Raw genomic sequence first — 288358 nt, 5'->3', positions numbered from 1 at the left:
CTTTTCAAGATATTCCAAGATTTTCCAGGATTTTCCAAGATTTCCAAGATTTGCTTCATTTAAATACTTGGAGAATCCTTGAAAACCTTTGTTGCTTTCAAGCATTATAACTTTAACATGCTTTCAGCTAGAGGCACCGTTCAAACATTGAAATGCTCACAAGGCTTTGGACTTCAACATACGTTTTGAAATTATTATGGGATGGCAACACAACCTACTGTTTGGTGGGCATTTTTTGACAAAATCTGAAGCAAATGTTGCAATAAACTTCATCCATGGCTGGAACTGAACATATTGAAATTCACTGGATCTGGACATATAAGGAATGTGGGCGTGGTTAGCAAACAAAGCTCGTTGCTAAGGACGTCCAAAAGTTTACTTTTTCCGATTCATCTGAAACCGACGTTGATTTGTTCCTCATCTCCAGGCGACCCAAACATAAAATGGTTGCTATGGAGATAAAATTAATAGAAAAGCCGCCATTTTGAAAAAAGTGGATTTTCTGTCAACTTAGAACATGTAGCTTTTGCCAATATGATACTCTCAAACAATGTGGTTTTTTGAGTCAGTTGATGATGCTGATGCTAGCACTTTTAGCCATTTTAGCATCATCTTCAAATTTTCAACAGTACATCCATTTTTATCAACAATTTCAGCTTTCATGCTTAACTCCGTCTACAAATTTTGACCTGTTTTGGTCATTCTACTTTTACAATGTTCACCTTTGACTTTTGGTCCTTTAATTTTTCAAAATATTCCAGGATTTTCCAGGACAGTTCAGCTATTTTTCAACAATTTCAGCTTTCATGCTTAACTCCTTCTACAATGTTTGACCTATTTTAGACATTCTACTTTTACAATGTTCAGCTTTTTCATCATATTTCTGCTTTCATTCAGCAATACAGCATTCAACCCTGCATTTTCTTCTGGAAATGCAGCTCCTTCTAGTTATTTATTACGCTCATCTTCCGCCGTTTTTCGGCACTTAACTCCTTCTACAATTTTCAACCGATTTTAACCATTAAACTTTTAAAATGTTCAGCTCTTTTACCTTTTTTCTGCTATGACTTTTGGTACTTCTAATCCTTGTACTTTTTAAGATATTCCAGTTTTTCCGGGAATTTTTGCCCTATTAAAATGCATTGGAAAGTTATGGTGCAAGAGGTTCCCGGATCGACACCCGGTTCGGACACTTGAAATTTTTCTACCATTCACCTTTTTAAATGTTCAACTCTTTCAACTTATTACAGATATTACTTTTGGTCATTCAAATCATTAAAATTTTCAAGATATTCCAGGATTTTGCAGGATTTTTGCTCCATTAAAATACATAGGGAATTCTTGTGCTTAAACTTTTTTATAGGTTTTCACCTTTTTTAACCATTTTACTTTTAAAATTTTGAGCTATTTCAGCTCAGTTCAGCCATTTCTTTTACAAATTAAGCTTTCTTTCAGCATCTTCAAATTTTCAACAGTTCAGGCATTTTTTCAACAATTTCAGCTTTAATGCTTAACTCCTTCTACAAATTTTGACCTATTTTAGCTTTTCTACTATTACAATTTTCCACCTTTTCAGCTTATTCCTACTAGGACTTTTGATCATTTAACTTTTCAAGGTTTTTCCAGTACAGTTCAGCCATTTCTTCAGCAAATTTAGCTTTCATTCAGCAGTACAGCATTCAACCCTGCATTTTCTTCTGGAAATGCAGCTCCTTCTAGTTGGTTGAATGCTGTAAAGCATTCAACCCTTTGTTTTCCTGTTTCTCTTTATTGGTTGAATGCTGTTAAGCATTCAACCCTTTGTTTTTCTGTTTCTCTTTATTGGTTGAATGCTGTAAAGCATTCAACCCTTTGTTTTTCTGTTTCTCTTTATTTATTATAGTATCTTCCGCCGTTTTTTGGCGTTTAACTACTTCTACAATTTTTAACCTATTTTAACCATTCTACTATTAAAATGTTCATCTCTTTCATCTTAATACTGCTATGACTTTTGGTTTTTCAAATCCTTTTACTTTTTCAGATATTCCAGGTTTTCCGGGAATTTTTGCTCCATTGAAATACATGGAGAATTTATCGTTCAGAAGTTCACAGTTAAACTCCTTCTACAATTTTTCACCTATTTTAACCGTTCGACTATGAAAATGTTCAGCTCTTTCATCTTATTCTAGCTATGACATTTTGGTCCTTCAAATCTTTGAACTTTTCCAGATATTCCCGGATATTCCCAGATTTTCCAATCTTTTTGCTCCATTGGCCACACCTTTGCTTCTTTAAACAATTGTAACTTTAACATTCTTTTGGCTAGAGACACCGTTCAAATATTGAAATGTTCACAAGGTTTTGGACCTCAACATAAGGCTCAAAATTATTATGGGATGGCAACACCACCTACAGTTTGGCGGCCATTTTGTGCCAAAATGTGAGGCAATTTTAAACTTCTTCAAACTTTCACCTATTTTTACCATTCTACTATTACAATGTTCAACCCTTTCATCTTATTCCTTTCAGCTATGACTTTTGGTCCTTCAAATCCTTGAACTTTTCCAGATATTCCCGGATATTCCCAGATTTTCCAATCTTTTTGCTCCATTGGCCACACCTTTGCTTCTTTAAACAATTGTAACTTTAACATTCTTTTGGCTAGAGACACCGTTCAAATATTGAAATGTTCACAAGGTTTTGGACTTCAACATAAGGTTTAAAAATTATTATGGGATGGCAACACCACCTACAGTTTGGCGGCCATTTTGTGCCAAAATGTGAGGCAATTTTAAACTTCTTCAAACTTTCACGTATTTTTACCATTCTACTATTACAATGTTCAACCCTTTCATCTTATTCCTTTCAGCTATGACATTTTGGTCCTTCAAATCTTTGAACTTTTCCAGATATTCCCGGATATTCCCAGATTTTCCAATGTTTTTGCTCCATTGGCCACACCTTTGCTTCTTTAAACAATTGTAACTTTAACATTCTTTTGGCTAGAGACACCGTTCAAATATTGAAATGTTCACAAGGTTTTGGACTTCAACATAAGGTTCAAAATTATTATGGGATGGCAACACCACCTACAGTTTGGCGGCCATTTTGTGCCAAAATGTGAGGCAATTTTAAACTTCTTCAAACTTTCACCTATTTTTACCTTTCTACTATTACAATGTTCAACCTTTTCAGCTTATTCCTTTCAGCTATGACTTTTGGTCCTTCAAATCCTTGAACTTTTCCAGATATTCCCGGATATTCCCAGATTTTCCAATCTTTTTGCTCCATTGGCCACACCTTTGCTTCTTTAAACAATTGTAACTTTAACATTCTTTTGGCTAGACACACCGTTCAAATATTGAAATGTTCACAAGGTTTTGGACTTCAACATAAAGTTCAAAATTATTATGGGATGGCAACACCACCTACAGTTTGTCGGCCATTTTGTGCCAAAATGTGAGGCAATTTTAAACTTCTTCAAACTTTCACGTATTTTAATCCTTCTACTATTACAATGTTCAACCCTTTCAGCTTATTCCTTTCAGCTACGACTTTTAGTCTTTCAAATCTTTGAACTTTTCAAGATATTCCAAGATTTTCCTTGATTTTCCAAGATTTTTGCTTCATTTAAATACATGGAGAATCCTTGAAAACCTTTGTTGCTTTCAAGCATTATAACTTTTAAAAGCTTTCAGCTAGAGGCACCGTTCAAACATTGAAATGCTCACAAGGCTTTGGACTTCAACATACGTTTTGAAATTATTATGGGATGGCAACACAACCTACTGTTTGGTGGGCATTTTTTGACAAAATCTGAAGCAAATGTTGCAATAAACTTCATCCATGGCTGGAACTGAACATATTGAAATTCACTGGATCTGGACATATAAGGAATGTGGGCGTGGTTAGCAAACAAACTTCGTTGCTAAGGACGTCCAAAGGTTTACTTTTTCCGATTTGTCTGAAACCGACGTTGATTTGTTCCTCATCTCCAGGCGACCCAAACATAAAATGGTTGCTATGGAGATAAAATCAATAGAAAAGCCGCCATTTTGAAAAGAGTGGATTTTCTATCAACTTAGAACATGTAGGTTTTACCAATATGATACTCTCAATGTGTTTTTTGGATTCAGTTGATGATGCTGATTCCAATGCTAGCACTTTTAGCCATTTTAGCAACTTCTTCAAATTTTCAACACTTCAGCCATTTTTTCAAAAATTTCAGCTTTAATGCTTAACTCCTTCTACAAACTTTGACCTATTTCAGCCATTCTACTATTACAATGTTCAACTTTTTCATCTTATTCCTGCTAGGACTTTTGCACATTTAACTTTTCAAGGTTTTCCCAGTACAGTTAAGCCATTTCTTCAGCTAATTCAGCTTTCATTCAGCAGTACAGCATTCAACCCTGCATTTTCTTCTGGAAATGCAGCTCCTTCTAGTTGGTTGAATGCTGTAAAGCATTCAACCCTTTGTTTTCCTGTTTCTCTTTATTTATTGGTTGAATGCTGTAAAGCATTCAACCCTTTGTTTTCCTGTTTCTCTTTATTTATTCTTTACGCCTATCTTCCGCCGTTTTTCGCCGCTTAACTCGTTCTACAATTTTTAACCGATTTTAGCCATTCAACTTTTAAAATGTTCAGCTCTTTCTGCTTATTTGTGCTATGACTTTTGGTTTTTCAAATCCTTTTACTTTTTAAGATATTCCAGGTTTTCCGGGAATTTTTGCTCCATTGAAATACATGGAGAATTTTTCGTGCAGAAGTTCACAGCTAAACTCCTTCTACAATTTTTCACCTATTTTAACCGTTTGACTATGACAATGTTCAGCTCTTTCATCTTATTCTAGCTATGACATTTTGTCCTTCAAATCCTTGAATTTTTCCAGATATTCCCGGATATTCCCGGATTTTCCAATTATTTTGCTCCATTTGCCACACCTTTGCTTCATTAAACAATTGTAACTTTAACATTCTTTTGGCTAGAGACACCGTTCAAATATTGAAATGTTCACAAGGTTTTGGACTTCAACATAAGGTTCAAGATTATTATGGGATGGCAACACCACCTACAGTTTGGCGGCCATTTTGTGCCAAAATGTGAGGCAATTTTAAACTTCTTCAAACTTTCACCTATTTTTACCATTCTACTATTACAATGTTCAACCCTTTCATCTTATTCCTTTCAGCTATGACTTTTGGTCCTTCAAATCCTTGAACTTTTCCAGATATTCCCGGATATTCCCAGATTTTCCAATCTTTTTGCTCCATTGGCCACACCTTTGCTTCTTTAAACAATTGTAACTTTAACATTATTTTGGCTAGAGACACCGTTCAAATATTGAAATGTTCACAAGGTTTTGGACTTCAACATAAGGTTCAAGATTATTATGGGATGGCAACACCACCTACAGTTTGGCGGCCATTTTGTGCCAAAATGTGAGGCAATTTTAAACTTCTTCAAACTTTCACCTATTTTTACCATTCTACTATTACAATGTTCAACCCTTTCAGCTTATTCCTTTCAGCTACGACTTGTAGTCTTTCAAATCTTTGAACTTTTCAAGATATTCCAAGATTTTCCAGGATTTTTGCTCCATTAAAATGCATAGAGAATTCTTGTGCTTAACTTCTTTTACAGGTTTTTACTTTTTTTAACCATTTTACTTTTAAAATGTTGATCTCTTTCAGCTCAGTTCAGCCATTTATTTTACACATTAAGCTTTCTTTCAGCAATACAGCATTCAACCCTGCATTTTCTTCTGGAAATGCAGCTCCTTCTAGTTGGTTGAATGCTGTAAAGCTTTCAACCCTTTGTTTTCCTGTTTCTCTTTATTTATTATTATTATTATTATTTATACTATCTTCCGCCGTTTTTTGACACTTAACTACTTCTACAATTTTTAACCTATTTTTACCATTCAACTTTTAAAATGTTCAGCTCTTTCAGCTTATTATTGCTATGACTTTTGGTACTTCTAATCCTTGTACTTTTTAAGATATTCCAGTTTTTCCGGGAATTTTTGCCCTATTAAAATGCATTGGAAAGTTATGGTGCAAGAGGTTCCCGGATCGACACCCGGTTCGGACACTTGAAATTTTTCTACCATTCACCTTTTTAAATGTTCAACTCTTTCAACTTATTACAGATATTACTTTTGGTCGTTCAAATCATTAAAATTTGTAAGATATTCCGAGATTTTGCAGGATTTTTGCTCCATTAAAATACATAGGGAAATCTTGTGCTTAACCTTTTTTACAGGTTTTCACCTTTTTTAACCATTTTACTTTTAAAATGTTGAGCTCTTTCAGCTCAGTTCAGCCATTTCTTTTACAAATTAAGCTTTCTTTCAGCAATACAGCATTCAACCCTGCATTTTCTTCTGGAAATGCAGCTCCTTCTAGTTATTATTTATACTATCTTCCGCCGTTTTTTGACACTTAACTCCTTCTACAGTTTTTAACCGATTTTTACCATTCAACTTTTAAAATGTTCAGCTCTTTCAGCTCATTATTGCTATGACTTTTGGTACTTTTAATCCTTGTACTTTTTAAGATATTCCAGTTTTTCCGGGAATTTTTGCCCTATTAAAATGCATTGGGACGTTATGGTGCACGAGGCGCCCAGTTCGACACCCGGTTCGGACCCTTAAAATTTTCTTCAAACCAACTTTTAAAATGTTCAACTCTTTCAACTTATTACAGTTATTACTTTTGGTCATTCAAATCATTGAACTTTTTAAGATATTCCAGGATTTTCCAGGATTTTTGCTCCATTAAAATGCATAGGGAATTCTTGTGCTTAACCTCTTTTACAGGTTTTTACCCTTTTTAAGCATTTACTTTTAAAATGTTGAGCTCTTTCGGCTCAGTTCAGCCATGTCTTTAACAAATTAAACTTTCTTCTAGCAATACAGCATTGAATCCTGTATTTTCTTCTGGAAATGCATCTCCTTCTACAATTTTTTTACGTCCACAATTTTTTTACCACCACTTTTGGTCCTGCAAATCCTTAGACTTTTCAAAAGTGAAAATGTCCGTTTGTTTTTTCCACGTAAAAAGGAACTGTGGCATGAAATTGTCTCAACTCGGCTTCTCCCAACAAGATAATACACAACAAGCCTGATTAATTTATACCGGATGTATAATATCATCACCAAAGTGTTAGCTCAGTGGGTTAGCTGGTGGGTTTATCATACAGAGGTTCTGAGTTCAAGTCTGGGGTCCGACTTTTGCTGCATGGTTTTTTACCTTGCCTTTCTTGATGAAATTCAGTTCCACTAACTCAGTTATATTTCGTTACATGGAAGAATTTTCTTTGAGCTGGGGTTACTCATAAGCTTTGACGTTTCAATGTATGTTAGAAAAAACAGTGGGAGCAAATCTAAGGTAGTTTTGATGTATTTTTTATTTTCCTTTCCATAGCTGGAGGCTGCAGTTCAAACATGTGCTTCAGCCATCTTGTGAACAAGCGTCGCCCACGGCTGCTAAGGCTCATGGGAAGTGTTGATTCCCAAACCATGAGTTAGGTGGCTGTTACGAGAAGTGACTATCATGTTGTTATACCATATATGATAGTGGTTAAATGAAAAATATAATGCTGTGTCATCCAGCTAGCTAGTTAGCTGATGATCAACATAGCTCTCCTTTAGACATGGATGAGTGTGCTAAGATTAATGACACATGCATAGTTGAGAGAATAAATCTTGAAGCTAAGCATTTGACATGATGCCCCATACTGGAGGAGGTGACTGCACTTTTGCTGTCAAATGATCAGTGCTTTGGACAACAATATCAAGTGTGAAGTCATCAGGGGATGGAGACTGTTTGGCAGCCATTTTGTGTTTTTCAAATTTAAAACCTTAGTTTCTTTTAACCAATATAACTTCCACATACTTGTAGCTAGAGACACCATTCAAACATTAAAATGATCACAAGGCTTTGGACTATAAAATACACTTAAAAATCATTATGGGATGTCGACACAACCTACTGTTGGTGGCCTTTTTATGACAAAATCTGAAGCAAATATTGCAATAAACTTCATCAATGGCTGGAACTGAACATAATGAAATTCACTGGATCTGGCCATATAAGGAATGTGGGCGTGGTTAGCAAACAAACTTCGTTGCTAAGGACGTCCAAAGGTTTACTTTTTCCAATTTGTCTGAAACTGACGTCGATTTGTTCGTCATGCCCAGGCGAACCAAACATTAAAATTGGTTGCTATGGAGATAAAATTAATAGAAAAGCCGCCATTTTGAAAAAAGTGGATTTTCTGTCAACTTAGACATGTAGCTTTTACCAATATGATACTCTCAAACAATGTGTTTTTTTTAGTCAGTTGATGATGCTGATTCCAATGCTAACACTTTTAACAATTTTAGCAACATCTTCAAATTTTCAACAATTCAGCCATTTTTTCAACAATTTCAGCTTTCATGCTTAAGTCCTACAAATTTTGACCTATTTCAGCCATTCTACTATTACAATCTTCAACTTTTTCAGCTTATTCCTGCTAGGACGTTTGCACCTTTAACTTTTCATGGTTCTTCCAGTACAGTTCAGCCATTTCTTCAGCTAATTCAGCTTTCATTCAGCAGTACAGCATTCAACCCTGCATTTGCTTCTGGAAATGCAGCTCCTTCTAGTTTATTATTATTATTTATACTATCTTCCGCCGTTTTTTGACACTTAACTACTTCTACAATTTTTAACCGATTTTTACCATTCAACTTTTAAAATGTTCAGCTTTTTCGGCTTATTATTGCTATGACTTTTGGTACTTCTAATCCTTGTACTTTTTAAGATATTCCAGTTTTTCCGGGAATTTTTGCCCTATTAAAATGCATTGGGAAGTTATGGTGCAAGAGGTTCCCGGATCGACACCCAGTTCGGATACTTGAAATTTTTCTACCATTCACCTTTTTAAATGTTCAACTCTTTCAACTTATTACAGATATTACTCTTGGTCATTCAAATCATTAAAATTTTTAAGATATTCCAGGATTTTGCATGATTTTTGCTCCATTAAAATACATAGGGAATTCTTGTGCTTAACCTTTTTTACAGGTTTTCACCTTTTTTAACCATTTTACTTTTAAAATGTTGAGCTCTTTCAGCTCAGTTCAGCCATTTCTTTTACAAATTAAGCTTTCTATCAGCAATACAGCATTCAACCCTGCATTTTCTTCTGGAAATGCAGCTCCTTCTAGTTCTTATAGTATCTTCCGCCGTTTTTTGGCGTTTAACTACTTCTACAATTTTTAACCTATTTTAACCATTCTACTATTAAAATGTTCATCTCTTTCATCTTATTTCTGCTATGACTTTTGGTTTTTCAAATCCTTTTACTTTTTAAGATATTCCAGGTTTTCCGGGAATTTTTGCTCCATTGAAATACATGGAGAATTTTTCGTTCAGAAGTTCACAGTTAAACTCCTTCTACAATTTTTCACCTATTTTAACCGTTCCACTATGAAAATGTTCAGCTCTTTCATATTATTCTAGCTATGACATTTTGGTCCTTCAAATCTTTGAACTTTTCCAGATATTCCCGGATATTCCCAGATTTTCCAATGTTTTTGCTCCATTGGCCACACCTTTGCTTCTTTAAACAATTGTAACTTTAACATTCTTTTGGATAGAGACACCGTTCAAATATTGAAATGTTCACAAGGTTTTGGACTTCAACATAAAGTTCAAAATTATTATGGGATGGCAACACCACCTACAGTTTGGCGGCCATTTTGTGCCAAAATGTGAGGCAATTTTAAACTTCTTCAAACTTTCACGTATTTTAATCCTTCTACTATTACAATGTTCAACCCTTTCAGCTTATTCCTTTCAGCTACGACTTTTAGTCTTTCAAATCTTTGAACTTTTCAAGATATTCCAAGATTTTCAGGATTTTCCAAGATTTTTGCTTCATTTAAATACATGGAGAATCCTTGAAAACCTTTGTTGCTTTCAAGCATTATAACTTTAACAAGCTTTCAGCTAGAGGCACCGTTCAAACATTGAAATGCTCACAAGGCTTTGGACTTCAACATACGTTTTGAAATTATTATGGGATGGCAACACAACCTACTGTTTGTTGGGCATTTTTTGACAAAATCTGAAGCAAATGTTGCAATAAACTTCATCCATGGCTGGAACTGAACATATTGAAATTCACTGGATCTGGACATATAAGGAATGTGGGCCTGGTTAGCAAACAAAGCTCGTTGCTAAGGACGTCCAAAAATTTACTTTTTCTGATTCATCTGAAACCGACGTTGATTTGTTCCTCATCTCCAGGCGACCCAAACATAAAATGGTTGCTATGGAGATAAAATCAATAGAAAAGCCGTCATTTTGAAAAAAGTGGATTTTCTGTCAACTTATAACATGTAGCTTTTACCAATATAATACTCTCAAACAACGTGTTTTTTGGAGTCAGTTGATGATGCTGATTCCAATGCTAGTACTTTTAGCCATTTTAGCAGAATCTTCAAATTTTCAACAATTCAGCCATTTTTTCAACAATTTCAGCTTTCATGCTTAAGTCCTACAAATTTTGACCTATTTCAACCATTCTACTATTACAATGTTCAACTTTTTCAGCTTATTCCTGCTAGGACTTTTGCACATTTAACTTTTCATGGTTCTTCCAGTACAGTTCAGCCATTTCTTCAGCTAATTCAGCTTTCATTCAGCAGTACAGCGTTCAACCCTGCATTTCTTCTGGAAATGCAGCTCCTTCTAGTTCTTATAGTATCTTCCGCCGTTTTTTGGCGTTTAACTACTTCTACAATTTTTAACCTATTTTAACCATTCTACTATTAAAATGTTCATCTCTTTCATCTTATTTCTGCTATGACTTTTGGTTTTTCAAATCCTTTTACTTTTTAAGATATTCCAGGTTTTCCGGGAATTTTTGCTCCATTGAAATACATGGAGAATTTTTCGTTCAGAAGTTCACAGTTAAACTCCTTCTACAATTTTTCACCTATTTTAACCGTTCCACTATGAAAATGTTCAGCTCTTTCATATTATTCTAGCTATGACATTTTGGTCCTTCAAATCTTTGAACTTTTCCAGATATTCCTGGATATTCCCAGATTTTCCAATCTTTTTGCTCCATTGGCCACACCTTTGCTTCTTTAAACAATTGTAACTTTAACATTCTTTTGGCTAGAGACACAGTTCAAATATTGAAATGTTCACAAGGTTTTGGACTTCAACATAAGGTTCAAAATTATTATGGGATGGCAACACCACCTACAGTTTGGCGGCCATTTTGTGCCAAAATGTGAGGCAATTTTAAACTTCTTCAAACTTTCACCTATTTTTACCATTCTACTATTACAATGTTCAACCCTTTCATCTTATTCCTTTCAGCTATGACTTTTGGTCCTTCAAATCCTTGAACTTTTCCAGATATTCCTGGATATTCCCAGATTTTCCAATCTTTTTGCTCCATTGGCCACACCTTTGCTTCTTTAAACAATTGTAACTTTAACATTCTTTTGGCTAGAGACACCGTTCAAATATTGAAATGTTCACAAGGTTTTGGACTTCAACATAAGGTTCAAAATTATTATGGGATGGCAACACCACCTACAGTTTGGCTATCATTTTGTGCCAAAATGTGAGGCAATTTTAAACTTCTTCAAACTTTCACCTATTTTTACCATTCTACTATTACAATGTTCAACCCTTTCATCTTATTCCTTTCAGCTATGACTTTTGGTCCTTCAAATCCTTGAACTTTTCCAGATATTCCCGGATATTCCCAGATTTTCCAATGTTTTTGCTCCATTGGCCACACCTTTGCTTCTTTAAACAATTGTAACTTTAACATTCTTTTGGCTAGAGACACCGTTCAAATATTGAAATGTTCACAAGGTTTTGGACTTCAACATAAGGTTCAAAATTATTATGGGATGGCAACACCACCTACAGTTTGGCGGCCATTTTGTGCCAAAATGTGAGGCAATTTTAAACTTCTTCAAACTTTCACCTATTTTTACCATTCTACTATTACAATGTTCAACCCTTTCATCTTATTCCTTTCAGCTATGACCTTTGGTCCTTCAAATCTTTGAACTTTTCCAGATATTCCCGGATATTCCCAGATTTTCCAATGTTTTTGCTCCATTGGCCACACCTTTGCTTCTTTAAACAATTGTAACTTTAACATTCTTTTGGCTAGAGACACCGTTCAAATATTGAAATGTTCACAAGGTTTTGGACTTCAACATAAAGTTCAAAATTATTATGGGATGGCAACACCACCTACAGTTTGGCGGCCATTTTGTGCCAAAATGTGAGGCAATTTTAAACTTCTTCAAACTTTCACGTATTTTAATCCTTCTACTATTACAATGTTCAACCCTTTCAGCTTATTCCTTTCAGCTACGACTTTTAGTCTTTCAAATCTTTGAACTTTTCAAGATATTCCAAGATTTTCCAGGATTTTCCAAGACTTTTGCTTAATTTAAATACATGGAGAATCCTTGAAAACCTTTGTTGCTTTCAAGCATTATAACTTTAACAAGCTTTCAGCTAGAGGCACCGTTCAAACATTGAAATGCTCACAAGGCTTTGGACTTCAACATACGTTTTGAAATTATTATGGGATGGCAACACAACCTACTGTTTGGTGGGCATTTTTTGACAAAATCTGAAGCAAATGTTGCAATAAACTTCATCCATGGCTGGAACTGAACATATTGAAATTCACTGGATCTGGACATATAAGGAATGTGGGCGTGGTTAGCAAACAAAGCTCGTTGCTAAGGACGTCCAAAAGTTTACTTTTTCCGATTTGTCTGAAACCGACGTTGATTTGTTCCTCATCTCCAGGCGACCCAAACATAAAATGGTTGCTATGGAGATAAAATCAATAGAAAAGCCGCCATTTTGAAAAGAGTGGATTTTCTATCAACTTAGAACATGTAGCTTTTACCAATATAATACTCTCAAACAACGTGTTTTTTGGAGTCAGTTGATGATGCTGATTCCAATGCTAGTACTTTTAGCCATTTTAGCAACATCTTCAAATTTTCAACACTTCAGCCATTTTTTCAACAATTTCAGCTTTAATGCTTAACTCCTTCTACAAACTTTGACCTATTTCAGCCATTCTACTATTACAATGTTCAACTTTTTCAGCTTATTCCTGCTACGACTTTTGCACATTTAACTTTTCAAGGTTTTCCCAGTACAGTTAAGCCATTTCTTCAGCTAATTCAGCTTTCATTCAGCAGTACAGCATTCAACCCTGCATTTTCTTCTGGAAATGCAGCTCCTTCTAGTTGGTTGAATGCTGTAAAGCATTCAACCCTTTGTTTTCCTGTTTCTCTTTATTTATTATTATTATTATTTATACTATCTTCCGCCGTTTTTTGACACTTAACTACTTCTACAATTTTTAACCGATTTTTACCATTCAACTTTTAAAATGTTCAGCTTTTTCAGCTTATTATTGCTATGACTTTTGGTACTTCTAATCCTTCTACTTTTTAAGATATTCCAGTTTTTCCGGGAATTTTTGCCCTATTAAAATGCATTGGGAAGTTATGATACACGAGGCGCCCGGTTCGACACCCGGTTCGGACGCTTCAAAATTTTTTACCATTTTACTTTTAAAATGTTCAACTCTTTCAACTTATTACAGTTATTACTTTTGGTCATTCAAATCATTGAACTTTTTAAGATATTCCAGGATTTTCCAGGATTTTTGGCTCCATTAAAATACATAGAGAATCCTTGTGCTTAACTTCTTTTACAGGTTTTTACTTACTTTAACCATTGTATGAAACAGTTCAGCTCATTCCTTTCCTTCAAATCTTCAAATTTTCATTAATTCAGCCATTTTTTCAATAATTTCAGGCCTTGTTTAACCCCTTTTACAAGTTTTTTTACCTCCAAAATTTTTTTTTACCACCACTTTTGGTCCTTTAAATCCTGCGACTTTTCAAAAGTGAAGGCTCATGGGAAAGTGTTGATTCCCAAACCATGAGTTAGGTGGCTGTTACGAGAAGTGACTATCATGTTTTTGCCCCACATAAGTTAGTGGTTTAATGAAAATAAATGCTGTATCACTCAGCTAGCTAGCTAGCTAGCTGATGATCAATATATCTCTCCATCACATGGATGTGTGTGCAAAAAGTAATGGCACATGCATAGTTGAGAGAATTGATCTTGAAGCTCTGCATATGCCAGAATATCTCCTGCTGCAGGATGTGGCTACACTTTTACTGTCAAATGATTAGTGCTTTGTATTACAACATCAAGGTTTGACGTCATTGTGGGATGGAGACTGTTTGGCAGCCATTTTGCGTTTTTCAAATTTGAAACCTCTGTTTCTTTCAACCAATATAACTTCCACATACTTGTAGCTAGAGACACCGTTCAAACATTAAAATGATCACAAGGCTTTGGACTATTAAATACGTTTAGAAATCATTATGGGATGTCGAAACAACCTACTGTTGGTGGCCTTTTTATGACAAAATCTGAAGCAAATATTGCAATAAACTTCATCCATGGCTGGAACTGAACATATTGAAATTCACTGGATCTGGACATATAAGGAATGTGGGCGTGGTTAGCCAACAAACTTCGTTGCTAAGGACGTCCAAAGGTTTACTTTTTCCGATTTGTCTGAAACTGACGTCGATTTGTTCGTCATCCCATGCCGACCCAAACGTAAAATGGTTGCTATGGAGATAAAATTAATAGAAAAGCCGCCATTTTGAAAAAATTGGATTTTCTGTCAACTTAAAACATGTAGCTTTTACCAATATGATACTCTTAAACAATGTGGTTTTTTGAGTCAGTTGATGATGCTGATGCTAGCACTTTCAGCCATTTTAGCATCATCTTCAAATTTTCAACAGTACATCCATTTTTTCAACAATTTCAGCTTTCATGCTTAACTCCGTCTACAAATTTTGACCTGTTTTGGTCATTCTACTATTACAATGTTCACCTTTGACTTGTGGTCCTTTAACTTTTCAAAATATTTCAGGATTTTGCAGGCAGTTCAGCCATTTTTTTTGAACAATTTCAGCTTTCATGCTTAACTCCTTCTACAATGTTTGACCTATTTTAGACATTCTACTTTTACAATGTTCAGCTTTTTCATCATATTTCTGCTTTCATTCAGCAATACAGCATTCAACCCTGCATTTTCTTCTGGAAATGCAGCTCCTTCTAGTTTTCATTACATTTCCTTCTGGCTGTAAAAACCTGAGTATAAATAGATTTTGACTTACAATTAAAGATTAATGTTTATATTTTTAAATGTTTATAAATGTTTATAAAATCCTTTTTTTTTTTTTATAAAATACTTTTTTTTCTGCTGTCTCATAAAGGTTCATACCCAAACACAGATCAGTGTTCGGCGAAGGCTTTACCACTGATGGAGAATGAGGAGCAGCTCAGCTCCATCCACTCAGCTCCCCGTTTGTCTCACCTCGTTAATAAGAAGAACCTGTTCCTGTTGACATCGGGTCACTGCACCAAAGTGACATGTGTGCCCATGAATACAAGCTCAGCCTAATAATCAGGCAACACACCAACCTGTACTACCACTGACATCTTTTCCCATTCACACCTTACACGCCTGTATTCACACGCACACTTGGTAAAAATGTTTGTATCCAACCCCTAAATCACTTGTGACACGCAAAACTACGGTGACTCCCAAAGGTGCAAATCACAATAGAAAATCAACAAATAAATAAATACCACTGCAACAATTAAAAATAAAAACATAGTTAAAAAACAGCATGACATTTCAAAAATTAAAACAAAATTCCAAAAACCAAAACCTAAAAAAAAGAATTTTGAAAAATAAAATTAATTAGGAATCAAAATAATGGACCAGGATCCGCTTGGGTGTATTCAGACTGAAAAATTTGTTGCGGATTTTCGGGGGAAACAAACTGGTTTACTTTAAGTGAACCAAATGTGTCCAATCTGAATTTACCTTTAAAGATCTTTCTTTCAGCTTCTGGCCACAGCCATTGGCACATTGCCGGCTCTGTGGCCTTATGGAAGAGTGTGCGCCCTGTGACTGGAAGGTTGTGAGTTCAAATTCGTACCAAAGACTAAAAACAGGACCTGCTTGACACTCAGCATGAAAGGGTTGAATTGAAAGGTTAAACCAATGGTTCCGAGTGTGGCTGTGTCTGCAGCTCACTGCTTCCCAAGGGGATGGGTCAAAGGCGGAGAACAGATTTCACACACCTGATTGATGGGACTTTAGCTTGACTAACTTTAACATTGCATACGTTTGGAACTTGGTCAATCAGCTCTTTACCACAGTTTGGGCAAACCATCCTTCTGCTTTCTCTCTTTTTCAAAACTCATACAACATCATCAAATCAGTGATGTCCCATAATACCTATTTTCCAATTTATTATATTTAATTTTTTAACATTTCATTTTGATTTCTGGAAATTACTTTTCTTTTCCCAAAGCTTTTGTTTTTAGGTTTTTGTTTCTGGAATTTTGTTTTGATTACTAAAAAATATTGTGATTTTTTTTTTTTTTGATATTTATTAATTGTTGCTGTGATCTTTAATATGTTTTTGTGTTAAGGGGTTTGTTGACATGATCGGCACTGGAGGGCCACCATACAAAACACATTCATCTCTTCCTGTAAAATGTTATTAGATCATCTGTCAGCGATTTTTACCATCGTCTGACAGTTGAAGTGAAAAATATACACAACGGATCGCTCTCACCTTTTTAGGTGGAATAACTTGCCAAATATTTTTTGTCCCACTGTAAAACCTACATATGGAACCAGGCTAGACAAGCTGCTAGGACACTGAGTAATCCGAGCTCGCACGCAAACACGCGCCCTTGTACATTCTGGTGCTTCATCACAAAGCACTACCCCCCGGAAAGAAAACTTTCTTTTGGCTTTGCTCAGCACAGTTAGCAGCAGGCAATGACACGTGGGTCACTGGGATGAGGAATCTGTCTCACAACCTTCATTAATTTGTTCGGTTGAAAATTGCAGAAGTTCTTTCTCTAAAAAAAGAAACTTTCATTAATCTGTGAAGAAATTAGAGACATAAAAAAGAAAGACAAACTTAGAAATGATTTCCACTCCGATCTCGACCTAACCATTTTAACGGCAAAAGTGCAAGTTTAGCAAAAACTTACTGACATTGTAGGAGGAGGAGGAACCACAATGTCACACCATGAAGACAAATGCCTGGTTGCGTTCATGCAATAAAGGTCAACATGTTGTTCCAACAATACTTCATTAACTGGGTTGTAGAGGTGTCAGCTACACAAACACATGAGCACAAGTCCAACGAGGCCACCGCACACAAACTAACCCAAACTCCTAACAACCTCTGTTAAATATGAGCGCCATTATGCGACATTAGAAACACAAACATCATCTGAAAGAATCATCACACTCAGACCTTGAGTTGCATTCTGTTCCACAGAGGAACACTCAGAACTGGAAAATTATGCAAATGATCGTTTAGACGTGAATTTCATTTGCAATAAATTAAGACATAAACAGCGTTTAAAGTGACAGAGCAGTTTGTGTCTGTGAGCACGACAGTGAGCCAACGTAACATGTCCGGGTTCCACACGTCTTTAACTCATCAAATTTCTATTAGGAGCGGCCGTTACTGTGCAAAGAAGCACCAAGATAATTAGCTCACATCACGCTCATTAGCTTATCAACTGTCCATTAAAGGTGATATTAGTGTGGCCGCTTTAAACGGCAGGAGTGGCGCGGGGGAAGACTGATGAACCGCACTGCGCTCTGCTGAAAGACTGAGAAAAACAGCTGCGTTGTTCGGGTTTCCAAACAAGACCTGCCAAATTAGGATTTACTGCTGCCACAGTAAAAACAACCCATCATAATTAATCGTTGCATTGAACAGACGCGAGTCGTTTAATGCCATTTTTCCTCTTAGTTAAAAGAATTATGTAAAATGTAGACATGAAGACTAAAGTGATGATCTTGTATTGTGCCAGCTTCTACCTGTGTTCTCTCAGCAGAGCTCCTTCAGAGAATCTTCTCATGTGCTATGCTTCTGTTTGTTCCCCACGTCTTTGCAGTGTTTGGATTCTGACCACACTGCCTTCCTGACTCTGATCCAAGCCTGCCCTCTGACTGCATCTGGATTATGGTTTCCCATTTTTATGAAACCTGCTGGAGTTGAGGATTTGTTTTGTTTGAAACAAGAATGTGCATTTCTCTGTCGGACCTTTTTTCCCTTATCAAGTACTATTTTTGTTTCCTCTGTTATCTGGCTGGAGGAAGTTTCTGTGCAGGAACGAGTGGAACTATTGGACAGTTTCTGAACATAAAGGCTAAAATGAAGAGACTTTGTTCGAGCTTTCAGTAGCTTTTTATTCCATTTCTTTTGCACGGTTCCTGAGCAATGTGTGCATTTCTAGGGTCTCATTTCACACTCTGACAGGTCCTTTTTATGTTTTTTCAAGAGAACTTTCAGTTCTGCTATTCTACAGCTTCATCTTTATCCTTTCAAACCAGCTGGCCCCGCCCACCATTAACAAACCAGAGTGAACTCTAAAGCCATGAAAAGGAAAACTCGGGGACACTGACATTTATCCAGGTGAGACGACGGAGCATCCAGATCCATTAATATCCGCTCCTGTGACAGACATGTTTATGTTACCGGCGCCAGCCCTAGGGGTAGCTGGGCGGTAGCAAGTGGCACACAGATAGGGTGTCTGTGTTGCCAAAGGTAGTACGGCTGTGACTGTGGACAAATCCAAAACACGTCTGATCAGGCTTCAGCTCATTTAATAACGGAGGCTGTGCCTGCACTTTCTTCGACGGTTGTCCACAGCGGCATAGCAGTACCGACGGCACCTCCTACTGGTGGCCATATGTAACACACCCCACTCAAACAAGTGTTTTTAAAATATCAGAAAAAGAAGGGAGGGGGGTTATTTTCTCTCACTGTTTTTTTTTTAAAAATTTTTTTAACCTACTACACTCTCCCCTGCTTTAAGAGATGACTCCGGCATCTTGTACCAAAAACTGTCCCACGTCAAGTCACTTTAAGTTACATAGTGTCAGATCTTATAATCCTCAGATAGTCTAAGTCCACTCCAACTATTTACAACTTTTAACATGTCCATACAGGTGTGGGGAAATAGTACATGTCAGGTTGTACTGGATAACAGGGAATGGGGCAAGGGAAATAAGTGAGCATCATGTTTACTGTAGGCTTCCATGGTTGATAAGAAGGTTGACCAAACTGATTATAAGTGAACACTTCTTTTGGCTTAACAGTTCTAGTGGATCTCCTCACTGTTGGGGCATCTTCTTGTCCATTTGTCTCAGACATCTCGTCACACAGCTGTTCATCTGTGTTCATCATAGCATTCTCATTAAGAACAGTTTCACTGAAAATGTCCATGGTATTTGTCTCAACATCTGGTATCTCTTCAGCTGGAACCATGACATCTGGCGCTGGCATTGGTGCTGATTCAGGTACAGCAGCTTGGATATCCACTTCAGAATGACTTACTTCTGCTGGAGAAATCTTCTGCTCCTGTTTCTTAGCTGGCTGAGCTCTCTCTCTCACCGGCTGAAATTCAGGAGCTGCAACTCTAAGTGTCTGAGTATGGGGCTGGGTTGTAGTTCTCCACTGATACAAAGGTACCCGTTGCCAGTGATATGTGTTTTCTTCCTCCTCGTCAGATTGTTCAGACTCTGGCACAGCAGCTGCCTGATCTGATCTTTGGTATTTCCTTTGTTTTTGTCGAGTCAGATTTCTTTTGTGACTTTGTTCTTGTTCCAGTGGCAGGTTATTTACTGACAGAAGAAGATTTCTGTGTAAAACTCGAAGATTGTGGTTTCCTGTCTCAGCTTGTACTCGATACACAGGTCCATCTCCTATCTTGTCAACAACACGGTGGATGCAGTTTTCCCAATATGCTCGCAGTTTACCAGGACCCCCACGTTCAGACAGGTTCCTGACCAGTACTCGATCTCCTGGTTGCAACGAGATGCTTCTTAAATGTTGGTCGTAGTACCTTTTCCCCTTTGCTGAGTTTTTCTGGCTGTTCTCTGCGGCAATTTTGTATGCCTCTTGCATACGAGTGGCCCATTTTTCAGCGTATTCTTGCCGTGTCTTACACTCACTGTCAGGTCTCATTTCGAAAAGTAAATCTATTGGCAACCTTGGTGCTCTACCATAAAGAAGGAAATGTGGTGAGTAACCCGTCGCTTCATGTCTGGTACAATTGTACGCGTGAACAATGTGTTGCAAGTGGTCCTTCCACTGTGATTTCTTTTCTTCTTGCAATGTGCGCAACATCTGCAGAAGTGTCCTGTTTAGCCGTTCCACAGGATTTCCCTGAGGGTGATAGGGGGTTGTGCGAGAGTGAGCTATTCCAGCGAGTTGTTGGAGTCTTTGGAACAAGCTGTTCTCAAACTCCCGGCCCTGATCCTGGTGAAGTTTTTCCGGATATCCAAACCTCGGAATGAAGTCAAAGAAGATCTTTTCAGCTGTTGTTTTGCCAGACTTATTCTTAGTTGGATAAGCCTGAGCAAAACGGGGAAAGTGGTCTACAAGGACTAAAATATACTCATAGCCGCCCTTACTCGGTTCGAGGTGTAAATAGTCAACTGATACGAGCTCGAATGGGTGACTTGTGGTGATCGAACCCATCGGTGCCTTTTCTGGGACACATGGTCGCTTTTGTTTAATACATGTGCACTGACGTATGACATAGTCTTCGATTTCTCGCTGCATGAAGGGCCAATAAAAGCGTTCTCTTGCTAAGTGAATCACTTTGTCAGCACCTACATGTCCCATGTCATCGTGCAAATGTTTCAACACAGTCTCTTTTAGCTCATTTGGTAGCACTAACTGTTTCCGTTGCCCGGTGCACCTGTACAATACTCCCTTGTCGATCATCAGTTTATTCCATTCATGTACTAGCTTCCGTGTGTCACGTGTCATTTGTTTCTTGTCCTTTTCATTGGGATTCCATCCTTTCTCTTTAACTGTATCACTTCCCAGATTGTGGTGTCCTTTTTTTGGGCTGTTTTTACATCTTCAGGTGAGAACACAGGTGTTCCTTCTTTGGGTGTGTCTTCCATACGCGTGTGTAACTGCAATGCGGCAGCCCAAGGTACATCATTGCTTTCAATAGCTTTATCTCCCTGCCAAATGGCAGAAACAACTTCTGGTAGCATTGTCTCTGTGAATTCTGAGAGGTGATCTTGTAGTTTGACCGGATATCTTGACAGTGTGTCAGCGTCTGCATTTGATTTGCCAGGGCGATACTTAATTGTAAAATGAAAGTCCGCTAACTCACCCACCCAGCGATGCCCAACTGCATTTAACTTGGCTGTGCTCAAAACGTAGGTGAGGGGGTTGTTGTCTGTGAACACGGTGAAAGTTGGTGCATAATACAAGTAATCTCTGAATTTGTCACAGATTGCCCACTTAAGCGCAAGAAACTCAAGCTTACCCGAATGAAAATGATAGTTTTTTTCGGGAGGCGTGAGGGTCCTGGAACCATATGCAATGACACGCAATTTGTTCCCCTGTTCCTGATAAAGTACAGCCCCAAGTCTTTCATTTGAAGCGTCTGTGTGAAGGACAAAAGGTAGGTTAAAGTCTGGGTATGCTAAAATAGGCGGACTAGTCAACATATCAACAAAGTGTGACACAACTGCACTGTGTTCTTGAGTCCAGTTAAGGGGTGTCTTGGAATGGAGTTGCCCACTACTGTTAGTTTTCTCTTTAGACTTTTTAGATTGGTCTTTAAGAAGCCGATGATCTACGTCACAAGGATTTTCAACAAGCTTGAACAGTGGTTTTGCTAACCTAGAAAAGTCCTGTATGAATGTTCGGTAGTAGCCTAGGAAGCCAAGAAGAGCTCTTACTTCTCCAACATTCTTTGGCTTTCTCTCTCTAAGCTGATTAACAGCTTCAAGGTCTTTAGGATCCATCCGAACACCTTCGTTGGTGACGAGACGGCCAACATATCTGATCTGACGTTTAAAGAACTCGCATTTATTTGGACGTAATTTCACACCATGTTCTTTAAGTCGGTGAAGGACACGTCTTAGGTCACTGAAATGGTCATGGAAAGTCTTAGAATAGCATAACACGTCATCCAAGTAGGGAGAACAACACTCATCCCTTAACCCCTCAAGTGCCCCTTCCATGCATCTTTGAAAGGCCGCCGGGGCGTTAGTGAGACCAAATGGAAGGCGGTTCCACTCATACAACCCCCAAGGCGTGCTGAAAGCTGTGAGGTGTCGTGAATTTTCATCCACAAACCCCTGGTGGTAAGCACTGCCTTGATCCAGTATTGTAAACCATGAGTAGCCCCCCAGGTTATCCAGCAGGTCTTGAATGCGTGGCAGTGGATGGCGGTCAGGGATAGTTTTTCGATTTAGGCCCCGAAAATCAACACACAAACGTAAAGTCATGTCTTTTTTCCGCACACAAACCACCGGAGAAGAATAGGGTGACGTTGACTTCCTTATCCATCCATGGTCCAGTAGTTTTTGGACATATTCTTTGACCTTTTTATATAAGGGCTTGGGAACTGAGTTATATGCTGTTTGCACTGGATTGTTGTCTGTAAGGTTTATTTTGAGTTGTAAACTTGGGATACAGCCAATGTCCGAATCTTCTTTAGCAAAAACATCTGTGTGAAGGAATTTGCTTTATTATTATCATTGGTTAAATGTATTTGGTTAAATGTATGTTTAAATGTTAACTCAGATTGACCTTTTTACCTCTTCTGAAAACAGTTGTGTGTTTGTTCATCTGCTTCTCATCCCCCACCCAGGATGAGGGGTTTACGACACACTGTCCTGAGCTGATAAGGGATATTGTTTGAAGTTAGAATCCAACCAAAAGGGTCATTTGACGACACCCCCTAATGAACTTTTTGTCTTTGTCTTGAATTGTTACCTCCCACTTGTGTTCTTAATAAAAGGTGCACAGGGAGAGGCAGACCTTTGAGAAGAGCAGCGTGTTGGTTGTCTTCTGTCACACTGGCTTCTTCTCCCTCGTGCATGAGAAACTTGATTCTTGTTGTGGTTTGTTGTTTATAATTGTGTTTTTCTTTAATGTCTAGATGCATTTATCTGACATTCTGACTCTTCAAATAACATTTTTTCCACAATCCTTTGTTCATCCTCCTCCAAGTGTGACAGATCTACTGGTGGAAGCCATTGTTGACCTTTTGTGTCTATGGTTTAGGAGTTGTCACTATTTTTCTGGTTTGAACTGAGACTGGCAGAACATGCGTTTACGTCAGATTGGTGTTTTGACATGTCTGAAACAGGGTTAACTGGTCTTGCGTCACTGACCTCTTCTAGAGTTCCCAAAATAGTTCTCTTTGGAAGGTAAATGTCACGTCTGGTGGTGTTCTGTATAGGGATTTTAACAGTCTTTATTAACCCTTCAGGGACATCTACCAATGCAGGAAACAACTCCAAACCATCTGGACAGTTATTTTCTACATCAGGCTGAAAGAGCATGGTACCACCTGCTGGCCATTCTCTTACTTTGCACCGGACCTCACATATTCGACCAGCAAGTAAAAGTTGTCCCTTTTTTCCAGTTTTGACATTACAATCAACAGAGGTTTCAGCTGGAGTCAACACCTCAAGTACAGACACTAACGCTTCAACTGTGCTGTCATTTACACTTAAAGCGTCTTTAAGTAGTCCTATTATGTCTACATCAGTCTCTTTACTAGTTTTGATCATCTCAGCGATAACATTACTACCAAGGATGGGATGGTTAAGACAGTTCTGGGTTACTAGGACAGGAACTTGGATAGTGACTTGGCCACAATTTTCACTTCTAACCTGGAGTTCCACATCTGCCCATCCTTCAAAGGGAACATCCGTGCCATTTGCTGCAGATATTGCTAGAGGCTGATCGGACAGGAGGGATTCAAGTGGTTGAACAGCAACATTAGGTAATGTTCTTTGAATCCATGTTTTTCCTACCATAGTCACTTGCGCACCTGAATCAAGTAGCATTTGAATTGGAGATCCATTAAGAGCACAGGAAATCATACATTTTTTACCGATGAGCTGTGCAAGTCTCCGTCTTGGCGGTGGTTGCGCGGGTCTGAAACGACTAATAGTTACTGTGGGCACTCTGGTTGTCTTGGTTACTTGTTGCCCTTCTCCAGCAACCACGACCCGTTTCCCGACCTCTTCTGTTGTAGGCAGCCTATGGCTCTATGTCCCGCTTGTCCACACACAAAACAATGTTGGCAAGTGGCTTTGTTTTGATGTGCACAAGATTTACATTTACCCCGTGTGTCCATTGGTGTCTTTGGGTTATGTCTCAAAGGTGTAGATTCAACAGGTACGGTGTAGTCGGATGGCTTTGTCAGTTGGGCTAAATGTTTTGTCAGAGAGGACACTTGGGCTGTCAGTTCTCTAATGGTATCTTGTTCAATCTGTCCCCCCTTGTCAACTTTCCTGTCTTTGCTCGTGTCACCACTGTCAAGTGTCGCAACAGTCACTGATTTGGCCCTAACAGTTGTACCTAGTCTTTTCTGTCTTTCTGCTTCTTCGCGTGTAGATTTGGTGATTTGTTCTAATAAGAAATCATCACTTACTTCCATGTCATTTAGGCTGGGTTTTAAGTCACGCCTTACATGATCATTTTTCTCATTCAACCCCTGATAAAGGGTGTGGAGAAAAGTACCTTGTACAAGTTTTGCATCATAACTGAAACCTGTACCACCTTGTTGTGACTCAAAAAGAACACGCTGCTTTAAACCCATCATCCTGTACAAAAACTGTTGTGGACTCTCGTTGACTAACTGTTTAGCATTACTTAGCTCCTGAAAAAGTTCAGTGCTGTTTTTGTCACAAATGTGAGAGCGGAGAAACTTTTTAAGCTCATCAACAGTTAACTCTGTTTTGTTAGTTAACATTTCTTTAAATGTACCAGGTTTTATCATTTTTAGTACACTTCTGATTATTTCTGATTCAGTAAACCCTTCTTGTAGACCTTCATCAATTTGTTTACACAGGTTACCAAATGAAACATCTGAACCAGTGTCTGAAATCTGTCCACCATGGAGTTTGAACTCTCTGCGCGGAAGCAGACTTGCAACATCATTAAGACTCAATACCTGCTTTCCCAAGCTGAGGGATGAACCAAGTTCGCTCAGAGGAGGACGCAGAGTTTTTGCAGTTTGAAGTGGAGGGGTGAAACTTTGTGGAAGTACAGCAATTTCTCCATCCTCTCTGGTGGCCAAACCTTGAGTCATTGTGGTGGATGGGCGAAATGACGGAATGGCGATGTCTCTGGGAGGGGTGACAGGAAGTCGATGTGGAAGGGACGATGAGGGGGAGGCTGGAGCAGGACGGGAGGGTTGGTCTTCCATCTGGACGTGGCCTGGTTCTTCAATTCCTGGCTGTGTGGAATCAGTAGGTCGAAGCAGATTGGTGATGAGGTCGTCAAGGGGGAGCAGGCGTGAGAGGCCTTCATCTTCCAATGACTGCAACTTGTCACTTCTCAGATAGTCAACAATCGAGTCGTACAGGTCTATGTCATTGGTTTCATCAATCAAACCTATGGTGGTGTTGTCATCGATGCAGCGGTAGATTATTTGAAGCTGATTTGTGTTCAGTCTTGCAAGCTGTTTCTGGATCTTGACAATCAGCGACCGCCGAGGTGCATTCGTGGCCATGACTTTTCAAAGGTGGCAGAGACTCTCTGGATGACACGTGGCTGTAGCCTTCCCTGAAGTTCTGGGCACCCTGAATACTGTGCTCGCACTCTTCACCTGGCAGTTGCTTCCACGAGAATAATCCCGGACGAGCCCCCAATTGTTACCGGCGCCAGCCCTAGGGGTAGCTGGGCGGTAGCAAGTGGCACACAGATAGGGTGTCTGTGTTGCCAAAGGTTGTATGGCTGTGACTGTGGACAAATCCAAAACACGTCAGATCAGGCTTCAGCTCATTTAATAACGGAGCTGTGCCTGCACTTTCTTCGTTGGTTGTCCACAGCGGCATAGCAGTACCGACGGCACCTCCTACTGGTGGCCATATGTAACACACCCCACTCAAACAAGTGTTTTTAAAATATCAGAAAAAGAAGGGGGGGGGTTATTTTCTCTCACTGTTTTTATTTTTTTTTTAACCTACTACATTTACACTCTGACCTGAGTCCAGATGCAGCCAAGAGGATATGTGAAAGGTCAATCCTGGATCCAAAAATAAAATTTTAGAAAGGTTTTAGTTTATAATAATTACTAATCGTTCAAACTCTGCAACACATTGGACTTCTCTCTTAGGACTCAATTTTTTTTTCTCACATATCCCTCTAGAAGAACATTGTCATGAGTACAATCATGTGATTGGTCTAAAATGTTATGATTGTGTGGCTAATACAGAAACAAAAATGTTTACGTCTGAGGTGCCCACACTATCTAGCAGTTCCCCTTGAGGCTCACACAGCCACCTAAAGGGACGTCATAACAATGGAACATAATATTGTCGAGCGTATAAGTGGCTGGATGGCCCAGTTGGCTGCATGTAGGACCGGCACATGAGAAACCAGAATTTAATTCCCAGGGGGAATCAAACCATGTTGCCTTGGGCAAGACCCTTTGTGCTACCGCCTGACTAGCTACAAGGAGACCCAAGTCTGGGTCTCCCTGTGCCAGTCCCCAGCCTGAATAGAATGCAGGATTGGGTCAGGAAGGGCATCCAGTGAAAAAAATCTTCTGCGAATCAGTGAAAGCTAATTCACTGTGGCGACCCCTGAAGGGATTTGCCTAAAAGTGACCAATAACCATTGTCATGTGTGTATCATCAAGCATTTGTAAGGCTAATGTAAGTTAGACGCACATATGATGTACGAGTGATGCTGTCATACGTTGACCTTATGCCACACTCCAATAGTTAGTAAGATGCAAGTACTGGCCCCTTATTGACCACAAGAATGGTGCACGCACCGAGTGTGCACGTGACACATAGTGCGTGTGAGATGTCGACACAAACTACACTCTGTCAAGTTTCCTCATTTCTAAATGTCAAGCCGAACGCATAGCATACTTACACGTGAACAGCACCAACGGATTCACGAAAGGATCTAGATGGTTGAAAAATTGAAAAATCCATTCGATATGCCTGCGTCTGACCTCCTCAACCCTCTCCTCCCCTGCGTGTTGAACGGGTTTGCAACAACCTGTCGCTCGCAGCATGCCCAAAGAAAAAGACGAACATGAACATTTTGACTCTTCGGGTTCACAGAGCGGTCAACAAACTTATTATTTTGTGCGGGCCACCATGGTGCCCCGTACAGGTTTGACCAATTTCACCTCATATCCACTCAGAGGGCAGTAGGAACTAAAGCTTTAATGCTAACTTGTTTTCTGATTTTAAATTTGATTTGGAATGATGAGATTCCAGGAAAAAAATAAAAGCTTGAAGAAATATTGAAGTTTCACTCAAATGAAATATTTTTTTTTAATATTTCTGTGTTTTTTTTGATGAAACAAACCTCTTAAAAAAAGTATGCTTATATAATGTGAGAAAGTGTTTGTCTATCTGTTAAAGTGAAAAACTGATTCCATACTGTCACAAACAGAGCAGGAGCGCTGAGTGTACACGTGCACACATGTGCATCACAACACAATCAAGCCGCTCATTAAAAAGCACTGAGGCTCATTGGGATTTTTTTTCATATTAGTACCGTGGCTGTAATTTACTCCCCATGTTCACACTGACACACTTGCAGGCATAAAGTCAATAAGCTGCAGACTGAAGCTGAGAGACCAGGCAGCAGGAGAAAAGAGCCTTCTGCCTGCAGGAAATTAGTAGACACACTTGTGCCCCTGTGAGCTGCTTCTGGGCAAGATGGAGCTCAAGATGTCAAAACAAGAAACTCGATGCATGCCTGAACTGCAGCTTATAGGTACGTGGCTCCAGCAGATTTTGTGGAGGGGATGACCGGTGAGTTTCAATGGGTAGAACTGCACACAACTCAAACTATGATATGGTAACTGTAAAGTTTTCTTTATTAAACTTTATTCTTTTGTTCCATCAAATTCATGTCAACGTAATAAACAACAAAAGACTGTATTGACTGTATTGACTGATGATCAGGCTGTGTAGAGGTACTGTCAGGATTGTGAGCATTGGTTTAGTTTTTGTCAGTTCTGGTTTGTATCTTGTTTGTGTTGTTTTAAATTGTCCCTTTTTTTTGGTCACACAGGTTTATCACAATTCAAAGTTTTCTTTTTTTCCCCCCTTTTTTTGTTGATCTGGTTTTCAGTTAATCTTTTTTATCACCCGTTTCCCCATGGCATGTTTGAGTTTATTTTTTAAATGTTTTAGTTTCTGCCACCTAGCCTGAGGATAAGCAGGATAAGGGAAAGGGGAGAAAAAGGGGTTTAAGAAGCTGGAGGATGATTAAAGGGGTGGTGGGGGTGTCTTCTTCCTTTAGATGGTCGCCTGTCCTCCCCACCCATAATGTCAGGTTTTGAATAAGCTAGACCCAAATAGAGACTGGAAACAGATTAATGGAGAAGAGGATTGAATCTTCTAGAGAGGGAATTGGCAGATGATCCGGAAGGCGAGGCTTGACAGCTTAGTTTTGGAAACAGACTTGGAAGGGCTGAGAAAGGACTTGATTTGCTTGACTGGAAGTGGTTAGGCTTGGCTTGGGTTTGAGCTGCTTGGCTTGGCTTGGCTTGGCTTGGCTTGACTCGGCTAGGCTTGGTGTGGTGCTGCTTAGCCTGACTTGGCTTTGCTTGGTTTGGAGCTGCTTGGCTCGGCTTGGCTTGGCTTGGTCTTGAGCTGCTTGGATTGGCTTGGCTTAGCTTGGTTTTGAGCTGCTTGGCTTGGTTTTGCTTTAACCAGCAGGGATCAGTGGTCTTTTCCATAGAGGAGAACAGACGAACCGACAATGGCCGGAGGGAGTGAAGGACTTATAAAGGCAGACTAATTAGACGTAGAACAGGTGCGGGAACCAGCGGCAGGTGTGCGGGGGCGGCCTCGACACCTGACACATAATCCTATTCCCTGCCCTAAGGAGGGTGACAAAGGCTGCTCCGCTTCATGTTTCTGGTCCCTGAGAGGAGTCATTGGTACTGATTCTCTTTCTGCTTGAGTTTCTGTTCTAAAACTCAAAAGTAAACAACACAACAAAATAAAATACTTTCTTTCTCCCAACAGAAGTTACTGAATTGAAATTAAAAGCATAAATAATTTAAATTATAACACTGCTGGCAATAAATGAAAAATTTAATTCGTTTTAATTTTATTTACGTCTATAGCCCAATATGACGACAACAGTTGTCTCAACAGGCTTCATACCGGTAATTGTTTAAGAACATGAAATCAGTCATAAAATACAATAGGTAATAGTTAAACTAAACAGACTAGGCTAAACTGGGCATCCATGCCTTTAGACCCCCCTTCTCTGTGAAGAAAAACTCCTACAGATTCCAGGTAAAAGAAGAAGAAACCTCAGGATGGACAGGCGATGTACCAGAACTCTTAGAGAAGAATTAGCTTGTCTAATTCTACAACTACATTAACATGGCACATAAATGGTGCTTCCAGTAAAAAATATCTTATATATAAAGCTTTACTGCTCCTCTTCTAAAAGTCAAAAATCACAGAGTTTAATTTTCAAAGACTTTTCAAAACTATTTTCATGAACATGAGCATTTTACCATCACGGGTCTATTTAGGGGAGATCTGTGACACCAGTAGAGAGCCGCTCTCTGTGAGTTAAAAATGCCCTCATTTTTTAAGTTCACTTAGCCTCTGCTGGTTGTTCATAAAGCGTGTACTGGGCACACAAGTCTATAAAAGAAAAGAAAAACTAGAATAGAAGTCTTTGAACATGCAGTTTATTTCAGGGTTCACAGTAAAAAGACGTCAGAGCCTCTCTGGAGGAGGAACTGCTGCAGCGTGGAGGTCAGCAGTGAAATCAGCTCTTGTTTTAGAATGGCTAAAATTATTCCTGGATTACATTTTTCTATGAAGCTGTCAAATATTCTAACATTTTTTGATGTCAAGATTTTCCAGATGAATCCATGTAGCATGTCTAATTGATGATTAGACTTTATTATTGTTGATATGACTGTTGTAATAAAAATCGCTTGCAAGATATAGTCCCGAACAAAGCCCCCCCCCCTCAGGATATCGAGGAATATTACTTGAAGTAAGACATCTGCATTCCCAAAGAGGACAAATTTGTCTTCAGCTTCTATTACTTCCACCAGATAACACAGCAACAAATCAATCCACATCAATAAATAAACAACATAAAAGGAAACCATGTGTGGATTTAAAGTAGAAACCCGTGTTAACTTCTGCACTTGGCTTGACAGGGCTTCTCCCTGGATATATCATCTGCCTTTATCCAAGATACCTTTGAAACCGTGAAGATATCCCAACTGATACTAATGCTTTCCATCTTCTGTGATACTTTAGGGTTTTTTACGAAGGCTTTCAGCTGTTCAGCTGGAAGCGATGGACGGACGGACGGAAGGAAACTTTGTAATTATTCTCTGTACAACAACATGTAAAAGTGATCTTGGATCAGTGTATCATTCATCAAAAAGAATATTTTGCAAACAAATATATAAACTGCATCAATTGGTCAGGACAAACAAGAAATTCAGCTTGTTAATTTACAAATATTAATAAAAACATCATTATATATATAAAACAAAAAATTACAGTTAATTAATTTAAAACTACAATATGTTACATCAGTTATTAAAAATTAAGAAATTACAATTAGAAAAGAGTATTCAAACTGTTAAAACAAGCAAGCCACTGGGGCGGCAGTGGCTCAGGCGGTTGAGCAGGTTGGCCAATGATCGAAGGGTCATCAAATCGAACCCCGCTCCCCCCAGCCAACCGCCATTGTGCCCTTGGGCAAGACACACCCCCAGGTGGGTAAAAAAAAAAAAAAAACATTTTTGAAGACAATACAAGGGAATGCATTCAAAAAGAACACACCGGTGTGTGTGAATGCGTATGAATGTCCCGGTGATGGTCAAAGGGGACGTAGAAGCATATTGGCAGCTACCCTAACCCAGGGCAGCTGTGGACACATCAGTAGTGTACCATCACCGAGCATGAATGAGGAGTGAATGAATAGTGGTTACACAGGACTTTAAGCGTCAGGAAAAGCACAGAAAAAATCCAATCTATCATTGTTATTATTTTAGATACACTTAAAAATCTCATAACCACAATGCAGCAAGTTTTGAAACATCCAACATTGCAGTTTCAGCAGCTGCAGTTTTGAATTTTAACGTTCAAAAGTTCTTCTAATCGGATGGAGACCTAGACTCATTTCAGCTTAGAATAACCCCACAAATAAAAAGTGATCCACAGGATTTCATTTGTATGATTTTAAGAAAAGATTTCCTGTACTGACTGATAGTAGTCCAGGATTTAGCCCAACGGCTGTACCTTTATTGTTTCACAATCTAGCACACAGAAAATGAATAATGTTGGAAAAGTTGTTCTTCCAAATGTAACTAAATAACTAAGCATCCGAAATAGCTATAAACTTTATTTATTCAAGCTTCACTAATTATTCACTTCAAAAACGAATAAGTTTGCACTTTTTATTTGCTGTTCCATTCAGTTTAATGTCGTTTTCTATTTTACATATGCTTCTAAGCAAAAATGCATTTGCATTTATAGAACATGAAATGTCCTTGGTTTCATTTTTAATTTATGAATAAAAGAGCTTAAGTTTACAATTTATAGTTTACAGACTATACAGCAAATAAAACTAATAATTAAGTTTTTTATTTTTTTTTTATTTATGTGCATGATTCTTAGTTTTGACATTGGGACAACATTTCTTCAAAAATGGAGACCAGTGTGCCTTTTTTTTCTTTACCTCTCCTGTTCTTGCGGCCTCTGATTTGCTCAACACACCTGATCCCAGTAATCTAGAGAATCTGACAAAGATTTATTGAAAAGAAGAGGAACACGGGCCCCTAGGGTTACTATCCATTTTCTGAAAGGACTCTAACGATTAGTATTTAACAAGCTAATTCAATAAATGAAAATCTGACCGAAAAAAAAAAATAACAAACACAAATGGAGATAAAATGAGAAAACACTTTACAAAAACACTCACATCTATTCCCAAAAGCTGCATGTTTACCACAACAGCCATTAGAGAGTTAATGTTTACTCTGGTATGAAGCAGAAGTTGTATCAAACAGCTTCCAGCTTTGGCCTGAGTCTCAGTCTCAGATCAGCGTTTGCAGGGAAATCGCTGGTACTTTTCCTGTTTACATTTAGATGCATGACCATCCCACGAGATGCTCCCAACCCCACACTTCTTCTGTCTTTACATGCAAATAGATGCAGCACATCACACTTTTCACCGAGACACAGTTTTTTTTCTTTTTTTATCTACTGAGAATTCATTGCAAACTGCAGCAAATGTTCATCAGAGGGAAGGAGACATACGTGTTTGATCAAATCTGCATGAAGAAAGCATGTATGTGAGGACATAAATGATAACAAGGCGGCCTTTGAAGTTGCAAATGCCTGTCTGATGTTTGCAGTGTTTTGATGTTTGCAGTGTTTTGAACTTTAGAAAGAAAACTAGTAAAGCAGGAGGACGTGCGCTATATGTTAAAAAAAAAATCATTTAGACCAGTGGTCCCCAACCTTTATCACGCCATGGACCAGTATGATGTCAGAGATAGTTTTCATGGACCGGTCTTTAAGATGTAGGTGGATTATTGTTGCTACGTTGCAATGGAAGAACAGAGATCTGACAAAACGGACTCTTATTTTAACACGCATGACATATGTACATCGCACAGGTGTCATCATCCTCTCCACTTCCCACACTCATGGTGCATAAAGAAAAAATGTCTATTAAATGTAGCTTTCTTTTTTATTGGAAGTCGAAAGCTCCTCTTCTGTCTCCTGGCTGGGTGTTTTCCCCTTGGCAAAGAAACTTTCCAAAGACGTTTGTTTTTTACTCATTTTGCTAGTTCCTGGGTTTTATTTTAGCGGTAACATATCACGTGACCGAGAAGAGCGCCTAGCCTGCATCGAGAGTGACATAGACAGATGTAATAGAGAATTAGGCAATTCTTCAAAATAAAACATCTTTCAGATTCCGAAATAAATAAAAAGGAAGTAATGTAAGTTATTTATTCTTTCTTCCCGGTACCAAATGACCCTCGGCTTGTGTTACTTAGTATAACGTTTAGCCTATATTGGTCCTCATACACCAGTGGCCAAAGAGCAAGCTGTAGGTTCTCTAGTCGTTACCATGGCAACATATCACTCCTTGTAGTAATAGTTGTGAAAAGCAAGTTCAACATTAAAAATAACAAGATTATAAACGGCTAAACTGATTTCATTTTTTTCTTTGTTAGATGACCATGGTGTACATAAGATAATGTCTGATGATTGACACCCCAAAGGGCATTATCCCTTACATATTTTTGTGCATATTAATTCACAATAGTCAGTGATATCAACTGTAAATAATCCACAACAAAGTAATTTTTGAGCACATGTGAAAAATGGAACAACCAAGAATCAATGCATAAATAATTTCCTGAAAATATGAGCCGTCTACCACATAAATAAAAGTTGCAGACAGCTGGAAATTACAATCCAAGGCGAAGGAATCGCTCATGGATCAAGTTTGTGTGAAAACACTGGAAGCTGGGGGAGAGCACATGAGATTCTGTGCAAAGATAATGTGTGGCGAGTACCAATATACAACAAAAAGGAGGCGTCTGGCTCCCAAACAAAGAATAAATCACACTGAATTGCTTCTTGTTGCATATGTCAGCTGTTTAATAAACAAAGGCGTTTCAAGGGCACAATAAACAAGGGTCCTCGTTTGTTCTTCTATGTTCAGATTTCAAATCCCTCATAAATTTGATCATTTGTCCACTTGAAATGGGAGGCGTTTGATTATTCAGGGTAGGAATAGGCACAGACATGGTTTTTATTTCATACCAGCTCTGATTCTTTAAGTAATCTGCAGCAGAATCCGCAAAATATTACATAGCAACAGGACTAAAACAGTTTCTCGAGGAACACGTTGACATAGTTAACCCTTGTGCTATCTTAGATGACCCCACCCTTACTTTGACGTGTTATTCTTACCATGACAAAGCTGGATAAAGGTGGAAAGATTTCATGTAATCCATGGACACCAGTGAAGATCACAAATCATTGAAGAAAAAAGGTTCAGACCACTGTCTAGTGGGTCTAGATGACCCAACTCCCAATGTTAAAGTGTATAGCACAAGGGTTACAGCTTAGGAACCATTCAAGGCTTTTGGAATTGGTCTCCATCTTTACGCTTGTTGAGTGAAAACCTTTCATGCATGTGCATCACATGGAGCATGAACTACTTAGAATTGCTTATTAAGCTCAAGAGAATGCAGATGCTTGAGCCCATAGACCTCACATGACATAGAACTAAACTTGTAATAAATGTTAAACAAAGCCCAAAGCCAAATGATCTAAATTTATGATTCTAGTAAACACAAGCAAATTGAGACAAGCACTCAAACTGCAAGAATGCAAGCCCCACCAACTTTAAACTTCATAATTATCATTTCAGAAATGCACATGTAGGCATCAGGACACAGTTAATTGGTAAATATTCATCTGCATTACTCTATGGTGTGCTTAGCTTCATCATCGTGACATACCTCCCACACACATTTACCAACTTCAGGCCTTTTCTTTGAGCTAATGACGCTTGGCACACTGGAGGATCGGGGGTGTAAAACCATAATCACACAACACTTTGTAATGATTTTAACATATGTGCTGCTTTAAAATGCTGCATCTTTTCTCCCCAAATCTGCAGCCCTTTCTGCATAGGACGGGTTTAAGAAAAGAAATTCATTCATTTTTAAGTGACCTGATGGCAAATCAAATCTTAACGGAGCATTGACTCAAACATATGCTGCATTTCCTTCATGCACAAAACTTTATAGAAATTCTGAAAATGTAAAAAAAAAAAAAAATGCAATTCCTCTAGTTCCATTCATGATTATGGAAAGAATTACTATTTGGAGGGAACAAATTGTTTTTTATCAATTTATTTTTTTACTTATGGCTTCACAGTGCAATTCTGAGCTTAACCACATTAGCATGTGACCTCCACCATCAGAAACATCATACAAAAATATGTTCAAGACACACTATTTTCATCAGGGTGGGTCTTTAAAAAAAGCTAAATTTCTAAAATAAATGCATAATATTTTTGTCTCCGTTCAGTTTATTAAAAAAAAAAAAAGTCCGTGTTGAGTAGTTTAGAGAGACTGATGTGTAACATGGAGATTGTGTTTGTCAAGCCGTCTGAAAGTGTCCTGTTTTACACTGCATGGTCTTCCTCTCCTGTGTGGGCATGTAGTGTCCTTGCAGGGTGTCAGAAGATTGCATTATCATGTATGGGCTGTCCCTGACTGACCACCAGAATCCCTGATGCCATCCTGACATTGCAGACAAATCACTCAGCCATGTAAAGTTGTGCAGCCTTTCAATGTGGGGGAAAAAAAAGAAAAAATAACATATTGCAGCTGAGCTGCCATAAAAATATTCTTCTTGCTGTACACAGACCAGCAGAAGAGGAGACAGAAAAGAATCTACCTCCTCACTTTTTGTATAAATAGGAAATGTGGGGTGATTTGACTGCATCGTTCCAGTCAGTCAGATAAAAAAAGGCATTGTGTGTCACAGTGCCAGCGCACTCAGTACAAATTGGCAGATTTGTGCCTGCTTTTACAAGAAACTGCCTCACTTTCAATTCACATTGAAGCTATCTCACAAAATGGATCCAGAAAGGACACGTCACAGAACAATAAAGTATTTTATTGGAGCTGAGTAAAAACACCACAGTGTAGCTCTGTCCTTGTGGTAAAGTATGACACTGCACCTTTGAGAACAAGAGAATGGAGGCACCTGATATGCTAAAGCCTAAAAATCGGACTACTTTAAGTGTAGTCTATCCATAGGTTGGTCATTTTAATACGATTTTTTGTAAAGAAAAATACACTCTGCTTGGAATTCTAATATGATGTAGTAAAGCTAAGTGAACGAACCAATTTTGAATTTGACATGCATACTATATACCGGGTTGCAGTTCTCTAAGTCCAGGCATCATGCAAATACAAATGAATTATTATTTTTGAGTCTTTAATTTTAATCGCACAAACAGCAGTAGGGTTATGGTATCTATAGGGACTTCATCCTCTCCACCATTGCCCAAGACTTTGCTCTGTACTCCTACACCTCAATTTATAACTATAAATGACAGAGAATTTAAAAACAGTTCTCATAATTTCGTTTTTGGGCTGAAATAGAAGCAATCGTAAAGTTTTTTCTTTTTTATTTTTGCCTTTGATGTTTTTTTCTTTTCATTTAATTTCACAAAAAGTGGTCATCGGTACCTAATCCACTGTTGACCTCAAAGTGATATTTTCAATGTAACTCAACTGCCCATCATGCATCTGTTCCACTGACCGTTGGACACTTGACATTGTTGTTTGTTCAGAGTAAATCAAGTCAGATCACCAACAATAGGTCATCAGGACAACGAGATGACAGGAAGGACGGAGACTCAAGTCTGACGGGAGATAAATGTCTCAGTCGGGTGTTGAGATGTAATGAATATTGATGTGGATGTGGGTCAGAGAGGACAGAGGACTGACTGGAGGATCAAATGTCGTAACAAGGACAGGATTGGAATTTAACCACTGAGCTGTAGATGGAATTAACTTTATTATTTTTTGTCAAAGCTTCTCTTTGGTTTGTTACATAATCACTTAAACTCAAATATTTGTCAGCTTCAATGTAAAGCAGATCGTACTTGGATGGCAGTCAAAAGACCCTTTGAAAGTTTGCAAACAATAAATCTTGTTTAAGTGACAGTTCAGCTGAAGTTCTACTGACTTGAAAATGACCTTTTCTTTTCGTTCTAACCACCAGAAGTTAAAACACGCATGTACATTTACACAAGGAAGAAGGTATTTGTATGTGATAAACACAAAAAAACATGTTTTACTCATTTTACTTGTTATATTTGAGACTATAAAGAAGCATGTTCAAAGTCACGATGTTGACAAAGTCACGAAATCGGCTTTGTTGGCGTGGTCATGAATGCAGGACGGTGGATGTAAGGCGCGGGATGACATCATTATGAAATTGGGCAGCCACAGGGCGGTGGGAGCCGCATCACCAGCCGACAGCTCCTCTGGACGATGTGTTGAAGTCTCCGGGTGGCGGCCGTCCACATCAAGTGCCAGCGGCTGCCAGCAGGGGGTATATGAAAAGCGGGCCATTTTGCACTACTGGTCATTCACAACCGCCTGTCACTTGACTGTATCTGCGCAAACTCCAAATGTACCCAGGTGACCACTGCCCGATGTCAAAAAATTGTCTGGTTGCCATTTAACTTTAACTATTTACTGCATGTAAAAATAAAACTGTTGCCTCCTAATTACAATAATTGCAGCCACCTGCCGAATTTGCTGAAAAAACTTGCATTTTGGTCGAAGCCCTGTGGCATTTTGGGATATATGACAGACAGGCTGAAAAAAACAACTAAATTTAGTTTTTTTTAAAGCTTTGTAATCCACAATAATAATAAAAAAAGACATTCAGCTTTCTGTGGCTTACGGAGAAAAATGTTTAGCAAAAGTACATTTCTATTCACTTCTGCTTTAGCGTTTTAGTAATAATGTCTGTTTTAATGGTGTTTAAAACAGGTTATGTGTAAAAGGTTTTAATTCTGCTTATTTTATTCCTTCCGTGTTGCAACAAGAAAGAAATAGCTTTTTTTTTCTTCAGCCATTCTTCATTTCTGTACAGGTTTTATTGGGTGAAAGAAGAGCTGTGGAGCACCACTCCAATCTCAATTTTGCAGCTCCTTCAGGATTTCTTCTGACCAGTTTGTTACCTTTCTGATGAACAGCCTCTTTGCCAAGCTCATTTTTTTATGTTCTTTAGGTTTTTCAGTGGTGCTGTAATTCATTTTCAAACTATTAATGGTTCTTTAGGGAATGTTTCCAACTACAGACTTTTTGAGTTCCACCACATTCTGGATTTATATGTCTAACCTTGTTCCTGATCTTTTGATAAGGAGTATTTTGGTTTTCATCACCTTGTTTTGGACCAAAATTTCTTCTTTATAACTTTAGCAGTACTCCTTATGTCAGGCTTGATTTTCTTTTCAGGTATATTTTCTTGGTTTTGTTCATTAAGCCTGTCAGTCACACCAGGTTCAGGTTAAAAATCATCCACAGCTGTCTTCATTTCACTTAATTATGCTCAGTGTATTGAAGTGTTAGTCTTCAGAGGACACCTTTTTCTTCTTCCTCTTGCTTATGGTTTCTTTTGTCATATTCAAGTTTACACAGATCGTTCACTCCTGGTTCCTAACATGTTTGTCCAGGAACTCTTGATCTATTTTAAAGCGTTCCCGGTGGTTTTATCAGTATAATTATGATATTTTTTTAGAAAAATCCAAAAACGTGTCATTTTCTCTGACAGTTTCTGCAAAGTTGCAGGAGTTCATTAGGAAATGCTCAGAAATGCATATCTTAATTTTCCTCATTTTTCTCCTCCATCATCAGTAAAAGGCCACAAGAAGATGTTGAAAACACAATTTTCATCAGAGTGGGGCTTTTATCTCTGTGTTGTAGAAACAAAAAGCTTGAGCTTCTCTTGACATGATGTGTGATGTGTGAAACCCAAAAAGCTTGGCTGTGTTAAAGATTAAAGGAGGTCCACCTCCCAGTTACAAGTTATAGATTCAAAGTAAACAACATGCAAATAATGGTGTCACCAGGGATTGACAAAAGGTTTACTTTTTGACCAACAGCTCAATGGCAGACACTTGCATGTACAGTGTTTACCTGTTTGTTTGGTCCTGAAAATAACCCGAGATAGATGAAATCCACAAAGTAGTCGTGTTTTGTTTTGCAATAATTTATAAAAGTTTTAGGGGCAGTAAAACTCTACTTTTCTCAGACAGACATGATCATTTTCACTTTTCTCTCTCGTATAAACTGTCAAAGTTTCTAACATTTGTTTTCTTTCTTAAACACTGGGCATGTGTTAAGATCTGAACACAATCAAAAATGCAGGTAGATTTGACAAAATGAAAGGAATCTGTACAGGAGACAATGCATGAAAGAAATTGATTGACAATGTTCTGCAGCCAATCAGAATGCAGAACCGTGCACTATTAAAAAAAACTAAACAAAAAAGGATGTAAAACAGCAAGGTTGTGAAAAGTGAACCCCAATTGTAATGAGGGACCACTGTGCATTAAAAAAAGGTTTCGAAGCTATTTCTACTAGAAAACCTTTCACTGAACTGCGAGGAATTCAAAAAGTCACTCAAATATGTTTACTTGTTCAGGCTGACATGGTTCCTGCAGTTTAAAAAAAATTCCTTTATTTTATTTCGGACCAGTGACTATTTGAAGTTTTTTCTTCCTTATTTACAGAAATCAATTGTTTTTTCTTGTGGAGGATCTGAAGATTAAAAAAAAAAGGTGCAAATTAATCAAGTCAAAATGTGTAGGACTTTTTGTTGAACCATAAACTGTCTGCATGTCTGCATATTAAATGTCACTGCACAAAATAATTTTTATAAACCTTTATAGCCAGTCACAGTTATTGCACTCTGGGTTAAGTAATAAACCCTCACTGCTCTTATTTTGTGCCTTTCTTCTACAAGTTAGTGAATCATTTTTGTTGGAAATGCAAATCTGTGTTTTTCAAAAATTCAATGAAACAACTAAAACCGCCTCCATAGAAAATAAAGACATGACTATGAGGATGAACTGTGCGAAAAACTTCAGGAGGAGCTGTCAGTCATTGGAATCGTATTTTCTATCACTTCCACGTGGGTAAACTGTTGCTGGAGGCTTTTAACCTGCTTTACTGAACCCTCACTAATAAATGAGACGTAATTTCCACTGAGAGAGAAAATAATTAACTGGCAGAATACAGAATACCTTTTTTTTTCATTATTAATTGGTCCGGGTAATAACTGCATGAGCTTTTTTCAGGATCCTGTTGACTTTTCGTAATTGTTTTTTTTTTTTCTCTTTATGTACACTAATGGTAATTGCATTGTTTTATTTACCATCTTTGTCTTTTTTGAGGGTCTAAGCTTAATTGGGCTTTTCTAAGCAGAATGCCATGTTAAACAAAAGCCTGTTGAGCTGGAAACAAATTTAATTTGGTTTTTGATACAAAGAAAATTACAGTCCCACTTAATCTTGAGTGGTATAAGCAAGTTTAAAATATATTTTCTATTTCAAGTGCTAAATTATTATTATTAAAATTAATTTAGATTAAGAAAACAGTGTTTTTTTCCTGTTTCCAGAAGATACACAAACTAAAGTGGTCAGAATGAGATGACCGGGGGCCCCGAGTCATCCATTGCTTTCGCCTGACTCATCCATCATTGTGTGGATAATTAAAAAGGTCTTTAACTTTCCCTGCACAGACATCATTATGCATGATGCTGTGCACAGCTACAGTTATTTATAGCTCCAAAATTAAATATAAAGCAGGCTGCACTCCATTAAAACAAAATCACGATCATACTAACAGTATGTCTCTCTTCACACTGCCAGGCTTCGGCTGCTTAATCAAGTTTATGCACGGTCTGAAGAGTGCATAACACTGACATTTCCCCCACTTATTGAGTTTTTTTTTTTGTTTTATTACACTAATTATTCTATGAAAACTCAGGTATATCATTAAAACTTTGAAAACTATTTCTGTGTACTGTCTTTCTTTGTAAATATATAATGTGTTGAATCTTTCCTGCGATTACATTTTTTCTTTCTGACGGTGGTCGGAAAATGCAGGGGAGATCCTCTCCATCTTCCTTCGGGGTTCACAACCCCGTTCAGACCCTCAGAGCCTCCAGACCGGGTTAATAAAGAATCATTCCCCGTTCTTCTGGGGGAAACCTTCTTTTATTACAGTTCCCCTTCACTCTGTATATCAAACATGAACGCTCACCCCCAACACAATTCTGCTGTGCGCTCTCGCTCCTTCTTCCGCTGCACACGAAGTTTCAGCATATACACATCCTCCTTCTACAACACACGTTTCACTGTGGGCACATGCATATGTATGTACAAAATGGTTTATCCTTTAAAAATGTAATGGGTGCGGCTTATAATCAGGTGCGCTCTATAGTCTGGAAATTACGGTAATCATGTCTGTTTTAATGGTATTTAAAAAAGGTTATGTTTCAAAGGTTAATTCTGCTTATTTTATGTCTTCCGTGTTGCAACAATAAAGAAATAGCTTTTTTTTCTTCAGCCATTCTTCCTTAATGTACAGGTTTTATTGGGTGAAAGAAAAGATGTGGAGCACCACTCCAATCTCAATTTTGCAGCTCCTTCAGGGTTTATTTCTTTTTTTTTTACTACGCTAATTCTTATATGAAAGTTTTAAACTTTTTCAACAAAACTTAACATTTTCCAGATATTTGTTCTTCCCCACACTAAAAACTCTGGGGTTAAAAATAACCCAACTTGGGTTTTAGAATGGACTGAGTATTTGATTTTTTGGGTTACTCTAATCCACCCAAGTGTTTAGTTGATATAATAACCCATTTAAAAGGTGAAATTAACCCCACCTCCGAGTTTAGTTGACTCCTAATCTTGGGTCAAATTTATAAACCTCTGTTTTTGTTCCATGGACCTAGTTTTTTTAAATATAAGCTAATCTATTATATTACAATAACATTTTTTAAAAATCCCACATTACTGCTCAAGATGTGTTTAACCCAAAGAAAGAAACCGAGGAATTGAGGACAAATATTCATTTAGGCAAACAAACCAAACAGGAATACCATGCAAAGGCACAACTCTAACCCAGCGCTTTCTTGTATCAGCAGGAGTTAATGTTTAACAGATAAATGTTTTAATATTACAAAAATATTAGCTGGAGTTAATTGACAGTTTAAACCTTTAACACCAGCAACACCTAAACAGCACACGATCTATGATGTGTCAGAAATCATTGGCTGTTTGTGCGATGTATGTTTACTTGGATCCGTTAATTCTGGAGAAAAGCGTGTTTGTCCATCGGCTCTGCACTGACAAAACTATACTAATGTAAAGTCTGGCATTACAGTGTGAATTCACATTTCTTCACGTCAGAATGAGCTGATTTATGTTGATTGCATAAGCACTTCACTACTGTAAAGTGTCGTATTTCAGCACAAGGCTGCTTTTCCAACAATCTGTTGGAATGAAAAAGACCAGGAGTTAAAGGGTTAACAAACTTAATAGCAGTTTGAGACCTCTTGGCCCTCCATATACCTCTTGCTGGAGGAACCCCCGCTTGCGGCAGTTGATATCAAAGACATAAAATGCCTTAAAGCAGACGTCAGAGGGTCCTCAGAGTGTGCCTGACCGGCATACACAACAAGAGCAAGAGAACAGTATTCATTATAAGTGTCAGGATGGTGCAGCAGCAGGTACTAAACTGGTCTGAAATGTTCAAGGATTTTTTGTAATCCTTAAAAACCAAAATATAATAACACTTGGGGAAAAAAATACTTTTTTCATCACACCCAATAGACTAAAATGGTCAAAACCTTCAAAAAGTGAGCAATTAAGACAGCATAAAAGGATCATGAGGACAATTTAGACATCTAACTTACCCAGTGGGATGTCTTAACGAAAGAGGGTTTTTTTTTTTTTTGCCCACAGCCTCATCATACGCCACCAAGATGTCATGTGATTTCTAAAAAGCAAAGAAACATTTTTAATCAATGTGACTTCAAAATCTGAAAAGGCAACTTCTGTTACTTTGGACATGGAGCCTAATATTTTGTCTGTTTTTATTAAAATAGTTGGTATTATTTCAAGATTTTGTAAAACAGAGCCAAGGAATATTTGAATAAATTCCAAACAGGAAAACATTAAAACAAAAGTCCCTAATTTTGTTTAAGTTACAGATATTGAAAATACTTCAAACATTAAAAAGACCATAGAGAAAACATTTTTTCTTGCCATGGGTTGGAATTCTCTCCATTGCTGCCATCAATATAAGATCTGTGACTGGGAACACTGATGCCTCCTGGGTAATATAGTTATTATTTCAATTGAATAACATTGCAGGGATATTATCAAAATGGCTCAGTGTTTACTTTTTCATTGTCGTTCCCACTCCCATCTTGCTCTCGCAAGAATTTAATCCATCTCAGTCCTGTCATTAATGGCAGAGACTACTCCCATCCCACAGGAATCACGCAGGAATCCTGTGACGCTTGGGATACCTGAGAAAATGTTAGCCTCTAGTCTGAATTCCTTGAATTTCTGGGTGTCCGTATCTACATTTCCAAATTTCACTGGAAGTTTCCCAAAAGTCTCTGTGAAAAAGCACTGGGTATTACTAGATACATACACAGCTCACTAGATCAGTGAATATAGTCCACAATGCATTGCATGAACGATTAGTCATAAATGTAGTTTTTTCATAATTTATTCAAGTTTTCATAATGAGAACTCGGTGGATTCATAAATGGTCTTCATAAAATGTTCATATTTATCAAGTTTATACCTTGGAAAATTATTGACGTCATGTTTGCTGTTAAAAAAAAAAAGGAAAAATAATGAGCATATGTCTAAAGTGCATTAACAACCAGGATATTGGATAGTCCCACACTATTTATAGGGAATTTGGACATAGCCTTTGTGTTTTGCTTTAATAAGAAACTGGTGTTTGCTGAAAGTAAGAGTGCAATAATGAAAGGCAAACAGCAGCAGCATCACTTCTCTCACAAAATCTGGACGGTGTGCAGTGGAGCTGGAAAGTAAAGCGGGTCACATACTTCAGCTGAGTGACACCATCTTTACCCTGTGAAGCCCACGATGCCGGGGCAAAAATAACTTGGGTCTGCATTGCCAGAACCTTCAGGCATGTTTGTTTATCTTCAACAGACAGAGATGCACTCTTTTCCAGCAAGAAGTGTCATCGTGTCAGTGCATGAGTAGCCGCATGGGCTGACCAGAAGCAGCTATTGCGTCTGAAGAAAGCGTGATCTGGTGCTCCAGTTTTGGATGTTTCATATGAAGATGTAGCAATGCTAGTGTCTGTGCATGTAGGAATGGCTGTGCAAGTTACTGTTACAAGCGCATCCCATGTGCCTTCTAGCTTCAAGCACAACAACCCTGACATTGCATCATATCTTAACATTACGTAGATTTTCTTGATGTTTCTGTCACCCGACAGGAAATCTTCTCCTAAGCAGTTTTTTTTTATGAGATACAGTGAGTGATGAGATTTTTTTCTGTTTGTATGAAATCCGTGATATATCCATCGACTGTACAGAACATGAGAACTGGACTGAGTGGCCCCTCCCCCCTGGCGTTCCAAACAGGAAGTACTTGCTGGTCCCAAAAAGGCAGAAATCCCATAGATAGTCTATTGGTCAAAACATCCATTCTCGCTCTGATACTGATTTTATTTTTTTTTTCTTTCTTCCAAGGTATTCAGGTTATAAACTGGCCAATCAGATGCCTCAATAAAAGTAGGCACTGCCTACTGGTCCCCAATTCCAACATTCAAAATGGTTAATTTGGCGGTAAAGAATCTAGTGCTTCTTTGTTGATTGGAGCAAACACGCCAAACTTGCAATATATCTAATTACTCTCCTTCATGTTTTTGCTGCGTTAAATATTCACACAAGCAAGTGCTGTGTCTGTATGCACACCTTCTACTTTCCACCTACTCGCACACTAATTTTCCTAAAAACCACACAGCAAGCAGCACACACTGATGCAAACACTTGGGATCGCTTTCTGTTAGACCTCCAGTACAAGCCAAGCCTGCTTGTCTCTTGGCTCGGTGAGCTGGGCCATGAATTATTTGCTGTGCTCCAACAACCCTGATAATACGATGAGACCACAGATGACTGTGCAAAGCACACATGTGCTGATGCATGTGTAGAGGCACACAGATGCAGGAGCACAGCCGAATACACATATGTAGCTGCAAACACACACATTAAGTCAACAATATATTCCTGTCAAACTGCATATAACGGATGTGCGCGTTCGGGCACAGACTGCAGCAAACAGGAGCTCCGGCTCATATGAGGACTGGCAGCCAAACATGAAAGACACTTTTATATGCATAAAAAAAAAGTGTGTCAGATAGATGTTGTACGGTCGTGGAAAGCCACAAATTTGTGTATGCAAATTATGTGGCAAATCACGCACAGTTGCATAAGATTTACATAATAATTGCGTATAAACTGCGTAATTCTCAACCGTCTCAAAACCCATTGAGATGACTATTGTTGTAATATTGGGCTATATAAATAAAATTGAATTCAAAACTGAATTCACGTAAAGACCAGTCGGCTGAAACCCTTGACAAACATCTGCTTACATTGACTAATGACAAATGCAAGAAATACGTATGAATGACGTATATCATGCATGTATCACGGAAGACGACCTTTAAATTAGTTGCTCAATGGTAAAAATGTGTGGTAATTTTAAGACCTTCGGTGTTAAAGGGTTAACCCTGGAAGAGCTGTTGTTAACATGAACGTCCTTCAGCTTTATGCTAAAGTTATTCTGACTATGTTGTCAAATATATTGTCAAATATTACCCATTCAGATGTTTATCTTGGCAGATGAAAACAAAATAACCTTGTTAGTTGTTCAAAAAATAAATATTATAATTAAAGAAAGTTTCTTTGAAAACATTCAGTCACTGTAAGTGTGTTGTACCCATCTTGACCCATCTCAAACTATCTCGTTTTTGTGGTTAAAGGGGGAATTTGGGAAGCATCTCCATTAAAATCTATTGTCAACTTTTAGTTTTTCTTAAAGTTTTGCTCCAACTGGTTAGGAGATGGCACCAAAGACAAAAATAAAAAATTAAACCCCTCTTCAGTTTCCATATTTTTTGCCCTTTTAATATGATAGTTTGAGCCGTACATGACAAAACCTTTTCTAACTAGGATACAATACAAGCTTACTGAGCAACCAGTAAATCCTTGTGTTTTATATGAAAAATGTGTCAGCTTGCGGCTTATCTAATTAGGCAGGAGTTAAAATATGGTGGATTAGTACTGATCCTTAAGGGAGCATTCTTTTTTTTTGTTATTTTTTATAGGCAGATAAAAAAAGCCTACTCAGAAAACAGGCTAACAGTTTGAAGCAAGCACTCAAAGGAAGATGCACAACTGGGGCTGCTTTCTGTGCAGAAACAACCCACTTCAGCTCCTTTGAAAACTCAACTTCCTATTGCTTCAGTTCATTTATAAGACATGCACCTGGTGAAGCCAAACAGTAACCCTTGCAGACAGGACACAGAGACACGCAGTCCTACTTGTTTGAATAACATCCCGGCTATGAATCACAGCTAGAATGCAGAGGCACAAATCAAAGTTACGGCGAGAAGCAGAAGAAAAATTATTGGCCTTTTGGGAACAGAGGTGACGGTGCAGCATGAAAGAGACCGGATGAATGAGGGGCAAAATAAAGACGAGTTGAGACCAGCAAAGAAGGGCGCAAGACAGAGTGCGTTCATTTATAAAAGATGGAGGATCTGAGGGGAAAAGATGAAGAGAAAAGGGAACAGGGACAAACATGGGAGGTCAACAATGACATATTGGGAAAACCGCAAGGATAGGTGTTCATACAGATACACAAAGGAGCATATTTCTGTTATTGGTATGCAGTAGGCTTCAATTCCCTTCAATGTAGTTTGATTTCTTTCTTTTTTCTGATAGCATAACCGTCTGATCTCCTCAAATGTGCAGGGTGACAGTTAAAGAATGGAACAGATTGAGATTTTTCACCTGTCTTTCAACAGAACTGTCCTCAGCCATCACTTGATGACAGACATTGTATTACTGAAGCCGCCTCACATCAGAAACTTCCTTTGAGGCCACTCTTGATGTGGGCTTTGGGTGAAAAATGTTACTCCTGCTCTGGTGGGAAATGAGGGTACACCTTGGGTTCCACCTACAATCTTAAGACACAAGGTTAACTGCTGATCCTTTGTTGGCTGTGGGTTTAAATTTGTGTTTGCGTTGTTATTTGTTGCTCTGTCTCAACCCTGTGAACCAAGTGGCAACCTACCAATATTCTACCTTGCTTTTAAGATTCAGCTGGGATCCTTTCCAGTTGCCTCCCAGGTATGGCTGGCGGGTGTGTTTGAGAAAAAGGGAGGACTGGTCTTAAAACAGTCAAGATTACTCTTAACTGTGCAGTTTCCAAAGGAAGGAGAGTAGAGAATTTCAGAGCTTACTTAATGCAAGCCTTTTTTTTTTTCTTCCTGGCTTAGTATTCTTGCTGACAAAAAAGAAGAAAGAAAAAAATATAGCAAGGCGGTGATCACATTCTTCCACTTCAGCTTCATGTCTCAAAAATGCAATCTAGTTTTTCTGCATGCCTGCTTTTTAAAACCCAGCTGCAGCTGTGAGGCGAATGCTGACAGGTGATTAGATTACTCAGCCATAAAATGTTCAAATGGGCCCTGGTTTCAGAATAACAGTTGTGCGATTGTTGGACACTGAAGAGCAAACGGAAGCCTGATTGATTCAACCCTCATCCCTGCAGGGCTGCTCAGTCAGAGAAAGGCAAGTCTGAGCCAAACTAAAAGGACAGTTAAGCAGAGATCTAGAGAATAAGGCAGAAATGAAGAATATCGGGGTAACCACAGCAATAAAAGAAGACTTATGCTATGAACCATAACCAATAGCAGACACTGAGTTTTAAGTGGTGCCTTGCTTAAATGTGGTTATTTCGTGGATCTTGGTTTTAAAAAAATCTTCAATGTCTTGAGGTTGATGGATGGAATCTGGACTTAAAATCATCTCTCTTGAAAAAAGTGTCTTCAGATAAAGTCTTAGTCATAATTGTCTGTGGGCGAAAAATGGTCAAACCTGTACGGGGCACGCATGAAATATCAAGGTTATAGACTGCTCAGTGAGTCGGTAAAGCGAAAATGTTCATGCACATCTTTTTCTACGGGCGAAAGGTTGTAGTCAGCACTTATACAACATGTAGGGGTGAGGACACAGTGCAACAGCATCACCCACATGTCATAAGTGCGTGAACTGACGAATACTTCACAATACTTGCCAGACACAATGGTACGTTCCATTTTTATGACGTCCCTTGATGCGGCGGTATGAGTCTCAAGGGAACTGCACCTTAAGATGCGGTTGCTCCTCTCTACGACCCTCCATGGACCCGGACAATCCGAAAACTAGCAGCACCTGTACAGGTCAACCCCCCAGACAGGTGCGTGCGACAAACGCTTAAACTGTGTGGCTTCAGAAAACTTCAGGTGAAGCCACATGAATGAGTTATGAAATATTTTATGACGATTTTAAGACCAGGTGCTGTGAATCAACCTCAAAACGTCAGTCACCTGGATGAGTGGGACCCTTTCCTCCTCACAAAAATATGAAGATTTCCATTTGATTTCTGAAGCTTGGTGCTAAAATCTAAAAAATTCTAAACTATGATTAGGAATTAAAACTATTAATCTAATGTACAATTTAAATAGAGTTGCCTGTGTTTCTGTTACAGTATTTGATAAAACACATGAGGGAAAATGAAACAATCGAAGAAGCCCGTTGAGATGACTATCATTGTGATATTGGGCTTTATGAATAACATTAATTGAATTTGAAGAATTTCAAAGCTGCCAAATCAATAAAATCTGTATTTTAAATCTGTAGCATGATTATTTTCTTCAAATTTAACTAAATATGAAAGACTTGACCATTTTAATTGAGGCCTTAAAATTGTAAGAAAATCTGCTCCCAACAAGAATCTCCTGTTATCGCGAGGAGAGTCAGTGTGGCTGAAACTCATTCATTGGTTCAACTTGTGTCGAGAGAAAGCTGGAAAATGCTGGAGGGTTGGCAGAAATCCTCAAGTCTTTGTCACTTTGGCTCTGTATAAAAGCAATTCACCGAGATTACTTAGACTAAATTAAATCTACCTTTCGTCCTCACAAACTCTTTCGTCCACACGGGAGATATTTCCCTATCAGTCTGTCCTCTAAAATCCCTCACACACAATTTTGTCTTTGAGAAAATGATTCTAGCTTCTCTGATTTCTTCCAAAAGCTAGCCCATAGTCCCAAAAGCAAAACAAAAGCTTTTAGTTGATAAATACGGGACAAGTAGAAAAGCTATCAATCCGGAATTGTTGCACATTTTTAAAGGATAATCTTGAGGAACTGAAGATTTTGCTTTAAAAAAAATACAAGAAGGAAAGGAAAGTGGCACATAAACCAGAAGAATGGTTTTGTAAACCTGCAGACTGAAATAGAACAGTTTCTAACATAATTGGGATGTCCACACCAGAGAATATTGGCCGTATAACTTTCACTTCCATTTTTTTAGTCAGCCTCAGATGTCAAATACTAGAAAATAACTAAAAAGCAGAGATGATGAAAATATTTAACTTTTTGGAAGTGATTCATTATTTAAAATCCAATTGCATAAAACTAGAATAAGACAGAACCAATAATGTTATAAAGACTCAACATGGAGGCGATATAAGGCGAAGATATTTCATTGTTGATTTCATTGTTATCAAAGCCTCAGTTGCATGTACATGTACAAGGGTTGCACCTTTCCATGACCCCTCACGAGCCCGGACAACTCTTAAAAACCCACAGCCGCATCTTAACCCTTGAGACTGAAGCTGTCGCCACTGACACCAAAAAAAAAAAAAACGCATGCTTTTTGGCATCTCATGAATCTTTAATCATTTACTCGATCACAGCTGATTGTGTCACGGAGAAAGGCAGCTTTGCACCGTTATTCAACAAATGTTTTGTCCGCGTCAGAGTCAGCTCATCGTTTGTCGCGTAGACACTGTTCAACTGTAAGGCGTTGCACAAGACTCCTTTTCACTGCTTCAGAATCCACTGGACTTACTTTAATTCCATCAGCGGTTTAAGAGTTACGGTAGTCAAAAGAATGTCAACACTGAAGCTAAGGTTCAAGATTTAAGTGGAGCGCAGATGTGTCTTGCAGTTCTCTCCAGGCTAGTGCGGTCACCTTAACCCTTGTGCTATCCTAGGCACTTTACCGTTGAGAGTTGGGTCATCTAGACCCACTAGACAGTGTGCTGAACCTTTTGTCTTCAATGATTTGTGATTTTCACTGGTGTCCATGGATTACATGAAATCTTTCCACCTTTATCACGGTAGAGAGAACACGTCAATCCAAGGGTGGGGTCATCTAAGATAGCACAAGGGTTAAAGGACATCATGGTAAATGGAATGGACCATTTTCGTGTTTGAAGCATTTTTAAGAGTAATGGAAGTTACACTATGACTGACGAGTGATGCTTACTCTAGTCTCTAGGAAGGTGCTGGCTCCTTTCTGACTGCATGTAAACGTCGCACGCGCAAGGTGTGCACGTAATGACGAAGAGCCCACATGACGCCCGTTGGATACCTATAAAACTACCTACTGATTGTCTGATTTCCTCATTCCTAAAAGTTAGGCTGAACATAAAAAAGGCGCACTTGATCTCATGAACAGCACTGACGGGCTCTTTGCCCAGTCTCCAGGATTTGGGGGGGTTGAAAATGGGAAAAATCTTTACGACACGGCTGCATCTTACCTGTAGCAGCTTTATTTTAACCCTTGCGTTATGTATAAGTGTTCACTACAACCTGTCACCATTCCTGTAGAAAAAAAATGTGCATGAGCATTTTCGCTGCACAGGTTCACCAATTAGTCTACGACCTGGATATTTACAGGCTTGTCCATTTTTTACCCACAGACAGCCTGCTTCCATTCTTGAGGGCAGCTATAGGGTTTCGACACACTAAGGAATAACTTTTTCTTTACAAAAATAAGTTTTCTGCGTTTTAACATTGTACATTTTCAAGCACAAATACTTTCTGGATGTTTTTCTGGTTCAAATCTTTTTTCTGATATAAACATTTTTTTTTTCTGTTTGGGACTACCATTAACCCTCCATCCATCTTCCAGCAGCCCAGCAAAGTGTTGCAGCAAAAAGGAAAAAAGAAGCCGAACATTGACCTTCAACTTAGAACCGACAGTTATTTCTCTATGAATATGAGATGAAGGGAAACACTAAATCAGGTGGGTCGGAATGAAGCTCATATCCATTGTGAGAGTGCAGAGAGTGTGTCATCACTCTGTATAAACATTATGAGCTCTCTCTACTGTCAAGGCCATTACGTTTGACCTTCCCAGGCCTCCTGGCAGCCTTAACTGATGGCCCTAACAGACTTAATGGACACTGAGGTCCACTGAATCAACGGCGTATAAATCAAGTCTTCATTTTTGTGGAGATGGATTCGTGACGGTGCAGCTAATGCCTCAATCTGCTGAGTAAAACAATGGATTAAGTATAAAACCTCTGTAAGAGGGAGGATTTGTGGAAAAAAGCTCAGCTTTCATTTCTGGAATCAGGATTTGTATCATAATGGTGTGTTACTCTGTCTCCATCGTGTGCAACAGGCTTTTGTCTGATGTTGTTGCATACTCAGTTGTGCGTTTTGTTCTGGTTAAACTTAATTTTACGATAAATCAAACCTTAAATGCCGGTGATGAGCAATGAAACATTTCAAGAAAAAGAGTTTTAAGCCCAGTTCCTATGACTCAACTTCAAGTCAAAACTATAAAAATAAAATCTCCCAAAAAAGGCTCAAATTGGTTGAAAAAGAATATTGTTATATTATCATTGAGTTGAATAAATGAAATTTCATGTGTTTTGTATGTATTTTGGTTTTCAAGGGTTCTTATAGTTAGAAAGAAAATGAGCGGATGCATTGATGACATTTATTTGTAATTACCAAAACCAGCCAGTCATGGCAAAGCAGGAAGTAAAAGTGGACTAGAGACATGATGCATGGACAGAGACTTGCAGTGAAGAGGAGAAGAAGGTATAGAATTATGGCAACACAACCCTAACTCTCATGTTTCAGAAAAATGCTCCAAAATAGTCAGAGATACTTTTTACTTTAGCTATCCGTCTAAACGGCGCATCAATTCAATACAAAGCAGATCATGCAGGGAGAAAAAGTTCAGAATAAATGAACAGTATTTATGGTGAGTTCATAGCTTCCTCACTACAGGTATGACACTAAATCTGCTTAATGTAATATTTTCTGATTAGAAATGCCTTCTTTAAACTCTGTCATTCAGTTTCACCTTTTTTTTTTTATTATTAATGTTTATTAAAGACTAAACACAACAAAATCCTTTCTTTAGAGGATCAGCTGCAAAAGAGAATTCAGCAGTGAATCCCAACATAGAACAAAAGTCAAATACAACTGTCAGGAACTGGTGGTTCAGGAGCCAAAATGCAGGAAACTGGGCTGTAAGGCACAAACATAAACATTTAATAAATAAACCTAAAGAGGATAAAAGAAAGAAACAAAAATGTAAATGTGGAACTGAAAAGCAGATACTGACTGAAGACAATGAGCAGAAATGAAGACAGCTGTGGGTGATTAATGTGAACCTGGAGTGACTGACAGAGGACAGAACAAGACCAAAACACCACCGCTAAACCAAACTGAACCACAGAATCCTTAAACAGTATGACAACATGAAATATTGTAAATAATTTAAGCATTCTGGGAATAAAAGTTCTACGATGTCTGTGTTTAAAATGTTACCATCCATTTTAAATGTTATTCATTGTGATTATGCAGCATGGTGCTAATAAAAATAACCTCCAGTGTTTTATTGCTTTGACGTCTTCCAAGTCTATGATAAAAGTGAACGGACTCATGTGGAATAATAATTTGTTTACATAAAGAGATAACAATTGTATCACTTTCCCCTACAGTAGCTGCATATTTATCTATTTGTAGTTTATTTTAGAATTATACTTAATTATTGTATTGTTTAAAAGACAAAAAAAGTGTTTTTTGCTTGAGCCCTTGCCCCTCCAAAATCCTGTGCCCGTCCCTAGTGGGTTCTAGTTAGCTTCACCTCAGCTGGTGCTTGGCAGCAAAACTGATGTTTATTTGTCTGCTTACTTCCTCTCAGCAGCTCTGGTGACACTAAAGAAGGATAAAGGTTTATGGAAGTGGATTAAAACGTTTCCTGACAACTGTTTTTGGATAATGCTGATAAAACAGGAGTTCAAACATGTACACAGCAGTAAAGGGATTGTAGAGCTACGTACACATCACGAGAAACAACGCGAAGCCACGACTCTTATCTGCACTTCCACACGTGCTTTAAGCGCTCTGGAGGATTCACTCTATTTGCTCATCGACACATTTGTTGATCTTTCAGACTGCAGCTGCCTGGATAATCTCTGCAAGAAGTCAGGAGTAAATGTCCGAGTATTCCCTCCTGGAAAACTCCTGGAAAAGTGCAGAGCTGCTGTTGGTGTGTTGAAGCAGGTCAAGTGAAGCGTCACGATTGTCTTATTTTAACACAAAATGCAAACTCACACAGGGTTTCTAAACCTTTGAACTAATTTTGCATCATTAATGAATGGATGAGCGGCAGCGGACACGTTTATGTCCATTAAAACAAGTCCTGCAGGTCTGAAGTAATGAGATTATTTTACAGGCTTAGTTTCATCCTGACTTCAAGTTTAAAGATGCATTCAATGTAAATTGGGTTTTTTGGTGTTTTTAACAAGTCTTTGTGGCATTTATCTCATGATGGAGGACAATTATAAAGAAAATTAAGATTAATAATGCATTTCGTAGTATTTCTTTATTCAAATCGCTGTGAATCAGGAGAAAATGGAAAAAAAAAAACGTTTGGAAAAAGATTGTATTTGTGACATAGACAATCCGCTAGCTCCCTGTTACGCTCCATTCTTATGCCTCCACTTGCGGACATATAAATCCATGAACGTCTTTGTTTTTCCTTGTCTGAGCTGCAATCTGGATCTGAACTGTTCCACTCGATAGCTCTATTATTGTTCGCCATTTTTAATCGCACCGGTAATGTCTGCGGTGTGAGGGGCTGTAAGCTAGAGGGAAAGCGTGGCTGCTCTGTGGGGGTTGCTCTGTACCAAATGTCCCGCCCGTAAGTCAGAGGTGAATTTCTAATGAACTCCTGCCACTCTGCAGAAACTATGTCCTGGAAAATGACACAAAGTTTATATTTTGGCCAAAAATGGCATCATCATGACTAAAAGACCACTGAGAATGCTTTGAAAATGGATCAAAAGATTGTCAGAGTGGGGCTTTAATGGTTTGGTTTAACTTAGATCCATCCATCCAAATTCCTCAGCTTATCCGGGTCGCAGGGGCAGCAGTCTAAGCAAAGATGCCCCGACTTCCCTCGCCGGCCACTTCCTCCAGCTCCTCTGGGGGGACCCCAAGGCGTTCCCATGCCAGCCGAGAGATGTAGTCTCTCCCGCGTGTCCTGGGTCTTCCCCTGGGCCTCCGCTTTTACCATGGTTTAACTTACTTCACCAAATCATTTTGAACTGTCTGAGAAAGCAGGCGTGGAGATTTGTTGCTATCCATCAGTGTATAAACCACATGGTTAAACTCTTTTCTGCTTCTTTATGAATGCACCAGAAAATGTAACTTTTTAGTCTTTCATGAAAAAGAGTTGAAGGTGATCATCAAATTCAGACTGTGAGAAGTCAAAGTTCAAATCCTCAGGTGAAAAAAGTCTGAAAATTTGATGTAAAGAAAGCATTTCTGAAGGAATAAAATCATTTTTATTATTGAGGTTGACGTTCAGAGAGAAAAATTACCAAGTCATGAAACAAAGTCATAATTCTAAGAATAAATTCTAAACTTAGAAGAAAAGAAATGTTGAAATGTGTAGGCTAGAAATCCAAGTTGGATTTCTGCGAAAAAAGCCAGAATTGGGGGTGCAGGATTCTGATTTAAAAGTGAGGATGTGGACTTCAGTTTGGTTTTCATAAATGTTTTTTGGTTCATGTTTCTGATCAAGTTGATTAACCCCCAATGGATTTCAATGTCTGGTTTTCTGCTCATCCTTTTCCTGTCATCTGTTTTGACGTTCCTTTGAGGCCTCCTTAGTTCATGTTTTTGGTCGTCTGTGTTTATTTGGGTCCTTCACTATCGGTTCCAGACAAAAATATGACAAGATTTGTGTTTTTGTGAGATGTGTGTTGTTTTTATTTATATGACTCATGTTGTTTATTATTACTTTGCAGGAGAAGTGTTCTATAAATAAAGTTGAATTTATATAATAATATCTGATTTCTAGGGATAACATTGTCAGAAATCTGACAAAAAACGAAGACAAACTGGAATTGTGAAAAAAATATAAACTAGGGGTTAAGAAAATATTCAGTCAAAGCTCAAATTTTTAAAAGGTTTTCCTGATGACGCAATGCTCATCTGAATGTTTGTATCTAAGGTGAAACCTGCATAATGCAAACACCATCAGATATTTGTATTTACAGATCATTTTCTGGATGTCACAGACGTCAGATCTCTAGACAAGGGGTGAAGTTTTCAATTACTTATAGTCATTTTGACTAAGTATAATCCTTATCATCAATAGAAAAAGAATTCAAAATAAAGTATTCTAACCCTTTTTATTCTGGTAACATTTGAGAGCTTTAGGTTGTAGAGGACAATGGTGTTAATATGCATTGTCCTTAGACTTCCCTGTGTGGGGTATGGATTCTCTACTCGGCCCACTCCCGGGGTGTCAAAGCATAATGGAGAGCCGGGATTCAACCTCCCACAGATTGATGATCACATCTCTTCTCCATTGTTTCTTCTTGGCCTCATTTTCCTCCTTTTTCCGTTTTATCCAGCTCTCCTTCTGCCATTTGTTTTTCCACGTCCTCTCGTTGTCCCTGTTACCTTTCTAAATCTTTTTCTCACTTAGAGATTGGATATTGAGTCGCTGGTTTCATCGATTGCCTGAATCTGATTTTGAAGGTCTTCTTGTGACAAAGTAGGAATTTATTTCTGCTTGATTGTACAACATTATGCGACGTGAAACTTTATTTCGTCATGGCAGCCACTGCTCTTTTTGTCCTTTCCTCTTTTTTCTCTCTCTCTGTTTCAAAATTGCTTCTTGTAGCTGAATCTTTCACCCTTTTTGACTTATTAAAGTTTCATTCAAACTTTATTTTTCTAGCTCTCTTGTGTCCACTCTGATGAATTTTTTAACATGCTTTTTTAATGTGGAGATTTTCTAATGATGGAAGACTGATAAGAAGAAAATTAGGTCAAAATTGCATTTTTGAGGATTTCTTTATTGAAATTGTGAATCAGGAGCAGACAGAAAAATGACCATTTGACAAAGATCGCGTTTGTGACGTTCAAAAACCGCTGGAAGGGCCACATGCTTCCTGCTTCACTATGGGGAGAAAAAAGAAAACTAAAAATTGGTGCCGCCCACAATTCGGAACTGAATTTCTTATAAACTATTTTCGTTCTGCAGAAACTATGACCTTAAATTGATTTTTTTCCTAGAAAAAACTTAGATTTTTGCCTAAAAACGACACAGTCATGATAAAAATATCACTTGAAAACCTTTTCAATTAGATAAAAAGATGATTGGAATGGGTTTTTAAGAAGGATTCAAACATTTAACACATGGAATAATGCATTTTTGCACAAAAAGAGGAAAAGTTAAATATTTTCTTCACATTTGGTTTTCCCAAATGTGCTTTGTAAAAAAATCTTTTATTTGTAAAACAAAACATGCTTATCTAAATGACATGCTCCACTGCAAAACTTTGGGTCTCTGTTTTCTTCCTATCCTTCCTTTAACGCATGCTACTCCAGTCCTTCATTCACCTGAAGCAGCAATGTAACGTTCCTTGCCTCAGTGTGAGACCTGCTGCTGAAACACCACAGAGACATCTCCAAACCGGGCAGGAAATCCATATTATATTCTGCAGGAAACAAGACCCATGGAAGCATGACTTTGTGTCCCTCAGGACACCTGTCAGCACCGCTGACACAGAAGACAGCCCCACAGCTCCAGCATCCCTGCACCCAAGGTCACTGTTGGCTTAATGTCTGTGCTGTTTGTAACATTACCATTCTTTACACTTTCAGATTTAATCTACATCCAAGCTGCCAAAAGATTTCCCTCCTATAATCCGTTAGCGTGATCTTTTCCATGACCCCCTTAGAAAACATCCGGAGGTTAAGAGGGTGGAGATTCAAAGTGACTCTAAAGGAGTTTGCATTTTAGGATTTGACTCAAGCTACCTGAAAGACGAGGTGGTAAGTCACCCTTGGTAGAGTTAAATACTGCAGAAAGCACATAACTGATGGTCAGAGACCTGGTACAGACTCAAACACGTGAGCTATGATGAATGTTTCAACCTAACATGTAAGATAATAGTCACAAAAATCAAATAATCCCATTGGTCCTTCTTCCTGTCAGGAATCAGTGCTGTGACACCATTTATTTTTACTTAAAGCCCCAACAATTAACTTCTTAGCCATGAGAAAATTTAGGAATAAATGATCTTCATCCAGATGGGTCGTGAAAACTCAGAGGGAAACAGGTATCCTGAACAGGTCGCTAATCCACCTCAGAGCCTTACAGATTAGAACACACACCCTCCTGTGGGGCGTTAGTGTGAAGGTAAAACCTATCAAACCTGTTTCTGCAAAAAAAGAAATCCAACAAAGCCATCACAAAAACATGGAAACTCAACAAAAAGAACCAAGAAAGGGTTTAAAATAGTAACTTTCTGATCGTTAGGTAACAGAGTGGCCCCAGGTTTCAGAGCTTATAGCTGTCTTTTTTTTTTAATCTTTTAACCCAGGAGTCTTCAACACTTGATGACCCATTTGGATTGATTTCTCACTAACAACCCAGCGAGCCACAAAATCCAACTTCACTCTTTAAACCACTGATTTGTAGTGCAAGGCATGTCATAGAGCCACCACGTACATTTTGCGCATATTGCACAAATGAAAATTGGTCATAGGTGTAAATACGTGGAAAAGTGGGAAAAGTTGTGGTTTTTATAGATGGACCACATTAAAACCTTGAAGAAGTACGAATAAACAACGCTAAGAACACGTAAATCTGCGTAGAACATGGACTGTGTGAGATTATTTTGCTGTTTATATGCAATTCATTAGGAATTTATGCATCAATTTTGTAATTGTAACGTGTGCCGTACATACATACGTATGTACACGCGTCCCTTACACCAGTGTTTTTCAACCAGTGTGCCGCGGCACACTAGTGTGCCGTGAGAGATGGTCAGGTGTGCCGTGGGAAATTGCACTCATTAACTGATCTAAAAACATTTTCCATCTCCAGGAAATCAGCTCTTTGTTCATCCAAACAGGCCCTGATAAAACACTGAGGAGTTAGGAATATAAAAGACCTTAAAATTACTTTTTCTTTGTGTTTATTTAATTCTATTAAAGACATTTTGATAAGAATCACGGTACCGCGATTTAGCTGCAGCTATAACTGTGTAAGGAAAAGTCCCGCCCCTTTAACTGTCTCCGCCAGTCATTCTTGAAGACTTAATCACATGTCATCAGTCTGACCAATCAGAAGTGGTTAAAGTCTGCACTTCCTTGTTCTTAATTCTGCTGATAAAGTCGCTCAGTTCTAACAAAAATACCAGCTAGAGCTCGTCTTTAGCTGGTGGTTCATCTCTTAGAAAAAAACAGCCGCAACTTCCTGCTTTTTCTGCCACAATTATTACAAAAATCAACGTGAGATTGCGCGCGCAGGGGGGGGGGGGGGCTGTCGATCAATACAGACCATGAATTTCTGCTGTTTTTTTTTTTTTTTTTAGGATGCTGGTGTGCCGCGGGATTTTTGTCAGGGTTAAAGTGTGCCGTGGCTCAAAAAAGGTTGAAAAACACTGCCTTAGACATATGTGCAACAGTTATGGAGGCCATTTATTTGCGTATGCATCTTACAAGAATCACACACAATTGCGTAAGAATAAAGTAATTGCTTCTAAATAATGTAAAATATGCATAAGAGAGAGAAAAATATGCAAATAAACTGCACAAACCGAATTCACGTAAAGACCCGTCGGCTGAAACCCTGAACGGACATCTCCGCACATCGATGAATGCCAGAACACTTGAAATGAAACATGAAATACATATATCACATGTGTATCAATAAAGGCCAAAATTTCGATCATGGAAAATGCCTGTAGTGGCTGTAAGACAGGGCCTTATGTTATTTTTTCTACAATGATAAATATAAACATAAATTAAACATAAAATTAAAGAAAAATAGCTATTTTTCAAAATGTTAAATCAAAACATTTGACAGAGTTTACCATGATTTCCTTTCATAATAAAATACACCCTGTGTCACTTAGTGTCATCTCAATCCAATATCTATAGGTAGTGTGATGTGCAGTGAAAAAAATAAAACTCTGTTAGTGTTTGTGGTGTATCTCAGCCAGAAATTTGTAAATTGAACAATAATTAAATCCAAGCTAATTCAGTGACCCTCGCCGTATTTTTTTTAACCACAAGGCGCACCTAAAATCCTTTAATTAGTTGGAAAATTAGAAAATCTGTATTATAATCCGTTGCGCCTTAATTCTGGTTGTTTACTTACCTCCGATTTATTTTCTGTGGTACCCGACACACAAAAACCAGAATCCACTGGAATTGCTCTTATTAAGTAAACAGTTGAAAAGTTGGAGCTAACGCCAGAACTGTCGTCTGCAATATCAGATAACAGGCGTTCTTTCAATAACTGTAACCCCTCAACCGTTTACGCGACTAACCAAATTCCAGTGGTTGAACAGCACATTTCATGGTCATTGTTGGTCTACCTCCAGCTACGTTCAGTAGATGGATATTTTTTCTTTTTTATCTGCACAAACCACGTCATGTCACTCGAATAAAACTTGACAAAAATAACTTTGAACGCCATTTCAGAACTCACCTGCAAGAGAAAAATTCAAAGGACACATTTAGGCATCTTTCTTTGGATGCCTAATTCCACTTTTGGTCTTCTCTCCTGCTCCTTGTCCCTCCCTAATTATCCCTTGAAGCTAATTAGTCGAGCACACCTTATCCGGATACTTATCAGTAGGAAAGACATTGTTGTCTGAAACTAAAGCTAGTGTCCCTTATGGAGACATTTGGATTCTTCTTCTTCTTCTGGTCGTCTCCTGAGGGTTTCTGGGTAATTTATGGCACATCCAACTTTAACTTCTGCTAAAGGCATAAAATACCTGTTGAACATTTGTTTTTATTCTAGCTGTAGTCTTACAATGTTGCAAAAATATTTTTAAAAAGCAACACATCTGTGAACTGCCAATGTCCCACAAGGAAATATTTAAGGTGAGGATATATTTTAGAATAAAACTTTTATTTAATGACTTTACACTGAAAATGTCCAACTCCTTGTTGGATGCAAACAATTTTTGACAGTAATTCTTGGGAACGACCCCTACAGGTGTACAAACTCTTAACCAGCAGATGCTTTTTCTACGGCCATGGCCCTGCATGGGTTCTATAAAACTAATTTCACATGGGCAGATGCACAACTTTATGATGATGGTGCCCTTGGGCATCAAGCCCATTGCCAAGTTTGCTCAGGCATCAAAGTGGTTCAAACCGACAGATTTTCCAGGTCAGAGCAAATGTCGGGGGGGGGGGACTTCTTCCTCGCTGACATTTTCTAGAAATCACCTAAAGACAGGACCATTGAAGGGTTCAATATGTTGTAAGGTAAAGTAAATGGCACCAGCTGTAAAATCCTGTTTGAGGAAAATATATGGAGCATTGAAGTAATTCCTCCACTCAACCTGTCAATCAAAATAGACTCTAAAAACATCTGGATGGTGAGGATGCCGTTTAAAACTGAGAGCATCAAATTTGTCAACCCATTTTCAAAATTAAATCTTATCATATTTAGGCCAAATGCTCCATTAAAGCAGCTTTAACCCTTGTGCTATCTTTAATGACCCCACCCTTACATTGACGTGTTCTCTTTACCATGACAAAGGTGGATGAAGGTGGAAAGATTTCATGTAATCCATGGACACCAGTGAGGATCACAAATCATTGAAGAAAAAAGGTTCAGCGCACTGTCTAGTATAGTCTAAGGCACACCTGTGCAATAATCATGCTGTCTAATCAGCATCTTGATATGGCACACCTGTGAGGTGGGATGGATTGTCTTGGCAAAGGAGAAGTGCTCACTATCACAGATTTAGACAGATTTGTGGACATTATTTCAGAGAACTGGTTATTTTGTGTATGTGGAAAATGTTTCACATCTTTGATTTCATACCATAAAAATGGGAGCAATAAAAAAAAGTGTTGCGTTTATATTTTTGATCAGTGTATATTAGAATGTTGAACTGTAACACTTGAAGGTCACTTTACTTTGCTGAACGTCACCTTGCTGCTGCCGCAGACAACAGAATTTCGCCATCATGGGATAAATAAAGTTTTATCTCATCTTATCTCTCATATTAAGAGCTTGAATAATGACTTTGTGTTCAACATGGTTTACTGTGTGTCTGGTGGGACACACTTTTAGCAAGAAAGATGTTTGCAAGGAGCATGCACAAAGTCTCTGCACATTCTGTGTACAATAGTGCGAAATAAAAGCTCAACTCTGGGCATAAAGAACTGTTGCATGTTCTGATTATCTGACTTATGTTCTCATTATCTTTCACACAAAACATTAAAAAAGGAAAAAAAAAATCGAACTCTGCCACTGCCACTCTGTCCCAAGCCCGGATAACAAAAGAGGAGGGGTAAATGAGACTTTATCTTTATGATGACCAACCACAAACAATGTTGTCAGACATTGATGCTCTTCATCAGGTGAAGACTCCTGCTGTGGTTGGACCACTCTTCAATTTCTAGGTTGCTGGGGCTTTGCCCTAGCTGGGTTTCTTGGGAGACATCTAAAAATTTGGTAATTTGCAAATTGACAACATTTTAATATCAGCTCAAAAGTTCTGAATGACCAGATTAGGCCCATTCTTTAGATACCCACCGACTATCGGGTTGTAATGATGTCACTACAAATTCAGGCGGTCACAGGGCAGTGGCAGCCTGATTGCCGGCCGACTGCAGCTCTTATTGGACGATGTGGAAATGTCTCCGGAGACTCAAGTTAGAAACATTTTAACTAAATACTCAAATGCTAAAAGTTTCTAACTTTGCAAAGTTCTTGAATTCCCTTAACAGACTTTTCCCATTGACGGTTGATTGTCTGCCTGTTTCTCTGTTGTTATGCAAATGGAAATGCTTAAAACATCTAAATCCTTTGTTCTTGTAATTAGTTTTAAATCAATAAAGCATGAGCCTTGTTTCTTTTCCCCTCGGGCCTCAGTGTCACTTCAACACATGCTGTGCCGTGATGACTCAAACACTGGCGGCGCTCCGTGTTGCTGATTTGTTTCAATCTACTCAGAATTTATTTTCTAAGACTGTTTTATTGTAGCGATGCAAACGTATGAGGATTATCAAAGAGATGAAAGCATAATTAGACCTGCTGTTTAAGTCAATGACCTGCTTGTAACGTCAGAAGCTGCTAACTACACACTGATGACAGCAGACACTTTCATGCCTGATGGGTTTTTGTTTCTTAAAATATTAAACATTGTATGGGTTTCATCCTAAATATTTGTGTAACGTTTTTTTTATTTGATTATGTTTTTATGTACAGCACTTTGAGTGCTATACAAATCAAGTTTGATTTGAAGAGTTTATTCAGTACCCCATATCATCACCACTTCGCCACTGTACCTGACAATAAGAATCCTACAGTTGGAATGCTATGTGCACTCATTTTATCAGTGTCTCATTTTATGTGTTTGGAGGGTTTTTTGTGTCTGTGTGTTTTTATGCATTTATTTCTATATTCTTTTTTGTTGTGCCCTTTGGTTTTTAAATGTGGAAAATGTTTTTTTACGTATAGCACTTTGAGCTACTCTTGTCGGAAAAGTGCTCTGCAAATAAAGTTTGATTTGGTTTGATATTGCACTGCTTTGCCTTTGATGTTGAAAAGCTGTTTTGCCACCAACATTTGCTGCTTTTTTTAAACAATATTGTGATATTTGGACTTCACTGAGGGTTCGTGATGTATTTTTTTTGTCTCCATTGGATCCATTTTCATCTTTCAGTCTCAGGAGAAATTGTAAATGTTTTGTTTATTGAAGGCCTGATTTGAACCTGTTTGTAAGAGATTGGAGCTTTTCCATACATAATGATGAGCAACAAGCTGCCATGACTTCCAAGAGAGATCATGAAAAAAGCTTATACGGACAGCATCAAATTTAATCCCTAAATAATACTGTTGAATATTTCAAAGTTAAGGCTTAGATACCTAAATTGTCGTCATTTTATATCCTAATGTCTGCACACAGGATGACCATCATCCTGTGTGCAGGACTGCCCTGTCTTTTGTCCCTGCTGTTCATGTGGACCTTGGTGACTTTCATCTTCTCCCTTTCAGGAGCAAAAAGAAATGTGAAAGACAGTTTGGACGAAATGACAGCAATTTTTTTGTTCCCGCTTGGCCTTGTCAATTAAATGTGATGGATGATGGCAGGCTCTTTTCTTTCAGACCACATGACAAAAGGAGATTATTTTTCCACCAAAACATGTCTGTAAAAACACAAAACATTTAGCTTTTGCTTATTTACACTCTGGCGTTATGTTTAACACAAAAGATGCATTCCATCTTTGCATTGTTTTCTTGGCATTGTATTTACAAAGTGCAGATGCCGTGATGTGTTTGGGTTTTTCCATACAAGTTTCAGGATGCCAACAGCGGATTTCTGTCTGACGCCGCCTTTGGGACGCGACGTCCGCTTCACTCTAAACTGTTGTTCTGCTCAGTGGTGTTTGTAAAGCCTTCTCACCAAACCTGCAGCTCTGGTTGCTCCCAGGGTGCCATTGTTCTCTGACCCTTCTTATTCAAAAAAGAGTTTTTTTTCAGGATTTGCTTTGTGATGTGGTACGACTGTTTTATCTGCCTAACATGAATTTAAAGTATTTCCTAAGGGGAAAACAGTTCGCCGCCTCGATGAAGACATGAAGGAGAGTGGCTTTGCTCGTCTGATCAGGAACTGCAGAATTTCAGAATGAAAGAAAGTCTGTCTTTATTCTGTCCTGGACTGCAGAGACCGGATTGTTTTTGCGATTTTTCGTTCTGAATATGCAAAGTTTTCAACCCCACCACATACTCAAAAACTCAACCAAATCTGCACGTGCCTAGTACCTGGTGAAAATGGATTGTGGGTATGGAGAACCTAAAAATGATGACATCACAACAGGCAAAACTATAGAAAAATGAAAGGGGCCAAAATCTCTTCTGGGCCTTAAATAAAAAATATTTCTAAATCCACTAAATTAACCAGAACACGTGTCGGGAATATCCAAAGGAAGTTTAAAAATTATTATGGGATGGCCACAGAGCCAGTGGCTTAATGGCCATTTTGTGGCAAAATGATAAATTTTTCACATTTTTTGTTAACTTTAACACATATGCCACCAGGTTAAAGTCTTACAAAGTTATGTTGACCTTTAACCTCAAAAAAGGGGTGGCTATTTAGGAATTTCAATTTCAATCATTGTTGCCTGAATCTTAAGGAAACTACTTGTGAAAAAAAGTTGGTTTTAAAGTTTGTAGATTTCGAATGGTGTTAGCATTGTGAGTTCGCAAAAGGGACATTTCCCTGTTGCTCGCACAATTTTTTTATCGGAATATTGTGAAAATGTAATACATTAGTCACTGGCTCAAAATGATATGACATATGATATGAACATATTAGAAATGTGGGTACAAAAAAAAAAAAAACTGTTGCCAAGGAAATCCAAAAGTTTTCCTTTTGTAGATTCTTCTAAAAATTACATAAAGATTTTCGTCACCCCCAGGCGACCAAAATATAATATGATCTCATGTTGAAAATTTTGATTTTTAATGTATTTGTTACAATCAGTTCTGACCAGGGTGGCGGCTGCAGGCAGGGAGAATGAGGGGAGTTTAGCAGCCAATTAGCCAAATAAAAAAATAAAATTCTTACTTAAATTTTTTTATAGCATTACAACTCTTTTTCTATTTAATTAATGAAATAACGTCTTGTTTCACAAAAACTAGGGATCAAGGTTATATTCATTTTTCTGATCCAAAAGAAGCAGAATGCAGTTTGTCAGCTCCTGCTTAGATTAAGGATTAAGAATGGACATTTCAATTCAGTACTGTTGATGGTAGCCATGAAAACCTGGATTTATGTGCTTTATGTGAGCTTTTGAACCGAGAAGAAAAAGATTCTGAGTGATGAAAAATGTCTACCTTTATTTTGGAAGTATGCTTTGGGGAAAGCGTACTGTTTTTAAAACACTACAGCATTTATTCATTTGAAGTCCGTTAAAGCAGTGTTCCCCAACCCCTGGTCCGCGGACTGGTATCGGTCTGTGGGTCATTTGGTACCGGGCCCCACAGAAAGAATAAATAACTTACATTACTTTTGTGTTATTTATTTCGGAATCGGAAAGATGTTTTATTTTAAAAATTGCCCGATTCTCTGTTACATCCATCTATGTCAATCTTGACGCAGGCCAAGGGACTCTTCTCGGTCATGTGATCGGTTGCCGCAAAAATAAAACCCAGGAGTTAGCAAAATGAATAAAAAAGCAAACGTCTTTGTAAAGTTTCTTTGTCAAGGTGAAAACACCCAGCCATGAGACAAAAGAGGAGCCTTCGACTTCCAAAAAAGGAAAGCTACATTTAATAGACAGTACTTCTTTTTTCCACCATGAGTGAGGAAGAGGGGAGAGGATGATGACACCTGTGTGATGCACAATGTTGTGTCTGTCAAAATAAAAGCTCAAAAATCAGAGCATAGAATTCATCTTGTCACGTTACTGTTCCTCCATCATCGTAGTATTGCTACAACAGTCACAGTTGAAACACCGGTCCGTGAAGAGTTTGTGTGACGTCATACCGGTGTGTGGCATTAACCCTTGTGCTATCCTAGGCACTTTTACATTGGGAGTTGGGTCATCTAGACCAGTGTTTTTCAACCAGTGTGCCGCGGCACACTAGTGTGCCGTAGGAGATGGTCAAGTGTGCCGTGAGAAATTGCCCTCATTAACTGATCTAAAAGCAATTACCATCTCCAGGAAATCAGCTCTTTGTTCATCCAAACAGGCCCTGATAAAACACTGAGAAGTTAAGAATATGAAATATCATAAAATTATTTTTTCTTTGTGTTTATATGATTCTAATAAAGACATTTTGATAACAATAACGGGATACCGCGATTTAGCTGCAGCTATAACTATGTAAGGAAAAGTCCCGCCCCTTTAACTGTCTCCACCAATCATTCTTGAAGGCTTAATCACATGTCATCAGTCTGACCAATCAGAAGTGGTTAAAGTATTCACTTCCTTGTTTCGATTTAGCGCAAAAAAGTCTCTCTGTTCTAACAAAAATACCAGCTAAAGCTGGTCTTTAGCGGTGTAGCTTTCCACAGAATCTGGTATCAGACTGGAACAAGTGAACAAAACCATGAAGCTCAAAGACGCTGGTCTTTCTGCGGTCGGCGGATTACGGGCACTACATCTCCCATGATGCAGTAAAGTGACTGTCTTAGCGCACAATGAGTCTCTCCTCTTAACGTCTTAAAACAACGAACACACATCAAACCGTTTTTGAATCTTTTAATTTAATTTTTAATACATCTTATAGAAAAAACAGCTGCAGCTTCCAGCTTTTTCTGCAACATTTATCACAAAAATGCATGTGAGATTGCAGAGCGGCTGGAAATCAATACAGACTGAGCTTTTTCTTTTTTTTTATTTATCTATTTTTTGGATGCTGGTGTACCGCGGGATTTTTGTCAAGGTTAAAGTGTGCCGTGGCTCAAAAAAGGTTGAAAAACACTGATCTAGACCCACTAAACAGTGTGTTGATCCTTTTTTCTTTAATGAATTGTGATCTTCACTGGTGTCCATGGATTACATGAAATCTTTCCACCTTTATCATGGTAGGAATAACACATCAATGTAAGTGTGGGGTCATCTAAGATAGCACAAGGGTTACAAAGGTTGGGGACATCTGCCGTAAAGGGAAAACTCCATGGTTGTCATTAAATGTCTGCAAAGGAAGCACAGTCTTCCTCAAAGGCTGCAGACCTGTCAAAATAGAAATGTATCATCATCCAAGTTGAGGAAAACACAGAAGCTCCATTTTTGTTTTTAATAATCATTAGAGCCTAAAAAATACTTTTCTGCACCAAATGAAGGACGGAAATCAAAGATCTCTTAAAGTTAAAATGAATTTTTTAACAAAACAGACATACATGGTTCAGAAAATTGTTTGACTGAAAGTATTCCTTATCCTCCCACTAAACAAGTGCTTAGCGGTAAAGATATAGCCATAATTGATTCTGTTTTACCCTCTTTTTGTGAGTCTGGTCTGTTTGAAAGCTTAGAAATGCTAAGTTGTTCTGGAGCAAATCAGGTCACGTTGTGTCCTCAGCTCATCTCTCTGTGGAGCTCTTTCTAAGTTTTCCATTTAACTTTTCATGTAGCGCCTTTTTCCTCCCTGTTTGCTCTGCTTTTAGCCATTTCCCAGCTTGCATCTTGATCCTGGAAGAATAAAAGGCTGCAGTTGTTGACAGTGCGCGGCTTCTTTTTTTTCTTCTGACCAGTGGAATGGACGCCATGAGGCAAAACATGTCTGTCACAATCGGCTTCATGAAACAACTTTCAAATGTTTCCTTCAGCCTTTTTTGCCTTCAGAAGTTGATTTTGTAATTGTCATTTATTTTGAGCCTCAGCTTGGTTTGGGTTACATAAGTAATATTGTGTTTTTTTGTATTAAGGTTTTATTTGAATCTAATCAGTGATGTTTTTGCTGCTTGCTCCGAGCTCCACATCAGATATGTTTTGCACCCATTTTTTTCAAATGTAGAATTTAAAAGTAAAACATAATTTATTTGTCATGTTTTTCATGTAATTGTTAAATAAACCGAATATTGTGGCTTTGTCCTGCATTTTTGTTGGGCTGAAGAAGCAGCCCGGTATCTGGCTCACTGTATTAAAATCACTGGGATCATTTTTTCAACCCAACTCGATTTATATATTTTTTTGGGTTGTTTTTAGAGCAATACCATTTTTTTAGTTATATAATTGTTTCATTTTAACCCAATTTATGTCAAAATATCCCAGCAAAAACATGATCCCTTTATAACAACAAAATTGGATTAAAAATAACCCAACCTAGGTTATTTTTAACTGTAGAGTTTTCTGTGAGGAAAAATGCTAAATTTAGACACATTTTTGGACATTCCAAAATCCTCCTTTTGATCAAAAGTTGTTTATTTATTTATTCTTGTTGGTTATATTGACTGTAAATGAGAACTGAATTGAGCGACTCCTCCCCCTTGGCATTCCAAACAGGAAGTGCCTGCTGGCTCCAAGAAGGCAAAATCCCATAGACGTCTATTATTGTCAGAGTAACGATTTCTGATCTGTTACCTTTTTTTTTAACTTTTTCTTAATAATCCTCCTTTTTTTCCATGATAATTTTTCTGTAGTGTACATTATCGAAGTTAAAAACTGACCAGTAAGATGCCTTGATAAAAGTGTGTGGTCTGATCTCAAAATGTTTGAAACTTTTGATTGACAGATTTCATGTAGCCCGCTTTTAAATGGTAGGGGTGTGGACTTGTAGCCAGCTTAACCCTGTCGGGCGAGCATGGTTGGCATAGAAACGAAAACTCAGACTGACTACTTATTGGCGTCGGTATAGAGAAAAATTGGATTATTGGAGCCGTAGGTAAGCCATTTTCTATCTGTGACGTCACACTCACTCCATCCTCATATAGAGCCCCTGTAGTGATGTCATAGGCATAATGTTGTCCACCATTTGGGGAGTCAAGTGCATGTTGTTTAGATTCATCCATACACCATTAATGATTGATTGATTGATTGATTGATTGATTGATTGATTGATTGATTGATTGATGGATACTATTGATACTCATTGCCCTGTAGTACTATGAATGCTTTTTGCATTTTGTCAAGGTATAATCCTAATAATATGTAACACAGTGTTTTTGATGCACACACCCCAACTTCTTCCTCGTGAAAAGTCACCAGACCTCAGTTTTGATCTGTGGTAGCCCTTTATTTTCTTGCTGACAACACGAAGGCGCGTCAAGCGGACACGAAAAAGATCAGAGGCAGCCACACTGTGTTTGACTCCCACAATTTGACTTCCAAGATGGCGGAGAGGTGGGTGTAATGTCACATGCAAGGCTCTTCTGCAAATCTTCATCCATACGTTATTGCTGTATTAATTTACAAACTGTGTTAAACCGACTTGTCAAATTATTTTATTATTATTATTTTTTAGCTGCATAGTTGTCTAAAGTGGAGTACCACCTTTTAAGCCATGACCCTCAAAAGTATCAAATGTAGTAAAGTTATATCTTTATTTTTACAAGTTAGTTCATATTACCCAGGCCTGCCTAACTCACACACAGATGGACCAAAATGCTGTTCCTCCATTTTTACCTGGTTTGCGTTTGAAGGAGAATACATCACCCCGAGGCAAGGAAGGCGGAACAAAACTGGAGGCTGTTGGCTGATTTACTTTCATTAATAAAAGTCATCGCTGGGAACAGCACAGATTAGCACAAAAGTCTGGCCCGTGCTGTTACTCTGATACCGGGCTCAAGCCACCACTGTCCTGACAGTACAGTTTATGGCAGCTCCTTTGTCAGCTAAAAACAAGAATCCATTAGTGTGGGTGGAAGCTGGCGTCCACGGCCCTCTGAAATGAACATGTGCAGGAACGGCATTCCAGTCCAAGGATATCTAACTTAATGTTGCTACACAAAACAAAAATTTCAGAAGGAGAAATCTGATCTGAAAGTGACTTTTAACAAAACAAAAGATGAGAAAAAGTGTTTTTTTCCTTTCAAAGCAAAGAGAGTTTTGAGTCTAGATGAAAGATTTGTGGAAGATTAAAAAGCAAACAATTGCTTTCAGACTTCTAGCACTCTTTCAATTCCTCTTTTTTTTATTAGAAAGGACACATCAAAGAGAATGTCATCTGGTTTGAAATTCCCTTGATTTATTTTAGATCATATGTAAAATTCCAGAAGTTGCAGAGAGAAAACCGCCTCCTCCACAGAGCTTAATTAATGTTTAGCATAAGGAACCCTAAAGAGGAGACATGCTGTACCTTTTGGCTTAATGGATCAAAAAGAAGTTCATATAATTAAATGACATATCAAAAGCATGGAGAAAAACTTACTTTTGTCAATTTTTTAGGTAAGTTGGTACAGTCCTGCAGTCTCATGAAAATGTGAGTGTGATGAAATATTGTGACTGAGGAAAGGGGAAAGTAAGAACATTTTTGGTTTAGGATGGAGTTTAAATTGCAGGGAGCGACTTAGAGAACGAAGTAAAGTGATAAACAGGTAAGCAGCTTAACTGCAGCCGTTTACTGAAGACTTTTGATAAATCAGCAACAAAATGTTTTGTTGCTGATTTAAAGCCTGCCTGCAATGAAAGCATGGATTTGGGTTTAGACAGTTGGAAAACAGACAGCAACAGACAAACCGGTGCATGGTTCAGGGGGGAGAAAACCCTCAGCTGGTGAATGGAGCTCTGAAATTTTTTTTCAATTTCTATTTATTTTATTTTACCAGGAAATTCCATTGAGACTACATCTCCTTTTCAAGGGAGACCTGGGCCAAAGGGCATCAATACAAAATAAAATATGGTTAAAACAACTGAAATAAAAATACATTACAAAATACAAATGCAATAAAAATTGAAATGAACAGTAGGACAATGACGGTGGTTAATTAAAAGTGGTACAGATAGGTCAAGGGTGACATGTGCATGTTTCTTTTAAGAGCTCAGAAAGTTTTGCTTTAAAACAATTCAAGGGAAGAAGGTCACTTATATGCAGAGAGTTTTGAATATTATTCCAGGAAAGCGGAGCAGCAATGGAAAAGGCTGTTTTTCCTAATTCACTGAGGAATCTAGGGACATAAAGAAGCAATTTGAGTGAGGAACGAGAGTTATATATATTGTTAACAGGAGAAAGAAGACAGCACAGATATTGAGGTAGTTTGCCGAGAATGGCCTTATAGGTGAATATTAGCCAGTGTTTCTGTCGCCTGACTTTGAGTGAAGACCAAGAGAGCAGAGAGTACAGTTCACAATGGTGGGTTCTGTATGCAGAGTTTGTGATAAAACGCAGGGCACTGTGATAAACTGTGTCCAGACTACGGAGAGTTGACGAGGCAGCATTCATATACAGAATGTCCCCATAATCCAAAATTGGGAGGAAAGTGCTCTGAACAAGTCTTTTCCTCACACCTGGGCTTAGACAAGATTTATTTCTGTAGTAGAAACCCAGACATGATTTTAGCTTTTTTAGCAAGTGGTCAGTGTGAGAGTTAAAAGACAATTTGTCATCAATCCACACACCCAGATATTTATATGAGAACACTTTTTCAATTTCCACCCCTTCCAAAGTATGAATATCCGCCTTCAGTACATCATGTGAACGTGACCCGGAAAATATCATGAATTGTGTCTTTTTAGCATTTAAGGTCAACTGTAATTGATGAAGAGAATACTGAAGTTTATTGAAGGCTTCCTGAAGCTCATTTACAGCAAGATGGATTGAAGAAGCAACTGTGTAAATGATGGTATCATCTGCATAAAGATGGAATTTAACATTTGGCAAATGACTACCCAGGTCATTTATAAAGATGGTGAACAGGATAGGAGCTAAGATGGATCCCTGTGGGACTCCATTATTGATGTTCATAAAGTCTGATTTTACATCTTCAACAATCACACACTGGGTTCTCTGTGAGAGATAATTTCTAATCCACCCAATAGCAGAATCACCTATACCAATAAGACTTAGCTTTTGTAGTAGAAGCTGATGGTTTACAGAATCAAAGGCTTTTGATAAATCCACAAATAGGGCTGCACAGTGCAATTTCTTGTCTAGGGCATTGATGATGTCATTTGTTACAGATACAGCAGCAGTTACAGTACTGTGGCCTGATTTGAAACCTGACTGAGTTTCACATAGAACTGAGTTAGATGCTAAAAAGAGTTTTAGTTGAGAATTTACATGGGATTCTAGGATTTTTGCAAGAACTGATAGTTTGGAAATAGCTCTGTAGTTGTTAAGCTCGGATTGATCTCCACCTTTCAAGAGAGGGAGAACATGAGCTGCCTTCCAGACTTTTGGGAATTATGTTTGACTGAATACTTAGATTAAAAATATGGGCGATGGGTTCAACAATAAAATCAGCTGCAAGTTTTAAGAAGTAGGGGTCTAAATCATCTGGACCAGGAGATTTTTTGGGTCAATAGCTTTCAGAGACTGTAACAACTCTGAGTTGGAAATTGGTTGAATGACAAATTTGATTGCATGAGAAGATGCAGAAGACGCCGTAATAGAGGAAGCGGGTAGAGGATCTGAATGACCACACACTGATGAAGATAAAAGAGGAACTAAGCCCACTGAAGTAAAATGTTTGTTAAATTGTTTTGCAATTTCCTTTTTCTGTTGTATAACAACAGAGTTCACTACAAGGTTTGCAGGTGTAGTTGATTTCACATTTTGTCCAGTTAGCATTTTGATTTGTTTCCAGAATTTGGTGGGATTTTTAAGATTTGTTGAAATAGAATTTATGTAGAAATCAGATTTAGTTTTCCGAGTCAAAGAAGTGCATTTGTTTCTCAGGGCTCTGAAGGTAATCCAGTCAGAATTTGAATTAGTAAATCTTGCTTTGGTCCAGGCAGCATTTCTTTCTCTGAACATGTGTAAAAGTTCTTTTGTGACCCATGGATTATCTCGCCCAGAAATCCTACATTTTTTGACAGGGGCATGTTTGTTACAGATTTTTAAAACAGTCTCATGAAAATGTTTCCAGGCGCGTTCAACATCTTGAATTGACTTAATGCGATGAATATCACAGTTGTAAAGATCATGAAAGAAAGCCTGAGGCTCAAAATTTTTAAAATGTCTTTTAAAAATAAAGCAGGGTTTAGATTTTACCATTTTGTCATCCCTTATTACTGCAATTGTGCAATGATCACTAACATCATTGCAGAATACAGCAGAGGAACTAAACTTATGGGGTTTATTCGTTAGTGCAATATCCAACAGAGTGGATTTATTTGAATTATCCAACAGAGTGGATTTATTTGAATCAACTGAATTTAATCGGGGGACATTATTAATGAGTTGTGTCAAGCTTAGTGAATACCACAGACAGCAACAGACAAACCGGTGCATGGTTCAGGGGGGAGAAAACCCTCAGCTGGTGAATGGAGCTCTAAAAAAATAAAAATAAAACATATTACCTTTAAGTGACGGCAATTCCGACTGAGTTTTAGGGCCACTAAAAAAAAAAAAAAAAAGTAAAATTATCGTAAAGTCGTAAATTTATGAGAGAAACCTTGTAAATTTATGAGTTTAAATCTTGCAAATTTACAAGATTTAAAGCCTTAGACTTACTAGTTTTTTTCTCATAAATTTACATGATTTTAAGTTGTAAATTTACAACTTTATTCTCAACAGTCATGACTTTTTCTTGTAAATTTAAGATTTTAAAGTCGCAAATTAAAAAAAAAATGTTTGTAAACTGGCCCTAAATATCCGTCATAGGCAATCAATAAAATAAAGTACAGAGTAAAGCATAGCAGAAAATAAAATGCTGCTTGACTAAATAGAAACAAAAAAAAAATTAAATTATAACAAAATCTAAAGAGAGATTATTTGGAGAATGATGGGGTGTGAGGGGCTGTAAACTAGAGGGAGAGAGTTCAAACAGATGGGTGATGGGTAGGGGGGTGGGGTTGCTTCTCGCCAAAAGTTCTTCTGCCCACTACACAGAGGTGAATTTTAAAGAACTGCTGCCGCTCTGCAGAAAGTTCTAGAAAACAACACAGGTTTTTAAATTTTGCCTAAAAACAGCATCATCATCGTTGAAACAGCACTTTGAAAATATATAAAAAGATGATCAGAATGGGGCTTTAATGGAGAAATTTGAGTGAATGAAAAACAGAACCAATCCTGGTAACTTGAAATTACAGAAAGAATATGTCAAAACTCTCCATCACTTTGAAGGCATGCCAATTATGCTTATCAAAGATGTTTTATTCACAAATCAATTTCATTATTTTTAAAGGATTTAAGTTTAAATTTGCCAACGTGATAAGACAAAAAAAATTGTTTTCTCTGCTTCCGTTCATGTGTTTTATGTGTGGTAAAAAGGTGATTTTTTCACATTTTTCATCACTTTTACAAAAAGAAAAGAAACCAGCAGCAATGAAAGGAAATTCTTGCATTCAAGCATTCATGACAAAATCCTCAGCTACAAGGAGAAATTCTTCAGCTGTCTCGGCAGGTTTCATTTCCCACCTGACCCAAATATAAATAATGAGGCTCAAACTATTAAAAAAAATGTAGCAAGAAATTCTAAAAAATACAAACATAAAGATGTAAAACATTATCTAGTACCTTATCTGTTTTAAGCAAATAGTCATATACCATTTAGTTGCCAACTAAGAGTGGTATAGATTTTAAGGACAAACAGTAAACAGCTTATGATTCTAAAAAACTCAGAGGCCGACACGCTGCGCCTACATTTATTGTTGTCTCTGGTGTTATGGAAGTCTTTTGGCCGGGAATTGTATGCTTTCAGCAGGAGCACGACAATCTTTAATGTTGGTCTGTCTGCGGTGCATCTCCGTTCTGTTGCGTGAAGAGTCCGTCTCACGACCGTCAGTTGATTTACATCGACTGCGTTTGCACCACCGGTGGGCCCTCCCTCCCCGCTGGATCCTGGAAGAATGGTTTGTCCTGTCACCCCCATGTCAAGTAGTTCTCTTTGCTCATCCAACACTTAAACGACCAAACACCATGTCCCCTCCTTCCTTACTGAGTCATGGTGAAATACATGTTTGTGTTTTGACGCACTTTTGAACCTCCACAATTAAACCTTCGTCATCCATGGTGGTGATATCTGCGGTGTTACCGAGCATTATCGCGTGAGCACATGACAGTAAATAGAAAATTAAGTCATATAAAAGTTTTATTTTTAAGGTACAACAGAAGTTTATATTTTGAAACTCAGACCTGTTTCCGGTTCTCTGACTTTCTGCTGCGAAATTGCCGTATCAACGGACTGGAAATGGAACTCGTGCGTAATGCTGCATTCACTTGCAAGGCAAATTTGCATCTACAGCCTCTCTTTTGTTGTGCATGAAATTTACTGCTCAATCTTTTAGACAACCCGGCCACGGCGCAACCGCCAATGGTCTTTTTTATTATTTTCTACATAAAAATAAGAAACATGGAACTGAAGTAATCACGGTCACAATGATGGCACCCACAGCCAACTCCCCACAGGCCAGCATAGCATGCTTCCCAGGGTCCGACAGGGTCGAACCCTTTTCCTCTGCTTGCTCGCTACGCTGAGTTGCCTGAGTCCTTCCCTGGTTACTGCCACCCAGGGTTCGGCCGGACCACGGATGCTGTCACAGTGGGCTCGATCGCTGGCAACCTGTCCAGGGTCGACCCCGCCTTTGCCCAGCAGTAACCGAGACAGCCGCCGGCAACCCAGCAGATTAAGAAAATGGATGGAAGGTCAGAAGGAAAAAAAACCTTGCATCGAGCAGCCATATTTAATTTCTTTGACCGAGTCACTGGAAACGCCACGTGCCCAAAGCTGAATCCCTAAATGGTAGACGCACCATGCCCAAATCACGCCACAGGACGTCAGATTACGTTTGTACATTGACTTAACATGGAAACTTAACGGCCCTCACGCGCGAATCAAGTACAGTGTGAATGCACCTTTAAGCTTGTGTTGCGTTGCAAAGGGATGGGTGTGGAACACAGGCATGATGGTGGTGATGTAAACATTGTGATTAATAAATAACCATGATTCTGAGGAGAAAAAGTAAGAAAATAAAATGGTAAATTTATGAGAAAAAATCTGAATTTACAGAAAAAAAGTTGTATATTTAAGATAGAAAATACTAAATTTTCCCCATAGAGGTTTTTCCTGCATCTAGCCCTAAGTGCAGTTGTGACAGGCTTTAAGAGCTGCAGACATAATGCTGATTTTCTGAATCGTCCAAAATTTTTGAATTTATTACATTTTTGACCTCTAAACCAGCTGAAGGACATCATACAACAGCTCAATCCTCTTCGGGAAACATTCCATTTGATCCACAAAACTGCTGAAGGAGCTCTGAGGTTCTTTATGCAAAGAAATGTTTGGTGTTCGATTGGATTGCGGTTCTCTCAATCCATCTAAAGCAATAATGGATCCATCAGTGTCAGATCCATTTCCATTAGTACTATTTGGGGAAGCCATTTGGAAAGATGGAGACTCATCTATTGAGAGGGAAAAAATGGGAGAAGGAGGCTAGAAAAGGATGACAGATTAAACAGCACCAAACCTTTTCCAAAAGGCTGAACAGATAATTGTTAGAGATAAAGAAAGAGTAAAAGGCCTTAACCTTTGTGCTTTCCTAGGCACTTTAACATTGGGAATGGGGTCATCTAGACCCCATAAGACAGTGCGCTAAACCTTTTTTCTTCAATAATTTGTTATTTTCACTGGATCCATGGATTACATGAAATCCTCTCCACCGTTATCCACCTTGGTCATGGTAGGGATAACACATCAACAGTCATCTTGACCCCATAGGATAGCACAAGGGTTAAGCACAAAGCTGCAGAAAGTTGAACTTTGGTGATTACGTTTTTTCATTTCCATAGCTTACTATTGGTCAGCATACATGTAGAAGCTCCAGTATTTCCAGTGTTTTTGGTTCTGTTGGTCTCTTTCCTTTTGCTCTCCAACCCCAGCAGGTGATGGCAAATCTTTTTTTTTCTCTTTCTGTCGAGTCCTACTAGTGGTTTACTCCTTTTTCATCCATTTATGTTAAGAATTCCTCTCCACAAACAGCAAAGCTCATTACAGGTGATGACACAAAAAAATCCTCAGGGTTGCTCTATTGCTCCCTTAAACAGTTAAGATAATTTGGCATAATCGAAATAAGAACCAAACTGCACTTAAAGGATCTTAAAATATTTGAAATTAATTGAACAACCATTAGTAATTTGACTTTTTGTTGGTTTGTTATTTGTGAATTCCTTGTGCCTGAAGAAGACGTTGATTCTGAATTTTCATTAAATTTAACTGATTTCATTAAAAGGCCAAAATGCAAAATCAACTTTTTTTAATCAGTAATTTTTAGTTTTTTTGATCTATTCACACATTTCTCTAAAACCCTGCTCTCTGAGTACCAACCCTTCCCCATTCCACAAAAACAACTGGGTCCTAACAGTGTCACATCACGAAGTGAGGAACAGCCCCTTCCAGGAAGAGCCTGCGCTACCAGCACCGCCCCCAGGCTAAAACACACACTCACTTTCTCAGTGGAGCTAGCGGTGATCACCAAAAATACATTCCTTTAATATGCCCAATATGCACATCCATCTATGCAAAATTTTGGATGTTTTTTGTTTTCATGGGCAAAACGCAGACACGCAAAGAAATGGGCGGCACCCACAAGGAGACAAAGGCGGAGCCTCAGAGATCCAGTTGTCTAACTTCCGGGTTAGAACATGAGCTGTAAAAATAACATTTAATTAAAAAATTTATGACAAAGGTAATCATATTTATGGATATTGTTTACTCTGAAAAACTTAAGAATGAGATAATATAGGCCCCATGTGTCAAAGTCATCTGACATTAATGGTAAACCCATTTTTTTATTTATGGAGCGAATGTGGCTGCAGTTAAAGAATATAACCTAAAACAGTGCTATAAGACAAACATCAAATACACACTTTCCTGAGAAGCTGAGCACACTGGTTTTCCACAGCGCTTTGATAATTTTGACGAGTTGCTTCGTAACCCGTTTGCTGTCGAGGGGGAAACTGCACCTGTGCAGATTCTGATGGAGCAAGGTTTTGGTACACTAAGGGAAAAGTACGACACTGCAGGACTGCACAGTTTATTCCCTCCATTTATGCAGAAATGCCTCAGCTCCGTCTACACCCTTGTGTGTGTTTGGTCACACATGTCCGTGTGTGAAGCTCTTCTCAGTAATGAAGACTGACAACATCTCACAGGTGTCGTCTCCCTGATGATCACTTGCAGTCCATCCTGAGTATCTCCATAACACAAAACATCACACCAAGCACAAACCAACTTTTTGACAAAAAAATGATGCCAGACTTCCTGCTCTGAAAAAATAAAACATTTTTCCTTCTTATCATGTTAGAGTTTACGAGGCTGGACCCAGAAGCAGGACAGAACAGAGATGGTTGGTGAAAAAAAGAGTTTTTAATCAGTCCCAGTGGTGGTGGCTTAGGTGGCTGGATCCTGGACGGCAGATGAGACCAAAGGTGTGGAGGATGCTGGAGGCAATGTCGCTGAGAGCAGACGGACTGACATCGGCTGGAAGGTGAGGAGTCCATAAGTAGGCTGAAGGTTGATGAGGAGACTGGAAACAGGTGAGGCGATTATTCCCCGGTAGGAGTGGGAGGAGCTCATAATCCTAACATATCACTATAGTATACAACAGAGCCAAGAAAACAGAATTTGATTTATTGCTGAAAAGGCTCATATTTTATTTATATTAATATTGCCAGGTTTTGTTTGTTTTGTTATCCAGCAGATTCCTGTTTTGAATTGGTGTAATTTTGACAGGATATATTTTTATGGAGAGCAAAATCTTTTGGTATATTTAAAATGTACGTTTATTTTTTACAAAGCATTGACAGAGTAAAGAATTGTGAATGTTTTTTTTCTTTTAACACAACTTTATTTCTTACTTATATAACTTTGACGGGACATCTTTTTATGCAGAGACAAATATACGTTATTTAAAGTTTAAATTGATTTATTCCAGAATAATATTTTCTGTCTATTTTTCTTCACATTCATAACTTAAAATTACATTTTATAAGTTTAGTTTTATTGTCTTAATAATATTTATAGTCAATTAAAGTTTATCCTGTTTCGCCCGCGACCTTCAGCGTATTTTGGATTTTGGCCCCTGAACAATTGAGGTTGATACCCTTCATATGCATGGGCCCTTTAACCCTTGTGCTATCTTAGATGACCCCACTGTCATGTCTCGTCAAGCTTCCTGTTGTCTCGTGTGGGGTTCCCTGTTTTGTTTTGAAAGTCTAACCTACCTCTCGTTCCAGACCTTCCCCCACCTGCTGTGTCTGCTCCCTACACCTGAGTCTGCCTCATCATCCCTGATCATTCCCACCCGTGCTTCCCCTCCTCATGTCTTTATAGCCTGTGTTTCCCTTTGTCCTGTGCCTGTTTGTCATGTGCTTTCACCTGCCAAAGCAAGCTCCTCTCTTGTATCAAGAAATTAAAACCTTAAGCTCTGCATCTGAGTCCAGTCCTGTGCCTGTTTTCTGCCTTGTCACCCACCCTTCCATTGACGTGTTCTTCCTACATTGACAAAGGTGGATAAAGGTGGAAAGATTTCATGTAATCCATGGACACCAGAAAGGTTCACATATCATTGAAGAAAAAGGTTCAGCACACTGTCTAGTGGGTCTAGATGACCCAACTCCCAATGTTAAAGTGCCTAGGATAGCACAAGGGTTAAAAGAGGTAATAACAAAAGGGGTTTAAATAAAAGATACACTTTTTGCTCTTTCCTTGTGCATCTCCTCCTAAATAGAATGTTTGTTTTACATCCAAAAAACATTGATTCAATCATAACTAATACATAAATTTGAAATTTATTTTTTTTCAACCAAAAGACAAGATGATGATTTCTGAGTCTAATTATTGTATCAAATAGTTTTTCATTAATTATCCAATTTCTCTCTATTGTCTGCTCACTAGGTGAGTTAATAGACTTTTTTTTACTGTACAGTGAGCCCTCGCTATAACGCGGTTTACTTTTCACGGTTTCGCTACTTCACGGATTTGCATCGTGCATTTTGTTCTGCTTCCTGATTGGCTAAAAAGTCACTCCGCTTCTTTTCTACCTGTGCGTCAATAACGTTGCAGTTTAATATGTAAACGTATGTAAAACAGCATTCCAAATTTACAACACGTACGTGCAAATCATCTTGCAATTTCGAGTTTCTCTAAAACCCATAGAAAAAAGAGCGACAACAACTGCCTGTCACTATGTTCTTCTCCCGAACAAACACACCTGCACCGCGGGCTTCAGAAGAAGAAAACACTGCAGAGCAGAGTCAGGATGCAGCGCTCAGTCTGAAGAGCAGTCAAATGCACCTGAGTCACTATTTGTCCGACTGTGCTTTGTATTTTTTTTATAATCATTTTAAATTTTCTCCCGTTTAATCCAATCACTCGGGTCGCGGTGGGCGGTGCTAATCTCCACAATTTAAAGCCTTCTGTTCACATTGATGATTAAAATGATTATTTGTCAGTACAGTACAGATGTTATTTGTTGAAAAAAAACGTTTCTAAAGCACTTTTGTTTGTGAAATAAATGCTTGAGCCTGTAAAATGGTTTGTTCTTTCTTTTCAATGTATAATAGGGTATTTAATTGTATAGTTGTTAAAAAGTAAAGGTTTATAAAACTAAAGGTTTCTATTTCACGGATTTTGCCTATCACGGGTTCTTTTTGGAAAGTAACCTCCGCGAAAAACAAGGGTTTACTGCATATGATAATTACTTTGAACCCATTTTAAAAAAAGATTGTTAAGCTTTCCTTATACAGCCTTTTTCTTGTGATGATTAAAAGCAAAAAAGAATGAAGTTAATTCTGTTTTATAATCTGTTCCTTCTAAGTACTGTTATTATAAAATGCTTCACTTAACACTTGTTTGGTGCCGTTTGAATGTAAATTCACCCTTTTTAGTCCAAAAAAACATGTCTGAAAGACATGACATTCTATATTCTTTACTTATCTGCTATTTCTGCTTTTAGTTTTTGTTTAATAGACCAGAAATGTTACAATAATTGTTGTTTGTAAAAGCCATAATCCAAAGGAAACAAAAGGACATTGGCTGGGAACTATTTAATGAATCAACAGCCTGGAAGCAGCCTCTATACAGCTGGCATTAGTGGCCATGTGCAGTCATTATAGTATGCACTATATTTTAAAATGTGGGCCATACTTTCAAGTGGAGTCATGCACATGATGCACTCATAATTCATTTTCATTGGCCAGATTAGGTTTTGACAAACTAGTGCTAGTAAATCATGTTCTAAAGGTAATGAGGTTACATTATGCTGACTTGGTAGCATATTTTAACTTTAGTCAGCACGCATTCATCATAAGTTTCTGTGCTGCTCTCCTACAACGAGAACATATTTCGAATAGACAGATCTTTTAAAGAGCACATAGACTGGAATATTGCAATAGTCTAGACAGGAGACTAATTAATGGAGGAGCTACAAAACATCCTGCTTACATTGCAGCGAATGGACGCATTAGTTCCTGCTATCATGTTTCACTTTTCCTTTGCACAGAACAAGTTCACGGTGAGGGCAGACTCTGCTGCAGTCACATCTGCACTCTAAAGATCCCTTCAAACATCTTTATTTGTGTGGCTTCAGTCCATTTTAAGTCATTATTGGTCTGATAGACTCTTGGGCCTGACTTCAAAAGAGCCTCCTTGTTCAGAGTGCATGGTGGTGTAGTTCTCACGCCTTACAGTGAGAAGGTTCAAACCCCAGCTGGGTCCTTTCTGTTAGGTATGTTCTCCCCACGCATGTGTGGGTTTTCTCTGGGTTTCCACCTTATAGTCCAAAAACATGCTTCATAGGTTAACTGGTGACTCTGTCTGTCTAATTGCCCCTGCAGTGAACTGGTAAACTGTCCATGGGGCACTTTGCCTTTTCCTGACAGTAGCCGGGATAGGCCCCAGCAACCCTGAAAACTCTGAAAAGGACTGAGTAACATCTTTGTAGTTTCCCTCACTCCTCAGAGTCATACAACGTTATGTCTCTGTGTCTTAAGTCAGTGCTTAGAAAGAATAATAAATTGTTTGTAAGATGTTTAGTGAATTAAAATAGATGTTCTTTACACAAGAAAGAAAGAAAAATAACTTCCTGGTTGAATGAACGTCAAAATGAAAACAAACAAAACTGTGATTTAAGCCTGGGCTGCTCCGTCCACACAACAAACAATTCAAAGCTAACATTCATTGCTAATTGGTTGAAATGAACAAAGAGGCTTACAGTGTTTCATGAAGTACTGAAGTCAAAGAGTGTCCGTCTATGCTTAAGAATACAGCTACAAGAATACTTAGGGTCAATGGAGAGAGTGGGTTGTGTTTGGTGTGCAAGTAGGTGGTAATGCTGTAGTGTACATTACCTATACTAGACGGATTTCTGTGGATTATCTAAAAAAAATTGAAGGGGTTTCAGTGTCCCTTCTCAAATTTTATACTTAGCTTTTTTTTAAATCCAGTGATCCTGTTGACAACACAGTCTTAAAGTCCCTCCCCGAACATCTTTTGATCTATTGAAAAGCATTTTCTGTGGTTTCTTAATCATGATTTTGCCGTTTTTAGCCAAAATCGATTTCTAGGACATGAGATGTCTTCAGACTGGAAGAATTATTTGGTTTGGACCGAGTCCTGAACCTTGCGTTTGATCTGTTTTCAAACTGCCGTCAACCAAACATCCCTGTTTCAAACCAAAGCTTGTAAGCAAAACCACGTGACTAATGATCTATTCAGTCATTGGCCCGGCATTTCGAGGGGGGGGGCAAAGCAACATGACAATAAAAAAAATAAAAGGCCTGCGCTTTGTAATCTTTGTCAGGATAGTTCACTTATTCGAACTTTAAATTTTGCTGCAAGATGGTTACTGAGACTACAGCTATGAAGGTACGCTGATAAGTGTTTATGACACATGGATTCTTTGGAAAACAGTAAAGCAATGTGTGTCATGTTTAAATGTGCTTTAATGAGCCTGCATTCACATTCATCCAAACACATTTCAATGAGTTGCTGTGTCTAATTGTCCTGGTTGCTATGTTCTTACTCTGTTTACATCCCATAAAGCCCGGATACGGTGGCAGTTTTGGTCCAGTTGTTCTGCTCCAAGCACAGAGCCTATTCAGACTGAGGAATCTCCGTACGAACCAAAGCTCAGTCCGATTGGAAACAAACCGAGACCACCTCAAAAGATGGGTCCGACAGTGGTTTCTGGTCCCGGACCAGGGTGTATTCCAAATGTGTCCAGTCTGAATACACCCATGGTTTCTGCCGAGCTTCTGTTTTTTTCACATGTTCTTGTAGCATTTTTCACATGATTGAGGACACATATAAAAGGTTTTACAGCCCAATACAGAGCAATTAATATAGAAAGTTGATAAATAATTACGCTAAAATAGAATAAAAAAATAGATTATGCTTTAAAAACAATCGCATAAATGTAAACAGTATGTAAAAGTAATATAGGAGGACATGTTGGTCCATAGGAATCAGTTTAAAAGGGGGTGGGGCACAGAGGTTACAGGGGTCCTCCTCAGTTCAGATCCCATTTTGGCATTGCTTAATAAGAAGCAGACCTTTGCGGGTGTGGCTCCAGGCAGGAAATACAGGGACTTAATGAGTATTTTGAGTGCGTTTAGTCCAGGTGCCATTTATTGTCACCTGGATGACTAAGAACCTTCATTGCCATTTTGGATATTTACTTGAATTTACTTTTATTTCAAAAACCTCCCATCAGGAAGTCGTCAAGCCAATGACACAATGTGATGTATAGTTAAAGAATGTACGGTATATATTATCTGACGTCTGCGTCTTTCCGGCCCATTGGTCCCGTCTTCCACTGGTTCTCCATACATTTTCAGTTCAAACGACTGTGATATTTCATGTATAGCGTGGCTGTGTACGTGTTAACTTCAAAGCAGCAGTTTTTTATCTGCACTTTAGTCCTCAGTAACTGTCATGTTGTGTTTTTATGTTGGCAAGTTATTCCAAAAGACATTTATGATGAAAGTCAAAGCAGAAAGTAGAAAGCAAAATAAATATTTGTTCCTTTTATTGGATAAGAGAAACAAAAACCTAAAGACAAAAAGTGTAAAAAATGTGTAGTTATATTCAAATAATATGTTAATATTCTGCTTTGTTTACCACATTATTGTTTGTTTGAGGTCAAAACAATTAATCAGCCCCGTCCAGAGGTGTCAGACTAATGTGTGGAAGGACACACTGAGGCCAGTCCAGTCTGGTAGAACATGAAGTGATGGTTGAGTGGACATGTTGGGAGAAAAAGTAAAAATAATTCCTTAGATGTTAATCACTTTGTCAGGATGTTGTGAAGCATGTCAGATATGCACATGAGGAAAAACTGCTTGTGTGCTGATGCATACTGATTCTGCTAACACAGCACAGCCTCTGAAAGTCATTAAAAAGGAAAATTGGTGAAACAACGAAGGTCTGAAACTCCTTCTGTCACAGAGTTTTTACCACAAATAGGACTAAAGTGATTTTTAAGTGTGATGCACATAGGTTTAAATAGGCCTTAGCAAAAGTTTAAAGTCTTTTCAGTCCAAGAGGTATTTCTGAGGGATTTGGGTCCATTTGGTTTCTTTTCAAAAAACGATTTGCTGCAGAACAGGATGAATATCTGCTCGAAAACGGCAGACGGCATTTAAAAACATGTAAGATCATGACATCCAGTTAGTTGGAAGAACAAAGAAAACTAAACAGTGTATATCAAAAGGCAAATCCTTTTAACTTGAAAATGAACTAATGTAGGTGAAATTTTCACGCTTTTTGATGACATACAGGTTACATGGCCCAAACCTGCTATCAGCATAAACTTCAATATTAAAAACATTCTTGTTTCCTGAAAAGAGGGATTTATTTTTTTAGATAGACTTTGTATTTTGGTCATTGTTATGTGGAGTTCTATGTATTCAGATTTTATCACCAAAATAATAGATTTACAAATTTTTGTTTTAGTTTAACAAGCTGGAAACCAGAGATGAATAAACTGATTGGTCCACTCCACAGTTCGGTTCATACGGTTGTTCTCTTCATTTCGCAGGTAAGATAGAACAGGTGAACAGGTGAGTCCAGGTTTGCCTGAACGATAAGGTTTTGTTTCTCTTGCAAGTGAACTCTGATGTGGTTGGGCATCAGTGTGAACGCAGACAGCATTTCCATTGGAACAAAGAGTGGAAGTAACAAAATAAGAAGGGTAAGTGTCATGGTCGAACCCTATGGAGACCCAGATGCTGGAACCCGGAAGAAACTCAGGAGACGAGGCAGAGTCAGAAGTTTTAATCTGAGAGGGGAGATGAGAGTCGTGGACGAAGAGGAGCGCCGAGGACGGCGTAGACAGTCTGTGACGAGGTGGAGCGCCGAGGACGGCGAGCACAGCTTGGAGCGAGAGGTGGAGCCGAGGACGGCGTGACAGGAACGAGGCGAGGAACCAGCGTGACCATTGGAGAGCTGACCTGAAGGCATGAGACAAAGAGTAAGTACAAGGCTTGGATTTACTAGAACAAGGTTACTTGACTAGAGGACAGACGTAAGCACCGGAGAGAGTATAACGGACTGGCGCTGGATACTTGTGAGGATCTCCCTTATGAAGGCTGGCAGGGTGATGAGGAGATGGAGGTCAGCTGGTTCCAATCAGTAGAGCAGGAGAGCTGTGTGAGGGGGAGGTGAACTGACAGGCACCGTGACAGTAAGTTGAGTTAAAGTTAAAGGAGGCCAATGGGGAGACGAAGAGCAGCTTGTGGTCATTGGATGTGTATAAGAAGTGACCCCCCCCCCCCCCCCCCCCCCCCAAAACAGGAAGTACCCACTGGCACCAAGAAGCCAAAATTCTATAGACTTCTATATAGAAATAAACAGCTATTACTCAGTCATTTTTATTAGTCAGAAAAAACAATCTCGATCTAATAATTAGTTTTTTCACGATATTTGTTGCTATAAATTAAAGTAGGTTGTCCCACATCGAATCCTCAAAATGTTTGATCGACAGATTCTGTGTTGCCAGCTCTCAGTTGTAGCTCACTCCTGACAGGCGAGTATGGTTGCCTCAGAAACGTTTATTTATTTAGATCAAACCTGACCAACTTGCTGGTTGCTGACGACGTCTGGATCCAACATGGTGGAAACATGGTCAGAAAAAAAAGGGCATCTGAATTGACTTTGGAGCTGGAAGTAAACCATTTTCCATGGTGATTTCACACTCACTCAGACCTGTTGTCAGATACAATCAATGGTTGTGATGCAAACCTATGTATGTGTTTATCACCAGATGACAAGATGCATACTTGCTGGATTCTCTTCCCAACCTCTACGCATGTGATGTAAAAGCAGACCAAACCAAAGGAGATAAATTTGGCACATTGTAGGTTGACCCCCCCGTCCCTATCGCCCTATTAGGTGGTTGTAAGAGGAATGAGGGTAGGTCAAAGACAGCTGGTGGTTGGAGTGCAAACCTTTGTATATTTTGTGTGTAGGCTACACAAAATCGGTTAAACATTTTGAAGGTTGGATGTGGGGGCTGGCAGGCTCCACCTACTTTTTTTGAGGCATCTGATTGATCAGTTTGGATTTTGAATAACTTGAACTACAGAAAAAACAAATTATAAAGAATATGTTTTAAAAAATTGGTATCAGATCCAGAATGGTTATTCTGACAGAAATTACAGAAAAAAGGTGCTGCAACACAGAAAAGGAAACAAGAGAAAAATAGACAAAAGAAACACACATTTGATACTGACAAGGAAAAAAGGGAACTACATTTCCTCAGAGAAGACGTTTTTGAGTGTGCAACACAGATACTTGCATTTTGGAAAACATCAATGCCACAGATTACCCCAAATTAAAAAATAACCTGTCGTCAGCTGCAAATAGTCTGAAGAGATCTACAATCTCATCCAACAACTTTTACTAAAAGCTCATTAAAAGCCAACATCAAACAGCTGCAGTGCAACAGTTCCCTTTTTCTGTAATTACCTTCCAGGATTTTCTCCATCCACAGTTTTTCACGGACACATCCACACTCATTATAGCCCTGTCAGTCTGTATTTAGCAGCACTTTGGATAAAACGGCAGGACGACATTACAAAAGTATCGTGAGCGGCATTTTATGTCTGTCTATTGTGTTCACTCTGGTTGCACCTTATCAGGTTCTGCACAGCAGAGTCGTTTCTTCAGTTTAAAAAACAGATTGTCAAAGTGGTGAAGTCATTTCAACCAAAGTTTCTCACAAAAGACCCAAGGAGATGAGTTTGTCTCAAGACTACACAAAAGTATATAAAAGGGCTGAGGCAACAGTATTAGAACTTTTAAAGACCCACTCGAATATAAATTGTGTTATTTTGTGTTTTTAACATGTTCTTGCAGCATTTTTCTCACAATAGAGGACATATAAATAGAAATTAACATTACAATTGCATTTCTGAGTATTTCTTAATTCAAATCATTCTAAATCAGGAGCAGAAAAAGATCGTATTTGTGACGTCGAAGATGCACTGGGCATGCCACAAGCTCTCTGCTCTGCTCGATTCTGCTGCATCCACTTGCTGACAAATAGATCCATGAATGTCTTTGGTGTCCTTGTCTGAGCTGGAATCTGAATCATAACTGGATGGCTGCAGTGCCATTTTTGTTGGAGGGTTTGAAGCTAGTGGAAAAGTATGTAAACAAATAGCTCTCAGCGATGGAGAGGGGAAGGGTGCTTTGTGCCAACGGTCCCGCCACAACTCAAGAAGTGAATTTCTATTGAACTCCTGCAACTCTTCAGAAACTATGTCCAAGAAATAAAAAAAAGTTTTGCGTATATGCCAATACCATGAACCTTTCAGAGTAAACTACATCCATATATATAATATATTAATTTTGGCTCACTAAAGAATGATTTTTTTTTAAGAAGTAGTTACTATCGCAACTTGCAGTCAATCTAGAACTAAGATGACTAGATCTCTCAGGCTCTGGTCAGCCTAGAGCCGGCTTCGGCAGTGTGTTTGCCCACAAAAACAAACAACATCTGAAATTTTGCGAGATGGGTGTGCAAATTGTGCATATTAAAGTTTAGCCAATCACCGCTGGTTCCACGGAGAAAGTGGGTGTGTGTGTCAGCCTGGGGGCTGTGCTGGTTGTACAGACTCTTTCTGGTTGAGGAATGGGAGGACCCACTCATTTTCGTGTATTGGGAGGAGCTAGTGCAAGTGCCAGTTTTTAGAGGAATGTGTGAGTGGATCAAAATACCGCTTTGGGGTTGTTTTTGTGAGGAATTATAATACACTCAAAAGCTCAAAAAGTTGACTTTGCATGATATAAACACTTTAAATATAAAAAGGGGAAGAAACATAAAAGAACCCTTTTCAGCCGTTTTCCTACTTGTGACATTGACAAATAGATATTTTAGCTAAAATAAAACAAAACGAATGACTGAATTGTGGTATCTGTTGCTATAATAATAAACAGAAAGTGCATGTTCCCCTTGGTTTAGTCAATGACAATCCTTTAACACATTAATTTGCCTTTTAGTAGTGCCCCTTCTCAAAAGTTTGTTCCATAATTTCTTTGACAGTTGGATGGCAACTTACAGTTGCTGAGGGCAAAGACAGGCACAGAAGAAAAAGCAAAGAAAAAAAAGACGAAAAAAAAAATCCAAGCCCAAGATCGGCGTGAGCGGGAGGGAAAATAGACTAAGGATAAAACAGAAACCGCGCAGAGGGTCAAAGAGAGGATAGAGCAAAACGCAAAAAGTGAAGGAGGCAAGATGGAAGGAAAGCTAAAGATGCCTTTCTGGGTGTAAAAAGAGGATCATCATGCAGGAGGGGAATGCATCCCTGAGCTGCTAATAAGGCCCCTTGTTAAAAGAGATGTCAGTCCGAACAGAGAGAGGCATAAGGATGACTGGCACAATGAATAATTGAAGAGCAGTCACATAGGGCTGCTTGCTGGCAGGAAGGATGCGAGGACACAGGGAAATGGACCAAGTTAGGTAAATGAGGTTTAAGCTGTTGACCAGTTTATATGCTTCATGCTGTGACGGAGAATGGATCAAAGAGTTCCCGTCGAGTCAGAGGGGGAATCTGACTCTGCGAATAAGGGGCCTGGGCTGGGCCTGGGAGGAATTTGTTAGGGTCATCTGCATCAAAGGCCAACAGGAATTTTTTTCAAGATACTGTCACATATTTATGTACAGGAAAAAAAAAAATCAATTTTCTGAGTTTAAGGGCATGCACAGAGGTTGCTCTGTCAGGGCGTACTTTGACACAGCTGCGCTTTGAGCAAGAAGCCAATGTCAGCACGGCACTGTAGCTGTCCCTGGCTGGGGAAAAGCTCCTCCGCTTCATATTCAACAGTCCCGGAAGGTTTCTTTGAAAAGCTCACAGAGGCAGCTTTGCTCTGTCCTTTTAAAAAAGATTATTCCACCATGAATTTGTGGGTTCAGCCTGTTTGTCACTTCAAAACCGGATCAAACTCCATCTGTAAAACCGGTTTGGTGCAAAAACATACTTTAAATATTTTTACATTATTTCAGCTTTTTATGACTTATTTGCTAATTGAAAGATATTCTGGTGGTTTTTATACTGGTTAAAAGGCTTTGCTCATATTATCTTTAATCTTTAAGCCTCTTTATGGCCAAACACTATGAAATCAGATCCGTATGAATGTGAACACGAACAGAAGTGTTAACTTGAACTACAGTAAACCCTTGTTTTTCGCGGGGGTTACGTTTCAAAATGAACCCGTGATAGGCAAAATACGTGAAGTAGAAACCTTTATTTTTTTCCAATTATTATTCAATTAAATACTCTATTATACATTGAAAAGAAAGAACAAACCATTTTACAGGCTCAAGCAAAGTGCTTTAGAAACGTTTTTTTTACAACAAATAACTTCTGTACTTTACTGTCAAATAATAATTTTAATCATCAATGTGAACAGATGGCTTTAAATTGTGGAAATTAGCACCGCCCACTGCGACCCGAGAGTAATTGGATTAAACGGGAGGAAATTTAAAATGATTATAAAAAAAATACAAAGTACAGTCGGACAAATAGTGACACAGGTGTATTTCACTGCTCTTCAGACTGAGCCGCTGCATCCTGACTCTGCTCTGCAGTGTTTTCTTCTTCTGAAGCCCGCGGTGCAGGTGTGTTTGTTCGGGAGAAGAACATAGTGATACTGGTTGTCACTCTTTTTTCTATGGGTTTTAGAGAAACTCAAAATTGCAATAGAATTTGCACATACCTAATGTAAATTTGGCAAGCTGTTTTACGTACGTTTACATATTAAACTGCAACATTATTGACGCGCAGGTAGAGAAGAAGCGGAGTGACTTTTTAGCCAATCAGAATTCAGAACGCAATGCACGATGCAAGTCCGTGAAGTAGCGAAACCGTGAAAAGTAAACCGCGTCATAGCAAGGGATCACTGTATATGTTGCTTCTGTGCACCATCCATGCACTTCTGTACAGCTGTGATAAAAGCCTGCTGTTCTATTTGGTTCCAACCGGTTGCACGCACTAATTGGACTGAGTGAGTGTGATGTCACGCATAGAAAATGGCTTACTTCCGGCAATGAAACCAAGGCCAGCCAATAGAACAATAGTTAGGTAGTAGACTGGATCAGATTGCGTGCGATTGGAAGAATTTCTGACCAATCCACCTTCATGTCCATGTCTGTGATTTGCAGAAAACCTTGAAGTTGTGTACTTCGGTCTTCTTAGTGGCCTCTTAGACATCTTTAAAGGGTCTATATCATGCAAAATATTTTTGTTGAGCTTTTAAGTGTATTATAATGTTCATTCCTCAAAAATAAAACTCCCCAAAGGGGTATTTTCAAAGTGAGCACACAGCACCTTCCAGGAAGAGTCTGCGCTGCCAGCACCGCCCCCAGGCTAACACACACACACACACACTCTCTCCGTGGAGCTAGCAGTGATCAGCAAAAACCCTTTCATTTTTTATGCACAATATGTACATCCATCTTTGCAAAACTTCAGATGTCATTTGTTTTCGTGGGTGAGATGCAGACACGCCGCCGAGGCCGGCTCTAAGTTGATGTCATAAAATAGAAGAGAAAGGCGGAGCCTCACAAATCGAGTCAACTTACTTCTGGGTAGGAAAATGTGCTGTGAAAATAACTCATTTCGTTAAAAATGTGTCATTTTTTGTGCCAAAGGTAATATATATATGGACATAGTTTATTATCCAAGGCTTAAGAATAGCATGGTATAGGACAGGTCCTGTAACAGATGGGGTTTGTGTTAAATGCAGATGTTTTAAAATGTTTTTATGTGTCTCTTTCTGTCTTTTTTAGTGAAAACAGTAACGTTGTTCCACATGTATCATCTGTTGTGAATATTGGCATACAAAGATGTCCTGTTTTACGTGCATGTAACGTATTTTTCATTCTCTTCTTGTATTGCTCCTGCAAATTCAGGTTGTTATTGTTTAATGAGAAGTTGTTATTAATCAACCTACCTGATAAATAAAGGTTCAATTTCATTGGTCAGTTTATAACTTGAATAACTTAAACACCGAAAAGATATTCTTAAAAGGATTATCAAGAAGATGTTAAAAAAATGTATCAGATCCATAATGGATCAGTAAAATGACTGAATAACAGCTGTTTAGTTCTCTATAGAAGTGCATTGGATTTTAGCTTCTTGGAACCAGTGGGTACTTCCTGTTTGAAATGGCAGGGGGGAGGAGTCACTCAGTTCCAGATACAGTCAATGGTTGCATCATACCATAAATATTAAATAGCTAAGCAGCAGTAAAATGTCATTTCTTTTTCCAATTGGACTGACATTTATCCAACAGTTGTTGACGATGTAAGTCTACTAAACATAGGAACATGTTAGTCCTCCATCTGCCGCTCTGCGATTTATCTTTTCTGTGGGAAAGCTGTCCTGAGAGACTTTTTTTTCTCGAAGCAGCAATTAAACACTCACACACACATTGGCTCACTATGACACTTTCACACTCGCTATAATGCACATAATCTAGATTAATCATCCACTTTGCAAAATAGGGCTGAGCTCCGCACGCTGCCAACTAGTGACTCATCAATAAGATTTGTGTTTCACTGTATTTGTGTGTTTGTGAGCGTTTTGTCATAGAAGTCTATGAAACTGGATTACACTGTCAGCCTCAATCACAGAGTGCACTCCATGGAGCGTCTTTCTCCTCGCGTTTGTCTACACAGGCATGACTGTGAAAGGGGTTGCGTTTGTCAATATGGGTGCACATGTGTGCGTGCCTTCCCTGCACCAGTGCAGAATGCCACTTTTAGCCCGTGGCCCACTCTCCGCTCACTGACATTTGACAAAGTTGAATCGGGGGAGTGATGATTGACAGAAAACCAGTGGCAGAAGGAAAAAAAGACAGTTGGCTCCCAAAAGAGATCGGGGCTCGTAAAAGAGAATGAAATAACTGTCAGTCTTTGTCAACATTCATGCATTAAAAATTTTTTAAATTACATATATTATTAGCTATTCTTAAAATAGAAATGAAGTGAAGAGACTGTTCTGTTTGAAAGAGGTCAGAGGCTTTGCTGCCCTGATTTTCTCTGACAGCTTGTTCCACATTTTAAGGGCTTCTACTTAAATGCTCTTTCACCTCTGATCTTCAAGCTTTGGACAAATAAACACCCTTTCCTTTAGGGTCTCCCAGCAAGAAAATATAGTTTTCAAATGAACTGTGAAATACAGAACAAATATTCCTTTTTTTCCTGGTTGTCTTCTGGTGTTTTGTTTCTTCTTCTCATGTGAGAGTTGTGTTTTTCTTACTTTATTCTTTACTTAGTTGCACATTTGTTTAGGTGCCTAATTGCCCAACAGCTGTGTCAATTATCTCCAGAGATTTTGTTATATTTACAATTTCTTTTTCCATCTAATTGAAAGCCTGACTGACAAACCAACAAACGCATAATTGTCAGAGAAACATTTCCCTGCTTCGGATGAAAATTGTTTCTTCTGGGACTCAACAGTGTCTTATGCATGATTTGTGTCATTTACTGGATTTGTTTTGAGTCTGCAGGCAAAATAATGTCTTGTTCTGAGAAAACAGAAACAAATAAGAAACACAGAAAACAAACTTAGAGGCACATTATTCCACAGGCAGCATCAGAGATCGGTTTCTTAAGTGATGACATAGATATTTTAAAAGAAAACAAGGATGTGTGTTCATTCATTCATTCATCTTCTTCCGTTTTGTCCCTTTCGGGGTCACGGGGCTGCCGGAGCCTATCCCGGCCACATACGGGCGAAGGCAGGGGACACCCTGGACAGGTCGCCAGTCTGTTGCAGGGACACATATCACACATCCATTCACTCTCACACTCACACCTATAAACAATTTAGAGTTGCCAATTGACCTTTGAAGCATGTCTTTGGATGGTAGGAGGAAGCTGGAGCCCTCGGAGAAAACACACGCATGCACAGGGAGAACATGCAAACTCCACACAGAAAGGTCTGATGTTCTGGTTCAAGTCCCCCAGCCAGGACTTGAACGGGGGGCCTTTTCACAGTAAATCAGTTTTATTCTGATAGACATTTGAGTCTACATATACATTTCAACAAAAGCCAGTTGTCTTTGTGCTCCTGCTTCCTTGTTAACAAAGATGTTGTAAAACCCTAAACCTAAAAGCTCTCGTGAGCTCTTCTTGTGGAATTTGTCTAAAGATGGAGGACATAGATAAAGACAATTACGCTTGAAATTGCATTTCTGAGTGTTTCTTTATTCAAAATCAAGAGCAGATGAAAAAATGCAGTTTGAAAAAGCTTGTAGAAAATGCAATGTTTTGAAAGTTGGTCGTGGGGACCAGCAAACTGCTTTTATTGAGACATCTGACTGGCCTGTTTATTACTTAAAAGAACTTGCACTGTAGGAAAAATATAGGGAAAGTATCACTTCTACAGCACCATATTTGACCTAATGACATCATCATGTTTCTTCATCCTGGTTGTGTTCTTTAGTTTCTGTCCTTCGCTTAACAGGAACAGTTCTTTATTGTTATTTCCAGGTTGCCATGTTCTGTAAAACAACCCAAACCGTTTTTCCCTTTAGCATCAGCTACAATGGTAAGGACACCCATGACCAGCACAGCACTCTTAGTTCCAACACGATATGCTGCTGTCCTGTTACTGTTCATTTTCTATCGGAGATTTGGTGCAAAACTGCACAAATAAGAGGCAGTGGTAGGAGGAATGAAAGAAAAGACTGAACGAATTTCACATTTGCCACATTGCCCTGAGTGCTGAATATTTTAAAGTCCAGTGGCTTATGACGCCAACTGCTTCCTGTTTATTCCCAAGGCTGCCTAGTTCTTTTGATGTCTGCCTCTGAGGAGAGCATGTGTGTGAGTGTACCGCATTCGTCTGTGTATGTGTGTGTGTGTGCGCGCGCAATGCAGGCAAATTGGCTTGTAGCTCATGTTCACAGACGGTAGCTGTCACTGTGAAGCCTGTTTGTTGGTGATCGAGCACAGCACACACAGAAAATGAAGCATAAATTAACACTCGTCCCCTCTGAAGATGAAACTAGAAAGTCCCCCTTTCTTTTGTCTCTTATAGGTAAATTTCCGGTCTCGATTCCCCCCAGCATGTGTCCGACAAAGTCTGCTCTTTCCATTGTGGCTTTCTTTTGTCTAATAGGCATTAAAGTTCAGCTATATGCTGTACGTATACATCATTGTTACACAACGGCAGGGTTCAGAAGTTCAGCGGGTCTGTCAGTATGTTTTCTCTGCGTAATTTCAGTTGTTCGCGATTTTGTCGTGCTGATTGAAAGCCCAGCTCTGTTCTTTTCCTGGGTGTTTTAATGATGCAGCTGACTGCAGATAAAAACACTTTACTTGCTGACTTAGTTCTGATAAATGATCCTGATTTGTTGTCTTTAAATGGAACATGATGCACTATGGTGTGTTACATTAACTAGATTTCTTAATTAAGACAAAATCTGAGCGGATCAAACTGGCAGACGAAAGGTTTCTGGATATTTTTACCGTTTGAGAAACTGTAAGCTTTTATCTACATATACATGTTCAAGAACACTCTAATTGGGCTTTTTTGGACAAACCTTTAGCATATGGCGTTCACACTGGTCTGTTGCTACCTGATACTAGCGCATGAACTCACAGTTGAAAGAGGCTTGGTGCAAATTATCAAAGAAATATCAAATCTGATTACCGGTAATCTTGCGCCAAGCTTTTTCTTTCGCTCGCAAAATGCAGGACTGCTTGTGGTTCCTAGAATTAGTAAAAGTACGGTTGGAGGTAGAGCGTTTAGCCACCAAGCCCCTGTTTTATGGAATAAACTCCCAGCTCATGTAAGAGAGGCCGACTCAGTTTCTACATTCAAAGTTAGACTGAAAACATTCCTCTTTGGACAGGCTTATTGTCAGAGTTAGTATTTAGAGATTATTTAACTTAATGTTAATTTGTTTAAATTAAACTTAATAACTATTTCTTTTAAAAGGCTGCTAGAAGTTGAAGCTGGGGTAACTATGGTGCACTGGGGTTCTGTCCTCTGTCCTCTTTCCTTTTCTACTTCTACACTTCCTCTCCTCTATTCTTGATCATAATTCATCATTTAGTTCTCCATGCCTCTGTTTGGTGCAGTGCGATTCATGTATTGTCCCTCTTTTCCTCTCCCCTCCTGGGGAGTGGGAGTGCTTCCAGACTCCAGTTGGTTCATCCGTGCTCCAGTTCCTGACCGTTTACCTCGCCTTTGCTCCTGCTCCTACACCTGGCTGTGGATCCTGCCTCTGGCTCATCTCTGGCTCGTCTCTGCTCTGTACCTGACCGAGTACCTCATCTCTGCTCCTGCTCCTACACCTGGCTGTGGTTCCTGTCTCCGGCTCGACTCGCGCCTTTGACTGTCCCCCCCAACCACGGCTGGATGAAACTCGTCTGCTGGACTTTTATATATGTAGTTGTAGATTTAGATAAGTTAATTCTTCTCTAAGAGTTCTGGTAAATCGCCTGTCCGTCCTGGGGGAGGATCCCTCCTTCATGTGGGCACCCCTGAGGTTTCTTCGTTTTTTCCGGAATCCGTTTTTTTTGGGAGTTTTTCCTTACCGCGAAGGGGGGTCTAAGGGCAGGGATGCCAGTATAGCTTAGTCAGTTTGTTAGTTCATTTTAGTATTTTCCTATTGAACTCTTTGTATTCGTGATCCTTTTAAGTTCATGTTTTACTTCGAAGCCCATCGAGACGACTGTTGTTGTGATTTTGGGCTATACAAATAAAATTGAATTGAATTGAATTGAATTGAATTTTCTTTCATAGCTCTATTCCGATATATGAAAGACTTGGTGTTGTAAAATTCCAGCTGGCCACAAACCGCAATCATTCATTTCCCCCCTATGATCAATTTTCAAACAGTTGGCACTTCCGTGAATGAAAAGGGACGCCATTCATACGAACCAAGTCTCAGTCCCTGATAGGTCAAAGTTGAACTGGTTTAACTATTAATGCTTTTAATGTTTTGTTCGTATAGCCCAAAAGTGGTTTTAAAAACTTGTGCTGCGACGCGTGAACGTTAGACGTTAGACCAGAGAGTCCAGCTAGGGCTGGCTAGGGCTGGACTCTCTGGGGAACACAGAGTGGGGTGGCTGTCCACACACCAGCTGGCCCCAAGGGAGGAAGGGTGGAGCAGAACCAGACGCTGAGCAAGCGGTTGTGACGACACGAGGATCGCTGTTTCCGGATCAAGCGAATTAAAATGAGAAAAGAAGCCACAGATGCTGCATAAAAGAGACCAATGACAAGTAAAATGTCCACAGATGAGAGACAGGTCCAACGACGGACCAATCCAAACGCTGGTTAACCTTTCGAATGTACACACCAGCTTTAACAGAAAAGAAACAAAACAAAACAGAGAGCCACTATAACAAAGCCAGCATCGAATGATGGCCAAGATTCACATCCAGCTCCTAAACACACACAGCAACAGAGAAATACGCCAAAACCCACGACAAAACACATGAAGATGGCAGCATGGCACACCCACCATAGAGATTCCGTCAATCACAGCATTCAAGAAGGCCCATACATCTCCCAATCGAGCGGCACTGACAACCCGAACACTGCAGGACGCTCACTCCGCAGATGCACGCCGGAGACGCTAGAGTTGTGGTGCCGAAAGAGGTGCCGGGACACTGCATGCTGTATTTCCATTCCAGTTTTGTTGGATGGTGACGACAGGTTTTGCGGACTCTGGTAAATATGGACTACTGTCAGTTTCATGCGTCCCACACAACAAACATCATCTAGAGTTATTCTCTTCATGATAGTTATCAGAAGTAGCGACAATGGTGGACGTGCAGTAGACTGAAATGAAACAGGAAGAGTTCAAATGTTCCACACCTGTAACCCTTGTGCTATCTTAGATGACCTCACCCTTGCATTGACGTGTTCTCCCTACCATGACAAAAGTGGATAAAGGGGGAAAGATTTCATGTAATCCATGGACATTAGTGAGGTTCACAAATCATTGAAGAAAAAAGGTTCAGAGCACTGTCTAGTGGGTCTAGATGACCCAACTCCCAATGTTAAAGTGCCTAAAAGGGTTAAATGGTTTGCTGTGTTTCACAGACAGGAACAAACCGCCTGGAAAAAATATTCAACTTTGGGGTAATATAGTCCAAAACAAGAACTGACCAGAAAGACAAAAAAATAGGAGTAAAAGGATGTCCCAAATCTTAATATCCTCTATTGATTCCCTTATTTGCAAACAAGACCTTTTATAAATGTTTCAGGTTCATATTTTGAATTCTTCTGCTGGTTTCACCAAGGTTTCCAGACTTTAGGTAAGCTTCTACACATGCAGAGGAAGCAGAAGATCCAATGATCAAACAGAAGAATGAGTCTGAAGAGCAGAAGTGAGCGAAGTTAGCACAATACGAGCAGATAGAAAAATAAACACAGAACAAAGTCAAAGAAGCCCAGAATATTGGAAAATTAAACTTTTTTATTCCTTTCTTCCTGTTAAGTGTTTGTTGAAAAGAACTCTGCAAAACCCGTTTTGTAATTGTTATCTCCAGCAGTTCTGTTCTAAGCGCATTGTGACAGGAAACTAAAGCCTTCAAAACAGAAATGAGACGTCTGCGGTGGAAAAATGGGTAAATCTGTACAGGGCACAAAGGTGGTCTCCACAAAATACCAAAGTCGTATAGAACGCTTGGCAAGATTTTTTGTAAGGGCGTGCTGTGAGAGACAGGTCGTATTGAACACTTATATGTAAGGGTGAAGTAGGTGAGACGTAGGCATGTCATACAGGTTTTTTTCAATCCCCTCAAATCCTGTGCTCCTTGCCCAGGAGCATGTTGGTGTTCACGTGATACGTGCACACTCCTTACATGCAGCCTGACTGTTAGAAATGAGCAAAATAGTGTAGTGTGTGTGGACATCCTATCGTCACTTTAGTATCACGTGCACACCAGGCACTGTCAGTAAGGATCCAGTACACGCACCTTACAAACGAAAAAGGCAGGGCTGTTTTCAAACATACTCTGCTCTGCCATGACCTAATTGGCTGGACACACCTGATCCAGGTAATAAGCCATAAGTAGGCTATAGATAGCTGGAAAACAGGCAGACACAGTGGCCTTGAGGGCTAGAGTTACCCACCCATGGACAAGAGTGTGGTGTTCGGAGACCGTACGACAGCATGACCTGCACGTCCTAAGTGCTGAAACTTAGGATATTCTTTCAAGTACTTCACAATACACTTACCACACGCATAACAATTGTATGTTTTGTTTTCACGACATGTCTTAGGGTGGCTGCACGAGCTTCAAGGAAACTGCAAGACACACCTGCACTCTCCTTGAAGCTACATTTACACTGCCCTTGGCAACACACATTCAAGCAGCCACTTCAATGAAAGGCCTACAGTATGTAAACACACGTAAACATGCGTTCCACATTCAAAGCCCTTGCATTTATGCATAGTTATGCAAGTTTTTATTACCATTTTTGGTCTCTTTGTAAAAGACATGTGGCCATTGAACGCGATTTGCACCACTTTGACATTTCGCACCAAACCTCTTCCATCTGTAGGCGGCAGACATGGGCTAGTAAACAAAAGCAAAAGAAAAGAACGCCCTCCCTGCTTGTCCAGTGTAAAAACCATGGGTTATACTCGCATTCAGGAATACGCATCGCATGCCTGGTGTGTACCTGACTTTACAGTCACAATCTCCCTCAATCAAAACTAGCCTTTTAGACTTTTCCAGCCTGGTGTGAGAGCACCCAAAGTTCTAGCATATCTGCAGGAAAAGGTTATTTTAGTCACTAAAAATTTATCTTTCCTTTGCAGTTACAGGTCATTTTAGGACCAAAGTTTACAGCTCCTTTCAACCCACTCTCTGCTCATTACAGGCCTGACAGAGTTGGGGAAAAAAACTGATTATCAGGCGGAGCCAGGAGGTTAAAAAAACATCTGCATCCAAGAAATTCATCTTCCTGGCAGAGCGACATCCCCTCACTTGAACTGTGCTAGGAGTAAAATGTGGTTTCCCATGTGACATAGTCCAAAACCTCATTTAGATCTACTGCATGCATGAATTTCCCTGACAACCACTCACACTCTGACCACACATGACTGTAATAATCAAATGTAAAATCAGAAAAATGATGGGATGTTCTGAGTCACAAGGAGATGGATGCCTGTGTTAGTCTTATTCAGTAATGAGGAAAAGACGCTCAGAGTTGTTCTTCAATGAAAGCTCATTTCTGATGCTAATTATTACACATTATAAATTGTATCTGTCATTATTCTAAGCATACATCTCCTAAAGGATCAATGAAGGCTTTTCAATGCCAGAGTAACATCTCTCTCTGTGCGTGGCAGCACCACAATGAATGATAGTTTTATGCCAGCTCATTTAATTTCTCAAAAATAATAAATAATCTTAGCTTTTTATTCTTCTGTCATGGTTTTGTTTTAGCAGTGAGTGTTGTGTAAAAGATCAGAAGACAAAGTTGTACGCTTTTTTCACCTACAGACAGCCCGACAGCCAAACCGAGTCCAAATGCCCCAGAGATGTTGCAGCAGCAAGATGGTGTGTGTTTAAATAAAGCAACAAACAACCTTTTTTTCAATGGAATTTAAAAATACCAAAATAATGCAGCAACTGAACTTAGGCAAGGCAAGGCAAGGCAAGGCAAGGCAAGTTTATTTGTATAGCACAATTCGTACACAAAGTAATTCAAGGTGCTTCACAAAACAGAAAAATGCATTAAAATCACAATACATCATAGAAATAATCAACATAAAATTTACTTTAAAAGAAAAGGAAAAAAAAAAAAAAAAAAAAAAAAAAACTTACATTTTTTACGAAAATTTTCACATGAAAAAAGAAAAAACAGCAACCCAATTTTAGGTCCTTACCAACAATTTTTAAATTTGCCCCCTTTTTGTTCCTCTTTTAGAGGAACCTCTAACTGTGAAAGAAACATCTGCGCCAAAGACAACTTCAAGGTCCAGAGTGGGAACTAACTAACAAGACATTGATGGACAAATAGGGGAAGATTTTTTGCAGTGACAAAGATAGCTTTCCCAAATAATAATACTTTAAAAAAAAAAAACACTGAAGAGCTAGAAACTGTGGCTGCATTCAGACTGGAAAAATCCGTTGGCCTGTACGAAGTCTGCTTAATTTGGTCCGGATTGAGTCCTGAACCTTGCATTTGGACTGTATTCAGACCGGACATTTCTGATTCAAACCAACGCTTGTAAACAAAACCATGTGACTAAAGATCTCTTCAGTCATTGGCCAGGAATCAGGAGGGCGAGAGTAAGCAATGATAGAAGGCATAATGAAAGTAATGCGCTTTGCAATCCTTGTCCAGATAGTTGACATATTGAAACTCAAAATTTTACCAACCAGTTCTAAACATCTGCATCAGGTACAACACTTTTTATTGCTACTTTGATATGGCGTAGGCATGCTGCAGGGCCGTTACTGAGGAGACGACAGCTATGAAGCTATGATAAGTATTTATGACATTGTTGGAAAAACATCGTGAGAAGCGATGTGTATCACATTAAAAGTTGTTTTAATAAGCCTGCATTCATTCGACCACATTTCAATAAGTTGCTGAGTCTCATTGTTGCTCTGCTACTGTGTTTTCATTGTGTGACGACTGGCTGCGGTGGCTTTTTTGTTCAGTTATTCTACTCCGAGGACGGAGGATATTTAGACTGAGGGGACTCAGAGCGAACCAAAGCTCAGTCTGATTGTAAACAAACTGAAACCACCTCAAAAGATGGGTCTGAGAACAGTTCCTGGTCCAGCACCAGGGTCCGCTTGGGTGCATTCAGACAGAATATTTGTTCTGGATTATCGGGGGAAAACAAAGTCTGGTTCATTCTGAGCAGACCAAATTTGTCCAGTCTGAATACACCCATATGTGAACATGTATACCAGAGCTCTTTGAGCTTCTACCTATAAACTCCAAGAATTTACTGAATGTATCTGAGATCTTTCTGCGTTAACAGCGGTGGCAGAAACAGCCTAGGTACTGAACAGAAACCTTAAACTTCCAGGCCCCCAGTAGAGTTTTGGAGTAAAAAAAATGTAAAAATGCTAAAAGCTGCAGGAGAGGCGTTTGTAATCCTTTGTCTATTGACCAGTAAACCCCCAATATTTGGTCAAATTTAGGTTGTTCATCACGCCTTCAACTTGTGGTTCTATCAGCTAAAAAAAAGCTGTTGACTTGAACTCCCTTCCTTGCATATCTTTTGTGTTCCGTGTATCTCCCTGCAGACTCTCAAGTTTTCTGTCTAGAGTCCTCTCAAGCATTAGGTGCCAGACTAATGCTGTAAATGGCATCTTGAGGACTTCTGTGTTATGATCTCATTTCTTTCCAAACCACCAATTGACCATTGTTCCATTGATCAATTATTCTTGGTCAATGGAACAAAAAACACAAAAGAGAGATGCAGATTTTGTTCAGATGAGTCTTAACTTTCCCTTTCAGCTCATTGCTGAAATGCAGACGCATCACTTGCAAAGTGGATCACTCGTTCCAGCAAATCTAGTTCAATTTGCTGTTGTTGGTCAATAAACAGGTCCTAACTTTTTTCCCCTGAGTACTGATAATTTAGTTTCAGTGTCTAAATTTTGTATCAAAAGTTTTTTAGTCCTAAATACCGTGAAATGAGTCTCTTGCCTATGACAGTGTTATACCGACACCTTCATGTTAACCAATGATGAGTGAAACATTAAGGGCTGTAACGAGTATCTAAATACTCTATTTGCAACCTGTCCCTAAAATAATGGAGTATAAGTATTCCAATTATCTGATTTGCAATCTTTAAAAATATAGTATTACATGGTAAAGGATACACTTCAGGCAACGTAATTATCACTCTAAAACTGCATGCAATGTTGCATTTTTAACAAATAAGTTAAAACAACAAAAAATTGGGACTGAAATTCTGTTTAATGAAATAAGTTTTGAAAAAATATAGTTTTGTTTTAAAGATAGCTACACAAGTTTTGTTAAAAAATATCAATATTAATCTTGTGATCAGTTAGGTGAGGTCATGTGACTGTCTGCTTGCATGGTGGAGATGCCGTTTGGAAGGGGCCTATAAAATATTTGTGTACAGTTGTTGAATGTATATATGCTTCAGGAAATTTTGCATGTTCTTACCCAGTTTACATGTTCTCCTTTTTCAATGCCATGAGGGGTTTTTCTGTTTTGGAACAGCTATGGAATTCTATTCAGACTTTGATTCATTAAAAAAAAAGTCATTGGCACAGTGGATTCCCATCATGGGATTTAATCCTAACATGCCAGCCTTCAAATATGAAAACGGGGATACGAAAGCAGTTGATATATAAATGTATGACCACATGACAGCCGTGACATCAAGTTATTGTAAGATGGTTTTCCAGTTAAATCACTTACATCAGTGCCCTGCTGATCATTATACCAACATTTCCATATAAATTTCTTTTGCAGCTCAGAAATGAGGCGTTGCACAGACACAGCAAATTAAATTCCAAAGTTCAATCATTGCAGAGATTTGATGATCCAAAAAAATTGGTCTATGTTAAAAAGTCTGTTAATGCACGTTTCAGGCTTACACGCGCAAAACACTCACGCTCACACATAGCTACACACGTTTTTAATTCAGTTTTCAGGCTCTAGGTACAAAACATGAATCAGAAGTTAAACAGGTTGGCGTTTGATCAATCAGGGACTTGGATTTGGTAGACGTATCAGTAGCATCCTTTTCAAAACACGGAAGTGCCAACCATTGACAATTGATCATTAAGGAGATACTAGTAATTGTGGTTTGTGCCTGACCATGAAATATGAGACACCAAGTCTTTCATACAGTGGAGCAAAAAAGTATTTACTCGGTCACCAATTGTGCAAGTTCTCCCACTTAAAAAGATGAGAGAGGCCTGTCATTTTCATCATAGGCATACAGGATTTCTGGCTCTCTCACACCTGGATCTTCTTCTGTGTTAGGATCCTCTGTCCTCCCCTCATTACCTGTATTAACGCCACCTGTTTGAACTCATAATCAATATAAAAGGCACCTATCCACAACCAAAAAAGGTCACACTCTAAACTCCACTATGGTTAAGACCAAAGAGTAACAAAACTGTTGACCTGCACCAGACTGTGAAGACTGAATCTGCAATAGATAAACAGCTTGTACAGAAGAAATCAACTGTGGGAGCAGTTATAAGGAAATGGAAGATATGCAGGACCACTGATAATCTCCCTCCATCTGGGGCTCCCTGCAAGATATCACCCCGTGGGGTGAAGATGATTACAAGAACTATGAGAAAAAATCCTAGAAACACATGGGGGAACCTAGGGAATGATCTACAGAGAGCTGGGACCAAATTAACAAAGGCTACCATCAGTAACAGACTACGCCGCCAGGGACTCAAATCCTGCTGTGCCAGATGTGTCCCCCTGCTAAAGCCAGTACATGTGCAGGCCTGTCTAAAGTTTGCCAGAGAGCATTTGGATTATCCCAAGGAGGACTGGGAGAATGTCCTATGGTCAGATGAAACCAACACAGAACTTCCTGGTAAGAACTCTACTCATCGTGTTTGGAGGAGAAAGAATGCTGAGTTGCATCCAAAGAACATCATACCTGCCGTAAAGCACGGGGGTGGCCGCAGCCGCAGCTTCAGCTCTGTTTTTGGAAAAGTCCCGCCCCTTTAACTGTCTCCATCAATCATTCTTGGAGGCTTAATCATTAGTCATCAGTCTGACCAATCAGAAGTGGTTAAAGTCTTCACTTCCTTGTTCTGATTTAGCTCATACAGTCTCTCAGTTCCAACAAAAATACCAGTTAAAGCTCGTTCTTTGCCGTGTAGCTTTCCACAGAATCCGGTGTCGGACCGTGGAACAAGTGAACAAAACAATGAACGTCTCAGCGTACAATGAGTCCTCCCTGTTAAACGTCTTGAAAACTCAACGAACACACATCAAACAGTTTTTAAATCTTCTTGATGAAATCAGATGTCAACAGTTTCCTCCTGGCTCGTACCTGGGGTCGGGGCGGGGGGATGCCCGGAACTCCTGGGTGGTGGTGGGGTGCTCGTCTGGGGCTGTGGGCGTCCCTCTCCGGTGGGGCCCTGCGTTGGGCTCTTCCGGCGCGGCGGGGGGCTGCTTTCCTGGCTGGGCTGGGGCGGCGCTCTCTTTCCCTCTGCGCCTCCCTGCTCTCTGGCTCTGGGGGCCTCGCGGCGGTCCTGCTGGCCCTGGCCTGGGTGGCGGTCTTGGTCGCCCGGGGGGCGGTTGTTCCCTGCCTGTTCCCGTGTGGCGTTGGGGGGGCTCCGGCTGCCGCTGCTGCTGCGGCGGGGGTATGGGTGTGGGGGTGGCTGGGCGCTCCTCCTCCTTCTTTTCACATTCCACCATCCATTTTAGAAGAACATAAACACTCACCTGAGCACAGGTGTTAGCTCACCTTTGCACTAATAGTTTGCATGATTGAATGAATGAAAGATTTCACACTAGTTGGTTTAAAGGCATAGGTATGCGTTCGTGAACACTATCTGTTTTGTGTACATGTTGACATGTGGACATTTTTGCGGCTAGCAGGTGTGTTGATAATATTTGAGTGTGTGTGAACAGGCCCCGCCCTTTTTGTACTACATTTGAACCGTACCGTAACGATAAACAACCAGTAAACCTGCCTGCTCTATGCTGCTTCATGGTCTTACCCCCCTTCCCCTCCTATTATCACCCTCCTACCCCCCCCTCTCTCTAACGTCCCTCTCTCTTCTTCCCCTCTTTCCTTTTCCGTCCGATCCAACACCAAAGATTTTCAAACATGATTGAAATTAATAAAGTTTGGCCTCAATTACAAAAGGGGTTTATTCAGACATACCTTTGGTTTGTCTGAAGATGAATAACCCCTCTTGTTAAAATAAAATATGTCCAACACAAGAGGCCCTCAGCTCTCATCTGTTTGCCTAGCTGTTGGACAGGACAAGTTAAAAAAAAAAAAAAAAAAAAAAAAAAAAAAGATGTCAACAGTTTAGTTCTCCTTCAAGGTTTGTGTTTAGTAACAGCCAAACATCCCCTAACTGAAACACTTTTCTAATAACGTCTGGATTATTTTATATGTTAAACTTAAGAAGAAGTAATAACAACGTTTAAGAAACAGAATTAAGGTGAAGTGGGCAACAGACACAATTAAACGAAATTGAAATAAATTTTATCTAAAAAAAGAAAAAAAAAAATTCTGTAAAAGTTTTCAAAGACTTCATCTTTGATTAAGACAAAAGAAAAATGCCTTTGCACTAACAATAAAAAATTTAAATAAATAAATCGCTATTTAGAAATAATATATCTGGTTTTTGTGAGGTTACATAAAATTGCATGTTAATAAACTGGAGGAAAAAACATATACCAGGGTAAAATTTCAAATAATTTAGTTGAAAATTATTACTAGAAACTAACTTATAAATACCAGCAACAGTTTGTGAAGACTTAAAGAAAACGTATGACTGCTGTCATTGCCAACAAAGGCTACTGAATTAAACTTTATATTTTTGACTACATACAGTCAGGACCATAAATATTTGGACGGAGACACATTCTTTCTAATTTATTTTCTGTACATTACCACAATGAATTTTAAATAAAACAACTCAGATGCCATTGAAGTGCTGACTTTCAGCTTTTATTCCATGGGTTGAACATAGAGATTGCATAAAAATGTGAAAACATGAAAGCATTTTTTAAACACAATCCCTTCATTTCATGGGGTCGTAAGTATTTGAACTATTGACTTCCATGCTATTGCATGGGCAGGTGTGGGCAATTCCCCTGTCATGTCATTATGAGTGAAGCAGATAAAAGGCCTGGAGTTGATTAGAGGACTCGTGCTTGCATTTTGAAGATTATGCTGTGAACAGACAACATGCGGTCAAAGGAGCTCTCCATGCAGGTGATAGCAGCCATCATTAAGTTGAGAAAACAGAAGAAAAAAAACATGCGAGAAATTGCTACAGTATTAGGAGTGGCAAAATCAACAGTGTGGTACATCCAGAGAAAGAAAGAAAGCACTGGTGAACTCAGCAACGCACAAAGACCTGGACGTCCACGGAAGACAACAGTTGTGGATGATCGCAGAATCATTTACACGGTGAAGAGGAACCCGTTCACAACAACAATACTTCTTATGTATTGAAGCTCCGTGAACGCACCAGGTGGAGACGCTTAATGGGCTCTGTCATCTAACCAGTTATTGGGGGTGTGCAACGCCCTTCCCAGCCTCTTAGAAATTGTGTTCTTTAAAGCTTGATACTGCGGCCGCGTGTGAGGAGCTACAAGCTAAAGTTATCGTCTGATCGCTACATGGAGCGGTGTCTGTGTACAGTATATCAATGCATGGTAGACACGGAGAAGGTGGAGAGATCGGGTTTATTATTTTGAAGAGTTGTACTTGGTAATCATGCTTACATGTTTGAGTTCATAAAATCATCCCAGAGAAAGTCTTACCCTCAGCTCCCGCAGTGAAAGCTGCGTCTTAATCTGACGCCCGTGTTTCAATCTCTCTGACAGAGTTTGAATCCAAAGCCCCTCTCCCGCCTCTCTACGTCTTTTTCCTCTCTACCTGTTCACCTGTTCACATCCTCTGCAGCTGAAAGTTCTTTTCCCCCGCGCTCCTCCAATGCGTTTCTACACAGAGAGCGCAAAATAGGGTCATCATAGCAGCAGATTGACACGATAGTCGGGGCGCTCTAGCGCAAGCGCTGCACAAGGATGAAAGAGCCACACGCAGGTTATAGCGTATGAATGGAAGGCCGTTCCGCTGAAGAAATATTCAATGCTGTACTCCTTTTATTATAAGTATGAAGGGCTTGTTCCTGAGCTGCCAGGATGAGTGCTTCAGTGCTGTCCTGTAGACCAGCCCTTTCTAGCAATTGGTAGTGCTTCCTGATATCAGCCACGTCAGTTATGGTCCGGTGGTACATCCCATGCAGGGGTTTGTCCCATGAGGATCTGTCCTCCAGCATTGTATCCTCTGCTCTCCATTGCCTGAGACATTCACTGAGCACACTGTCAGTTGGGGCCTTGAGCTTGATGTATTTATGCATCTTGGATGTTTCATCCTGGACAGTGGCTTCTACGCTCACTAGTCCTCGGCTTCCTTTCTTGCGGCTAGCATACAGTCTCAGGGTGCTGGATTTGGGATGGAACCCTCGATGCATGGTGAGGGGCTTTTGTGTCTAAAGATCCGTGGTCTGCATATCTTCCTTTGGCCATCTTATTATTCCTGCGGGATATCTGACGACTGGCAGTGCATAGGAGTTTATTGCCCGGGTCTTATTTTTGCCATTGAGCTGCCTTCTCAGGACTTGTCTAACTCGTTGGAGGTATTTAGCTGTTGCAGCTTTCCTTGTTGCCTGCTCCAGGTTGCCATTTGCCTGCGGAATTCCAAGGTACTTGTAACCCTCCTCAATGTCTGCTATTGTTCCTTCTGGGAGTGACACCCCTCTTATGTGGACAACCTTGCCTCTCTTTGTCACCCTCCGCCGGCATTTCTCGAGCCCGGTGCTGCCGAATTACATCCCAATGTCAGTACTATAGATCCTGGTGGTGTGGATCAGGGAGTCAATGTCACGCTCGCTGTTAGCATATAGCTTGATGTCATCCATGTATAGGAGGTGACTGATATTGGCCCCATTTCTGAGTCGGTATCAATAGCCAGTCTTGGTGATTATTTGGCTGAGGGGGTTCAGACCTGTGCAGAACAGCAGTGGGGACAGAGCATCACCTTGGTATATATATATATATATATATATATATATATATATATATATATATGTGCAAGTGGCTTGCCATTGGGTTGAAGGGTGGTTTTCCACAGCTTCATCAAATTTCCTGTGAATGCTCTTAGAGTCCTGTTGATGTTGTACAGCTCCAAGCATTCAGTGATCCACATGTGTGGCATTGAGTCATAGGCTTTCTTGTAATCTTGAGCGACTGTTCTATCAACCAGGAGTTGGTGTTTGGCTCCTCTGGAGTCTCTACCAATGCCTTTCTGTTTGTTGCTCATGTATTGATCCATGTGCGTATTTATCTATTTATCTTTGATGCAATGATGTGTATGACATGAGCATCCATGTTGTGGAGAGACAGATTATTGGCCGGTAGTTGGATGGGACTGGACCCTTTGGGGGATCAGGATTGTTCGCCCTTTAGTCATTCGGGGTGAGTCCCATCTCTTAGCAGCTGGTTCATTTGTGCTCCCAGAAGCTCGTGGAGTGGCTTCTTTAGCCAATAGGCATGTAAACATGTCAGGTGCCCGGTGCTGTCTAGTTCTTAATACCTTCTTGGATGTCTGCAGTGATGGTTACTGTTCAGGGAGGTTGCTATGTTCTTTTCTCAGAGAGACCAGCCACTAGGCATTGCTATTATGTGCTGTCTCTCCCATATATTTTTCCAGTACTGTTTAGTTTCTCGCCTTGGTGGGTCTGCTCAGCTGGTTTGAACCTGCCAATGAGCATGCATACCCAATTGCCCATTGTTATTGTAATTTCCATTGCCATTAATTGTTGATTTAACTGAATCGAACCCTGGTTTCCTGCATGACAGTCCTGCACCTTACCAACTGAGCTACCCATGTGTGTATGTATGTGTATATATGTATTTATATATATGTGTGTGTGTGTATGAATATATATATATATATATATATATATATATATATATATATATATATATATATATATATATATATATATATATATATATATATATATATATATGTGTGCGTGTGTGTGTGTGTGTGTGTGTGTGTGTGTGTGTATGTATGTATGTATGTGTATGTACACTGACCAAAAATATAAACGCAACACTTTTGTTATTGCTCCCATTTTTTTATGGTATAAACTGAAAGATCTGAAACATTTTCCACATACACAAAATAACCAGTTCTCTGAAACATTGTTCACAAATCTGTCTAAATCTGTGATAGTGAGTACTTTTCCTTTGCCAAGACAATCCATCCCACCTCACAGGTGTGCCATATCAAGATGCTGATTAGACAGCATGATTATTGCACAGGTGTGCCTTAGACTGGCCACAAAAAAAGGCCACTCTGAAATCTTCAGTTGTATCACACAGCACAATCCCACAGATGTCGCAAGTTTTGAGGGAGCGTGCAATTGGCATGCTGATAGCAGGAATGTCCACCAGAGCTGTTGTTAGGGAATTGAATGTCCATTTCTCCACCATAAGCCATCTCCAAAGGCGTTTCCGAGAATTTGGCAGCACATCCAACCGGCCTCACAACCGCAGACCACGTGTAACCACCCCAGCCCAAGACCTCCACATTCAGCATGTCCACCTCCAAGATCGTCTGAGACCAGCCACTCAGACAGCTGCTGAAACAATCGGTTTGCATAACCACAGAATTTCTGCACAAACTGTCAGAAACCGTCTCATCTGCATGCTCGTCGTCCTCATCAAGGTCTCGACCTGACTCCAGTTCGTCGTCGTAACCGACTTGAGTGGGCAAATTCTCACATGCGATGGCGTCTGATGTCAATGTTGTGGATCGAGTAGCCCATGGTGGTGGTGGGGTTATGGTATGGGCAAGCGTATGTTATGGGCGAAGAACACAGGTGCATTTCATTGATGGCATTTTGAATGCACAGAGATACCGTGACGAGATCCTGGGGCCCATTGTTATGCCGTACATCCAACATCACCTCATGTTGCAGCATGATAATGCACGGCCCCATGTTGCAAGGATCTGTACACAATTCTTGGAAGCTGAAAACATCCCAGTTCTTGCATGGCCAGCATACTCACCGGACATGTCACCCATTGAGCATGTTTGGGATGCTCTGGATCGGCGTATACGACAGCGTGTTCCAGTTCCTGCCAATATCCAGCAACTTGGCACAGCTATTGAAGAAGAGTGGACCAACATTCCACAGGCCACAATAGACATCCTTATCAACTCTATGCGAAGGAGATGTGTCGCACTTCATGAGGCAAATGGTGGTCACACCAGATACTGACTTATTGTCTGAGTCCCCTGACCCCCTCAATAAAACAAAACTGAAGATTTCAGAGTGGCCTTTTCTTGTGGCCAGTCTAAGGCACACCTGTGCAATAGTCATGCTGTCTAATCAGCAATCTTGACATGGCATCACCCGCGAGGTGGGATGGATTGTTTTGGCAAAAGAGAAGTGGTCACTATCACAGATTTAGACAGATTTGTGAACAATATTTCAGAGAACTGGTTATTTTGTTTATGTGGAAAATGTTTCACATCTTTGAGTTCATACCATAAAAAATGAGAGCAATAATAAAAGTGCTGCGTTTATATTAATGGTCAGTGTATGTATATGTATGTATGTATATGTATGTATGTATATATATGTGTATGTATGTGTGCGTATATATATGTATATAGATATATATATATATATATATATATATATATAGATATATGTGTATGTATGTACATGTATGTATATATATGTGTGTTTGTATGTATATATGTACATATATATATAAATATATTTATACGATGATGACCTGTCTCATCTATTTAAGTCGGAGTACTTGTACAATTGGTGGCTGACTAAATACTTTTTTTGGCCCCACTGTGCATTAGAATAAAGCTGTGAAAGGAAAAACCTGAAGGAATATTCGCCAAATTTGCACTGCTTTGACATTCCTGCACCTAGACTCTTGTAGTTGGTGGACATGTGCTAGTGTTAGGTAGCGACAGTACAGTGTGAAACACTATGGGCTAAATGCGCATTCAATGTGCGTTTTGCGTGTCCTTGAACGCGTGTCACATGCCTGGTAAGAACATAGCATTACTAGCAGCTATCAATCAAAATGACAAGAATTGTAATTGCATTTCATCTGAAAATAATGTAAACACAGAGGTTCAGACTAAATATTTTACTGGTTCAGATTTCATTTCAAGTGTTTTTCTTTGGTTTGTTTGTTCCTCATTCCGACTGTGCAGCATCACAAGAAGGCCTGGAGGACAGAGGAATCTTTCTGAAGGTTCTTGTTGGCAGATCTTTGAAGATTCCTGTGACAAAGAAGAGCTTTGGAAATTGTATGCAGATGACAAGCTGCCTTCTAACCCCAGCCTTAGGCTGCAGATGCATGCAGCTCCACAGGACCTCTCCACATCTTTAACAGATTCAACTTTCTGCACTTTACTTTTCACAAATGAACATTTTGGCTTTAGTTATTATTAAGTAAAGTCACATTTTTTTTTACTTGTAGTCATGTGCGATTAAAAACATCAAACTACTTTTATATATATAAAAAATAGAAATCACTGAATTGAATCCGGTTTTATGTATAAACAGATAAATATTGCTCAAACAACACTTCCCTGCATCAAGTAGTTGGATGAATACGGATTTCATCTTTCAATTTTCAAATTTTCTTTATTTTAAACACAAATTAAAATCAACACAACAATTTAAAAAATACAGATAAAACAATACAGTGTGCTTGGAATGGAATGGGTAGAAGAGAAGTTTTGTATGATCATTACGATTTTTACAACACCTGATGCTGTGCGTTTTCCTATTTAGAGTTTTGTTCAAAACATTCACATTACATTCTGCGTAGCGCCTATGCAAAAGATACATTTTTTTGTTTTTATTGATAATTTCTGGCCTTGTAGGGTTCCATTAGTGACATCTTGTAGTTTTTTTTGAATACATGTGAACTTTTGGTTTGCTTTAAACCTTCATCCAATCCGTTCCATAAATCCACACCACAAATTGATGAGCACATTTTTATTTTTGTTGTACGAATGCACTGCTGTTTTAAGTTCAGCTTATTTCTTAACTCGTAACCCCTGACTCTGTCCTTGAACAGTTGTTGTTAGTTTATTGGTAGCAAGTTATTTCTGGGTTTAAACATGATGAGTGCTGTTTTAAGTTTCACTAGTTCCCATAATTTCAACAAACCTGGTTTTAAAAATAGTGCATTTGTATGTGTCCCATAATCCACACCATGAACTATTCGAATAGCTTTATTTTTTACGATATGCAAACAATGTAGATTTGTTTTATAAATATTTCCCCATACCTCTTGTTATCAGATTAATTGTTCAATGGGTGTGCTCCCAATTACTGAGAATTCTTCTCAGGTGTTATCCCTGTGGTCATGCCATGTCACTGCCGATTTAAACTGCACCTGCACCAATAAACAATTGATTGTATGTTCTGACTGCAGAGTGTGTCCTTTTGTCCTATACACTGTATTGTAAATATGGTAGCATTATCAATGAAGACATAGGTAGACGTGCTGTGTTTGTATCTTCAAGGAAAATACAAAAATCAAAGAATATATTTCAAAAAGAAAGATTTGTGTTCCTTTAAAATAATTTTTTTTTTCATCTGTTAAATCTGTTTTTCAATGTTAACTCAAGCTGTAGTTAAAAAGATGACTTTTTTTTAACCTTTTCAGCAAGAGTTCTTCTGTGTTTTATCACCTGCTTCTTACCCCAAACTAGGATGAGGGGCTTTTACGACACACTGCTCTTAGCAGATAAGGAAGGATGCTGTTTAAATTGAAAACATGCCCAAAAGGTTAATTATACGACACCCCTTATGAACTTTTCCACTTTTTTTTTTCTGCTTGTAAGTTGTTACTTCCCACTTTTATTCTCAATGAAAGGAGCACGGAGAACAGCATTTCTTTGAGAAAAAAAGGGTTTTGGGAACCCTGCGTCATTCTTTTTCTCCCTTGTGCACAAGAAACTTTGACTGTTGGTGTGGTCCAAGCACAGATGAATTTATCAGACAGTTCTAAATGCCCAGTTCAGTTTTATCCTTTTATAAAACAGGTCATGAGGAATGGAAATGTCACATGGCACGATTAAAAATATTTTTTTCTCATTAAGAAATTTCAATCTTTGAATTGTTTCCACCTTATTCACTTACTTTTTTTTATATAATTTTGCCATAGAATAGATAAAAAATTGAATTCTTAGATCATGAGAAGCACTCATGCATTTACATCAAAAGCATCCGCTCCAGTTTAGAGCCTTTGGCTGAGTCGACAAATGACATGTATACTGTGAGTATGCGGTTGCAGAAACCACTTGTAGGGTGTGAATTTACAGAGGTTCAGCTTTGTTTAAAGTAGTTAAGAAATGTGAAAACCTGAGTGGACGTGTAAAAATCCTCATGCAGGACCCCCAGATGCAGCAGATCAAAAGATCTCAGGAGAACGGGAGAACATTTTTATTGAGTTCTTTATTTGATTTCTTTCCAAATACTTTTTTCCCCGAAATCTCATTTGACTGTTCTGCAGCAAGCATTACAACTACATGCATACCTTACAAACTGTAACAAATGTATTGGCTAGTTTGTGGTCATGAAAAAGTCCTTATTGAAAAAAAGTGATCCAACAAGAAACAAAAGGAATAAACTTCTATGAAAAGAATGAGGAATGGCATTGACTATAATCAATGTCAAGACATAAACCCATGATGTGAAACCCAGCAAGATAGAAAGAAACCAATCTTTATGTTTATGCTTTATGTTGGATATAAATGTACTAATCGCAGAATCTGTATAATGGATTTCTGTCATAACCCCTGTTGTCAACAAGCCCAGAGCAGAACACTTCTGTCCATTTGTGTTACAGCCTTAGGCCTTTGTGTGTGCATTTTTGTGGGTCTATGGGAGTGTGCGTGCATATCCTTTGCAGAGGCCTACTCCACCTCCTGCAGGAGATGATTGCGGCCCCCTTCCTTTCTCCAATCACCAGGCTTGGCGGGAAGCATAAAAGCCTCAACAGCCCCTGTTCCAGTGGCAACTGAATTCCCTGAGAGGAATTCATTTCTCAGCCTGCCCCTGCTGTTGGACTTGGCATTAGGAGCCTCTGGGAAAGGCCTGGTTTTCCTTCTTGTGTGTGGTCTTTCTTTGTTTCATTTATGGTTTTGTCTTAGTGATGTCCCTCTGGTTTCAGTTTCACTTTTAGCTTTTGTTATGTATTGCTATAGTGCCAGAGAATTTAAGTTAGTACTGTTTTCTTGGACTAAAACTCGCTCCAGAGTGGCTACTTCTGTCTCTGTGACCCACATTAGTTTGAAAAGGGAAAAATAAAAACAAGAATCAAACAAATGGACCTTTTTATTATTGTCTCGATGAAAATATCGTAAGATTTAGGAGACCTGAGCTGGCTGCCTGCCCATCCCGCAGCGGCTCTCTGTCTGTCGCCCAGCCAGCTGCCTGGCGTAGCGATCATCATCGAGTGAACAAATGACTATTTTATGTGAAGGAATTAGTATTTTTTTTTTACCCATGTCAGGTCACAAGCTCTTTTAAAAACCTGACCAGATGTCTCAATAAGAGTAGGAGGAGCCTGCTGGCCCCCACATCCAATGTTCAAAATGTTTGACTGACGGATAAGATGTTGTCCGCCTCAAAGTGGTAGGGGTGTGGCCTTCCAACAAGCTCGCTCATGATTGGTGAGTTTCCAAAGGAATGATAACGCAGACCGATTTGGACCAATCACTGCTTTCTGACGATTTCTGGTTCCAACATGGCAGCGTCTACTTCACGAAAAAATAGACTTTGTTTCATCGGAGCTGGAAGCAAACCATTTTCGGTCCCCTTGTCCTGCAGAAATGAACGCTGTGAGTTTGAGACAGTGCCAGCAACCCAGAGGCAAACCCCCACCGACCCTCCCCTGGTCCGTCATTTTCAATCTCTGAAGCACAGATCCCAAAGAAATTACAATAAAGGTAAATCTTCCTCACCGTCGCCTCCGGACAGTTTCCCTCCCCAGAAGTCAGAGAGCTCTGAAAGGGCCATTATCTCTGTGCTGCCCATCTCACAGTTACAGTTTCCTGTCTGTCTGCATGTGCTGCCCTGTCTGTCTCAGCTGGCCGACTTGTGGGGGGGTGCCTGTCAAAGTGAGTGGCTGCAGGGACAGGCCTGGCTCAGCTGGTGCATTTGGCAATGTTGCTGTAAACATTGCCTGCTGGGGCTCCTCTTTGTCGGATATCAAAAGGTTGGACTCGATAAATGTATTTTATGCCCGGGTTTGTAGCAAAGCAACAGATGACCCCACCCTAAGAAAAAGCCCCCATGGGACACGTGTCAGCAAACCAAGCATCAAAACAACAACATGTCCCAAAGGAAAACAGAGTTATCAGTCTAAATAATACTTTAGATACAGACCAAAATACAGCAAAACAGGCACCAAAAATATTATTTCTGTTCAATTATTAGTTTTCAATGTTGTCAATTCTTGTTAGTTACATTTAAAAATGTTTTCTTGGGGTAATGTATGCTGTTTTTGATGAAATGTTTTTATATGAACTCATGCACGGTCAAGTTTTTCCCCTCTAAACTATTTGTAAAGGTATAATTTCAACAAGGAAGGTCTAACTCAATTACATTAAACGCATACTAAACATAGCTAAACTTCCAGATCATTCACAACCCACCACGACCACCCCGGAGGAACAGTTAATATCTCCAACCTGGGGAGGAGGAAACCTAAAAAAAGAAATCAAAGCTAGGATGAGGTCAAGACCTCATAGTCATCAAAGTTTCGGCAGACAACAAGGTTCCTGAAGGTGCCTTGCAGAGTATGGTGTGGTGGGTGCTTCTGACGTTCCCAGGATATTTGAAGTGAGGTGTATCCAAGGGACCCCCAAAAAGTGGCCAATTCTCACATTAAAGGCCCGTACACACCGGGACGAATATTCGCCAGCGTTTTTCGCCACATTTTTTGTGTTCACATCCAGGCGATTTTCGCTGACGATGAGCCGAGCGAACATGCAATTTCATTCCCTGACGTTAGATGGCGCTTAATGTAAAACAGAAATACCCCCTGTACACAAGGTGGCGCTGCGCAACTTTACGCTTCTTAAAGTCACTTTTCACTCAGAAGAAGAGAGCAAGTATTTACGCGCTTGTCAGAATCAAACAAAGAAAACACAAATATTTCCATCACCAGTAGCTCTAGCTCCAGTTCCAGAGATGAAAAAATTATTGTTCTGTAGAATGATGAAAGACGCCGGAAAAGACATCGATTTTGGGTACATCCCATAGTTACGAGAAGAGAAGAACATGGGGAGTTTTATCAACTGGTACAATTGCTGAAAATGTATCATGAGCGTTTTTCGGGGATATTTTTGAATGTCCGTCAGTGAGTGCATCTTCTTCGTCTTATTTCTTCGCGGCAGTGTAGACGCTACTTGGCGTATATCTTCTTTGCCGTGACGTATGTGTGCTCAGCAAGACAGTTTTGTGTTTGAGCGCCCCCAAGTTGTGTTTTACTGTAACTTCAGAAGCTCCAGACACGTGTGCAAAAGCGCCATTCTCATTGGTCGTATAGTTTTTGACGCGGCGCGTCAAACCAAAAAAACGAACCCGAGGCGTTTTTTAAAAAGTGACGCTTTGACGCGTGGCGTTTTTTCGCGTCGGTGTGCACACTCGCATTGGTGCCCTTTGGCACACACATTGGTGCGCGAATATTGCGCGCGAAATTCGTCCCGGTGTGTACGGGCCTTAAGTCATTTGTCGCCTTTACTTGCAAACTAGAATAGAAATTTGAGGACAATAAACATGAGCCAAAACAACTCCATTGCGTCCCACGGGGAACATGTGGTGCACTTTGATTTTTAGACACACATTGTTGGTCATCTGGGGTTGTGTATGCCCTGTTTTATTCTCTGGATGACAGTAGATTTTTTTTTATTTTATACACAAATCTGTTTTAGCAAACCTTTTAGCGCCTTTTTTGCCTCACCTCATCTTGTGCCATTTACAGGAAAAGATATTTTTCCTGTAAATGGAAGCGTAAGATATAGTGTGCCTTACAGGAGAATAAACATCTGACGCTCTAAGATTGGCAGCATAACAAAGAGATCAATAGTTGGAAAAGAATCTTTAGGGCTTTTCAACATTGAAACCATAACTGAAGGAGAAAAGATGGGAAGAGATGGAGCAGCAACCAAAAAGAAAACATATCCGGGAAGCTTGATTTCTTTTACAAAAAAATAGCATCTGCACAGAGCAATAAAGCCTTTGAGCCCACTACTGACAACACAATGCTGTGTAAAGTGTGAGACAAAATGTAGTGTTGAAAACAGCCCATCCAAAGGTCAACAAGATCCTCAAAATCACCCGCTGTAGAGTAGTGCACACCCACACATGCATAACCACTTAAAAGGATTATTACATGACTTTTTATCTGAAACAAACCAGAGATTTTAACAACAAACTTACCAAACCGGGACAGAGTTATAATAAGAGGGCTGTGACTTTACCTGAGCTTTACCTGAAAGCTTAAATCTAAGTTCACAGCACCCTCGGCAACCTTTGTTCAAGCAACCACTTTCAATAAAAAGTCTTAATAAACGCAAGTATAATCGCGTTTCAAGCAACTCCAAGTCTGAATCCCAGTCCTTCCCACATTCTTCTGGCTCCTCCCTGTAGCCTTACTGTGATGCTGTCTGAATGTGTTTTTAAGGGGGAGCTATAGCAACTTAGGGATGGCTATAGGAGAATTGCATATCTTCATATGGGTGTGCTCTGAAGCACAGAAGTGTATAGTTAAATGTAAGTAATGACTTTTTCTTTTTGCACGACTTTTTAAAGCTATAAATGTATGTATTTGGATGTAAATATGTATTTTCTGAGCGCTAGCAGCTACGTGCTAACGTAGATAACCGGCGAATTTTCATTAAGTCATTGAGTGGGAGTAACGTCCGGATTTGAAAATTATTTTCCCATAACTCTCCGCTTGGAGGGTTAAATGTAGGGTTAGGGAGAAGCCGGAGGGGTAGGGAATGTATTTAGATTAAGCCCAAGTTTTTTAAACATTGGAATAGAGCTGCGACAGAAAAAGCATGGAGCAAGACCACTTATTGTCGCCGGTCAGCCACGTTAGCGCAGAGCTGCTACCGCTTGGAAATGCATACAAACATCAGTTTATAACTTCAAAAAGGTCATGCTAAAGCAAAAAGTCATAACTTACAATTAAATGTAAACTTCTGTGCATCAGAGCACACCCATGTGAAGAAAAGTTCTTCTCCCCTGCAGCTTAAAAATCTATTTTGGACAACCCTACCCCAATGAATGCCCCTACAATTGTAAGGCCAGCGAGAAGCCATGGGGTGAGTGAAGAATTCGGTCCAAGCCTCTTCCAACTGTAGGTGGGGGACATGGGCGGCCGTGGTGCAGCATCGTAAGATTGCAGGTTCGATTCTCGCCTTGCACGCCCATGTGTCGAAGTGTCCTTGGGCAAGACACTGAACCCCACCTTGCCTCTGGTGGGAGGTTGGCGCCAGTGTTTGGCAGCGGAGCCGCCATCAGTGTGTGAATGTGTATGCATGGGTGAATAGGACAGTGACTGTAAAGCACTTGGGGCCTTCAAAAGAGGGTAGAAAGCGCTATATAAGTATACACCATTTACCATTTTACATGCGCGAGTAAACATGTGTTACATTCCTGGTGTGGGCATCCTACTGGCACTTATGTGTCACATGCACTTCACTATTTGCATGCAGTCAGTAAGGTGCCAGTACTCGCGTCTTACTGACGACTAGATTTTAGCATTAGGACACAGTATGACATCACCTGTGCGTCATAAGTGTGTGCAACTTTCATTAGCCTCACAAATACATCACAATACATCTACCACACGCACGATTATGGTACATTTCATTTTCATGACATTCCTTGTGGTGGCCGCACAAACTTCAAGAGAACTGTAAGACACATTTGCAATCCCTTTTAGAGGCGGTTGTTCCTCTCTATGACCCTCCATGGGCCCGGACAACCAAAAAACATGCAGCACCCGTACGGGTCATTTGTCCGTATGAGTATTACAACATGTGACTAACGTCCTGGATCCAATTCAGGTTCCAGGATGATCCATTTTATTAAATTCTGTTGAGTGGAATTAACTCAGATCTCAAGCAGTGACTCCTCTGTAATTAAAAGAAACATTTCTACATTTAAGTTCTCTTGTGTCGGATAAAAAGTGGCACTGTCTCTGTGTTCTCCTTAGCTAATGGCCAAATCTAATTACCAAAGTTAACGTCAAAGCAGAGGGAGTCCTTGACTTTTTCAGTTCAACTTTAGGACACAGATCAAGGCCGTCCTTGATCAAAAGTACGCAGCTTCGCTCATTTCCTCCCGCCTTCTTTCAGATGCTTTCATTTTGATGTGAACTGATGTAACCAAAATGTAGTGGAGCAGGAGACCAAAGCAGGCGCAGACTCCCTCCCCCTCACACACCAACTTTAACACAAAAGTGAGCGTGCAGATGTTAAGTTATCAGAGCTTTTCCAGTGACAAGTGACAGCCATCTCTGCTGTGATCTATGTTTTTCAGGTCACTGCATTTCTTTGGTAGAAACAAATACAAAGGCCAAGAGCTGCAGCTCCTCAGAAGATCTTCTGAGTGTCAGCTCTGAAGTGGCGTAATCATGACTTTCATGTTTTTTGTGAGGAATCCAAAAGAATTGAACAGTTACGTAAAGTGGGAAACCTGAAGATTTGCTTACATTTAGTATTTTTGTCGTAATAACACCCAGTCCAGTTCTCCTGTACACATATACAGAGATGCGTAAAGCCACAATATCATGAGTTTAAGATGCTCTTGTGTGTTTTATCCATAAGGAAAAGTAAATTATGATCAAAGAAATCCAGTTTCACACCACCATTCATCCATGTGACAGAGCACAAGTCTGTCACAGTGTGAAAGTTAAATAAAGTGGATTTGCTTATGACAACATCAGGGGGTGCACACACTGTACAGCTGTAAAGTTCCAACAGTTCTTGCATTTCACTTTGTTTATTTTCTGTTTTTGGTTGTTTTCAATGTTTTGTTTACTTTCTGATTTCTTAGGGGCACTTCCTGTATCCAGGAGGAGCCTGTTTTAAATTCAAAATCTTCTTCCTCTTTCGGCTTTTCCCATCAGGGGTCGCCACAGCGAACAAGTCGCATGGTAAACTTGGCAATGTTTTACGCCGGATGCCCTTCCTGACGCAACCCTCTCAAAGCAACCGGGCTTGAGACCGGCACAGAAGTAGAGAAGGGAACAGGGAGCAGCCCGGATTCGAACCCTGGTTTCACGGATGGAAGGCGCCACAAACCAGCATTTTTGAATTTTTGTTTAAAGATTGTTGAATTGAGGATATTTTTGTTTATTTATGTTGCATTTGTTACCAGGAAAATGAATGTAAATGATATTTTGTTTCTTAGGAAATGTTTGATTTTGATTGGTAATTGTGTTGGTTTGGTAAGGGGTGGAGCCAACCACCTAAGAGGACCTCTTTTCAAAATGGTGGCCCTCTGGTGATGTCTGGCTTCCATGCTGCTGCACTGTAGGCTGCTTCCCTGCCAAAGCATTGTCAATGGGAGCATTCTTCCCCACATGTTGCTTAAAGACAACATAACGATTGAGAGCACCTTAACTTTTTATGTGGACAGTGGTTTGTTCTTCTGACAATGTATGACCAAAGATACTCCAGAGAATTGGCAGCAGGGAGGTAGAAAAAAGAAACATCTAATGTTGGTTTTTGACCGAGAAAAATCTGTTTTTGAAGGTCTGAAACAGAGAATTATTAACAAATATGCAGATGGAGCAGCAAAAAGTCAAATACCAGAAGTATGAAAAATATAGTCATATACTGCGTTATGTGGGACATAATAATCTTTTATTATTGCTTTTAATTGACCTTTTGTCTAGTGTTGAAAAGACATGCCTTACCGTTCATCAAAAGGCCTGAGGCAGAGTATTCCAGACCAACAAAGCCAGTCGTTTCGCTAACAGGAGGTTCATTTGGCGAATGAGAACATAAACACAGCGGCTGCAAGTTGAACTTAAAAACACGGTTGCCGTGGTGACAGAGCTTCAGGTTTGGTGGGTTGGAATGAATCAGTGAAGGAAAACGATGGCATTATTAACCGAATCGTTTCTTTTCGGCTTGTCTTTTCTGCCGACCACCGGCTGAATGCAATCTGCCTGATTGGATTCAATCTACAAATGTCCTCATAGACGCACACACATTACGCTCCCCTCTGAAAGTGCTCACATTTGTCAACGTCACTCTACCTACCAGATTGGAATAAATAACCGTGGCTTTTACTGCATTAAGCTTCTGCTTTGGTGGCTGTTTGGCATACAAGCATACATATTCTTTGCAGTTCCTGCTCTCCTGTCTTCTTTCATTCTCACACACTACCTTTAAAAAATACTATTTGCCTGGGAAACGTAAGTGTCGACAAGCACAAGTGTTTGTGTCCCAGTGTGTATTTGGGTCAGGGAGGCAGTCGGCTCTGATCGGATCTTTAACCTGCCCATTGGCAAGGTTACTGCTCAACTTCACACGCTCGCACAGTTCCCTCCCACACTTTTAAATACTGATGAGCACCAATATCACAGTCTCCCAAGCTGAGACGGATCTCCGGCCTTAACCCTCACTTGGGTCAACTCTCTGGGCTATAGAGAGCAGCAGCAACAATTTTAGAAATGTGGAAATGGCCTGAAAGAAAGAAAATATGCAATAAATCCATAGCAAACTTATTATATGTGTGTCTGTATATTTATTTTTAAATTTCCTAAATATGTGGGAGACCCACTCCAATGAAAATTGTGTTTTTGGTGTTTTTACAAGTTCTTGTGGCATTTCTTTCTGATCATGGAGGACATATATAAGGTAAACAAACTTAAAAATGCATTTTTTAAATATTTCTTTATTCAGATTGTTGTGATTCAGGAAAAAGCTTGTAAGGGTGATGTAGGTGCTGCAATCGGCGGGCCACAAGCTCCCTGCTCTGCTCCCTCTACTCAGAGGTGAATTTCAAATAAACTATGTCCTAAAATATGACACGGGTTATTTGATTTTGGCTAAAAACAACTATCGTTAAAAGACCACTGGGAACACTTAAACAATAAATCAAAAGATGATCTGACTGTTATTGCAAACTCAATGTGAGTAGAAATGTGGTTTTTAAACATACATTTCAATATGTTTAGGGTCAGATTAGTAGCATAAAGATTTCTGCTCCTGCATGCTTTAACGCTCTTTACCTGAGATTGAAAACCTGATGGTTATGATCCGTTACCGATTTCCTGAAACTCCAAAAGTATTGATGGAAACAAAATGGGAACAAAGTGAAGAAAAAAATTGGGGGAAAAAAGCTAAGAATGAAAACAGAAAAAAGGTGAAAGAAGCTTATTGATAAAAAAAAAGGAAAAAACAAGAAAAAAGGAACATAAGTTGAAAAAAAAAAGGAAAGAAATTAGTGACAAAAGAAATCAGGAAAGAACATGAAAAAAAGGCCAGAGCAGGAAAAAAGCAAGAAAGAATAAAAGAAAAGAGAAATAAGGAATGATAAATACAAAAAAAATACAAGTCAGTAAACATTAATCTTTTAGTCCATACTTTAAAGGGTTATTATGAAAAAATGTATTTTCTTTTATTTATGGCAAAGATGGATATAATTAATTCCAAACTTATGGTCCAATCTGTAAAAAGGAGTACACAGACCCACTACATTAAAAATACAGTGTCAAGAATACACAAGCTGAGGTACAGTATATAGTTAATAAAAAATTAATTAATTAAAAAGGATAAGAAAAAATACCAAGATTCGCAAAAAAAACAGAGGACCCTTTTCTCCAGCAACTTGCATCCCTCGAAACAAAACAAAAGAAAAAAATAAAAACAAAACAAAGCAGAAAAGACAGTTGGCGAACCACCTAAGTTGATGATCATCCAGTGACCCAATAGAAGTTTTAGAATCGTCTGAAGACTGAAAAGACTAGGCAAAAAAACACCACATTTATTAATATTCATAATAATTGTAATAGTGACATAAAAACAAATTAGTGTCTTATTTTTTCTAAAGACTGAAATAAGATTTTGTGGCTCCTTCTGGGAGAAAGAGAAATCAACTCAAACGTCTCTTAAGGTGTTGAAGTCAATTACATTTTATTCATATAGCCACATCTATTTATATAACAACAATAGTCATCTCAATGGGCTCCATTGGTAATTGTATAATAATGTGTTGGCGGTAGCAGACCCCTGGTCTAGAGGTTTCATGTAAGTGTGCACTAGTGGTGTGTCTGGTGGTGTATCTGTTTTAAGAAACAATGTGTAAAATCAGATCACTCAATTTTCATCCATTTTCAAAACCCATTTCATCACTGTGCGGGGTCTTAGGGTTGCTGGAGCCTCGCCTTGTCACATTCGGGTAGGGCCACACAGAGACCGACAGCCACGTACACTTACGTCTAAGGACAAAACCAGTTGACATATTAAGAATGTTTTTGGACTGGACATGTAAACTCCAGACAGAAAATAACCCAGCTGGGATTCAAACCGAGAGAACGAGTGCTGACCACTACCCACCTGTACACTATTTATTAGCTTTATAATTTCACTTGTGCTTAACATAAGGTAAACGATTTCATCATTCTCTCTGAGGAAACTGTCATATTTCAGCTGGTTTTGTTGTCATATTTCTAACTTTTTGGCAGCTGAACCTTCAACCCACTTAAGAAAAACAGTGTTTGGTTTGGTTTCACCACAAAACTGAATATTGGAGCACCTGCACTGATGCAGCCTTTTTATTCATTTTTTTCACTCTTTGGGGCTCCTACCCATCACCCACAGCACCACCTCGGCACCGTCTGTGGTCACCACAATGGTGCAGGTGATGCAAACATTGCACTGCTTTCTGTAGATGGGCTCATTTTCACAAATTCAGTTTTCTACGAGGAGAGTTGCTGCATGGTTAAATGCTTTTTAATGTTGGAGGCCTACAGCAAGACTCCAATCAAACAACAAAAAATCATTGTCTTAATATTTGCTTTTTAAAATGGATGTAATTGTATTGCTGGAGGTGAGCAAAGATGTAAATAAAAAGAGATGTCGGGGGGGAAAAAGTCTGTGGAGCTGCTGGTTCAAAACTAAATCAGCAGTGACTTTTTTTTAATTAAGGGGGTAAAACGGATGCATTTGATGCAATTTAAAAACACACAACTCTCAACAAATACCCTTTTTGGTGCATCCGTGAGTCTCTGTTGGGTCAGTGTGGTAGGAAAATGGAAAACTTTGATTAAAAAATATGCAAATAAGAGTTTCCTCAATGTTTAGATTCACTGGACACTTCATTGGTTGTTTATTAGGGTTTTAAAAGTAAACTGAAAAGTTTGTTTTTCCCAGTCTTCCTGCTCAGGCAGTTTGCATTATAAAAAACTAAAACTAGTAAATCATGTCTTTTTTTTTTTTTGCATTTGTATTTGCATTGATTTCCCTAAAGACCTTGTCACACAGCCACTACATACATTTTCTACATATCGCATGGAAGAAAATTGGTCATACGTAAATTTATGTGGAAAATGTGGGAAAAGTTGTGGTCTTTTTACAAATTTTTACAGGTGTGTCACAAATGAACCACGTTAAAACCACGGAAGAAGTACGACTAAACCATGCAAAGAACACGTAAACATAGAACAGGAACGTGCGTGATTATTGCGCTGTCTATATGCAATTCATTTGTGAATTGTGCGTCAATTACGTAATTTGTACATATGTGCGCCGTATACGCAATCTAGAAGTTATACATCGGTGGTACATGAGTGAAAAGTCTGTTAGTGTGGAAAGACACAAATTTGCATCTGCATCTCACAAAAATCAAGTACAATTGCGTAAGATTAACGTCTACCCTTAAGGTCTAACCTGCGTAGACATGTTAGTTCATCGTGTCTCCACAATACCTTGTGACATATATGCAAAAGTAAAATCCTACAGTTAGATGTTAGCAGCTGCAGTTTATATCACAGGAATAAGTGAAAAATCCCCAAAGTAGTCATTTTTTTGTTTTTGTACAATGACCCTAGCTGTTTTAAGGCCGTAAAACTCCCCACAACACACGTTCTTTCAGACAGACATAAACACTTTCACACTCTTGTTTAAACTCTCAAAGCTGAAACCTTCATAGAAAAATAAGTCCAGTATTGTACCAGGGGGAAAAAATCTGATCACGATTTATGTAGATTTGGCAAACTGAACGTATTCTGTACAGGAGGCAAGACAGAGGAGATTGATTGACACTGATCTGCAGCCAGTCAGCATGCAGAACACAATGTGCTATAAAAAAAACAACAACAAAAACATGCAAAATGGCAAAAGATTCACAAGACCAAAAAAAGTAAGAAAGAAAGGGAACACTGAATGGTTTATAAAGTATAGTCTGCTAGTTTCCTGCTGCATCTTTAGTGAAGATTGTGCTCCTGGCTTTGTGGGTTTGTGACGTTTGGTCTTGTTTTATGAGTTTGATGACCAAGTAGCGGATGTTCATGACCACTGGACATCATCCAACAGCAGCCAACCAATCAGAGGGCTCCATTTGTCCGACAGAGGAGAACTTTAATCAAGAAAATCTGATTTGAATAACTGACTGGTTGCACTAAACTAATATTTTTTTTTTTTCAAATGGTCCTTTTAAGTAATTAAGTGTGAAGAACAAATTCTGAGGTCACTTAGAAATTAAAGTAATTAACCGATAAACGACATAATGGCTCCTCTTTTATCATACATGAGACCCTAATCTCTCCGCCATCAGTCTCTGCAGAATTTTTTTTCTTTTCAAAGGTTACAAAAGCATCTTATAAAGAGGCTATTGAACAGTTTAACGCGTGAGCTGAATGAACAGTGAAAGGTCTTCTATGAGTTTATTAGAGGAAAGGAGGTCGGCTAAACCACCATTTTATTATCCAGCTATAATAACCACTGTTGATGACAAGGCTTACGATCATATTTATTTCTTTAAATATCCACCTGTACAGATCAAATGCTTCACCAATCAGCATAATTTCTTTGTTTTTGGACACTTTTATTCCTATTTAAGACGTGAACGTCAGTGTCATGAAGCCTCTTTGGGACTTCAGAATGAATCTGCTCCATCTGCAGATCCAAAACAACACATTTGAAGGGTCCATGTTGACATCAATATTCAAAGAAGCAGTTGTGCGAGGTATATCAGAGACAACTGTCTGCAAAACAAAACAAACCAAGACTCGGTTTGGGCCTCAGGCAGCCCAACAATCTGGATCCTTGGATTCAGCTTGCACCATATGGTTCATATGCTCAACCATGCAGAGCGTCATGGGCAAAGGCCAAGGAGGACTCTACTACAGCAAAGAGCAGAAGGAAACATGACTCTAAAATGCAACAGGAAAGAGGCTTCATACAAAACGGGTCAGAATATGTTTGGATGTTGCAACTGAAAAAATAGCATTTTTGTACAGAAGAAAATAGTTACTTTACTGCTTTGCAGGGCATGGAACTACAGTGATCCCTTGCTATATCACGGTTTACTTTTCACGGTTTCGCTACTTCACGGATTTGGATTGTGCATTGTGTTCTGCATTCTGATTGGCTAAAAAGTCACACAGCGAGTAGCTCAAGAATGGGACCCTTTGATGAGCCGTTCATTACAGTTCTCCAACATAATCGATGGGGGCATGTCGGTGTATAAGAATCTTTAGCAAAGAAGAAAAAAGAGCGACAACAACTGCCTATCACTATGTTCCTCTCCCGAACAAACACACCTGCAGCTGCACCGCGGGCTTCAGAAGGAAAAAACGCTGCAGAGGATGCAGCGGCTCAGTACGAAGAGCAGTGAAAAAGAAGACCGGAGTCACTATCTGTCCCACTGTACTTTTTAATTTTTTTCATAATCATTTTAAATTTTCTTCCGTTTAATCCACTCGGGTCGCGGTGGGCGGGGCTAATCTCCGCAATTTAAAGCCTTCTGTTCTTATCGATGATTGAAATTATTATTTGACAGCACACTACAGAAGTTATTTGTTGAAAAAACGTTTCTAAAGTACTTTTATTTGTTAAAAAAACAATTGATTTAGCCTGTTAAATGGTTTGTTCTTTCTTTTCAATGTATAATAGTGTATTTCATTGTATAATAATTGTAAAAAAAATAAAGGTTTCTACTTCACGGGTTTTGCTTATCACGGGTTCTATTTGGAACGTAACCCCCGCGATAATCAAGGGATCACTGTACAACCGCAGATGACAGAATCAATCATTTGCACTCAATGTGTGGGAATTTATTTACCATCACAGAATGAAGAGGCATCATAGATGACGACCAAAAAGAAAAGCTTAAAAAGTTTTTTCAGAAAAACAAAACAAGATGCTAAGAAACCCCCCAAAAAAAACTACTCAAGAAAAGGTTAAACATCCTTATCATCTCATTTCTGACACAAAATAGATGTTATTGAGCTGATTTCACATGGGAAAAAGAGATCTAAAGTTTTCTTTTTCTATATACAGCCCAAAGATCATTGATAATTTAACAACAAAAGAAACTTTATGATACCAAGAAATAGAAAAGCCTGAGCTTTTATTTAGGAAAATATTTAACCAATTTGTTTTCTTCTAAAAGAAAGATAAAAATGTAGATATAAAAAAGATAAATGTTAACATATTTATTTAAATATATATCTAATCTAATCTTCTAATAAAATGTATTATTTTTCCCCCTTTTTTTAAATAAAAGCTGAACAACAACTTAATAAATTGAGAGGTGTTCCTGTAGCTTGATTAGGACTTAAAGAAGCTTGTATTGATGATTTCTTAATCTTTGTCATTAATTATAATATTATCATTACTCACGCCATGCACTGATAATGCACCGCGGATGGACCGGTGGAAATTCAGGGTTACAGGTCAGCTAAAACTAAAAGACCCAAAGTCAAATTGTGGCCACAGAATCATAAAAAACATCTGAATGCAAAAAGAAAACTCTACCAAGAATCTAAAGGGCACAAAAAACAAACCAGACACTTTTTTTTTAATAGAACAACCACAGGGTCCAAAAGGAGGTTCTGTCTTCAAGAACTTCAAGGACCACGTCGCATTAAATGACCTGGAACCTACAATGAAGAATATTTTGGCCCAACACACAATGGTGTAACATTGACACTTGATCTGCAGGTTAAGAGAACGTCAGATTTGTCTTAGACAAGAGGATTAAAAGCTGCATAGTCCAGCGCTCTGTGATAGCAGCATACAGCAGGGAAATGTCTGTGAAACCAGCAGCAGCCCTTTACATCTTCCAAGCCTCTTATCCTATTAGCTCACGTACACAAAAAAGTCTGAACTCTTTGCTGCTCTTTAGTGCCTGTGACTCTGCTGACTTGATCTGTTCTGGAGGGGGAATTTCCACCAACATGCACACTGTGACACTTTGGGCAAGCTGTAGCAGAATGCCCTTTCCTTCTTTTAGCTCCAAACTTGTATATAAAAGGAGACGCCTCAACTCAACCACAATAAATGCAATGGATAGGAACCCTTTTACCCCTCCTAACACCACAGGGTGATGCTTTTGACATACAGGTCCCACTGTAATAACTAAAGGCTAAGTCACACAGCTACTATATGGATTTTGTGCATTTTCCTCTTTGGAGATTTCAGTCTTTTGTGATATAAGCGTGATATACATAATTCATAAGTGTTTTGTCATTTGTAAATGTGTGCAGATGTCCCTCGGGGGTTTCGGCCGACAGGCCTTTACGTGAATTCGGTTTGGAGCTGTTCAAAATTTTCAGTCTGCTGAGATCATGCAGCTTACGTGTATTTGATGTAGTTTATACGCAATTCTTATGGAATTTTCACTCATGTACCACAGATGTATAACTTTTATAATGTGATTACAACACACATATCATGTAGAAATTATGTAACTGACCTACAAATCACAAATGAAGTGCAAGAAAACAGCGCGATAATCACGCACAGTTCATGTTCTACATCTATTTACGTTTTCTTTGCGTGGTTTTCTTGACCAATTTTCATCCGTGCAATATGTGCTACATGTACGTAGTGGCTGTATGACACAGCCTTCAGGATAGTTCATCCAACCGATGAATGTTGATTAATGACATTCATCAACATTTACAAATTGATTTAAAAAATATCTAAATTATCAACCCTAATCTAGAGCTTACACCTGTACTGCGAAATAATAGGCCAAAAACAAATATCTATAAAAGAAAAGGTCAGACTACAAAAATGCAGATGTTTGAATCTCACACCAAGAAAAAAATATATTTCTAAAAAATAGATACTACAATAAACAAGTGCCCCGACCCCTGCAATAATATTGTATTGTTGAGGACACAGAGAGTGGAAAGAAATGTTCTCCCAGACCTACAGTTACTGAACCAGAAAAGGCTGAAAATAGGTGTGCTCTTATCAGAAACAGCCCTTTTCTTTGTAACTATTGGAAATCTGTCCGTTCAACGTCCTTTGCTCAGATTATGGTGGCAAAAATCAGTAAGGAAACCCAGACTTCCCTCTATGCAGTCATCTCAGCGGGACACCGAGGCATTTCCCTGTAACCACCACCCTACGAAGGCATTCTGACTCCCCGATGTCCAAACCAAACCGCTTCTACTCAGTGTGGGTTATTGTAAAGCCCTGATGATAAAGAAGTAAAAAGAAAGCCATTTTCACTGAAAGCTTATGTGATCCACATACAATAGATTCTTAACAAAAGACTCACAAACCCCTGCAATGAAAATTGCCAAAGTAAACTGCATGGTGCAGCTTACAGACTGAAAAGACTTCTCTCTAGTAACAACTGTTTAGTCTTAACAACTACCTAATCCTAACCCGACCTATAGAAGTATTCTGAATGTCAAGTGTTATCAGTCTACCTGCTCCAGCAGGTGTCACATTCTAGAGCGACTGGGGCGATGATGATGATGATGAGCGCTTGTGTCGTGGCAGACGTTTGAATGCATCTGCTACATATGAAGTATTATTCACATCCGTCGCCATGTTTCTGAATGACTTATCATGTGAGTTTGTGTTGCATAATTATGACTTAATGGTGACAGTTTAATTGCAAAATTATGTTTGATTTTTTACATTTCTAGAATTTCGATAAAGTTATGTACATATGTGTAATCAAATCGCAGCAACTGTTGGGCAGCCATAAAGGCTGGCCCACAAAGGCATGTTTTCACACACCCATAGAACCCTTTGCATAATCCAGTGCTTCTCAAATAGTGGGGCAATGCAATGCCAGGCGCGGTAGTGGCGGTTTTAGGCACAGGTTATACGGGCAATTGCCTGGGGCGCAAATTTATCGTGGGGGCGGTGGTGACAGCGGCTCAGTCAAGGAATGACAATTTTTTTTATTTCAGACACGTTCAGCTTTTTTTCTGTTTTAGAAAAAAACGGGGTTTCTGTGTGGCGAAAAAAATTGTATATTTGTTGGATTCATTTAGCTTTTTGTCTTCTGTTAATGTCAAAAGATACAATTTTAGGTATACTTACACAATTTTTATAGATACTAACCTAATATATTGTCACCGCACGAGTGTGATGAATGATCCCAAAGGCCATAATCCACCAAAATCAAAAATATAAACATAATACGTGTGGGAATGTAGTTCACTTCCTCTCACTCCTTTTCAAGCAACTCATTAAACTCATTTTGACAAACTTCATATTTAATGGTTTTTAATGTGTCATATAGCGTATGTTTAGCTGCTAATATGTGTAACTATAGGTAAGAGGATAATTTGATAATTATATATACATAGATATTTCCATTGTGTGTCTTCTTTATTTTTGTTTAAATTGCTTGAATTAAAACAATTCCATTCAAAAACCAGAAAAGGTCAGACTGACATAACAAAACTGTGTATTCACACTCAGATTTGCCAACATGATTCTTTTAGAAAAATGCTCTGAACTCTGCTCCCTCTGCTCTGCACCTAAGCAACAACCTCAAAACTACCAGTTCATGTCAAACCTTAACTTAACCTAGACGAAAACCTCCAGATCTATCATCCGAATCATCAAAAGACTCTGTGACCAGCTTCAAAATATGAATGTATATACCAAAAAGTCCCGATTAGATCACAAACATGAACGCATACTCATACAGCATATTTTAATAAAGCAGTGCCCCCCTGTGGACAATGAACATAGTATATTCAATTCAATTCAATTCAATTTTATTTGTATAGCCCAAAATCACAACAACAGTCGTCTCGATGGGCTTCGAAGAAAAACATGAAATCAAAAGGATCACGAATACAAAGAGTTCAATAGAAAAATACTAAAATGAACTAACAAACTGACTAAGCTAAATTGTTAAAAGGATTAATATAATTACTTACAACCAGACAATGTTCAGAAAGCATTTGTCATTGATGGTTTTATATAAGGATTTTCTTCAAACAGTTTAAATATACTTACAAAAACATGATATGGGCAAAAACAGAAATATAGGAACATAAGATGTATAATAAAACTAATTATAATGACATTAAAAACACCATCTGAACACTTGAATAATATTATGTAGTCATATATAAACATATATATATACATATATATACATTCTCAACCTATTGTTATTGTAGTTGTTGTGTATTTTAATGAAGAATAACTAAGACTTAAACTATACTTATAATATTATTTGGTATACAAACAATTAATCTATAGATTTTTTTTTAAGGGGCAGGCATTAATAAGCTAAGCAGCCCCCTTTCAAACATGTCCGTATTATTATTGTTGCTATTATTGTTTTTATAATCTACTACATTGAGCCGTGCAGACTGCAGGTTATTAACATATTTTAAACAAGTCTAAACTACAACTAGAAATCTGCTCATTTTTTTAATTTTATTTTTATTTGCTTAGCTTATCGAGACATCGATATGGAAGAAATGGCTCGAGCTGTTTTGGTCTCCTGGAGCAAAAGCAGCCCTTCAACAAGCTGCTTCCACTGCTGTTAGCTCTCAGAGAGTGTAGTATTCACACAGGGTGCTGCAATATTTACAAAGGTTACTGCAGCTCAAATATTTAATATAATTCTTGTTAAATTTTGAATTTAAAAGGCTTCTCTTTGGGTTTCCTGTATCCTCAGTTGTGCATGTGTGTCTCACCTGTTTCATAGCCCTGTGTGAACCTTGCTAAACTATTTCAGGCTAGCTGCAAGAGCAGCTGTGCTCTCTGCATGCAGCTCATGATCAAAAAGTTGTCCGTGTGAAACCCCAAAGCAATGGGGAAGTTAGGTAGATACAGAGAGAGACAGCTGCAGATTCTTGTTTCCTCCATAAATTGCTGCAATTTGTGCTGTGACCAACGTTGGGCTTTAAGTCAGGAGTCAATTAACTCAGCAGGACAGACAAGATGAGTCTTCTGCTGAGATTCCTGCTGAATTGACAGGTGTGAAATATAAAAAGGTGTTTACTATTCAACAGAACAAAACTATGCAAGATCCTAATTGTATAACAATATCATATGCAGTGGAAATATTTCAAAATATAGATGCAAGTTGGCAGAATTTATTATAGTAATTAGAAATATCTGTGGTATTATATATAATCTCTTTAATCCCGTTGTCACTTCTGTCATACATCCTGGACCTACGATGGTTTCACCATCTGGAGTTTTGGAAAATGTCCTGCGGGGCAGATGGACAGACATTGAAGGTAAATCACACAGCATTGAACTGAAGGCTGTGTCACACTGCTGCTACGTACAATCTGCACATATTGCACTAATGAAAACTGAATATACGTGGTAAAAGTCAAAAAAAGTTTTGTTTCTTAATGTGAAATCTTCACTGATGTATCTCAAATGAACCATGTTAAATCCACGGAAGATGTAAGAGTAGACCATGCAAAGAACACGTAAACCTGTGCTTCATTGAATTTCTTTACTTCATTAGAGCACTGGGCAGAAATCACATGCGCCAGAACCATGGTCAGCTCATGCCACGGGCTCTCACAATGCTATGTTTTATTTGAACAGTCAGATTTCCCTGCTCGGCACCAGTTCTGCTAGGTGCCAGCAGAGGCAGCCTGCCGAGACCGGGACCTCCAGCCTCCTCGCAAAGATGTGGAAAACCACAAATCTATCTCTGTATCTCCCAGAAATACCGCACAAGTTTGTAATATTTATGTAATAATTGCGTACAAACTATGTAAAATATGCATAAACTGCGTAATTCTCCACCAACCAAATATTTTCAACAGCTCAATACAGAATTCAAGGAAAAACCCGTCGGCTGAAACCCTCGACCGACATCTGCGAACATCGACGAATGATGAACACAAGAAACACTGATATTACTTATATAACATGATACATTACTTATATCATGCATGATCATTCATTCATGAAAAGTACATAATGGCTCTGTGACTCGGCATTGAGTTAAAGAACACAATGTTGTGTTGAAAATTGAAATGCTGTCTTATGCTTAATAGCCTCCCTAGTGTTTGCAAACACACCCAGTCAAGGAGTGAAAGTTCCTCTTCGATCATCTTCTGATGTATCTTCAGAGTACTCCCAGTAGTAGTAGTAGTTTCATTATGATTATGTTTTAAAAAAAACTGTGTTGTTTCCTCTAATATATTTTCTGCAGGGCGGCAGAATTCAGATTTAATTAGCTGTGAAATGATTTGATCCTGCTAAAGTGTGAGATCCAAACTTAACCCTGGAGAAAGAGAACAATTTTCTTCTGGGCTTTTGACAATTATTTTTGTTTGTTCTGTTTGGGTAGCAGCAATACACAGCAGCCAATACATGAATAAATAAATAGATAAATAGGAGTGAAAAATGGAAATAAAAATAAAAAAATAGAAAAAACATAAACATGTCCATTTAAAACAACAGCCAAGTTTGATCTCGCGGGTTCAATAGCCTTTCATTCAAACACATGTAGTCATGTTTACCTCTGCCCTGACTGTAAGTGTGTGAAATGTAAGAGGTTAGTCTCATTTGGCCTTTGATTGATCGACATGTTGGAGGAACGGCTCAAAAATATGCCCAGATGAATAGATTTCTGTTGTTTTTCTCAATTTGAGCAGAATACTGATTTATCAGAATATTTTTGTTTAGTGCATATGATCAGGATAATTGATAAGAAATTTGACAGTAAATAAAATTTAAAAAAAAATAAAAACAAGGGTTTAAACACAGAAACATTTTTGATGTGGCACTGCCCCCTTGAGGTCACTCCAAATATAACATGAAATGCAAACTTTCAATTTCATATCATTAAAAAAAACATTTTTAAAAAGGTTCAAATGTTGTTTTTGGACCTTTTGTTTACATTTACGTTTGCTGTAAATACTCTAACATTTTCAGCAAACAGTAATGACCAAAGTAAAATTGTTAGATGCTAAAACGGCCGGTCGACTGATATTTTTATAATTGTTGGAAAGGAAGGTTTTTGCACAACACAAAAGGTAACCCAACTGCTAGAGGCCAAACACACACAGGGAGAAGTTTGAAGAGCGTACATTTGAATCCAATCAGGGTTATCTTCCATAAATAGAAAGTCCTCACAGCAGAAGTTTCAAAATTACTGATAAACATATTTTCCTTTTGCTTAAAACTGAAAGGTAATTCATACTGGGGCAACACAAAGACCACATTGTCGAAACAACACCTAGGGGCTTCAGTTACTCAGAGATTATTTTTGAACAAAGGATGGCAAACCCAGACAGGGAGGAGCAAAGGAGTCAAGGACAGAAGCTAACACACAGAAAAACACTTAAAAAGAAATGAGGAGGCAAGAATAATGAGGTCTTCTGGGTATTCATAACATAAAGTAAACTTCATATTGACTCTTGCTTTGGCCAATTAACAGCTCTAAAGATCATATAACGAGGGCAGCAGAAAAGAGGGAGGAAAAAGAAAGAAGAAAACAGATAAATGAAGAAAAACAAAGCAAAAAAAATATAATTTAGAGAGTATATCAAGACAAGCGAATGAATGAGGCAAATCAAGAGTTATTAACTTTTAAGGTTGATGATCATCTAACATCCTGACAAAGAAACCAAATCAGCTACTTGAACTCCTTGAATGGAAACCCTCAATGTTTCCATGTATAAAATATGGAAGGATTTGTGGAGGTTAGTGCAGGCAGATCCTCCCTCACAGCAAATAACAATAAATAATCAGAGCAGTAACGATGGTCTGAATCAGCCCTGCTATTCATCTCAATGGAATTTATGTCCAATCAGATCCACAAAGCTATTCTTACAGCAGAGACAGAGGAAGCAGCAGCACTCACTGACAAAGACTTTCTTTGGTTTTTTACTTGGCTCAATCCAAACGTCTTTTCCATTGATCTTAGTTTGAAATTTTTCCTGTTTTCTCCAGGATGCCGTTTGTTACATTTTAGAGGCCGATATCCCGAATATAAATGCAGACAGAGGTAAGTTGTATTTTGTGCAACACCACACTCACCGACAACTTTATTTGGCCCACCTTGCTAGTTATGGGTTGGACCCCCGTTTGCCTTCACAACAGCCTTAATCCTTGGAGTCATAGATTCAACAGGGTACTAGAAACATTGATATATCATTGACATGATATCAACCCACAGTTGCTGCAGATTTGTCTGCTGCACATCCATGACGCCAATCTCCCGTTCCACCTCATCCCAAAGGGGATCTACTGGGTTGAGATCTGGTGACTGTGCAGGCCGTTTGAGTCCAGTCAACTCCTTTTCATGTTCCAGAAACCAGTCTGACATGATTATAGCTTTATGACATGATGCCTTATCCTGCTGGAAGTAGCCATCAGAAGATGCATACACTGTGGTCAGAAGGGGATGAACATGGTCAGCTACAATACTCGGGTAGGCTTTGGTGTTGCAACCAAGCTCAATTGGTACTAAGGGGCCCAAAGAGTGCCAAGAAAATATCCCCACACCATGACACTCCACCACCACCAGCCTGAACTGTTGATAGAAGGCAGGATGGGTTCAAGGTTTCATGTTGTTGAGGCCAAATTCTGACTCAACCATCTGAATGTGGCAGCAGAAATTAGACTCATCAGACCAGACAAATGTGTTTCCAATCTTTTATTGTCCAGTTTTGGTGAGTCTGTGTGAATTGTAGCTTCAGTTTCCTGTTCTTAGCTAACAGGAATGACACCAGGTGTGGTCTTCTGCTGCTGTAGCCCATCTGCCTCAAGGTTGGATGTGTTGTGCGTTCAGAGATACTCTACTGCAGACCTCGGTTGGAACCAGTGGTTCTTTGGTTCTAGTTAATAGAAGAATAACAGAAACTCAGTCTGGCCATTCTCCTCTGACCTCCGGCTTCAACAAGGCATTTCCTCCCATTGAACTGCCGTTCACTGGATATTTTCTCTTTTTTCTGACCATTCTCTGTGAACACTAGAGATGGTTGTGGGGGAAAAATCCCTGTAGATCAGCAGCTTCTGAAATACTCAGAGCAGCACGTCTGGCACCAACAACCATGCCACGTTCAAAGTCACTTTAATCTCCTTTCTACCCCATTCTGATGCTCAGTTTGAACTGCAGCTGATAGTTTGGGCCATTTCTACATGCCTAACAGAATTGAGTTGCTGCCATGTGATTGGCTGACTAGACATTTTTCCTAACGAGCAGTTAGACAGGTGGGCTTAACCCTTGTGCCATCCTATGGGGTCAAGATGACTATTGATGTGTTATTCCTATCATGACAAAGGTGGATAAAGGTGGAAAGATTTCATGTAATCCATGGACACCAGTGAAGATCACAAATCATTGAAGACAAAAAGTTCAGCGCACTGTCTAGTGGGGTCTAGATTACCTCACTCCCAATGTTAAAGCGCCTAGGATAGCACAAGGGCTAATAATGTAGTTCTGATATGCACATTAGTAAACATATTAATTCATATTTTAATACATTTCTTAAAAGCTACTATTTCTGATCACTTTCTTGATTTGAAACAACTATAAAAGACAACAAAGGATTTTCATCCAAGGATTTTTTTCTTTCTTCTGCCCATCAGGACGTCCAGGCTGCATTTATGCTCCAAACACCTGTGCACATGTTCTTCAGCATGACAGGAGCTCACCTGTATAAGATCCACCTCAGAAGATGGAGAGTGGAGTTCAGGACCACGGTACCTGTTCAGCCGGGGCCTCCTGCCCCACCACTCACTCTGCTGGCAGTTATTACATGCAACATAACTCGCGGTGAAATATAGTCCAGCCAGCAGACACATGCTTTCAACATTATGACTCACTTCCTCCTCTTTGTCTCTGGGCGCAGTTTCCCATTAGAGCTGACAGCAGGGCCATTGCATGCCCCATAAAGTTTATGTGCCCCCACTTTTTGTGGCTGGACCTCGCTTTGTCACAATCATTCAACGACAACGCAACTGGATGTATGGTGGCCCGCAGACACCAGAGAGAGACATTTCTTTTCCATTGTAGCGGGTGCCTGTTTGTGTCAAAAGGTTTTCCCTTTCCAAACAGTCCCGCAGAAAGAACCCCAAAAATATATCACTTTTAAAACATTTCCCAATGACTACTTTTCCCAAAGCCATTTTTTCCCCCAGAAGTTTCAAGAATCTAAGAAAATTTGACAAAATATTCAAACTTTGAAATCCCTCTTTCGTATGTGTTGTTTTCGCACTGGATGCCATTTGTGCATGAAATTTGTGTTGGATGCCTCTCTTTAAAACCCTTGTGCTATCTTAGATGACCCCACCCTTACTTTGACGTGTTCTCCCTACCATGACAAAGGTGGATAAAGGTGGAAAGATTTCATGTAATCCATGGACACCAGTGAAGATCACAAATCATTGAAGAAAAAAGGTTCAGCGCACTGTCTAGTGGGTCTAGATGACCCAACTCCCAACGTTAAAGAGCCTAGGATAGCACAAGGGTTACATGCACAGTGAATGTGATGCTCAATCTTAGTCCAAAAATGTGTTCATAACCATTGACGCCACAGATGCATGTGGGAGGAGCTTCTGCCAGATGTTTTCAGCCTGATCGCTACATAGAGCAGTGCCTGTGTTTATCTCATCTTTACAATGTATGGAAGACACGTTTAGAGATCTGGTTAATTAATTTTAAAAGCTCTACTAAAGCATTAGTAATCGCGTCTCCAAGTCTGGGTTCACGTGATCATTCAGACTCTCCCAATGCGGTGAGCTTCACACATGTAGCGAAAGCTAAATCCTCGGCTGCTTCCTTTGGTGTTTCTGTCTGTCCGTGACCCAGTTTGACAACTTGCTGCCCATTAGCCCAAAAAAAATAATCAAATAAAATAAAATTAACTACCTTTTTATTATTGTCTTGATTTTAATAAAGAAATATCATTAATTGAAGGAGGTCCAGGATTCTTCGTGCAGCTGGTGAGTCTCATTGCAAAGTTCACTAAGGAGTTTAGATGTTTGACAAAGAGAATTATTTGAGCTACTGATGTTTAAGTAAAGGATGAGTTTACATTTTTGATGGAAGCATGAATGCCATAATGCTGTACACCTATCAACATCTTTTCTCTACCAGGAGTGGGATTTGAACCCACGTGAGCAAACACTCATTGGATCTTGAGTCCAACGCCTTAACCACTCAGCCCTCCTGGTTGCAAAAATTAGAGCTGTTCATCTTTTCTGCAATCAATATTCCAATAAAATAAAAATGACAGATAATTTCAGAAACCTTTGGACAAAGAGTGCTATGGCACACAAAAAGGACAGTGTTTTGGTTTTTTTTATTGTTATCTATAATGGCAGAAGTATTTAGATCACATTTGAAATAATGTATCATTTGTCAGGCATTGTGTTGGTTGTGTGATGGTTTGGGTCATTTTTAACATTTAACACTAGAATGTCCGTAGAGCAGCCATTTGGCTTTTCTACCTGCAACGTCCAGGGGACAGCCAAGTGGCTGGATTAGTTAAAATTTGCATGCCCAAAGAGCAGCCTTCTACATAGTTTGCACATGAACAGCACAGCCATTAGGCTGTTCTTTAGGCATGCATAAAGAACAAGCCAAGTGGCTGCACAAGTTTTTCATTATTTCCCCTCACTTCTGTCACTTCTAGTAAGAGGTCACCACAGTTTGGTTTATCTTTTTTGGCTGAGATTTATTGTTCATGCACAAAAGACACTTCTTTACAGACATAATACTGAAATGTACAAGCCTACAAATCATGTGGTCAAAGTCATATCTTCAACCCACTACATTGTCTGCACATACTTGGCACTGCCACACAATCTCCTTTCTGCATTTTCCACAGGTATACTTGTAGCAATCAACAAAGCGCACTCTGGCATTATTGTTCTTGCACTGACTATTCACCTGACACATTGCTCGCATTTATACAAAAAATCATGGATATCGTTTGTGCCTATAAAAACATGCTTTCCCTTAAAGAATGCTTCTTTTTTTACTATACCTAAGAATTTTTTATGGACAAGTAAGATTTTATTATGCAATTTTCCATAATTTTATCAAACATTTAACAAACAATAAAATGTTTTAGCAACACTACTTGTTTGCAATTACAAAATATTTCATTATAAGTAGTTTTAATCAAATTGAAAAAAAAAATAAATGCAGATTATAAAACAGATTACCGTAAATTCCGGACTACAAAGCGCACCCGATTATTAGCCGCACCCACCCATTTTCACGTGTTTAACTAATTTTATACATACACAAGCCGCGTCGGGGTACAAGCCGCATGAATAAGGCAACATTGTCATCCCGACGGATCACTTCCTGACTCAGAGTGTAAGTGTGCTTTATTAGCACACAGTGGGTGGAGTCATTTTTGCCTCAGGCTCATGTATTTAAGTCTATCTGCATCTGCCAAACAGTATGCACCTCTATTCTGTTCACAAGTTCCTCAGTTATGGTTTTTATTTTATTTTTATTTTTTTTAACTTATTGACAATCTAGGTATCACACATAAAATTACAAACAGTAACCATATAAATCAACATTACATCCCTCAGTTATGATGAGGAAATTTACATCCCCGATCCCCCATTTCCCATGAGTCTTAGGGGCTAAAGGCGGGGCCAACGCCCGGCTCGCCATTCTGTTGTACGTGTTTAAGAATGAGCAAGTAGCAGCAGTAGATGGAGGGGCGAACGGGTAAAGCTCTCCTTCCACTTGTGTCGCGGCAGCGTTATGGGAGTAACAGGGCTGGTTAAAAACACGCTAGTAAAATAAAGCAGCGGCGACTGAAAAGCGCGCGCCTCAGCGCGATACGCGCGCCTCCTCGCGGCGCGTGGGTCAGAAGTTTCCTTCCACAACAAACACTGTTGGTCCGCGGACGCCTCGAGTAAGCCCTGGCTATCTACTCCGACAGCTCTGGCCAGCGCGGCTACAGGGAGGAGCGCTTCGTCCCCATTGCACCGGTGAACGGAGCAAATCGTGTCTGTGCAGAGCAATCGGACTTAATACTGTACATTTTGTGTATGAGGGGCGGATGCGTTGTTACGTGTGGGAGCCATCAGACTGCCATCGGCCCCGCAGCTCACACGACACGCAGTCTCCAGCTCACACGGAGGCTGTGAGCGTTTCAATGCAAAACTCTGCTCAGTCCTTAGAAACCGTTAACACGACCACGTCAATTTGTGTTTCCAGTCGTGTCCTGACAAAATAAAGGCTGATATTATTGCCACATATTTACGTGCAGCCAGCCGAGTCACTATGACTCAGAGGTAAATGCACTCCTGAGCATGCGCTGTTCTCTCCGTCACGCAGCTGACCGGCTTTTCCAAACCCGTTGGTGATTTTTTCACGCTGCTTTTAATTATTGCTTTTATCTTGAAAGCTTCATCATATTGTAGCGGCGATCACGTGCACGTTGGGTCTAATGGCACCAAAGGATTCTGGGATGCGGCTGGGCATGCGTGTTTCGTTTTGTTGAACCATGACTGAAGTGTCTAAGACCTGAAGTGAGGTCCGTGCTGTTTGGCTGCTTAGAGGTGTGTTGAAAAAAAGTGACTTGTGTTTGATGTTAGAGAATTCAAACTATTCACTGTGTCCAAAAATACTTACACGGCGGCCGCCAATAAAATCCAATAATTAGCCGCGTCACTGAATAAGCCGCAGGGCTGTAAGCGCAGGAAAAAAGTAGCGGCTTGTAGTCCGGAAATTACGGTATAATCACTTGCATAGGTTTTTTTTTAATCCGATATTTTCTTGTCGAACCTCATGCATTAATGGCCGTACAATACATATATGACTGAACACAAATAGTCTAAGAAGATTCCATGTTTTGAACAGTGCTTCCAATGACACGGCCGCTTTAGAAGCCTGGCCGTCGGCTGCGGAGCGCGACGCCATCTTGGTGAGGTCGACGACGCCCACATGACAATGATTTCTATTGCTTTCAGTGGTGTCTAAGTCGCTTTTATATACTATATATTTTTTTACATTTATACATATTTATACATATATGTAAATATATTATATTTATTTATATAATATATATATAGAAACATCATTTGTTGTTAAGGAAGATAAACAGTCAGCCTTAAAAGCTCAAACTTTAATGAAAATGCATTGTTACAGGACTTCTTACAAATAAAAAAGATTATTACAAAGAATTTTTAAAAATAATTTCTAAACATTTAGAAGTTTTAGGCCTCTTTGACATGTAATTTAAATTATTTAGAAAAACCCAACAATAAGTCAATAATAATAATAACAATAAATAAATAATAAGTCAATAAATAATAATAAAAATAAGTCTATTAATAATAATAATAATAAAATAAATATTCTAAAGAAGTCCAAAAGTGAACAATAGATCTACCCTAAAAAAAAAAAAATAGATTTACTGATTCATGTGAGTGATCAATTTGTGTAACACAGATGTTATGGTGTCGGGTTTCAAGCAAACAGTCTGACCTCTTATCAAAATCTGTTTCCACAAAATGTTTTGAACATAGCCAGACTGTATTGCTAGTTGGTAACCACAGTGATCCATCTGTGTTAACTCTTTTTATTGCTAAGGCCCTCTTTTTCCTTAAGTCTGAATCCATTGGAAACCTGCAAGAAAAGTTCAGTCACTAAGTCAGAAATGTATAAATCTATATTACTGTAATAGCCTAGTCCTAGTATACTGTATACAGGTTTAGCAAAATAAAATGTACATTTGTCGACAGCAAATTATACGTACATCATGCAGCATGTTGATAATAGCCCTGCAGCATCGTGCATGTCAACATGTGTATGATTAATGAAGCCCCTGCAACATTAAAAGAAAAAATCAAAATACTTGCCTTTGAAATGATATACCTTCCTCCTTCATGGACTCATTTTTCTGATATTGGCAGTTGAAACCCGCACAATGAACTGGGATTATGCAAAAAATTTGTTCACATGCATGCACTGCAGTGGTAACTTGACCTCACCAAGATGGCGGTGCTCTCCTCCCATGAGGAACCACGTGATGTCTCCTCTACCGATATCAGTCATTGAGTGCTTCATCTTCTGCATTGCTGTTAGTAGCATACCAACCTTCATACACACACCCACAGCGCCCTCTGGTGGTTGTTAGAGAAAACAGACCACTAGAACAACTGATCAATGTTGGGAATATACATTAAAGAGCCTATTTATTGAAAAAAAGTCTAAAAGCCTGAATACAAGTCCCCCAACCAAACTATGCAAAAAATCAAACAACAAAAAAAACTGCAACTTATACTCCAAAGAAGTACAGTACACTCTCCTCTCAATGTTACATTTGTTGAACTTACCTGATATTCCGTGAACAGGTGTGCAGGGTCCTCCTGGAGGTATATGCACAGACCCTTTAAGATGAGTTCTTAGAACCTCAGTGTCCTCAGTCTGAAAAGAGACAGTTACTTTATAAATTGGTTTGAGACTTCTGGAAACTATCCAAATTACTTGAGTGAAGTCCAAGGATAAAAGCTATGTGAGATTTTGTATACTCAATTTTAAAATACAAATGTTGCTTGATTGTTACTTAAAAATTGAAAATCTTTTTGGGTGGGGCTCTTATTTAGTTGACATTATGGTTTAGTGAAATCCTCACTGTGAGGGGTTACAAAGTTGAAATTTGGATGACTCTTTTTTTTTTATGGTTCAAGCTTTCTATGGAATATTTTATCTGGGTTATCCTTGCAATTACAGTAAAATACCATCTGTGACACAAATAAAAAAATAATTAAACATTGTTATTTATATTCAGGGGCTCACCTGTCTGAATAGTTGTAAGGATGATTAATTTGTGTACGTAATTTTTTGGTTAATGTGAGATTGTTAAAAAGTAGTTACACTGTGTCCCTTAACATACAAGATTTTGAGAGTTTATAAACCTTTCTGGAATATTTTTAATGTTCTTTTTTAAGGTGTCTGTTTTGAACTGAAGTGCCGACATAATAAATGCACCTTAAATTAGACAGACATGTCCCTAGGGCACATTAATGATAACCAATCAACCCATCTCAATCTTTTCCAGGATGTGCTTCAGTTTGGCTCTAATCCCTCCTCCTCGATTCTTGAATACCTTCATCATTTTGTCTGTGTGAATGTCCAGCTGGGAGAGGAATCTGGACTGAAGCAGCATGGTGGTTATCCTCCAAAATTCAGCATTTATCTGAAAGCACTTAAATAAAGCCTTAATCTGACAACTGCAAAAAAATGTCAAGGAAAAATCTAGGGGACTGGACCATAGCAGTTACATGTTTTGTTGGTATTTATAATTGGAGGATGAATGCTATAGTATTACAAACCTCACTCTTGTGAAAGAAAGCAGGCCATCTTGTCTTGAAGTCCGGAACCATTGGCTCTTCGGAAATTACTTTTCGTCTCCTGCATGAAAGTGAAATTAATTTGAATTGGTCCTCGTCACATAATCAAGAAGTCCAACTTTCAGTCTTTCCAGGCTTGTGTCTGATTCTCCAATAGGATGTGGGGGTCAATAAGTCACTTCTGACCGTCGAGGTTTTTTTATGGAAGCTGCTGGACTTGTTTTCCCCCTCTGGCTTGTTCTTCAGGGAATTGATAGTCACTTTAGTAGATCCAAGTTTTCTCAGATGAGTGCGGTACATGGAAAGCTTATTTACCAAACTGGCCTTCCATCCACCATGTCCAAAGAAAGAACCTCTGTCACTCAAGCAAGGATGCTGCGAGACAAGAGCCTCTGCCACAGCGTTTAATTCCTTGTCACTGCAGTGAAGTTAGTATTTGATGATTTCTTGCACTACGGTTTCAAGAATGTTTGATTTAAGTTTTGAATCAGAAATGAGTGCAATCCTTTTTCATGCAGCATTGCCTCTTTGAAGTTTCGGCTCCGAGTCCTAAGAAAACTGAGGCACAGGAAAATTGACTGGCCACATTGCTCCTGAGCTTGAAGAATCTGAAGGAGACAGCAAATCTGTGTCAGTAGACCCAGAAGACACTGACAGTGAAAGAGGTGGAAGTGAAGGCTGAACCACAGAACCACAATGGGCATTTTCAGTCCGGATTACTTTAACGGTGCCCTTTTCACTAAGTTCTTCCTCTCTTGTAAGGTTTGTAAATGCATTTCCAGACTCTGTCAATGGAGAGGCGGGCTGCACGTTGGTACGGTGGTTTGCGCTCTTGCCTCACAGCATGAAGTTTACATGTTCTCCGGTTGCATGCATAGGTTTTCTCCGGGGACTCCGCCTTCCTCCCACCGTCCAAGGACATGCTCCACAGGCTAATTGGTTACTCTAAATTGTCCATAGGTGTGAGTGGTAAATACTTGTATAGCGCTTTCTACCTTCCCTGAAGGCCCAGAGCCCTTTACAGTCACAAACCCATTCACACGCTGCCGAACACTGGCACCAACCTGCCGCCAGGGGCAAGGTGGGGTTCAGTCTCTTGCCCAGGGACACTTCGACAGAAGGGCGAACAATGTAGGAATCGAACCTGCAGTACAGTGATCAGAGGTTGACCGCTGCACCACGGCCACCCGCCCTCTGTGTGATTGTGGCCCTGCGATAGCCTGGCGATCTGTCCAGGGTGTCCCCAGCCTTCACCTGTGAGTGGTTGGGATAGGCTCCAGCAGCCTCGTGACTCCAAAAGTAACAAACGGAACAGAAGATGAATGAATGAATGACATAAACTCTTAGGGTCATTGTTTTTCTCGCCCTACTCTATTTTTTGAACAAATCTGGAAGGATGCAGTCATTTTAGCTTGTTCAAATTAAACTCAACGGAAAAGAGATCAACGTTCGGTCCATTACTAAATGGGCCTCTGTTAGATAACTGCATACTGAGGGGAAAAAATGGCAGTTTTTCCTTCTTAAAAATAAAAAAAGAGGTCTGTCATTATAGTCATCCATTCATATAATCTCACATAATTTTGTGGAGTATTCATTTCTACAATGGTGCAGCAAATGGGTATTTGGTCAATAATAAGAGCCCACCTCAATACTTTGTAAAGTAACTTTGGTTGGAGGTGACAGAGGTCAAAGGCCACAGCTTGTGCATGTCAATAATGATCTTTAATGTCAATATATACAGAACTTGAAAGAAAAATAGAATTTTAAAAATCAAATGAAATAAATACAATATTATACAGTTTCAACAATGTCTTTTTTTTGAAGAGATATCCATGGAAATATATCTTGTAATTCAGCATCTCTGGTTTGACCGTGTGTCCAGCTCCCAGAGAATCCCTACTGCTGCCCCACATGCTGTTCATCTTCATAGCTATCCACACATACATTTATTTCTTTTTTTTTGTAAACACAGTCTAAAAAAACCATTAGCCCATGTTCTAACTCTTTAGGTCTTGGCATGAGCATTCATCCTTCTGCAGCTTGTGTGATTCTTTTTTTTTTCCACGAAGTTTCACCAAACATGTGAGTTGAATGGGGGAAAGAATGTGAATGGAGAGGAAATGGGTTCTGATCAAACATGCATGACGGTTCCCAAAGTGCTGGTTAATGATTCTGATCCTGAGAAATCGCTTTAATCTGCAACAAAACAGAAATTGAGTCTTTTTTTTATATATTTATCTGAAACTCTCCTCGGTCGATACATTTATGCTGGCACTGTAGAACAGCCACAATCCTAAAAAAAAAATAAGTTAAAAAGATATAGATGAAATCAACTGAGCGGGAGGAGGGTGAAGATGAAGAGCAGTGGGGGAATGGGACACAGTTTAATAAAGCAGCTTCAAATCAGCCAATCACAGTGAAGGAGAACATCAGCTGGTGTGTTTCTTCCAACAAACCCAGGAAGAAAGAATGAAAGGCGAAGAGGGCGAGTGCATATGAAAGCTCTGGAAATAAATACAAGTAAATACAACTTCCCAGCAGTAACAGATATGTGAGTTTCCCGCTTCTTCTTAACCGCTTCCCGTCTGCCTGTTCTGACGTCTGAGAGTGTGTCAGGGGGGGGCGCGCTGATGGTAGATTCAAATAAATACTCTGGGAAAGCAGACAGTAGTTTGAACTGGCCGAGACTTGGGGGTTGAGCGTGCATGCGCGTCCGTTGGCGTTTTCCGAGTCTTTAGGTACGAGGCCAAAACTGAGGGAGAGCGACGAGCGTCTACATGTCTGTTGAGGTGAGCTTCTTCATGCTGCGTCTCTGGGCTAAACTGGACGCTGCCACGGGTTCCAACACCGGCTGACTCGTCTTCTGACTCAACGCTGAGTAAGTCGCAGCCATGGCTCCCTGATAAAACCAAAAAAAGAAAAACAATGTCACCTTATTTCCACCTCTTCTTTTGATCGTTTGTATGCAGGTCTATAAACTGTAACAGAAAGAAACCGTTCTCATAACTCTGTTCTTTTTTTTTTCTATACTTGTACTATACCCATCCAATAGTTGAGTAAACAGGAGCTTAGGGCCCCTTGTATTGGATGTCAGATGTTACGGTTTGGGGTTTGTAGCTTTGGACACACAAGGTGTATATTTGTATAAACCCCTTCTGTATTTGAAGCTAAACTTTTATTTTTATTATACTTGTGTGCGTTTCTTTTTGGATAAGATGGAAGACAAGAGTGAGAGTGGGATATTAGATGGGGGACAAAAAAAAAAGGTGTAAAGTAGTTGACGGTCGATAAAGAAATCCATAGAGGAAAGATTACAAACAAAAAGAGGCAACAACTTTTTGTGTAGTTCTTTGTGTGCTGATGAAAGTGAGGATGTTCCACACACAGGCATCTGTTGGGGCTCCTGTTTCATGAATAGGAAAGAAGTTTTTTTTTTTTTCAGGAAAGTTTTTGCCCGACCCGTCCTACATTTGAAAATTAACTGAGTTGTGCACATTTTGACCCTAAATGTTTAATTCAACTGTTTCCATTCAAGTTCCTCTGAACGCAAACTCTTGTCTATCTTGGAACGTTTTTAACTGAAGCCCTGAGTATTCAGACTGATGAATGGGAAGTAAACTAAAGGACATTAATAATCTTCCCTCATTGATCGCGGGAGTTATGTCCTAAAAAATAACTTTCAACAGGGGAAACCCGCAAAATAAGATTATCGATGTTTTAAGGCTGTTAAATCCCTCACTACACACTTTATATACTTTCCTCAGACACACTAACCTTTCTTTTTATCATTTCCTCTCTCATTTAAACTCTCAAAGTTTAAACATTTGCAGAGAAATAAGTCCAGAATAATAAAATGAAACCAAGGATCTGCAAGTGATGAAAGATTTATGCAGTTTTGGCAAATTGAAGGCATCAAGACAAGGTCTACAACCAATCAGGATGCAAAAGAAAAAACAAAAGGTGAACCGCGATATAGTAAAGAAAATTGCAAACAAGAAAATCTCCAGCCAAACAATCGTGATGACGAGAGTTGCCTATATTACCTAGATTTTTTCATTTTATGGGTCACTAATCATCGGAAGCGGTACAAACTATAGAGGGTTTCATTTTTAGGAGTGGGTGTGAAATGAACCACAAAAAAAGGATGAAGTTCTTCAGCAATATTCACGAAATTGAACCTCATTCTGTGGACATATTTGGGTTTTTTTATTTGCAAAAAAAAAGCTTCAGAATAAACACATTCAGATGTGTAAACATACACATTCACACACACATCTTGACATTTCTCACTTATTCATCACATATTTGAAACCAAGATACTTTTGTTTGATCGGGTTCAGTTTTTTTTGTTGTTGGAGTTTGAAAAATGGTTCAAACTAATTAAAAAATAAAGTAGATACAAAAAACAAAACAAAAGAAAAAACAAAGGAGAGTGAAGTTAAAGCGCAAAAACCAAGATATCTCTTCATAGCGAATAAAACAGAGTCTATATTGTGGGATGTTATGGTCTTCAATGGAATCTGACACCACGTTAGCAATCTGTTTGTGTAGAAATATGACCTTTCTGGTATTAATTATCATCCTATTTATTTTTTATGAATAAACTTTTTTTCATTTTTGTTTTTTTTGAAAAGAAAAAAAAATGTCTGAAACTACTAGTTGAAATCCATGAAACAGTTCATTTTTTGGTCCTTACTGATCCTCAAAGTCTCATTTTTAAATGCTGGATGAGTTTCAGCCTCAGTGTCTACTGTTGCATTTTTGAGTCTTATGAGATGTGAAGCCGATTTTTACTGTTTCAAAAGTTGAACAATAATTAAAGATGAAATAAAACAAGTTTTTTCTGTGATCCTGGAGAAGACACAACTCTCAGCACCACAAAGACAAATACATAATGAATGACACTGATTGGTCAAAAAGGTAAACAACCAAGCAGAGAAGCAACCAATTCATCCAAGTTTTCACACGTCACCCCGTTTTTAATCCAGCTGGACTCCCCATCCGCTACAGAGTGCATTTTAAAATCCTGGTTTTAACATACACAGCTCCTACTAACCGAGCACCAGTCTATATAAAAGAGCTTTTGCAGCCCAGCAGGTCCCTGAGATCATGTGACCAGGGTCTGCTGATGGTGTAGAGAACCCGGTTAAAGACTAAAGGTGACAGAGCCTTTGCAGCAGTGGCTCCATCCCTCTGGAACTCCCTTCTTCTCAGCCTCAGATCTGCAGAATCTGTGTTTCCTTTTAAAAAACAGCTAAAAACCTATCTTTTTAAATTGCTTTTTCACAATTCTTTTTATATTCTGTGTTTTACTATGAAGCACTTTGTGATTTGTATCTTGATAGGTGCTATACAAATGACAACGCCCCCTAAACTGACACGGTTTGGACTCTTCAGACTGACCTTGACGAGGTGCGGCGCGTCGTGGCGCGTGAGCTGGAAGTGTGGTAGTGTATTTTTGCATGTGATCCAGGAATGCTTGAGGACCTGCTCGGCCGTGTATCGCTGATGAGGGTCTACATGGAGCATATGGGACAGCAGGTCCTGATGTGTAAAATGACATACAGAGTCAGGAGAGAACAAACACAAACCTCTGAAGGACCATTACGCTGCATTCACACCGGACGCGATTCGGGCACCAAATTCGCGTCTGCTGCCTCTCCTTTTACGCAAGTCAAATTTACCGCTCGCCGCCTTGACGCCCCGAGAACACCGTCAATGTTACTCTTCATTACCACATCATGGAAACCGTGGATGATGTTGAGCGAGTTCCTATGCTTTATATGTTTTGGGGAGCTTTACAGAGGGGATCACCAGATCCTTCAGTCTCTCCCGGTGCGGGAGTGAAGTGCACCTGGGTTACAGCCCTTTTACTTCCGTCTGTATATGGTTAACCCGAGAGGGTTAGTGGTCAAACCACACCGCTGGGTCCTACTGCAGGACCCGGAGGAGCGGCATTCGATCCTCTTCCTCCATTGAGACAACTACTGTTGTAATATTGGGGTATATAAATAAAATTGAATTAAATTGAATTGCTACGCCGAGTTGCCAGAGATTATCCCGGTTACTGTTGGACGGAGGCGGGATACACCCTGGACAGGTCATCAGCATGTCACAGGGCCCATGGAGCTGGAGCTAGCGAACGCCACTGCCCAGGGTCTGGCCGGACCCCGGGTGCCGTTGTAGCACGCCAGATCGCTAGCTGCCTGTACAGGCTGTATCCCGCCTTCGCCCAATGGTAACCAGTTAAGAAAATGGATGTATAAACATTCTTGCATCAAGCAGCCATATTGGATTTATTTTTCTACCCTTTGATCGAGTTGGACACGTGAAAGCGTCACGTGTCCAACTCGATCAGAGTCCCTGATTGGTTGACACGTCGCGCCCGACGCTGAAATCACATCGCAGGACCTCAGTCTGTGTCTGTAAATTGATTGAACATTGAAAGTTGACGCCCCAGATGCGAGTCGTGTCCGGTGTGAATGCAGCATTAGAGCTGTCACTGCAGCATCAAAGACGAGTTCATAGTTAAGCTTCCTCTCTGCAGGGGTTCAGGGTTACTTTCTGCACCTTGGAGGAGTCTGAAACAGTGTCCCAGTTGCCGCCCGTTAAGGAGAACTTTCCAGAACCTATCCGGAGAAGAATCTCCTCCGGTGTGTCGTTTGGCCCGTTAGCAAAAGGTGTGTACCTGAAAATCAGAGGGGATACAAATATTTAGGGATAATTTTAAGCTTTACGTGAATAAAAAAAAGCTCTACATTGCTTACAATAAGAAAAAGAAAACAAGGTTTTTCCAGTCACCAGTATTCTCTGGTGGATTCATGATTTCTATTAAGAGAATCCCAAGTATTAGACAACCAACATATATATATATATATATATATATATACATATATATAGAAAATACCTGAAAAAAATCTTTTATAGAAAGCTTCAATTCTCTGCAATAGAAACTTTTGTTAAGAAAAAGAGTCCAATTTAAGATTATTTCTTAATTGTTTCACTTTTCCTGCTGAAATCCCATAAAAACTAACCGATTGGTTTTTTAAATATTACAATCTAATAATAATAACAAAAACATGGATGTCAAATTATATCAACATTTTGATAATTTTGCGTTTTGTGTAGAAATACCAAATGTCAAAAAATGATGAATACAGGCAGGGTGCAATAAACTGTTATCATTTGATATCTGCAGGGTTTCAGATTTACAATCTATCATTTATTATTATTGTTTTAATAAACAAAAAAATTATGATGCTCTCCAAGTTTTTAAAATAATATATAAAATCCAGAATTAGAAATAAAAATAAAATGTTAAATATATAAAGTCTACAATATCCATCCAATGTTGTTAATAATATATTGTACTAGAGACCATTGAGTTATGTTGAATAAAAACATATAAATAGACTCATATAAACGTACATGTGTAATTCGTTTAAATAAATTTTGGACTTTAAAGTTTGCTTCCGATGAAAATCATGTATTTTGAGTTTTTGATGTGTACGTGTGGCTTTTTTCTGATGAGAGAGAACAAATGTTAAAAAAAAAAACGTTTTATTTTAGCCATTTTGGCATTTCTGACTATTTCTCCTTTTAAATTGTTGTCAATCAAACTGCGGCAAAGACGCTCAGTAGCGCATGCACGTTGCACATCTGCCCCGTCCAGCGTGCACAAGCTCAGGTACGAGAGAAGAGCAGATGGCACATTGCTGCGTTGACCGCACATATTTTAAGTGCGTCCAAAGCTGGATTGTGTTGTTGGCTGCATGGAGTTAAAATTAAACCTAAAGTAAAAATTCCCAATTGAGTTCCTCGCATCTGTGTTCTCGCTCTGAGTTTGAAGGCTTGCTGTCCCGCATTAACCAGAGAAGGTAAAAATAAAAACAAGAATAAAATCATGGGACCTTTTATTAAAATAAATAATTAAATGTAGGTCACAGAGGGACCAAATCTTGAACATGGTAGGTTTTTTTAGTTATTTTTTGTTTAGTAGGTTGGGAGCTTTGGTAAAATAACTGCCAAGATTTTATCCCAAAATATCAAAGTCATTTAATTTGAATAATAAATTAAAGATTACATTTTAATTTTCAAGTCAACACAGTATGACTACACAACTTCTATTTATTAGCCAGATTTTAGAGTTTATATTTCAACAGGACATAGCAGAGACTTTTAACAAGGAAATTCTTTTTTTTTCTTTAAAAAGAAAACAGAAAAAAAAGTTTCATAGCCTCAAATAAATAAAAAGTTATTTAACTTGGCACTAAAAGTGCCTTAATTTTCCCAGCAGCCCCTGATGAACTCGTACCCGGCCAGCATGGTATACAGCAGAACACCAAGACTCCAGATGTCACAGGCTGCATCATATCCTTGCCGCATTAGTACCTTCACACACAGAAACACAAGGTTAGGAGCCAATTAACCACTATCTTTATCCTTTTACATAATTTACTTTTTAGTGCGTTAAAAAGATGAGTCTCACCTCTGGTGCCACAAAGTTGGCAGTGTAACAGGGGGTGAGCAGGAGGCCGTTGCCTCCACGAAGCTGCTTAGCAAAGCCAAAGTCACAGATCCTGATGGAGTCTGGATTTCCAGAGTCGTCCATGTACAAAATGTTGCTGGGCTTCAGGTCTCGATGCACCACCTGCAGAAACGGAGGAGGAAAGAAAGTCTGAGTCACATCCACCTATATAAGGAGTTGACTGCAGGTTTTGGGGTTGTCTGGGCCACATTTAAGGGGAGAGAAGGTGTGTCTTGCTGTTCCTTTGAGGCTCATACAACCTCCTAAAGGGACACACTGAAAATGGAACGTACCATTGCCGCACAAGTGGTTAATGGATTGTAAAGATATCGTAAGTTGGACGCACTTATGGCGTACAGGCAAGGCTGACGTCCAGTGTTCTTAGACCACATTTTAGCCAGTCATCAGTAAGGTGCGTGTACAGGTCCCTTACTGAGCATGTGCGAATGTCATGCGCCTAGGGTGTGCCTGTAGGACGGTGATGTTAGGTTTTCTGGACATTAAGTCACGCTACGGCGACAGGTCGTAGCATGACTGTAGGGCTGTACAAGTGTGCTAATTTTTCGCCCTCAGACAGCCGTGTGCACCCTTGAGGGCAGTTGTGCCTAACGCCTAAGGGGGTCTTCCTCCCCTACATGTGTCTCTGCGCCACCCGTGTCCTCACCCCTTGGCAGTGGAGGTAGTCAACAGTCTTGGTGATGGTGTACAGCACAGCGCTGGCCTCTCGTTCAGAGAAGAACTTCTGCCTGAGGATTCGATCCAGCAGCTCCCCTCCCTTCATCAGTTCAGTTACCAGGTACACGTACCGGCCCTCGTCATACACCTAAAACACGCACAGCATTACACACTTTTCTACACTCTACAAAAACCTGGAGAATATTTGAAAAAATCCCAACGGACATCTTTCAGGGTAATGATGTTGGGATGCTGCCCGTATCGCATCAGGATTTCGATCTCCTCCGAGGGGTCCCTCTTACTTTTGTCGATAATCTGAACAAAAAGAAAGCGAACAAAAGTAGTTAATAGAAGCAGCTGAGAGAATGTTTCTAGTCTGAGCCTACGCTGCCCTCTTGTGGTGCTCTGGTGTGCACATCAGCCGTCATTTCAGCATCATGCATCTGGAATCACTCCAAAGATTCTAAATTTGGATTCAACTTTTGTTGGTTTAATGGCTTAATCTAAATCTTTAGCTTTTCAAAATAAAATGCACACACACACTTTTTTTTTAAACCCTTGTGCTATCTTGTGGGGTCAAAATGACCCCACTTTTACATTGACGTGTTTTCCCTACCATGACAAAGGTGGATAAAGGTGAAGAGGATTTTAAGTAATCCATGGAAACCAGTGAAGATCACAAATCATTGAAGGAAAAAGGTTCAGCACACTGTTTTGTGGGGTTTAGATCAGTGGTCCCCAACCTTTTTGACGCCAGTGACCGGTATGACATCACAAAAATTGTCACGGACTGGTCATTCGAATTTAGGCAGGTGATTTTAGTAGCAATACTACGAAGAAGGAAGAGATGTGACAACACGAAACCCGAGCTTTTATTTTGACACGCACAACATTGTACATCGCACAGGTGTCATCCTCCTCTTCTCTTCCCACACTCATGGTGCAAAAAAGAAGCACTGTCTATTAAATGTAACTTTCTCTTTTTGGAAGTCTAAGGCTCCTCTTTTGTCTCCAGGCTGAGCGTTTTCCCCTTGGCAAAGAAACTTTACAAAGACGTTCATTTTTTATTTTTTTGCTAACTCCTGGGTTTTATTTTAGCGGTAACCTATCACGTGACCGAGCAGAGCGCCTTGACGGCCTTGGCCGTCAAGAGTGACATAGACGGATGTAACAGAGAATCGGGCAATTTTTCAAAATAAAACATCTTTTAGATTCCGAAATTAATAAAATGGAAGTATTCATTCATTCATCTTCTTAACCGTTTATTCCCTTTCGGGGTCACGGGGTTGCCGGAGCCTATCCCGGCCACTTGGGCGTAGGCAAGGGATGCCCTGGACTGGTCGCCAGTCTGTCGCAGGGTAGAATATCCTCAATCACACATCCATTCACTCTCACACTCACACCTATGGACAATTTAGAGTTGCCAATCAACCTATGTAGCATGTTTTTGGACGGTGGGACGAAGCCGGAGATCCCGGAAAAAACCCACGCATGCACAGGGAGAACATGCAAACTCCACACAGAAAAGTCCCCCATTGATGTTGTGTTTTTTCATGTCCCCCAGCCGGTACTTGAACCGGGGGCCTTCTTGCTGTGAGGCAAGAGCGCTAACCACTGCGCCACCGTGCAGCCCAAAATGGAAGTAATGTAGGGTAAATAACTTACATTACCTACTACTTAAAATGGAAGTAATGTAAGTTATTTATTCTTTCTGTGCGGCCCGGTACCAAATGACCCGCGGGCGGGGGGTTGGGGACCGCTGGTCTAGATGACCCCACTCAAGAGCTAAATAAACAAGTGAAGTTTAAAGGGCATGAAAATGTTGGTTAAGGATCCCCATCATCACCTTCACAGCATATTCCATGGCAGAAACTTGATGTACGCAGCGTTTGCAGATGGAGTAGGAGCCGACCCCGATGTCCTCCTGCAGCTCGTACAGATCAGAGAACTTGGCTGAGCCTCCGTGCATCTGGAGAGGACAGGAGCTATTAGGTGTCACGATGGATTATGAAACATTTAACGATTAAACCAGTTACAGTAAAGCACCTGCGGCTGTCTGTCCTTCAGAAACCATCCCAGACTAGATTTTTTAGACCATACTTCATGATCACATTCACTAGAAAAGCCATTTGCTCCCTTTTTGAAAACTAGTTGTCTTTGTACATTTTGTTCGACATGAAATTTTGTAGATCGTCAAATAAATGTCATGACCTGATCAAATAGAATCCAAAAATGGATTAAATTTGACGTTTTATGATTTTGGCTCCAAACCGCCAGAACAAACTCATTAAAAGAAATTGCTCTTCAACCCAAAAAGTGTTTGTGCCTCAATCTTTGGTGATCAATCTTATTTGAAAACATCTAAATTTAGTCAAACTGAAGCGATTTTGAAGATGAATTGAAAGTTTAAACTCCTTACATTCCTTTGACCTTAAAATAACAAATAAATTGAAAAGATTCTTAGATATAAAGTAAGACATCTCTAAACACGGAGCAGCCCAGACCATCATTTCACTGCCTCTATGCTTGACTATTAAGTAAAGAAAAACAAAATTATACAGCATGTGATTTTTTTTCCACTGATGAAAAATGTGAAAATCCTAAAAAAACACATTTTTATATCAATTTTGATGTTAAAATATCTTTTAAAATGCCTTTTTTTAAGATTTAAATCATTAAAGTGCTAAAAAAAAAAGTCAAAAATATTTCACAAAATATTTGGAAGGTACAGCTGTATTTGTATCGATCCATACACAACACAAACCATTTTAGGTCAATTCAACAGTTGTGTGTCTATGTGAAATTATATTCTACGGTCTCCACAGTATCTTCTAGGTTTGAAATGAGATTCAGTTCTTGGATTGGTTTTGGGGATTGTAATCTGTTTAAAGTTACACTTTAAAGGAAATGCATCACCGTACACAGTCCTCCGATCGTCTTTTGAGCAGTTTTAAAAGTGTTTCCAATGGTCTTTTAGTTATGATTATGCCCTTTTCAGCCAAAATCAAAAAATCTGTGCCATTTTCTAGGACAGAGTTTAGCAGAGTAGTTCATTAGAAATGTTTAAGTTGTGGATGGGAATGTTGGCCTGGAGCAACTCCGCCCCACTTCCCCTCTCCATTCCTGAGCGCTTGGAGCAGGGAGCTTGTGGCCCACTCAGCGTAATCTCTACATCACTATTAATCTGCTTTTTTTTTTTTGTCTACTACACCTTATTCACAACTATTTAAATAAGGAAATACGTAGAACCGCCATTTTGACTTTCATTTTCTTCATATATGTTAAAAACACCATTTTCATTGGAGTGGGTCTTTAGAGATTGATTCTACAAATCAAAAATCCCCATTTTAAAAATGCAGGAAATGTGATTTTATTTTGACCTGGAGGATGTTTCTGGAGAACTCGTGTGACAATGAAAGCTTACTTGGTCAAACACTTGAAAAAAGCAAAAACACGAGCGTGTTTGAAGCACATTAACCTGGACTATGGGCAGAATGCTGAGCATCGGCGAGCTCTTGCTTTCATCCATCGGGGCCGGGGCTACAAAACTGAAGCCCTTAAAAAGCTGGTGGGCGTTTGCACTGGGCGGGATCCCTGGGGAGTCTTAACAAGCAAAACAATTCATCACATGAACAGCAATAAAAAACAAACACCTGATAGATTCAGGAGCTGCATTTCTGTGCATCCGTTTCCATTGGTGTGGGAGGGTCAGCTGTTTGTGAGCAGAACATGTGTGTGTGGGTGTACCTTTAGGCGTTTTAGCAGTGAACTCTGGGTCGAAGCAGAACGTGTCATCTGGTTTGCCTGCTGCGGGCTTGAATGGGGGCTGAAGCTCTCTCCTGTACAGCTTCTACAGGCAGAGACACAAACATGTTAAAAATAAAGCATACGCTGCGGTGCGCATGTGAACATGCGTGAGAGGGAGAAGCGCCAAGCCCTGTCCAAGATTAACCCCCCTTCAATCCCCTCCACGGCAGAGTCCAGCCAATAGCATCCTGCTGGCTCTTAAACACTCACACAGGGCTATTAGTGCACGCACAGCGAGAACTGGACCGCTGCCCAGACTCCCACACACACCAACATGGTTGCTGCGGCCAGGACTGGTGGCCACGAGTCATCAAGCCAAACGTTTGTGAGGTGTGAAACCTCAACAGAAGCTGGGGAGTTGGATGTGAGAAGTGGGATCGAGAAGTGCGCCCGCTTACATTCCAGTCGATGGTGGAGAAGAAAGCGTGCCGTTTGATCTCCTCCACCCCGTCAGAGCCGGCGCCTGAAGACACAAAATCACTGGGGTTCAGTTAACCTGCCGTGTTTTCTTTGATTGTTTTCAGAGGATCGACACCTTCCTGCTCCCGGCGGCCGGCTGCTTATCGCTTGCGTGGATGCCAGCGTGCTGGCATGCTTTTTACTGAGAGGTAAACGACTCATTTTCCTTACCGAGTCTATTCGCGGGGTTACGTTTAAACAGCATTCTTAGCAAACTCTGGGCCTCCAAGCTCAGAAACTGGGGCATTCCCAACTTAGCTCTGAGGAGAAAACAATAAAGAAGCAGGTCAGCATGAGCCAAAAACCAAAACAACAGGCACAACAGTCATCAAACTCACTTCAGAATCATGTTCATGGTCTCATTGCGGTCTTTCCCTTGGAACGGTAACGTCCCTGTTAGCATCTCGAACTGCAAACGCGTGGAGAAGGAAATGAATAAAACACGCAAATATATTCGAATATGTTTAAACTTGTGTTGGTTATGTACCATAAGTACTCCCAGAGACCACCAGTCTGCACTCTGGGTGTGTCCTCTCCTGTTGACCACCTCAGGGGCCATATACTCCACCGTACCACAGAAGGAATAAGCCTTCTTATCCGCATCTACTGACTCTTTACTCAAGCCAAAATCTGCAAGAAATAAATATATAAAGCGCTAATATTTTAAATATATATATATATATATATTGATTAAAGGCTTAATCTACAAAAAAAAAAAACATTTAATTGAACAGAAAAAGCGAGTGGGAAAAACATTATTATGACATTTGTTTTAACCTTAGAGACCTCAGGAGTCATTTTCCTTCAAGCTTTTAAAGTTAATTGGATTTTTTTTGTTGTTGTTCATTTTGGGGAGCAGACTAGACTAGAAAAAGCCTTTTTTTTTTTTTTACTATACATGGTTTGATAAAGTTCAGAGGCGGCATATAACAGTGGCCAAAAAAGAAAAGAAATAAAATAGTAAAACAGCTGCCAAATGGGTTATGGTTTTCCACCTCCATAAATTCTTACCTGTTAATTTTATATGTCCAGCTTCATCTAGTAAGATACTGAAAGACAAAACGTTTTAATAGAAACTTAAACAAAATAGATCTTTTTTTCTGCATAAAACACTTATCTTTATATTTTAAAAGTATATAATACTCTAAAAAGTTCACGTGGCCTCAGCCTTTATGAAACATTTGATCTTAAATATGAGAAATTGGAATTATAATTGGTTTAATTTAAAATACTTTAGTTATCACCAAAGAAAAATCAGATTACATTTTTTTAAGTGTATTAATACATGTACAATATATCTTCTTTATGATGTAGGGTATGGCTTGTGGTCCATACTTCTCTGGCTTGAGATCTCTGTAAACTATGCCCAGACTGTGCAGATGGTCGAGGGCCAGGGCCAGCTCTGCAAGGTAGAATTTCACATCTTCTTCTGTAAACATAACCTATTAAGAACTGGACAAATTTACTCTCTGAACTCTGAAAAGAAATTCAGAAGCAAAGAGAAGAAGAAAAAAAAAACACTCCAGTATTGAGCTTCAGCTGCCACAAAGAGAGAAAACAGATTATTGTCACAACATCAACATTGCAGAACGGTTACAAGATGCTGATTTCAAAAACTACAAGCAGCTTTGCCTCTAATGCAAGCTTTTTATGTGTTATCTAAAGAATCATCACACACAGCAAACACTTCTCTGAACCTGCACATGACACGTTTTAGAAGCAAAATGAAGATTTTCAAGAAAGTATCTCGTGTGCTAAGGTTTAAATCAGAGGCAAACAGAATGATGACGGCTCCTTTAACGACAAATAAATGGCTTCATCCTCAGTTTGTCCTGTTGCCCTAAAAACGCACCTCCTAAATGACTTAATGCTGTTTTTAAAAAGCTTAGCTATCACAGCAAATGAGAATAATCATCTTTATCAAATAAAGACAAACACATTTCCTTCACATTATGAACAAAATATTAGCAAAATAACTAGAAGTAAATAAAAGTCAAATGGGGTCTACAGCAGATGAATGGCAGCTTACCTCTTTGGATAAGCGAGTGAATACATCCCCTCCCCTGAGAAAGTCCAGTATTAAATACAGCTTCCCTTCTGTCTGAAAGGCTGGCGAATAGGAGAAAGAAATGCTTTTATGTTTTTTCATTGGAGTCCCATTCAGCCTTACACAGCTTAAAAACTGACAGTTGTGTCTTTCTGTTTCTGTGGTTTCAATTTTTATTCAAGCTTTCTAAAAAAAAAAAAAAAACAAGTAAAGGTATTTTTATGTTGTTGTTTTTTTAAATTCTGCAATTGTGGTTGATGTGGATGAGTATGTCTGCGTATTAAGCCTTTGATAAACAAATGTAACTATTTTTAACTCAGAGGTTTGCATTTTTGCTTCAGGTTCAAGTGCGCCCTCCCATTGATAAGCATGAATGTAGTGTGTTCTTATAGGAATGAACAAAAACATCAGCAGATTTAACTGCCGACTGAATTCTTCATTTAGATGTTGCTACAGCCTCCTTTGTTGGACAGAAAGTTCAGAGCCTTGAAAGCTTTTCAGAATAAAAACACTCGAGTAAAAGGTAAAAACCTTGAGGGTTTGTGGAATTACTCTTACATTGAAATCTTCATTCATAGTACTAATATGCTAAAGCTTATTGCTCTATCTTTGGCAGTTTTGGCATGCATATGGTCAGATGGTTCAGTTCTTTAAAAGACCCACTCCAGTCATCTTTTGATCTATTGTTAAAGCATTCCCAGTGGTCGTTTGCATTTTGATCATCCAGTTTTTAGGAAAACTTTTTTTTTTAAACCTGTCGTTTTCTACAGCATCGTTTCTGCAGAGCGGCAGGAGTTCATTCGAAATTTCACTTTGAGTTGTGGGCGGAACCGTTGGTACGGAGCAACCCTTACCCCCTTTCTCCCCTCCTTGCTGAGAGCTCTCTGTTTACATGCTCACCAGCTAGCTTTTTTTTCGAACAGTATTTTTTTCGTCTGCTACTGATTCACAATGATTTGAGTAAAGAATAATTCAGAGAGGCAGCTTTAGGCTTAATTTTTTTAATATGTCCTTTGTCAGAAAAATGCCTCCAAAACACGTTAAAAATATCAAAAAACACCATTTTCATCAAGGCAGGTCTTTGAAAATCTTTTTTTTTCATTTTGTACACATCTCCAATGCCTGTAAAATACTCTGTAAGATGGCATATATTGTAGTGTCTCTTACCGTAGTGCAATTTCACTATGAAGGGATGATTAACTTCCACTAAAATGTCTCTCTCCATCTTGGTGCGAACTCTGTCCCTGACTGAAGAGAAGATGCAGGGAGGGACAGTGAGTCAGAAACTCGACGCTGTGGACGGAACATGCTGGGAGACTCGGTTTTACCTTTCAAAGATGCTTTTTTTAATACTTTCATTGCATATAATTGAGATGCATCCGGACCGACGAGTTTCCTGACAAGAAATACCTGCGAGAAACAGACGGGGAATTTAGACGAGCGTAAAAATGTGATGGAAACTTGCAAGCAGATAACCTCACCTTGCCGAAAGAGCCCTGACCGAGGACTTTGAGCAACTCAAACTGAGACGGATCAGCTTTCTCGCAGCCCTCTTTCACATGGTGCGTGATAGGAATCTCCTTATACGTCCCCTCGTCCTACACAAACATCAGTGTGAGAGGTTTGCGGGAACGAGGAGCTCCTGGAGTGCAGCTGTACTTACACAGTTTGAGAAAGACTCTCCCTCTTCCATGGGCTCATCCATGATCTGATGTCCATTGACCTGCAGCCAGATTAACAAGGTTTTAATGAAAAGACGTCAACGGCAAACTACTTCACCAGGCGTAGTCCTAGTTGCTTCTCATCGAACAGGACGAAGAGCACAGCCGCTGCACGCCCACATGTATGATGGCAGGGTTTGAAAAAAAAAAAAAAAACGATGAGTCACGAGCAAAAAGCTGCACTTTCACAGTTCTTACTCGAGTTCTGTTTGTTGTCAAACCCTATACTTTCATATTGACCAGCTCTCAACCTGCACATCACCTCATAATCAGTGTTCTAAACACAAAAAAGATGTGTAAATGTCTGCATTCATCCCCAAAGACAAAACAAGATCTGTTTTTTTGTGGAGATTCATCCGATTTAAGACAGATTACCATTTTTTAAATTAAATGAATCCCCTTTTTGTTTTTGTTTTTAATCAAGTAGAGCCATTTAAAAGTTGGATGTCAGCACTGGGACACAAATCCTATTACAAAAACCCCCAAAGTGAAACAATCAGACGTTTAACTTTTCAGCGTAACGCTGCCTGCATTACGTCTTCGCTTCAGTGTGTTTTTGTGTGCTGAATTTGACCAAGACTCCAAAGAGGGAGGATGAGTCATAGCACTACGCAAACCCACTCAGTGGGTGGAGCCACCCATGCACTCACATCCACAGCCCAGAAACCAAATAAACCACTTTTTCAGTCTATCTCTTACTCCTACAGAACAACAACCAGCATCCTATTCGTGTTAGGTTCACATTTCAGAGCCCAGACACTGGAAACAAAACCTTCATCCTTCTGGGAAATCTAGCATCCAGGCTGGTTGGAGCATAGACTGCATCAGGCCCAGTTCTTGTGTCAATTTTCGCACATAAATTTACACTCCCACCTTTGCTGTGGCTGAGCCCGGCTTGTCACAGAGAGCAGCCTGCACTAGCAGCACCGGCCTTTTTGAAAAAGCAGGTCTCAAATTCACAGACACTGATGGAGATCAGAGATATGACCGATCATTAAACATATCCAGAGTTTAGTAGAAACCAAAGAAATGACAGGTTAAAAGCAATTCCCTGCTCAAACCAATAAGCTGCATCAACTCTTGAATGAAATTGGAAAGGCAGGCTGTTATCTAAAAACCTATGCACAGAATCCAGAAACTTTTACTTAGTTATGAGGAGATAAATTTACAGCTAAAAATTACCCTTCTGCGTGGGAAACTTCTCAAACCTGTCAGCCTTTTGACAGGAATTTACTCTGCACAAAACAACTAAACCTACACGTTTATTCTTCAGTGTGTAGCTCAAATTAAAGCTCTAAATACAATTAATCGGCTGCAACGTGTATTTAATTACACTAAGTGTTCTAGTTATAACCTTGTTTATAAACGCTTAACTCACCACTCAATCTCAAAGGCAATGCCTCGTTTGTCTATAGTAATTACATTTAAACTACAAGGTGTGTTATCAATGTCCTATGATGTTGAAATAATTCATACTTTTGGAACAATGACATAAAAAAAAATAAACTTCTCTCCAAGTTTCGAGTCGGCATTCTGTCTGCTAGCAGCAAGCTAGCACATGCTAAAGATGCACGCGCTAAGCTAACTACTAACTCTTTGTAAAGGCATTAAATAACAACAAAAGAAAGCAAAAGTGCTCATGTCACTGGACGAAATCTCCCAATTATGTAGGAGAAACGGACCAGGGAGCTCAAACAGATTGCTAAGTGACTAGTAATCCCTGACAGTGGAACAAAAATAAACATCTAACGAGATGTTAGCATTATTTAGCATTTTTAGCATGCATCACGGCTACAGGTCGTGACGCAAATTTCATGCTGTACCCAGTTTCACAGGGCACAACTTCACCGGGACAACACGAAGCAAACACACCGCTAACCATAAATAAAAAGGCAGAAAAGACGCCTTTATCCACTTACCTCGCTGCTAACGCTGTTAACCTCCATCTTGTGCCAGGATTCCTAAGTCTAAGGCATCGTAATCCACCTAGACCCCCTCTCCACGTTGCATGTTTGTTTGTTTTTTCCCCCTCGTCCGTGAAAGTCGGGCTGATAACACTTCGATGGTGGGATGCTGGCTGCGTGGCTGTGGACCAATCTCGGGATGGGGATCCGAGGGAGGGGAGTCCGCTGTTGTTGTTGTTGGCCGGACCACACACACGGCACGCTCGCAGAGAGAAACGCCGCTACACTGCAATAGATGCGAATATGGCGGCTCCTGTGGTACCTGACTGTCAGTGAATGAGTTTATTGACGTATTTATGACGCAATTCAGTAAAGGATTTCCCCCCCGTTCAAACCAAAGCAACAGATCTGGAGATGGAGGCGTGGGAGGAGTAGATGTGGTGGTCGTGAGTGTTTGTGGAGGTGGACACAGGAACGGAGTTCGTCCTGAGCGACCAACCCGCATCCGGTGGACGATGGCGAGTTTAGTTGCAACCGGAGCAGACCCTACAATTGTTGCAGGCAAAACGTGTTGACGCAACCTAGGCTAAAGTTGTCGTGTCCCGGATCAAAGCTTAAGATCTGCAGGGCGCGATTTTGAGTGTTTTTAAAGCCTTTGAACCATAAGCCTGCCCATTCCTGATTCAAGTGGATATATAAGAGGCTTAAACCTCATCCACTTTACATTTAGCTTTTCCACCCGAAAGCAACGTTGCTGCAGAACAGATCTGGACACGTCTGCATGGTTTCTGCACATCACAACAAAAATTCCTTTTCCCATAAATACTGCTTAGCAAAAATACTAATTTATGAAGAAAACCCAAACCAGATGCAAATAAGTTAGAGGTAATTTATTGTTCTCTCTGGACTGTGCCAGAGGCAAGGCGAATGATATGCATTTAAAAAAAAAAAAAAGGCATTGGTCAGCCCAAACAGTCATAGTGAAGTTATCAATCCCACAGGCACTGTACTGTGCATGGCAAACCATCCCATGTAAAACCTGCCTTTTGCTTTGTGGAGTGGGAAAACATTTGTACAAGAGTGTTTTGCGAGTCGGTCACTTTAGTTCCGTGACCGTTTCCTGTAACTGGTCCTCTGATGCAGAGGGCCCAGCTTCCTCGGTCGTTGCGTCATCTTGCTTTACGGCGCCCAGCAGGAGTCCTTCATTGGATCGATCCATTGCGCTTCGAGGGCTGTCTGCCTGAAGGTCGTTGTGGTTGCTTGTTACTTCTTGTTGGACCCCCTGTTCCAAAGTTGCGTCCCAGTCCTGCACTGAAGGCTGAGGTAGGCTGGCCAAGAGCTCCTGAACGCATGGATTTGAACATTTGAGTTGATGACTTGGTGGTGAAAAGCTGCTGTGCAAAGCCATGACTAAAGTACCTGCTGTTGTTTCAGGTCCTTGTTCCTCACGGCGCTGAGGAGACTCTTGGTGAAATTTACAAGCTCCTGGTATTTTTGTTTTTGGTTCTCTAGCTCGTGCTCTAAAAACTGCACTTCCTCATGCTGAAAGAGAGCGATACATGAAAACCAAGTCACTTTAGGGCCCATCGTGCTGCTGCCGTGCTTTCAGGCTTGGCATTTGTGTCCAGACGGCACAGCACAAACGGTGTGGTCAATTCCTGTGGTTTTTTTTGTTTTGTTTTTTTTACCTTGAATTCCAGCAAGTTCTGCATTTGCTCAAGATCTGAAGCTACAATTTCATCCTCGCCGTCCGCTTCCTCATCCTCGTCAATGTTCTCAATCTTCTGAAAGCACAAATCAACAAACAAAACATTGACTTTATTGAGAAAACAAAAACAATATGCAACAAAAGCATAAGCTGTCCATGCGCTTTTTTTAAACAAAGCGTATCTTTTTAAATCAAGACACGAGATTGCAGTAAATATTACCATTTAAAATGATTAAAATGGAATAATATCAGAAAATATTTACTTTTTTCACATTAAAAATGTTTGCCTCTAAAAATCGATGCTGCATCAAGTTTTTACAAATGAAAATTCTAGTCAACCGTTAAAAGAGGAATGCAAAGTTATGAACCTACCTTTAAAGGCTCATTTAAAAATATTATCTAATATTGATGGGCTCATAGTTTTTATGGAAAACATTTCAGTTGAATTACAAGTTCTTGAAATTAAACTAATTTATTAAAAACAGAAAAAACACAGCAGCAATAAATTACTAGGGTTTGCTTTTTCTAGGTTAAACTAAACAAATACAACATTTTCTGGGATATTATTGACCTTTTTTGATTTCCAAACAAACCTTTGCCTTTGAAGACCCACCCAGATGAAAATTGCTCCTTTTGGCATTTATACTAAAAAAATTAGGATTAAAACATGCATTTCTGGGTATTTCTTGTTTTTCGTTAATCACTGTGAAACAGGAGCAGATGAAAAAAATGCAGTTTAAAAAAACGCTCAGCGCCACCACTTAGAGGTGGATTTCTAATGAACTCATGCGAATCTGCATAAACTTTGTCCTAGAAAAATGCTTTTTTTTTCTTTTTGGCTAAAAATGACACAATCCTAATTAAAAGACCACTTGGTACGTTTTTAAAACAGACCAAAAGATTATTGGAGTGGATCTTTGTCAATAATAGATTCATAGAATTCAAATCAACACCATCTAAGCGATGTGTGTTTGATGAAAAGTGGGTTTGTAGTATCTCTGATTTGTTTCTGATTTAATACAAATCTATTTCTTTAGGACGTTAAACACACATAATAAATATAAAATAGGTTCAGAAAACAAATTTAAAACCTGAATAAAAGATAAATGTTCAACTTAGTTCTTAAAATCTACACGCTTGACTTATGTATGCCTTCTTTCAGTTATTTCCTAAGTGAATAACTTGAGGAACATTCAACTGAAATATACAAAAAACAGCAAAATACCACATTATTGGTCAACGGAGCAGCATTGGAAACGTCCATTCCATCGTTTATTTCCCGTGAATCCACCGTTCCATCTGGAATTGGGAGCACAGCATGAATGCAGAGATCGCCGGCGGCCCCAGTTTCTCCGCCGTGACATCAGCCTCACCTTCCGACAGGCACATGGATCCCTCATCGTTCAGGTCATCCACGAGTTCAGGGGTCACGGGTCCCTCCCCGTCAGCGCTGAGGGCAGCTGGAGATCTGGTTCCTGTAGGAGAACCTGTGAAGACCGCCGGCCCGCCTTTAGGTGGAGGGATGTCGATCCCCATGAGGCGGTACTTTCGTCGTCTGTTGCTGATCCATGTCTGCAAAGCAAAATAACCACTCAAAAGTGTAAATATTACACAAAAATTCCTACTAAATTCAATACCCACTCTGGTTATCGTATAAAATTAAGGATCTAGTTTTGTTTACTTTATTTTAAAAGCAAAACCTTTTTTTTATAGAGATGAATATCGTTGGGGGAGAAGGAAGAGGGTGTTCCAGAGGGAAGACTATATTTAGTGCATTCCTAAAGTGTCCATAATATACAACTGCATGACAACTTTGTGTAAACATGTGACGTAGAAAAGTAGGTCCCAGATCAGACGAGGCTAAGGTCATCGTCTTTTTTGAGAAATTCAAACTATTTAGGGATTTATAAAAACAAAGGAAGCTCACATAAAAATATTCTCAATGGCAGATTTCAAAATAGGTTCCTGGTTGGTCCCACAGAGTAACGGCTGTGGTTGGAGACATCTGGCTGCCGGGAAACAGCATTATTAAAGGAGTTGTGTAGTTCTCGACTTGGAGATCTTTACAGAGCAACGTGTGTTTAGGTCTTCTGGAAGCACAGATCCAATCTGACCATTAAAAAAAAAAAGTGTTACAATGAGTAAGTAGAGAAACAAATCTACTCTGATTTCACTTTGAAAACTAGCAAATATATTTGCTTTGGAAAATTACGAATGATTCTTTTTTTGTACAGATTTTTTCCCCATGATGCTTTCACACTAAGCTGTTGGGTTCATACCAGACTTTATTATCTTGGCTTGTCTGCTTCTTCAACTCAGCAAAACACAGAAAGCATGAAAACAAAAATCCAGATTTATTTTCCTTACAATCTTGCTTTGTAATAAATCCAACACAACTTGAAAACTGTCTTTCAGGAAACTTGATTGTGTTTGTCAATTTGATATTTAGAGGGCTAAAAGCAGTTCCTATCTAAAGTGATCAGTATGAACACAAAGCAGGTTGTTACATGTTGAGCCTTTTTCTTTCCTCTGTTTGTGCTTCCTGTGAGTGAAGACACCTGGTGGAGACCTGACCAGCTGTGCAATCAGGCCCCAGAGCCAGCCACCAGGCCTGCATAGAAGCTCTTGTGGATCACTTGGGAGGAGAGCTCTTTCTGGATCACAATGCAGATGAATGTTTATGTCTCGTTATGCTGGAGAGTGAGGGAGGTTTGAGGACAGGTGAGACAGGGAACCCTGTACACCTCATCTTCTGTTATGCACACGAGGTAGGTTTGTGCCACCATTTGTATGTTTTCATACCCTTTTGTAGAGAAGTCAGTGAGACTTTTGTTTCTGTTTTACAGCTGTGATGGCCAGACTGTTTTGTTCTATTTTATTTCATCCCTTTGGCCCAAATTTGGTCCACAGGTTGTAACACAGGAGGATTTAGAAAAGTGAAGCCAATTTAGTTTACCGATTGACCACTAGGTGGCTTGTAAAACAAGCAAGAGAAGTCCTATTCTCTAAAAGTGAAACTTTTAACGAAAGTTTAAGTCTGGTTCCAAAAAAGAATATTTTATATATTTATTTTTTTAAAATTGGATTTGATTTCCAAAACCAGTTCTACATCTTCAGCTGTGGAAGGGTTTTTCTTAGTCAGGTCCTAACCCACTGAGATGGTGACAACCACAACAGTGTGAACTTCACCTTGACTATTTCAGTGTCTACGTTGAGCTGGTTGGCTGCAGCGGCGATCTTCTCCCGGCACACAGAGCCCAGGCTTGTCATGCCTCGGTCCCAGTACCGCTTCAGTTGGACCAAATCTCCATCGCTGAACTGAGTCCGATCCTGTAGCTGACAACACAAATCTGTGTGTGCGAGCTGCAGCACAACTGCAACGTTTTCATTTCACTTTCAAGGACCAACATTACTGGGTGAAAACAAGTACTTACTGTTCGCTTCCTGGAGTTGCTGATAACCCAGGGGGCTGCAGACGCATCTAGTGAAGGCTACGCAAACAGAGGGGTTGTGTTCACACTTTTATTCCTGCAAGGGAAATGAAGCTGACGCCAGACGCTCTCCTACCTGTGAGCTGGGTTCTCCTGTGACTGAGGTCTGCACTGTAAAGGAGTAGCTGCCCTGAATTGTTGTGCTGCTTTGAACCACAGCAGGTTTGGGGACGTCTGGAGGGGGCGTGCGGCCGCCCCTCACAACAGACACTTCGCCCTTCGGTGGGCTGATTACTGTCTGCTCCCTGTGGATATGGGTTTGAGCAGCCATGTTTGCAAGCTCCTCTTCCCTTTGCCACTCCTCCTCTTCATCTCCAGTTTCCATGGCAATGGAAAAGTTATGACTGGTATCTAGAGGTCGAACGGTTGGTCTGTGGGTCTCCTGACTCCTCCGAGCAGAGGCCTGGCCGCATCTGAGTCGCTCCTCGTTGCCTTTTTCCGACAAGGTGAAGACTTGCTGAATCCGGGGCGTCTGTTCGGGGGCGGGTGGGGAGACCCGGGGCTTCTGTGGGGCGGGTGGTTGGGGGTTGGAGTGGGGTCTGGGCAGGGGCGTGGCCTGGGCTTGTGAGGAGGCGGACCAGGGGCGAGTTTGCCCTGCTCCGTACTGTCGAGTCCAGCTGTGAGGTACCGCTCCTGCACTCATCCCTCCTTCTGCTATGGATAAAGTGCTCTTCCTGACTGCAGTGTAGACTAACGGTCCTGAGGCAGACGTGAGAGATGGGAGAGTCTGAGCGAGGGAAACTAGCTTGGAATGGATGGGCGAGGACGTGGAGGCGTTTCTGCTCTGCAGCACCTGGCTGATCAGAGCTGAGGACGTGCGAGCTGAAGGCTCAGACTCCAGCGGGAACGGGGGCGCTGTGGATCGGGGTTGGGAGCGGGGAACGGAATTCAGGGAGTAAATGCCTGTCAGTATTACATCATTATTACTAGTGTTATTGTTGCTTCCACTGCTGAGAGGGGAAGAGGATGACGGGGAGGACGAGGTTGAAGAGAGCGATGGGAAGGATGAGGACTGGGGGAGGAGGTGAACACGGTTCTGGATGTTGCGGGCTGCAGTCATATCAGTGGAGAGCAGCACCCCCGCAGCCAGGCTGTGGTTGGAAAGTGTAGTTCCAGCTAAAGAGGGATGCAGCCCTCCAGATATCCCGTGACCCGGCAGCGAGTGAGATATACTTCCATTCTGGTCAATCTTGGAGGCGAGTTTTCGTCTTTTGTTGCCAACCCACGTCTGCAGAGGAAACAAAAATGTCTTCATTTGTTGAAAAGAACAAAACAAATAAAAAAATGCAAGACGTTCTTTGCTAAAGACCTACGTGGGGGGAAATTTGGGTGTTTTTAACATGTTCCTGTTGCATTCACGTTTAAGAATATATATTTGAAGCTTAAAACTGCATTTCTGAGTTTTTTTCTTTTCTTTTTTTTTATCAATGTAAATTAGAAGACGCAAAAATGCCGTTGGAAAAAGCTTATGGCTGTGACGTAGAACCTACAACATTACAATAATGCACATTTCCCTGCTCCGCTCCATTCCAATGCATCCACTTGGAGACAAATGGATCCGTATACGTCTTCATTTTCCTCGTCAGCGCCTGTATCTGGATTCAAAACTGTACGGCTGGATAGCTCCAATATTGGTCGGCATTTTTGTTGCACCAGTAATGTTAGCTTGGGGTTGTGAGGGGCTGTAAGCTAGCGGGACAGCACATATAAACATGTGGATGACAGGGAATGGGGGTAGGGAGGTTTTTTTAAAAATGGATGAAGAGGATCGGTGTGGGACTTTCTTAAAATCCAAAGCGGGTTCTTTTCACAGACCTACCCGGACCACACTGAAGTCCAGTTTGGCCTCCTGAGCGCAGTGAAGTATCAGCTGGAAGCAAGCCTTGCTCTGATTGGTCATCCCGTTGTCATAATAACGTTCCAGGATTCTTTGCTGCTCAGCTGTAAACACTGACCGCAGGTTCATCTGAGAAAATAGGAACCATCTTGAAATACAAGCTCTAAAATAAAAGATATGTGCTAGAAAGTGACAATTTCTCAAAAAAATAAAAAATGGTTTTCCCTTATGAATTTGCTGGACTCACAGTCTGCTGGCCACGCCTTTGAGGCCACACATCCATTCTAGTAGAGGGGAACGAGGCAGCCATGCAGATCACACACCCGCCTCCATGTTCCTAGGAGAGACTTCCTGTGACGGCGCTCATCTTGGTTGGCGGCGGCAAGGCACTCTGCCGGCTAACGTGGCTGAGGAAATGGGAAAGAAAGCATAGCTGTGAATGTAAACAAAGGACAGGGAACGAAACACAGACCGACAAAAAGTCAACATCTCTGTCAAACACGGCAATGCTGTAAAAGCCTCAGGAAAAAGTGGGTAGGAAACAAACTGCACTTTCGAGCTAATTAAAGTAATGATGGCTCAACTGCTGAAAATTTTCGCAGTTGTCTATTAATTATAAAATATACCATTTTTAGCCAAAATCAAAAAACTGTAATGTTTCTAGGACAAAGTTTCTGCAGAACGGGGCAAATTTGCCTCTGTCGTAGAGCGACCCCGCCCCCTCTTCCCCTCTCCTTTGCTGAGATATAAGCGGCCTGCTCAGCGTATTGTCTATGTTACAAATGGGCTGTTTCTCAAACTCCCTTTTTTTTTCACCCACTCCGTATTCATTTGAATAAATAAATAATAAAATGCAATTTTATGCATAATTTTTGTGGTATGTTTAGAAAAACGCCGCAAGAATATGTTAAACACGCCAAAAACAACAATTTTTATTGGTGTGTCTTTAATATAAACATCTTGCAAATAATTTCAATTGATTTTTTTTAATCCCTAATTAAATGCCGTAATTCGATTTAATTATGATGTTATTGTAATGTTATATGTGATCAGTAAACAGTCGTGACCCGAATTATAAGGTATAAAGAGACAAATAACTTCAGAGTGATAAAAATGTGAGACAGTCCAAAAATTTCAGTTCTTATCTTATTCTAAGTCTTAATGAACCAAATTGGAAGGTTTGAAATATAAGAATTTTGGCCACTTTAATTACAATAAAGACCTAAAATGTGCATCTTTAATGATTTTTTTAGGAGACAACTATTCAAATGTCATCTAAATGAAACAATTTTTATGTCAATAGCAGCAATATTGTGTATAAATGTGTAACAAAACTGTAAAATCCTACAACCGGATTGATTATTTGAACAGTTAATGATGCTTTATTTGTGTTTTTGTGCTATTTTTGGTTTCACTAATAAACAAGTGAGACTCCTACTGATAACACTGACTAGTAATGTTTATAATGGAGACAGAAGCACAGTTTTAAACGTTTAGCTCAAATTGAAATGTAAACAACTTTCGCGTGACGCCTGTGTTATGCTAGCACTGGACAGGAAACCAAAGGAGGGGTAAGCTCGTTGTTTTGAAGGGTAACAATAAGAACAAATGAAAACTTTACTGACTTAGTTCCGATAAAGGTGTATTTTATATGTAAATATATATAAAGTGTTGCTAAAACCAAAGTCACAAACGGGGGTTGTGCTACAACCAATAGGCAGGCAGCAGGTTTATTTAGATCGCCAGACTGCGCATGGCTACAGCCCCAAGTGAACACATTCATTGCGGTTGGATTTGGCAACCAAATGTGCGGCCACGCCAGCAGCAGCAGCACGCCGCCGACGCAACACACGGCGGGTTTAGATGCTTGATAACCGCACAGGAAACACGTGTTTCTACTGTACGAGTGTGGATAAAAACGGGATAGAGTCCCGCAGCAGCAACGCGGGGAGGCACCGTTAGCCTGCAGGCCCCAAACGAGCCAACCCGAGCCAGCTAGCGTTAGCTAGCATTAGCATAGCTATCCCAAATGGATAGCAACGGCTAAAGTTTTCCCCCTCCAATCTGGGATATTCCGTCCCTGAACGCGTCTTTCTCGTGCCGGGACACATCGTGCGACCAGCCGCTATCACGTTTGGCGAAGGGACAAAAAAAGCATTTAGCAAAACTTTGGTTCCTACGTACCATTTTTGGACGTTAAAATCAGGCGAACATAATAAAATCAGCAGATTTCTTCACCAGTCCCATTTCCCAGACAATGAAATCAGAACGTCCGATCATCAATTCTAATCATGATTGTGACGTGTGCGCAGACAAGAGCCAATGGGAGCTCGAGATCATCGCTGTCACGTTCAGAAAGAGCTGAAAAGTGAGCCCGGTGGTCCCGCCCACCGTTGACTTTGTTCAGCGGGCTGCTGGAGAGGGAGGTCAGAGAGGAGGAAGCAGGGTCCTCCTCTTCTTCCTCAGAACAGCTCTTTCAGGTGACTTTCCCCTCAGTTTGTTGGTGGGGGTGGAATAAACACTTTTCTGACATGTCTACTTTTTATGGGTTGAATTATTTAGGGTTAAATTCTAAATGCTACAGAAAAATATAAGCTTGGTATGCAATTGTAACCATTCCCCCGACAGTGCATGATTATATAGATTTTTGCAGGTGGTATTTGTCTGGAAAAAGTAAGGTTTTAATTGACAAGAAATGGTTTTTTGTCCGATACTGTAAATCATTCATACCAATACAATAACATGTTACTCACAGAGGTACAAATAACATTTGCAAATTTTTACCTGCACTGTTGTAAATAGTTTTTAAATGATTATACCACCTTATTTGTTTCCATTTACTTGTTTTTATTTTATTCTATTCTCTTTTTATGATTACAAGCTGCTATGGTAATGCACACTTTTCCCACGTGTGGGATCAATAAAGTAAATCTGATTCTGATTTATTTGATATTGAAGAAGCCCAAAAATCAGCATCTCCATGCAGAAAACAGAAAATGCAAACCTTTAGTGTGGCTAAAAGAAGATGCCTAGGCAGTTCCAAAACATGCATGCCAAATAATGCATAGAATAAAAGGAAAAAATATATATTTATTTATTTATTTATTACATTTGGTGTTATCCTCTTTAAATGTGATGGAGAGAAAAGCTGCAAATGTGTCAAACTTTTTTTTTCCAGTCAAAATCAAAACTATCCTCCTAATAACTTGCCACCTTTTATTAACTCAAGCCTGAGTCACAACTCCACTGATGGGTGGATACAGGCTTTCTGTGAGTGAAAAATGATCAAATCCGAATGGGGCATACAGGAAGTTTTAAGATGGTCTGCTTGGTGAGCAAAAATGTTCACACACATTTGTTTCTTCCGGTGATCATTTGTAGCGAACACTTTAACCTCCCAAAACCCTGCGCACATGTGCAATGGGCCTGTTAGTGCTGTTCCAAGTGATAAGTGCGCACTCCGTGCTTGTAGCCTTATGATGAAGAAATTAAGACGGTGTAGTTTGAGTGTCCAAATGGGCACTTATGAAGCATCTGCACACCCTGTGTGTGTGTGTGTGTGTGTGTACAGAATTTGTGTAGGGTCACTCCTGACCCATGTGGTGTACAGGCATAGCATGACAGCATCACTTGCACTGGCAAGTGCTTGTAACTTACGTTACCTTACAAAATACTTCACAATACACTTGCCACATGCATGATAAGGGTACATTCCATTTTTATGAGGACGCTCATGGTAGCCACACAAGCCTCAAGGGTCCCTTTTAAGATTTTGATGCACCTCCCTGATGGACCCAGACAACCCCAAATCCCATAGTACCCGTATGGGTCAACCCCTTTATGCTGCAATTACATTGTGCTGGGAAATGTGCGGAAAAGGGAAAAGCAACCACTTTCAGTGTAAAAATTCTATAAATGCAGGTGTATGCGCGTTTCAGGTTTCCACATTTAAAACTCTACCGTTCATGCTTTACGAAGCATGTTTATAAGTCGTTTTTTGGGCTCTACGTACAAAACACAAATTGCAATTGAACGCGTGTTAAAAGAGAAAGCAGTTCAGCTCTGACCAACCAGGCACTCCGCTTTGACGGTGAGTAGTTTCCTTTTCACGGAAGGGGCAATTGTTCGAAAAGTGATCACGACTGAGAAATTAATTATTGGAATAGAGCTATGGAAGAAAAATCCTGGAGCAAGATTTACAAGACTTGTCCAGCTTTGATATTTCGAACAAAGCATCTTCCATCTGTTGGGAACATGTGCTAGTATCAGATATATCAACAGTCGTAAAAAAAAAAAAAAGTTTTTTTGTATTTTTGCCTTTTAAGTAAAAGCTTTTGGCTGGGTTCTATTCTCTCAGCAGTTGTGCTCAAACTCCCTGGATGACAGATACAATTAAAGTTTGACTCCTGCCTCTGCTGCTGTTTTTGATGTTTTTTGGGGGGAGTTTCTTCATCTTCCATCCATCACCCACCCTGCATGCACAAGCAGTCAGGAATGGACTGTCTTTCAGCTTGGAGTTTGTTAATGTTACAACTCAACGGTTGAAAAAAGGAAAAAAAAAAACACAAACTCAGGGGTGACTCATTTCTGACCACAATATTATTGAATCACTTCTTTACCAGAAATGATTTCAATTGATCTGCAGTTTCCTGAATTCTGAGGTGAAAATGCTCCAAAAAGGTGCTTGTTTTGGAGAATGGGAAATTAGGCCTTTCACCTCATGTAAACCTTTAGAAAGTACAAAAGGTTGACTGTGAGGACAGACGCCACATATGGAAGATATTCAACAAATGCAACTTAACATAGTGTTTAAGTAAATGACTTTCTCCATGGCAAATATATGATCTACCCAACTTGCAATTTGTGCTGGGTGTATCGGTGGTGATGAAACCTGTAAAGGAAACTTCACAGTTACTGACAGTAATATGGAAATGCACTGGTTTTACACACCATTTGGGGAGTTTTATGGAGAGGAATGGAATTTTTTTAATGGGGAACAATCTGACACCAGCTGAAGTTCAAATGTCATACAGTCGCATCAGAAGTGGGATGATTGGCTACTGTTGAGAGGTAAAACAGCTGAAGAATGCATGTGTTTATTTCTGTCTACAAACCCTAACTTGTGGCTGAAAAATTAATAGATTCAGTCTTTTCCAGCCTTTAAAATGTAATTCTTTAGGTGTAAAGTCTCATGAAAGTGAACACATAAAAGAAAAGAAGAAAAGAAGAAAAAAAAAAAGTAATTTTCATGTTTACTTTTATAATTTGTCCCCTTCACAGTTACCATCCGATGCAAGTTGTTTTTACCTCTGTTAGCTGCTGTAGAAAGAAACCAATAAAAGTATTTTTAAAAAACTACATTGGCTTGGCTTTTTGCTTCTTTTGAACTGATGTGTGTGTCATCTTAAGTGTGTTTCCTGCTTTGCATGCATGTGCGCTTCCATCCATTACGTCACTTTTGCAGCAAGTGAGCAAAGGGGGGCGCTGTTTCACTCTGTTGGGAACGTTCAAAAAGCAGCAGCGCTCACGCAGCCAGAGTGAACTTCCATAAATGGCGACAGTTTGCACAAGAGCTGCTGACACAAAAGTGTTGCAAATTTCCACAGCAGAGTCTGTTTTTAGACCGAAAAATCGTTGGTTTTTGGAAAAACAGGAGTATTTCTTTAGTCAGTTTTCGGTTCAAACCCAGCTTTTGGTTGCTGAACTGGATCCATTTAAGGTGTTTGCATGAATCCTCTTGGCTCAAGCGAGGAGGGCAGCGCGGAGACGGAGAGATCATCTCTGTATGCTGCGCGCTGCACCATTCTCTGCTCTGTTTTATGAGTGGTGGCCCTGGTGATGCTGCAGCGAGGCGGGCGGGGGGAACATCAGTGAGGGGAGGGCTCGCTCCATCTCCATCGCGCCCACCGAATCCACTTCTCACAGCGCGCGGGCTCCTGGCGGGAAGGCACAAGAGAGCAGAGAGAGAGAGGGAGGGAGTGTGTGTGCGCGTCTGAGTGCGTGCGTGGATTGCACCACCGCATCCCCGTTTTCACCGTTTCTGCAGGCGTCCATGGTCTGGTTGAGAGGATGAACACGGAAAGCTTCTCCTTCCGCTCGGGTGTTTGCAGCGCCCTGTCATCCCAGATGTGACCGTTTTGTGACGCCTGCACCGAGTCGGGAGCCGTTCATCTCGGAGACACCGTGACACCATGGCTTTGGTTATGGAACCTATAAGTAAATGGACACCAAAGCAGGTGCTGGACTGGATGAAAGGTAAAGTCAAAGCTGCTCTTGATATTCAGATGATGGAAAGGGCTGCACTAAACGCGCACGTGACGCTGGATGTTGGCCGATTAAAGTCACGAAAGTAGAGTAAGCGCGCGTGAGGCCAGTGCAGGGAAAAGGACGTGCACGTGACGCACGGTCCCGGGGTTCTGTCACCTCCTTAGGCGCTCTTGTAGAGGCTGCCGCTGCTGCGCTCATCAATGACTGGAGGAGACGTGTCCTCCCTACTCATGGCACATGCCCTGAAGCGCATATCGTCACGCGCAAAGAAGGCTGCGCGCGCGAGTGTCGCCGTGCGCGTGCAGACACGATTAATGTAGTTCGCTGCATGAAGAGCACCCCCCCCCCCACCCCGTCTTTGCCGCCGGCTCCAGCCACACAGCCCGTTTCAGCACCGTGGACAGCGCAATGCTGCCCGCCATATATGGCAAACGCGGCGATCACACGTCCCCCTCTTTACCCCCCCCCCCCCTACCCTTTCTGGCGCGGATCCTCTCCTAGAGACGGTATGAATGAGTAATCACTAATGTGCGTGCATGTATGTGTGCGCGTGCGCGGATGTTCTCGCTCTCTATGGTCCTCTTCGGAGCTGTGAGAGAAGCTGTGGCAGGCCCTTTGACAGACAATGGAGATGAGAGCAGAGGGTGTCTGCCCTCCCTGACCCAGGACTTTGAATACATTTCAGCTTGTCTGATGCCCCATTTCAGTCATTTAATCCTCACCTGTTCCTCTACTTCCTGATCATTGTGGTCTTATTTTATTTTTTGTGGTTATTCTTTTTTAAAGATATATTACCTAGTCAGAGCATTTAGTTATTGCAGCCATGCTCCACTTTTCATGATTTCTCTTCTCAACATCAGCCATCAATCATGAAGGCTTTTTTCTATGGAACCGGGATGACATTTCTACTAGGACTATTACTACAGAGGAATTTTCAGGATGTAAAATATTGGTATGTTTAAGCTCAGGTTTTAAGATTTTTATTTAATGTGATAAAATTATCTTTGGTTTAAGATCACATGAGTTCAGAAATGGTCAATGGTCAAACTTACATGCCATGTGACACAATTAAAACATGTCATTCTATCCAAGACAAGTCAGTTTTCATATTTTATTGATAGTTCCCCCCCCCCAAACTCTGATTCCTTTCCTTTTGATTTAGCTCCCCACTGAGTACACAAAGTACAAAAGGTTCAAACCAACAGCTGAAAACTGACAAAAACCAACTGCTTTTTTAGTACTTCAGTTTAAAGACCCATTCAACATGTTCTTGTGTCATTTTTCTCATGGTGGAGGACATATTTTAGGAAAATTAAGCTCAAAATTGCATTTCTGAGTACTTCTTTATTTAAACTGTTGTGAATCAGGTGTGGATGAAAACTCAAAAAAGACCCTATTTGTGACACAGAAAATATGCTGGGCGGACCACGGACTCCCTGCTATACGCTACATTCTGCAGACAACTAAAATCCATGTACGTCTTTGTTTTCCTCGTCAGAGCTGTAATCTGGCTCAAAACTGTACGGCTTGATGGCTCCTATATTGGTTGCCATTTGTGTTGCACCGGTAATGTTAGGTTGGGGGTTTGAGGGGCTTTAAGCTAGGAGGATAGAGTATAAACCAAGTTTTCATGCCTACAACTCAGAGGTGAATCTCTAAGGAACTCCTGCTGCTCTGCAGAATCTATGCTCTAAAAAAAAAAAACGTTATTATTTTTTTTTTGCGCTTAAAATGGCACAATCATAATTAAAAGACCACTGGGAAGGCTTTTACAACAAATCAAAAGATGATCGGAATGGGTGTTTTCACATGACAGCAGAACATAACTCTTCATCCTCCTCCATAAAACCAACAGAGTCGGGTTGAAAATCGTACTTGTTTCACTTTAACCTCTGCTGGAAACCAATCATCTCTCAAGTTGCTTGTCGAACACCAATGTGGCTCTATGATTTGGTACAAGTGGGCTTTAGCATTAAATCTCACTTTGCTAAAATTCAGGCTGCAGCAAATGCTTGTCCTCACCAGGCACTTTTTATGAAAACAGTGGTATAAACATAACAGATCTTAGCATTCTGTCGTTATTACCACATTACTTACTTCCTAATGTTGCAATGTTATCTTTATTACTGCAGTGTCACTTATCATAGCAAAAAATAAACTTTGAGAGACATTTATTTATTTTATTTAAGAATGTATTGAAAAAATTGAAGGTTTACCTCTTTAAAAAAAAAGAAACCTAAGCCACAAAATACCAAAAATGGTTTAAAATAAAATAAAAACATCTTTTATGTCTGAACAGCAGTTTTTCTTTTGTCTCAATCGTCCACCATTGCACCACAAAAGCTTCCAAGCAGAGAAATCTAATACTCTGCTGTCCCATCAAGAAAACCTGACACTGTTAGCAACCATGCATGTAAAGCAGACTATGATATATATCCACTGTTCCTGCTGAAAAGCGTTAAAAAAAAAAATGGTGAAGCTCAGAGAAAGATGACTCATCAGCATTTGTTTGGCTTCAAACACCCACACCAGAGGAGTTTCCTGCTTGAGAGTGTAAGGGTATATCTCTTGTAAGGCGTCTGCATTTGATGACGCAGTTGGTGTGTTTAAGTGCGTACTGATCTGTGCCTGAGCGTGCCAAGCATGCGAGAAAAATGGACCTCTCCTCCTCTCGCTGTGGTACCTCATAAGATTTCCCTGTGCTCTCAGGCGCACAGTATCGGCAGCCCGCTGATGCATACGCACTGACAGGGAAATGAATAAGGCCCTTCATTTTTCCTGCAGTGGTCTCCTCTCTCTGTGCTCGCTAATGTATTGGAAGAATCTAAAAATAATGGTGATATGATACTTATTTCATTCATTTGGGGAACTCCAAATGACAGAGCATAACCAAACCCATCTTATCAAACAATGTGGCTTTTATTTTCCTTTTTGAGCAAGACTTCAGCTGCAGATGCTGAATTCCTCTCTAGAGCCTGGGGCCATTTCTCTGCCTGGGCTTTCCCATTTCTGAGGCGACAATTTGGAATTACTCATTTATTTTTATGTAATTAATAACGCCTGGAAGTTGCTGCAGCTCTAAAAGATGATGTTTGACATCATTTGTCAAAAAATAATTAAGTAATTTAATAAAACTGTGAGTTTTTCATTACCGTCTTTAAAGACCCACTCTAATAAAATGTGTGTTTTTAACATGTTCTTGTAGCATTTTTGTCATGACGGAGGGCATCGATAAAGAAAATTAAGATTAAAACAGCATTTCTGTGTATTTCTTTATTCAAATCATTGTGAATCAGGAGCAGACGAAAAAATACAGTTGGAAAAAGCTACAAGCTTCCTGCTCTGCTCCATTCTGATGCATTCACTTGCAAACAAGTGGACAACAGAGAACGTAAACAAAGAAATGATGGGAAATGCAGGCAGGCTTACTCTGCACCTTGAACAGTCCCGTCCACATCTTAGAGGTGAATTTCTAATGAACTCCTTCCTCTCTGCAGAAACTATGTCCTAGAAAACGACACAGGTTTTTTGATCTTTGCTAAAAACTGCATAATCCTTATTTAAAAGATGTCTAGAAACAGTTTTAAATAAAACATAAAGAGATGATCAGAGTGGAACTTTATCACTGTAAAGCCCACTACATCAAAGAATGAACAGAAAATCCAAATTTCTTTTGGGAATTTAAATGTTTTTTTTAAACTATTTGATGAAATCCTCAAAAAAATCAATTTAATTGTTTTCATGAGATAGAGATAGTATCACTTATGATACGTAGGGTGATTAGCTATTTTTGTTCAAAGTAATGTTAGTTTAAGATGCAAAAATATTAACACGAGTGTTCAGGAAAGAAGCACCTCATTTACCCACTGTCTCAAATGTGATTCACACAGTTTCAACATTTTCAACTGTATTATAAATAAATACTTATCAACAATTTTTGTTTTCTTTCCATACAGTCATTTAAAAAATGAATAACAATTGGATGAGTTTTTTCCACCACAAAGTTTTAACAAATTTCCCTCCCAATGTGTTTCATGGAAGCAGCTGTTTGTAAATGATCAGGAAAAGCCCTTCTACTGCCCCTAGTGGAATGATGATGAACTACAGGGCAGAAAAGGTGGGCCAAGTTCCTTGGGTTAGTACCTTGCTAATGAGATGGAGATCTCAGAAAAGTGTGGATCAAATATGATTTATAGGGGTTAATGAAAGCAAACTGGTACTAAGGAGAGGATGTACTGTTTAGTTCCATAGGGAGTCCCCTGATTTAGTCTCCCACTGACATGCTAAGGGAGTCTGTGTTGAGGTATACACTCCCCTCTGTTTGTGGCTATGCTGCTGTAGTTTCAGCTTTATTAAAGATTTAAGAGTCTTCCTTATTATGGGAAAACACACATAGTTCTATATTCACAGGAAACTCCCCAAGTCCTCGTTTTTTTGTTGTTTTTTTTTTTACCTGCATGAACCAAACATATCCATAAATGCAGGTACTGCATTAAACAGAAGCACACTCGCCGTACTGTACTCAGATGAACGTATGCACATTGGCACATGCATGCACAACAACTCTAGAGCAGCTGCTTTAAGTGGGCCATTGGTCGTCATGGAAACTCGATCCGATCGTGTTTGATTCACCGCACATGTATAAGACAGGAAGGCGGGTCCGCACATGGATGCTCAGATGTACGGGATTGTCATATGGAGATAGAAAAACACACAAAGAGGACGTCACACAGAAACAGAATCACCAGGTTTCCTGCTTTATGCAGGCGAAAAGAAGGCTGCTCAGAAACTGGGAGGTGCAAAGCGAAATCAAAGAAAAGCCAAGGAAGGATAGGAGAGGAAATGGGTTGCAAGGGGGAATGGCAGAGAAAGAGGAAAAGGCAACTGCAGAGTGGTCTGTGGAATTGGGGAGATGCGGCGGGCACCAAATCAAAGCACCCGCTCCATCCGGCTGCTCGGACAGAGGGGCCTGTGTGAGTGTTCGCATACACTTCACGGAGCCGTTTTTGCACCTGTTGTTCTGCAGCAGAATTACCAGCAAAGTTCCTTAGGAGTCCATCTAATGCTAGATGACAGCATGGTGACTGATCTCCACCGCCAATTCACTTCCAAAAGAACACATTTGACTGTAATTGATTTTTTGTTTTGTTTTGTTAGTTAGAACCCAGTCAGACATTACAACCTTTGACTTCCTCATCAGGACAGTCCATTCTTAAGTCTTTTAAGAAATATCGTAAAAAGTCCCGTATTCTCTCAAAAATGAATGCATGTGTTTATCAGTTTAAACAGACTTTTTTTTTTTAAATAGCTTTGGCTCAATAAGCTCAATGTGCAGGACAAGACATGGGAGAAAACTGTATTTTAGCCAGATTATTCAAACAATGTAAAGATTTGTTTTGATTAACAATATGAAAGTGACATTTTCTGATGGATTTTGAACACTTTCTATAAGCTGATGGATAAAATTTTAGCAGAATATTTTCTTTTTATTTGGAAAATTTGAAAACTTTAAACACTTAAGTTCTATTCTATTCTATTCTATTCTATTCTATTCTATTCTATTCTATTCTATTCTATGCTATTCTATTCTATGCTATTCTATTAAACCAGGGGTGTCAAACTCATTTTCACCGAGGGCCACATCAGCTTAGTGGTTATCCTCAAAGGGCCAGATATAACTTAAACATGTAACTGAATGTAATGAAAAATAAACGTTACAACTCCTTAATGTTAAATAACTCATTATTTATTTATTCTAACTTTTTAAAGTGACAATTACAGTTGCATAGAAGACAAATGTTTGCTTGTTACTCTAGCATAAATCTTTTAAAATTTTGTCCACTTATTAAAACCCACATAACTTCATTAATGAAGGATCAAACTGTCCAAGTGAATAAAGAAAAACAACATAAAGCTGAGCTGCAAAGAACATGTATTACACGTGTAACATTTTACAAAAAAAGGCTGCACTTAGTCATAGTGGTTAGCCCCTGCCTCACAACTAAGTCCCTGGTTCAAATACTGGTCATTTCTGTGTGAAGTTTGCATTTTCTTCCCGTCCCGTGCACGCCTGGGCTTTCTCCGTGTACTTTAGCCTCCTCCCACAGTCCAAAAACATGATTCATACGTTAGTTGGTCACTAATTTGTGAATATGTTTTGTGTTGCTCTACAACATGCAGGCAAACTAATCAGGGTGTCCTCGACCTTTGCCCTTCAGTAACTGGGTTGCCTCCAGCATCCCTGTGACCCCAAATGGGAATTAATGAGTTTAGAAAACGGATGGAAGGAATTCCTAATCATTTGAGCCTAGAAAGAAATCCATAAATGTATTTTGGCCAATATAGGTTTTAACTCAGTTTTCGAATGTTATAAAAAAAAAAGCTTAAAATAAAAAAAGCTTTCTAAAGTTTACGTGATTTCACGCTAATTCTGACATTCTGACAGTAATTTATGCCGGTGTTTTTCAACTTTTTTTGAGCCAAGGTACGCTTTTTCCTTGATAAAACACCAGCGGCACCCCAGCAACCCAAAAAAAAAGGGACAAATGTATGTATGTACATTCTATATGCATTCTGTTTTAATAATAATAATGTAGCCACAGCTGCCCTGGGGCAGACTGACAGAGGCATGGCTGCCAGTTCACAACTACAGCCCCTCTGACCATCACCGGGACAATCATACACATTCACACACCAGTGGAGCCGCACTGGAGACAGGGAGGGTGAGGTGTCTTGCCCAAGGACACAACGACAGATGACTAGGGAGAGCGGAAATGGAACCGACGACCCTTGGATCATTGGACAACCTGCTCTACCAGGGGACTTTTCTGTGTGGAGTTTGCATGTTCTCCCCGTGCATGTGTGGGTTCTCTCCGGGATCTCCTCCCACCATCCAAAAAAATGCTTCATAGGTTAATTGGCAACTCTAAATTGTCCATAGGTGTGAGTGTGAGAGTGCATGGGTGTGTGATTGTGGACATTCTACCCTGCGACAGACAGGCGACCAGTCCAGGGCATCCCTTGCCTACACCCAAGTGGCCGGGATAGGCTCCGGCAACCCCGTGACCCAGAAAGAGACTAAACGGAATAGAAAATGAATGAATGAAGACTAATAATATCCCACAGCACATCTGAGCATCTCTCACAGTCAACCAGTGTGAAAAACTCTGATTTGTAGAATTGACCCACTCATTGCGATGTTTTCGTCTCATACTTTGTTCTTTTCTTACGCTAATCCCTTCAGGTGTCACTACCTACCCTGAGCAGTCTCTACTTTTACGTTAGTTGACATCATATCCTTACCCAAAACATGCAGGAATGTAACCATTTGCATTCTTTTAGACTTGGCTTGGCAGCTCCAACCCCAAAATCCCCACTCCAAAACATTTTTAATAAGACACACCTGCCCGGCTTCCATGGCTTTATCTCAAAAATAACTCATATTAGCGTTCATCCTGATGCACTCAATCCTGACCTCGTTTAAACTTGTCATTTACAATTTCACACCACCAGCAAATTAGTTTGACAAATGGAAAAAATTAAGAAACATAATGTAACAAGATCTAGTAAAATAAAAATAAAAATTAAGCAAAATCTTAAGCTCTTAGCAGTAAAAGACAACATATTGTCATCTATGATGTCTCATTTCTTACTGAAATACTTTTTGGGTTTATACTTTTTTGCCTCTGTCTTAAATTGCAGTAAGGGAAAGGGCAGGTGAGCAAAGAGGATAGAAATCCAATTGTATTGTACATAAAAAAAAAAAAAATACATGTTCCCATAGACTTGCTAGAATTATTTTTCATTAAGTTTCTGCATTTGTGTGAATAATTCGTAAAAACGCTTTAAACACTGGATAACTGTGAGAGGTTCTTAAGTGCTGAATATTTAAACAACCTTTGATTGTTTAACATTTTCACATTCTAGGCTTGTGCAAGTTTATATTATAGGCTTGAATGATCAGTTTTTGAAACGCAATCTTTTTAATAGAAACCAGGCCAAAATAGGAATTTATTGTAAGATTGATTTCAGCTGTAAAAGTCTGTTAGTTTTATGGAATTACAGATTCATGATTTTCTTTTATTTGTCATATGCACAGCTTTCACCAGCACACAAAAATACATTTCAGTACAACCCAAACAAGATCAGACAGACTGCAGGAATTCACACACACACAGTTCCAGGTGGACTGCTTAGCTTTTTGTGGTGTAAGAATGGATGACAAAATAGATGCTGTTGCTCAGCTGATTCACTCAATGCAAACTCTGGTATACATGCTTTAGCAGAGACTGGTGAAGATCTTTTGATGAGGAAATTTAATGTGTGTCGTGAAAATCTGTAATACACTTGAACAACATTAGAAATGCTTTTGAAAACACTGTGAAATGACACTGCAGAGGAATGGAGGCTAATATGAAAACTCCTGTCGTATTTCCATGTCCTTTTAGGACAGTCATGTTTTTGAATCCTTTGGAGCAGCTTACATGCCAACACGTGTGCTCATAAATGACACAGTAATGACACTCTGTGCAAATGTTTGTCGTTTTCCAGGTTCCAAAGACTTTCGTCTCCTGATTTGGTTCAAACACATTATGTAAAGTGAAAATTCTGTAAAAAATATCCCATATACACGCTTTTGCTCCTGAATCTTCTTTTTTTGCCTGCAGATCGTATCTTCCCTCCTCTTCCAGAGAAGGCTGTAGTGCACTCGGAATTTCACATTCAGGGGAATTAAAACTCCACGGCCTTAAGAATGTTCCGTCAAGATGTGATGAATATTTCACAGTAGTAATATTTTTAGAGAGACTTGTGTCTCTTCTTCACACCAGCCGAAGCCCTGAAGCGAGTTCTCTCGCAAAAGGGTTTGTGTTACCCACGGCTTCCCAACAGGACAAGCAGGAAACATGGTAACCATCACGAGAGACTCAAAGTTCACAACAATCCGTTTTATTTTCATGTTTCAGAGCCTTGAGAAAGGGTGTGTGATGACGGTGCACACAGCCTTCCTATAGAGTGCTTGTGTGATCCTTGGCCTGGCATCAGTGCAGGATCCTGAGAGACAGCAAATGCTGATCCTCTCTTCTACTCGAAGGCCTTTCTCACTCTGGTTGCCTGGCAACGCTCCTGTTTCTGAGGGGTTTATTTTGCCTAGGAAAGAGGAAAAAAATTGGAGGGAGTTGCATAAAATGTGGATGAAGCTGTCAACAAAAGATTCTCGCTCAAGGCTGTGCACACTGGGATTCAGCAGCGTCAGGGTGAAGGGGGAGAGAGTTTTTCCAACTATTTCAAATACATTTGTTTTACGGATGGAAAAACAAAAAGGAACTCTGAAGGATTAGAGGTTTCTGTTCCATTCAAAAGACATTTTACATTAAAATAGTAACAAAAAACAACAACCTTGGTTTGGCACGTACATTTAAAAATATATCTGTTTTGTCTGCATGTTTAAATGTTTTATGGAAGGCCAAAAAAGTAAAATCACAACATTTCGTGCTCTTTTGCAAAAATAACAATAAAAAAACAATACATTTCCTTTTAAATGTTACTTTTACGGAAAGGCTACTAATCATAGTTTTTTTATTATTTTATTAATTCCTGAAAAATCAAACCTTTGGCACCAGCTAAATCTCAGCAGAAAAAGTCTTTGCAGATCAAAAACAAATTAACAGAGATGATTTAGAAAGGGTTTATATTTAATACTAATTCCAACAATGTGTCGATTCTGGTAAACCTTCAGGCATGCAAAAGAAAATCTGTGTGAGAGACCCAAAAACCTTCTCAGGTTACTCTTGCAGCTGTTGCTGTCAAAGTGAATTTGTCCACAACGTAAGAGATTGGCCTGCTTGACCTGTAATAGAGCCATGCCATGAAAAAACGCATTTGCTGTCCAAAGAGAGCATTAGACAACAGCTGGGCTCAGACGGGGCCTTTTCTTTGGACATACCACTCCAATGCAGTCTTCCAACTGCAGCAATTCTTTAAAATGCTCTTCATGCTCTCCTTTAAATTCAAAGGCACAGAGGCTCAGAGTTAATAAAATTGAGCCTAAAGGTTGAAGATGGAACATTGGTCTATTCTTCTTCAGGGTGACACTCCTCAGCACTCATCTGCCAAGCAAACTCTCAGAAAAAAAGTGAAATCTCTTTCAAGTCGTTCATTTGACAAGTTAGCAAAAACAGACAAATGTACGTTTTTAAACGGTCCCCATTAAGATATAGTGGTCCAAAAATGACAATGACAATGCAAAGACAAGTGTCTCAAGTAAAATCAACACAGTTCGACAGTAACAGAAATTGTGTTTTGTGTTAAAGTGCAATGACAAAAAAGAATGGTATGATAGAACTGAAATGAAATAAAATAATTCTATCAAAACTGCCTGCAGTTGGAAAACAGACTCTTTTTCCTCTTAGCATGTCACTTAAAATCATGCAGGCTGTGGCATTGATTTTAAAAATGCATACAAATACTATACACACTTACATGGTGAGTAAGAGTTCAGACTCCCATTCCCAAATGAGAGATCCATGTTAAACGATGTGACGAGATGTGAAGACACAGCAGAGCAGTTCAAAAATAAGTCAAAAGAAAAGCCAACTCTGCAGGAAATGCATGGGAGGGGGCTCTCGACACGGGCTATCGCAGCTGTATATGAAGCTTAAACGTATTTCAAAGACCTGCTCCGAAGAAAATTGTGTTTTTTGGTTTTTAGCATGTTCATTTTTCTCATGATGGGGGACATATTTAAAGAAAATCAAGTGTAAAATCATGTTTCTTTTTACGTTTTTCTTCAAATTGTTGTGAATCAGGAGCAGAAAACCGAAATGCTGTTTGAAAAGCTTGTAGCTGTGACGTGGATGCTACAGCTGGACAAATAGATCCATGTAGGTCCCTGTTTTCCTCATCTGAGCTGGCATCTGGTTCAAAACTGTACGGTTGGATAGCTTCCATATTGCTTGTATGTTTGTTGAAGCATTAGTGTTAGGTTGGTGGTGTGAGGATAGCGGGAGAGCATGTAAACAAAGGGATGATTGGAAGTCAGGGCAGGCTTACAGTTCTGCCCACGATTCATAAGCAAATTTCTGATGAACGACTTCCCCTCTGTAGAAACTATGTCCTAGAAAACAACACAGGCTTTTGATTTAGCCTAAAATGGCGTAATCCTTGTCAAGAGACCACTAAGAAACGCTTTTCGAATAGATCAAAAGACGATCGGAGTGGGACTCAAAGATCTTTTAGTAATGAGATAAAGAAATAGAAAACTGGATACATTCATTTCCATGTTTTTTTTTTTTTTTTTTTAATGCAGATGCTGGACTATATTGTATTATTCGGTTTTTGTAAGAGAGTAATATTTGCAGCTTAACTCGATCAAATGTTTGTCCTCTCGAAAGAACGTAACGACACATCTGATCGGCTCTCAGCTGTGTGTCATGTAGGAAGGGGAGCAGGGGAATTGTTTGAACTGCTAACATCTACACTTTTACTACAATCCAAATAGATAAAAGCCCTGGCATACGCTTCACACACAAATGCTTTCATTTGCTGCAGTGAGCAGTCCCCTCAAACCTTCCTGCATGCATGCTGCAGCAGGAGCAGCAGGATGCACCGAATGTCTGAGGCATCGGGGGACGTTTCCACATCTTCTATCATCATTTCTTTATAGTTTACAGTACGGTGCAGAGCTCATGTGCTTTTAAAAATAATGTAATGTCAATTTACATCACGCAAAGGCATTTTCTGGCTTTGAAACCACGTAGACTATCTTTCAGCATTGCAGTATGGCAGGAAGGGTCCTCCAGGCATCTGCTCCTCTGTGGCTTTATGCTACCTCAGCTGCACAATGTCTACACAGATTTCAGATCAAGGTTCTCCCAGGACCTCTGCAGTATTGGGAGCTGTTCATCTCAGATATTTTACTCGTTAGGTTCGTTACATGAAATATAACTTATTTAACATCTTCTAAAAAAGAAGTTCCTGTCAATAGCCTTGAATTTTCAGTAATATTGCGCTGGCCTAAACACCAGTTGGTAACCGGAGCAACAGACACTGAATATTTTTTTTTATTAAATAATGAAATACATTGTTTGTTGACACACATTTAATGGTTAGAGTCAATGGTAGATATTTCTTGTGATCTAGGGAACTACTTGTGGACATTTGCTCCTCCATCTGGACAAAAACAAGCAGTAAGACTTCTACCGCTTACTGAAAGAAGTGATCTTTCCCTTTGAAAGTATGCTTTATACCACTTAACCTGACGTTTAGCTTATATAACACGTTCTTCCACTGGTTAGTTCTCATACCGGTTACCATGACAACGCGTCACATATCACTTATTAAATAGTCCACTTCATGTGAAAAACTATTCAAATGTTAAAAGTTACAAGGTTAAAGTTTGATATTTCTTTCTTTCGTAAGTGTCCATGGTATTAGCAGAACAATGCCCTTTGAGGTCTGTTAGGGATCAGAAATTAATGGACTTTGCCTAAAGTTATGCAAAATCCATTCATTTCTTATATTGGACACCGGGTTTGACATGATCCCTTCCATATGGTCCAATTTCATGACTTTAGAATTCAGTTTAGTGTAGATACCAGATATCTAAATGTTGGGAAGAATGTTTCTTAAGAAGACCACATCTAATCCTTGTCTTGGTTAAACCAAAAGGTGACCGTGGGGAGAAATGACTCCTTTCAAACCTGATCACACCTGGAGCAGAATTCCATAATCTGATTGGAGCGTCAAAGAACAGGAAAGTAACAAACAAACATAAGACCACCCCCAGAGGAAAAAAGATAAACACTTGGTTTATGATTACATTGATGGCACAGAGTAAGGACAAAAGACAGTTTCCTGTCTGCCCTATGGAAACATAAAAAGCATGTTACCTAAATTTTGTTGACTTTTAAGAGTGTCATCTGCGTAGTACCTTTTTCATGTATTATCCATAAAGCTTTTCAAAACATTTAAACATTTTCACATCTTGTGTTTATTACCTAAGCACACAAGTAAGTAGCTTGAGATATTTTTAATTGTGAAAACTTTGCAGGATTTAGCAAACTTCACAAACGAGTATAACGTGCAAAATCACCAGTTCCAATAGTTTAGTAGTTTATGATCTATAACTGTCTCAAATCTTATGTATCCTCATGCTCACACATTCATTGTGTTTATTCTGGTCAAAAAGAACAACAGGAATAAGTATTATCTGATCAGATCTTTCTGAAGAGGCAGGTTTGCGTTGGTTCTCAAAGACCCACTCCAATGAAAAACCTGTTTTGGGTATTTTAACATGTTCTTGTAGCAATTTTCTTATGATGGAGACTATGTTTACAGAAAATTAGGATTAAAACTGTGTTTTCTAATGCCGTTGAAATGAACTTGTAGTGACGGAGAAGGTACCAAGACAAGCAACAAGCTCCCCAATCTACTCCATTCTAATAAATACAATGGAAGACAAATACATCCGTTTACTGTCAGGTTTTAATAAGCTGGATCTAAAAGCAAACAGAGATTTGGTTTGAAGTTGTGCAGTTTATTGGACCTAGAAATGAAGGACTGGGTGGCGGATCTGGTGAAACGGCTACTGGGTGTCCAGAGTTGTTCTTCTTGGGGGAGGTTGATGGCGTTGTGAGGGAGAATCCAGGGGGTTCTTGAATCCGAGGCTTGCTTGATTGATTACTTAGCTTTGCTTGGCTTGGCGTGACTTGGCTTGGCTTGACATTAACAAGACTGAGGCAGAGGTCGGTGTACTCTTCCATAGAGGAGCAGACAAACCGACGATGGCTGGAACAGAGAAAGGTTTGTTTGATTAGATTCTGAACAGGTGTGCAGGACCCAATCCTCAGACAGGTATGCGAGGGCGGCCCCGCCACCTCACACATATGTCTTTGCTTTCCTCCGATATCGCTCAACATTTTTATTGCACAGGTAATGTTAGGTTGGGGTTGTGAGGGGCTGTAAGCTGGCAGGAGAGCATGTAAACGAATGGTTTTAGGGAAGCAGGGAAGGGACTGTTAGCACAGAGTAAGTCTGCCACCACAACTCGGATGTGAATTTCTAATAAACTACTGCAGCTCTGCAGAAACTAAGTCCTGGAAAATTACATGTTTTTCCCAATTATAGCTCAAAACAGCATAATCATCATTAAAAAACTGGGAACGATTATACATTAGATCAAAAGATGACTGAAGTGGGACTTTAAACCTACAGCTCTCCAGTTGTTTTTAAAGCTGGGAAACTCAATAACAAGTTGATAACAGGCATTGAAAGGATGTCATCAGTCTTTCCTGATGGAAACAATCCTATTATTTTAGTATCTCACAAAGCACCGAGAGGTAAATGAATACACGCCTCAAAAGAGCTATAAAGGGTGTTGAGAGGAAAACAGTGTCAGTTAAAAGGAAATGGAGGAGCTGGTTTGGGAAAAAAAGCCCACCTACATTCAATCTGAGAAACAGCAGCTGACAGCAAGTCCTCTTTTTCTTATGTGTCGCTCATATTGACAATCCTGACGCGCTCTTTCAGACATGCTTGTTGTTCCTGAAGGGCATCCTCTCTGTTCTGTCTGCTTGTTTTCTGCAGCTCATATATATACAGTATCTTTTGGCCACTTAAAGGAATCTATACACTTGAGAAATTTTTGCAAATCTTTGCCTGGACGGGAGCTAATTTATTATACCAGAATACTGCTCTTTTTAATTGAACAAGAAGGCCATTACAAGGAGAAAACAAACAAAAAAGTTGCATACTTAGTTTAAAATCCTAAATTTCATTAGGGCATTGTTACAAAATAGTGCAATTACACAGAAACAAAACTGTTGTTTAAGGAAAATTAATAAGCTGTGTACATTCAGAGTTTTGCATAAGAGTTTAGAGAACAAAATAATTAGCCACGCAAGTAAGTGTGATGTTAATGTACATTAAATATGAATAATATCTGTACTTTTTAATGATAGTATATAATGTGAATATATAACAGTATTACTAACTCAAGTAGGTTTGTTTTATACACTCAAAAAATAATGCAGTTGATATAATTATAAGCTTTGTGTCAAGCACACTGAGTAATTGTTGGAAAGCATGCTTATATAGTGTGAGCTACGGAATCCCACGAGGATGAATACTCTAATATTCTACTCAATAGTGTTGCATAATCCCTATCTTAAATCATTGAGAAATGCAGAATATTAAATGTATTTAGTAATACAGATCAAAAGAGCTATATAAAATAACAAAATACACTTTAGTAAAAGTAAAAACAGCCATAGTTCATTTTTTTGAGTGTATGAATGGCTGATAATAATGTTAATATTGCATTTAAACAGTATAAAACTTGTGTTTTAATACGTGTAAAGGGTTTTAATTATGGAACAAACGATCAAAAATGAAACGTGGTAAGTTGATAAAATCATAGAAGTAAAGAAAGTTTTTTTTCTGACTACATAAAAATAAGAATGTACTTGAAACAGTTAAACATTTTTGTTTTTTAAAGTATTGTTAAAATGTATTGTTTTCACATGTCAACCAGTGCTCAAAGTGGTTCTTATGGGCTTACATACAATTATACGCTAATCTAAAGGCCATTCATCTTGATTAAACCCACTTAAGGCAACAGAACATTCAGTGTTTTACTCAAAGACACATTGTGACAAGAGAAGCCAGGACGTCCACCAACCTTACATCTGAATGTCAGCTGTTTTACCTCCACATGCATCATTTTAGCCATCATTGGCAAAAACGTGTTTTTCAATTTTTATCTTTAGTTCTGATTTTTCACTTTTTATCCATCTATCTTCAGAACCCCTTTTGCGGTCAATGGGTTGCTGGGGCCTATCCAGGTTACTGTTGGGTGAAGGCTGGATAGTCTCTGGTCAGATGCTACACAACTACAGCACACACATTCACACCTGGGGACCATTTAGAGTACTGGTAACCAGTTAACCCAGGAAGCATGGTTTTGAACTGTGGACAGAAGCCAGAGTGGCTGGAGAAAACCCATGCATGCACGAGAAGATCCAAACTCCACACAGAAAAGATCCACTACATGTAGTGAGGCAAGAGTGCACCGCCGTGCAGCCCCCTTTTGTGTATGTTGAGTGGAATTGTGATTTACCTCTCAACAACTGGTAACCATAGAGTTTTGTTCTTCAAATTGAACCCGATCAGCACAAAGCCATCACTAAAGAACTAAAGAAACTGCTGATGGAAAACAATGTCAGTGCTTTGGGGCGTCCCAGCCAGAGTCCAGGGCTCAATCCCATCCATCTGTGGAGGGTATTATAGACCAGAATGATGACAGGGAAGAATTCCAGCTTCAAAGACCAGCAGATCTTCACAGAATCAGAGCAATGCCAACAAGCCAAATTACTTTTCAGCAATTCAAAGAGTCGTACAGTTACTGAGATGAAAAAGGAAAGCTTCAGAAAACATAATCAAATCCACACTACACTAGCATTGTATATCAGCTCAATAATTGCCCTTTACTCAAATGAAAACTCACTGCTATAAATGTGCCTCTGGTATAAAAAAGGAACAATTCTTGTTGCACATGCTTACAAACCTGTTTTTTTCCAGTAGGAACACATTTCTTTAAATTAATTTCACTTGTGTTGTCTGGCTCAGAGGTTTTCACAGATGTGATAGATTTCAAAATTGTTCTGTTGTTAAGTTTGCACCAGGGCTGCGTCTGCATGTCGCTCAGAGCAACAGAAGGCTTATAGTTTTTCTTTTTATGTCCCATGACAAAATGTTGTTTGTATCAACTGTGCATTCGTTGAGAATGTGTTAAGGTGCGAGCGCACTGTCTGCTCTCTGTCAGCATCTCTTCTCTTGGGCATCAGTGTTTTCCTCACAGCTCCACTTGACTTTAACAGCACGCCTCTACAGCGGCTTTGAATGACAACAAAAGTAGTAATTGCTTTGTTGCCTTCATGGAGGGACTGAGCGTGCTCAGGGTACGCATACTTTTGGATCCTCCTGGGCAGTTTTGCCAAGGGTTTGCTCATTTTTGAGGAGCCTTGTTCTTTAGGTCTGTGGGGAGATGAGCTTTCTGCTGACTGTGTCGGGTTCAGAGCCAGAAGCTGCTGCTGCTGATCAATAGTACACTGGAGCCACAACACTAATGCGCAGCTGATTGGCTGTCTGCATATACTGCACCGGCAGGATAAGTGGAAAACCACACACAAATATGCGCTTTGTTCACATCTCTTTAGGCCAACTTTGGGAACAACATTAATCACACAAAACATACCTGAAAATGTATTGTTTTCACACAACAATGCAGAACGAACTTCCACTGATCTCATTATCTGGAGTGTTAAAAAGTGGTGGTTTTGAAAGTAAAAAGCCACCTCTTGCTCATTAGCAGATGCAGAGGTGTAATGACAGATGGGTTTATTTAGTGACAGTTAATGACTTGTCAGTAAAGCACTAAAAAGACATCTGCTTCCATGCTGCTGTTCCTGTTTGCTGAAATAAGATATAGCTTCTGTTAATGCATCTAAATTTTTCTTTACATTGAAGTGAACCAAAATGTATTCTACATGATGAAAATTAGATCATTGATGGACTACAAAGATCATGTTGTTTTTCCATTTCTACCCACTTTTAGCAAAAATTTTGCCCCTGCCACAAAAATTGGAATGCACCTAGTACCGGCAGAAAATACATTTTTGACATAGTAAACAACCCCCCTTTGTCTGGCCTTGCCCATTCACATGTACAAGTGTCCTTGGGCAAGACACTGAACCCCACCTTGCCTCTGGTAGAAGGTTGGCGCCAGTGTTTGGCAGCGGAGTCGCCATCAATGTGTGAATGTGTGAATGGGACTGTGACTGTAAAGAGCTTTGGGCCTTCGAGGTAGGTAGAAAAGTCCTATACAAGTAAACGCCATTTCCCATTGTCATTTCCCCCAAAAATGATGACATCACAGCGGAGGAAACTGTAAAAATGGGGCTAAAATCTCTTGAGGGACACAAAAAATATATTTCAAAATCTTCTAATGAAACCAAAACACGCGACAGTGATGTACATAATGTTAGAAGTCAGAGCTCTATCTACCCCTCTGGTCACCGCCGCGAACCCACAGAGTACTGAATAAACTACATCTCCCAGCAACCCCAGCACACAGTTCCTGGATGTCACACACCTGACTCTCATTTGCAATCACTCACAGCATACTTAAACACTGCAAAGTATTGTTTGTGCCACTCTCTCTGCATTACCGTGCGTAAGATCCTGACTTGATCTTCTGATTTCCTGACCCTGTTTTGTCTCTGACTCCGTTTGGCCTCTGTTTCGCCTGGATCCTGACTATCCCTGTTAATTCTAGTCTAATAATTCTTGAATTAAAAAAATATCTTGTTAGGGTATTTTTACTCAAAAGTAGTTTATTCGCAGTTGTTTATAACTCACTTTGAGATTGTTTTACCTAAAGATAGTGCTTGAAATTAGTATTTTACCACTAATTTTTAGTTGTTTCTCTCTTTCTGAAAGCCGAGATATTTTTTCTTATTTCAAGTACCTTAAGTTCTTAATTTAAGATATCTTATCAAGTGAAATTATCTTACTGCACTGGCAGATCCTGTCACTTGTTTATAGACCATATAATCTAAAAAGAAGTCTTTATGTCTTGTATTTAGACAGTTAATTTTTGCAGTGTTCTCTGATGCTCCCATGCCCGTTATTGACCCTTGTTTTCCTGACCCAGATTTAGCTTTGTGGACTTTTAGCTAAGCTAATAAAACCTGCTGCAATTCGAACCCGCCTTCTGCCTGTTTTGTGACACAAAGGAACGTTTTGAAATTATTATAGGATGGCCACAGGACCTACGGCTTCAATTCAATTCAATTCAATTCAATTCAATTCAATTCAATTTTATTTGTATAGCCCAAAATCACAACAATAGTCGTCTCGATGGGCTTCGAAGTAAAACATGAACTCAAAAGGATCACGAATACAAAGAGTTCAATAGGAAAATACTAAAATGAACTAACAAACTGACTAAGCTATACTGGCATCCCTGCCCTTAGACCCCCCTTCGCGGTAAGGAAAAACTCCCAAAAAAAACGGATTCCGGAAAAAACGAAGAAACCTCAGGGGTGCCCACATGAAGGAGGGATCCTCCCCCAGGACGGACAGGCGATTTACCAGAACTCTTAGAGAAGAATTAACTTATCTAAATCTACAACTACATATATAAAAGTCCAGCAGACGAGCTTCATCCAGCCGTGGTTGTGGGGACAGTCAAAGGCGCGAGTCGAGCCGGAGACAGGAACCACAGGAGCAGACAGGAGCAGGAGCAGAGACGAGGTACTCGGTCAGGTACAGAGCAGAGACGAGCCAGAGATGAGCCTGAGACAGGATCCACAGCCAGGTGTAGGAGCAGGAGCAATGGCGAGGTAAACGGTCAGGAACTGGAGCACGGATGAACCAACTGGAATCTGGAAGCACTCCCACTCCCCAGGAGGGGAGAGGGAAAGAGGGACAATACATGAATCGCACTGCACCAAACAGAGGCATGGAGAACTAAATGATAAATTATGATCAAGAATAGAGGAGAGGAAGGGTAGAAGTAAAAAAGGAAGGAAAGAGGACAGAGGACAGAACCCCAGTGCACCATAGTTACCCCAGCTTCAACTTCTAGCAGCCTTTTAAAAGAAATAGTTATTAAGTTTAATTTAAACAAATTAACATTAAGTTAAATAATCTCTGAATACTAACTAGTCTGACAATAAGCCTGTCCAAAGAGGAATGTTTTCAGTCTAACTTTAAATGTAGAAACTGAGTCGGCCTCTCTTACATGAGCTGGGAGTTTATTCCATAAAACAGGGGCTTGGTAGCTAAACGCTCTACCTCCAACCGTACTTTTACTAATTCTAGGAACCACAAGCAGTCCTGCATTTTGCGAGCGAAGTGTTCTCATTGGATGGTAAGGGACTATGAGGTCCTTAATATAGGACGGGGCCATTCCATGTAAGGCCTTATAGGTTAACAGGAGGATCTTGAACTTGATTCTGGAATCAACTGGGAGCCAATGGAGCGAAACTAACTCAGGAGTGATGTGATCTCTTCTGCTGGTTCCAGCTAACAATCTAGCTGCTGCGTTCTGAACAAGCTGGAGACTTGGTGGTCATTTTATAGCAAAGTGTAAAGGTTGCAGATTCTTTCCCATTTACCAACAATAGGAGAAACGAAAGCTTTAGCTTGAGCAATCTTAACGAAATTTCATAGACTGCCAGCTTTAGTCTACATCCACCACTGAAGTTTTGTTGACGTTTGATCTTGGGAAGGTGCAACCATTTTGAATTACGCCCTTAAAAAAATATTTTTCTCTATATTTCACAAATATAAACATCTCCCAAGGATTTCAGTGTATTGCCTCAAAACTTTTTCAACATCATTGGGAGGCTACTTTGGAAAAAATGTTGGAAATGAAGTTTATTGGTTTTGAATGACATAGGCACTGTGGGCTCAAAAATGTGGCTATTCCCTGTTGCTCGCACATTTTGTTACAGAAATATTGTGAAATCTGGGTGTGGTCAATGAAAAACCTCCGTTGCCAAGGGAATCTAAAAATGTACTTTTGACGATTCTTCAAAAAATTATATAGAACTGTTCGTCACCCCAAGGCGACCAAAAATGAATATGGTTGCTATGGAGGTTATACCGACAGAGAGGCCTCCCATTTTTTTCATTTGTAAGCTCTGAATAGGGTGGTAAGGGAAAGGGTAGAGTGAGGGGCGTTTAGCAGTCGTTCAGTCAGTAAGGGTGTTATAGGAGGTTGGTCGTGAGGGCAGGGACAGGTAGTGTCTGCGGGCCATACAATGCAACTCGCATTGTAATCATATTTTTCCTCTGAAATGACAACTGCCCAAGTCCTTCATCAGGCTGATTTACACATTTTGTCACTTACAATGCATCTGCACCTTCTCATCTCTGTCTGTACTCTCCTCAGGTCTGGATGACTGTCTCCAGCAGTACATTAAGAGTTTTGAGCGGGAGCAAATGGGAGGAGAGCAGCTGCTACACATCACCCATCAGGAGCTGGAGGAGCTTGGTGTCACCAGAATAGGGCATCAAGAGCTCATCCTAGAAGCTGTCGATCTTCTTTGTGCTCTGGTCAGTCCCTCTTAGTGATTTTTTTTACTTCTCTCTATAAACAGAGATTAATGGTAGAAGCCCAGTAGGCCGAAACGGCCCTCATGTGACTAGAAACACAACAAAAAGTGGATTTTTCACCACTTTTTCACATAAGTTACATAAACTTTAGCTAAAAGGTAATAAGAATTTACATGCAAACGTCCTTTTTTTTAGTCTCCAAATAGTTAACATTTTTATGCACAAATTGCCAACTTGAACAGTTTCCCCTTTTCCTGCACTTCCATATAAAAAAAAAAAAAATAGGAACAGTTTGTGACACGTGATGTGACTTGAGACCCTTTCATGACTGATGTTCATCTATAACCACTTTTTAAGATACTATTATAATAACCTAAATAATTTGTTATTCAATTTTGAAGGACTCCATTACTTATTTTTTACTTTTTTTTTCTGGGCGGCTTATCAGAAATAACTACCTTTCCAATCGGTCCAAAAAGAAATGTAATCAAAAATATAATTACTTGAAATAAAGTTTAGCTTCAAATACAAAAGGAGTTTATACAAATATACACCACATGTGTCAGAAGATTCAAAACCCCTATAGTAACAGTGACATTTGTTTACCGCAAGAAGCACGCAGCTCTCATGTTTGTTCAAGAGACAACATAGAATAACTACATAGAAAATTATTTAAAAGAGTACTTAGTCTTCTTAACTATAACTTCAGACAAGTTTCTAGTCATATTGGAGCCAAGTGGGTTAGAAATACTGAGTTAGTAGGTAATCTATGAATGATGTTACTCCTTATAATTAAAAAAAGAACTCCCCAACTTTATTTCAGGACAAAAAAATAATTTAAAATAAATAACTTAAGATTTTAAACTATATATCTAGTTTTGATTTGGTCTAAATCTTTGATGTATTTTTTTTCTTAGCTATTTCTGTTTCATGGTTTTGTTCATAAATTTGTTTCAGTTGATGCATAAAGTTACTTGAATGCAATACATAAACATTATAAAGGCACATTTCTAGCCTCTCACCAGCTTTGATCTAAATTTAAAATAAACATCTTAAAAATAATGCAAATTTTTCCAAAATGCTTGTAGATGGGCTGTCACGGATGCTGGTGAGGTCAACAGAAATTACATAACATTGACAGCAACTATGTAGTGATGTTGCAGGTTAAAAAAAGAAGTTAAAACAAATCTTTTTTTTTCAATTAGGCATCTTTTAGCATGCTATCTGATTTTTTTTAATCCTTTTTGGGCTTCCAGCAAATGCATTTCATGTTTTCTTTATCATTCCAAGATCAAACAGAGTCAAAACATGAAGTATTTCTAAGCTTTGGTTTTTTTTTCCTCACAAGTACATTGACTTAAAAAAAAAGTGATCCCATCCTGACTTCTGTACTTTCTCTGCCACCACCAACTGTTTTTGCAGTGGCCCTGTTTAGGATTAGAGAATTAGGAGGAATTAGGTGTTACCTTCCCAGAGAGAGGAAAAAGGAGGAGAGGTGAGAGGGAAGGAGGCAGGTGGAGTATGTAGAGGGACTATGCAGGATGCACCTTATCTCTCAGGCGCACATGGCTGGATTAGTTTGAGCTTTTTAAATATGTGCCTATGCATACATGACTCGGTGTGTGCTAATCACCTCTTCTCATTCGAACATTCCAGTGTCGGAATGAGTGTCCCTGAGTTCCAATCACTGTGACTCCTGGAAGTGGACACATTCATACCCTCCATCTCTCACACACGTTTAAAAATGATCAGATGAAGTACAGTAACTGTAGCAATGAGTATTTTACAAAAAAAGGATTTTTAAACTCAGTTTTCAAGGTCTTTTTTCATAGTTCTACACTTCTTATTATAGTTATACCTCAGCAATGTAAAGTTGAAAAAGGATTACCACAAAGATATTCTGACTCTAAACTGAGTCTGAGATAATAAACCGGCAAGTCAGAATAACATAGCCTATACACTCTAAAGCAACTTCAATAAGGTGATAAATTCATTTGTTTTTGTTGTTGTTGTTGTTTTTTTTAAAGCATCCGCAACGTCTGATCTTGACTGTTGTACTCTCAAGTACATAATAGTATTGTTATCCAATCTGTAGACATTAAACTGTATAATATTGTTCATAAAAGATGTTTACAATTGTGGTTTGTTTTGTTTTTATGACTTATTTATCAAGCCTATTATCTTAACTCCTAAAGGATGAACATTTTTTAAAAGAAAACACAAGCATTCCATCATCAACTGTAAAAACAAGAAAACAGGCGGAAAAAATGAAGGGATGTTTTTATAGTTAAGAACAATACTGGTAAATATTAATTACGGTTAAATTGGCAAAAAAGACAGCTTTTCCAAGTATAATTTTTGTAAAATATTTTTAAGGCAACATTTTATATACTTACTGGACTTTAGAGATTTACATTTCTTTAAATCTTTATATTTAACTGTAGTTTTTAGACTTTTTTTCTTATTTTAATATTCTGTTTTTTAGGGAAAATGGTTAGCCTAATAAAAAAGTCAACCACTATACCACAAAGCTACAACTTTAGATCACACCGAAGAGACACTTTTGGTCAATAAGTGATTTCAGATTGATTTTTCTAATATCTGTTGATCACTTTTTTTATGTCTTTGTAATTTGTTAAAAACATTATCATTTTTCAAAAGTTTCAGATCAGACATTTATTTTGTGTCTGACGCATCTCTTTCATCAGTCTTTCGGACTGATCTTTGAGTGGACATCCTCTTTGATTCCCTTAACATTTTACTAATTTTTGCTGTGTTTTACATTTATTCTGCAAACCTTTGATGAGGAAAAAGGAAGTGTAAATTCTCAGAAATCCTACCACATCAAAAAATAAGAGAAAGCATAGTTCATAATCAAGTTTTATTTACTCAATTTTAACCCTGTATTCTACAGTAGCTCTTGGAATTAGAAAATTTAGACCAAATGTCTAAATGTTGGTGCCCAACACAAGAACATTGCAGATGGCCTTCTAAAAGACACTTTAAAGGGAAAAACATTTTAAATTTAAAGCAAACTAATTTGAAAAAAACAATATTCTTAATACAGTTAGTAATTAGAAGCCTATTAAAAAACAAGAGTTTACTTTAGAAGAAAGAAGATATGTTGCAAAGTGAGTATAACCATGACGATTGAGTGAGCTCCGATGTTTGAGCAATTGCAGAAAATTCCGTAGTGAAAGAAGCCTCTCCACAATCGGCTGCTATGGCAACTGGATCATTGACAGGAGGTGGAAGGGCTTAGGGGGAATGGGGAGTTGTTGAAATGACATCAGCTTCTTGCTGTATGGATTTTTGCACATCTGCATGCATTGCCAAAATCACCCCTGTCTCCACACATGCAAAGTCTCGTTGACAGTCGACGCAGCTTTTACTCTCCGGCTGCATCTGAGTGCTTTGTGTCCCCCGGAGGGAGCTCCACGCAGCTTCAGATCAAATCATATGACAGGCTAATTACAGCTGTGCAAACATGTACACTCCAAGTGCATTTAAATGTCTACATTCAGACAAAATACGCCAAATCGTGCAGAGTGCAGTGAGTGCCTGACCCACTTTCAGAGAGATGCATAGCTGGGTACTCTTGTCTTGCTCTCTTCCTCGCGTCTCCTGTTTTTTAGACCCTCCATTGCCTAATTTTTCCCTGTCTCTTCTTGCTGCCGCTGTAAAACTCACTTTCCTTTATAGTCGCTGTGGTCGTGACTGTGTAAAATAGCCTAAGTCGTAGCCAAGGAGCAGATATGTCCAACTCAAACTGCCCATCTGACTTCACAGAAATGTCTACGCATGCCTATGTGTGTGTGTAGCCTTTATTTCAGCAGGAATCAGGCTCTGTCTCAAGGTGCCTTGGGATGCTGAGTGCAATGTGTATGTGTTTATTTATAAAGGTCACACAGCTCTAATGGGCTACTCCACCAGCTTGCTGTTCCCATATACAGCAAGTCCAACTCCCTACAGAACGCCAAATAGTGGTGGTGGTCCAAAACACAAAACAGAGCAGTTTTACCCCTAAAAACATGTAGTTGATTGGCATTATGTCTCTCAGAAGATGTTTTTTGTTTGAAATGTTCATGAAAGCACTGGGGAAAAGCACAGGGAAGACAGCCAGGGCCTCAATACCGGATTTAACACAAAGAAATACTAAATTGAGGCTCCTGTCAAATGTTTTCTTTTACTTTTCAGTTTGTTAAATTTAGGATAAAATCATAAAAAATATATGTTCTGGAATTTATGCAATTTTACACAAATTTATGAAATAAATGACAAAGTAAAACAGCAGCAGTTTTGCGGGATATAACTTATTACACCCTGAAGTGACACGTGTTTTAGTTTGTCAATGAAGATATATGCATATTGCTTTGATAGAATTCTGTTCATTCTAAAGATAAAAAAGGATAATTAAAAAAAACAAATAATTATGACTATAATGCAAACCTTTCACAAGATAGTAAAAAAAGATTCTATATTCTAATCACCCAAAATGACATTAAATAGAGAAAAAAAATATGTTTTACACAAAATCAAATTTTTTGTTGTCTCATGCAATATTTTTACTCTTCCTTATAAAAGCAACAGGTTTTTCTTACTTTAAAAATGATTTTAAAAACACATTACAAAACAACTTTGAATCTAACATAATTTTAAAAAATCAAATTATAATTTTTCTAATAAAAACGTTTTAAAAACATTATGGTATTCTACAGACAAGTATTTTTTTAACAATAAAACCCTTTAATCATTTAAAAACAATATTTCATCATCTGATGCAAATATTTAGTATTACCAAAAGAAGGGTTTCGAGTTTATATTAAAAACAATATTCAGGATTCACATTAAATCATTGCCTTTTATTGACCAAATTACAAATAAAAATACTTATAAATATTTATATTTATAATATGTCTTTTATGAATGATCATAAAGATGGTTTTGAAAATAAAAAATAACTAATTTAACATTTGTTTTCAGGCAAATGTGGAAAAACTGAAAATATGTTCCGTAACTTCTGTTGCTATGCCACACATTTTTTTGATGCTTTAGAAAACAATGACTCTCTGTTTACGCTCCAGAATTATGGCCTTGAGACAGAAAATCTTAGAACTCTGTCACACAAGCTGAATGCTTCAGCCAAGAACCTCCAGAACTTCATCTTGGGCCGACGGAGGGGCGGCCATTACGATGGACGAGCCTCCAGACGGCTGCCCAATGACTTCCTCACGTCGGTGGTGGATTTAATCGGTGCAGCCAAAAACCTGTTGGCCTGGCTTGACAGGTGAGAACGCAACTTATCCACAATTGCATTTAATATTTGATTTTTTGGGGGAAATCTTCTGTACAAAAGCAACTAAAACATGAGAAATACTAACATTGTGTTTGTGCTTTATCATCTCAGGAAGAACAACATGAAACAATGGGTCCTTTTGTGTGCTCGGAGCATCTGTTTGACTGTTATTCCGATGTTTGTTTCAGGTCTCCATTTGCTAGTGTGACAGAGTATTCGTTGCTAAAGAACAACATCGTGCAGCTCTGCCTAGAGTTGACCACCATTGTCCAACAGGTACTTTCACACACATACACAAGCAATGCAGATGTTCACACTCATTACATCTGTGGCAAACACAGGACTCACTCTGATTATGGAAAGTCTGTAGTGATTTCTATAAATGTAGAGCCTGAGGGAGCACGTGTTTACTCCACAGGCAGAGCAACCATCGATAGATTACCTCATGGGCTTAGGGCTGGTCTCACCCCATCCTCGACCCAGCAGCTCTGATGGGGAGTGAACATTGACAGTATATGAGAACTGGACTGAGTGGCCCCTCCCCACTGGCGATGCAAATAGGAAGTACCTGCTGGTTCCAAGAAGCCAAAATTCCATAGACTTCTATTGCGAAATAAACAACTATTAGTCATTCTTTTTGCCAGAAAAACATTTGACATATTTTTTGTTGCCCACATTGAAGTGGTAGGGGTGTCCAACAATCTCACTCTTGATTGGTTGCCATATCTACGTTGACTCGGACCGACTCAGACAAATCAATGCTTATTGACGGCATCCCGCTCCAACATGGTGGTGTCCATATAACAAAAATGGAGACTTGACTTCACTTGATCGGAGCTGGAAGTGACCCATTTTCTATCGGTGACGTCACACTCACTCGGTCCAGTTCTCAGATACACTCAGTGAGAGTGAACTAAGCCTCCATAATATCCATTAGTAGCTTTCTCGTGTTAATTCAGCACACTGTACCTTTAACGTTTATTTTAGCAAGAACAAACATTCACTGGCTCTGTGGCCGTCACATTGTTTGGACAAAATCTATGTCCGTTGTCTGGAACTTATCCATTTCCACACACTAAAAGCCTGCTGAAGAGTGTGTGTGAGATTGCGTGTGTGTACTTGTGCCCAAAATGAGTCCTGGAGTCGAGCAGATAACACCCTTCCCCATTTACAATGGTGGTGAGGAGCAAAGAGAATGCAGCCACCACTGGTCCACAATAGCCCAAATGAACCTGTGGCTGCCAGGGTGCAGCGGGACAGACAAAAGTGGCAGCAGCATCTACTCTAATGCATCAAACGGATGAACTACCTCCCACTGAACACATCTGCTGGATTCTGTTGGCTGCTTTCCTGAAAACAGATTAGCCATCAGCTATGGTTAAACAACACTGCATCATATAGTGAACGATGATGCATCTACAACTTCAGGATGATCTTCTACGATGCAAAGCGGCTCAGATCTTTGCTTTGTATTTGCAGGCATTGGTCCTCATTCATTCTGTTTACTGCCTGTTTCTGAATGCCTTATGGAGCCAAGTTTGTGTGCATCACAGTGATGTCCTCTTTCAATTTCCCTTCATAGGACTGCACTGTGTATGAGACAGAGAACAAGATCCTTCATGTGGTGAGTATTCTGGTGCTATGTGGAATGTTTATACAGTCATATTAACCCTTATAATACCGGGGATGTCGCCAGTGACATCTAAACAACACACATCATAACTCTTGGCCTTTTATGCAACCAACATGAATCAGTGAATTCTGACGCATAAGCGGAAATAACAACCAGTTTTGGTTTTGCGCAGATATGCATCACTTTTAAGTTAGTAATGTGGTGGAAAGCTGATTCAGTTGACTTGCAATGATTGAGTAAGCACTGCACTACTGTAAAGTGTTTCATATCAGCTCAACGATGGCTTCAGAAATCCGCAAGAATTTCATTAATTGGTTAACAGTGAAGAGTTCTGATAGTCGAAAGAATACAAACACTGGAGCTAGCTAAAACTCCCGTGTGAAATAGTTAAGGTATGCCACTTTCTTAAAATGAACTTTTACACATACTGAGGAGGACTCTGGTAAATCACCCAAAAGAATTGTTGATTAGAGGCGAGAAAAGATCCATTCTTTCAGGTTGTTCTTTTTTTTTAACCTAAATCTGACTTGACCATTGATATCAAGACCAATTCTTTCACTCCTTCACCTTGCAATGTTCACTACGTCAAAGAATTGACAGTAAATTAAATGTTTTTGTCGCATGAATACGTTTTTAACCCTTTTGATGAAATCCACATAAAAATTTGCAATATCATTTTTATGAGATACAAATAGTATCAATTTTGATACGTTGGGTGATTTAGTAAGTGATTAAATATGAATACAAATGGTTATGTAGGGTTAAATTTGGACTATTTACTTAGGATCAAACAAACTCACCAGAAAACCCTGCCATGAATAAAATCCAAGAAATCGTTCTGCTCTGAAGATACTACCATATTGTAACACCAACATTTACTTTTTTTTGCAAATTATTATTTGTATTTACAAGTAATTTGACAGCTGTAATTGATAAATTGTGGGTGAGGATATTACTACTTTAAAAAAAAAACAGCTTTACTTGGTGTGACATTGAAACAGAGTGGAAATAAATCCACTTTTTTTGGGTTGCGTGTGCCTCGCTTGCTGTGGCAAAGTGCAAACGATCCATTTAAAGGCCTCAATGTGGCCTGTCCGTGCTGTCTGTGTTCACGTGCACAGGGGTAGGGGAACTGTCTGTGCGCACGTGTAAAACCCAGTCAGCAGGAAGTTAGATAAACGTTCTTCTCTCCATTGAGGTTTACCTGGAAAAAAATAAAGACTCCAAATTCAGTATTTAAATTTAACAGGAATCTTCAACTTAAAGCAGGCTCACAGTGAGATCTCCCTTTTGTACATTACGTGATCCTCGTCACCCCCCTCCGCCTGTCACAATGAGTCACCACTAAGCCTTTCGGTGGGGGTATCACGGCTGTCATTTATCTCTTTTGTTACAAGCAGGATAATGACACCGGGCCCTGACATCAGGCAAATGTTTAAGCAGCTCTCCACGTGTGCACTCTCTTGCACAAACAAGTACACAAACACACGCCTACAAAGTTCTGTGGCACAAAAATAAACAACTCTCAAAAACACATGAGTAAATCTGTTATGTGTGGGAGGGTTATGTGTGAAGCCAGGGGACAGAGCAGAAACTGAAAGAAGCAGTTTGTTTTTAGATGCAGCTTCTTAGCAAATTCTAAATTACTTGTTTTTTTTAGGTAAAAAGAGTGGAGATAGAGTAACACAACTACTACTATGAACACAGGAAAAGAAAACCTTTCATGATTTTGCACTATAAGCCACACCGAATTATTAGGCGCACCATCAATGAAAGGTCTATTTTTGAACTGATGTCATATATAAGACTTTGGTCACATATCCCATAATGCCACGTGGGGCGACACTAAATGCACGTTTTTCAGCGAATTCTGCAGGTGGCTGCGCTGTGTTTTTAATTGGGAGGCAGCAGACGCATTTTTACACAACACCCGGTGGTTTTCAGAAAATCGAAGTTTTCAAAAAAAGTAAAAATGAAACGGCGACTGGGCGATGGTTTGACATCTGTCAGTGGCAGCCGGGTACATTTGGAGGTTGCACGGTGAAAGTCCAGCGACAGGCAGGTGGCAGGAAGGCAGCATTGGGATAATTGACTAATAGGATGGCCTCCAAGGTCCCTAAGATTGTCACCACCCTCCATTCACTCCCCTGCCCCCATGCTGCCGTCCCACTGCCACCGTCCAATTGTTAGAAATTGTATGGTTGGAGTGTGGGCACGCAACGAGGGGCTGCCGTTACCACAGCGAATCCGAGACCTGTGTGTTGATGAAAGTTGAATCTGACAGGAATACGAAGAAGATAGAACATTGGGCTTGCTGCACCACTCATTGAAGAAGAGCAACGCGCACAAGAAGGGGCAAAGAAAAAGTTGTGGGGCGAGGCAGTGGTTGCAGCACAGAGTTTATATACCCCCGGGAAACCGGTGGCAGTTGATATGGACGGAGCGCCGTTCACAGACACACATCATCCAATCTGAGCTGCTGCCAGCCAGCGATCCGGCTGTCACCGTCCTGTGGCACCCCGATTTCGTAATGGCGTCGTCCCCGCCTGACTGACTGACACCTAACGGTCACCTGATGGCCGCCATCTCCATTACTAACAACAGCATAGATTTTTTTTTTTTAATTGCGTGGCGGCAGCTAAACTTAAAGACTCTGCAGATGCCTCCCCATCGAGCGGTGGCAGTCATATTTGTGACCGTAACATAAGCCACATTGGACTTTAAGGTACATTAAGCCAGTGTTTTTCAACCTTTTTTGAGCCACGGCACACTTTAACCCTGAAAGAAATCCCGCGGCACACCAGCATCCAAAAAAAAAGAAGCAGAAATTCATGGTCTGTATTGATCGACAGACCCCCCCCCCCCCCCCCCCCCCCCCCCCCCCCCCCGGAATCTCACGTGGATTTCTGTGATAATTGTGGCAGAAAAAGCAGGAAGTTGCGGCTGTTTTTTTCTAAGAGATGAACCACCAGCTAAAGATGAGCTTTAGCTGGTATTTTTGTTAGAACTGAGCGACTTTATCAGCAGAATTAAGAACAAGGAAGTGAAGACTTTAACCACTTCTGATTTGTCAGACTGATGACATGTGATTAAGCCTTCAAGAATGATTGGCAGAGACAGTTAGAGGGGCGGGACTTTTCCTTACACAGTTATAGCTGCAGCTAAATCGCGGTACCGTGATTCTTATCAAAATGTATTTAATAGAATTAAATAAACACAAAGAAAAAAATAATTTTAAGATCTTTTATATTCTTAACTACTCAGTGTTTTATCAGGGCCTGTTTGGATGAACAAAGAGCTGAAATCCTGGAGATGGAAAATGTTTTTAGATCAGTGAATGAGGGCAATTTCCCACGGCGCACTTGACCATCTCCCACGGCACACTAGTGTGCCGCGGCACACTGGTTGAAAAACACTGCATTAAGCAACACAAAGAAGTCAGAGAAAAGTTTGTCAGTCAGACTTTATTAACTGCGTACACAGTGACTTTAGAGCTTGTTTGTAACTCACTACATGTCAGCCACGTTAGTGTATTTACAATAATCCACAGCCAAACATTTTGACAGACCGCTATGTACCTCTCAAAATCACTTCAACATCGTTAAGTACAACCTGAATGGACAAGACGCTCCAGATTTTAAGACACATTTTGATTATTTAAAAAGAAAAAACAGCTTTTGTGTGTGGAGAATAGGGTAGTGCTTATCTAAATCCTTCAAAAACAGTTTTAATCGAATTGCTATGTTTACCGATTCCAAGTAGAATCTTCATGACACAATTTTCTATTGATTTTTAGAATATGAAGAGAGTTGAGGAAGGTTTCAATTTGTCAATGTTTGTGGAAAATGACTCCCACTGAGGAGTCATTTTTAGATCTCTTGAGAAAAATAAATGAACTCCAAAAGCCTTTCGTCTGCACACAACACACACAACCGTTGTGTTGTGTCAAGGACTGTTCCAGTTCCATTAGTAATTTACAGCATTGTGATGGCACCTATTAAAGCAGAAACACATATTCAAGCTTTTTGAGCTGCCAAACATAAAACATATTTCAATTTTGTTTTTGTTTTTTTCCTTTTCTTGTTTTAATGGTTTTAAGTATTATTAAATGGTAATTACTAAAAAATCAACCGTTTAATGACACAATGCCACCTCTCTGGGTATTCAAATTGCCACACAAAGGGGTTTAAACTAGTTCAACTATATTCAAATTAAATCAATGCCATTTATTTTTAAATGTCAGTTGGCAGCCGTGGTTGTTAGAACAAATAAAAGCTAACCAATAAATCCAACAATTTGGTCTACATCTGTGGTCCCAAACCCAGAGCCTTGCACCAGGCCTCAGCCAAAAAATAAGCAATCCACAGTTTTTTCTGTTTTATGTAAAATCTGTTTCTGAACGTTGTCTAAAGGAATGTCTGGTTCTGAAGTTTTATTTTGGAAAACTACTGGATTCTCCCCACTACATGCGACTCATTCTTTACAAGTCAAGCATGTCAAGTTGCTCGGCTATGTGTCGAAAAATACATACGCTACTTTCTCAAAGAGGCTGGGTCAACCTCTAAATTGAAACCACCAAGCTTACAAAGTTAACAGAAACCAAACATATTTGGAAAGCTTTTTTAGAAAAAAATTTTTCTTTTGGCAGAAAAAAGTCAGTGAGGAAACAGAAGAAATGCTTTTAAATTTTAGAGAGAAAAGAAATCTGCATTTAACAGACAAAAACCAAGTCTATGGTGTGGTTCTAGCACACCATATGAATAATGCATTTTATTCAATAACCAGCTGTCTAATGTTACAAAAATGCTTTTCAAACAGCAGATTAACGCTTACCAGTTTTAGTGATTATTTTTTGTATTTATCCATCACACCTTAAAAGTTGGATGAGGTTGAAGCTAGTGCCGATTTTTTTGCTTCCACGTTGACAGTTATGGGAAGTTATGACAGTTATGAAATCTATATGACATTTTTTTATCAGATCAGGTGTACAAATAAAGCTTAAACCAGCTACAGATAGAGGAAACTGGAAGCATAAAAAAACAAACAAATCTGAAACCCACTTCAGCTTCATACAGGCCGGACCGTGAAATTTGTTTGACATCTAACTGGTCTATGAGCTGAATTAGGTTAGGGACCACTGGTTTACATCATTTATTAACGTTAAAATACTAAATTCAATGTAAATCTGAATTACTTGTGTGTGAAAAGGAGGGACTGGCGAGCAGCATAGATGGATTTTCTGCTATTGAATTGAAATTGGGTAAATGTGGAAAGAAAATCTTTTAAACGACTAGTGGGTTGACCGTGTGCCATGACCTGTTGAGGTCAGAGACGTCAGGAAAGAGACAGACAGGCACAAAAAAACATGGGAACACCTGTTATATGACAAAAGAGCTTCCAGTCAGTAACTGCAACAATCCAACATCTGTGAATGGAAAGGAGAACAGATTGGAGAAGGTGATGAAAAATACCCAAAGCACCTTAGAATGGCTTCCAGCAGTTTAAGCCTGTATCAACATAATTAAAAGGGACGGCTCAGGGTCACCCATGCCAACTTCAGGAATGGACCTTGTCAAAAGAAGAATTTCAAGCTTAGCCTTAAAGAAAGAGACGGTGTGCGCCACCTTAACTGCAGTGGAGAGTGTTCCACAAGACAGGAGCCTGGTAGCTGGAGGCTTTGTCTCCCATTCTGGACATTTTCTGAGCAACCGGTAATCCTGCAGACCGTGAATAAAGATAGCTATTATGATTAGTACTCTTTGGCTCTTCTCTAGTTTGGAGGTATTCCTTTTGGTTTGGTTGATGGTTACACCTACGCACTGCCCTGTATCTGCAGCTAGACGTAAAATTTAGGTCCAGCGTGAAGTTCATGACGGCTTCAGTTGGTGCAGTTGCACATTTGCCTGCTTTTACTCAATAATGCAAAACTCTGGGCTGCTCTGTGCTTCACAAGACTTTGGCCTGCAGCAATCAGATGGACTGCGTGTGTTTTTTTTTTTTTTGCCATTGTGTGTTTGAATGTGTGTGTGACTGAGGAAAAGAGGAAAAAAAGAGAGAGTTAGGATATGAGTATGTATGAGCCTGTGTATCTGATGGAACGTGAAGTGTGTATGAGTGAGTGTTTGTATGTTCATGCATGCATAAGGATGAGAGGAATTACGCAACACTGTCCTAGTTGTGTGTTTTCCCTTTCCCTTGTTATTTCCCTGCTCACCCCACCACCTCACTGCTTTTCTGTCTTTCTCTTTTACTCTCTTCCATTTATCTTCTTAACATTTTTCAAATATGTCTATTTGAGGTGTGTGGCAATGCATGTGCAGGTGATGCATTATGCAACCATATGTACTTGAAACTAAAACTGCCTCTTGAAAAGACATTGGAAGAGACCATTGGAACAGTGAAAGCGGGGGTTGGGATAGGCCATAATCCTTTTGGCAGTTAATGATTGTAAGCTTTATGTTTTACTGCTCTTAAATCTCCAACCAGTCAGTCACATGAGTTAATTTTTCGGTAATCTACGTTGGGAAGCTCTGGTTGCGTGACAGATCAAGGCAGGCTGTTTCAGATCTGCATGAAGTTCAGAGCTCCATGTTGGTGACTTGCCTTGTGTCTCTTAGCCCTGTGTTAATCCCAGGCCAAGACTATTAGCACAGTGATCAAAGACCAGCTCCTTGTCACTTGCTGGGGCTTTCAAATGACATTCATGTCAACAAATGTGATTAAAAAACACACACAATGGTCACGCTCCCCTCTCTTGTCCTTTCTTCTTGTCTCCATTGTATAAAGCATTTAACCACAACTAAGTATGATGAATTAATCAGAATGCTAAATAGAAAAATACATATATTAAAAAAACACCAACAATGTTAGGACAAGAACTACTTACAAGTCTATGAAGACTCTCATTCATCCAGGTTGGTTCCATTGTAGTAGTTTTAGGGGATTCAGAATTGACAAAGCCTCTTGGATAAGAGGTGAAACGTCTTCCAACTTTAAAACCAAGTCCAGATGACATCCCCTAAAACTACTACAACTACTTACAAGAACAAAGCCTAGAACCACTGAGACAGATAATCATTTTTAAAATTAAGAGTTGCATCTAGTATTATGCTTTTATCTGCTTGTTGAAAATGGATTAGACTTTAATCCTTGTTATTGGAAGCATTTGGTAAAGCAAGACATCTTTATATATAAAAAAAAGAAACAATTAAGAAAGTTTAGCCTTTTTGACTTTATGCTATCAAATCTAGAAGTGATTTTGCTATTTAAAAAGCTATAACATACTACAGCTTCCAGTTTGAATCCCTTTTTTGAAAGAATTGGATACAAAAACTTTGATTCATAAATTTTGAAGGTTTAACTGACAACCACTGCTAAAAAAATACTTTTTTTTTAATAGTTGGGGAGTTTGCTGTAATAAATGAGAGTTTCCTTGCTATATTTGGGTTCACCTTTTGCAGTATATAAGATTTTTCTTGGTGCAATTTTGTATCCTTTTTTTCACTGTGGCTTGTGTTCTTATTGGCGGTACACCCTTGTCAATCAATCTCTTCCGTGCTATATCTCCTCTACTATCATGATCAGATCTTAGTTTTTATTGTACAATGCTGGAATTGTTTTTCTACAAAGGTTTGAACTTTTGAGAGTTTAGTCAACAAGGACAACAAAGAAAAATATGAAAATGTTCATGTCTGTCTAAGAAAAGTGTAGAAACTGTGTAGAGTGGTTTTACAGCCTTACATCAGCTATAATAATTGTACAAATAGAAAGTTCATTACTTCGCAGATGCCACCTATCAAAGGTCATTTTTCAAATATAACTCCCTCGATAAACGATGGATGCACCTGCACTGACGCTCTTAAATTCTCCCATTAGAAAGAACAAATGTCCGTTAAAACAAGCTTTGGTGGTTAAAAAAAAGCAGGAGCTGTAGTTGACACATTTTCTAATCAAAATATTTGAGCAAACTTATCTGTGCGAATCAACGTAGGGTAGTGAGGAAATTCTGTGCCACCACTTGTGTTGTTTTCGAGAACATTTCAATACACTCCTCCAAACGTTCAATTTGTTTTCACATTTAGAGTCGAGCTTGGTGATGGTTAAGGTCAGGGTGAGAAGCCAGAGAGTACACTGTGTCATAAAGAAACCCTCACAGCTAAAGCAAACCAGAACGTTTGTGTGTGAGCTCAATTAAGACTCGGCACCTTTTCTCTCACCAAAGATGAATCATAGGCTCTGAGCCATGGTGTGTGCTTACCCACTCAAGTGTGTATTTATATTGAGGATCAGTTTGTTATTGTAATCTGCATTTGTGATGATCAGATGAACTACATACCATACTGTATCTTCTGTTACACGTGTCTGTTAGATTTGTGCATTTGTGCACTTGATGCTGTGAGACAGAATAACCATGATAGCGGTCTCTGTAAACCCACTGCAGTCAGCCAGCCCAGATTAGAAGGCAGAGATGGTGCTGATGATAAATTAAAGTGCGTGACCTAGAAGACAAACAGCCTGAAAACAGGCACGGCTTACTTGGAACAATGGCGAGATGAAGCCACACAGTTTATTTGCAACAGAGTCTCACGAGGTAATGAGAAAATGTGTTTAAAATGTTCCACCTGTGTAAAATGTAGATGTTTTTGTTTTGTTGAAGTTGGTGCAAAGGTGCCATTTCCCAACAAAAATGACTGATTACTACAAAAAAGGAAAAAAAAAGAAAAACAGATTTCTGTAATTCAGATGTCACAAAATGTCCTCCGGGCACCTGAGGAGGAAAAGTGTTAGCGATGTGTTGTTCTGTCTGTCAAGGTGTCTGGTGGGCATGCCTTTGGACAGACTGTGACAGGAAACAGTTTGTGTCCTGGAGTGATGAAAGTGGTGATGTGGAACAATGTGATGAAATGATGTCTGTCTCACCTCCTCCAGCTAGGTCACATCATCCCTGATGGACCAAATCCAATCTCAATAACTTTGTCTTTTCTTTTCTTCTCATGTCTATTTCTCTCTTCCTGTCTTTTTCTCTGCTCTCTTAACCTCAAACACTGTCTCCAGTGTAAGACCTTGGCAGGGATATGCGATCACATCATCTCTCTGTCGTCAGACTCTCTGGTCTCACAGTCGGCCCATTTGGAGGTGGTCCACCTTACCAGCATCATGCCCAACGAGGGACTGGTGAGTCAACACTTGACATTTTACACTTGCAGACCAAAGCTGTTTTAAAAACAAGAATAGTATCATGACACCTAATAAAAATATATTTTCAAATTAAACAAATTAAACTCTTTGAAATAATACATCCACGTAGAACCATCAGGTAATAAATATTTGAAAACCGAATCCAGACACACTATGCAGCAACCAGGCCAGGTTTCTTCACTTATCCACACTCCTTAGCCACATGAACTAGTAAGTCCATAGTTCTTAGCAGTGGGTGAAGGACTATGGACTTAACCATAACCTGAAAGGACTAAGCTTTTGTGTTCCCAGTGGCAATCTTGGTTAATGAATGCATTTTAAATGACCAAAACATTATGTTATATGAAGGCATTCAGGATATCTTAGAACATCCACAATATACATTATTTTGTATAGAAACCAAATGGGATAACCAAGCTGCAGTAATGCACTAAAACATCAGAAACATTTCAATCTGTCAATTCTCTTAAATTGTGTAAGACTGACAAAAAACTGACAACAAACCAACATACCATACATTCTTTATCCCAAATCATGCTGACTTTATTTGACAAACTTAATTTTAATGGACACAATTAAGAGTAGTTATAATGGCATCATTTACATGTGTATGTGGCTATATACAGACTGTTTCCAAATAATTACACTTTCATAGCTTATAGTTTCAGGACCCACTGTTTAATTGATTTCCAGTATTTATTGTTTGTTTATTGTTCCAGCTCATAGAACACATGTAAGTCTGTGCTGATATCAGGCAATACTACCCTAATCGAGCAGCTGTGTTAAATGCTTTGGGGTGGTTTTGGTCTAATATACTGTATGTGTGGCATAATAACAAACTGAAGCTATACTTTATGTTGTATTTCCGTATTTGAGCTGAACCCTACTAGCCTAAAAGGCTTTGACTAAGATTGATTTGAGCTTAAACTTCCAATGAACAGCAGGAACTAAGTTAGACTGTAAAAAAACCTATTTTTCAAATTGTTGTCCACGTTTTGCTGCACAATAAAACCCAAATTTCTGGCATCTTTACCAAACACATGTATAATTTTAAAGGGAAAATGTGTTTTTGAAAATTCAAAACCCTTTTCCTAGTTTTCCCATTTAACTCAGTGCTATGTTTTTTTATGTTTTACTAAAATCTTGTGATCTTTTTTCAGGGGATGTACATCAAATCAACATATGATGGACTTCATGTCATCACAGGAACCACAGAGAATGTACGTTTTTTTTCACCCATCTTACAGCACTCAGACATAAGTCACCATATGTGGTTCTTGTGTTTCACTAAATTATTTGTCTCTCTTTAAAATTTGTTCTTACGGTCCTTTTTCTGTCTTCATATGTCTGCCTCTGCAGTCTCCGGCAGATCAGTGTAAGAAGATCCACGCAGGGGATGAAGTGATCCAGGTCAACCACCAGACTGTGGTGAGTGCAAATGCAGCCACAACATGAGGTCAGGTGGGATCTAACACCAGCGGTAGCTTCTCTCAAGCTAATGTGGAACTTCTTTGATTCTAAGTAAGTTAACTGTGTGCTACAGGATGAGGTTTGTACGGTGGCCCTGAAGTGCAAATCACATAAATCAATGAATAAATCAACGCAAAAACATTTTAAAGACCCCAACGACAATTAAAAAGCAAAATAAATATTTATAAATGAGCCTGACATAGAAAAACCAAACGATATTTCAAAAATCAAACGTGAAAAACAAAAAAATATTTCGGAAAACAAAAGGACCGAAAAACAAAATGAAATGTTTCTGGTATCGGTAATTACTTTTGCTTTTTTAAATTTTTTTTTTATGTTTTGGTCTCTGGAAATTTGTTTTCTTTTCTAAAATGTAATGCTGTCTTCTAAAAATTAGTTTTGCTTTTTAATTGAATGTGATTTGCGCTTCAGGGCCACCTTTGATTTGGGACAATTCATACAAGACACTGTTATTTTATTCCTGAAATCCCCTACCATTGTCAAATAAAACCCATCAGGATGCAGTCAAGCTTGAATAGCAAACACACAGTTCAAATCTAAATGTGTTAAATGTTTATTATTTAATTTTTGGGGGTTTAAAAAAGGTTTCCATTTTGTATCAAACTAGAGAAGTCCACCTTTTTCTGCTCATCTAGTCGTTTTGTGCTACAAATCACCAAATAGAAGAAAAAGGTTCTCACTTTTTGGTATGTCTGTGATGTACTTTGTCGTTGAGGTATCTCCTTGAACTTCTCCATGGGGTGTTCCCTTTGCAAAAACACACATGTAAGTTACGTGGAGCAGCATTTGATTGACGGGTGACAGAGGTGTGTTATCTCTTCCCTCTCCTTGGGGTGATGGAGCAGATCGCACCCTGCCAGGCACTCAGCCTCAACCCTTTATTACTCCCTTGGCTAGACCCTCACCACTCTGATCCCTCATTGTGGGGAAGGAGATAAGCTGGGGCAAAGAGAGCTGTGCGTATGTGGTGTGTACGGCGGAGAGCATCAGTCACGGGAGATAGGAAGGGGAGAGTAAGGAAAAAAGAAAGGAGGGATTTGGAGAAAAGATGACAAATAACAACTGAAAAAGGTGGAAGAACGGTAAAGGGAAGTTCCAAATTTAAGTTGGATTTAAAAATAGTGCACAAATAACACTAATTCATATATTAGCATCAACATTAAATGAGTAATAGTATTGTATTACAGAATCATAATATGAGCCTATTCTATGTTTTGAAAACACTGCTGTCTCCACATCTATGAGCTTTGTCTGAGACACTTGAATACAGGATGAGCAATTTCTGGCAAAGCTTTTCCCCTGAAGTGACGTGTGGAATTTGTTCAAACAGCAAATCGATTGTTTGAAGAAGCAAAATAATTACACGGAGGTAATAGCATCTGGGAAAATAATGAAGACCCCTGGGATTTAAAAAATCTCCTTGGCAGCAGTTTAGGCTATTATTATTTCGGTAGGTGTCTCCTTGTTTTTCGTTGCACTTTTTGTACATTTGCATAACATAGAGGCACCAAACTGGGTTAGTTAGGGCAGACTTTGTGCATCCAGTTAATTTTGGCATCACAGTCGTCGGATCAGACACCTGAGAGGTAAACCCAGATTATAGTCCAGGCATACATCAATAAATGTATCCAAAAAATGAGCTGTTTCAGAGTGGATGTAATCAAATATTTGTTACCATCTGCTGATCTATAGGCGGGATGTAAAGGCGGTTAAGGTAGCCTAGGTCTGTCAGATATTACACAATCCTTCAAAGCTTGAATTTACCTTGTCATATCTCCTTTGTCAAGGTGGTTTCATCCTCTTGCTTTTAATTTCCAAGATGAATTCAGCCACTTGTCTTTCTCTCTCTCTTTTTTTTTTTACACTTTTCATTTTAGGAAGTGTTTATATTTTACACAAAATAGTGGAGAACAAACCCAGAAACTGTTAAACTATTGTTTAATAGTCAACTCATAAATTAATGTTTCTTGAATGAAAATGAATGAAAGAGTGCCAAAAAGATGGATAAATAATAAACAACATATAAGGAAATTTAACAGAGAATAAATCTTTCTGCAGTTTATTTTAGAAGGGCACAGCAATATGTTTGTCTATAACTACCCACCATCTCTATTTTGATTTAAAACAAACTTGTTGAAGTGGTCAAAAGTCAATCAGTAAGTAAAAAAATCAGCAAGTACCGGTTGTTCCTAATTTGGTCCCCACAATTTAACCAACATTTTGTGTACAATGCCTGATGGTTCACATTTCCATGGCTTCATTTCTAATGATGGACACCTTGAAAGGCATAATCTTGCTTAAACCATGGTCATTTACATAAAAAAATAACATTTAAATCAATAATTAGTGCCTTAATCTTATTATTATTTTGGTTTAAATTGTTTTTCGCAGACTATTTGATTTGCTGCATGACACATAGTCATGGTAACGGCTACTGAGCCTGCACCTCGCTCTGCTGCAGGAGTGGTTAAATGCGAAACAGCATGTTTAGTGAAAACAAGCTTCTTTTCAGATGGAAGGTTCACCTCTTCGCCGCTTGTTTTTACCTAGATCAGTGTTTTTCAACCCCTGTGCCGCGGCATACTAGTGTGCCGTGGGAGATGGTCAGGTGTGCCGTGGGAAATTGCACTCATTCACTGATCTAAAAACATTTTCCGTCTCCAGGATATCAGCTCTGTGTTCATCCAAACAGGTCCTGATAAAACACTGAGTAGTTAGGAATATGAAAGATTGTAAACTACTTGTTTCTTTGTGTTTATTTGATTCTATTAAAGACATTTTGATAATAATGACGGTACCGCGATTTAGCCGCAGCTATAACTGTTTTAGGAAAAGTCCCGCCCCTTTAACTGTCTCCAACAATCATTCTTGGAGGCTTAATCACACGACATCAGTCTGACCAATCAGAAGTGGTTAAAGTCTTCACTTCCTTGTTCCAATTTAGCTCGTGAAGTATCTAAAGTTCCAACAAAAGCTAAAGCTCGTCTTTAGCGGTGTAGCTTTCCACAGAATCCGGTATCAGACCGTGGAAAGAGTGAACAAAACAGTGAAGCTCAGAGACACTAGTCTGTCTGGCGTTCGGCGGGTGTTTGCACTACATCTCCTATGATGCATTGGGTTAAAGTGACAGCGTCTCAGCGAATAATTTGTCGTCCGTGTTAACGTCTTGAAACCACAACGAACACACAGCAGTTTTTGAATCTTTTAACTTAACTTTTATTGCATCTTTTAGAAAAAACAGCTGCAGCTTCCAGCTTTTTCTGTCACAACTATCACAAAAATGCATGTGAGATTGCGATGGGGCTGTAGATCAATACAGACTATGAGTTTCTCTTTTTTTTTTAATTTTTGGATGCTGGTGTGACGCTGGAATTTTGTCAAGGTTAAAGTGTGCCGTGGCTCAAAAAAGGTTGAAAAACACTGGTCTATATTATAAAGTACACGAAAAGATTCCTAGATTGCTTTTGTTGCAAGAATTATCCACCATTAACTCTGATCATTACATATGTATCAACAAACAATTTCTTTCATTATTTAATTATACAATTATTTACAAACACATATTTATTCTGGATCAAGCCATAAGGTCAGCGAGACAGAAGACTGACAACAAACAAAGGCAAAGGTTACTGTTGATGGTAATATTTGATAAAGATAGTGGCATTTCCATCATAGAGACATTTGAAGGACAGAGATCTTTTCTACTGTCCTGCTGTTGTGATAAACTGTGGAATGGTGTATGTCCGCCTATGTTACAAGTTTCTATTGTTTTTAATTGGACACCCCTGCAGCCAATCAAAATTGCGTATTCATCTGGACCATTTTATAACTATTAACAAACACCTTATTGTAATAATAACATTTTTTTGCACAACTACACTAAAAGTACACAGAGATGATCTATGTCCTGATTACTAATTCGTACTACTAATGCATTTTTTTGCACCTTGTAACTAATTCATTTCTTGTTTGCAAATACTGGATTTCATCATAAAGAGTTTCCATCAAATCAACAGATTGTCTAACTGACTAACTGACTTTGGGCTCAGCTGTTGTTGTAAGTTGAAGGTAGAGAACAGCAAGCAGAGCACTACAGGAGATGACACAAGATGGTCATCATAATGTTTGGAAAAAGGTCAGCGTGTGCATGTATGTGGGTGGGTGTGCGGTAGCATCGACGGACACTTCCAGTAACCGACACCAGTGTTGCCAACCAATGGTCCGACAAGTGCTGGGAGCTCTGGAGAGCAACTGTCTGGAACAATGTGAAACGCTGCCGCCAGCGATCCTCTTCTCCTTTTTTTTTAAATTGAACAGCAGCCCAACAATGCTCAATAAGGGATTGTTTTATGAGAAATGACATCTTTCAAACCTCTGGTCTTAAATCATGATGATGCACCGTCGTCATAGAGATTCATCACCCTATAAATTTCATTGCTCTACACTTTTTCAAAAGGTTTGATTTATGCATTAAAACTACATTTTTGTGATTGTAGATGAATCCAGTTTACTTCCTCTTATGGTTAACCTTAGTTATTGCTGCTCCAGACATACTGGTAGAACTGGTCATCCATTGCTGACAGGTTTTTACTGTTTGCTTCTCAGGTGGGATGGCAGCTGAAGAACTTGGTAAACGCCCTCAGAGAGGACCCATGCGGAGTCATCCTCACGCTGAAGAAAAGGCCCCAGAATACGCTGAGCTCCACACCAGCTCTGCTGAGGAACGTGCGCTGGAAACCGTTGGGCCTGCAGGTAGACCCCAGCCCTTAACCTTTTCACACTAATGGTTCAGTTCAGCTCATTAATTGTAGAGTTTTTAAAAAAAAAATCAAACTACTTTACTACTACTTTACTGTTGCATTAATCCTACCACTAAGTGTTCAGTAAAGTTGGTAATCTTCCCCCAACATATCTTAAAGTTTTTATAAAATGTTATGAATTCATATTTTCATTGAAAGTAAATGAAAGCAGTGATAAAACAGATTTTTCTTTGAAAAGCCAAAAATCTAAACTAGATCTAAAGACCCACTCCGATCATCTTTTGATCTATTTTAAATGGATTCCCAGTGGTCTTTAAATTTTCCACGTTACAAATGCGATCTTTTTCAAACTACAGTGTGTTTTTTGTCTCCGAATTTCAAACGTTATGAATAGAGAAATATAAATACAATTTATCCCTTCATCCTTTTTCCATTTCTCTTCTAAACCTTTTTGTCCCTTTCGGGGTCACAGGTCTGCCGTAGCCTAAAGGCCCGTACACACCAGGACGAATTTCGCGCGCGATTTTCGCCGACGTTTAACGCCTCGTGACTAAACAAAGGGCACCAATGAGAACGTGAACACCGACGCGAAAAAATGCCACGCGTCAAAAAAAAAAAACGCCTCGGGTTCGTTGTTTTTTTTTTTGACGCGTCGCGTCGAAATCTATTCGACCAATGAGAACGGCGCTTTTGCAAACGTGTCTGGAGCCTATGAAGTTACAGTAAAAAACAACTTGGGGGCGCTCAAACACAAAACTGCCTTGCTGAGCACACATACCAGCGAAGAAGATAGACGCCAAGTAGCGTCTACACTGCCGCGAAGAAATTATGACGGACATTCTAAAATATCCCCGAACCAAGCACCAGTTGGAGCAAGTGGTGCTTGAAATATTCACGTTTTCTTTGTATGATTCTGACAAGCGCATAAATACTGGCTCTCTTCTTCAGAGTGAAAAGTGACTTTAAGAAGTGTAAAGTTGCGCAGCACCACCTTGTGTACAGGAGTATTTCTGTTTTACATTAAGCGCCATCTAATGTCAGGGAATGAAATTGCATGTTCGCTCGGCTCATCGTCAGCGAAAATCGCCTGGGTGTGAACACAAAAAACGTGGCGAAAAACGCTGGCGAATAACGCCTGGCGAATATTCGTCCCGGTGTGTACGGGCCTTAAGGGGACATCCCGGACAGGTCGCCAGTCTGTCGCAGGGCCACAACTCACACACCCATGCACTCTCACATTCACACCTAGGGACAATTTTAGAGTAACCAAATGTCCAGAAGCCGGAGTCCCTGGAGAAAACCCACGCATGCACGGGGATAACAAGCAAACTCCACACAGAAAGGTCCTCATGTTTCCGTTTCAGGTCCCCCAAACTCAATTTTGAGTCTAATTTCCTCATATGGATTGTGTGCCCCAGCGACAGACTGGTGGCCTGTCCAGGGCGTACCCCGCCTTCGCCCAGCAGTAGCCAGGACAGTCTCCGGCAACCCCGTGACCTTGAAAGGGATATAGCAGGTTAAGAAAATGAATGGATGGATTTTCTCATAAACGTCCAGCATCATTTCAGAACAAAGACCCACGGTGAGGCCATGTTTCAGCACTGGGGGCCTCGGCTGTGGAACAGCCTGCCTGAGGATATGTGGGCTTCATCCGCTGTGGAGGTTTTCAAGAAAAAAACGAAAGACTTGTCTTTTTTAGTACAGCTTTTAAGTAGTTCTTACATGTCCTCTTGTTTTTATCTGATTTTATTTAAGCTGAATTTGAATCATTCAAAAAATGCCACAAGAAAAGTTAAAAATACCAAAAGCACAATTGTGGGTCTCTAAAGTCTCTTAAGTCGCACTCTACCTACGTACCTAACTATGTGAAAGAATTAGTCCATGCAATGTAGTAATGTTAAAACATTGGTCCTTCGAAGAAGGTTTGTGCTGGAAGCAAATACAAGGTCAACTGTGGGGCCACAGGGTGCCTCCCACATGCCTATTTAGAGAGACTCTAGCTGTAAGTCCCCTAACCTTTCCTCAAGAGAACATCTTCTTTTCAAAGGAAAAAAACATTTTTTCCCTGAACTCTGCATCTTTAAGGTGGGATGTTTGTTTGAAGGTTTACAGATTAGGAAACACATTTGTATTACGCTTAAGGGTGGATATTTGGTAAATCTGTCACTTACTGTCCACACTTTAGGTGCAGAGAAGGAACAAGTTGTGCCGAGACAGGCTGAGGCGTGAGGCGAGGCTGTGAGGCGTTCAATGGAAGCTATTTTTTAACTCTGCATCAGACTAATTCATTTACATGAAACTACCAGGCTTTGATCTCTCTACAGAGCACAGATGCTCTTTCAAATCTTTTTTTAAAATGGACCCTGCCATTCTTTATTTTATTTTTTTTGCTGCGTACCTCTGTACTGTTTTATCTGAGTCACGGAAACCCATGGAGGTAGATGTAGCCAATTCCTTTGTCTTAGGCAAGCCTGGGGAATGTTCTTGTTTCCAAGTTGCTGCCTGTTGTTTCACAGAGCTTATTGTTGTTTGCTTTGTTCAGCAGCAGAGGATTGTAGGAGTGTTCCCCCCGATGGATTGCTAGGACTCAAACATGCTATGAGCGACCAGATCAGAGTCTGTAGATGTGTGGGAAAGGGGAAGAAAGACAGGCTTTAGTTTAATTCACTCTCAGAAAGACTGAAGCTCTTAATTATTCATGGGCAACTACAGGCAGCTTCACTGGCTCTAAAGCAAAAAAAAAAGAAGAAAAAAAAGCTGCAGAAAATTCAGAGAAGTAAAAAAACAGCTTAACTGTACATTATAAGTGCTATATAACTGTATTGCCAGCACCCAATACACTGTAAAATGTTCCTGTATCTTTAAACTTGTGCTGTCACAACGCCAAGCCAAGTTTTCAAAGGTTGAGCCGTGCATCTGTGAAATTTAGCACAAATGTGGCATGCATCCAGTGGGATTATACATGGATCAACAAAGGAAACAGTTTATTTGTCCAATTTATCTTGTGATTTTAGTCCTCACTCAAAGTTCTGTGAAAACCACATTGCAGCCTTTCCATTCTATGACTTGCATGGCTGTCACAAATGTTCAATGAATTAAAGGCCATAGTTTCTGTTTTTTTTTAGTGAAATGATGATCAGTTACCGGTAATCTGTAAAGATTTTACTCATCCACAATGGTTTCATGGCAGAAAAAGTTTCACCTGGTCACCTACACTTAGTTTTTCTAGGTTCAAGACCTTTTGCGTCTTATTCAAGAGGCTTCCTTAATTCAAAAATAATAAATTGAATAACAAATCTTGATAAAAGGTAAAGTATTTAGACCAGATATTGTCTATGGATCAAAATTGGCCAAATATGGCTTTGCCACTGCCAAGATCGCAAAATTAATGTAGAAAATCTTTAGTACCCATGAGGTCAAGACGTCATTGGCTCAGATGAGCTAAGTAAGCCACCAAGGTGACTTGAAATTCAATGACAATTCTTTAGTGTAAAATAGAAGGAGAAAAAAATATATGAATTTTGGTATTTTTAATCGATTTGATTTGTTTTGTTTTTTCCCCAAAGAGCATTTACATAAGACAGCTGTGGGTGCAGTTTGTTTTTCAAGACAGAAAGGTTTGTTTCTGCTCCAGGGCATCTTTACGTATAAAACCCAGTATGAAGATGAGTTTGTCTCAAAGCTGTTTCTTAAATGACTCAGTTTCAAATACTTGCAATCTTACAATTGAAGTATCTTTTTCATTTTTTCTTCCACCTGTATTACTCTGATGACAGCAGTTACATTTCCATGAAAGTCAGTCCCATTCTCTAATTTTGAACTCTTTAACACCTGAGACTTCGCTGGCAACTCCTAAAAAATACGAAGTTCTTTGAAACGACGTAAACATTCAGGCAATCAACGTGAATCTGAGGTTTCTGATGCGGAACATGCTACATTTCATATCGCCTTTGAACCATTATGCAACACATTGCTAACGACAAGGGTTGCATAACTTTTCTCTGCGACAGAATTATCTTATTTGCATTGATTGCGTAAATACATTACTACTGTAAAATGTTGAATATCAAAGCAAGGCTGCCTTTCCTCTACTTCAGAATTTTGCTAATTGTGTTGACTGTCAAAGAGTTGCGTTATTCGAGAGAATGTAAACCGTGGCCTAAGCCACAACAATTGAACCCAAAAAGATATTTTATTTACTTTTCACCAAATCATTTTGTTTGAGTGCTAATTTTGAAAGTCTGTTTACTCAAATGAAAAAAAAAAAACTGAACAGGTTCCTTAAAAGATAACACCAGTTTGTAAAACTAGAATTTGTTTATTTATCAAACGTCATATTAATTTGCAGTCTTTGTGTGAGTTTATGATTTAAAAGTACATTGTTGTAACCTGCGCTGGTGTGGGATTAGCTCTGTGGTTTTTCTATAGTTTTGTGTGAGCACAGCAAGGACCAAGTGGTTTAAGTGCTGTTTGGACAGACTGGAATCTTGCCTGCTGTGGAAGTCCCATTGCTCTCTACTTCTTCCCTTGGGCCCCTCTCAACTCTCATTCTGTGTGGGGAGCAGTGGGCTGTAATCACTAAATTACTGTTTTCTCCAGTCACCACACAGCACAGCACCTCAACCTCACTGTTTGATGTTTGGAAGCTCTTAAACAAAACAAAAAAAGGTTTTGGTGACATCTTTTCAATAATCTTTTTTTTCAAAAATCACTGGCAAAATGGAAAAAAAATAGTCCTACAACTACAACAGTTTTTTCTTGGAATGTATAGGCAAAAATGTTTTTAAAGTAAGCATCCCAACAAAGAGGGATTTGCTAACTTTCCTTCATCCTTAAATTCTCTTGTAAAGCACGATGCACAGCGGATGGGAGGGTGGATGGGCTGAGAGGAGAGAAAAAGCAAGGAGAGTATGGGAGAATATGGGTTGTCATGGGAACAGACATGGAGAACACTGCATGAGTGAAAAGGTTTGAGACAAAGTGATAGAATAATGAAGCAAATGAACCTGGGACAGGCTGCACTGTCAGACGGGTGTGAAGAGGACACGGAAAGGTGTTTGGCGTAGGTGGCAGATCAAAATAGATGTTAGGATGTTCTGTTACAGTAGAAAGTGTGCTCAGTTATTATTATTATTTTTTTGTGAGGCTGAAAACGATCCATTTTCTGTTATACGCTATGACCCGTCATTGTCCACCAAGTATGAGTCACATTGAAACAGTGGGGAAAATGCTCTGTGTTCTCCCTCCAGCCGGTTCCCACCAGCCCGACCAGTTCTTCCCCCACGCCCGGTGGAACACTGGGCATGTCCAAAATGGATGCCCCCAGCATGCAGGACGTCTATATCCTCTCTCCTGTCTCTGGACTCTACAGCACCAGGTCAAACACACACAGAGGTCTTGATGGGGATCATTATGATGATTATTTTGATGCTTCTGATGACAGGGATGATGGTGTTGATGGCTCTGACTGTGACAGTTCTGTCTTTCTGCAGGGAGGAGATGGGTCTAATGTCATGTGACGATATCAGTCGCTACAACATGAGCTCCCAATCTGGCTCTAAAGGTTCAGAGGCAGTCAGCTATTTTCTGGATCAGGACAGCGGTCAGTACTTCTCATTGCTGGAAGGGGATGGACCTCCGGGGCCGGACTACGACCGAAGCCGCAATACAGGCGTGCGGCGGCGAGACAAGACCCCAACCCATGGTAAGACGGACAGAAGAACTGCTGGGTTTGACGCGTGAAACTGCACGTTCACCTCAGTTGTCTCATCACGTCATGAAATCTCTTCACGCTTCATACTTGCTTGCTTCACGGACCTGCTTCCTCATGTCTTCACCTGGGGCGCTCTTCCCTCTTACAAACAAAGCCAGTCAATGGAAACGCTTCAGCTCTCCGTCTGCCCCACCACCTGTGTCCACCCCTTGTCTCCAGACAGCTTCCAGATCGTTGTGAAATGCACAGCTCTGTCAGTCTATCAAGGGACCAACGCGCCATATGACAGCAAGTAAAGGGTCATGGAACTGAACAACAAACCACCTTGTCTTTTTCCTTTCATTAATAAACATGCTAATCTTAGATCTCTACCAGCTGTGTGCAAGACTCACAATGTCCGACAACAGTTTTAGAGCAAACTGGAGTAGAACCTTAAAATATGATGGTGACAAAAATATGTCTATTTATTTAAATTTTAACCACATTTTCCAAACAAACAGGCAGACTTTCAAGTTTAAAGATATAGTTATGTGTCTTACTAGAGTGAAAATTATCCAAAAGTCAAATGACATTTTCCAAATGACATACTGACAGTATGGAAAACATTAAAAAGACAAATATTCTGCAAAGAAATGAAAAAACAAACAAACATTAAAATACCAATAATAAACCCCATAAGCAATTTCACAATAACCTTTGTAAATAGTAAGACTGGAAGGATATTATTGGGGTGCTTATGTTCTGTCATTCTAATATTATAACCTTTAGGTTTTATCTCAAATGTACAAGACTAATAATGTATGCAAGAGAACAAAAAAAGGTCTGCCTCTACTTTTTGAACACAAATAATCCTTTTCTCTTTTACAACATAAAGTCCCACTCCAGTCATTTGATTGCTTTTAAAATCGTTCCAAGTGGTGTTTTAGTTATGATCATTCCATTTTAAGTCTACATTTGAAAAAAAATTTTTTTTAAGACGCATTTTCTGCAGAGTGGCAGTAGTCAACGCACAAAAATTTGAATTAAGTAATGCTCAGAAAGGCAATTTTAGGTTACATTCTCTTTATATACCCTAATTTCCGGTCTATAGAGCGCACCTGATTATAAGTCGCACCGATTACATTTTTAAAGGATAAACCATTTTGAACATACATAAGCCGCACCGGTCTATAAGCAGCATGTGCCCACATTGAAACATGTGTTGTAGAATGAGAATGTGCTGAAACGACGCGCGTGTGTAAGAAAGAGGAGGGAGCGAGAGCGCGCAGCGGAAGTGTGTTGAGGGTGCGCATTTATGTTTGATATACAGAGAGAAGGGAAACTGCAATAAAAGAAGGTTTCCCCCAGAAGAATGATGAATGATTCGTTATTAACCCGCTCTGGAGGCTCTGAGGGTCCGAACGGGGAAGTGAACCCCGAAGGAAGATGGAGAGGATCTCCCCTGCATTTTCCGACCACCGTCAGAAAGAAGTAAAGTAATCGCAGGAAAGGTTCAACATATGATATATTTACAAAGAAAGACGGTACACAGAAAGAGTTTTCAAAGTTTTAATGACATACCTGAGCTTTTCTTTCCAAACAGTGCCTGTGACGCGCTGGTAACACGGCAACAATATGGTAGTAACAGCGCTAACAGGACTGGTTAAAAAAACATACCTGTAAAAGTCACTGAGCAAGAAAAAAAAACAAGTCACTGAGAGTAGCGTGCCCTTGAAGTTTTCTTCCACAACAGTGACACACCGTAACACAGCACTAACAGGGCTGTTTTAAAAAACATAAATGTAAAAGTCTCACTCTTTCCTTTTCTGCTCGAGCGCCCCTAGAGGCCATTAGAAAAAATGCATTAAAAAAAAGAGCATAAAGTAGCCGCATCATTGAATAAGCCGCAGGGTTGAAAGCTTGTAAAAAAAAGTAGCGGCTTATAATCTGGATGTTACGGTAGTAATCCTCCATGACCGGCACGATGGCGCACCGATTAGTGCTTTTGCCTCACAGAGTGAAGGCCTTGGTTTAAATCCCATCTGGGATCTCTCTGTGTGAAGTTTGCACGTTCCTCTTCCCAAAGTCCGAAAGCTTGCCTCATAGGTTAATCGGTTAACCGTAAATTGACCGTAGGTTTGACTGTGAGTGTGTATGGGTGTGTGGCCCTGTGACCTGTCAAGGGTGTGCCCCGCCTTCACCTCACGGTAGCAAGGTTAGCCTCTGGCAGCCCCGTGACCCCACAAGGGATCATAGGGGGTGAAGGAAACGAATGGCTGTCCTCCAACATGAGAAAAATGCCACAAGAACATGTTATAAACACAAATTTCCTTTGAGTCGGTCTGATGAGATATGTTGGTCAGATAAAAATTGTGTATTCGTTATTTTTAAAATTCCACACCCGCCCATAACTAGGAGGCGATTTTCTAAAAAGAAATCTGCAGAAACTATGTCCTAAAAAACGATGACATTTTTTTTAAATGTTGACAAATGCCAGCAAAATCATAATTAATGGAAACGCTTTTTCCTCAATAGATCAAAAAATGATCGAAGTGAGACTCTGCCATAAGGTGAAAAAATTAAAAGTAAAACTAATATTTTGTCTAAATTCATTTTAAGCTCAAACCAGCCCTGCCCTGTACCTGCACACTTTGTGTGTCACCTGTCCACCCCCTCCAGCTGTCCACCCCCTCGTCCACGCTGTCGCTCAGTCCCCACCTCCCCAGTGGCCAACTTTCTGATTGCTGATTCCAGGTGACCTAAGACCAGTTTCCATGCCTCCTGAATATAATTGGATGGGAGAGGCGAAGGAACCCAGCATGGGCAAAAGAGGGAGCAGAGGTACAAGCACAAACACACACTCGGGGACAAACACGGGCCCGCACAGCTGGGTCATACCGGTGCCATGCTCTGCTCCATACTCAGCTTAACGCATCTCAGCTCATCCTCTGGTTATCCATGGTGCTGTGGTACTGTGACGATACATATCTTGCTAGCGTATGTATCTGCTAGTGGCAGCCAAACAGAAATGCAAGGGATTTGCATTGATCCAGCCATTCTGGAAATGACAATATGTCCATTCGTAGGCGGTTTCAACCTCAGCATAAACTTTTCACTGAACCTTAATCTGTATTCAACCAAGGAACCTTCAGTTTGCCATTAAAAACTCCATGAATAATATTAAAGCTCAGTACTACTGTACGGTCCTGCTTTTTTAGTCCTTCCTTCCTTTCTTGCCTCCTAGTTTTTTTAAATGTCTGGATTAAAAACAAACAAACAAATGAATTGAGAGGCTTTTATCTCTCTGGAACCAGAACAAAAGTTTCTGAAACAGATTTGGTGGCGGTGCCCTCCAAATCAACAAAATGACTGCAGATTATAGCTCAGGTCCATAGCTGTGATCCATATCACATCCTGGAGCTCTAAAGCACTTTTATCCCTTTTCTCGATGGCTTTTTATCTTTGTCTGCTTGACCTCAGCTTTTCCTACTCTCGGGTGTACCTCAAACCCGCAACACTGTGTTCTGCCTCAGCATTTTTTTCTCCTTTCTTGGTTTCCTGTTTGACTCAATCCAACCAACTTCTTATGTTTCCCACTTTCTCCTCAGACTCAGACAACTCCCTGCTGCGCTACCTTAGTGACGACAAGATCCTGGTTATCGAGGAGGAGCCTGAGGGTCCCAGCAGGGAGAGCCGGCGGGATTCCACCAGGCGCTCACGCCGCAAGAGCCGCAATCCCAGCAGCCCCAGCTTTCCCATCAGCCCTTCCATGTTGTCTTCTACTCTCCGACTTGACCAGCCGCCAGAGCCTCTGCCTGTATGTACATAAAATCATATTGTTAACATTCCAACAGAAGGTACTTTTTAAATTGTGTTAATTGGTGAACAAATGATGAAAAGTGCAGAAAAATAAAATAAACTTAAAATGTTACCACTGGCCCCCAAATTTAAAATAAACTACACACAAAATAAACTTAAGCTACGGAAAACGTAACAGGCCTCACACCTATTATAAATGATCTAGAGCAAGTGCCTCTGGTTGTTATTTTTGTGAGGTTGTTATTTTTGCGGATGTTGTCCTATTGTGCATTTTTATTCTTTTGTGATCTTTATGTTCTAGCTGTGGGTTCATCAGCCCAGGATAAATGTCTCTCACGGAACAATTAAGTATTTATTGATTGATATTGATTGATTGATAAACACAAAAAATAGTGACAAGGATGTTGCACTGTCGGCACAAATATTTACAAGTTTGCACATTCCTGCTCCTGCTGCTTCTAGCATCATTAGAATATGTCTAACTCAACTAAACAACTTTTTTGCTGTTAAAGGAGGGTCTTTTCAATGGATGCAGATTTTATATTAATCATGCTGCTGAACTGCTTTTGTCACAGCAGACAGTAGAAATGACAAACCATTAAATGAAATCAAATGATGCCAAAGTGCCATTTAAAAAAAAAAAGTAATAACAAAATTTGTTTTCATGTTTAAAAGCATAGATTTTGAACTGATGTGGAGTCATGGAGCGTTCATTTGTGTCTTAGGGAAGTTATATGGCTTAATGTGAGGAGGTAAAAAAACTAAAAATAATATAAAGACAGTAAAAAGTTGCAGACATGAGTCTCCATGACCTACAGCTGTTTCTTCTTCTTTCCTCTTCCTTGTCGATCAAGAATCTCTGTACAAGGATTTTTTTAAAAGTTTATTATGTTCTCGAACTGAATGCTTCTCTTCCAGCTCAGTGTAGACGGCACGTGCCACCCCAGACTGACAAAGGCATCTGATGTTTGTGGCTGCAACAGCTTGCCATTAGCTGGAAATCTGAAATCTGAGCCAAATTCAGATTAAAAAGATGCGCATATGTGCTAGTGTGATCTCTTCTTATGGTTTATTATGAGAGGCAACATCTTGCAACAAATGGAGAAAAAATCTTTAAAAAAAAGTCTCCTCATTGCCATACAGGCCCCATAGTAATAATTTATGATTCTATTATTTAGTAATAGAATTCAAACTCCTTTCTGTAATACTTTTTAATACACACTATGAAGCATTAAGCATTAGCTGAGCATAAATAAACACTTAATTAATTATTTATAGAGTATTACTCCTACTTTATTAAGCATTGGAAAGAATCTTATATGTATTGTTATAAATTATTCATTATTGATTAAAAATATTAGTACAATGTGTTTATTAATGGAATTTAAAAAAATATTGTTTTAATTAAGTATTAAATAATTTACAAACCAGTTATAGTTAATGAATAAAGTCTTAAAATGCCATTAATATACACATTATAGTAATCCTTTTTAATCAAGAATAAAACATTCATAACAACACATAAAAGCTGCTTTCTAATGCTTAATAAAGTAGGAGTGATGTTAATGCTTAATTAATGCTTTATAGTGTGTAGTTATTATAAAGTGTTACCAAATTTTCTTGAATATGCAAACCAATCTGCCAATGGGGTAAGAAAATGGTCACACCAAGAATTCTTATTTTAATCACAAATTCCAAACACTTAAAAATGTTTTCTTGAATTAAGATAATTTTGCAATAGAGAAAAAAGTGTTGATAAGATTATTGTTTTTGCAAGACAGATATTAAGACAAATTTTCTTGAGACGAGTGTCTTTTTACTTTCTTAAGTTTCAACTTTTGCAGTGAAATCTTTAAGTGGATTGAGGAACAGCATTTGCTTCTTGTGTTGCTAAAAGTCATGACAGCTAAGACCAAACTATCAGGTTTTTAGGTTTAGGAACTCCAAAAATGAGTTAAATTGCACAGGGCTAAATAAAAATAGCTACCTGTTGTTAACCCTTTGCGGGACACTTATTGAAATATTAGAGCTAATTACAGTTTCAACCTCAAATGTTTGTTATGAGATGTTTTCGGGACCACCTCACTTCAAAAAAATGCAAAATTCTTGTGCAAATGATGGATTCCACATTTGGATTCTTATATATTCCAAATTCAGTTTCTCGCTGAAAATATATTTAGAATATATTCCTCAAATATTCTTAACTTCAAAATTCTGTTTCAAAAAAGGCCTCTAGCAGTGAAGTAGGTGCTACATTTGGCAGGTTACAAGCTCCCTGCTTTACTCCATTCCAATCTATCCCCTTGTCGTTTTTCTCGTCCGAGCAGGTATCTGGCACGAAAACTGTACAGCTGGATAGCTCCAATATTGCTCGCCAATTTTGTTGCACCGATAGACTTATGTTGGGGTCATAAGGGGCTGAAAGCTAGCAGGAAAGCATGTAAAGGGATGGATGATGCAAAATGGGGGCAGGCTTACTCCGCTCCACAACTTCTAATGAACTCCTGCTGCTCTACAGAAACTATGTCCTTGAAAACAACACGATTTTTTAAAATTTTGCCTAAAAACAGGTAATCACAACTAAAAGACCACTGGGAACACTTTTGGAATAAATAAAAAATATGACTGGAGGTGGACTTTAAGAATTTGTTATACAGTTGGAAGTAAGTTCAGGCATGAAGGAATTAAACAGCATACAAACTTTATTACTTTTAACCAATCACCTAAAAGCCTCATGACCAGAGAGCTGTTGAAATGGCTATCATACCTAATCTTGCTCAAGTCACTGAGTTTATAAATGCTGAAAACATGCTTGATTATACATCATACAATAATTTCAAAATCAGTGTCTATTTTTTGATAAAATATAATGTTGATGATGTTATTGCAGTAAAAAACTAAAAATATGCATCTGTTGTTTATCCTGTTAATATTGAACGAGCTGTTGAACATCAGTATTCAAATACATTTTTGGATATCAGATAGTAACATCTATATAAACGTAAATTAAGACATTTTCCTGTCTTTAAATCAGGCCTCCTGCAGTGTTTTTTTTTCTTGTTTTGCATTTAAGATGATTGATTTATAGATTTACAAACTGATCAAGAAAGGTAATGCATATTCTTCTTAAAACAAGTTTAATAATCTTACACAAGGTGCTGTTTTTATCTAAAATTAAGATCGATATGATTTTACACCTAGTTTTAAGATTAATAATCTAAGTTAAATTGACAGTGTAAGACCCAAGCCTCAAAGTGGGTCTTCTTTGTCTATAGTTATTGACAGACTAGGTATTGTTTGCCAACTTTTCTCAAAGTTTTCTTTCGTTTTTTAGCTCTGTCAGATCAAAAACCTTTTTGCAAATCCCCTGGGACCCCAACAGATGGAGGTTACGCACAGTGCCAGAGAACTGAGCCTTGAATTTGTGGAGCTGTTGAGTTTTCTCCATGCTGAACCAAAAAAGCTGATTGAATCTGCTCAAATGAGGGTCTTAGGTTATGCAGTATGTGTGCTGGCTCATCTGCTCCAACATGCCTTTGATGTGATTATATCAAGCTTTGTCCTCCAGGTTCTGTCTCTTCTATTAGCATTCAGCTTAAAATTCAGTCTATGCTTTGTCCTTTCCCCATTGACCCAAGGTTTGTAAATCATGCAATCAGCATCATGGAGAGTTTCTGTCTTCTGCCTAAATAACTCATCATAAAACCGAAAACTGTTTGTGTGTATGCTGCAGATCACACTGTTTACAGATTCACACTTTGCTAATTGCATGCGAGGGGGCCTGTAAGGTAGAGGAGACAAAGGAAAGGGAGGATACAATGTGTTTTTGTCTGACTTTGAAGCACCATGTAGCTTTGATATTTTCCCTCATGCACACACCAAAATCCAAAAAAACAAATGCACTTGTGCAAAAAAATTCTAAAAAAGAAAAGTGCATTTGTATGCAAGGTACCCATTTCACAACTCTTCTTAATGCATCCTAATATCCTAGTCTCCTCTGACACGCCTGAGTCTAAACAGGAGTTAAACAAACACACACACTTATTTGCATGCGTACGCACACTAAGAGAAGCGCGTACGCCTGTGCGGGGGTGGATGACTCATCATCGAAACCATTTACAAGCACGACTGACAGACTGCTTAAAACACACAAACACACACAGACCCGGTGTGCAGCTTCATCACACCAGCAATTTCTAACTCTCAGAGCTGTGTGATTGTCATGACAGTGACTCATATCTGATTGGCAGCACATGAAGTGCACCGTTCTTTGCTAACAAGCAGATGCCCATTACAACAACCTGCTTCTTTCCTATTTTCCATTTCCTCCGGATGATTCGGTGCAAAGCAGGCAAACCTATCATAAAAGAAAGAAAGAAAAAAACCCTCACACAGTTGTCATGTTATAGAATCATGCAAAATTTGTGAGATTAATCAAATTGCAAATTGTGGATTTATATTCAGGTGGTGAGACCAGTGATTGATTCTCTTTTGTTCTTTAAAGGCTCACTCCAAGGAATTGGTGTTTTTTTGGTGTTTTATGTTTGTTCTTGTGGCATTTTTCTGATGATAGAGGAACAATATAAACAAAATTAGGAGTAAATTAGCATTTCTGAGTGTTTCTCTATTCAAATTGTGATAGATAAGTAGTAGATAAAGACCTACGGTTTGAAAAAGCTCATATTTCTGACTCAGCAACTGAAATGGGCGGGCTAGAGTCTCCCTGCTCCACTCTGTTGTGATACATCCAATTAGATCCAGAAACGTCTTTGTGTTCCTCGTCTGACCTGGTGTCCAGCTCAAAATTGTACGGCTGGATAGCTCTGATATTGCACGCCGTTTTTGTTGCTCTGCTAATGTTGGCTTGGGGTTATGAGGGGCTGTAAGCTAGGTGGAGAGAGAGTGTAAAAGTGATGATGGGTGTGTCCAAATTTGAAGACTGCACCCTTCAATGGCCGCGGGCAACTATGGCTGAGTCCTTCGTCAAACGGGTAGAGCGGATTTGAACGGCTGTGAATTTGGACGGGTTTGGCTTTTATGTAATCCCAGCCATTACATCGGCGTCTGTCCTGTCGCCTAGCAACCATAAGTCCCGAACAGAGAGTAGTGGTGAACCAGGCATGGAGCTCAAAATTTTCCTGGCTCATCTGATCCTACTTTTAATCTTGGAGGTGTAATTATCAAAATGTGTAGATATCCCCAACTCCGGGTCCCGCTTCACAGTCCGTTGTGAAAATAAAATCTCCGGGTTCCGCCGCAATGCATCTTGGGATTTGGGCACCATAGAAGGGTACACCAGACTAATCCTTGAAATCGGGAAAAAGAAAGCCATATTCGTTGGCTGCATTCGAAGGAGTCGTTGAATTTGGACAGCACTTGTTGCGGTGCTTTGACGTAAGCAGCCTTCAAACGCAGCCTAGGAAGAACGCAGCCCTCCAATTTGGATGCCGCCACTGTCAATTCAGCATAGGGTTTTTTTTCGCTCCAACGGCCAACCCCTAACCCTAACCCACAACCCAGAGGCAAAATTTTTGATGAGCTCCTGCTGCTCTGCAGGCTTTTTGATATTATCTAAAAATGGCATAATCACAATAAAAGACCACTGGGAACGCTTTTACAAAAGGTCAAAAGATGATCGGAGTGGGACTCGGACATATCCTCATGCAGTCCCATTTTATTAGACAAAGGTTTCATTGTATTTATTATTTTCTGGACACAAATACAACCCAAATTTTAAACAGAAGACCCTTCAAAAATCTCAGTGGTGAGAGCTGGGAAAAGTACTTCATGGTTCCACTAATCAGTAGCTGTAGTTAGCAATTCTTTGTGCACTACATCCAAGTAAATTATAGTCATCAACAATTCAAGTCTGTAATCAGCCCCAAAAAGTCCTGTAGTGATGAAGCTCTTTTCTCTTTTAGGTTTGAGATTGTTCAAAGCAACAATTAGCAAATAACTCACACTTTGCATTTAACTAAATTGGAATAAGGACCCTAATTTTTTTTTAATTTGAACTCTTTAAATTGGCTTTTTCTTTTTTTTACAGAATCTGGGCAAACTGCATTCGTGACATCGGAGTTTCAGGTGTCTTTGATTGTCATGACATTAAATGTAATCCAAAAGGAATCGAATCATTTTCGTGGCATTTAACAAAGGGAAAGCTCATGGAGTGTTGCTGTATAGTTTTTTTTTAATCTAATAATCTGTGAAGAAAACGGCAATAACAACATTTCTGGCATTAATTTACATGTTATTGATGGTCTTTTCTATTCTTGTCATCAGCGAGGAGCGGACACATTGCGAACTGACACAATGGACCGGTACGTTGGTGATTTTTGGCAGTTTAAACATCATTTTCTGTGGTTGGAGAAGTTATTGAAAGGATTTTGTGATCTTACTTTTTCCCTTTGCAGATACTCAGGTTCAGGAAGCTCAGGGGGTGCATCCATGAGAAAGGTAACAAAAAAATAATGCAATAGGTCATTGATCTGCAAAGAAATCAGTACTGCAAATGAATAAGTACACACTAGCAAGACCGTAGTAACTAACAAATTAGTTTTTTAAAAATGGTTCCTTTCCAGCACCGTTGGATTAAAACCTTATTTATGGGTACAAGCGTCTTCCCCTTATGCTGGATCTGTGGATAAATCAAAGCCGAGCTGCAGTCAGGCGGAGATTGACTTCAGTTCAGGACTGTGATAATCAAATAAAAGACAACAGGCAAATGTGACAAATTACTTTTCCATATTTAGACCGTGGTGACACAGAAGCTGTCTTAGTCATTCACCCTAACTTTCCTCTGAAGCAGTGGGAGTTGTAGCACACAGTGACTCAGCTCAGACTGTAAGCAGACACTGAAACGGAGAAACAACAGGCGTCTGAAACGGCAATGTTTCCTACGCTTTATGATGCTTGAACTTTTTTTACTCGTTTCAGACTTTTTAAAAGATTTTTTTCTGTATAAAAAGGGAAACACTGGCTAAAAAAGACGTGCATGCATTAATAGATGTATTCAGTCAACGCTGGTGCAATGCCAGCCAAACAGAAGGCTTTTGAAACTTTCTTAATAAAATGTTACACCACATCCTATCAATTCATAAATCATATAAAAGTACCAGTTTTTATCAACACCTAAACCTATAAGTTAGGGGCGGCCGTGGTGCAGCAGCAGGGCGGTCGACCCATGACCGTAAGATTGCAGGTTCAATTCCTGCCTTGCACGCCCATGAGTGGAAGTGTCCCTGGGCAAGACACTGAACCCCACTTTGCCTCTGGTGGGAGGTTGGCGCCAGTGTTCGGCAGCGGACTCGCCACAGGGGTGTGTGTATGTGTGTGTGACTGGGTGAATGGGTCTGTGACTGTGAAGCACTTTGGGCCTTGTAGGTAGAAAAGCGCTATATAAGTATACACCATTTACCATTTGTATGATAAAAACAAAAGAATATATATGTTACAAGCTAATTTGTGTTTAGAGTAAATATTGTTGTTTTTGATCAGTTGCAGACTGTGAAGTTTCAGATATAAGCAGTTTCCTCTAAGGGCCCATAACTTTGTTTTTTTTTGTTGTTTTTTTAAAAGCAATTAAAACAATTGAACAATTGTAAATAATTACTGTTGCATAATGTATTTTGCTGAATGTTTCTTTTTTTTCCCCATCTAGTCTTTTCATTACACATCTTTAAGAACAAAAACCAAAAGGAGAAGTAAAGGTAGGCAATCATAAATGGATTCCTGTTCCTGTCATAGTTTTTGAATGTATTTTTGGGTCTGCAAACTTTTCGTGCAATTGCATTTTGTTAGCTATCAAAATTAAAAAAAGATTCTAATCCATAGTTTGGCACGCATTAGCTGGCAGAACCACCTTTATGTTTTGCTAAATGAAATTCCCTGAAGTTGTTGTAGTTGAAATGACTCAAATATAGTATTATTTAATGAATTTATGGATATTTATCCAAACTGCAACTTCCATCAGGCTAATTTCAGTTTGACTGAACTGTTGCTCAAATATATTCGCTTCTATTTTAGCATATATTTTTAAAACTTTGTTGCATTATAGGTTTCAGTACAGTGTGGTCAGATAACCTCGTGTTGGTCTTGAGAATTCTTTAGTAAATAAAGGAGAATTTGGCCTAACTAATGACTAAACATGCCAAGCTCCAATGGTAGTAACAAGCCCATATTATCACTCTCTCACCACTATGTTTGTAACAGACTTCAGATTATTTGTCCACTTAAAACAGCTCTCTAAAAGTGTAGTTATTTGTTTAGATTTAAAACTACAAATTCAAATTATTTGTCTTTTACATTTTGGGGGAAAAAAAGTTCCCTTTTGCCACAAAATGTTTCAGTTTAGCCCTGAAATGTTCTGATGCTAATGAAAGCTGATGACAGATGTCTGCTGCCCCCGCAGGTTCCCTCACTAGTGCCAGTAGAAGGAGAATCTCCTGTAAGGACCTTGGCCACGGTGACTGTGAAGGCTGGCTGTGGAAGAAAAAAGATGCAAAAGGATACTTTACCCAGAAATGGAGGAAGTATTGGTTTGTCCTTAAAGAGTCTTGCCTTTACTGGTACACCAACCAAAATGTAAGACACAATTCCTGAACAAAAACCTTTACTGTCTTTGTCTTGTTTTTCTAATAACATGCATGAGTGTCATTGAATTGAATTAAACGTTATTGATCTCACATTGGAGAAATTAACCAGTCATGGTGACTCAAAGGAAAACAAGAACATCATAGATCAGTAAACATGAGACAAACAAACAAGAAAGAAAAAAAATTGGTTGATAAGTAAATGCATACGTTTTGATGATCTTGTATACAAAGGAGTGTGTGTATATACAGTATAAAAGTACATATACAAGTATATATTACAACCAGTAACAAAAGCTCCAACAAATAAATGCAAGAAATTCCACAAAACACTGAAGATGAAATAAACTTTACAAGTTAATTAACTTGTAAAACAGCAGAGTAGAACACTACTTAAAGACAAGTTAACAAGTTTTAACGCTTATTTTTGCAAAATGACTAAAAACTACCCACATTTTTTAAAGAGAAAAAAGTCTAAATGTGATATTTTAAGCATGTTTGATGTCATCATGAAATTACATTATATGTATGTTAAAAGTGAAGTGAATAAATAGTAAAAATAGTATTTTTCTTGGAACAGACTACTATGTAAACACACAGGCAAACATTAAACAAATGCAAGAAAAAAGATAAGATAAGATAAGATAAGATAAGATAAGATAAGATAAGATAAGATAAGATAAGATAAGATAAGATAGGATAGGACTTTATTGATCCCTGGAGGGAAATTCGGTTGTCACAGCAGCCAAAACAAGAAATATAGCAGTTAGAAAAAGACAAAAAACAAAGTAGCAATGAGTAGGAATAAAATAGTAATAATACAAAGTGGAAGTAACAGTACACGTCATAAATAACAAGTTAAATAAGGCAATAAATAACAGCAGCGGTTTCAGCAGTCCTAGACCGTGTTGTTGTGTAATCTGACTGCTGTTGGGACGAAGGACCTCCGGTAACGTTCCTTTTCGCCCCGGGGGTGCAGCAGTCTTTGGCTGAACGAGCCACTCATGGTCCTCACCGTTACATACAGAGGGTGAGAGGGGTTGTTCCGGATGCTGGACAGCTTGGTCAGCATCCTCCTCTCACCTACAGAGTCCACTGAGTCCAGGGGACAGCCCAGGACAGCAAATATAATTAATGTTAATGAAAGTTAACCAAAAATTCAAGACAGGTTTATTCAAATATACACCTCATGTGTCTGAAGATTTATTACCCCCCTATTGTAACAGTACATTTCATCCAATGACAGGATGAATAAGAAAAAAAATAAAAAAAAAAAATAAACCAGGTGTCTTCAGTTGCTTTTACTCCTTAGAAATCTCATTCATGATGCAGTTTTTTTCTTTTTCTTTTTTACTTGGACAAATTAAAACCAGAGTAATCTATTCAAAGATCACAACTAAACCACAATTAGTCCAGTGAAACCCTTAAAAGATTTTGCATGCCCCTGAGCTTTCCGTTCATCTTAAATCAACAGATAAACGACATCATATTTAGGACTTAAGAAGGAAATTAAATGCTGATTAAAGATCTTTAATAAACCAATTTATGCAAAACACAACAATACTAACTGATTTGCTTTTGCCATTAAGGAGCTAATACTTAGAAGAAAAAGAAACATTTCTGGAGGTTTTGATAAGGGTAGCCTTGTAGCCAAACAGCTGCAGGTCCGGGTGGACAGTATTGTTGTAGAAAGGAAGTTAATACATGCAAGAGGATTAAAGGGTCACAATCAGGATTTGTTGGTATTTTTAGAAGGAATTAACCTGGAAAACAAATCTATGAACTCGTCAAAAATGGCACTTAAATGTCGAGGCTTATCAAGGACAGTTGAAGCTTCTTTGCCTTGTAAAGCTGAGTGATGCATGGTCTTTACTCAGGCCAATCTAAATAACATATGCTGTTTTCATATGCTTGACTAGAGTATTACTATCTTGAAGAAAATCAGCCCACATGACATTTTGTTCTCCGTGTTGATGATGCACTGCCACTCTCCATCTGTCTCCGCCTGCAGGATGAGAAGGCTGAGGGCTTCATCAGCCTCCCCGAGTTTAGAATAGACCGAGCCATCGAGTGCAGACGGAAATTGTGAGTGTCCCTCACATGTCGCCTGAAATACTAATCAATCACATTTGGTGTCGCCCACGCCATGCGAAGGCACAAAGCTCCAAACGCTAATCAGCTTTCTCCCCTCTGACTGACTGCAGTGCTTTCAAAGCCTGTCACCCCAAAATCAAGAGCTTCTTCTTCGCCACAGACTGCCTGGAGGAAATGAACAGGTGAGCTCACCATGAACAGGGATGATGAGCTGACAACGTCACCCACTCTCATTAATATTTTAACTGATTAAAAACAAGTTTACACAAGGGGGGGAGCCAACCAACACAATACAAATAAGGCATGAAGCTCTGTTTTTCAGTGTGGAGCTGTGGATGTCACGTGTGTGCATGTGTGAGCTCATAATGATATTTGCAGGAGTGCTGTCTGATGAGCTCTAATTATCCACACCTCTCCTCAGTGACATGGGAAGATAATTGGGGGAGCGTAATTAGTAGTAGTACCACCCGGATTTGAGTTTTGGACTTGCATTTAATGACTCGCATGTGCAAATGTTGCACTCATTTTTTACCCCCTGTGTTAGGTGTGAAAGGAGGAAGTAGCTCCATAAAGCAATTTTTGAAGCTCTTACTGTAAAACTAAAATTAGACCTTGCCTCTTAATGACCCACTCTAACGAATATGCTGTTCTCATGCCATGGTGGAGGACATGCATAAAGAAAATTAAGATTAATATTGCATTTCTGAGTATTTCTTTATTCAAATTGTTGGAAATCAGGCACAAGCTGCGATGTATCACAGCTGACATGTATGATCATATTTGTTAGACAACTGCCCTTTAGGAAATCTGTATGGCTATAAACTGCATGGGTGTCAGTGTAGTGCACAGTCCATCCACCCTGGGAGGTGTGGGTCAGCGCCATTGCTCCAACTTCCTGCCTACTTCTTGTTTAAAATTTCTTCCTCACATTCTGGCGGAGTTTCAAAAGGGAAGTCACCTTACGAATGTGTCTCCATTTTCTCTCATTCGTATTAGATCACTAAATCGCCAAATTTCACTTCCTGTGAAATTGCACTTCCTACAGTTACATGATGACTTTCCCAATTTTCCCTTGTGAAGACAGATCCTCTATTCTTAGTTGTGACCTTATTATCAGGTGTCTGTGGGGGGAATCGGGACAAGCTGGGATCTGCAGTGACAGACAGAAGGAAGGGCGTCTGTGGAGCAGAAAATGAAAGTTAGCCGAGGCGCACTGTTCAGACAGAGTGTGAATAAAGACGCTGCCATTTGGAGCTTTGATCTCCACATCAGCAGGACGAGTCAGTCAGGCAGATATCAACTGATAAAATACACCCCGTTAATTATTAAAGCATATTTTTAAAGTATGTATTCTGCTTTTATTTTCACTTATCCTTTAAAAGCACTTTTCACCTTTATTCTCAAGCTGTCCTTTTCAGTTTCGATTCAGTCGCTTCAGCATCGAATTGCAATTGGAATTGTTTGAAAGCCCCGACAAACTAACCAAGCCAGAGAATTTTTCAAATCGTTTTCAATCATCAATTTTTCCCACAGTACCCCAAAAAAAAATCAGTAAAAGAAAATCTTTGTAAGATTTACGAGCAGAAAACAGAGAACTAATGTATCATTTTAAGCAAAAAAACTAAGACGGTCCAATTTGTACATAAACAGACATTTAACAAACAAGAATGGTTATTAGCAGAAAGGCACAAATGTTAAAGAAACAGAAAAAAAAATTGCAGCCACATGGACTAGAAAGAGGAATCTGTGGATCAAAGAGCAAGATTAGGAAGGTGATAAAGGACCAAAGGAGATTGAAAAGTTCAGCTAAATCAGACGAACTGTAAAAAGTGTAAAAATAATAAAAATAAATAAAGCTTATAGATACAAAAAAAAAATTAATGATTTGCTCTGGATTAGGGGTCAGGAACCTTCAAGGCTTAAAGAGCCATTGAGGTCAATCTCTTAAGTAGGAGCCACACAGTCTTTTTATTGCTTTGTATTTTTTATTGATTTGAATTACTTATTGCTATCATGATAAATATAAATGAACTGTTTCTTTGGAATGAATAGCCCATAAAGGGAAAATTGCAATTTTTTATTCTAAATATGAAACTGTTGACTGAGTTTCTGATGACTTCCTGTCAAAGGGAAAGACACAATGAGCCACATGGGATCATTTCAGTGCAGCAAAGGTCGTAGTGGGCTGTGCAATGTCAGTGGTGATTTAAAAACAGACAATTTTACTGTATTTGACAAAAATGTGTGAACATGACTGACTAAAATTAAACCAAAGCTAAAAAAGTGATCCTACTCATTTTTTTTGGAGCCACTTCAACCATTTACTTTTTCTCAGAAATCAACAGTGCACCTTGGATCTGATTTTCTGTGCCACACGGTGGTCAAAAATTGAAAGGTTTCGGTACAACTTTGGTAAATTACAAAGCAACACAGCTTTATAGATTGTTGGAGCATGATGGATACTGGAGTCAGGAACCTCAGAGTGATTCATATTATGTTCCACTGTTTGTGAATTGAGTGAATAAAGTTTGACTTATCTGACTGTTTTGTTTTAACAAATGTGGCTTATAGCCTAAAAAAAAACATGTACATTTTTAAAATTAAAAACATTTTAATCAGAGAGCAACAAGGGAAGGGTAAAAGAGCCACATGTGGCCCCGGAGCCTCACATTGCAGACCCCTGAATTGAGGTAAAAAAAAGATGCACATAGTAGTATATGTAAATAACACTAATTACACAAAATGAACTATATTAAAAGACATATGACCCAGGAAAAAATTCACATTGTCCAGATCTTTCAGTAAGAAATAACCAAATTATTTGCAAAACTGATTGCGGAAGGTAAAACCATCGGCCTGTTTCTGCAGGTGGATGAACCGACTGGGACTTGCCGCTATTGGGTACACCCCAGACGACAAAGTGCCACGCCCTGATGAAGGTGAGATACTCCAGCTCAACTAGAAAACTTTGATAGTCAGTTTTTATTCTTTTGTTGATTCAAATATTTGCATTTTACATCAGACTACTGGAGTGAGAGCGATCAAGACGAGGTTGACGGTTCCATGACGCTGAAACAGGAGGGTCCTTCGTCCCTTTGTGACACCTACCATCGTACACCATCAGTGAGTAACACGGACCCATTCCAGCAGTGTTTCATTCCAACAGAATAATTTACTCCTGAAAGCCCCACACTGTTTCAGAACCGCACAGATCACAGCTAAAAGCATTAATAATGTATGGATCAAAGATCAGGGCTGCACAGTGGTTAGCCTGTCACTGTCGCCTCATGGCGAGAAGGTTTGAATCCCGGCTGGGCCCTTTCGGTGTGGAGTTTGCATGTTTTCGAATTGGGACTTGGCTTATTTCACAACCAATCTAAGCAAAAATACAAAAAGGACACGAGCAAAAGAGATGGTTATCTATATATAGATCTATCAAGCTTTCAAATGAGATCAAACTTGATTTATAAAGCCCTTTTCATACTCATGTAAGTGATTTTCTATGGTAAAAAGTCTCAATTTGGAAGCAGAATCAAAGACTTTCACACGGAAAAAAGTATAAAATAGGAACAATGTGGACGATTTATCTAGACTTGATTAGAAAACTAAAAAGTATATTATAATTTACAAATGTATATATATATATATATATATATATATATATATATATATATATATATATATATATATATATATATATTGTATATATAACAATATAAAATATACAAATTAAACATAATTCATTAAATGTACAGTTTGTCATAATCTGGTTTGTTACTGCTAACTTGAGTTATTTATACCTTATTGCTGATCATTTGTCAAATCCATGAGGATTCATTTTTTTAAATAAGGATGAAGGAATGTATGTGTTTTATTTGATCAAATTTGATTATACTTGTTGTTCATTGTTTTAATATATTTATTTGATATATCTTTCATGAAAGTTCTGTTTTTTTGTGATTGTAGTTTGTGATTTCACCTATTAATGAGTTTCAGCCTGTTGGCGAACATGTATGAATAAATTAAATGGCATTACATTATTTCAGAAATTATCATGCATATCACAGTATCAAAATGGAGTGTGTATTAATTGTCATCAGAAAATATTATAATAATATTCCAGACATTTTCCCGTGCATGAGTGAGTTTTCTCTGGCTCTTCCTCCCACAGTCCAGAAACATATTTCCGAGTTTTTTTTGGGGGTGACTTTAAATTGTCCCGCGGGGATAAGTGTGTCTGCCTGTGTCTGCTATGGACCGGCAACCTATCTAGTGTGAACTTCGCGTTTGCCCTCGAGAGGCTGGGATAGCCTGCAGCTACCCCCCAAAAACCTGCAGATGACAAAGCAGGAAGAGAAGATGGATGGATCCAAGATCTGCCTCTCTTTGGGTTATTCTGTCAGATTTTCTTTACTCTGTCTGAACTCTAGGTGGCAACAAATACACACTTTGATCTTGATCTGTGGATGTTTAAAAGTGTGCAAAATAGAGGCAATGTAACCATGGTTACCTGAACTAAACCATACAGTCATGCCAGTCATTCTTACAGTTATATCTCAGTCATTTCATTACTTTTTGCTCTCATTTTTTACTCTTCCACCTTCCTTTGCTTTCATTTGTCTCTCTCCATCCTTACACTCCTCCTTGCATGCAAACACTTTTATTTGTCTGTCTCTTCTCACATCTCCTTCCTGGCATCCCTTGTTCCACTCCTCTTTACACTTACGGTCCTCCCTCTCAGATAAGCCTTCTCCACAGCTATGATCAGCTTCCCCGCTCTGTTAGTTCCATGAGCCTCATGCGCTCCACTCCATCCCCACTTCCTCCACCAAAGAGTGCCTCCACCTCCCCTATTCCTCCACAGATGGTCTCTTCCACCTCCCCTCTCCCTCCCCAGGTCAACTCATCTAGCCCCTTCCCAGAACCCAAGCATGGTCGGCACTTCTCCAGCGAGTCCACGCACTCCCACTCCTCAGCAGAAGACCAGCGGGGAGAGGGCATGGGCATGGGCACAGGAACGGGCAGCACCAGCACACACTCATCGGGGTGCCGCTCCTCCCATCGTGAGCGTCGCTCCTGGCAAGACCTCATTGAGACGCCACTGACCAGTGCAGGGCTGCACTTCCTACAGACGGCGCCAGGGGAGAGCGACTACGGCGGCATCATGGGGGGCATGGGAGGAGAGATGGGGTTTTACGGAGGTCTGGGGAGGCAAGGTATGTCCCCAGAGAGGCGCAGGCAGGCCACGCTGCCCGTACGAAGACACCATGCAGCGGAGAGAGACAGGGAGCGGGACGGGCCCTTCCCTCTGGAGCGGGGCCCATATGCACACAGCCACACACACCGACGCTCCCACAAGCAGCGGAGCCAGAGTCTTCCCAGGAACAGGGACCCTATGCCAGGAAAACTGCTCCACAATGCAATTCACATGGAAGACAGGAGTGAAGATGAAGAGGATGAGGCGGCAGACATGCTAGAGGGTCAGGATGGTAAGAAAACACTTAACTGGCTTAATCGAAATAAGAAAAGGGAACACTTGAAGTATTGTATAATTACTTTGATTCAGGATTAGCAAAAATATCACACAGCAGGGGATGATGCTGAGCTGGAAGGAAAGCCGAGTATTACATAAAAAAATTACATAATTGTGTTTTTAAAGTATCCAGTTTGGCACAACTTAAACACATAAAACTAACTTTTACTTTCCAATTATTCAAGCAGAAGGAACCTTTAGAAGAAAATATGAAAGCCTAATGAGAGGACGCCAGAAAGACCAGCATCCATGCAGATCAGAGGAAGCCTAATGTGTTTTATCACCACTCAAACGATGCTGCTCTCAAAATGAGATTCTGTTTATATAACATCATTTCTTTAAGCTCAACTCTTGTTTCTCGATGAATGATTTACTCGACACTTAATTTGTGTTTAGCTAATACATTTAGGGGGAAAGTGTTGTCAAGACACACCTGATAGCTTTTATTTTTACATCTTTCAAACACCAACAATATGTAGGAAATCACAAGGGCTTAACTTCAAATGAGACTTCTGACTATTGTTGTGCTTGCAAGACATACTGCATGTCTTGCCATAATGTTATCTAAGTACAAAAACACAGACTAAATTTCCTTGAAAGTTGCTGCTGTACTGCTTGGACAGAGTAGCACCACGTGATTTGTCAGGATGCTCAAAAACTGTTTTTTGGCTCTAAAAAAGTTTTTGTTTGCACTGCTGAATGGAAATACAGAGGTGCCTTGCTATAAAATGGTTCATCTTTCGCTTTGTCGCAAAATTGTTAAAGGGTCATTTTAATGTTTTTTTTTGGAGCACAATGTGTTCTGCATCCTGATTGGCTGTAGAGCACCGTCAATCAGACTAGTGAGTTTAAACATGAGAAAAAAGTGTGAAAATGTTTATGTCTGAAAAAAAGTGTACAAAATATATAGTGAAGGACTCAAAAGTGGAATTACTGCAAAAGTACAGATTATACGTTGAGGATTTTGTCTACCGCTGGTTATTTTAGAACACAACTCCCACAGATGACTGGAGTCAAAACCTTTAGCAGCAAAATCATTACAAACCCAAATTTTCTTCAGTACTGCGTTGTAACTAATGTTGTTCAGCCAGTCAGGACTGAAAAATATGTATGCTCATTATCAAGGAATCTGGGTGAATCAACAAACTCAAATAACTTGAGTAACAGCTGCCACTCTGACTTATTTTGTTTACACGAAAGTTTAGCATTTCTAGGCAGGGAAAAACTTAAGTTCCTACTTTTGAATAATAGGAGGTTGACTGGAGCCTTGCTAATTGAAAATCAATATATATATATATGCTATATATACATATATATATATATATATATATATGCTATATATATATATATATATGCTATATATATATATATATATATATATATATATATATATATATATATATATATATATATATATATATATATATATATATAATATATGATTAAAAAAAAAATGTAACTTTTCTGTAGTCTAGATTTCTGCCTCCATTTACCGGTACTTTCTTTTAAAGCATGTTTTGGCTTCTCTCAGTCTCATTGTTTGACTTTTGACTGGTTCAGACCTGCAGGAGTTGAGAGTAGAGAGCAGAGAGAGGAGGGTGTCAGAAGGAAGGGAACGGCGAGTTTCAGAGGGCAGAGATCCCGAAGGGTTGGACGGACTAGAACAGCTTTATCGAGCCCTAGAGCAAGCCAATGTGACGGCCCTGGGTGACCCCAAACCCTGCAGCAGACAGGAGTTTCGACGCTGTTTTACCCACAGAGCCAGAGACCCTCTGCTCAATGACCGGCTCCACCGGATCCGAGCCCTCCGCAGCACCTTGAAGGTAGCTTCAGTCGCAGGCGGTTTTCACTAAAGGGTTGATATAAAAGGACTTAATGCTTTATCTTCAACTCTTTGCTCTCAGGCCAAAGAGTCTGAGCTGGCTGTGATCTGTGCCCTCCTGGAGGACCCCGGCTTGTGTTCGCAGACCTTCAGAGAGTGGAAGCAGTGGCACACCGAGCTGTACTCAGACATCTGCCAGCTTAGCCCTGGCACCAACGGCCAGGACGAGCTCTCCCCGCTGGCGGCGCCGCTCATGACCCACACCCACTCCTTCATTGAAACACATGTGTGAAAAAAAGGAAAGGATGGGGAGCAAAGACACACTGAAACACCACACACTCCAGAGCTTTATGATAGCCCCAACACACAAACACACACAAAAACACGTGTAAGATGTGTAAATATCATAGAGGGAACAGTCTAACACCTGCGTGTATGAACTTTTGATAATCCCGAGGACCCCGGAGGGTGTTGGTTGCATGCCTGAACAGAAAGCATTAATCTTCCTTTGTCTATGAAACATGAAGTTCACCTGCTTGTTTAGCAAAACAAGAAAAAAAAGGAGACTTTATAAAGATCTTGTTTTTGGTTTAACTTTCCTAGTTTGGCTATTTTTCTTTTAGGGGGGCAGGGGGAGCTATGTAGCAGCAATACAGAGAAGAATCCTTTTCACCATAACACTGTACTTTTGTACCAATGAACTTTGCACCCAGAGCCACCAGTTCTCCCCCTCTCTTCCAGTCTTTTTCTGTTTTTCTGTCATTGCATATCTCGTTGATTTCCAAGGACCTTACTGTTAATCCAGGCCGATCTGTGATGGGCAGTGAAAGACTGTGACAGGTAGCAATCAGTGCTTCAGGAATCATTGAAGAAAAAAAAAAAACAACTACTGTTTTAAACTGTGAAGTGCCCATATTCCCATGTTTTGCGTGCAGGTGCGGGGCTCCTCTCTTATGCTACACTCACACCGACCTCACCAACATGTGTTCAAGCTGCCACTTCCAATGAGAAGTGTATGTAAATACGCGTTTTGGGCCTCTGCGTCCAAAATTATTGCATTCACGCTTCGCTGCACAAGTCTTAAAGTCCGGTTTCTGGTTCTGTGTAAAAGCCACATTCATTGAACACGAGCTGAAGGTTCAAGTTGAATTATTGACTGATTCAATGCCAAACAGCTACAACTTAACCAATCAGGAAGCCGGATTTGGTAGTGACGTAAGAACAGTGTCCTTTTTTGTTCATGGAAGTCCCAACTCTTTAAAAATTGATCATGAAGGATAAATTAATAATTGCGCTTTGTGCCCGGTCAGAGTTATATGTCACCAAGTCTTTCATATAATGGATTAGAGCTGTGAAATAAAAAGCACTGCTTTGAGATTTCACACCAAGCCTCTTCCAACTGTGTGTACATGCGCTGGTATCGGGTAGTGACAGTCAAGTGTGAATACCGTATGCTATTAACGCGCTTATGAATGCCCATTTAGCTCGTGTTGCGAGTTCAAGAACGAAAAGTTTCATCAACACGCTTGTAGGATACGGTATTTGAACCAGATTAGAAAGGAGCAGCAGGGAGGGGCTTCTTCTTCTTCTGTTTTTTACCGTTTACTAGTGCTTGTCCACCGCCTACAGTTGGAAGAGGCTTGGTGCAAAATTGCGAAGCGGGTCAAATCTTGCTTCAGGCTTTTTCTTTCATAGCTCACTATATGAAACACTTAGTGTCAAATAATACTAGCCGGGCAGAAACTGCAATTATTATCATGATCATTTTCCTAAATGGTTGGTACTTTTGTGTTTTGAAAAGCACACTACTTATACGTTACTACCAAATCCGACTCCCTGATTGGTCGAATTTAAGATTCTTCGCATTTAACCACGCGATGAATGAACGTAAAGCCTGAATACAGACTTAAAACACTGTAGCGACACATGGACACACGAGTTTTGAACACGGAAGCCCTAAAGGCAGGTTTACAGACATTTCCGTAGACTTTTCATTAAAAGCGGTCATTCGAACACCGGTTCTTGTGGCCGGTGTGTGCATAACTTTACAGTGCACTTCTGCATTTGTTGGTTGTTTTCCATCCCTATCTTCTTTGCATCCTTTCCCTTTTTATTCCCTTAGCCCTTCTAGTCTTCACGGACTTGTTCATATGTGCATACCGCTGTGTATACGATGTAAATGTTTGCGTTCCACTACCACTGTGATATGCTTGTAGAGGTAGCGGAGGGAAAAAATGGAGAGTTTGCAAGACGATTCCTTCTTTCGTTTTTGCTTCTGTTCCTTAAAACAGCGAATGCAAAGGAGTCACTCACTACAAAGAATGCACTTTCTATATATCTCATTGGCTGCATCACAGGGTCTATGTCTCATCAGCCTCGATACCATTGCTGTTAAATATCAGGTAAATGCATTTGCCGTCTCATTTTCTAAAGATTTGTGTACAGCCTACAAATATATTTAAACATAGGAGAATATATTAAATCTATTTACGTTTTTGTGTCATAGATATAATGTAAAGTATGATGTATTCTATGCCAAGGTTTTGCAGTGTCCCCCCTCTTCACTCTGTAGATGCAGGATGCTCAGCAGTTGAGCAACTAGGAGGCGAACGACAACCACCACTGACAGCTGATTGACGGTTTTTAAATGGTTTGTGCCACGGCTGATGCTTCTCCTGGTTTGCATGAAGAAAGACCCCGAAGTGGTTTTTCTAAATGGGTGAAATACTGTGGATGTTTTTTTTTTTTTTTTAAATCATAAACGTGTGCAAGATAATCAGACTTGTAGCGCAGCATTCATGCAAAAGTACTGTTGAAGATTTTTTTTTCTTTCTTTTTTTGTTTTTGTTTTTTGTGCTCACAGGTTTTTTTCTTTTCCAGAAGTGTTCAACGACACACACTGTACAACAGCTGAGGTTTGTCCCTCAGCTTCTTGAACTGATCCAGATCCTTCGTTAGCATCCGCATGGGACCGTTTCTGTTTGTGAGGAAAATAGGCTTCAACATTGCAGACACGTGAAGGCAGTTCGCTCTGAAGCGAAAGCTATCGTGACATTTCCTCCCAGCATGCAGTTACTGCTGGGTGGCTGAAGACCTGCTAAAGGGTCTATGGTGTCTGGGAAAGCCAGATGAATCATTTCATCTGCAATATAAGGCCAAGGACTCAACGGTGCCACCTAGTGTCTAAGACTGAGAGACATGTATTACCTGCTGCACCACATTGTACTGGTTTCTTCATATTTTACTGTAGTTTTGTGCAGACTTTTTTTTTCTTCATTGTCAAACTAAAACTTTCAAAAAAACCACAGAGATCATGTGTTGTGAATGGTTTGTTTGTTTGCTTGAAAGTACCACAAAGAAACTAAACGATGCAAGCACCTTCCCTGTGCCTCCCAACCCTCTCTTTTCTGGCTTTCCAACAACCAACACTCAACGAGTTCCAGTCTGCAGTTTTTCATCTGTAGTGTTGGTCTTCTACTCTCCAGCAGCTGCTCTGCTGAGAAAGCCACATACTGTAGACTAAAGACTTTGGAGAGTTTTCATTTCCAGACACCGGCTGTGTTAATCCCTCCCAGATCTTTGCGTGCATATAGACCTGCAGAAACAGGCCGAAAAGGGAGATCCCACTGTGTGTTCTTTCAGGGGTGTACACCTCATGGTACATTGCACAGGTGTGTAAGATGTAAGTTGCACTGCGACATTAAAAAAAAGGAACATATTGCTCTTTTTTAATGATTATATTAGCTTACTGTTATTCTGTAAATTAAATTGACTTAAAATGAAATTAAAGAAAAATAAAAAGAAAATGACATTTATTCTTCCTAAAGTAGCCTTTTATGGTTTCATATATATGAATATATATTACGAAAAAAAAACACAGATTGTAAACCTAAGTTGTTAAAAATTGACTTCAATAAACGGAATCCTCTGCACTATGATTTATGCTTCGTTAATATGTGCTTTCTGTTACTTATGGGGGTCGTTTTTTTATTTTTTTAAGTTATCCCAGTCACTGATCACACAATCTTCTTAATCTGTGTTTGTAAAATGTTATCGAATAAAGCGAAGCTGAGCACTGAATGTCCATCGACGCCACAATTTCAGAATCTATACTCCAATTGTCCAACGGAGCTGTTGGGAAGGAGGCCATTGATTGTGGGTATTATGTATCAGTCTATCACTTGGCCAGCTTACATGGACAACTGCATATTTATAGGAGAAACAGCACAAATTGGTCCACATTATATCCTCAACAGTGTTACAAACATGACACTACAAAAAAAGCACCAACATCAGGCCACCATGACAGAATGAGTAAGTAGTAGTTGGCATGTTTTTAACATGTTCTTGTGGCATTTTTCCGAAGACAGAGTACATATAAATTAAGCTTAAAAATGCATTTCTTGGGATTTATTTATTCAAATCGTTGTGAATCAGGAGCAGATGAAAAAATGCTGTGTCTCAGCAACAGGGCGGGAAAAAAGGGGGCAGGGTTGCTCAGCGCCAACGATCCCGCCCATAACTCAGGTAACTATCTAATGAACAACTGCATAATCCTAATTTAAAGTCCACTTGGAACGCTAATAAAATAGATCAAAAGATGACTGGAGGGAGTTTTTAACACCCAAAGTGCTTTACAGTCACAGTCTGATTCAGCCATGCACTCACACACTGCTGCCTAATGCTGGCATTAACATGTGGCAAACCAAGAAGTAAATGACCTTCTGACCGTCACTGTTCTTCTCCAGAAGCCCGTTTGAATCAGTTGTTCTTCTCTTTGTCATGAAGCCATACTCTTGCAAATGCTGACTTCTAATCTCTGCATAGCCTTCACTATTCTTTTTTCATAAATTAGTGTTTCACCAGATTCATTTCTCTCTGCTTTCTACCACTCAGCACATTTCTATTGTTCCTTAAAAATGGGTACCAGGACATGCTTCCTGCTTTCCTCAGGCATTTTCTCATTCTCCAAGATATTGTTAAACAGCCCAGTACTGCTGCCCCCCCCCAAACACTTTCTTACCTCGACAGTAGGAGAATAACGATTCCTCCTGAAAATGACTGGATTCATATAATAATTTATGGATATGATTTATAGTCGATATTTGTTCATTTTAACAGTCTGATTCGATCTGATTCACTGATCTAAATGAGATCCAGGACATGTTTTGCCAAAACTTCAACCAGTGTGACTCAGAGATAAATACCTGGGTACTAAACAGTGCAGGTGAAGTTTTCTACATTCCTTGTATGATTTGCAAGATAATCAAGTTTAAATCAGACATGTATACAAACAAAAATGTAAACAAAAAATTATGGGCAAATCCATTCGCATTTTAGTTTAGAAGACTGTAATGATGGACTGATCAGTTTTTGCTGACATCACATGTGTGTTGTCCGCTTTGATGTCACTTGGCCGGTTTATATTATAGCAAAATAAACGTACCGTGCCTCAATCCAAATTATATTTTCTAATATCAATATAATCAAGTTATTTAATTTAGAAACAGATTGACAATGGCATAGGTCAATTCGATTAACAACTTGTCTCAGATAGATCGAGCTGGTTGCTTTGTAGGAATATTCATAGACTCATTGATTAAGTCGACTAAACGTTACACCCCTCCTCCACAGGTATGTTATCAGGACCAATTGCCTTTCCATTCCTTAATTCATCCTTACCTATTGCTCCACCACAGCCACCTCTTCTACTGTGTTCTCTCTATCACTCTCCTCACTCATCAGTTCTTCAACATTCCATCTTCCCATCACATTTGTAGACCCTTTCAACACATTTAATTTCCCCGGATGTAAAATGACATGAGAAAGCTGCATGTTTCCCCTCTGACCGCTAGATGGCAGTAATGTGTCAAGTTTCCGACGAGTGGAAGCCGCGCGAGACCTGGAAGGTCGAGAAGAAGAGAAAGAGGGAGGTGGAGCGCTGTCATGGCGGCCAAGGTGAATGTTTGGATATTTTCATTTCGACCAAGCTGATCTTTTTGGTTTAACTTTCTGTCTTTACAGTGACTGCGCTGCTTTCGTTTAGATACAAACTTTTCTAGTCACATGAACGGGCTGTTCCTTTCTACGCTGCGCTAAAATAGCATGATAGTTAGCTCAGTTTCGCCGAGGAAAAACCTTTAGTTTACTAGCTCAGTATTAGTTTAACTGGACAGTAAGTTGTTCCTTTAATGTTCCACCTTTTCTAACGAATTTAAAACGTCTTATAAGTTAATACTTAGCCGATATCACCCCCAAAAAACAATATGCACACAAGTGACGAAATTACACCTCAAAGTATCGCTGTAGTTCCAAAATTGATAATTTATCTCCCAAAAATATAAAATTTTCTGAGCATCCCCTTGATCGAATATGTGATCTTCTCAACTTTGTTTTACAGGATTTTGAATGGATACTTTGGTTTTGAATTAAAAAAAATGCAAATAGTTATAACATCCTTTACTTAAAAATGTAATCTATTTGAATGTACCACACGTACGTATACTTAGTCTATACTAAAAGTGAGGCAGTACATTTGAAGTTTACTCTATCGATCCATCCAAGCTTATAACCAATTTTTTTAACCAATGTTTTTTTTAAACTCTCTAAGAGCGTGACCTCTGTAATTGCCAATGGCAACTGATTCCATAGTTTAGGGGCCACCACAGCAAATGCACCCCGCCCCAAAACATTGGTTCTGGGAACCATTAACACAAACCGGTCAGCAGAGCAAAAGGACTTCAGGGAGAATATTTTAAAAGCAGAATGGAGAGGAAAGAAGGTGCCTTACCTGCCAGGGACTTAAAAGTAAGGACCAGAATTTGAACAGAAAACAAAAATTTCACTGAAAGAGACCCAGAACGGGGTTATGTGGTCAAACTCCCCATAAATAAATGTGGGGGCTTCATTTTGGACCAGCTGAAACCTGGCTATTGAAGCCTTGGATAAGCCAGCAGACAAAGAGCTGCAATAATTTAGTCTGGACAGCATGAAAACCTGGGTGACATTGTCTAGATTGGTATATATTATAAACTTAGAATGCTTTATTTAGTCTGAAGACGTATTTATTTTATGTACTTCCTACACCATAGTCTATAGTGTACTTGCTGTACTTATACTTAAGTGTACTTCTTAAAATAAACTTAAAGTGTACTACATTTTGCTGAGGATAAATAATGTTTTTGTGTTCCTGTAAAAGCTATTTGTAAAGTGTTTTATAAATAAAGGTCGTTTTGATTTTATTACTATTGATTAGAATGTATTTGCATCAACTTTACACCAAAAGATCGAAAAGAAATTGCTCACTGTTGAGGTCAGAAGGGGTCATTTGTGATAAAACAGAAACGTTTTATGCCAAGATATTCTAACAGAATGAAGTTGCTTCTGGAGAACAGAGAAAATCAGAAGGTGCTGCATTGTGTCTTCGTAGATCTAGAGAATGTCTAGAACAGGGTTCAGAGATATGAGCTGTGGTTAGGTAGATGGGATAGGCTCCAGCAACCTCATGAACTTATAAGACAGTGGAAAGATGGCAGAGGAGTTCAAGGTGGAGGTGGGACTGCACCTAGGATGTGTGATGGACACACTGACAGATGAGGTTAGACAGGAATCTCTGTGGACCGTGATGTTTGCAGATGACATTGTGATCTGTTGTGATCTGGAGGAACATCTAGAGAGGTGGATGTTTGCTCTGGAAAAAAATAGTGAAGGTTAGCAGCAGCAAGACGGAGAATCTATGAGGGAACAGAGGAGAAGACGACAGCGTTTTGGGATGGAGGCGGAGCCATAGGTGTGTGAAAAATGATCCCAAAGAAAAAATAAAGACTAGGGGTGCATGTGGTTGTGTTTGGGAGTGTGTGGCCTTGCAACATACTGGCAACCTGTTCACGGTGCACCCAACAATAAATGGGGTTGACTATAGCAACCCCATGACCTCAAAAGGGATTCAGCAGATCTGAAGATGGATTGATGGAAAAAAGAACTAGTTTGTGATGGCGATGAACACAGCAAGTACTAAAAAAAAAAAATTTCAATTCATATTTTTCAATAAAATACAGAAAGTCTCAGGTTCGGTAAAAAAAACAAAAACCAACAAAACCCTAAAATCAGGCTAAGAATTTGTAATGAAGGCTTGGTTACTACTCTGCAGAAAAGAGTACAGAGAGCTTGGTTTTGATTGGAGGATATGAGTGCGCCGCACGTGCCCCCCTTTCACAGACGCCCCTGATATGTGGCCTCGGCTCAGCTGAAAGTCCCCATGAGTCAGGAGACTTTCAGCTGTGATTTCGGGTTCAGCAATCTGACAGATAGATGTTTGAACTCTGACTCTGTTTAGGTGGCGATGGTGGCCGTCCCAACGGTACTGGGAATCGCTTCCATTCGCGTGTACAGGACAAATGAGGAGCCTGTGGATGGGCTGGTGCCTCGATCAAAGGTACGCTGTTCCTGTCATTTCTGCTTGTCGTGTGAATTGTCAGACGGTTAGCCAAGTTGTTGCGTCTTGTTGTGATTGGGCTTCTGCCTCCAGCTGAACATCTACACCCCGCTGCCAGACTCAGCCCAAGCTACATTTGTTCCAGAGAGTCCAGGAGTGATTGAGAGAGGCGTCAGCGTAACCAGACAGAGCATCGTGCCGCTGGTCCAGGCTGTGAAGGTATTCACGTTTTACTATCTTAAAGTGCACACAGTGATAAAGAAGACGCTCATAAACGTCACACGCATCCTGTGCGTGACAGAAAACCACTTTAGTTTGAGTAGAAATGGAAGAAGGTTCTGAAAGGCTCAAATATGCAGGCGGGTTTTTTTTTTATTTTTTATCTTGCACCTGCTGAGTCTGATCTTCAACTTTTGCTCCTGTCGCCTGCGGTTTCTACAATCCTGTTAGTTGCAAGTGCTAAGTGCAGTCACAGGAGTGCAGAGCACCTCCGACGTCGACAGGAAACTGAGCTGTTGAAGTGAGTTTCACAGCTGTGGGGATTTCAGCATGAAGATTTGACAGTTTGCTTCTCTTGAAATGGAGGGAGAAAAGCAAAGCATAAATGAGTCAACTCCACTCAAAAAGCTGCGTTCTTTGTGGCGTTTTGTTGTGGTTTGAGTGTGGTGCTTTTTGTCCCTGCAGGATGCCTGTGTGTATGTGAAAAAAGGAAGCGTTAATATCTACCATGGAGGAGAAGGTGAGCGAAAGACGAGGGAGTTGGAGGTTTCACTTGTGCATAACCATTTCCTCACATTGCTTCGGACTGACACTTAGAAACAACTACGTGGGCAATCGCTCCCTTTTAAATCAGATCAAGGATTTTTCTGCTACATGACCCCTGACCCCTACTGTTTAAATTTACCTGCTATTATTTGTGGCATCTTAACCCTTGTGCTATCCTAGGCACTTTAACAGATGACCCCACTGACCCCACAAGTGCGCTGAACCTTTTTTCTTTAATGATTTGTGATCTTCACTGGTGTCCATGGATTACATGAAATCCTCTCCACCTATATCCACGTTTGTCATGGTAGGGAGAACACGTCAATGTAAGGGTGGGGTCATCTGGACCCCATAGGATAGCATGAGGGTTAAGCGAAAATAAAACGAGTGGAAAATCCGCACACGTGTCCGCATTTCAACTGTGTTTTTAAAACTTCTCTCTTAGATGTGTACTACTACTTGATAGAGCCTCCTCCGGAGTTTCTACCCAGGTTTGGTACCATCACCATGGCTGGTCTGCTAGGCATGTTCCTGGCTCGGAAAGGTAAACACTTTAGGTCTCATAAACACTAAAAATCTGTTAAGTTACTTGATGGCTCAGTGGTTTATTGGGACAAGAAAAGTTTCTGAAGTATCATTTTCAGACAAATGTGATGCCAAACTGATGAAATATATACTTTCCCTTGTAAATATAACACACAAACAAGTATAGTGTTGAGAGGAACTCAAGTAATCTATTACAGTAACATGTAACTGTTCTTAATAATAATTTTTAACTAAATTGGTTGATAATTTGCCCAGGAAGTGTCTTGTCCCTCCAGTCCATTAAAATGCAGTTCTATGTAAGCTCACAAAACCAAAATGAAATGACATTTTTTCTAAACGGTAATTTAGTTTTTAAATTTATTTATGTTTGTGCAAGAGCAACTGTAGTTTTTGAACAAAAAGGCCTATATTCACAGAATAGTTGATGGATTCTAGACAAAAAAGAAATCAATTGCCTGTTCACAAGTCACGTCCTCTGCTTTTGTTTTAGCACGCATCAAAATCGCTGCTCGACGTTTGTCTAAAAGTTTGTTCAGAAACTTGGCGCTCCCGCCGTGTGTGGGCGGAGCTACCGTCTAAACAGATGCGCCAGATGTTGAGACATCCAGTGTATTTATACTGAGGAGCCCCACAAACTACTCAGCATGAAACCTGAGCCTTTTTTGATGAACACAGAGCTGATATTCTGGTGATGGTCAATGTTTTTAGATCTGTGAAAATGAAGGATTTCCCGCGGCACACCTGACCATCTCTCACTGTGGTTGAAAAACACTGCTGTAGGTTAATCTGTCAAATGTGTGGACTCATCATTTTGAAATGATAGAGACAGATAGATCTCATTTATTCAGGACTCTTAGTCCAATCAACATAATGCAATAAAAGATGGTACAGAAGATAAAACGCCACAAAAAGCATTATCAAAATGGAAGTTTACAAAAAGATTATTAAAAATAAATAAAGTGCAGCATGTAAGTTAGCTAATAGGACAGATTTCTTCCAACATTTCCTCAAATCTGGCTGAAAGCATATGGTGTTGTAAATGAGTCGGAACATCCAAACTTTTTTTTTTTGTCGTTTCTTCATTTTCCTACGACCTTTTTGATTCTCGTCAGAACAGGAAAGACGCCGAGGTTTCTCTGTAAATGTTTAAAAACGAGCAGTTGGAAAAGTAAACCGTCACTTCAATGTTTCTGTCGACATTTCTTCCCACATTTTATTTTTCTCGATACAATCGATTTCCCCTTCGCTCTGAACCGACTTGCAGATTGCGTCATCATGCAAATGGTTATGCAATGAAACTACTTTTGCTAATTACAGGAACAAAACCCCTTTTTGAAGCAGTAACCTCCCACTCTAAACAGTGCGACGCACATCCAACCACTATTTCTGAATATTTCCTGTGCGCTCATTTTCCTTCATATCTGAGGATAAATTTGAGTCTTGTTGGCTGGAGAAAAGTTACATTTCAAAACATGAAACAAGAATTCTGTTGTTTTATTTAACTCCTTAAAGCAATAAAATATATTTGAAATTTAAGGGAGATATTTGAATCCCTGCTTTTTACTTTTTTTTTTTTTTTCAAAGTTTATGCCCAATATTTTCTTTTTTTGGAATAAATGTTGGTTTACTTAGATTCTTAAATAATAGATTATATTAGGGAATTAAGGCAGAAGATTGTTAGAAAGTTGCTGTGTTATCAATTTGTTTGTTATTGAGCAACAAAACCTTGCTGTTTTTTTTAGCGACCTGCAGTTTGTCTGCTGAGAATTCAGAGACCACAGCCTCTGAGGTTACACTCGTCTTTTTTTAAACTTTGAAGCAGCACACCACATCAGAAAGTGACCTCCTTCTGTGTTGATTTTCTGTTTTTGTTGTAAGGTAGCTCATACTTCATCGCTGAAAGTTGAGTAAAGGCCCACTCCAATGAAAAGGATACTGTTTTTGCTGTTCTTGACATGTTCTTGAGACATTTTTTCTGATGATGGAGGATATCTACAAAGAAAGTTAGACTCAAATTTCCGTAATCAAATTGTTGTGAATCAGGAGCAGATGAAAAAAATCCAGTTTGAAAAAAGAGCAGGTCTGTGACGTAGAAAATACAATCAAGCTCCCTGCTCCGCGCACTCAGCAACACAGAGGGGACAGGGGGGCGGGGTATCTCCGCATCAACAGTCCTGCTTACAAGAGGAGAATTTCTAATAAACTACTGCCGCCCTGCAGAAACAATAAAGAATAAATATACAGAAATAATACATTTAGGCTGAAAATGGTATGATCACAATTAAAAAGACCACTAGGAACGATTTAAAAATAGATCAAAAGGTGATGGTAGTGGCAGATTTTTAGTACTTTAGAACCTCCACCATGAATTTTGTCTCTCAAAAGACCAAAACAACTTAATACTTGGTCAGAAGCAGTTCTAACAGCATTTACAAACGTATCCATGGATGTTTTCTGCGTTAAAACTGTTTTCCAGGCTCGCGTTTTAAGAGGTTAGCTGTTCCTCTGGGCTTGATGAGTGCAGCAGCGTCTGTGTGCTACCCCGCTCAGGCCGTGGCTGCGCTTAAGGTAACCATTCTGGAGTCTGAGTGAGCTTTTTGTTTTTCCACCAAAGCGTCTCATCATCCAGATTAAGAGCAGCCTTCTTATGTGCTCCCAAGGTGACGGGAAAAAAGGTGTATGCCGCGGGGCGGTGGAGCGGCGCCGTCGCATCTTCGCTGCTCGCCTCCAAGAAGCCCGTTTCCACAGAGATCCTGGCTTCGCAGCCACAGGTTGAATAAGTAAACAAGTGAATTAAATGAGTCCAAATGAAAGAAAGGGTTTTAGAGTGGGATTAAAACAAACCTTTTAGCCCAAATAATGGCACTTCCCTTTATACTGAATGGGTTTTTTCCGAAAGAAAATCCCTTTGGTCTATTCATACGCTGTTTCCTGTCTTTGTAGGTTGCTGGAATCGGTCCATTGTGTTGCTATTTTTAAACATTTATGTAAAAAAAACTCTTTAAGTGCGTGTTTGAGCTTAATGTGCCCATCATTAACAGTCTTTATGAGGCTCTCTGAGAAGTCTAGTACTGGGGTGACATTGAGTTTAACTTCAAAGAGGTCTTTACTGCACTAAAAAGTATTTATTTTTAATCTAAATATTTAGGCAGCTACAGAACCAAACCCGGAGTCGGCCCAGGATGCTTCACTCCAGAGCCCTGTCATCACAGAGTCAGATATGTCTGCTCCTGCCTCTTATGAGCCCGTCGTTGCCGTCACAACAGAGGAGGATTCATCAGGAACGCTTACAGAAATATCTACCCATCAGCCCCCAACAGAGCCCAGCTCAGGTATTTTCCTTTCAGACGTTGATTCTTGCCTCCCCGTCTCTGTTACTCATAATTACACAAAGATTTCTGCTGACCATGGAGGTCTTCCTCCCTGTGCAGGCTCGTTTGGGGATTCTTTGCCTGGAGAGACGCTCATCTCTCCTCCGTCTGATGAATCGGCATCTCCTGCGAGAAGCGAGGAGGAGCTGAATGAAAAACAAGCTTTTGACGATGATTCGGCTGAGTCTACAGCTTACACACAAACTGAGGCAACGGAGGAGGTTCCAGTTGAGTCTTCCTCGGAAATCTCTGCAGATGTTGAGTCCAGACCTCCTCCGTCAGGAACGTCAGATCCAGAAACTTCGGATGCGCCATCAGGTATCGGATAGTTTCTGTTCTTCAAGTTGATTAGAAAAAAACAAACAGAGACCTTTGACTTTTATCAACAACATTTGCAAAACTTCCTAGGAACCCGCAAAAACCAAAGATTAGTGTCTTAGTCTGTTGGTTTGTTTTCATCCGCCTTTGATTGCATTCATCCGTCCTCCACAGATCCTGCTGGTGATTCAACCGAGCCTGTAATCGAGTCAGAGCCGCAGCAGTCATCCACTCAACAGCCGGCCACAGAAAGCAGCAAAGGTACCACAACAACTTCCTTTCTGTTTTGTTTTTTATGTCACATGTTCTCCCAAACTAACAAAAAGGAACCTCAAACCTCTTTATTGTGTCAGAATGTGGAAAAATAAAGGGACTGGAGAGCAGCTCTTTAAACAGGCCTCAAACAGAACAGGGATGTAAGTGTTGCTGACTGGACACACCTGAGCCAGGTGACCAGCAGCTGGAAGGGTAGAGGTAGCTGGAAGAAAAGCCTTGTAGGAGACCAGAATTTGACTATTTCCTGATGTCTGCTGCGTCTTTCAGTCGGGTAATGCACCCTCCAACAAAGAAAATAGATTGAGAAATAGTTTAGGAGTACAAGAAGAAGTTTGAGCTTCCATAGTGGAGCAAATATGAGGGGTGTCGGACAAATCCACAGAGGTCACCTTAGAACTCACAGGGCTTGAAGGATCTTTTTGCAAACATAGTAGTTCCAGAGAGCACAGCTCTTCTTAACGAGACCCACTCTGATGAAAAAGTTGTTTTTGTTGTTGTTCTAATGATAGATAAAACACTATATTACCAAAAGTATTGGCTCACCTGCCTTGACTCACATGTGAACTGAAGAGCCATCCCATTCCTAACCCATAGAGTTCAATTTGATGTCAGTCCACCTTTTGCAGCTAATACAGTTTCCGCTTCTGGAAAGGCAGTTCACATGGTTGAGAAGAGTGTTCATAGGAGTTTTATGGTCAAAAAGGTGTTGTATCTGGTTCAGGTCAGGACTCTGTGCAGGCCAGACAAGTTCATCCACACCAGACTCTGTCCCCCAAGTCTTTATGGACCTTGTATTGTGCACTGGTGCACAGTCGTGTTGAAAGAGGAGGGGCCCACTCCAAACTGTTCCCACAAGGTTGGGAGCATGGAATTGTCCAAAATATTTTGGTATCTTGAAGCATTCAGAGTTCCTTTCACTGGAACTAAGGGGCCAAGCCCAAGTCCTGGAAAACAACCCCACACCATAATTCCTCCTCCACCAAATTTCTCACTTGCACATTTCGGTCTGAAATGTACTGTTCTCCTGGCAACCTCCAAACCTAGACTTGTCCATCAGATTGCTAGATGGAAAAGCGTGATCGAACACTCTAGATAGAGAAGGCGTCTCCACTGCTCTAAAGTCCAGTGGCGGCATGCTTTACACCATAATATCCAACGCTTTACATTTGGTGATGTGTGGCTTGGATGCAGCTGCTCGGCCATGGAAACCCATTCCATGAAGCTCTCTGCGTTCTGTACTTGCTCTAATCTGAATGTTACATGAAGTTTGGAGCTCTGTAGCAATTGACTGAGCAGAAAGTCGGCGACCTCTTTGCACTACGCGCTTCATCATCTGCTGACCCCTCTCCATCAGTTTACGTGATCTACCACGTAAACAGTTGATTTTATATACGGTACCTGTGGCCAGGTCAAATGATTAGGACACCTACTTCTGATCATTTGGATGGGTGAGCGAATACTTGGTGATACAGTGTATATATTAAGAAAATTAGGAGGGAAATTGAGTCTTTTATACAAATCACAGTGAGTGAAAATACACTTTAAAAGAGCGTATTCGTGGTCTAGCACATTCACTGGTCGGGCCACAAGCTTCCTGCTCTGAACTCTCAGCAACGGGGAGGAGAAGCGGGGCGGGGTTACTCTGCACCACCAGTCCCACCAACATAATCCTAATTAAAAGATCACTGGGAACGCTTTTAAAATGGATCTAAAGATAATCAAAGTGGGACTTTAAGAATCTGCCTGCAAAAACGGAACCAGCACAACATTCAGCTGCTCCTGGTCACACAACGTCTGCTTGGTGAGCAAAGATGGCTTCCACAGTGGAGAACATCTAAAATACATCCACGGAACGATTGCTGCACTCTAACTGCACTCGGTCAAGCAACAGCACATTTATATCCATTAAGTGCAGCTTATGTGAGGCTCTGCAGCAAAATTAAATACATTATAGCTTACAGAGTTCTAATGCTTGCTCATATACAGTGGGTGTAATTAGCAAATGATGAAAAGATTGTCAGGTAATCGTTGGGAGACATTTCCCCTGAGCCTGTGGGCTTAAAAAAACACACACCAACTGTAGTGAATGGAAGAGGACGACTCATGTATGGATGACAAAACATTTAAAGGCCTCTGTGGCTTGATGGGGTTTTTTATTTAGCACTCATTCGACGGTTTGGTCATTTAAGAAAACTCTGGAGATACTCCACTGTGTACAGCTGATCTTTCTGGGCATGTAAGTGACACGTTGTGTTGTTTCTCATGCTTCCCTCCAGAGGGCTCTGGTTTCAAGCCAGACCCGGCTCTCATGGACTTCGGCCAGTCCAGCCCTGAAGATGAAGACCTGTACAGCACGCGCAGCTGAGGAGCCAACCCCCGTCTGGCTGCTGAACACTAGGACTCCTATACTTCTCTGTTATCTGTCCATCTGCATTTCTGCAGGAAGCATCCACATGTTTTTGCATTGCAGCAGCAGCAGCAAAGCGTCTGTGTTCTAACAGGAAGGAAATGTTAAAAATAAACACCTGCACACGTCAGAAATCACTGATTGTTTAACTGTCAGTTTGTGTCACTGATAGTATGTGTTTTTAGGCTTTTTTTGGAAGTACGTCACTAAGTAACGAATTTAAGATCAACAGAAAATTCTGCAAAAGTGCTCATAAAGTCAGAGAGATGGATTAGTGCTGCTGCTTTTTGTTATGGATGTAATTATCTTCCACAGTAATCTAAGAAGCTACAAATATATCTGTATTTTAGTTGACTTTACATTTGTAATTTTCTGCTACGGAGTAAATCTAACTAATTTCAGTACCATTTCCTATAACCTCAAATGAAAAATAATGAGGTGACAAAAAATATTTAAAAATTAAATTTTGCTTTTATATATATATATATATATATATATATATATATATATATATATATATATATATATATATATATATATATATAATATATTTTTTTTTTTTACAGATATGTATATATACATATATATTTATATACATGTACACATATATATATACAGACATAAAATATACATGTACACATATATATATATATATATATATATATATATATATATATATATATATATATATATATATATATATATACATACATACATATATAGATATGCATATATGTGTATATATTTATATATGTACATGTATGTGTTTCATGTGTATTATATGTATACATATATGTACATAGATATGTATAGATATGTATCTATGTCTATATGTTTATATATATATATATATATAGATATAAATGTGTAAGTATATATATGCGTAATTATGCATATATGTGTATATATATATATATATATATATATATATATATGTACATGAATATACGTAAATATGTGTACATGTATATATACATATCTATATATACATAGAAATATATATATATAAATATACATCTTTATATAAAGCCAAAAGGGAAACAACATATACATATATAAACATACACATATTTATATATATACACATATATACATATCTATATATACACACACACACATATATATATATATATAATATATATATATATATATATATATATATAGAAGTGACAATTAAGGTTTCATAGTTCCCCTAGATATGAATAAATACACACCAATTTTTATTTTAAGAAATTAAAAACTTTTATGCTCTCGCGGGTAGTGCTGAGACGGTGTCGGATTTTTGATCACCGCGGTGATGAACCACCAGGTGGGGGCGCAGTGTCACGGTTAACCGCAGCCTACCCCCCCCCCCCCCCCCCCCCCCCCAAAAAAAATACACAAAATCCCCCGGCGGCCGCATCAGATATAAAAACAATTACATGGTAGTATTCTTTATTAACAAATAACAGCAACAACCAACTACTACCTATCTAACTAGTGCGTGTGCATTCCTCTGCAGCGGACCGCTCTCTAGCTGCATGATTTCTGGTAGAGACATCTTCTCAGAATATTATTTTTGCCCAGTAATAAACAGACTGCAGACACTTTGTCACCTTTCCGGGGCAGGAGGCTCCGCCTTTATTTATCTAAATCTAACAGCGCGCGTTCATGTTTGGTGTTACAGAGTTATTGAGAACAGTAATACCCCCGCCCTCCCAACACAAAATCCTCCAGTGGGCGGCTGTGTCGTGCACTTAAGAACGCACGCAGCTTGTATTGGAAATGAATACAATGGAAATTAATAATTAGAACGCAGTAAATTTGTCGTATTTCATCGCGAGACGGAAACTTCTGTTGTAGAATGAGGATGTGTGCTTCTTCCTGTGTGTAAGGGAGCCGCGTGCCACGTGCAGCAGTGGCAGACAGTGAGAGCGCGCTGACGAGAGACAGTGACAGCCGCGGTGGGAGAGAAGGAGAGAACAGTCTGAAAGAAAGAAAAAGTCTGAACACAGGACTAGCAGAAAAAATAAATTATCAGCAAAGACGAATGCATTTAATGTGTTTATCATAGTTCCAATCACGCATCATATGCCGAACTTTTAAAAAAGAAAAGTGCGTGATGCGGTGATGAGGTCATCGTCACAGCCCTATTCGCGGGCCACATAAAATGACATGGCGGGCCACATTTCGCCCGCGGGCCTTGAGTTTGACACATGTGCCATAAGACTTTTGACTAAAAACCCTTGTATTGTTTTTTGTTTATAGAAATGCTTGCAGTAAAAACAGAAACACCAGTTAAAGATACTGTATATTGACAGACTACAAAAACCCAGAGAGCCACATCTGTTTTTGGAGGAATTTTGGCGCCATGTGTTTCTGCTTTTGCCTCCACACTCACTGCCAGCATGATGCTGGAAAAAGGCTATCGGTTCACATCTTTATGGCATGTTCACTGCTCCTCAGAGGAACCATGGACCTCATAATCTCAGCATGAGCCTGCCCAATGTCCTAACCTCTGGGTCCGGGTCTGTACACTTCCTTCCTTCACTAAGCGAATAGAGACAAATAAAAACGGCATGGCTTTGCCACCATGTTCATGTAAGAATACAGAGAATCGCACGCATATGGGATCCAGACTGGATGCGATATCACAGCTGAAGGGGGGAAGCATTTATGTGTTAGTGTGAGCACTAACACATAGCATTTAGTAGTTTTTTTAAATGTTTAGAGTAAAAAAAAAATGCTGAAACCACATGGAACAGTGTGTTTCAGTTCCAAATAGAGGTTGGATGGGGTGGGCATGCTGGAGGCCCTGAAAGCTGTTCCCCTCACGACACGTCAGGAGAGCCAGACGTGGTGTAGATGTAAGCTGTGAGATGCCGAGGAGCCCCCAGCCTCTGCAAGATGTGAAGCTAACTTTAGCTTCATCTCACTTCTCTCATGGGTCTTTTCCACATATGTGGCCCCTTGCTTACAGCATCCCACACAAACAACAGCTACAGAAATGTTCTCACCACTGATAGGGAGACTTTTTTTTTCTTTCTGGCATGTTGGCTACAGTGCAAACTTTAAAAACAAAAAAACTGTTTTTATCCAACAACAAGCAGAAAGGAAGCATGGGGGCAGGACTCTGACATCTAACCTTTCAACCTCGTGAGCTGGAATTTCCTCGGAGGACTTTGGGAGAATTCTTGCTTGAGCTGGTTATCTTCTCAGGGTCCCCCATCATCAAATAAACACACAGCACTTCTGTCAGCAACAAACATAAACACAATGTAAGCTATTTAAGGGGGTTTGTTAGCACAACAGTGTATATATTTATGTATTCACATCTTGAGCTTGTTTGTGTTGGAGTGCAGGAGCTGATGATTTTTTTTATCTGTGCATCTGGTGCTTATTTAGAAACTTATTTGACATGATGCAGACTTACTTACAAGAGTCGACCCCCCACAGTTACATGTCTTGGGTATCAGACAAAAGGGACAAAAAAACTGTGTTTTGGGTCAAAAAAACCCTTAAAGGGCCTATGTCATGCTATTCTTAAGCCTTTCAGAGTAAACTATTTACATACATATGATAATATGTTACCCGGGGCACACTAAAGAATAATTTTTTTAATGAAACATACTTTTTTTTTCTCCCAGTTAATGTTCCAACCCGGAAGTATGACGCCTTGATCTCTGAGGCCCCGCCTTTCTCTCCTTGTGGGCGCCGCCCATTTTCTTGACGTCAACCTAGAGCCGGCCTCAGCGGCGTGTCTGTGTTTCACTCATGAAAACAGACATCTGAACTTTTGCAAAAATGGATGTGAATATTGTGCACACTAAAGGAAAGCGTTTTGCCGATCACTGCTAGCTCCATGCAGGCTCTTCCTGGAAGGGGCGGTTCCTCACTTACCTACATCACAATGTGAAAACCCGCTCGTTTTCGTGGGTTGGGAAGGGCTGGTGCTCAGAGACCAGGTTTTTAGAAGAATACTCATAAATGCGTGAACAGATCAAATGTCTGCTTTGGGTTTGTTTTTGTGAGAATCTAACATTGTAATACACTTAAAAGCTCAAAAAGTTGGTTTTGCATAGTAAAGGCCCTTTAATTATAATTTAAATTTCTTTAGCTTTATATCATCAAACATGATCCCAAATGCTTCAACTGCATTTTAAAATAATGAAAATAGAATACGCTAAAATAAGAACATGCAGCTAAATTCATGTGCTGTTGTGCTATAATTCATGTTCAAACTTTATTTATGAAGCACTTTCACATGACAGTAACACAAAGTGCTTATAAAACATAAAACATACAATGTGCCCTCAATTCTTCCAAACCCTCGCACCCAATAAAATGAAATTGACTAATAAATAAAACCTCAAAGGGAAATAAAGAAATAGAAACAGACATGGAAACCTTTAGATGATGACAACACGTTTTCCATGATAGGTGTCATTTTATTTATTTTAAATATATATATATATATATATATATATATATATATATATATATATATATATATATATATATATATATATGAAGCACATGTCATGCCGGCTCAGACGTCGCCCGGCCAAACAAGGTCTGCGTCAGGTGCTGAGGAACCAGAGCACCCTGATGGAAAGTGGGCTACTGGAACAAGACGGAAATGGACTAGATGTGAGAACAAGGTTCTGTTAGAATGCTACTACTCAAGTAATCCCACCCAGAGGGGTTACATGCAGAGAATGTGGAATGAATGGATGCTTCGAAACCCACAATCAAGGCTAACTGCCAAACAACTGGTAGCTCAGTGCTCTAACATCCACAAACGGCAACTCCTATCACAACTTGAGATTGAAGCAATACAATACAATGCCACGGGAGAGCCAGAACAACAGGTCAGAGAGGAGGTTATGCCACACTCCTACCCTGAGATTGGGTACACAGCCCCAACAACCACAATTACGCTGAGCGAGGCAGCAATTGACCTGAAAGACAAGATCATGTCTACAATGAACACTAGACAACCCCGACACCAACTACAACGGTTAGGTGACGTACCTGAAAGTCTACTGGAAACTGTGAATGAAGCATTGAGGGCAATTCCTACCACAAACATTACAGAAACCAATGAACTGGTTTACACTTCAGCAGCAGTGATCCTTGAGATGCTTGGCTACAAGAGCCACCATGGAAGAAAACAGTACCCACCATGGAAGCAACGGTTAGAGGCCAAAATCAAGGCAACTCGGAAAGATGTGAGTAAGCTGACAGAGGCTCAAAGAGGTACAATGAGAAAGCAAGTACCTAAGAGATACAGCCAGATGCCCATACCTGAAGCACTGGAAACTGCCATACAAAGGCTCCTAGCCTTGAGCAGCCGCCTAAAGAGGTACACAAGAGACAATGAAGCCAGACGAATAAACAGGCTCTTCGCAACTCAACCTGCAAAAGTGTACGCTCAGTGGCAGGGTCAAAACAGCCGAGCAGACCCACCAAGGCTAGAAACTGAACAGTACTGGAAAAGTATATGGGAGAAAGAGACAGCACATAACAGCAATGCCCAGTGGCTGGTCTCTCTGAGAAAAGAACATAGCAACCTCCCTGAACAGAATCCAGTAACCATCACAGTGGCAGACATCCAAGAAAGAGTCTCAGGTATGAAGAACTGGACAGCACCGGGCCCTGACATGATACATGCCTACTGGCTAAAGAAGCTTACCGCACTCCACGAGCGCCTGGCAGCACAAATGAACCAGCTGCTAAGGGATGGGACTCACCCCGAATGGCTAACGGAAGGGCGAACGATCCTCATCCAGAAGGATCTCTCAAAGGGTGCAGTCCCATCCAACTACCGGCCAATTACCTCTGTCCACAACATGGAAGCTCATGTCAGGCATCATTGCAACAAAGATAAATAGGCACATGGATCAATTCATGAGTAACACACAGAAGGGCATTGGTAGAGACTCCAGAGGAGCCAAACACCAACTCCTGGTCGACAGAACAGTCGCTCAAGACTGCAAGTCACGACACACCAACCTGTGCAGAGCCTGGATTGATTACAAGAAGGCCTATGACTCAATGCCACACACATGGATCACTGAATGCTTGGAGCTGTACAACATCAACAGGACTCTAAGAGCCTTCATAGGAAACTCAATGAAGCTGTGGAAAACCACCCTTGAAGCCAATGGGAAGCCACTTGCACAAGTGTCCATCAAATGTGGGATATACCAAGGTGATGCTCTGTCCCCACTGCTGTTCTGCATAGGTCTCAACCCCCTCAGTCAAATAATCACCAAGACTGGCTATGGATACCGACTCAGAAATGGGGCCAACATCAGTCACCTCCTCTACATGGATGACATCAAGCTATATGCTAAGAGCGAGCGTGACATTGACTCCCTGATCCACACCACCAGGATCTACAGTACTGACATTGGGATGTCATTCGGGCTCGAGAAATGCAGCCGGATGGTGACAAAGAGAGGCAAGGTAGTCCACACAGGAGGGGTTTCACTCCCAGAAGGAACAATAGCAGACATCGAGGACAGTTACAAGTACCTTGGAATCCCGCAGGCAAATGGCAACCTCGAGCGGGCAACAAGGAAAGCTGCAACAGCTAAATACCTCCAACGAGTAAGGCAAGTCCTGAGAAGCCAGCTCAATGGCAAAAATAAGACCCGGGCAATAAACAGCTACGCACTGCCCGTTATCAGATACCCTGCAGGAATAATAAGATGGCCAAAGGAAGAGATACAGACCACGGATGTTAAAACACGAAAGCTCCTCACCATGCATGGAGGGTTCCATCCCAAATCCAGCACCCTGACACTGTATGCTAGCCGCAAGGAAGGAGGTCGAGGACTAGTGAGCGTAGAAGCCACTATCCAGGATGAAACATCCAAGATCCATGAATACATCAAGCTCAAGGCCCCAACTGACAGTGCGCTCAGTGAATGTCTCAGGCAAAGGAAAGCAGAGGATACAGTGCTGGAGGACAGATCCTCATGGGAGGACAAACCCCTGCATGGGATGTACCACCGGACCATAACTGAAGTGGCTGATATCAAGAAGTCCTACCAATGGCTAGAAAGGGCTGGCCTACAGGACAGCACCGAAGCGCTCATCCTGGCAGCCCAGGAACAAGCCCTGAGCACCAGAGCAATAGAGGCTCAGATCTACCACACCAGACAAGACCCAAGGTGTAGGCTGTGCAAAGAAGCGCCTGAAACAATCCAGCACATAACTGCAGGGTGTAAGATGCTGGCAGGGAAAGCATACATGGAGCGCCACAATCAAGTGGCTGGAATAATATACAGGAACACGTGTGCAGAATATGAACTGGAAACCCCAATGTCAAAATGGGAAACACCTCCAAAGGTTGTAGAGAATGAGAGGGCAAAGATCCTGTGGGACTTCCAGATCCAGACTGATAGGATGGTAATGGCGAACCAACCAGACATTGTAGTGGTGGATAAAGAACAGAGGAAAGCCGTTGTGGTGGATGTGGCAGTGCTAAGCGATGGGAACATCAGGAAGAAGGAACATGAGAAACTGGAGAAATACCAGGGACTCAGAGAAGAACTGGAGAAAGCCTGGAAAGTGAAGGTGACAGTGGTGCCTGTGGTAATTGGAGCACTTGGGGCAGTAACCCCCAAGCTGGAGGAGTGGCTACAACAGATACCTGGAAAGACCTCAGACCTCTCAGTCCAGAAAAGCGCAGTGCTAGGAACAGCTAAGATACTGCGTAGGACCCTCAAGCTCCCAGGCCTCTGGTAGAGGACCTGAGCTTGGAGGAGAAACCACCCGCGGAGGGTGAGAGGGGCGTTTTTATATATATATATATATATATATATATATATATATATATATATATATATATATATATATATATATATATGTATATATATATATGTATATATATATATATATATATATATATATTTATGTATATATATATATGTATATATATGTATATATATATATATATATATATATATATATATATATATCAAATCAAATCAAATCAAACTTTATTTATAAAATAGCGCTTCTCATGCACTTTGTGCAGCTCGAAGCGCTTTAACACTAAAAACAGTAAACACACAACATTACAATAAAAACCCCAACCCACCCTTCACCCTTCCCACTCCCCTCCATTAAACCACATGACCCATGGCTCCCACGTACAATGAAATATGACTATGTAACTGTAAAAGAATAAATAAATAAATAAACAAGTATGGCTTAGCTCTGCTGTGAGGAAACAGTATCTGGGAATCCTTTCATACCAGGAGCCAGCCCGGCCACCGGAACATCGCCACAGTGCCCACCCAGACCGGAACAACACCGGGGTCCCCCTCACAGCCAAAAGCTGTAAAATTAGACCCCAGCCGCCCCAGCAAGGGCAACAACTGCAGCAACAACCGCTGACCAAGCCGGCAATCCCTGGAGGAAAAGATCCCCTCAAGAAACACTGGGGCTAAAATCATAAGATGCTAAAATTAAAAACATAAAAAAGAAAAATTCATTAATGAATTCTCTTCTATATCAGACTATTCCATTAATTGGAATAAATCTGTTTTATTACCACTGAACAGTAATGCGGAGCAAGGACTCACAATACCAGTTAAATCAGGCAATATAAAATATCTAGGTATTTATTTTTCCCCCAAAATATCAGAACTGGTGCTGCTAAACTACACCCCATTACTGAAAAACATACAGGACGACCTAACACGCTGGACCAACCTGCCTTTGTCCCTTATGGGCAAGGTAGCCACGGTTAAAATGAAAATCTTACCCAAAGTTAATTATCTCTTCTCAATGATTCCCACACAACCGCCATTAAAATGGTTCAAAACATTAGACTCATCCATATCAAGCTTTCTATGGAACAATAAACCTGCAAGAATTAGTCTAAAAACTTTAAAATCTGCAAAAAGCTGTGGAGGATTAGAATTACCTAACTTCCACAATTACTTTCTTGCAAATAGATTACAATACATCTTAAAATGGTTAAAAAATAATCCAGAAACCAACTCATGGTTAGACTTGGAACAGGCGTTATGTGGAAAGATCAACCTGTCAGATCTTCCATTTATTAGTCAAATAGTTAAAAAACAGGATTGTTTCAAAAGTATTAATATAAATGCCACTTTAACAGCCTGGTGGGAATTTCTCAAAATATCAAAATCATCAATTCAACCGTGCAAAATGACACCCATCTGGAACAACCCAGACATCCTCATAAACAAAAAAATTATCCACTTCCCAGCTTGGCAAGCAGGGGGCATAAAACAACTAGAGCACATAATTATTGATAGAAGATTCATAACTCCCCAGGAACTTCAAGACAAACATGGAATATATAACTTCTTGGAATATCAGCAACTTAAATCAATTATTACTAAAAAGTTTAAATACAGAGACAACGATTTAAAGCTACCAGATGTAGTTACCACTCTGATCAATTTCTCAATGAATAAAACTCTCTCCAAAATATACAAACTTTTATGTAATTTAGATAACAATATTTCACTTCCGACAACAAAATGGGATGCGGATTTGAGCATCAGCACAGATGAAAGTTTTTGGTCAGAACTTTGTCTAAACACCTTTAAAATGACAAAAAATCCAAATCTGCAGCTAATCCATTTCAAAACTCTTCACAGAATTTACTACACTGGACAGAGGATGTTCAAGATGGGTCTCAGTAACTCAGACATTTGTCAGCACTGTGACAGTAATCTACCCGACAATTACATGCATGCACTATGGTTCTGCACGCCTGTCCAGGCTCTCTGGCAGCAGGTATGTGCCGATCTATCAGTCTGGCTTAAGGTTTCAATCACAGCTTCACCGTCACTTTGTGTGCTTGGTGACATGAGTGCCATCGATGTAGAAGGAGGATTAGGCTCTATCATTTTCATAACTCTTTGCATTGCTAAAAAAACTATTTTAATAAATTGGAAAAGCAAAAAAAATATAAATATAAGTCAACACAGAAATCTGCTGCTTGATCATATCAGCTTGGAAAAAATGTCAGCCCAAAGTTCAAGTAACTTTGAAAGAATTCGGTCTCTCTGGTCTCCCATAGCTAACTCCGTGACTTAGGGGGTGGGGGGGGCATGGTCGTCGCTGCTCCTTGCCCTTCTGCCGTGGGCCGGGGTGGGGGTCGGGGCCTCCGGTGCCTGGCCGGGGGTGGTGGGGGCTCCGTTGGTCGGGGGGTCGGGTCCGGCGCCTGGGTGGGGCGGCCTGGGGCGCTGCGTGGTCCTCTGGGCTTGGGTGTGGGGGTGCGTGGTGGGGGGGGTGGGGTGGTGGTCTGGCTTGGCTTGGGGGGGTGGTCCCTTTGCCTGTGCTGGGGGGGGTTGGCGGGGGGCGCTGCTCGGGGGGGGGGGCCCAGCGGCGCTGGATGGGCTTCCCGTCTACACCTGGGGCTGGGATCGGCCCTTCCCTGGCTCTGGGGCGGGACGGGACAACCCTCTTGGGGCCCCCGGTCGCTCTGGGTGTCATCCGCTTCGGCTGCGGGGTCTGGGGGTGGGGTGGGGTGGGGGTCTTGTCGGCCCTGTCCTGTGGGGGGGCATTCTGGGGGAGGGGGGGGGCCCTATTGGTACGGGGCAGGGGGGGTTGACGGGTCGGGGTCTCCGCTGAGGCCATCGGCGGTTTCCCCGGCCGGTTGGCTGCCTCGGTCCCGTCGAGGCCTGACCAGAGCTCTTCTAGGGCCGGCGTTTGGGGGTGGGGGCCTGGGCTTGCTCCGGGGGGGGCCGGCGCTTTCTGGCTCCCCTCTCTCTGTGTGGGGGTGGTGGTGCTGGGCCTGGGGTGTCTGCGCCTCCGGGGGTGGGGCCCCGGGGCTGGGTGGGCCTGGCCCCCTTGCTGGGGGGGGGGGCGGGGGACGGCTGTTTGACCACCGGGGGACAGTCTATCATCTGTCCCCAACTTACCCCCTTCCTCATATAACCTCATAATAGGGTGAGGGGGTGGGGGGCTTAGCCTGCGATGAGCCTTGGGGGGGGGGGGGGTTCACTAGGCAGTGACCCCCCTCCTGTGGTTGCCGTATGGAGTGGGCCCCCCCTCTTTCGGTTTTATTTGCACCTTAGACATGTAGGGCCCTTGGTAGGGGGGGTGCTTGGACATCACTGCCAGCAAGCAGCGGATGTCCTCCTAGCACCCTACCCGCCAATTTTAACCGCACCTTAGACATTTAGGGCCCCTTGGTGGGGAGGGTGAGGGGACGTCACTGTGAGTAATCAGGAGACGTCCCCTTAGTGCCCTACCCGCCAATTTTAACCGCACCCCCCTTAGTACACACACCCCTCCCCCCTCAATATATACATCCCAACATAAACACACACACATGCACACACACACTCTCTCAAACACACATACACGCACACACATTTTGCAAGGAAGGTGGGACCTAGGACCATCTGTCCCCTGCCTCTTCCCTGGTGGGGGGTACGGGCCCCTTTGCAACGGCGGCTGTGTCCCCGGGGTGCTGGCTTCCTGGGCCCGGCGGTGCTCTCTCCGCGCGGTGGGGGGGTTCACATTACATCTGAGCCGGGGGTGTTCGTGTCCCTGGGGGGTGGGTTCTGGTCCTTGCTCCTGAGTGCTGGGCCCCGCCAAATTTCCAACTGTGGCCGAGCCTGGTCGGGCCATATTTACAACACCCCTTGTGGGCCCTCTTTTTTCCCCGGGGTTCCCCCCTCCTGGGCGGGGGCGGCGGGCCCCTGCCTCGCTCCTCCCTGGACCAACCGTTGGCCGGGCGGATGGCTGCCTGGAGTGCGGAGTGGGTCTCCCTTGGGGGGTCCTGGCCCGTACCTGGGGTTGGGGCGGGGGGATGCCCGGAACTCCTGGGTGGTGGTGGGGTGCTCGTCTGGGGCTGTGGGCGTCCTTCTCCGGTGGGGCCCTGCGTTGGGTTCTCCCGGCGCGGCGGGGGGGCTGCTCTCCTGGTTGGGCTGGGGCGGCGCCCTCTTTCCCTCCGTGCTTCCCTGCTCTCTGGCTCTGGGGGCCTTGCGGCGGCCCTGCTGGCCCTGGCCTGGGTGGCGGGCTTGGTCGCCCGGGCGGCGGTTGTTCCCTGCCGGCTCCCGTGTGGTGTTGGGGGGAGTCCGGCTGCCGCTGCTGGTGCGGTGGGGGTCTTGGGGTGGGGATGGCTGGGCACTCTCCCTCCTTCTTTTCACGTTCCACCATCCATTTTAGAAGAACATAAACACTCACCTGAGCACAGGTGTCAGCTCAACAGACTGAATGACTGAAATATTTCACACTAGTTGGTTTTAAGGCATAAGTATGCGTGTGAACACTATCTGTTTTGTGTACATGTCGACAGGTGGACATTTTTGCAACTAACAAGTGTGTTTATAACATTTGAGTGTGTGTGTGGACAGGCTCCGCCCTTCTTTTTTTTTGTGTTTTTTTTTTACATTTGAACCTTACCATAATGATTAACAACCAGTAAACTTGTTGCTTTATGCTGCTTCATGGTCTTATCCCCCTTCCCCTCCTATTATCACCCCCTACCCCCCCTCTCTCTAACGTCCCTCTTTCTTCTTCCCCTCTTTCCTTTTCCGTCCGGTCCAACACCAAAGATTTTCAGACATGTTTGAAATTAATAAAGTTTGGCCTCAATTACAAAAGGGGTTTATTCAGACATACCTTTGGTTTGTCTGAAGATTAATAACCCCTCTTGTTAAAGTAAAATATGTCCAACCCAAGAGGCCCTCAGCTCTCATCTGTCTGCCTAGCTGTTGGACAGGACAAGTTAAAAAAAAAAAAAAAAAAAAAAGAAAAAACATAAAATTGAAAATAAGACGCATAAAATTAAAATAAATACATAAATAAAATAGCCTATACTAAAACTAATAGAATAAATTAGCAGTTAAAATCAACTAAAAGCTAAATTAAAAAGGTGGGTCTTGAGCCTCTTCTTAAAAACCTCTACTGTCTCTGCGGCCCTGAGTCTCTCCGGAAGGCCGTTCCACAGGCGAGGACCATAATGGCAGAACGAAGCCTCACCATAAGTTTTGGTCCTCACCTTGGGAACAACTAAGAGGCCAGTACCGGAAGACCTCAAGGTCCGCGAGGGCTCATATTTTAAAAGAATATCATTTAAATAAGAAGGCCCAAGACCATAAAAACATTTATAAACCATTAAAAGAATTTTAAAATCAATCCTGAAACGCACAGGGAGCCAATGCAGCGATTTTAAAACCGGTGTAATGTGTTCCCGCCCTCTGGTCCTCGTCAGAACTCGTGCCGCTGAGTTCTGTAGAAGTTGTAAGTTTGAAAGAGACTTTTTGGGTAAACCAGAGAGCAGGGCATTACAGTAATCTAAACGACTGAAAATAAAAGCATGCATTAGCACTTCTGTGCTGGCAAGAGAGAGGAACGGGCGGACTCTGGCAATGTTTTTGAGATGATAAAATCCTGTCTTAACGACATTTTTAATGTGTGGGATAAAATTTACCTCAGAGTCAAAAAGTACGCCCAGGTTTCTCACACATTGAGAAGGTTTAAAATTATGAAGATGTGGTAAAATCATCTCTCTCTTGTCTTCAGAACCGATGATTAAAACTTCAGTTTTGTCCTGGTTGAGCTTTAAGAAATTTTCTGCCATCCACAACTTTATATCTAAAATGCAGTTTAAAAGAGTGTTAACCGGTTCAAGGTCATCAGGAGACACGGCGATGTAAAGCTGTGTATCATCAGCATAGCTGTGAAAGTCAACGCCATGTCTCCTGATGACCTCCCCAAGAGGCAACATATACAAATTAAAAAGTATTGGCCCTAAAATTGACCCTTGGGGAACCCCACAACTTATTTCGTGGATTCCTGAAGAGCACATATCCATACTTACATAAAAGTGTCGATCTGTCAGGTAAGAGTAAAACCACTTAAGAACATTTCCAGAAAGGCCCACTAGACTACTAAGTCTGTCTAATAAAATCTGGTGATCTACTGTATCAAAAGCGGCACTAAGATCCAGTAGCACCAGAACATATATATATATATATATATATATATATATATATATATATATATATATATATATATGTATATGTATATATATGTATGTATATATATGTATGTATATATATATATATATATATATATATGTATATGTATATATATGTATGTATATATATGTATGTATATATGTGTATACATATATATATTTGTGTATACATATATATATATATATATATATTTGTTTTGTGAGAATACAAAATATTAGCATAAAAACATTATAGAGGAAATTTGGCTTTCAAAAATATATAAATAAATGCATAATTTATAATTTGTGATTTTATGGGGGTTCACTGAATAAATCTTTAGTTAATTCAACATTTGCTGCAATCTAGGAACTCAATGAACTACATTAAATGAGAGAAAAAGTAGAACTCCCCCTTTTTTGGGGGGAAAACATAAGTATTTGGTTGAAGGTGGTCCTACCATAATCAAATTGTCAACAAATGGCTTTTTTTGTGTAATTAAAAAACAAAACAAAGGATAAGACAAAGGCAGAGTTGAGCATTGCTTTAGCTCGGCTGCAAATGTGCGTTGGCATTTTCTGGTTGCCTTTCTAGGACAATGACCAAAATATCTTGAAATATTTTAGGAATTCCCCATTCTCATTCTTAAGTATTTGATGTTGCTCGATTCTCAGTGGGGAAAATTAGCAAAAATTAGTCCTTCTGTGTGTCTCAAATCGGGTTTGGGTCCCTTTTTTGCATCTTGGAGATGCTGGATTGACAAAATCTTTTGTGACAGCTTAGCTTTTGATTCTTCATTTCTTTCTTTTTTTTTTTTTTTTTCAAATCTTCCATGTTTAAGTGAGAAATATTTAGGAGTAAATATTTAATTGAAAAGGTGTGCACTCTAGTTTGGATACGTAGTGATATTTCTTTGGCATTTACCATGTTCTGTATCAGGTTTTCCCTGCAGGTCACACCAGGTTCAGGTAGTCAATCATCCACAGGTGTCTTGATTTGTGGTAATGACCCTCAGGATTTATAAGTGTCTGGTTTTCAGTTATCTGCTTTGTCACCTTTTTGTTGCTCTCAATTCTTTATGTGTTTCTTTCTTCTTTTTGGTTCACGTTTGTTCATTAAACCTTTGAGTTTCAGTCACAAGTCGGATCACCTGCATTGTGTCTCTGTCACAACCAGCTCCAGACAAAATGAACTAAAATGTGGCCACTACTAATAAAGTCATACAGGAAATAATAGCTTCAAGTTTATTGCTGGAAATAATGGTTTTACAAGCTTCTGAGTCTTGAGTTGGAGAAATGCCCACATGGTTTATAGATCTGCTCATTTTTTTAGATGGTGCTAAATGATTTTACGTATATATATATATATATATATATATATAAATCTGACTCTAAAACCAGTTTCTGCTGCTATAGGATAACAGACAGTAAATGTGAAGTTCATGGAGGGTTTTGTTTGGGGTTTAATGCTCTCTACTCTGCTTCCGCTCTTATCTCTTCCATGCACAGAAGCTGCTTCACATTGAGTCTCTGTGTTTAGATTTTTAGACAAACAAATCTCCCACACGTGCATGAACTGTAAATCGTTCAACCTTCACAAGTTGTGATTCAGAGCGTTTCGGTGCCAAACATAGGAGTTATTTGAGGAATCATGACTCAGCTTTGTTGTTGGTGTGCGGAGACTCGCATTTAGACACGCTTTAAAAAAAGATGTAAAGCAGGAGAAACGCAGATAGAATTAGAAGGTGCTCGATGTTGTTTTTATTTTTTTTGGCCTCCCAGTCCGAATGTGAGTCATTTGATTCTAAATATCAGTCCCGATCGATACTTCGTAGCACATTGAAATAAAAGAACAAATGCAAATTAAACCGATCCAGTTTGTTCCTTATTTTCATTTTTTTACCTCATTTTGTCATTTACAATATTAAACTTTTGACTAGGAAATAATACAAATAACAAAAAAATTGAATTGGAAACCAAATATAAAAAGCAGCTCAACTTAAAATACCCAGCTGTGTGTCCAGTGGAACAATGTACTAAATTAGAGCTAGTGTTCTATTAATTCTTACTGTCCTTTTCTGGTTTAAAGAATAAAATAAACATCTGTCTTTAACTAACTCTGTCTTGTCTGATCTGCACCTGCTCATGTTTTCATCATTTTCATCAACAATAGTCGTCTCAAGAAGAACGTGAAGTCATAGAATTCAATAGGTAACGGCTAAAGGCGATGTGCCAGACGTCATAGAGAAGAATTAGCTTATCTAATTCTACAACTACATGTTTGCATAGTCCAGCAGATGAGCTTCATCTAGACGAGTTGGGGGACGACTGGGGGCACGAGACGACCCAGAGGTAGGGTCCACTGCCAAGTGTAGGAGCAGTTGTAGAGACGAGGTACACGGTCAGGTACGGCAGCACAGACAAGCCAACTGTTTTGTGCTGCATGGGCTGAGTCTTTGTGGACTGTGTTGATTTAGGGGGTATTCAGACTGGATGCATTTGGTCCTCTTAAATTGAACCGGAGTTCATTTCCCCTGATAATCTGGAACAAATTTTGAGTCTGAATACTCCAAGCGGACTCTGGCCCTCTCAGATCCATCTTTTAAGGTGGTCTCGGTTCATTTCTAATTGGACTGATCTTCCGTTTGCTCTAAGGTTCTCACAGTTTGAATAGGCTCCATGCTCAAAAGCCACCGTAGCTGGCATTATGGGATGTAGCAGCCATGATGATAAGACACCGCAACTCATTAAAATGTGGTTGAATGACAGCAGAGTCATTAAAACAATTTTACAGTGATTACACATCTATATGTCATTAACATATATCAGCGTACCTTCATAGCCAACGTCTCATCAGTAACCGCCTCACAGTATGACTCCACCGTAAATGCAGTGTTGTACCGGACGCTGATACAAATGTTCAAATTGGTCGGCAAAATATAAAGTTTGAATGAGTGAACTATCGCGACAAGGATTGCAAAGCGCAGAACTAATTCTTTTGCTTGTTGCTTTGCCCCGCCCTTGTAATTCCTGGCCAATGACTGAAGAGATCTTTAGTCATTTGGTTCAAAACAGAAATGTCCAGTTCAAAGGCAGTCTGAATACAGACCAAACGCAAGGTTCAGGACTCGATCCCGACCCAATGAAGCAGACTTGGACCAGACCAACAAACTTTTCCAGTCTGTACACATCCATAGTAACATCTGCTTATTATTTAGAAGACTTCAATGTTTCCCGGCTTTTGCTGAAGATTCCGTGTGTGGAGTCACGAAAAGCAATGCTGGATTCAATTTGCGCAACAAGTCTGGAGAAAGTGCCTGCCACACTGTTCTTTTATCTTCATGCATTGCTGGCAAAGCTTGGATTTATGTTTTAGGTCATTATGTTGTTGAATGAATCCCTAACCAACTAGGCACATACCAGAAAAAACTGCACGGCGCCACAAAGTAAGCGATAACTGTGTTTTGGACTCTTGTCCCTCTGTGCAAGTCAATGACCCCCGTGATCCAGTGAAACAGCCCCATACCATCGTACTTTTCCCTCCATGTTTGACTGTTGATGTTACACACTATGGAGCCATCTTCTAAAGGCTTTGACTGTGTTTAAGGACTCTGTGTGAAGAACCAAAGATTTCCAATTTTGCTTTATCAGTCCATAACACCTTCCTTCAGTTTTCACTATATCAGTGACATCACATCACAAAACTGTTGTGATGTCTTCACAGGAACTCATCCTCACCAATCAAAATGTTTCTTTTCACAGAACAAACTGAGGCTGGTTTACCGTGACCAGTTTTCCCGAGAGCCGCCTATGCAGCTGTTGACTCTCATGTCCTCTGATTCAGCTGAGACTTTGGGTCTGCCAGACCTCTTCCTGTCTCAGTTTCGGCTGTTTTCTGACCAACTTTTGAGACTATAAGAAACTCTTCTCACTGCAATTTCTCTGCAAGAAAGACCTGCATTTCTCAGGGTTATGCTGGTCTGTCTTTTATGACAAAGTAATAGAGCAGCCATAAAAATAAAGACATAAATTCAGGAGAATAAAGTTATCGTTTTATGAGAAAAAAAGTGTAATTTTACAAGAAAAAGATTTAAATATATGAGAAAAAAACTCTAAAATTTATGACAATTAAGTAAAAATGCTGAGAAAAAAGGTTAATAATTTACAAGAATAGAGTTGTAAAATCATGAGAAAAATTTATAATTTTATTTTAAACTCATAGAATGCATTGCGAGCAAATTCTTTAAAAAACAGACAATGGGGTTTTCTTGTTTTTTGTTTGTTTGTTTGTTTTTCCTTGTTTTGTCTCTCATCGTTGAGGCATACCTATGATGAATATTGCAGGCCTCTCTCATAATTTTATGTGGGAGAACTTGCACAATCTGTGTCCGACTACATTTTTTTTTTGCCCCACTGTATGTTCAAGCCTGTCAGTGGTAAAACAATGTTGATTTTCAAATTGACTTAACATTCAGACAATCAGGCATTTATTTAAGATGCGCTTTGTTTTTTGTTTTTTTGCTGGCTTTAGGCTATTATCATCTTAATTAAAAAGGAAGAGTTCCCCTTTATTAATTGAAAGATTAAACAACAACAAATTAAAAGTGGTCTCCCAGCTCATGGAGTCACTTCTGTTTGAATATTTTGTGAAGGAATGGGTCATCATGTACAGCAAAATGTTCCTGCTCTGTTTACCACAAAGTTTTGTAATGTTGTAATATCCCATTTTTGTATATTGGAGACGTCTTCTCTAAAGCAAAACGGAACAAGCAGTAAATCATTTGTTAGTACTTGGGCAAATATGTTTCACTTCTTCAACATCAGAAGGAAACTGAGCGGCACAAACATTACTCTGGTTTTTCACTCTTTTTGTATTTCATTTGGCTTGGGAGATGTCATAAATTTCTGGTCTTTGGTTGCTTCATGTCTGAAGGGTCTTTGGCTTGTGTTTGTATGTATTTTTGCTTTTCTGGGAAGGAAAAAAAGCATATGGAAAGATACATATTTGTGCCAATTCAGCTAAGAGTTAAACATGTTGCATGGATTTGAGTGACAGTCCACCAAAGGATACAGAATGTAACAACTCACACTTGAAAGAACTATGGGGCTTCAGCGACTACCGTTTTGTATGGCACAGCTGTGCATTGTACAAAACATTACAGTTGTTTTTTTTCCCCCCTTCTGCAAAAATCGGCTTAAATTCTTTTCTTGTTGGCCTTCACAATCCACAGCTTTCTCTCTGGCTTCCATCCCTCTTCCTCGCTGTCAGCTTTCCCACGGCTATTACACCTTGTCACATCCTGACAGATGCTCGATAGACTGTCGTGCACACACTTGAAAACAGTCACACAAGCCCAGCTTCAGTGTATGCATGCCAGGCTGATATTAATTACATCCAGTCATTAAAACACAGGTGCACAGAAGCATGGGCAGACGCACTATAGTAGGAGTGGGACTATAGTGGGAGGGGATGCATGCATACACCATTGGTCAAAGGAGTTATGATGCAATCTGTGGCAGAGTCTTGCTCACGACCCTCATCAACTTTCACCAAAAGGCTTTAATGAAAATCCACTGGAGGGAATCTTTGCTTTTGCTTCTTTTTGCTTTCTCATCTCTTGGTTTACTCCCTGCAGTCCTAACTTGTCCTCCTCCAATACATCTTGTACGCCGTGCCTCCCTCCCTTCTCCCTCTGGCCCAGTGACTGACTTGACTTCCGCAATGACAGAGTAAACATTTCCCATGGCTTATCTGACCACAGGCAGAATAAATTCAACCCAAAGTGCGATGCTCTCCTAATTAAAGTGCAGCTAACGCACCCCTGGTCTCGAGCCCCGATCACAACAGTCAAAACTTGCACAATTGCAGCTTCGAAGTGGTTGCATTTATGCTTCTAGCTCACATCTTGACTTGGTTTTCCAAATTTGCCCTTCTTTTCTGTTTGAAGCTCTATGAGAGAGGGGGGGGGGGGAGCACAATTAAGAAACAAAGACAAGAAGTTTCTTTTTCTCTGCCTCTGGCTTGTGTCCAGGTTCAGTCCAGCCCCTCTGTGTGGATGGAGGTGTGACGTGGAGTAACTTCCCTGTTGTGCAATCACTGCTGAGAGGCTCAGGGGGGCTATAAGTCCTCCAGCCTCATCTGGTTTCTCAGAGTCTGTCTCCTCAACGAACACACACATGAAGACAGAAGCATGATACAGTGTGAGGCACTCAGCTGGGCAGAATTCTATTAGAGCGGCTGCGGAGCATTTGTCAAGCCTGGACTTTGGCCAAAAGGAGAACTAAAACCACTTGACTGCTGAACTGGAAATCATTCCAGGTATGATCCTTTTTTTTGAGGATATTTTTCTTTACTTTGTAAAGAAATTGTAAGTTTTTAGTTTAGCTACAAATTCACTTGCTTCTGCATAAATACCTTGACTTGTGATTTTGTTTTTTAACAAGCCATTTTTCAGATTAAAGTGTTTTTCCAAACTGGCAAAATCTTCACTAAGGAATCTATTGCTGTCATTATTTTTGCTCCAATTAAAGTTGTTTAATCTTAAATGTGCTGATGTTAGATTTTTTTACTACAGTGAGCAGGAGAATGAGAACAAACCCATTTGAAACATTTCATTCTGGTTAACTTCCAGCGCGACGTAATGAGTTCTTGCTGTGATTAGCTATCAAAGACGACACTGGAGCCAGCTCATGATTACAGCGTAGAGAAATGCAGTCCTTAACCAGGAAAAGCAGTTGAATTCTAACAAGCCCCCCTGCTTTGCTTTGTTTTCAGCAAACCTTGAAAATCAGAAAGGAGGGAAATAAAAACGTGTGACGCCAGGGTACATCCAGTTCCATGATGGCAATCCCAACTGACTTCTCTTTTTCTAACTCCACCTCTTCCCCTTTCTATGTGAATACCACCACGCCTGCATTTGCAGCAGCTTGCAGAGACTGGTCCCCCATGCCCATGACTACTGCCATTCCCATCGTCTATGGTATTATCTCAGTACTAGGAACTATAGCCAACGGCCTGGCGGTGTGTGTGTTGGCGCACGGCAGCACCTCACGGAGGACAGTGGCTAACACATTCATGTTAAACCTGTGCGTTTCTGACCTGCTGTTCCTGCTCTCCCTCCCGCTGTGGGCCGTCTACTACTCCCAGAACTACAGCTGGACCTTTGGCCGAATGGCCTGCAAAATCTGCGGAGCCATCCTGAATCTCAACCTCTATGCATCCATCTTCTTCATCACGTGCATGAGCATGGACCGCTACTTGGCCATCGTCCATCCTTTCCGCTCCCAGATTGCACGGGACACCAGACGTGCCCAGTGCACATGCGTAGTGGTGTGGATTCTAGCAAGTGCTTGTTCGGCTCCAAACTTCGCTCTGAGAGAAACTCACCACCTTCCGGATAGGCGAGTTGACGCATGCGTGGTTTTATACCCCAGTGATGCGTGGTATCTAACCCTGACCTGGATGAAGATCGGCCTTGCTTTCCTGCTACCACTACTTGCCATCTGTTGTTGCTACTGTGCCATTGGGAGACATTTGCTGGCTGACACAGGTTTACGGCAGATGCAGAGTCCCTCACATCACCCCAGCATGCCCTCTTTTAAATCATCACAGTCTCAGGAGGGGGGCAATAAACCAGAGCAACTTTCTACAGCCAGTGTCACTCCAAGCTGCAGTAAGAGCAAATCCCTGATGGGCAGAGGGGTGGAGAGGGTTCTGTGGACGGTAGCGATTGTGGTCCTGGCATTCTTCCTCTGCTGGTTCCCTTTCCACTGTGTGACTTTCTTGGCAATGATTCACGATCACGGCTGGCTGGACAGCTGCTGGGTAACCTGGACCATCCAAAACCTCACACCCCTAACCCTTTGCCTTGGCTTCTCCAACTCAGCAATCAACCCTGTGCTTTACTGCTTTATCGGGAACCATTTCAGGGGCCGCCTGGGAGGCCTCTGTAAAGGCCTGTGTGCTTGTGTGAAGGCCCGAAGAGAGGAACACAGCCAGAAGAGGAGCTCATTCAGCACCAGGCTGAGCTCCTTCTCTCGAAAACTCAGTGATCTTAAAGATCTGGCTATTGTGGAGACTTCTAATCCCTCGTAGCGGTCCAAAGAAAATGAACCGTCCCATAAAGAATGAATGATGACTGCTGTAGCACCAAGCATGGGGTTCAGGGGTCAAAGGGAGTTAAAGAGCGCCTGCTGGTATTGCAAATATGTAGAAAAGTATATCTGTGAATGTGATGGAAAAGGACCCAAAAAAAACAGAACTTGAAACAAGAAACAATCATGAATCCAAGTACGGGTTTTAACTTGGTTTTAAACTGCTAAGTTACACAAAGTAACACTAAGAAGTTTTAGTTTTCTACTTTTGTCTTTTAGATATGTTTTATAATGACCAACAATTGAATTTCTAAATAACAAAAAGCAATATTTATATACCTTTTACTCACTTAAAGAAAAAAAAAATCACAACACATAAATAACATTATAGAAGTGAGTTAACATTTGTCAAATGTTCGTCTTTATCAACTTGAAATCAGTTCTGAGGACCTTTGTTTATACAGTTCTGCTTTCAGTAGCTTGTAAATGTATGATTTTTTAAATGTTTATATATGTTAAAGCCATTGACTGTAAATGAGAATTGGGATGAGTGAGTGTGACATCACCCTTAGAAAATGGCTGACATTTGGCTCAAAATGAAGCCAATTCTGCTGCCAGTTTTTAATGATACAAAAGCCGGCGTGTCGGAGCCATGGGTCGTCAGTAACCAGTGATTGGTCAGAGCTGGTCTGAGTCAATGTTTCTATGGCAACCACTCTTACCAAACAGGGGTGAGCTTCTAGGAAGTCTACTCACCTATCGCTTGAAAGCTGGCAACACAAAACCTTTCAAATGGGGGAACCAGCAGGCACCACCTACTTTCACTGAGGCATCTGATTGGCCAGATTATGACTTGCATAACTTGCACTACAGAACAATATAATGAAAATAATAGAATGAGTAAGAACATGCTTAACTAAAGGTAGCTGAGCAAGAATGGTTATTCTGACAAGTAGAATGACTGAGTAATAGCTGTTTATGTCTCAATAGAAGTCTATGGGATTTTGGGACCAGCGGTTACTTCCTGTTTGGAACTTCAGGAGGGAGGGGTCACTCAGTCCAGTTCTCATATACAGTTAAAGGTTAATGCTAAAATAGTAAGTTGACACAAGTTGTCATAACACAATTGAAGGATGCTGTTAAAGGACATAAATGACACCAATGTTGTCTTTCTCAATGTATATTCACAATTACTTTAAGGGATCAAAATTTGGTTGTAATCTAAAAGTAACACTTGACTGTAACATTCTGTACATACAGTTCAAATAATAAAGTAAAGATATAAATATTTGCCCCAAAAAATGTACTGTCTTTCTTTGATGCAGTGGTTTCAGCATATTTCTCCCTCAAAATCAAAAAGCTGCGAGCTTCTTCTCTGCCTCATTCTGAAATACATTTGCAGATTTAAATGTTCAATTTTTTTCCCATTTTCTCTGTAATAGCAGTGAGTGAAAGCCTCCCCCACCTGGGAACGAAAGTGTTGAGATTACTGTTCACCTAGCAGATGGACTTTCAAGCTCATCATGATGATTTATGCCTTTCCCTGAGCGCCTAACAAGGATTTTGCATCTATTGAGGCTGGATAAAGCTATAATCTCATACCATTGACCTAATGATGCATTCCAGCGAACACAGTCGTTTTAGTGAAAGGAGATGCAGGTTGATACAGTTTTTCTGTCCTCTGTTTCTGCCCGTCACTTCTTAGATTCATGAAACATTGTGCATCAGTGTACTAGTAAGGGATATATTTCATTTCAATAACTATAACAGAGATCTTTCCTTTTCAAGATAAATAAAAAAAGACCTCCTTTCTTCCAGGATCTGTCAAAACGGCCACTGGGTGGTGCTAAAATGCAGTAAATACCATAAACAAGAAATAACGGGCTGCTTTTTCAGATAGAAGCCCAAACTCCCACCAGTCATGATCTTATGAGCTGAGGGAGAAATGGCTTTGACACAGATTGATGACTTAAGCAGACTAAACTTCTGAAAAAGGGAAACACAGACATCTTTAACAACTGCTACATTAAGAGGACAGTTGGCTCAGACACGGCACTGAATGCCAGAATCACTTAATAGATATTTGTGAAAAACCTTTAATAAAGACTCTTAGTAATGCTGTTAATGTTATTCTCAAAACCTGGAATAATTTACCAAACATTTAATATGACACGTGAGCGAGGCCCGCCAGACGCTTTGCTGTCATTGGAAGAACATTTGCCAGATCTTTAATTTGACACAGCACAACTTGCTGACTGACGTGACAGATTGCACGATAGGTTTGTTGTACACAGCTTCATTAGTTGATTCCTCTCTGTGCTGCAGAGCAGCTGCGAGTTTGCACAGACACGCTTATGAGAAGATCTAGCATGGGCATGTGGCTGAAAGCATGTGTGATCCTGTAATTAAAAAATGCACGCTGGGAATCATTGAAAACCCCACTGAACAGCAGGTGAAAACTTTTATTTGGGTCCAGCTTCAATAACGCTTTTTTTTCTTTTTTGTTTTCATGCTGAATTGACAGATAGGAAAAGTAAAGTGATAGCTAACAGAAAACTTTGTCTTGATTGGGGCTGTTGAGGGTTGATATCAAATAATTCCACAGCGACACTAAGCAAAAATCTTCATCCTCAGTGACTTTCTTCAGATTTTGTTTCCAAAGACTTACTTTGGATTTCTAAAGTTAGTTTTAAATC

General features: G+C 39.8%; 5 protein-coding genes and 1 non-coding gene across 9 annotated transcripts; 3 read left to right on the top strand and 3 right to left on the bottom strand.

The window, feature by feature from the left end:
- Positions 1 to 138774: 138774 nt before the first annotated feature.
- Positions 138775 to 138857, bottom strand: trnal-caa. Its single transcript has one exon. It is a non-coding gene; the product is annotated as a tRNA-Leu (tRNA).
- Positions 138858 to 145711: 6854 nt separating this feature from the next.
- On the bottom strand, positions 145712 to 163512 carry rps6ka6 (ribosomal protein S6 kinase A6). The gene is made up of 22 exons (XM_023959341.1): positions 163167 to 163512; positions 161190 to 161249; positions 161008 to 161124; positions 160855 to 160936; positions 160694 to 160774; positions 159509 to 159588; positions 158815 to 158921; positions 158491 to 158528; positions 157967 to 158109; positions 157818 to 157888; positions 157651 to 157739; positions 157419 to 157483; positions 156961 to 157063; positions 156692 to 156816; positions 155060 to 155182; positions 153439 to 153528; positions 153203 to 153361; positions 152500 to 152661; positions 152326 to 152402; positions 150582 to 150699; positions 149415 to 149555; positions 145712 to 146910 (listed from the first exon to the last, which is right to left on the bottom strand). Exons 1-22 carry the CDS (start codon positions 163191 to 163193, stop codon positions 146785 to 146787), a joined length of 2184 nt encoding a protein of 727 aa, XP_023815109.1. The 5' UTR covers positions 163194 to 163512; the 3' UTR covers positions 145712 to 146784.
- Positions 163513 to 164020: 508 nt separating this feature from the next.
- hdx (highly divergent homeobox) lies at positions 164021 to 172960 on the bottom strand. Of its 2 annotated transcripts, none has more exons than XM_011480419.3 (11): positions 172372 to 172960; positions 170435 to 170594; positions 170170 to 170316; positions 168427 to 169578; positions 168294 to 168350; positions 168049 to 168189; positions 166233 to 166431; positions 166085 to 166158; positions 164840 to 164935; positions 164571 to 164693; positions 164021 to 164493 (listed from the first exon to the last, which is right to left on the bottom strand). In XM_011480419.3, exons 2-11 carry the CDS (start codon positions 170495 to 170497, stop codon positions 164248 to 164250), a joined length of 2298 nt encoding a protein of 765 aa, XP_011478721.1. In that variant the 5' UTR covers positions 170498 to 170594; positions 172372 to 172960; the 3' UTR covers positions 164021 to 164247. The 2 variants fall into 2 exon arrangements, with proteins under 2 accessions (XP_011478721.1, XP_004073592.1); XM_004073544.4 differs by having other exon boundaries at positions 168049 to 168195; positions 172372 to 172957.
- Positions 172961 to 176061: 3101 nt separating this feature from the next.
- LOC101174439 (connector enhancer of kinase suppressor of ras 2) lies at positions 176062 to 251441 on the top strand. Of its 2 annotated transcripts, XM_023959339.1 has the most exons (24): positions 176062 to 176442; positions 197411 to 197574; positions 202659 to 202861; positions 203059 to 203146; positions 204453 to 204494; positions 213558 to 213677; positions 214862 to 214921; positions 215061 to 215129; positions 219798 to 219944; positions 225202 to 225329; positions 225445 to 225656; positions 228399 to 228485; positions 229253 to 229461; positions 235746 to 235783; positions 235877 to 235919; positions 237124 to 237172; positions 237874 to 238046; positions 240066 to 240139; positions 240259 to 240330; positions 243017 to 243087; positions 243171 to 243271; positions 245046 to 245637; positions 247242 to 247504; positions 247586 to 251441. In XM_023959339.1, exons 1-24 carry the CDS (start codon positions 176379 to 176381, stop codon positions 247793 to 247795), a joined length of 3279 nt encoding a protein of 1092 aa, XP_023815107.1. In that variant the 5' UTR covers positions 176062 to 176378; the 3' UTR covers positions 247796 to 251441. The 2 variants fall into 2 exon arrangements, with proteins under 2 accessions (XP_023815107.1, XP_023815108.1); XM_023959340.1 differs by lacking the exon at positions 228399 to 228485 and having other exon boundaries at positions 176065 to 176442.
- Positions 251442 to 253353: 1912 nt separating this feature from the next.
- On the top strand, positions 253354 to 263979 carry LOC101168127 (MICOS complex subunit Mic27). Of its 2 annotated transcripts, none has more exons than XM_011480416.3 (11): positions 253354 to 253461; positions 255839 to 255937; positions 256031 to 256156; positions 256622 to 256676; positions 257148 to 257246; positions 259725 to 259816; positions 259909 to 260019; positions 260397 to 260580; positions 260662 to 260937; positions 261112 to 261198; positions 263490 to 263979. In XM_011480416.3, exons 1-11 carry the CDS (start codon positions 253450 to 253452, stop codon positions 263576 to 263578), a joined length of 1230 nt encoding a protein of 409 aa, XP_011478718.1. In that variant the 5' UTR covers positions 253354 to 253449; the 3' UTR covers positions 263579 to 263979. The 2 variants fall into 2 exon arrangements, with proteins under 2 accessions (XP_011478718.1, XP_004073484.1); XM_004073436.4 differs by having other exon boundaries at positions 253355 to 253461; positions 260680 to 260937.
- Positions 263980 to 283683: 19704 nt separating this feature from the next.
- On the top strand, positions 283684 to 286964 carry LOC101174201 (type-2 angiotensin II receptor). Its single transcript, XM_004073543.4, has 2 exons — positions 283684 to 283887; positions 284344 to 286964. Exon 2 carries the CDS (start codon positions 284407 to 284409, stop codon positions 285661 to 285663), a length of 1257 nt encoding a protein of 418 aa, XP_004073591.1. The 5' UTR covers positions 283684 to 283887; positions 284344 to 284406; the 3' UTR covers positions 285664 to 286964.
- The last annotated feature ends 1394 nt before the right edge of the window (positions 286965 to 288358 follow it).

This window comes from Oryzias latipes, chromosome 10 (genome assembly GCF_002234675.1).
Source record: "Oryzias latipes chromosome 10, ASM223467v1".
In the NCBI taxonomy this organism is placed as follows: domain Eukaryota; kingdom Metazoa; phylum Chordata; class Actinopteri; order Beloniformes; family Adrianichthyidae; genus Oryzias; species Oryzias latipes.
The sequence above is the reverse complement of the archived record's forward strand: the minus strand, read 5'-3'. Positions and strand labels throughout refer to the sequence as shown.

Coding starts and splice junctions, on each gene's coding strand:
- rps6ka6 (XM_023959341.1), bottom strand. CDS start 163,193: ATGGAGGTTAACAGCGTTAGCAGCGAG. Junction 157,484..157,650: donor TAACCCCGCGAATAGACTCG/GTAAGGAAAATG, acceptor TTGTGTCTTCAG/GCGCCGGCTCTGACGGGGTG. Junction 152,662..153,202: donor ACTACCTCCACTGCCAAGGG/GTGAGGACACGG, acceptor CCGTTTCTGCAG/GTGGTGCATCGAGACCTGAA.
- hdx (XM_004073544.4), bottom strand. CDS start 170,497: ATGGCTGCCTCGTTCCCCTCTACTAGAATGGATGTGTGGCCTCAAAGG. Junction 170,317..170,434: donor AAAGGCGTGGCCAGCAGACT/GTGAGTCCAGCA, acceptor CTATTTTCTCAG/ATGAACCTGCGGTCAGTGTT. Junction 164,936..166,084: donor CTCCGTTGACCAATAATGTG/GTATTTTGCTGT, acceptor TTGTGCTTTCAG/AAGATTGAGAACATTGACGA.
- LOC101174439 (XM_023959339.1), top strand. CDS start 176,379: ATGGCTTTGGTTATGGAACCTATAAGTAAATGGACACCAAAGCAGGTG. Junction 219,945..225,201: donor GGAAACCGTTGGGCCTGCAG/GTAGACCCCAGC, acceptor TTCTCCCTCCAG/CCGGTTCCCACCAGCCCGAC. Junction 240,140..240,258: donor ATCGAGTGCAGACGGAAATT/GTGAGTGTCCCT, acceptor GACTGACTGCAG/TGCTTTCAAAGCCTGTCACC.
- LOC101168127 (XM_011480416.3), top strand. Junction 255,938..256,030: donor GGCTGGTGCCTCGATCAAAG/GTACGCTGTTCC, acceptor TTCTGCCTCCAG/CTGAACATCTACACCCCGCT. Junction 260,938..261,111: donor AACTTCGGATGCGCCATCAG/GTATCGGATAGT, acceptor CGTCCTCCACAG/ATCCTGCTGGTGATTCAACC.
- LOC101174201 (XM_004073543.4), top strand. CDS start 284,407: ATGATGGCAATCCCAACTGACTTCTCTTTTTCTAACTCCACCTCTTCC.